Consider the following 288,358-nt stretch of genomic DNA (forward strand, 5'->3'; position numbering starts at 1 on the left):
CCACATAGTGATGCTCCTCACTGAACTGTTTTGGTTTTTTCCCAGGTTTGTGTGGGTCACTGAATTTTCAGAATGACTTCAAATTTAATTCACTTTTGTCTGTATTAACAGGGTGATGAGAAGCCTCTCCATCTGCACCACATGCCTCCTGAGTATGTTCCAGGCCATCACCATCAGTCCCAGCACCACCTGGTTGGCAAGGTTTAAAAAAAAATTTGTGTATATATATGTGTGTGTATATATATATACACACACACACACGCACACACATATATATATATATATGACATTTTACATGTTTTTGTCTTTTTATGGTTCTTTAGTTTGTCCTGCAGTAGATACCTGATCTTCAACACTGTGGCTTCTTCCAGTGTGACCCAGACCAATCTTTTGAACTGCAGTAAATACTGTTCACTTTCCCCCATGAGCTATAATACACCATCAGGATTGTGATGTTCATACTGACAACATCCAGGGATACCTTCCTTGTAGGAGTTACGCTACTCTCGAGTGCATACATGGTGATTCTTTTGTCTAGGCATCAGAGGTATCCCCAGCACCTTCACAGCACCATCCTCTTCCTGAGAGTTTCCCCAGAGTAAAGGGCCCCCACCCATGCCATCTGCTGCTGGTGATTTTCTTTGTAGTCATGTACTAGGTAAATTCAATCATCACATAATCCTGCACTCTGCTATGCATGTACAACCCAGTCATGCTGCGTGTCCACAGTCTTACTGTCAACATCTATGCCACTGTCAGTCCTTTGGTGCTAATCAGTTCTAATAAAAGAATAAGCAATATTCTGCAAAATGCTCACTAGAAATGCCATAAATTTTTAATAACTTAGTTATGAAAACTTTTTTCTGAAAAAAAGATTATTCTTCCATCAGTTAAATTATTCAAGTATCAGAGGATGTGCTATTTCATTCAATAAAAATATACAAAATTTTACTTTTAATACTTTCGTACCTCTCTCAATCTTTCTTTCTGTGCTCTGGCTTCTAAAGATTTGGAGATTTTGCTTTCAACTTTGTGGCTTATCCATCTCACTGCTTTTAATTTTCTCACTTCTCTTGGTGGTATGCAATTTTACTGTAATTTCTGTTAAGCAGTTTATTAAATCTCTTTTGACACAAATTCTCAATTCATGGATTTATTTATGATTATTTTTAGAAATTTATATAAATTAGCATTTTTTGGTTACCGTCTTTCATCCTTTTTATATATTCTAGTGTAAAACTTAGAGTGTTTTGTTCTTCATTCTATTTTGATATCTAGTCCTCTCATCAGCTCAGTCTAATTAAATGTTTAGCTTATACTTTGTATATTAAGTTTACTTCTTATATTTTAATTGTTTACTCTTTGGTTTATTTCTAAATATTGCTGTTTAAACTTAAGAGTTTCTTGTTTTTCTGACATTATTTTGATTTTTTATTTTCCCTGCTGTATTTATGTAATATTTACAACATAATTCCAATATCTGAATTTTATATGACATCTGTTTCCTCTTACGTTTCATCCTGGTAGCTTATTTTTTTTGTGATTCAAAATTTACAATTTACTTCTCACATTTGGGAGATAACATATTTGGGAGGTATTTTGGTCAGTTGATTTCTGTTTCTTCCAGTTGCCCTCCTGGAAGCTGGATAGAACCCACATGAATTTGTCATCATTGCGATTTGTTAGTAAGTGAAGGGAGTACTTGATTTTTAGTTTGATTACTCCTCTGGATTGTTTCCTTTATTTAATTTTGCTCCTGAGGAGTATTCATATTTTTCTTTCGACTTTATTTAGAATTGTGAGCTTCTTGTTACTTTTAGTTGTCTGTTATTAAAAGTTTTTGCTATATATGATTATTTATTTATTTATTTTTTTTTTTTTTGAGACAGAGTCTCGCTTTGTTGCCCGGGCTAGAGTGAGTGCCGTGACGTCAGCCTAGCTCACAGCAACCTCAAACTCCTGGGCTTAAATGATCCTACTGCCTCAGCCTCCTGAGTAGCTGGGACTACAGGCACGCACCACCATGCCTGGCTAATTTTTTCTATATATATTTTTTAGTTGGCCAGATAATTTCTTTCCATTTTTAGTAGAGACAGGGTCTCGCTCTTGCTCAGGCTGGTTTCGAACTCCTGAGCTCAAACAATCCGCCCGCCTCGCTCTCCCAGAGTGCTAGGATTACAGGCGTGAGCCACTGCGCCCGGCCTATATATAATTTTTTTATATAACCACAAATATCCATAGTGTACACATGAGAGTAGAATATTTCATATAGACATTTTCTGGCAGACAACAGCACCTCATGAAACACGGCAATTTTTTTCATTTGGAACACTTCTCTTCAGATATACCATATAGTAAAAATAATTTGTAATGGGTGATTAATTTTTAACATGCAAAGTTCTAATTTATATTGTATGCAAATTTTGAAAAGATATACTCCATTTCAGTGGACAGTACCTGCATATGGCCAGAATTAATGTGTTTATGTCATCATGAGATAATAGTGTACAATCATTTACCTGAACTCAGGTCTCTTGGCTCCAATCCCCATGTCTCTTCTTTAGCATGTACCTGACTCTGAAAATAATCTCAGGTAGGATTTCCATTTAATCAAGAAGTTAATTAAAAGAGAAAAATGAAATTCATATTTGGAAAGCTATACTAGATGATTACATTAATTTATATAGTCATTTCACAATACCTAAAAAAAGTGACTTGTTCAATATTGCTTTAATAAAGTTAATGCCATTTTAGGCTTAAAACATTACTGTTTTAAATAATTTTCTATTCTGCTGAAAAATAATATGTATTTCATGTTTTCTGGTGAATAGTGTCCATTTGTCACTATGATTAATAAGTCAAACTTTCTAATAAAATTATTTAATATTTTATGTTCAGTTATGTATTATAGACCAAAACATATTTTATTTCTCTGATGGCTTTAGTGTTAACTAGTATTATAAATGTGTTAATTTATCATTGTCTACAAACCATTGTATTATGCATTTTAAACTCTCTGTAAATCTATACGTGTAAATGACTTAGAATAGTAACTAACACAGTATATGGACAAAATAATTATTTATCACTCTGATCCATCAAATTTCCATTTTTAATACCATTCATTATTTTGTATTTATTTAGCATTTGCTCTTATTAAAATTTGTTTTATTGTCCTATCTAAATATTGATGAAAAAGATGAGGGAGGCTCAGTATGCTGTCTTAATAAAAGCTAAAGTCAAATGGCATGCTTCACTAGTTTTCTTTAGCTTAAATAACACATTTTGCTTTTATAATGAATTATATATTAGGTATAGCAATTACAGTCATTTCATCCTATAATGGAGATAATTTTATATCAATCATTGATTACACTAAAGTCTCATTATCCTACATTGTACTCCCTGAATTTTCAGTGTCAACTATTTAGAAAAATCTACAAACATAGAATATTACAAATTTGAAATGAATACTTTGGTAGGCACAAATTATCAAAGTAAATTCAAAAAGAAGTAGACTATATATTAATAAATTGACATATATGTAAAATTATTAAATTAATTTAAAATCTTTCCACAAAGAGAAGCCTAGAGCCACATTCCATGACTGGTAAATTCTACTAAATATTTAATGAAGAATTAATGCCAACTCGTCACAAACGCCTCCAAAAAACAAATGAACATTATTGGATATACTTTCCAACTCATTCTATGAGGGCTGTATTAACCTGATACTAAAGCCAGAGAAAAGCTTTCAAGTAAAGACAACTACGGAATAATATCCCTGATGAATATGCACAGAGAAGCCACAAAAATAACCTAGCAAGCAAATTTAATCTAGCCACACAAATGACTGTACATCATTACCAAACTGAATTAACTCACAAATGCAATGTTGACTTAACATCCAAAAATCAATCAGTGAAATACATAAACAGAATAAAGAAAAGACACTTTTAATAGACACAGAAGAATATTTGTCAAATCCAACACCTATTTATGATTAAAATCCTAGCAAACTAGTAATACGAGGAAACTTTTCTAGACCTGCTAAATGGAAACTATGAAAAACCTACAGCTAATATCATAAGTATAAAAGACTTCCAAGTTTTGGAACAAGAATGTTCACTCTACCACCCTATTCATGTTAGGACTAAAAATATTTTCCACAGAAATTACATAAGAAAAACAAATAAAATTCTCCATAGAAGAAAAGAAGAGGTAGAATTGGGTTTTTATTGCACATAACATAAACTTGCATATATAAGTTTGTAAGAAATTCACTACAACTCACCAGAATAAATGAGTTCAGCAGTCACAAGGTTCAAGATCAACACAAAAAATTCAACTTTATTTTTACACAGTAGCAATGAGCAATATGAAGATGAAATTAAGAAAACAATTCCACTCATTATGGCATAAGGAAAAGGAAAGATAAACACTTAGAAAAAACTTAGCAAAAGAAGTGTCAGGCTTTTACACTGATTTTTTAAAAAACTTTTTGACAAAAGAAATCAAAGAACTGAATAAATAGAAAGACATCTAATGTTCAAGGATAACAATATGTAATATAGTGAAGATGTCAATACTTCACAAATTGATCTAATGTCCTTCTATGGAGTATTAAAAAAACAAAATAAAGAGGCAATCAGACTGAACGGACTCTAGTGCCCTGGGTTCCTACCTAATAATACCAATATCTAACTCAAATACATTTTTTGTACATTATTAACTTAGAAACAAAATTTAAGCTTAACCAACCATAAGTCATCCATTAACTTCTGATTATATAACCAGAAAATAGCCACTTGGACAGTCCAAAGAAGGCAAATACGTAACAGTAACCGGTCAATTACTGATTTTGGTTTGCTTCCTCATGTACCTTATAAAAGCCTTTCCTGTATGCCCCTCTGGGGACCCCGAATTAACAAAGCACGGTTGGATGCTCCCCAATTTACAAATTGCTGTTTGCTCAAATAAACTCTTTAATGTTTTAATGGTGCCTGAATTTAACTTTTAACAGGAGAAAAGAATTAGGTAGACAGCGAGGGATTCCGGCTCTAGCAAGGACAAAGGTGGGCACCTTCCGAGAGCCCAAATCTACAGCCTACCTAACACAGGGACTACAGACCCTGGGGCCACAGCTCCTCCCATGCACGAACTCGCACACCAAGTCGGGGTCCGCCCCTGGTGGCCCTCCCGCCGTTATCTCACAATCTGGGGGAGACACCGGGATGCGGGCGCAGAGCTGCACAGAGAGGGCTCCGGGCTGCGGCCACACGCACCCTGCAGGGACGGGACAGGACGCCGGGGTCCCAACTGCCAGCCCAGCTACCCCTGCGGGTAGAAGCCACTGAGGGACGGGCATCGCCTGCGGCCCACTAACCGCACAGCTGACCGCGGGGAGGCCCGGGGCTTCCAACCAGCCCCTCTCCCACCTCCGGACACGCGGCCTCCAAACTCACCATTTCCTGATTTCCAGGGTGCCCCGGCGTCCTCCCTAGGAAACTCCCAGTACCTGCCGGTCACAGGGTGACAGAGGCTGCGACAGAGCCACGTGGAACTCCCTGCGAGAAGGAGGAGCCGCGGAAACGGACCTCAGCAGCGAACACTCTAGCAAAGAAGACAAACGCCCAGCCAGAACCCGGAAGCCGCCCCCTCCTTTCCGGCTTCGCGCCAAATTAGACAAGCCCCACCCCACGGCCTTGATTGGCTAGGGCTCCGAGCCCCGCCCCCTTGTGCCCAGAGTGACGGTAGATGCGATCCCAGGCGTGGCTGAAGGAGGCCAGAATAACAGGGTCTTAGTTTTCAAGCTCTATTTTCCATCCAGTCCCTTTTTAGTCAGGACTTTCTCCCTGCGCTGGAACCTGGAGCCACCTGAGCGACATTCCCATTTAACCTTCATATAAAGTTATATTAATTCATGAATAATATATACAATATTTAAAATTGGAAACAATATAATGACAATTATTTTAAATTTATGATTACATAACCTTCGTGGCGACTCTGGTCTTTTGTGGAGGCAGCCTGATTTTTGAAAAGTGAGGCCAACCACTTAGGCAGCAATGGCCAGTGGAAATAAAATGGGAGCCACATGTCATTTTAAGTTTTCTAGTAACCACATAAAAGAAAACAAAATAGGCCAGGCGCGGTGGCTCACGCCTGTAATCCTAGCACTCTGGGAGGCCGAGGTGGGTGGATCGCTCGAGGTCAGGAGTTCAAGACCAGCCTGAGCAGGAGCAAGACCCCGTCTCTACTAAAAATAGAAAGAAATTATCTGGCCAACTAAAAATATATATAGAAAAAATTAGCTGGGCATGGTGGCGCATGCCTGTAGTCCCAGCTACTCGGGAGGCTGAGGCAGGAGGATTGCTAAAGCCCAGGAGTTTGAGGTTGCTGTGAGCTAGATGATGCCACAGCACTCACTCTATCCCAGGCAACAAAGCGAGACTCTGTCTCAAAAAATAAATAAATAAATAAAAAAGAAAACAAAACAGATAAAATTAATTGGTATATATTATTTAATCTAATACATTCAAAATATTATCATTTAAATATGTGATCAATGTAATATTATTAATAAACTTTTTTGTGGTAATAAATCTTTCAAAGTCACTCTCTATTTTAAGCTTCCAGCTTATCCCAATTCAGACCAACCACATTCCAAGTGCTCAGCAGCCAGTGGCTGCCACATTGAAGTGCAGCTCTCAGGTCTCTGACTCCTCTGACCTCAGAGAAATGAAGGCTCTTACCCTCTTCTTCCAGATGTGAGGGGACACCCATTTCCTGCCAACATCTCTCCTCAGGCCCAAGTGTGGGAGAGGCAGTGCCCAGAAAAGGAGCAGTGCCTGCAAGCAGGTATTTGTCCACAGGTAGACCACTGCTGCTCACCTGCTGCTTGCCAGGGGCAAAGGCCACTTCCAAAGATCACAGAGTGAACAAAGTGTATGAGGGGCCAGGAGGAGGGAATCCATGTCTTCAGGTATGTTTACATCCTTGACCTGCAGGGTACAGATGTAGAGAGAATAGATTAAAGGCAAACTTCTTATTTTACACTTTGGCCTTGGCCCTAATGATCAGGCTGTGGCTGTCTGTTTCCTCCTATGGTGTGGGGCACTGTGTGAGTTTAAGTGCCAATCACATGGACACACGTCTACATGCATTTCTGTATAACTCAACACCATATAACAAGAGATCCAACTTTAAATGAGGAGGGAAAAAATCAAAACCTATAGAGTGCCTTCTGTTTCTCAGGTAACTAGTAAGCAACCTGTCATTTAATTCTAGCATTCTATCTGCACTGGGTATATGTGTCAGTTAGCTAGTGCTACATAACAAACCACTCCAAAACTTAGTTTATTATTGAACTGTAAGCCATGTAGGCTGGGCACAGCGAGGCCATTCTTCAGGTCTCAGTTGGGCTCCTTCAACCATGTGTGGTCGATGACTGGTTGACTGCATAGCTCTGCTTCTTGGGGTAAGCTGGCTGTCGACTGAGGCACTTTAGTTCTTTTCCCTATGGTATCTCATGATCCATCAGGCTAACATGGGCTTGTTCTCATGGAGATGACAGTGTAAGAACATTTGTCGCTAGGCCAAAAACAGGCACACTGTCATATTCACAGCTTATCTGGCCTGAGCAAATAAGCTCAACCAGATGAAAGGTTCCAGGAACATCCTGTGATGAGAGCAGCTGTAAAGAGGGCATTGCAAAGGGAATGAATACAAAGAGGGATGAATAATTACTGCTATTTTTGGCAATGGACATTATTATGCATTTTCTTGCAGAAAATATAAGCAGGATTCCTGGGAGATTCTCATCCATCTAATATTCTTTACCATTGGGAATAACCCCCTGTAGAGAACGCTTCTGAAGCATCTTGGAAGGTCATGGAATAATTTGAGAAAATGGCTGAGGGCTGAGTTTAGGAAATCCCAGCCTAATGTTACATTTTTCATTTCTCATCGTAGAAGAAATTTGAAAGCATCTATAATGTACTCCACATGTCTGCAAATTCTTTTCATCTCTTTTAGGTATTTGTAGGCTATTTATGATTTTCAACACAGACGAATCAAACTGCCGTGCCTGAACCACCTCTTCTTCTGAAAGCAAGTAGCATAAAGATAAATCTGCTGAAAAGACATTTTCTTCTGCTGCAATTTAGCCAAGCAGCTGAGCATGTCTTGAAGGCATCCTTATATTTTACCAGGGCAGAGCTATTTTACAAGACCCCAATAGATCATTTGACTTTTAAGGTCATGCTGTCATCTCAAAACATTGACCAAAGAGATTGTAGGTCTGGGGATGAGATGGTGAGGGGACCTGCACCAGTAAGTGAGTGGCAATAGGACCATAGGTGATATCCATTCATCGGGTGGGGTGTTTTAGGTTCTGATCTTTATAACAAAAGTAACATGTATATTACTAAAATAAATTCTATAATATAACAATAAAAATAATGCAATTATATATAAAGTAAGCATGTCAATAATTACAATCACTATTTTTGCTATAATTATTATTATTGCCACTATTAGAAGTAGTAGTTGTTGTTGCTGCTGCTATTGTTTTAGAAATGGTGATAAAAAACATCCCATAAAGCCTCCTCCTCCTTCCACGCTGGTGCTGCTGACTTGCTAGTTTGGTGCAGACTCCAGACCTCTTTTGTGAAGATGCAGCTGAAGAGACTTCAGGCTCTGCTGTGGACAAAGCAGACCCTGAGTCAAGACTGAGACCTATGATCCTATGAATTTGAAGGTGCAGGGTAGGATGGTTCTGGGTGCAGTTGAAGGGAAGGGACACACACCACTTAGTGAGTCAGGGGAAGCCTGTGGTGAATCACAGGGTTTGTTCATGGGGCAGATCAGATTCCAGCCAATCAGTGAAACAGACTCACCTGCACATCTGGAAAGTAGGACAGACATACAGTTGCTGTGTTCCAGCAGCAAAGTGCCTACTAAGAATGAACCTGCCACTTTGCCCCAGATCTCTGTTTCCACAGACCGAGCAGACAGTCTCATGAGGAAAGCCACAACATGGTTCCACCACATCCTGATGGTACAGTACCATTTTCTCTATTCCTTTACTTTCTCCTTCTCCATTCCTCTATTGTACATAAAGTATCTGGTGTAAGTGCACAAACGTGTTACTGCTTTTGTTTGTACTAAATGATCAATAGTAAGTGTTGATGGACAGACAATGGAGATGGGGTGGGGGATATACTGATTCTGTGAAAAGAATCCCTTTCTCCAGTGGCTGCTCAATCATCTCTTATCTCTATATTCCAGACTTTATTTTAACAAAAAACAACAAAACACAATAATCTTTGCATTTATTGTTTAATTGGAGAACTTTAATGTTTTTATATATCATTATAAAGCCAAGAACAATTTCATAATTTTTTCCTATGTAGCTGTTATACGCAGAGCAAGTCTGTCTTTACATAGGGCTAAATGATACATAACAGGATTAATCTCATATATGTGCCCTTTGAAACTGAGTATCTGGTTGTTTAAATACACACCCTGTTTAAAAGGAAAAAATTAAAAAGTGTATAAATATAAGAATAAAAACATGGAGCAAAGTTTCTCTGCCACCAAGTGTGTCAGTTGGACTGAAAATGAGGACAGAGGGGTTTCTATCTACAGGAAGTTCTATCTACCTAGGAGCCGAGAAACCATCAGCGCTTTGTGAGTTCTTTTTCCCTCCTCCAACTTCTGCCCCAGCAGTGTGCCCTAGTAAGATTTCCAAGTCTTTGCCCAGGAGGCACATGGAGGGGAAGATGTTGTCTTTCTCATACGCAGGCCAACAACCCTGGCTCAAGATCCTCTGGAAGAATATCTCCCAGGTCCCCATCAACTTCCAGAGTCAAGTTCTTCCAGAAAAATTATAGGCATAAATTGTTCTTGGGGCTCAACCAATGGCTGATACTAAATGACTTTGCATCCTGGACAGAGGGTGACACATCGAATGCAACTGCAAAGTACAGTGAAGCTCTATCAGCAGACAAAACCCAACAGACAGAGACTGGAACATCCTCCTTTTTGCTCTGAAGGAAAGAACAGACTAGAAGTGGAGAGGGCCACCTGCTCTTGACTGCTGTTGTCAGGGTCAGCTGAGAAGTGCAGGAGCTCAGAAAAGGACAGTGTTGCATAACAAGCTGGGTGGGGGGGTTGACAGGGGAGACTAAAGATGGAGCCTGTGAAGTTAGATGGAAGTTCCACTTCATGGACACATAGAACTTTTCTTCCTCAACAGTGAAGAAAAAAGAAAGAAGAAATAAAAAAGGAAACCTGCAGGCCCCCTATTTATATTTAAAAAGCATAAAGAAACTTCTATAACAAAGTCCTCTTCAGGGTGTGGATGTCACATCTGTGCTTTCAAGCAATGATTGGCTGAAAACTGCTACCAGGAAATTATTCCAGTTGAGTACAGGGTTCCAGAAAATTAAGAAAAAAATAATATGGTGTATACTCTTGTCACAGACATGTGAGAAACTCAATTTCGATGTCTGACAAAAGAGGAAAACAAATACTCCCCAGATTGAACTGGGGATGGGACTTATCACCCCTGGAGCAAAGCACACCCAAATAGATTAAAGTGTAATTCATGGTGTGTGTGTGTGTGTGTGTGTGTGTGTGTATAGTGTGTAGCGTTTGCCATTGAATATCAAAAAGCTGCCTTCTTGAACTAAAGGAAATTCTATGATTCTAAATAAAAGTAATGTCCTACACAGCCCCAGAATACTCCACAGCTGGTAGTTTCTTCTCCACCTTCAGTTGTGAGCCTCAGCTCCTTTGAGCATGGCCAGCAGAGCCAGTGCAGTGGGTGGGGGGCTCCAAGGAGGATTCAAGGTCCTTGTTGGGGCCAGACAATAACCAGGGAGAATTCTGTGAAAGAACACATCCCCTTCCACAATCCGGGCCTCACAGCTGGGTGTCAGCAGGTGATGGCCAAAGGTTGAAGATCAGTATCACTGGAACTGGAACCAGCTGCAGGTCATGTGAATTTTTTTTGGACAAATAATAATTTTGTATGTTTATGGGGTACAATGGGGTATCATCCCCAGTTCAATCTGGGTAGTATTTTTTTTCCTCTTTTGTAATATATGGAAATTGATTTTCTCACATGTCTGTGACAAGAGTACACACCATATTATTTTTTTCTTAATTTTCTGGAATGGGGTACAATGTGATGTTTTGATATATGTATAAATTATGAAAAATTTCAATCAAGCTAATTAACATATCCATCACCTCACCAATTTATCATTTTTTTGTGATGAGAACAATAAACTTCCACTTTTGCAATTTTGAAAGATGAAATACATTATTATTAACTGTGATCACCATGTAGTGCAATAGATCACTTTTTCCTCCAGTCTAATTGAAACTTTGTATTCCTGCATAAACACTTCTCTTTCTCCATCCTTCCCTTCCCCCTGCCCCAGCCTCTGGTAACCACCTTGCTTGAGTGTAGTCTCTGTTTCTGTGAGATTGGCTTTTTGATTTCACCTATAAGTGATGAAACCATCGTACTGAAAAGCAAACATTAATATCTAAAGAAAATACAGACTTTCAGTAGAAACACAGCTAAGCACAAGCAGCTGCCCCTTTAGCCCATTTCCTTGTAGTTACTTACAGCTTGCCCATTAGCTCTCCTATAGTTGCTTTTTGTCTTAAGGTCAAGTAGATCCTGTCACAATGTGCTAACTTCCCTTAATTTTTTCTATAACATCTTGAATGTTAAAAAATCTAAAGATTTCCATTTGAAATGCTTTTTAGATCCTAGGTTCCTGTGGGTCTGCTGATACCAGCCACTCTGAGGAACTGATTCAGTTTTCACATCCTAATGATTTCACCTCCTGTGCCCCAATCAGTGGCCTCAGCCCCTTAGCCTCTTAACCACCAAAATGACCTATAAAACACAAGTCCAAGACCCCTTGAAGAGGCAGATTTGAGGTTCCCTCCCACCTCATTTGGTGTCCATCCAATTATTAAACTCTTTCTCTGCAACAACTGCTGTTTTAGTGCATGGGTTTGTTACCGCACAAAGCGCAAGAAGCTGTTGGGCCTGTAACAGTGAGGTCACACTTTGTCTTTCTGTGACTGGCTTATTTAACTTAGATAATAGATTCCAGTTCCATCCATATTGTCACAAGTGACAGAATTTCCTTCATTTTTAAGTCATAGTAGTATTCGCTCATGCAGATGAATCACATTTTCTGTATCCGTTTACCTGTTGGTGGACACTTAGGTCACTTCCGTATCTTGACCATTGTGAGTAATGCTGAAATGAACTTGGGAGAGCAGATATCTCTTCAACGTAATGATTTACATTCCTTTGGATATTTACCCCATGGTGGAATTGTTATCAGAAGATACTTTTACTTTTTAGGTTTTTAAAGAACCTCCCCACAATTTCCAGAATGATTGTACCACTTTAGATTCCCACCAACAGTGAACAGATGTTCCCTTTTGTCCACATTCTTGCCAACACTTGTTATCATTGGTCTTTTGGATAAGAGACAGTCTAAGAGGGCTGAGGTGACATCACTGACACTGCTGTCTTCTTATTTCAATTAAATGGTCAGGATGTTGCATTTAAAGCCTGTATATGGCCTCAAATTCTCAAGTTAAAACCATTTCTCATTGCATTAGCAACATTTCAAACTATTTATCAGAACCAACAGGGCCTGGTATGAGATGACACGGCGTGGGAAGAGCAGTGAGCAAGCTGTAGCCACAACACTGCAGGGAAGGAGAAGGGCTGTGATGCAGGTGCAGCAGGTGCTGAAACTGAAGAGACAGAGAGGGACTGGAGAGGACTAGGAAATGAAGCAAGCAGAATTTCTCTTCCTAAGTTCATTGAGAATCAGTTGTGCAGCCTGGGAACAGGTGACCTCTCTCCTCATGTAGAAGCAATGCCACTTATTCATCTGGATCTTTCAGTCTCATACCTGGAGATACAATCTCACTCCAATAAGACCATTTATTAGCCTTACCCTCAACTTCCAAGAAGAGGGAGAGGCTGAAAATTAAGCTGATCACCCACAGCCAATGAATTAATCAGCCATGACCACCTAATGAAACTTCAATAAATTTCCAAAAGGACTGGATTTCTAGAGGTTCTGGATAGGTGAATACATGGAGGTTTCTGGGCAGTGGGGTGCCCACATTAAGAGCACACATTTTGGTGCTGTGTGTGTGTGTGTGTTGTTTTATATTATCTAGTCCAAGGCCATTGTTTTTGTCAATATCTTTCTGGCCAATTGTAACATTCTTTAAAATATTTGACAAACTTGAGTTTGATTTGAAATCTTTCTCTTTTTTCTGTAGGACTTTACTGCTATGAATTGCCATCTCAGCACCATTTTTGCTGCATTCTAATTTTTTATGATGAATCTTTACTTTCATTTATCTCCAAATATTTTATAATTTTCTTTTTGATTTCTTCTTTGACACATTGGTTACTTAGGATTTTATGTTTAATATTTACACATTTTTAATTCATTAAATTTCTAGTTGTCATTAATTTTCAATTTTCTTTTATTGTTGTCAGAGAATCTTCTTTGCATTTGTAAAATTCTTTTAATTTTGATGTTGTTTTATTGGGCCTAGAATATAGTCTGTCCTGGGAAATGTTCCATGTGCACTTATGAAGAATATATATTCTGCTTTTTTGGGGTGGAGCACACTACACAGGTCTGTTAGGTCTAGTTAGTATGCAGATTAGTTCAAGTCTTCTATTGCCTTATTGATCTTCCGTGTTTTTTTTTTCTATCCATTATTGAAAGTGCAATATTTATGTCTGTAACTCTTATTGTTGGATGATTTATTTTTCCCTTTAGTTTCCTCATTTTTTGGCTCATATATTCTTTGCTCTTTTGTTAGGTAAATTTATGTTTATAATTGTCATATATGAATATATCATATATAGCATGTATGATTTTCTGATAAGTTTCAAAACATTTTATTTAGATCCAGCTGCACCAAGAGTAAAAAGTAAATTTAGATCTATCACCTCACAGGCCCTCCCCTGACAAATCACACTAATTAAGTACCATGGAATTCAATTAAAATGTTATAATTTGCTTTCATATAAAATTTATCCTTGGCTTTAACTGCATATTTATTTTTTTGATGCAAAAACATAAAAACAAATACAACACAGTACTTCAATGCTGTAACATTACGCAAATGACTTCATCTAAACTTCTTACACATCTGTGGAGATTTTCCTGATATAAAAACTGATTCAGGTTCATGTTACTGATTTTCTCTTGTACTGAAAGCTGCAGAAATACAGCTTCAAATACAAATACACTTTTAAGTCCTCAAAATAAAAAAAAATCTATTAACTGCCACTGCTCTGACTTTGCCCACATTCTTGGCTGTTATTCTCTGTGCAGTGTTGGTAGATCAGGCAGGCAGTATGTCATCTGTACAAAATAACTCCAGCCAAGCTAAGGCTTCAGAAACAATATCTTACATAGCAATGATGTATTTTGTCAAAATATATCATCATTTTCTGCCAGAATATCTGTTTAAACAGCCCAATTAGCTAAGTGACCCTGTGAAAGATATGTTCCCAAAAAGGCCATTTCCTAAGCTCACAGATACAGATAATAAAAGTTAATAACAGTAGAGAAAATACATTCCTTTGTTATTTCTTTTCTATCGTAAACAGCTTTAGTAAAATAACTTTAGAAAATTACAATTTCATTTAAAAGAACTGTTTGAAAAGAGTTTGATAAAGAATATCAAGGCACAATTGCTATTATTTTGAATATAATATCCAATTATTTTCTGCAAATTACATTCCACTACTGTCAGACAACTTACTGAAAAGTCAATTGTCATGGTTCCTTAACATTTTGCCTGACATATATCTTTTCCACTTTTGCAGTAAGATCTGTAAAGGTGAGGGGGAAACTAAAGGGCTTGTTTTTGTACTGATGAAAGGCCTATTTTATCAAAATTTAGTTTTCAAAGGGTGTTTTAGCTAATTCTCCAGGCTGTTAGGGTTCAATGATGACCACATTGTTTCTTTCCAGAGTAAAGAAAGGCATTTAGAAATAACAAAAATTCTATGACATAAATTTTTCAAACATATCTTCAATTTAAAGAGTTCTATTATTTAAGAATTCTAAAGCTTAGTACATCACCACTGCACCAGAATTTCTTTAAACATTTCAATGAGTATAGGGCATTTTTACCAGTGTTTTAAAAAAAATTTTACTGAAAGTAAAGTTTAACAAAATAACCGAATTACAAACTATAACGAGAGGACAAATACTTAGCCAGAGATACAAGTTCCTCCGGAAAAAGAATATTTGCCTCTCACTGAAGTTTTTCTGCAGGTTATCTTAACGGTTTCGGATAGAATTTAAAATTTGCCTTACAAATAGAAACAAACAAAAGGACTAGTTAACCCAACAAAAACTAATAAAAATATGCTCAAATTTACTGACAGAATAATGTTTATATCATACAATAATTAGACTCTACCGGTTCTAAGTAAAGTAAATAAGGAAAAAATGTAATTTTAAAGCCAGTCTCTACTCTGGGGCAATAAAAAGCCGCTTGTGACAAATCATTCCCCACAGAGTGCACACACCCCTGCCCCAGCCACGCGGCCGGCAGTGCGTGTCCCCGAGCCGCAGCGAGCTGGAGCTGCTGTTCCGGGAGCCGCTGGGCGTGGCCTTCGGCCCGGGGTCCCGCTCCCCGCACCGGCGGGTCCCCAGGCGCAGGGACGGCGCGGGCGGGGCAGGCGCGGGACAGCGGGCCCGGAACACCCCGGTGGGCTCAGATCCCGAGCGCTCCCCGCCGGCTTCCCGTTCGGCAGAGTTTGCGGCGGCTGCTGCCCGGGAGGCTCCGCACCAGCCGGGGACGGACGGGGCGCGGAGGGGCGGCCTGGGCGGCGCGGGCGGCGCGGCTGGAGGTCGGAGGAGTCGGGGAGCGGGAGCCCGGCCACCGCCGCTTCCGCCCTGCGGCCCCCGCAGCCCGGGTGCCGAGCTGCCGCCGCCTCCCGCTGACCCCGGGGCCCGCCCTGCTCCGCGGGTGCCCGAGCCGGCGAGGGGCAGCCTGCCCGCCACCGCCTGAGGACGCCGTGGCCCTCACGGGCGCCCGGGCCTGCGGCCTCGCTCTGCCTGGCCGTGATCGTCCTGGCGACACCGCCTGGGAGTCCAGGGTCGCGGAGCAGCGCGTCCTGCGGAGAGCGGCAGACGAGGAAGGGCCCCGTGGAGACGGGGTCTCGCTCTTGCTCAGGCTGGTCGTCAACTCCTGAGCTCCAGCGATCCTCCCGCCTCAGCCTCCCACAAAGACTTTCATTATCTCTCATTAATACTTCATGAAAATCTTGTTTAAAAGAGAAAACCAAATTTTGCCATTGTATTATTGTGTTATTAATGTTAATTTTAATAAAATCTTTTAAATAGATCTAGCCAGTCTCAATCAGCTCTGATTACACAAGATGAGATTTCTATCAACTTTTTTTATTTTTTTTTTTTTATTTCAGCTCATCATGGGGGTACATCAGTTTAGGTCATATACATTGTCCATGTCCTGCCCATCCCCCCCGAGTCAGAGTCCCAAGCGCCTCGGTTCTCATTCTCCAGACACTGCGCCTGGCACTCATCATGTAGTCATACCTCCATCCCCTCCCCCCCCACCTCCCCGGGTCTGCACCTTCAAGCATGACCATTCCCCAGAGGGTGTGCAACGCACTCGTCATGTAGGCATACACCCATCCCCTCCCCCCACCCCCCATCCCAGTCTGATATCCAATTGGTATCCTTCCCCGATGTACATTTAGGTGATGATCGGGGAAACCAGTTTTCTGGTGAGTACATGTGATGCTTCTATCAACTTTTTTTAAACTTTTAGTCTTTTCTAGTCTCTTTTGCCTCCATTTTTCCATTTTCATTCAGTTTATCTCATTTTCCCTTTTATCGTTTAATTTTAATACATTTAAATAACCTCTAAACTAGGCAAAAATTACTTTTTAAAAAAGAAAACACATCCTTGTGTCTCTTTTTTTATAACATTTTTTTGCCAAAAGCACATCTTATTTTGTTTATCTTGTTATCTCTAACTTTATTACCATATGCAAGTCAGAATTTTAACTTTTAGTAATCTTAATTCATAGTGAAGACCTAAGAAATAAGCAATATTTTTGAGACCGTGTCTCACTCTGTTCCTTGGACTAGAGTACAGTGGTGTCATCACTCTTCTCTGCGACCTCAAACTCCTCGGCTCAAGTTATCCTCCTGCCTCAGCCTCACAAAGTACTAGATTACAGGTGCAAGCCACTGCTCCTGGTTGAAATAGGCAATTTTAACTGTTAGTCCCATACTAATTCTTTATGAGTACATCTCTTAAATTTTTTAAAAACATAAGCTTTCTGATGTTTCTGCCTATTGATGGAGTACAGTCCCTTCTAGAGGACAGTTAGACCAAATTCCTACAAGAATACCCTCACAGGGTGGCAATCAGTAGTTCCAGCCCTGTCTTTCAGTGTTCCTTGCATCTTCAGACCTGAAACTGATTCAGAGAGCATGTGGCTGACACCCACGCAGATGGCTGAATACACACCATAGAGCCGAGAACCTCCGCACCTGCTGCACATTCTTGCTCAAATGCCAGAGAATGCGCAGCAGGTTGCTGCTTCCCCACTTCCTTAGGTCTCCAAATCTGCAGCTTCAAATTCTGAATCCAAGGTCTGGACTTCTACAGGATACACCAGATAAGGCTGCATGGGGAATCTCTCCTCCAGTTTCCCTTCCCACCACAGTAAAACCCAAGAGTACAGAGCAAGTGCAATTTCTCATTGAACATACATACAAGACCTGGCCTCCAGCTGGGATTCAAACGACAGGGCCAGACTTCAGACTGAGGATGTAGAGACCAATGTGGACTTTGTAAAACAGAGTCCTCTCCAGGTGAAGCCCCTGGAATTTTCCATATTTTCTCCAGGGACCTGCATTAGCTCTGTAAGTGCATAATCTGTAAGTGAAAACAATAATCAGCACAAAATCCAATGTTTCCAGGGACGAGAGACCCTTCCTTGAGTCAACATAGGAATGGAGAAGATTAAAACTGAAAAGTCAGGAACACAAAATATTCAGAGCCATGATCACATCTCCTCCTGCCTGTACACTGTGTTGCCGGAGTAGGGTATTCTTTCTCTTACCCCAGAGCTAGGTGATCCGGAACCGGTGATATTACATCTATATTCAGGGTAAACTGAACCACCAGGCCAGGTTTATTCTCTATGCAGACTGCACAGAGTCAGCCTGAGTCTCTCCTGTCTGGATCACCATGGGGACATCAGGCCATGCTCGCTGGGTACCCTCTCAACAGTACCTAGGAGTCTTTGAGACCTTGGGGTTGTCCCGTGCAGACTGGGGTCAGGCTGACAACAGGGTCTAATCCTCCTTCCATGTAAGAGGGAGAAGAATGTATCATCTATTTGTTGTTCCTCCTCTCATAGAAGGAATTTGCTTGGTTGGTGCCCAGATGGGTGTTGTGAGCAGGGTGTTGTGAGGATTAACACAGGCAATGTGAGGTTCCCAGCACAGCGCACTGTAACATACTTGTGTGCACATAGAACATCATCAGTAAACATCCCATTAATGCATGTGTACATGCTGTTTTCTAAATGCAGACTTCCTCAGATATAGTTGCTTTCTCGAGCCTCTGTAAGCTTCAAAGAACCAGCAGAGATGTTGTTTCAGAGTGATGATTGGTGGTCTTCACCTGGCCCAGCAGTATTTATGTTGTGACAGAAGTGTTGGGTGTAAGAGACTCTGTGCTGTGCCTGGTGTCTCTAGCTGAGTGTTGCTGATTAAAGGTCAGGGGAGCAGCATCAGCACTCACAGGGGACTTGTTATTGAAGCCAACCCCCCACGGACCACTCCCACACCTGCAGAGTCACATTTCTTAGAGTGGGTCCTGGAATACCACATGATGTATATGCAGATTGAAGGTTGAGAGGCAATGTTCAGCTAAGTGGCTCTCAGCCTCGCTCCCAATTAGGACAATACACTGGTTTGAAACACCATCACCTGTGCCCTTTCCACAGATTCTGTCCATCGGTCTGTGTGGGAACATCAGTGTGGTTTTAATTAAATGCCCCATTTGATTCTAAGGTGAGGCCAGGGTGGTGGATGTGGGCTCCCAGATCTGTTTATGAGAATTGAATTCAGCCTTTTTCTCCAAAGGGCAGCCACAGGGTCTGCTCTGCTTGGGTTTGGTGGCGGTGAGTCAGTGTGGCCCGTATCGCCATTGCTGCAGCAGAAATTGCTGATGTCTGAGGCAGAGGAGGGCACCTGAGGGCAGGAAAGGAGAAACTCACATTTTGATCATTTTCATCTTTGTGTGGGAGCTCAATGTTCCTGAATCTCTATTGTGACAAAGGACAGGTGTCACCATTTCTGTACTTCAAGATCCTTCTGCCTGTATGTATGGTGGTAGCAGGTGAAGGGGTTGTGCTGATATCTTTAAAGGCATATTCTCAAGATGCAGCTATGATTTGTCGAGGTAATCTCATCTGAAAAGGAATCCTAGAGGAGGAGGAGAAGGAAGAAATGGCTGGTTTTCAGGCAAGTCTCTCCCAGGTCCTAGGCTAAGTCTACTTTTACTCCTACAGTGTCATGTATTTAGGACTTTCAAACCATTGCTCCTCTACTTCTGGTGTTTCTGTCTAACACCATTGTCTTAGCTACCTTTTTTCCCCCTTTCTTCATATGATGTTCAACAGGCTTTTAAAAATCCTTCTGCCTGGTACATCAGAGCCTTCTCTTCATTCTCTCCATCCAGGCTTTTTACATACCGTAAACAGTTCTCACCATGAATTTATGACCTGCAATATTGAAAAGGTTTCCTTTTTGACAGATTGCCATGGGAAGGTGTAGATATTCAAGATTCCTCTTGGGCATGGGGTTGGATCCTCATATATCAGTGAAGAAGAGGATTATGTACTGTTGAGCTTCCATCTGTATGCTCCATCATCTCTGTGCAAAAGAGGATTACAAAATGGACATTCAAAGAGGATGTCATTAATTGCCCAAGATACAAAGTTCTAAAAAAGAGGTTAGTTAGAAGAGATGTGCTCTCTAGGGTGCTAAAGAAAGACTATTTAAAATACTATTATAAATTATGGATCATGGGAAATATATGTGCTTTGAACTTTGCATAAAACTGATATTTTCTCATGATTAGATTCAGATTGTGATTTACTTTGTTATTTGGTCAATAAATCACAGCAGTAGTGTGGTGTCCTATGTGTATCAGCACCTCATACCAGTTTGTTCTCTTACAGTTGATATTAATTTCATTCACTTGGTTAAGGTGCTCTCTGACAGATTCCTCCACCATAAATGTAATTATTTGTTTTTTGTCATTAATGAATTCTCAGGGAGTTTTACTGACCGATGTACATAAATTATTATGTTTAATCTAGAAGTCCTCCTTAGTTTCTCTTCTCTTAGCTTGCTTTGGAAAATGAATGCTCTCCTCTTTGTTTACTGGTCAGATGAACTAGGATATAACTCAGTCTCTACCACTTACTGTATGTTTGACAAAATATTCTTCGTGGGCCAGGGGAGTTGGCATTACTGGCAAGTTTGTTAGAAATGCAAAACATCAGGCCCCATTCCAGACCTACTGAATCAGAATCTGCATTTTAATAAGATCTCCAATTCACTATAGTACACGGTAAAATTTTGGAAGTACCTTCTAACTCATAATGACTTTTCCATATAAGAAACATGTACAACTTATCAAATATGATACATATATACCACTCAAAAATTCACGTTTGTGTTACCCTTAATTTTATATTTTATTATCCTGAAAAGTATAGTATCCACACTTGTTTTGTGAACATTTTTGCCATCCTCTGTCCGCAGAGATAGAAAATAGATTAATGAATATTACTATGTTAATTATTGGGTAACTGACTCTTTTAAGACAGAGCCAGTTCTTTCATTTTCTCTTTTTCTTTTTCCTTGGCTGTGCAGAAGCTTTTTAATTTAATCAAGTCCCATTTATTTATTTTTGTTGTTGCTGTGATCACCATTGGGCTCTTCTTCATAAATTCTTTGTCTGGGCTGATATTTAACAGAGTTTTTCTAATATTTTCTTCTAGAATTCTTATAGTTTTATGTCTTAGATTTAAGTCTATTATCTATCTTGAATTAAATTTTTTGAGTGGTGAGAGGCAAGGATCCTGTTCCAATCTTCTACATATAGCTTTCCAATTTTCCCAGTACCATTTATTGAACAGGGATTCTTTTCCCCAGTGTACAATATTGTCTGCTTTGTCAAAGATCAGAGGGCAATATATGGATCATTTTATGTCTGGAATCTCTGTTCTTTTCCATTGGTCCATGTCTCTATTTTTGTTCCAGTAGCATACTCTTTTAGTTACTATAGTCTTGTAGGATAGCTTGAAGTCTGGTAAAGTAATGCCTTCAGTTTTGTTCTTTTCATTTAAGGTTGCTTTGGCTATTCAGGCACTTTTTCCAAACAAAGCATAGAATTATTTTTTCTAGATCTGTGAAAAATAACATTGGTATTTTGATGGGGATTGCACTGAATCTGTAAATCACTTTGGGTAGTATGGACATTTTAACAATGTTGATTCTACCAATCCACGACCATGATATATTTTTCGGTTTGTTTACATCATCTGCAATTTCCTTCTTCAGTGATTCATAGTTATTTTTGTAGAGATCTTTCACCTCCTTGGTTAAATATATTCCTAGATATTTTATATTCTTTGTAGCTATTGTAAAAGGTATTGACTCTTTGATTTGATTCTCAGCTAAACTGATTTTGATGTATAAGAATGGTACTGATTTGTATACATTGATTTTGTAACCTCATACTTTGCTGAATTTATTTACCAATTCCAGGAGTGTCTTGGTGTAGTCTTTTGAGTTTTCTAGATATAAGATCGTATCATTAGCAAACAGTGATAGTTTAACCTCCTCTTTTACCATTTGGATACCTTTTATTTCCTTCTTGTGCTGATTGCTCTGGATAGGATTTCCAGCACTATGTTGACTAACAGTGGTGACAGTGGACATTGTTGTCTTTTTCCAGTTTTAAGTGGTAAAGATTTCAACTTTTCCCCATTCAATATGATGTTGGTTGTGGGTTTCTCATGTGTGGCTTTTATTATTTTGTGATATGTTCCATCTATGCCTATTTTGTTAAGAGTTTTTATTATAAAAGGAGCTGAATTCTGTCAAATGCTTCCTCTGCATCTATTAAGATGATCATATTATCTTTGTTTTTGCTTCTGTTTATGTGATGAATCACATTTACTGATTTACATATGTTGAACCATGCTTGCATTCCTGGGATGAAGTCTACTTGGTCGTGGTAGATTATTTTTTTGCTGTGCTTCTGAATTTGGTTTGCTAGAATTTTATTGAGGATTTTTGCATTCATATTCATAAGGGATATTTTTCTGTAGTTTTCTATTTTTGTTTGTCCTTTCCTGGTTTGGTATTAAGGTGATATTGGCTTTGTAGAATGAGTTGGATAGGATTCCTTCCTTCTTGATGTTAGAAAATAATTTCTGCAGTATAAGAACCAGTTCTTCTTTGTAGGTCTGATAAACTTTGGCTGCAAATCCATCTGGTCTGGCATTTTTTTGTTGTTGTAAGATTTTTTATTGCTGTTTCAATTTTATTTCTTGTTATTGGTCTGTTCAGGAGTTCTATTTCTTCCTGATTGTGCCTTGAGAGTTTGTGTGTTTTCAGGAATTTGTCCATTTTCTCAACTTTTTCTAGTTTATGTGCATAGAGAGTTTTATAGTATCCATAGATAATATTTTGTATTTCTGTGGTATCTGTTTTCATATCTTCTTTTTCATTTCTGTTTGAGCCTATGTGAGTCTTTTTCTATTTCTGGTTACTCTAGCAAGAGGTCTATCAATTTTGTTTATCTTTTCAAACAAGAAACTTTTTATCTTAACTGATTTTCTGTATCTTTTTTTTTTTTATTTCATTTAATTCTGCTTGGACCTTAGTTATCTCTTTTCTTTTGCTTGGTTTCAGTTTACTCTTCATTTTTTACTTTTTTGAGATGATTCATTAGATTGTTCATTTGTGATTTTTCTGTCTTTTTGACGTAGTCATTTAAGGCTATGAATTTTCCCCTTGGGTCTTCTTTTGCTGAATCCCATAGATTTTGATAACTTGTGTTCCCTTTGCCATTTAGTTCCAGAAATATTTTGATTTCTATAATAATTTCCTCCTTGACCCAATAATTGTTCAGAAGTACGTTGCTTAATTTCCATGACTGTATAGAATTGAGTATTTCTTTTGTAGTTGATTTCTAGTATTATTTCATTGTGTTCTGAGAAGATGCATGACATAATTTCTACATTTTTTTTAATTTTTTGAGACATGTTTTGTGCCCTAAGATGTGATCAATCTTACAGAATGTTCCATGTGCTGATGAGAAGAATGCATATTCAGTAGTTTTGGGTAGAATGTTCTGTAAATATCTGTTAGGCCCATTTGCTCTAGAGTCCCATTGAAGACCAGTGTTTATTTCTTTATTTTCTGCTTTAAGGATCTGTCCAGTTATATCAGTGGGGTGTTGAAGTCCCCAGTAATTATGATGCTGTTCTTTTATCTTTTTGTTTAGATCTAGTAGGGTTTGCTTTATGAATGTGGGTGTACCTGAGTTAGGTGCATAAATATAGGATTGTTATGTGTTCTTATTGAATTGTTCCCTTTACCATTGTATAATGACCATCTTTGTTTTTCCTTACTATTGTTGATTTGAAGTTTGTTTTATCTGATGAGAATGGCTACACCTGTTTCCTTTTGATTTCCATTTGTATGGAATATTTTTTTCCATCCATTAATTTTGAGTAAAGAGTAGAAGATGAGTGAGTGAGAATGAGTTTTTGTGGGTTACATGTGTTTTCTGGAGACAGGAGATACTTGGCTTATGTGTGTGTGTGTGTGTGTGTGTGTGTGTGTGTGTGTGTGTGTTTATTTACATCTATTCAACCAACTTATTTTTCTTGAGTGGGGGATTCAAGCTGTTCGTGTTCATGGAATGAATTGATAAGTAACATGCCTTTCTGTTCATCTTGTTGGGTAGAACTTTATTGATTTGTTTTACCTCCTGAGCCATTATTTTATATGGGTTCTGAGCTTTAGCTTTTGGGTGATTTTACTCTGGTGGGTGACTATTGTGCTGATCCATGTTTAATGGAGATCTGAGTACTTCTTGCAGGGCAAGTCTGGTGCTGACAAATTCTCTCAGTGTTTGGTTGTCTGAAAAAGTCTTTATTTCTCCCTCATATATGAAACTTAGTTTTGTAGGATGTAAAATTCTAGGCTGGCCATTATTCTCTTTAAGAAAACTGAGTTTGGGGTCCTAGTTCCTGCTGGCTTTTAAGGTTTCAGGTGAGAAATCTGCAGTCAGCCTGATGGGTTTTCCTTTGTAAGTTAACTGATGTTTTGCCTTACAGCTCACAGGAGTTCCTCCTTCATGTTAACTATGGCCAGTCCAATGACTACTTGTCATGGTGACTGCCTGTTTGCAATGAATTATGCAGCTGTTTGTTGAGCTCCTTGTACCTGAATATCTAAATTTTTAGCAAGACCAGGGAAGTTTTTCTCAATTATTTTATCAAATTGGTTCACCAACCCATGTGTCTTTTCCTCTTTACCCTTAGGGATGCTTATGATTATTTTATTTGTCCTCTTACATAATCCCATATTTCTTGCAGGCTTTGTTTGTCCCTCTTATGTCTCTGTTCTTTATCTTTGGCTGATTTAATATGAAGGTGTTGTCTTCAAGCTCTGAGATTCTTTCTTCTGCCTGGCCTCATGTATTCTTAAAACTTTACTCTGTGTTTTTTATTTACTTGAATGAATTTTTCATTTCCAGAAGTTCTATTTGATTTTTAAAAAATAATTTGACTTCTTTAGTGAATCGTTCATTCATTTCCTGAATTGTTTTTGTGGTTTCCTTGCGTTGGCTTTTCATTTTCTCTTATACTTTGTTGTACTTTTTTATAATCTATGTTTCAAATTTTTTATCTGTCATTTCAGTATTTTCATTTTGGTTGGCATCCATTGATAAAGAACTGTTATTTTCTTTGGGGGGAGACATTTTGCTCTGATTTTTTATATTTCCAGGGCTCTTTCACTGATTCCTTCTCCTGTGGCTGCTTGATCGAGTCCTGGAGATACAAGGCCTGTCTTGCAGGCCTGTCCCTGGGTTCCCAAAGATCAATTCCTTACTGTGCTTTGGAAAATAGTGCTGATCCTGAATTCCCTATGGGGTGTTCAAGCAGGTTTGATGACCCTCTTGGGTTACCTCTGTCCTGCTGTCATTGCCTCTTCCCAACAGTGTGAATTGTATTGGTTCCCCTAGTTTAATCTCCGAGCTGGTGGGTGATACTTGTGAGTATGAATCAGCCATGTTCTGTTTGCTTGAGTTGGAAGATGTTATGAGTTGTAGAGCTGTTCTCTCTTTTATTGTTTGATGTTTGTGTAAAAGATCCAGCTGCCAAGAATTTTTTTTGTGCCTGTGGTAGGCTCTGGTCCCCCAGGTGGAATACATGAGTGCCCCAAGCTTTAGGAGAGACCCTGTAGCTCTCAGGTGGTTGCTTGATCTCCATCACCACTGAGGTTGGGGGAGGAGCAAAGCAGTTCATGACTAGGTTGTAGGTCCCTGAAAGTCTTTGTAAAACCTCTTTGAGGCTCACAAGTTGCTTCTCCAGCCACTAGGGGGGAGCCACTGATAGGAGGGTCACAATGCACTCTCCAATCCAGGAGGGCTATTCATGAATGAGAGGCCTAAATGCTTGATTGCTAAGGCCCCAGGCTGGGATCTATCTGCTCTCATCCAGTAGTGCAGTTTTTCTGCAGGAAGGGGTCAGCACTCTCCCAAATTACTTCTCGTTGGACCCCCACAGCACACTCCCATTAGTTCATTCCATGTAGAATCCTTCACCACCCAAGTCTAGATCTCAAATCTCCCCCTGGTTTGTATGCTTGACCCACTAGCATGCGTCTTTGTAAAACACCAGTGGTCAGGGGGTTCCTTGATTTTGCACCCCTGCTCTCAATAAGACCTTAAAGGAACAGGTGTAGGCCCCCCTCTCTGTGGAGACCTCAGCCTGGGGTGCATGCCTGTTGGTGAGAAGGAGCCATTTGCAAACTTCTTGGCTCAAACTTCTCTCGCAGGTGTAATGGGTGGGTGAGGGGCCAAAGCTTCTGGTCAGCCCAAAGCAAACTGCTTTCTGGGTTGCAGTGGCTAGCAGAGGTGCAGGGCAGGAAGCATCTGGAAGAAGGAAAGCCGGCACTCTGGCCTCTCATCGCACTCTCTCAAGGGAGCCCCACATGAACTGCCTAAACTCAAGAGACATGCTAATTCACCCCACTATTACTTATTTCCCACCATGCTTGGGCTCATGGAGAGTGGAAAAGCCTTCAATAAACTTAGCAGCCCACTGGTCACCAAAGGCACACAGGAGGGAGAGGGAAATCTCCCCTTACCTTCTCACTGGGCTCCAAGCCTCTCTGGGTTTGATCCTCACCGGTATCTTCTCCTCTTTATCTTCTTCCTTCTAAGCTTGGCAATTTATCTCTATGGGGTCCCCAGCCACCTATGTCTTCTTTTTTTTGTTTGTTTTTTACAAAAACTAGCATCTTTATTTGAGGAAACAATAATCAGGATGTGATGCCCCTGATTTCATACCTTGGGTATACACATATATGTTCTGGCATTGCAAATAATTATCATATTGTCATAACCAAAACTCTGAATGGTAAGGTCAGAAAATACAATTTGTGTTACACTTTCATTGCCTATATAATTTTAGTTAACCACATTATTGCCATTAATTTCCTCATAAACCCTCATTTCTCAGAACCATTTCAGTGAACCAGCATATCCACAGGATGAAATGTAACCCACCCCACATGGTGGAATATTATAACCATCTAACCATATCTTTTTCAAGCACTTTTAATGTTATATTCTGTGCTAGTTTCTTTGTATATATTTGTATACAATCTTTATAGTGATTGTATATAATGTGCACCATTATCCTAAGTTTAATAATGAAAATTTTGTCCTTACAGATTTTTTTCCTTTTTTTTAAAATTTCACCATACTAACGGGGTACAAATATTTAGGTTACATATATTGCCTTTGCCCCACTGAGTCAGAGCTTCAAGCTTGTCCATCCCTCAGATGGTGTGATCGTGCCCATTAGGTGTGTATATACCCATCCCCTCCATCCTGGTTGACACTCTACTATCTGGTTGACACCCAATGAACATTACTTCTATATGTGCACTTAAGTGTTGATCAGTTAATACCAATTTGATGGTAAGTACATGTGGTGGTTTTTTCATTCTTCTGATACTTCACTTAGTAGAATGGGCTCCAGCTCTCTCCAGGAAAATACAAGTGTTAGATCATCATTGTTTTTTGTGACTAAATAGAACTCCATGTTATACATATATAATATTTTATTAATACACTCATGTATTCATGGGCATTTGGGTTGTTTCCACATCTTTGCAATTGTGAATTGAGCTGCTATAAATATTCGAGTGCAGATGTCTTTTTTATGGAATGTCTTTTTTTCATTTGGATAGATGCCCAGTAATGGGATTGCTGGATCAAATGGTAATTCTACCTGTAGCTCAACAAAATATCCCCATATTACTTTCCACAGGGATTGTACTAGTTCCACCAGCAGTGTATGAGTATTCTATCTCTCTGCATCCATGCCAACATTTATTGTTTTGTGACTTTTTGATAAAGGACATTCTTAGTGAATATAAGTGATATCTCACTGTGGTTTTCATGTGCATTTCCCTGATGATTAGAGATGTTGAGCTACTTTTTATATGTTTGTTGGCCATTAGTTTATCTTCTTTTGAAAAGTTTCTTTCATTTTCTTTGCCCACTTTTTTTGTGTATGTGTATGTTGCCTCAAATAGAAGTTTTTATTTTAATTTTATTATTTTTCTTTTTCATTTCAGCATATTATGGGAGTATAAATGTTTAGGTTATGTATATTTCCCTTCAGAGTTTCAAGAGTGTCCATCCCCCCGACGGTGTGCACCACACTCATTATGTGTGTATATGCCCATCCTCTCCTCCCCCCTCCCATTTTCCCGACATCCAATGAATGTTAATATATGTGCACTTAACTGTTGATCAGTTAAAACAAATTTGATGATGAGTACATGTGGCGCTTATTTTTCCTTTCTTGAGATAATTCACTTAGTAGAATGGGTTCCAGCTCTATCTAAGATAATACAAGAGGTCCTAGATCACCATTCTTTTGGGGCTACAGAGAACACTATGGTATACATATACCACATTTTATTGATCCACTCATGTACTGATGCACACTTTGGTTGTTTCCACATCTGTGCAATTGTGAATTGTGCTGCTATAAACATTTGAGTGCAGATGTCTTTTTTATAGAATGTCTTTTGTTCTTTTGGGTAGATGCCTAGTAATGGGATTGCTGGATCAAATGGTAGTTCCATTTCTCACTCTCTGAAGTATCTCCATATTGCTTTCCACAGAAATTTTACTAGTTTGCAGTCCCATCAGCAGTGTATGAGCATTCCTAACTCTCCATATCCATGCCAACATTTATTGTTTTGGGACTTTTTATAAAGGCCATACTCACTGGAGATAAGTGATACCTCATTTTGGTTTTGATTTGCATTTCTCTGATGATTAGAGATGTTGAGAATTTTTTCATGTTTGTTAGTCATTAGTCTATCTTCTTTTGAAAAGTTTCTGTTCATATCATTTGCCCACTTTTTAATGGGGTTGTTTGATTTTTTTCTTGCTGATTTTCCTGAGTTCTGTATAGATTCTAGTTATCAGTCCTTTATTGGATGTGTAACATGCGAATATTTTCTACCATTCTGTAGGTTGTCTGTTTGCTCTTGTGATAGTTTTCTTGGCTGTGCAGAAGCTTTTTAATTTGATCAGGTCCCATTTAATTATTTTTATTGTTGCCGTTATTGCCTTTGGGGTCTTTGTCACAAATTCTTTGCCTAGGCCATTTTCCAACATTTTCTTCTAGAATTCTTATAGTTTCATGTCCTAGGTTTAAGTCTGTTATCCACCAAGAGTTAATTTTTGTGAGAGGTGAAAGATGTGGACCCTGTTTCAGTCTTCTACATGTAGCTATCCAGTTTTCCCAGCACCATTTATTGAATAAGAATTCTTTTCTCCAGTGTATGTTTTTGTCTCCTTTTCAAAGATGAGATGGCTATATGACTATGGCTTTATATCTGAGACCTCAGTTCTGTTCCATTGGTCTATGTCTCTGTTCTTTTTCCAGTACCATGCTGTTTTAGTTACTGCAGCCTTTTAGTGTAGCTTGAAGTCTGGTCAATTGATGCCTCTCAATTTGTTCTTTTTGCTTAAGACTGCTTTTGTTATACAGGGTCTTCTCTGGTTTCATAGGGAGCATAGAATTATTTTTTCTCAATTTGAAAAAAATGATGTTATTTTAATAGGAATTGCATTGACTCCATAGATTACTTTGGGTAGTATAGACATTTTAACAATGTTGATTTTGCCATCCCATCAGCATGGTGTGGTTTTCCACTTGTCTATGTCCTGTGCAATTTCCTTCCTCAGTGTTTTGTAGGTCTCCCTGTAGAGGTCTTTTACCTGGTTAGTTAAATATATTCCTCAGTATTTTATTTTCTTTTTTGCTATTCTGAAGGGTATTGAGTCTTTAATTTGGTTCTCAGTTTGACTGTTGTTGGCATATAGGAATGCTACTGAGACTTTGCTGACTTTGTTTATCAATTCCAGTAGTTTCATGGCAGAATCTTTGGGATTTTCTAGATATAAGATCATATCATCAGCAAAGAGTGATAATTTGACCCCTTCTGTCCCCATTTGGAGGCCCTTGATTTCCTTCTCTTGTCTGATTGCTCTGGCTAGAACTTCCAGCACTAAGTTGAATAGAAGCAGTGACAGAGGGCAACCTTATCTGGTTCCAGTTGTAAGCGGGAATGCTTTCAATTTTTTCCAATTCAGTGTGATGTTGTGTGTTGGTTTGCCATATATGAGTTTTATCATTTTAAGGTAAATCTTAACAGGTCTGGAGATAAGAAAAACAGCACAGTAAGCAGCATCATGATATGGACAAGGGCCAGGTGACAGGTAATCATGTTGATGGGCTTAGGCCTGACATCCAGAAGGAGTGTGGAAATTTGAAAGCAAAGGAAAAAAATGTTTGCTGAGATTCCAAAGCCAAATGGGAAAAGAAAGGCATTTTTAATAATAACATAAGTGGAAAGTGATGTCCTTAATGGCATAGATAAAAACTATTTTGTATATCTGGAAAAAAATGTATACATTACATTATTAGTGTTCTTCTGGGGGGAGTAAAAATACTAGCCGTCATCATTATTTTAAATTCTTCCAATTATTCTTGGTTAACCCTATCTCATATAATTTTTAAAATAACATTTCAGTATTATTTTCTGTACCAAATAACTCACATATATAAATCCACAATATATTGAAATTATGTCTGAATAGAGTGCTTATAATCTATACTGTTATTTTACATGAGCCACCCTCCTTAGAGAGCATTTCATTATTGTTCAAGATTTCCTGATTTAATAATTAGCATCCAAAAAATCCAATGGAGTTTTTAAAAAGCTGAACTGAGAGAAATTTTATGAAAGGGAAAAAAAACTCCAAAACAAACAATTGGGGAAAAATAAATTAAATCTTTTTTATAATATATCATTTTGACACTTTCTATTCTTCATCTCTTTTGTATTTGTGGATCCTTGTGATTAAACTGTACACTCCTATAATACAGAATAATTTCCCTATGTTAAATCAGCCAGTTAGCATACTTGATTCCATATTCTTTTTGTCATGAATCCTAATGTATCCCTAGGATCTGAAAATGAGAATGTGGATATCTTTGGATGCATTACTCTGCCTAACACAACTTCTATTAAATCTGTCACTTCAAAATAATCCTGGATCCCTTTCACTTTTGTTTCCATCCCAGATATCTCTCATATAAACTGCCTTCAATTGAGAAGGGAATTGCTAAGGTCCATGACTCAGTTACTAAGGTGATAAACACTATATTTATCCACTTTATGACATCCATGAGGTTGCACCAATCTTATCACATACAAATTATTTTTTAAGACTTCATTTCATTCAGGAATAACTTCTAATGCTCTGAAAAATACTTAAGTACTCAATAGTAAGGAAATTTCCCAAGTTTTAACCACAATATCCCAATATCAAAATGTCATGTAAAATTTTACTAATTTTGCAGTTATTAATATTTTCTAATGTTATTTGCCCTGTATGCTGGTATAATAATTTTATGATATTACTTTAATTTGGTAATCAGCTGTACAACATAGACAAAATGGAAAATGCACACATTTATTGATTTTTTTCTGACATGAATGTTCAATTTTATATCAAAGGTAAATTTTAACTGTATGACTTATAAATGTAAATATGTAAAGCAATGCAGAAACAATGGCAGTTAATATTCTTGACATATAGTCAGAAATTCATAGCTGAGATAAAACATTTCTCTAAAACTATTTGATATGTATATATTTCTGAGGGAGACATTGTATAGCTAGTTAAATGATTGCTACTCTTAATACAAATGCTTATTTTAGTAAAGGTTTCCATTTATATTACCTTTGGAACCAAACAACTGATACCTGCTACCAACATTCATATCAACCCTCAGTCATTTAGATCTGATGTCCCACTGACTCAGGAGAAACACCAGAATATTACTGATTTAAAGGCTTAATGACGGATATTATTTAAATAGTTCAAATCGAGAGAGATTAAGGGACAAATCTGTGGTGAAAGATGTGTTATCTGTATTCCATCTGCTTGGCAACAAAAGGTCTTTCAGAGTGTGGTGATAGTGGTGGTTTTAAATTTAAAAATGATAGATAAATTTCACCTAACTACTTTTCCTTCATAGAGCAATGAAGGGAGTAATCTAGAGCTCTCTAACTGAAACTAAAAGAAAATATTATAATTTTAGAGCTGTTGTAGGCAAATATTAGGTTATACTGCTAGTGTGATGAAAAAATATACAGGTGACACATGAGAAAAAAATAAGGGACACAGATAACGAGACCAACAGATACAGGGAGCAGACACAGTCCATCCTACTTTTATGGTAGGATGTCAAAAGTTACTGCCTTATAGAGAAATAAATCACAATTAGACTGAAAAAGTCTATTTTAAGTTCAAGTAAAGCCTAATGTGAACTCTTCTTTGTAACTCTTCTTTGTGTACAAAGAAGAGCTTAATATCAACTCTTCTTTGTAAATATACACTTTCATACATTATATGATTCTATCATCACCTTGTTAATGACATTATGAGAAAGGTTTACAATACACACACACAAATCAATGTTTCTAGATTCTCCAATAAATGATTCATTTGTGCCTTAACCTCAGTACATAATAGATATTTTGCTAAATTTTAAATTTAAAATTAAAACTAAGTCCTCTTTTGCTGTTCTTGAAGAATATTATTGTATTTAAAAGAGGGACTATCAGATAAAAATCACCATTGAAGACAAAATTATTCTTAGTGATCAGAATTTTTAGAGTCAGATGTAACAATTTTAGAAGAGACCTTAAAAAATAAAACAAATTGGCAAATAATTAGATAGTTGCTAGTGATAAGATTACAAGTGAGTGGTGCCTTGTCTTTAAATTTTTGTCCTAAATGTTGTTACTATTTTTACAATTTAAATAAAAGCCCTAGAAAGGCACCCCCCCAAAAGGCTTAATGTTCTCCAAATTTTAAGGATCACAGTTTGATACTAGTAAAATAATATTTGAGGATTGACTACTAATATATGCATAATTATTTGTTAACTATACTCCTGAATCATTTTATTAACTTAATGCAGATAGTATAAACCATAACCTGGAGACATGAAGTTCCAAAATGGTGACGTGGAAACAAGCTATCTTCACTCCCTTTCAACAGAAAACCAAAATATACAGTGCTGAGATTATTACCAACAATATCTCAGAACACAAACATGAAGACAAAACTGTTCCAGCACCACAGAGAAGTGAAAAAAAAATTAAGCAGATTTTAAGAGAATTAGACTTCCACATTTTGGATGCCTTTACTCTTATTCTCTTTGGCACCAAGCATGTGAAAATTTTTTCCCCAACTCAGTTTCTACACTGAAAAAAGTGAGAGTGAGGTGAACATAAAGCTTCCCCACCATCGTGAGTTTTGTGTCAGGAGATCTGTCACTGTCTTACCCCACAGGAAGAATTTTGAGTGTCTGAAGGGACAAATATCCCTGAAGACAGGTAGAGACAAAGGGGGAAGGTAGAACTACCATTCTTTGCCATGGAAACTGTTCTGTAACTTGGCCAAAGTAGATGTAAAACCAAAGGGGCCTTTCATCATCATCACACTGTAGGAAATACACTCCAAAGTTCCCCTTGGCATGAACTTCTAACTAGTCTTTCCACACTGCTGGGATTTTCTATGTAGGATCTCCCTCATTTAGGAAGAAAAGTGTACTGATTGTTTACTAGAGCTAAGGCAAGCCTGGGCTTAAGGCACCACCTAAATCCAAAAAGTAGGCAGAAATCTAGTAATAAAGAACCTCTAAAAATATATATTCAATAAAAAAATAAAACAAGCCAGATAGAGAAGACTGGAACAAATAATGAATCCTTCAATACAAAGATATAGATGTACATCCACAAGAAACAAAAACAAAAAGGTAATCATAATCTCCTCAATGGGACAAAGCAAGAAACCAGTGACTGACCCTAATGAGACAGTGATATGTGAGCTCTCTGACCAAAAATTTAAAATAGCAGTTTCAAGGAAACTCAGCAATCTCCAAGATAACACAGAAAAGTAATTCAGAAATTTATAATAGATATTTAACAAAGAGATGGAAAAAAAATTTTAAATCAAACAGAAATCTTGGAATTGAAAAATACATTTGCTAAACTAAAAAATTCATTAGAGTCTCTCAACAGCAGACTGGAACTAGCAGAGAAAAGAGTCAGAGAGCTCAAAAACAGGTCATTTGAAAATATACAGTCAGAGGAGAAAAAGAAAAATATAATTTGAAGGAATAAAGATTAAATTTAAAAGTTATTGTTGTTCAAGAGGTAGTTGAGAAAGAGCAAAGATTAGATGCTTATTCATAGACATAGTAACAGAAAACTTTTCAAAACTTGAGAAAGATATAAATATATAGGTACAGGAAGTTCAAAGTACATGAGATTGAACCCAAATAAGACTATCCCAAGGTATATAATCATCAAACTCTCAAAGGTCAAGTACAAAGAATGGATTTTAAAAAGAGCAAGATAAGAAAAGCAAATAACATATAAAGGAACTCCAATTTGTCTGACAACAAACTCATCAGAAACCATGCGGGTTAGAAGAAAGTCTTAGACAAACAAAAGCTGAGAGAATTCACCACCACGGGACCTGCCTTACAAAAAAAAAAAAAAAATTCTGGAGGTATTCAATCTGAAAGAAGAAAAGTACATAATGTGCAAAAAATGAAAAAATGAAGGTATAAAACCCATAGGTAAAATTAAGTATATGGACAAGCCCAGAATACTCTAATACTATAATTGTGGTGTACAATCTACTCATAACTCTAGTACAAATTCAAAACAAAGAGAACTATAAAAAAATAGCTACGTTGGTTGGCAAAAAAAAATAAATAATAAAAATAATAGCTACAGAATCTTGTTAAGAGGTAAGTGATATAAAAATATGTAAATTGAGGCAAGTAAAATTTAAAAAATGTGGGAGGGGGATAAAGTTAAAGTGAACATTTTTTTTCTTTTCTTGTGATTTTGGATAAGTTGTTATCCCTTTAGAGTAACTTGTTATATCTATAAGATGTTTTTTGGAAGCCTCATGGTCACCACAACACTCAATTTTATGAGATTCACTAAAAATAAAAAAATCAATAAATTAAAACTTACTACAAAAGATAATTACTTAACTATAAAAGAAGACTATAAAAACAAGGAAGTAAACAGAGGAGTAACAAAACAACGAGAAAACAAGCAACAAAATGGCAATAGGAAGCCTTTACTTAATCAATAACAACATTGAATGTAAATGGACTTAATTCTCCAATTAAAAGGCATAGAGTGGCTGAATGGATAAAGAAACAAGACCTAACTACATGCAGCTTACAAGAAGCCCACTCCATCTATAAAGACAAACATATTAAAAGTGAAGAGATGGAAAAAGATATTCCATGCAACTGGAAGCCAAAATAAGAGCAGTTATATTAGATAAAGTTAAAGTTATGTTAGATAAATAAACTCCAAATCAAAGAATGTAAACAGAGAGAAATAAGGTCACTATATGTTAATAAAATGGTCAATTCAGCAAGAGAATAGGACAATTATAAATATCTATTACCCAACATAGATATACAGAAGCCCTAAGCATATAAAGTGAACACTAATAGATCTAAAGGGAGAGATGAATGCAATGCAAGAATAGTATTGGAAATTTTAACACTCCTCTCTTAATAACCAACAAATCATTCACATAGAAAATCAACAAAGAAACATTGGAGTTGAACTATACTCTAGATCTAATAGGCCTAACTGACATTAACAGAACATTTCATCCAACTGCTGCAGAATACACATTCTTTTTTTATTAGCGCATAAACCATTCTCCAGAGCAGACCATATCTTATGCAACAAAACAAGTGTGAACAAATTAAAAAAAGTAGAAATCATAGAAATTATCTTTCCAGACCACACTAGAAATCAATAACAAGAAGAACCTCAGAAATTTCACAAACACATGGAAATTATACAACATGCTCTCAAATAACCAATGGGTCAATGAATAAATTAAGAAGAAAACAAAAATTTTTTTCCTGAAGCAAATGAAAATGGAAATACAACATACCAAAATCTGAGGAATACAGCAGAAGCAGTACTTAGAAGGAAGTTTATAGCAAGAAATTCCTACATCAGAAAATTAAAAAGACTTCAAATAAACAACCTAATAATCCACTTCAAGGAACAAACCAAACCCAAAATTAGTAAAAGCAAGAACAAACCAAACCCAAAATTAGTAGAAGGAAAGCTATAATAAAGTTCAGAGCAGAAATAAATAAAACTGAGACAAAAATACAGAAGATAAACAAAATGAAGTTATTTTTAAAAGATAAACAAAATTGACAAACTTTAGCTGAAACAAGAAAAAGAACAACCTAAATAAATTCAGAAATATGAAAGAAGACATAACAACTGAAACCACAAAAATAAAAGAATAATTAGAGACTATGATGAGCAAATATATGCCAACAAATTGGAAAATCTAAAAGAAATGGATAATTCTTGTACACATAAATCCTGCCAATACTGAGCCAAGAAAAAATAGAAAATCTCAATAAACCAATAATCAGTAAGAAGATAGAATCCATACTACAAAGTATCACATCCAAAAAAATGTCCAAGACTTGACAGCTTCACAGCTGAATACTACAAAATATTTAAAGAACTAAAACAATTTATGCTCAAATGCTTCAAAAATTGAGGAGGATGGAATACTTCCAAACTCATTCTATGAGCCTAGTATTACTGTGACACTAAAGCAAGACACACACATCCCCCACAATAGGCCAATATCACTGATGAACATAAACACAAAAAATTGTCCACAAAATATTAGGAAACCAGAGTTAGCAACACATTAAAAATATCATTCACCATCTTTAAGTGGGATTCATCTCAGGGATATAAAAATGGTTTGGCATACACAATTTAATAAACATGATACATCACATTAACAGAAAGAACCAAGAAAAATATATATAATTACTTTAATAGATGCAAAACATGGATAAAATTCAATATCTTTTATAATAAAAACCCTCATCAAACTAGGTTTAAAAGTAACATACCTCAAATTAATAAAGGCCATATATGACAAACCATGGTAACATTGTCCTAAGTGGGGAAAAATTGAAGGCCTTTCCTCCAAGATCTGAAACAAGAGAAGGGTATTCAAGTTTACCAATTTTATTCAACACAAGTCTGGAAGTTCTGGTGAACAATAAGTCAAGATAAACAAAGAAAGGGCATCCAAACTGGAAGGGAAGAAGTCAAATTACACTTGTTCTCAGATTACATAATTTTGTAGTTTAAAAAACCTAAAAGCACCACCACAAAATGATAACTGATAAACAAATCCAGTAAAGTTCCAGAATACAAAATCAACATACAATAATTAGTAGCACTTATGTTTGCCAAAAGGAAACAATCTGAAAAAGAATTCAGGAAGTAATTGCAATTATAATAATTATAAAAATGTAAAATACCTAAGAGAGGAGATAAGATGGCTGACCAGAGACATCAGCTGCCAAATCATCTTAGAAATAAGGAGAAGTTTTAGATGAAAAAGAAAACAAACAAACAGACATAAATCAAGTGAAATTCCAAGGGGTCATTGTCAGAACCTACCAGACATCCCACAGGAAGAGGTTGTGGAGCAGAACAAAAAGGAGCAAGATATTAGCAGAGATCAACTCCTAGAGGCTTGGAGTCCAGTGAAAGGGATAGGTGGAGTGGTTTTTTTTCTCCCTCCCTCACATCTCCAGCAGTCAGCAGGCTCCTGAGCTGCTGGAGAACACTTCTACCCTCATATGCCCCAAAACTGCTGTGGCCAGTGAACTTAAAGCTTCTTGAGGACATAGCACCAGGCTGCCATCCCCTCTGAGACACTTCTCATCACCACAGACCTGAGCCAAGATGGAAGGAGTCATATTGCTTCTCCACCCATCATATACCCTTGTTCTCCCCAGAGGGCTTCAGCCCCTCAGTTTTCATCTCACTCAACCCCATATAAGCATTTCCCAACTCTGGCCAAACTGTGGGAGCCACAGGAGACTGGTGGGTCCCAGGGGATCTGTGTGACCCCGGAGCCTGGATATTCCAGGCAGGCTGCCTTCCACAGAGAGGGACAAGATGACCAGAGTACTAGCTTTCCTCCACTGAGAATCTTTCCCTCCCCCACCCAGAGCTGCCAAAAGAGATGAACGAGCTGGGGCTCTCAGGAGCAGCTGCTTCCCCTATGTTGGTACATCCACCACATAGAGGCTTCCAGAGAGTGAGGCTCAAACCTTCCCCCTTAAATGCCTGGAGTGAACTAATGGATGCTCAGAAAGTAAGCTCCCTGCTCACTGGTTCTCCTGGGTGCTGCTTGCTCCATCAGAGCAGGGCACACCCCCAAAGCAGAGGGACATCAAACCTACTTGAGCACCACATAGGAAACTTGGGACCAGCATGCTTCTCCCTGGAACAGTCAGGGATTGATCTCTGGGGACCCAGGGACAGGCTCCATGCCAGATTCTGTACCCCCAGGACTCAATCAGGTTGCTCAGGGCTATGAAGAAGAGATTTGTGAACTAATAGTGGGAGGCAAGGGAGACTGAATGGGCAGAACCAAAAAGAGATTGCAGCATGGGTCCCAGCTGCAGCACATTTGTGGAGCACCCCTTCCCCACAGGAAGGCCATGCTCTCAGCCCAGGGTGGGATCCTGGACAAGGAAGTTCCCTGGCCCACAGCACCACCATGGGGGAGCTTAGCTAGTTTGAGTGCCTGCCTATTGGCAGATGCTGGAGGGTGACCACAAGTCAGGGGAGCAGGGAGAAGAGGGAAACCCAGTGCTGAGAGCTGGATTGTGAATCCTAGATGGCGTCTACCCCATAAGCAGACTTTCTGGCTCAGTGGGGCACTTTAGCACCTCCCTGGCAGCTTTCCACAGAAGCCTGGAGGTGAACCTTTGACTCCTGCTGAAACAGCTACCTTATCAGCTTTTGTGGGGCCTAAGGCCAGGCTCACACAACCCAGCCATACCCAGCCTCACTCCCCTACCTGCATCTGCTGTAGTGGAGAATAAAGACTCACCTGGAAGTTCCAGGGCCCCACCAACCACCTGAGGCATTCCAGTGCTTTTCCTGAGGAGCTACAGCTGGTCACAGATTTCCAAAAACAACATTGCAGTTTGTTCCTTCTGGCAAGTGCCATCTACTGAGAGGGAGGTCAATTTGCACAGCTCTTTACAGCATTTACTGACTCTATCATACAGGGTGTGTTTGATTCTTACCCACAAGCCAATCTACTGTCTCAGCGATTAAACTGGGCATGCCAGTACAACTCACACTGTTAAGAAGACCACAGGGCTAAAGAAAGAGAAAGGATTTCAAATAACTCCATCCTCCCTTATCAATGAGACACAGGGAATCTGTCCACAAACAGAGCTGCTCACCACTGCTATAGCCTACAAACAACTAGCAAATGGGAAAACTACCACACAAAGGATATCCATAACCAAGGCATTCATCCAGAACCTAGACTACCTTAAATGCCTCCATCAAAAACAGAAAGGTCACAAATTAACAACCTAATAATGGATCTTGAAGAACTAGGAAAAAAAAAAAGAGCAAACCAAACCCAAAGCCAGTAGAAGAAAAGAAGTAACTAAGGTCAGAGAAGAGATAAAAGAAATGCAAAACAAACAAAAAAAAAATTCAAAGGATCAATGAAACAAAAAGTTGGTTCTTTGGAAAGATAAACAAAATTGACAGACCTCTTGCTGTATTAATCAGGAATAGAAGAGAAAAGAGCCAAATAAACTCAATCAGAAATGAAAAAGGAGATATTTAAACTGATACCACAGAAATAAAAAATATTATCTGTGTATACTATGAAAATCTCTATGCACCTAAACTCAAAAACCTAGAGGAAATGGACAAATTCTTGGAAGCACAAAACCTCCCAAGACCAAATCAGGAATAAATAAAACTCCTGTACAGACCAATAATTAACAGCAAGATTGAAGCAGTAATAAAAACTAATCCAACAACAAAAAGCCCCAGAATAGATGGACTCATAGCTGAATTTTACTAGACCTACAAAGAAGAGCTGGTACCCATACTACACAAATTATTCTATAACATCAAGATGGAGGCAGTCCTTCTGAACTCATTCTATGATGCCAGTATCACCTTGATATCAAAGCCAGGAAAGTACACAACAAAAAACCCCAAACTACAGACCAACATCTCTTATGAATAAAGATGTAAATTCCTCAGTAAAATACTAGCAAACTGAATTCAACTGTGTATCCAAAAAAAAAAAAAAAAATCCAGTCAGACCAAGTGAGATTCATCCAAGGCATGCAAGGATGACTCAACATACATAAGTCAATAAATCTGATTCACCACATAAATAGAAGCAAAAACAAAGACCATATAATCATCTCAACAGATGTAGAAAAAGTATTTGACAAAATTCAGCACCCTTTTATGATAAAAACCCGCAATACACCATTCAAAGTAGGAGCATATCTCAAAATTATAAAAGCCATACAAGACAAACCCACAGCCAACATCATACTGAATGAGGAGAAATTAAAAGAATTCCCACTAAGAACAGGAACAAGACAAGGGTACCCACGGTCAATACTTTTTTTCAACATAGTCCTGGAAGTCCTGGAAAGAGCAATTAGGAAAAAGAAAGAAAAACAGTGTGCCCATATCAGGAAATTGGAGTTCAAGATATTACTTTTTGCTGGTGATATGATCTTGTGTTTAGAACCACAAAGACTCCACCAAGAGACTCCTGGAATTGGTAAATAAATTCAGCAAAGTGTCGGGTTACAAAATCAATGTACACAAGTAAGTAGCATTTTTATACACCAAAAACAGTCAAGCTGAGAATCAAATCAAAGACTCAATAATGTTCACAATAGCTACAAGAAGAATAAAATACCTAGGAATATATTTAACCAAGGAGATGAAATATCTCTACAAAGAGAATTATGAATCACTGAGATAGGTAAATGCAGATGATGAAACAAATTTAAAAACATATTATGCACATGGATTGGCAGAATCAACATTGTTAAAATGTCCATACTACACAAAGTGATTACAGATTCAATGCAATCCCCATCAATAAAAATTTCATTTTTCACAGATCTACAAAAAATAGTTCTGTGCTTTTTTTGGAACCAGAAAAGAGCCTAAATATTCAAATAAACCTGCAAAAGGAACAAATCTGGATGCACCAGTTTACCAGACTTCAAGTTATACTACAAAGCTATAGTAACCAAAACAGCATGGTACTGCCACAAAAATAGAGACATTGACCAATGGAGCAGAACAGAGAAGACAGATATAAAACCATCCACATACAGCCAACTGATCTTTGAAAAATGAGACAAAAATATACACTGGGGAAAAGAATCTCTGTTCAATAAGTGGTGCTGGGGAAAATTGGATAGCCACATGCAGAAGAATGAAACAAGATGTATGTCTCTCACCACTTACAAAAATTAATTCAAGATGGATAAATGACTTAAATATAAGGCATGAAACAATAAGAATTCTAGAAGAATATTTATAAAAAACTCTTCTAGATATTGTCCTAGGCAGAGAATTTATGAAAAAGAACCTAATGGCAATCACAGCAACAATAAAAATAAATAAATGGGACTTGATTGAATTAAAAGTCTTCTGCACAGGAAAGGAAATAATCAAAAGAGAAAATAGATTACCTAGCAAATGGTAGAAGATGTTTACAAGCTATACAGATGATAAAGTAATCTACAAAGAACTCAAGCAAATCAGCAAGAAAAAAAAAAAAACAAACAACCTCATTAAAAAGTGGGTAAAAGACATGAACAGAAGCTTTTCAAAAGAACATAGACAAATGGCCCAAAAACATATGAAAAAATGCTCAACATCACTAATCATCAGGGAAATACAAAGTAAAACCATAATGAGAAGGTACCTTATCCCAGTTAGAATGGCTTTTATTAAAAGTCCAAAAACAGTAGATGCTGGTGTGGATGTAGAGAGAAAGGGATGCTTATACACTGTTGGTGGGACAGCAAATTAGTACAACTTCTATGGAAAACAGTACAGAGATTTCTCAAAGAACTAAAAGTAGACCTACCATTCAATTCAGCAATCTCACTACTGGGTATTTGCCCAAAAGAAAAGAAATAATTTTATCAAAAACACACCTGAACTTGAATGTTTATTGCAACACAATTCACAATGGCAAGGTGTGGAATCGACCCAAGTGACCATCAATTCATGAATGAATTAACAAAATGTGGTATTTGTATATCATGGAATACTACTCAGACATAAAAAGTGATGAATTAATTCCTTTTGCCACAATTTAGATGTATCTTGGGACCATTATCCTAAGTGAAGTACCTAAAGAATAAAAAAAAAAAATCCCACAGGTACTCTCTATTAAATTGGAACTAACCAATAAGCACACATCTCCACAGAGGGAAGCTAAGCTCAGTGGAAATCAAGCAGGGGGGAGACGGAAGAGGGAGGGGCAAAAATCTACCTAATGGTACTATGAGCACTATATGGGTGATGGGCACACTTATAGCCAGGACTCAAGTGTTACAAAAGTGATCCATGTAAGCAAAAACATTCGTACCCCTGTAATAGTTTGAATTTTAGAAGACAAGACAAATAGTAAAATGCCTAAGAATCAATTTAACCGAAGAAATAAAATATCTATACAAAACAGTAAAATACTGATGAAACAAATTAAAAGAAGACACAAAACAATAGAGACATATTCTGTGGTCATGAATTGGAAGAATTAATATTGTTAAAATGGCAACACTACACAAGGGAATTTACAGATTCAATGCCAATGGTATTCTTCACAGAAATAGAAAAAAATGACATTATTCACAGAAATGGAAAAAAATCTAAAAATTTATGGAACCACAAAAGACCCTAAATAGCCAAAGCAATCTTGAGCAAAAATAACAAAGCTGAAGGCCTCACACTAGCTGACTTCAAATTATACCACAAAGCTATAGTAGTCGAATCTGCATGGTACTGGCATACAAATAAACAGAATAGACTAATAGAATAGAGTAGAGAACACAAATATAAATTCAGACATTTATGGCCAACTCTTCTTCAACGAAAGTGCCAGGAACATACAATAGAGAAAGAAGAGCCTATTCAAAAAATGATGATGGGGATATCGGATAACTTTATGCAGAAAAATGAAACTAGATCTCTATCTCTCTCCATACACAAAAATCAAGTCAAAATGGACTAAAGACTTAAATGTAAGACCTGGAAATATAAAACTACTAGAAGAAAACGTTGGGGAAAGGCTCCAGGACATTGGTTTGGCCAAAGATTTCTTGTGTAAGACCTCAAAAGCACAGGCAACCAAAGCAAAAATAGACAAATGGGATAAGATCTAGCTAAAAAGCCTCTGCATAACAAAGAAAACAATCAACAAAGTGAAGAGTCAACCCCAGAATGAGAGAAAATATTTGCCAATTACTTATCTGAAAAGAGACTAATAACCAGAATACATAAGTACCTCAAACCAATAGCAAACATAAATAATAAACAAATAAATCCTATTTTAAAATGGGCAAAAGATCTCAATAGAAATTTATTAATGGAATATGTAGAAATGGCCAACAGGTATATAAAATATGCTCAACATTACTAACCAGAGAAATGCAAGTCAAAACTACAGTAAGATATCATATCACTCCTGTTAAAATCCTTTTATGAAAAACACAGGAAATAATAGATTTTGTAAAGGATATTGAGAAAGTAGAATCCTTGCACACTGTTCTTGGGAATGTAAATTAATACAGTCACTGTTGAGAAGAATATGGAGGTTCCTCAAAAACTAAAAACAGAACTACCATGTGATCCAGCAATTCCACTACTGGGTAGTGGAAAAGAAAGGAAATCAATACATTGAAAAGATATCTGCATTTGTATATTTATTGCAGCACTATTCACAATAGCCAAAATATGAAATCAACCTAAGTGCCCATCAATGGAGGAATGGATTTAAAAATGTGGTATATATACACAATGGAATATTATTCAGCCATAAAAAGAATGAAATCATGTCATATGTTAAGTGATATAAGCCAAGATCAGAAAGATCAATATACATTCTCACTCATATATGTGAGTTTCTAAAAAAGTAGATCTCATGAAGATTGAGAGTAGATTAGTGGTTACCACAAACTGCAAAGGGTAGAGGGGAGGAGAGACGAAGAGAAGTTAATTAATGGGTACAAATATTTGGTTTGATTGAAGAAATAAGACCTAGTATTTTTATTTATTTTGTTTTTTTTTAAGGTCTAGTTTTAGATAGATTAGCAGAATAACTATAGTTTACAATATTCTATTGTACATTTGAAATTATCTAGAAGACAATAATTTAAATGTTTCTAACATAAAGAAAAGACAAATATTTAAGGTGGGGGAGATCTCAAGAACACTGATTTGATCTTTACAAATTATATGAATGTATTAAATTATCACATATACCTGAATTTATGTATGTCAATTATGCATTAATAAAAATTAATTTTATTTATTTATTTATTTATTTATTTATTTATTTTATTTCAGCTCATCATGGGGGTACATAAATTTAGGTCATATACATTGTCCACGTCCCGCCCATCCCCCGGGGTCAGAGTCCCAAGCGCATCCGTTCTCATTCTCCAGACAGTGTGCCTGGCACTCATCATGTAGTCATACCTCCATCCCCTCCCCCCCCACCTCCCTGAGTCAGCACCTTCAAGGATGACCATTCCCCAGATGGTGCACAACGCACTCATCATGTAGGCATACACCCATCCCCTCCCCCCACCCCATCCCAGTCTGATATCCAATTGGTATCCTTCCCCGATGTACATTTAGGTGATGATCAGGGAAACCAGTTTTCTGGTGAGTACATGTGATGCTTGTTTTTCCATTCTTTGGATACTTCACTTAGTATAATGGGTTCCAGCTCTCTCCAGGAGAACCAAAGAGATGTCGTATCATCGTTGTTCCTTATAGGTGAGTAGTACTCCATGGTATACATATACCACAGTTTACTAATCCATTCGTGGATTGATGGGCACTTGGGTTGTTTCCACATCTTTGCGATTCTGAATTGTGCTGCTATAAACATTCGGGTACAGGTGTCTTTGTTAAAGAATGACTTTTGTTCTTCTGGGTATATGCCCAATAATGGGATTGCTGGATCAAATGGTAGGTCTACTTGAATCTGTTTAAGGTATCTCCATATTGCTTTCCATAGGGGTTGCACTAGTTTGCATTCCCACCAGCAGTGTATGAGTGTTCCTGTCTCTCCGCATCCACGCCAGCTTGTGTTGTTTTGGGATTTTTTGATAAAGGCCATTCTCACCGGAGTTCAGTGGTATCTCATTGTGGTTTTGATTTGCATTTCCCTGATGATTAGGGATGTTGAGCATTTTTTGATACATTTTTTGGCCATTCTTATGTCTTCTTTTGAAAAATTTCTATTCATGTCCTTTGCCCATTTTTTGATAGGACTGTTTGATTTTTTCTTGCTGATTTTCCTGAGTTCTAAATAGATTCTTGTTATCAGTCTTTTATCTGATGTGTAGTATGCGAAATTTTTTTCCCATTCTGTAGGCTGTCTGTTTATTTTCATGACTGTTTCTTTGGCTGTGCAGAAGCTTTTTAATTTAATCAGGTCCCAGTCATTTATTTTTGTTGTTTCTGTGATTGCCTTAGGGGTTTTCTTCATAAATTCTTTGCCTAGACCAATGTCTGTAAGAGTCTTTCCTACCTTTTCTTCTAGAATTCTAATCGTTTCCCATTTCAGGTTTAAATCTGTTATCCACCATGATTTGATTTTTGTGAGAGGTGAAATCTGTGGGTCCTGTTTCAGTCTTCTACATGTGGCTATCCAGTTTTCCCAGCACCATTTATTGAATAGGGACTCTTGTGCCCACAGTATGTTTTTGTCTATTTTGTCAAAGATTAGATGGCTATATGAGGATGGTTTTATATTTGGGTTTTCTGTTCTGTTCCACTGGTCTGTGTCCCTGCCCTTGTGCCAATACCAAGCAGTTTTAAGCACCACAGCTTTGTAGTATAGTTTGAAGTCTGGCAAATCAATACCTCCCATTTTGTTTTTATTGCTTAAGATTGCTTTTGCTATACGGGGTCTTCTCTGATTCCATACAAAGTGTATAATTATTTTTTCTAAATCTGTGAAAAATGATGTTGGTAATTTAATAGGAATTGCATTGAATCTATAGATTACTTTGGGTAGTATAGACATTTTAACAATGTTAATTCTTCCAATCCATGAGCATGGTATGGATTTCCACTTATTTACGTGTTCTGCAATTTCCTTCCTTAGCGTTTCATAGTTCTCTTTATAGAGGTGCTTTACCTCTTTAGTTAAATATATTCCTAGATATTTTATTTTCTTTGTTGCTATTTTGAAAGGTATTGAGTCCTTAATTTGGTTCTCTGATTGAATGGTATTGGCATATATGAATGCCTCTGATTTGTGTGTATTGACTTTGTAACCTGAGACATTACTGAATTCGTTAATTAATTCCAGGAGTCTCTTGGTTGAGTCCTTGGGGTTTTCCAGATACAACATCATGTCATCAGCGAAGAGTGAGAGTTTGATCTCTTCTGTCCCTATTTGGAAACCTTTGATTCTGCTCTCTTGTCTGATAGCTCTCGCAAGGATTTCCAATACTATGTTGAAAAGTAATGGGGACAGTGGGCAGCCTTGTCTGGTTCCAGTTCTGAAGTGGGAATGCTTTCAATTTTTCCCCATTCAGTATGATGTTGGCTGTGGGTTTGTCATATATGGCTTGTATTATTTTTAGGTAGGTCCCATTTATGCCTATGTTGCTAAGTGTTTTTATCATAAAAGGGTGTTGAATTTTGTCAAATGCTTTTTCTGCATCTATTGAGAGGATCATATGGTCTTTATTTTTGCTTCTATTTACGTGGTTAATTACATTTATAGATTTTCGTATCTTGAACCACCCCTTCATCTCTGGGATTTAGCCTACTTGGTCATGACGAATTATTTTTTTAATCAGCACTTGGATACGATTTGCTAGGATTTTATTGCGAATTTTTGCATCTACGTTCATGAGAGAAATTGGTCTGTAGTTTTCTTTTTTTGTTGCATCCTTTCCTGGTTTTGGTATCAATGTTATATTGGCTTGGTAGAATGTGTTGGGGAGAATTCCATCCTTCTCAATATTGAAGAATAGTTTATGTAGGATGGGCACCAGTTCATCTTTGTATGTATGGTAAAATTCAGGTGTGAACCCATCTGGACCAGGGGTTTTTGTATTGTAAAGATTTTTTATTGCTGTTTCAATTTCAGTTCTTGATATTGGTCTATTCAGGAATTCTATTTCTTCCTGATTGAGCTTGGGAAGGCTGTGTGTTTCTAAAAATTTGTCCATTTCCTCCTCATTTTCCAATTTGTGTGCATAAAGATTTTTGTAATATTCATAGATAATGTCATGTATCTCTGTGGCTTCGGTTGTGATTTCTCCTTTCATGTTCCTGATGGAAGTTATTAAAGATTTTTCTTTTCTGCTCTTCGTTAGTCTAGCCAGTGGTGTGTCTATTTTATTTATCTTTTCAAAGAACCAACTTTTTCTTTTATTAATTTCCCTTATAGTGTTTTTGTTGTCTTTTTCATTTAATTCTGATTTGATCTTAATACTTTCTCGCCTTCTGCTGGGTTTGGGGTCAGTCTGTTCTTCTTTCTCCAGCTCTTTGAGTCTATACATTAAGTTGTCTATTTGTAAGTTGTCTGTCTTTTTGAAATAGGCATTTATGGAAATGAATTTCCCTCTCAGGACTGCTTTAGCTGCATCCCATAGATTTTGATAACTTGTGTCACCTTTGTCATTTAATTGAAAGAATGTTTTGATTTCTGACTTAATTTCTTCCTTTACAAAATTGTTATAAAGGAGAAGGTTGTTTAGCTTCCATGACTTTGAGTAGGAATGAGAGTTCCTGTTAGGGTTCATTATTATTTTTATTCCATTGTGATCTGAGAAGATGCAGGGTATGATTTCTATTTTTTTAATTTTTTAAGACTTGCTTTATGACCTAGGATATGGTCAATCTTAGAGAATGTCCCGTGAGCTGATGAGAAGAATGTATATTCAGTGGATTTCGGGTAGAATGTCCTGTAGATGTCAGTCAGGCCCATTTGTTCTAGCATTCTGTTTAAGTCTGCTATGTCTTTGCTTATTTTCTGCTTGAAGGATCTGTCCTGTGCTGTCAGTGGGGTGTTAAAGTCTCCAACTATTAAAGTGTTGTTGTCTATGATTTGGTTTAGATCGAGTAGGATTTGCTTTATGAATCTGCATGCGCCTAGATTGGGTGCATATATATTAAGTAGGGTTATGTCTTCTTGTTGAATTGTGCCTTTCACCAGCATGTAGTAACTGTCTTTGTCTTTTATTACTTTTGTTGGTTTAAAGACTAAGTTATTGGAAATTAAAACTGCCACACCAGCTTTCTTTTGGCTACCATTTGCTTGAAATATCAGGTTCCATCCTTTTATTTTCAGTCTAAATGCATCTTTGCCAGTTAAGTGAGTTTCCTGAAAGCAGCAGATACTTGGTTTGTGTCTTTTTATCCATTGGCCCAGTCTATGTCTCTTGAGTGGGGAATTCACGCCATTGACATTTAGTGAAAGAACTGATAATTGGGATAGATTTCTGTTTATCTTATTGGGTAGAACTTCATTGCTATGTTTTCTCTCTTGAGCCATTGTGGTGGCTAGAATTTGATATTTAGCTCTTGGGTGGTTTTACGTTCATGGGTCTTTGTTGTGATGATACATGTGTAACTCTCTTTTGAGTACTTCTTGGAGGGGTGGTCTTGTCTTCGTGAATTCCCTTAGTCCTTGTTTATCTGAGAATGTCTTAATTTCTCCTTCATATAGAAAGCTTAGCTTAGCTGGGTACAAGGTTCTAGGCTGGGCATTATTCTGTTTCAGAAGAGTGAGAATGGGGCCCCAAGTTCTTCTTGCTTGTAAAGTTTCAGTTGAGAAATCTGGCGTAATTCTAATGGGTCTCCCTTTGTATGTTACTTGTTTCTTTCTCCTTACAGCTTGAAGAAGGTTCTCTTTAGTGGATATTTTGGTCAGTCTGACGACTACGTGGCGTGGTGTTTTCCTATTTGCTATGAATCTACCAGGGGTTCTTTGAACTTCTTGAACCTGTATATCTAAAGTTTTAGCAGGGCCTGGGAAATTTTCTTCTGTTATGTCTTCAAATAGTTTATCCAGCCCTTGCTTATTATCTTCTTCACCTTCAGGGATGCCTATAACTCTCACGTTAGGTTTCTTCACATAATCCCACATTTCTTGAAGACTCTGATTTTTTTTCTTATTTCTTTGCTCTATCTCTGTGACTGTCTTATTTAATTGGAAAGAGTTATCTTCGATCTCTGAGATTCTGTCTTCTATTTGATCTACCCTGTTCTTGAGACTTTCCACTGTGTTTTGTAGCTCCCTGAATAAATCCCTCATTTCTAGGAGTTCAGTTTGGTTTTTCTTCAATATGTCTATTTCTTTAGTGAATTTTTCTTCCAAATCCTGGAATTTTTTTGCGGTTTCTTTGCATTGGATGTCAATTTTTTCTTGTATATCATTCAGCTTATTTATAACCCAAGACTGAAATTCTTCTGGTAACATGTTGGTGTTCTGAAACTGGCTTGTGCCAATTGGAGGAGAGTTGGTATTTCTCTTTGGGGGTGAGGATTCCGTTTGGTTTTTTGTGCTCCCCATATTTTTCCACTGAGCCCTTCCCATCTGGCTCTATCGTTAGATCTTTTCTCACAGCTTTAGTCTAGTTAACAGCATGTCTTGTACTCTGTTCTTAGGCTGTGAAACAGTCTAGGTATGTTGCTTCCTTTATCTAGAGGGGGAGACTGTTGTGTGTTGTTTAGAGTTTTTTTTCTATCTCAGTTGGGGGACTGCTTCTGATGGGTCCACCCCCAGAGGGTTGGCTTGTCCACCCCCAGTTTGGCAAGTTAAATCACTGTGTTGTGGACTTTCAGTTAGTAGGCAGGATTCACACTATTTGCAAGCAGAAAGCCTCTTCTCCCTCTCTTTTTCTTTTTTTTTTTCCCCCCTGGCTTTTGGTTCTTCCTCTGGATGTGTGGTTTCTGTCTCTTTCTGCAGGAAAGACACTGGCTAGGCAGAGGAGGCAGTGCTCTCACTCACTCAGTGCCCCAGCTGCTGCAGCTCCCATGGGCAAAGGTCTACTCTGTCCCAGTGTTTCCAAGGTCCGGGCTCCACACTCTTGCGTCTGGGGAAGCACTCAGTGTTCACACCTGGGAAGGGGACCTGGAGAGGGTCTATGGATCAGGGGATGGAGCCTCCTGCGGAGCCGTCTGGCACCCTATGGCTCTGCAGCAGTTAGACCTTGGCCCAGACAATTGCTGCTGCCCACCTGCAGATCACTGGCACTGGGGGGCAATTTTCAGGGTCTGATAGGAATCAGAGCTGGGGGTCTGAAGCACTCAGGAGTATACAGTAGCTCCTGGGCTGGAGGGCCACCAGAAATTAGAAAAGAAAAAGAAAGGAAAAAAGAAAAAATAAGAGAGAGAAACAATATGAATAACAAGAAGAAGAAAGAGAAAACAAGAAAGAAAAGAGAAAGAAAGAAAGAAAGAAAGAAAGAAAGAAAGAAAGAAAGAAAGAAAGAAAGAAAGAAAGAAAGAAAGAAAGAGAGAGATAAAAAAAAAAAATCCCGCTTTAATATTTCACGCTCGCATCCCCTCGCCTCAGTGCAGGTCCGCGTCTGTCCCTTTAAGAGATAGGGCACCGGAGACCCACCAGAGTCCAAGGTCCTTTCCGCTTAGCTGTGGGAACCCAGATGGCGATGGCGCGTCCGCCGGTCGGAGGCGCCGGGGGAGAGCGTTCAGAGCTTGGCAGGCACCAGGGCCCACAGCGGCTCCCCGGCCGGAAAGCCGCCGTAGGGAAAGAAAAGAGCAAAAAAGTCCCGCTTTAATATTTCACGCTCGCGGCCCCTCGCCTCGGTGCAGGTCTGCGTATGTCCCTTTAAGAGATAGGGCACCAAGGAGACCCGCCCGAGTCCAAGAATAAAAATTAATTTTAAAGAAATAATAAACAACTATCCTTGGAAGTCTGACTCCACCATTAAAAATATTTGGCACTGGGGTGTAAAGGTGAATTATAACACAAATTAACCAAATAAATGCCTCAGCATACAGTTACAGAAGTAGTACTGTAAACATGCAGGTTACAAAAAGCAGAATTCTGAGCCATAAAATAAAGAAGTGAAACACAGATAATATTTCAGCCATGTAAGGATATAGCAAGAAGGTCTATTTTCAAACAAGGAAGGGGACCTACACTAGAAACTCAACTGTTTTGCACCTTGATCTCAGACTTGCCATCATTTAAATTTCTATTGTCAAAAAAAAGAGAGAAAAGAAAAAAATATTATTTAAAACAAAACAGATAATTTTAATAATTTCTACTCTCACCCCAAGAGCTCTCCAGCTCACAACCCTCCTGAGTCATGCCCGTCATTCCATAAATGACATGACATACTAAAAGAGAGTATTGTACCTGTTGGTTCATCAAATGGTGTCTTAAGTCTTTGAGGGCATTCGTGCTGAGACTGAACAGGAAAGGACCATGGTTATGGTTGACAGCTAAAGTATAATTACTTTAAATCTTTTTGAAATATCCCTAAATTACCATAAGCAAACAACTGATAGTTGTCAACAACATATAACTGAACCCCAAAAAATAATTTGGCATTTACTTCAATTTTAAATTTATGTGTGTGTTTTGTATTTTTACTTAATGAAGCTAGAAAACTGACCATGGAAAAATAATGAGATTTGCAATAATAAGGTGCTGAAATGGGAGAAATGGAATAGAATTAAAATTTACAGATGTCACTTAGAGATTGGTCAGAGTGTGAGTAATCATGTTCTATCTGATACTTTAAAAACTTAAGCATCTGATGCTCATCTCAGCATTCACTATGAGAAGTGACAACAAGGTCTGTTAGGGCTGAGGGTGAAGCCCCTAAATACTCTCAAGAGACAGATAATGTGAGTTAAGTTGTCCTCAATTCTGTGAGACCTAAAGTACATACCTAATTATCAACAATGGTGGGGAAAATAATGGCACTGTATAAACTAGGAACAAAGACTGACCATAAAGTCTGGGCTTAGACTGGATGTCTGAATTAAAAGCAAGAAATTTAATGAAATGAAGGTGGCCTTTACAGGTACTCAAATTCTACTTTTCATAAGATGAATATGTTTTTTCAAAGAAAGTGGTTTGGTAAATATGTTTTCTTATGTTTAAAATAATATATGAATATTATCTTTAACTTTAAAATAATATGTAAATGTGAAGATGTTGTTATTTTATGAATAATATTTGTATAAATATTTTTGCATGTTTTGTATATTTATTTAAGAATGCAATCTATAAGATTAAGTAGCATTCTATGCTTTGTTTTACAATTATACTAATGAAAAGTATCATCAATTTACCATGTTCCATGAATAACATAAGTACTATGACTATACATTGACAGCATAAAGTGATAATGACAATTTCAGGTGATTATGAAAACTGCAGAGAAGGGTGATAATAGGTTCAGTGTCGATAGCTGGCAACCTAAGAAATATAGCTGGCAATTTCAGAAAGAAAAACATCTTTCTTGCAAATATAATTTCATAAAACCTTAAGAAATATACACTGCTGAAAATATATAATAATGATCAAATATCTTTAAATAACTGAAATGCATCTTTTTGGCAATTAAACTGAGTAAAGGTGCAGCTGGAAACACAGGGCTAGCTGACAAGAATATGTATGATTTCAAGACATGTAATTCTAAGCTCTCTTTGGGAAATTCATAGGCAGAGTAGGAATCAGAAAAAAACTGGAGGATTCTCGTCTCAAACCCTGTCCTGTAAATTTAGGTAAACCCTACAGATCCTTTCTGCCAGTATAATTTTCTGACCATAACAACCAAAAAGATATCATCAAATTATAATTTTTTTTCTAAAAGATAAAAATGTCTTTTTACCATTGTGTTCCTTTGCATCACAGTGATGATAAGAAGAAAGCCATATCAACTATGTTAAATATTAATTTGTTGGAATATTTCCAATTAAGAAACTTAAATTTAGAGGAATTTTTTCTCAGTTCTTTATGAATGCTGACCAGGAAAGAAGTCTCTCCTCACTGATATTATTCTCCCATAATATATAAAATTCAAACTTTTAACATCAATATATTTTAAAACAAACAGATTTTTTTTAATGTTCAGAGCTATAGAGATTTTCTGCTTCTTAAGTTTGTTGGGCTTTTGATGCCCTCAATGACTACAACTTAGACAAATACTATCATCATAATTTTCCTTTATTGTTTTACTCTATCATGATTCCATTCTCTTGGTTTTTTATTTTAATAAAGATAAACACTGGAAAACACTATCTCAACTGAATTCAGATGTTAAATTCTGAATTTTAACAATAAAATTTACCTTCAGTCTTCACATTTGTGAATATGTTGTTTGAAACTGAGACTTCAGTAAGCATACAAAGTTTAGAGGTAATTTTTAACAATAAGGCAATGTTCTGTCTTTCAAATTTGGCAAATTATTATTTTCCCATTACTAAGCAATCTCACAAAAACTACTACACAAAAAAATTTGTAAGGTTTAGTTTATTTAGACAACATATAGTAGTTTTTGAGACAGGGTCTTGGTCTGTGTGTCACCCAGGCTAGAGTCCAGTGGCATTATCATAGCTCATCAAAGCCTCAAACTCCTCAGCTGGGTTCAAGCAATCCTCCTGCCCCAGCCCCCCCAAGCAGCTACAGGCATCCACCACAATGCCTGGCTGATTTTTCTTTTCTTGTAGGGATGTGGTCTTGCTATGTTTCTCAGTCTGGTCTTGAACTCCTAGCCTCAAGTGATCCTCCCACCTTGGCCTCTGAAAGCACTGGGCTTATAGCATGAGCCACTGTGCCTGGGAAACATATAATATTAAAATTGAATTTATTTCACTATTTAAAAGCAGACTACATACTGCAATTCCCATTTATGTAAGTTAGTCATTAACTCTACACAAAGCTGATGAATGGGGAAGATGATATTTTCACAAACTTTTGTGATAACAAAAAAAATGCTCTACTAGCAATTACTGTAACAGAATGAAACAGAATATGCTTTATGGTCATCTGCCAAAATCTAATATGAAATGTTGAAAACATCTCAAATTTTGTGAGATTATAATTTTAAACAGCCATAAACATTATGAATATAGTAAAGTATCTCTAAACTTAAAAGAAAAAGAAATATCAATAAATAATTCAATTCAAATACACCATTAAAAAGTGTAAATTTTAAATATCTGTAAATTTACTGCCTGCTAAGATTTATCCTTTCATCTGGAAACTATTACACTTAATTTTGATTCATAGAGATACAATTAAAATTATGAGAAAAGAGTTCTTTTAACACCACATTGAGAAAATTCTGCCTCCTTCCACCATACAAGTCTTTAATTCTCACTGTTTAATAAAGCTGAGATATAGACACTCACCTAGCTAGGTCCTGGTGTTATTCTGTGTATGTGAATTGTGGTTCCAAAGACATGGTTATAAGGTAAGAATGCTGTATGTTTATCTCCCTCCAGGCCCATAATTGTCATGTCACCTGTAGAAGCAGGAGAACCTAACCTTGGGAATGGTAAACTTGTGAGCCACCAAAGGGAAAACTTAATTTACCTAATGCCTGGAAAACAATGAAGTAGAAACAGCTGAGTTCCAAAATTTTCCACAAATGAGTTTGTTTTTCTTCTTAACCTTACCCTGGAGGGTTGTATGTTTTCAGTCTTTGTCAGTAAAAAGTCAAATACAGGCATACCTCATTTTATTGCACTTCACTTTATTGTGCTTTGAAGATATTGAATATTTATAAATTGAAGGTCTGTGGCAACCTTGCATCTAGCAAATCCTTCAGGACTATTTTTCTAACAACACGTGTTCACTTCAAATTTTGATAGCTGGAAAGGAGTTACATATGAGAAGGGTGACATTCACTTAGAGAAAGCAGCTAGACATTGCATTGTCTACAGGTTTGCTTAACTCTGAGAACTGAAGCAATGTGTAGAGTTTCCTGTCAAAAAAATCTAAGAAAGAAGAATTCATTTGTTAGGAAGAACATAATTGTTAGCCTGTGTGATGTGTTTCTCTTAATTGTTTCTCTGGGCTTTCTCTTACAATTCTCTGCTGTACACTAACATACAATACAAAAATGATGAAAATAAAACTGTTGCCCTCCTATCAAATGATAACAACACTCATTTTCTTCTTTCTCTAATTATAGAAAAATTTTTACATAATGTAAAAAAAAGAAGCCAAATCATACAGATTGTAGTAAAGTGAGAGAATTCATTTTCTTCCAAACTCACTGTTTATATAAAATGAACTCTTAACAGGTTGGTGTTTCTTTCTGTGGATTTTTAAAAATGAATTTATAAATATATATATATATATTTTTCAAAACATTTTTTTAAATTTCAGCATATTTCGAGGGTACAAAAATTTAGGTTACATACATTGCCCATGCCCATCCACCCGCCCGAGTGAGAGCTTCAAGCATGTCCATCCCCTAGACAGTGTGCACGACATTCATTATGTATGTATACACCCATCCCCTCCCCCCCGACATCTGCCCAACAACTGATTAATGTTATTCTGAAATGTGCTCTTAGGTGATGATCAGTGAAACCAATTTGATGGTGAGTACATGTGGTGCTTATTTTTCCATTCTTGGGACACGTCACTTAGTAGAATGGGTTCCAACTCTTTCCAGGAAAATACAAGAGGTGCTATATCACCATTGTTTCTTATAGTTGATTAGTACTCCATGGTATATATATACCACATTTTATTAATCCACTCATGTATTGATGGACACTTGGGTTGTTTCCACATCTTTGCAATTGTGAATTGTACTGCTATAAACATTCAGGAGCAGATGTCTTTTTTATAGAATGTCTTTTGTTCTTTTGGGTAGATGCTCAATAATGGGATTGCTGGATCAAATGGTAGGTCCACTTTTATCTCTTTAAGATATCTCCATATTGCTTTGCACAAAGGTTGCACTAGTTGCAGTCCCACCAGTAGTGTATGAGTGTCCCTGTCTCTCCGCTTCCATGCCAACATTTATTGTTTTTGGACTTTTTGATAAAGCCCATTCTCACTGGAGTTAAGTGATATCTCATTGTGGTTTTGATTTGCATTTCCCTGATGATTAGAGATGTTGAGGATTTTTTCATGTTTGTTGGCCATTCTTCTATCTTCCTTTGAAAAATTTCTGTTCACGTCCTTTGCCCACATTTTGATAGGATTGTTAGATTTTTTCTTGCTGATTTTCCTGAGTTCTAAATAGATTTTAGTTATCAGTCCTTGATCGGATGTGTAGCATGTGAAAATTTTCTCCCATTCTGTAGGCTGTCTGTTTACTCTCATGACAGTTTCTTTGGCTGTGCAGAAGTGTTTTAATTTAATCAGGTCCCATTTATTTATTTTTGTTGTTTCTGTGATTGCCTTTGGGGACTTGTTCATAAATTCTTTGCCTATCTGAATGTCTATAAGAGTCTTTCCCACATTTTCTTCTAGAATTCTCATAGTTTCACACCTTAGGTTTAAGTCTGTTATCCACTGTGATTTGATATTTGTGAGAGGTGAAAGGTGTGGGCCCTGTTTCAGTCTTCTACATGTGGCTATCCAATTTTCCCAGCACCATTTATTGAATAAGGATTCTTTTCCCCAGAGTATGTTTTTTTCTGCTTTGTCACTATTAGATGGTTATATGAGGATGGTTTTATATCTGGATTCTCAATTCTGTTCCACTGGTCTGTGTTCCTATAATTGTGCCAATACCAAGCTGTTTTAATAACCACAGCCTTGTAGTATAGTTTGAAGTCTGCTAAATTAACACCTCCCATTTTGTTCTTATTGCCTAAAATTGATCTACTAAACGGATCTTCTCTGGTTCCATACAAAGCATAAAATTAATTTCTATATCTGTGAAAAATGATGTTCGTAATTTAATAGGGATTACATTGAATGTGTAGAACACTTTTGGTAGTATAGACATTTTAACAATGTTGATTCTTCCGATCCACAAGGATGGTATGGTTTTCCAGATGTTTACTTCCTCTGTCATTTCCTTCATCAGTGTTTCATAGCTCTCTCTGTAGAGATCTTTTACCTCCTTTGTTAAATATATTCCTAGGTATTTTATTTTCTTTGTTGCTATTGTGAAGGCTATTGAGTCCCTAATTTGGTTCTCTGTTTCACTGTTATTGGCATATATGAAAGCCTTTGAATTGTGTGTATTGATTTTGTATCCTGAGGCTTTACCAAATTCTTCTGTCAATTCCAGGTGTCTCTTGGTTGAATCCTTGGGGTTTTCTAGATATAACATCATATTATCAGAAAAGAGTGAGAGTTTGATCTCTTTTGTCCCTATTTCGACACCGTTGATTCTGCTCTCCTGCCTGATTGCTCTTGCAACGACTTCCAATGCTATGTTGAAAAGTAATGGGGACAGTAGGCAACCTTGTCTGGTTCCAGTTCTAAGTGGGAATGCTTTCAATTTTTCCCCATTAAGTATGATGTTGGTTGTGGGTTTCTCATATATGGCTTGCATCATTTTTAGATAGGCCCCATCTATGCCTATATTTTTAAGCATTCTTATAATAAAACAGTGTTGAATTTTGTCAAATGCTTTTTCTGTTTCTATTGAGGGGATCATATGGTCTTTGTTTTTGCTTCTAATTATGTGGTGAATTACATTTATAGGTTTGCGTATGTTGAACAATCCTTGCATCTCTGGGATGAAGCCCACTTGGTCGTGATGGATTATTTTCCTCATAAGCACCTGGATCAGATTTGATAGGATTTTATTGAGAATTTTTGCATCTATATTTATAAGGGATACTGGTCTGTAGGTTTTCTTTGTTGTTGCATTCTTTCCTGGTTTTGATATCAGAGTTATGTTGGCTTAATAAAATGTGTTGAGAAGAATTCCTTTCTTCTCGATGTTGTAGAATAAATAACTTTTGTAGGATAAGCACTAGTTCTTCTTTGTAGGTGTGGAAAAATTCGGGTGTGAAACCATCTGATCTGGGGCTTTTCTTTTTGCGAAGAATTTTTATTGGTGTTTCGATTTCAGTTCTTGATATTGGTCTGTTCAGGAATTCTATTTCTTCCTGGTTGAGCCTAGGGAGGCTGTGTGTTTCTAAAAATTTGTCCATTTCCTCCACATTTTCCAGTTTGTGTGCATAAAGGTTTTTGTAGAATTCATAGATGATATCTTTTATCTCTGTGGCATCAGTTGTGATTTCTCCTTTCATGTTCCTGATGGAGGTTATTAGAGATTTTTCTTTTCTGATCTTGGTTAGTCTAGCCAAAGGTGTGTCAATTTTGTTTATCTTTTCAAAGAACCAACTTTTTGTTTTATTAATCTCCTGCATGGTTTTCTGTTGTCCATTTAATTTAGTTCTGATTTGACCTTATTAATTTCTCTCCTTCTGCTGGGTTTGGGGTCAGTCTGTTCTTCTTTCTCCAGCTATTTGAGTCTATTCATTAGGTTGTCTATTTGCAAGTTTTCTGTCTTTTTGACATAGGCATTTATGGAAATGAATTTTCCCCTTGGACTGCTTTAGCTGTGTCCCGTAGATTTTCATAACTTGTGTCTCCTTTGTCATTTAGTTCAAAGAATCTTTTGATTTCCGTCTTGATTTCCTCATTTATGAAATGATCATTCAAGAGAAGGTTGTTTAGCTTCCACAACTTTGAGTAGAAATGAGGATTTCTGTTAGGGTTGATTTCTACTTTTATTCTGCTGTGATCTGAGAAGATGCGTGGTATAATTTCTATTTTTTTTTAAATTTTTAAGACATGCTTTGTGTTCTAGGATATGGTCAATCTTAAACAATGTCCCATGAGCTGATGATATGTATGTATATTCAGTGCATTCTAGGTAGAATGTCCTATAATTGTCAGTCAGGCCCATTTGTTCTAGGATTCTGTTTAAGTCCATTATTTCTTTGTTTATTTTCTGTTTGGAGGATCTGTCCTGTGCTGTCAGCAGGGTGTTGAAGTCTCCAGATATTATGGTATTGTTGTTTATCATTTGGTTTAGATCAAGTAGGGTTTGCTTTATGAAACTGGGTGCACCTAAGTTGGGTGCATACATATTAAGAGTAGTTTTGTCTTCTTGTTGAACTGTACGCTTCACCAGTATATAGTGACCATCTTTGTCTTTCATTACTTTTGTGGATTTAAAAACTAAGTTATCTGAGATTAAACCCCCCACACCAGCCTTCTTTTTACTCCTGTTTGTTTGAAATATCGATTTCCACCCTTTTATTTTCAGTCTAAATCCATCTTTGCAGGTTAGATGAGTTTCCTGGAGACAGCAGATACTCAGCTTCTATTTTTTTATCCATTAGGCCAGCCTATGTCTCTTGAGTGGGGAATTCAAGCCATTCACATTTATTGAGAGAATTGATAAGTGGGGCAGATATCTGTTCATGCTGCTGGGTAGAACTTCATTGCTATATTTTCTTTCTTGAGCCGTTGTGGTATCTGGCCTTAGACCTTTAGCTCTTGAGTAGTTTTACATTCATGGGTCTTTCTTGTTCTGGTCCATGTGCAACTCTGTTTTGAGTACTTCTTGGAGGGCTGGTCTTGACTTGGTGAATTCCCTCAGTCTTTGCTTATCTGAGAATGTGTTAATTTCTCCTTCATATACAAAACTTAGCTTTGCTGGGTACAAGAATCTAGGCTGGGCATTATTCTGTTTCAGAAGAGTGAGAATGGGGCCCCAGTTTCTTCTTGCTTGTAAGGCTTCAGTTAAGAAATCTGACGCTATTTGGATGGGCTTTCCTGTGTATGTTACTTGTTTCTTTCTCCTTACAGTGCGAAGAAGGGCCTCTTTAGTGGATATTTTGGTCAGTCTGATGACTGTGTGATGTGGTGTCTTCCTATTCTCAATGAATATAAATACATATTTTTAACATAGATTACATAATATTACATTTTTTTCAATTTTCTATTTCCCAAGCTATATATCATTAACATATTTTCATATCCGTGCACAAAATCTTAACTTACTTTTTTAGTGTCTTAAAGGTATTCCAGAGAATGGACAAACTATGATTTGTTTAACTATCCCTTCTTTGATAGAAATTTAGATTATTTCTAGTTTCACTATTATAAATAATACTGTAGTAGGGTCATTGTACAAAATTGACTACAGCAATATCTATTTACCTGCTCAATTTACTTTTCTTTCTTTTAATCAGAGAATATATCATGTTTTTAACATTTATTTTATGGGAATTATTTGATTTGTAGGAAAATTAATTTTATCATTGTATAAAAAACACATAAAGAAACTGGACTTCAAGGTCATCCATTTAGTAAATATATGTTTACTCGATTAATTTCTACTGTGTCAGTATTCCCATAGCAACTTAAATCTAAATATTTGAATTGCTTCTAATGTTTTTGTTCAGAAAATGTTTGACTTTTTTTCTGTCTTTAAAACTTATGACTGTAGGGGATATCAGAATATTGCTCTTGTATTATTTATCTTGAGCTGTAGGCTGCATATGATAAAGATGACAGAATTAGATATGGTCCAATTTTTTGTAGAGGACAAAAATTCAAAATAATAAACACAAGAGTCTTCAACTTTGATTTTTTAAAAAATAATTTCCTTTTATTTCCCCAAATATTTATCATTCCTAATAGAAATTTACCTGTGGGTGACGATATGTGGTTCTGCTGACAGACTCTGGCTTGGATATCAACAGATAAGCCTGCTACATTCATGGGGAGATTAGAGTTGACCTTCCAAGAACCTTTGCTCTTAGTTTTTGACCTAGAAAAAATATAAATTTAAAATGTCTTCTCAATAAAAGAAAATTTTTTTTATTTCAGCATATTATGGGGGTACAAAAGTTTAGGTTATGTATATTCCCCTTGCCCCTGCCCCCAAATCAGAGCTTCAAGCTTGTCCATCCACTAGATGGTGCACATCGCACTCATTATGTATGTATACACTGATCCCCTCCCCGCCCCACATCTGCCAGAAACCTGATTAATGTTATTCCGAAATGTTCTCTTAGGTGATGATCAGTGAAACCAATTTGATGGTGAGTACATGTGGTGCTTATTTTTCCATTCTTGGGATACTTAGCTTAATAGAATGGGTTCCAGCTCTATCCAGGAAAATACAAGAGGTGCTATATCACCATTGTTTCTTATAGCTGAGTAGTACTCCATGGTATACATATGCCACATTTTATTAATCCACTCATGTATTGATGGGCACTTGGGTTGTTTCCACATCTTTGCAATTGTGAATTGTGCTGCTATAAACATTTGAGTGCAGATGTCTTTTTTATAGAATGTCTTTTGTTCCTTTGGGCAAATGTCCAGTAATGGGATTGCTGGATCAAATGGTAGGTCCACTTGTATCTGTTTAAGGTATCTCCATATTGCTTTCCAGAGGGGTTGCACTAGTTTGCAGTCCCACCAGTAGTGTATGGGTTTTCTTGTCTCTCCGCATCCACACCAACATTTATTGTTTTTGGACTTTTTGATAAAGGCCATTCTCACCAGAGTTAAGTGATATCCCATTGTGGTTTTGATTTGCATTTCCCTGATGATTGGAGATGCTGAGCATTTTTTTCATATGTTTGTTGGCCATACTTCTGTCTTCTTTTGAAAAGTTTCTATTCATGTCCTTTGCCCACTTTTTGATAGGATTGTTAGATTTTTTTCTTGCTGATTTTCCTGAGTTCTAAATAGATTCTAGTTATCAGTCCTTGTTCAGATGTGTAGCATGTGAAAATTTTTTCCCATTCTGTAGGTTGTCTGTTTGCTTTCGTGACAGTTTCTAGAAAAAATGTGATTCAGTAACCCAAAGGGAGTGTAACCAGAATGAAAGAATTTCTAGGAGAGAAAATAAATGGCAAAGTGGAGGTAACCTCCTGGATTCCTGCTCCCAGATAGGGAGGCATAGATCTCTGTCTGCTACACGTGGGTGAATCACTCCCCAGCAAGAACAGCATTATGAATTGATGGAGAATCAGTGTGGGACACAAAAAGCAGGAAAAAGTAAAGGTGAACAGGAGATAAGGTCACATAATCTGGAGAGTGCGAGTCAAACAATAGAGATTAGAGCATGGGACGGCTGCTCCCACGTGGCCAGCAAGTGAGGTGGGATCAGTCCCACAGGAGAATTTCTTGCTTCCTCACTGACCTCTGCCCCCACTCAGAGAGAGATCTGCCTGAAGGTGCAAAATCGTGGCGGGAGACAGGGGGATCTGTGGAGAGGAGACAGTAGCAGGAAGCATCTTGAACTCCCTGAGCTCTGTGCCCGGACTGCACTGGGCGGGCGAGGGATTGGTCTGGGCTACCACTGGAGGTAGTTAGGAGACAGGCAAATTGCCTCTACCACTCAGTGGGTCCAGATCAATGAAGGTGAACACTAAATAAGGTACTCTAACCTGGAAACTGCCGTGGGCTAATAGACCTGCACAGAGTGGATCAGAAAGAGTGAGAGCTCCTGCTGGGCAGGCATGAGATTGTGGGACGGTGATATAAAAGAGACAAGGGAGCATCCTGATGACTCAGCCCCCCAACATGGCACCTGCCATCCTTTGAATAGTCGCCCTCAGCGCTCACGCTCTGCGGGAAGGCGGTCTCCATTTTCAGGGTCCATAACCAAGCTGATAGGGTGTGATACGGTGTCAGGCAGTTCCCTTCTCCCAGCCTGGAAACTCTCATGACAAGCTCTGCCCTTACATGACCTATGATTAACTAGCCCGGCCTGTTTTGATGTGTGAAGTCTGAGTGCTTCTTCAGTCGTGAAAGACTAGCACTCCCCAGGACTTACAGGTGCTAGGGCAGGGGACGCTATTGCCTGCAGGACTTATAGGCACTGGGGTGAGGGAGACTAACGCTACTGGGACTTACAGACTCTAGGGTGCTGGGTGGACTGTGGCAACACGCCCTCCCCCTTGCCAGCATCTTTTGTGCAGAAAGTGGTAGGCACCACTTCTGGAGGTAGGGAGAGAAAAGAAAAGCCATTCTTTCTCTGCAATTAGCATGAATCCACTGGGCCTTGGCACACATCAAAAGTTGACAGCTCAGTGACTTTACTCGTCCGACTGGTTTTGGTCATCTGGTCGGATCAAAACCCTGGGGCTGGACTCCTGCTTCTGGTTGCCTGCCAACAGTGTGATCTGCAGCCAAGAAACAAAAACCCTGGCAAGAGTCCAAAACAGGCTCCCCAAGTAACCCCTCCTACCAGGAGCAGCCTCCCAACAGTAGTAGAATCCTGACCAACACATTAGTGGCTACCCCTAGTGACAGATAAAGCAAACACAGAAGTGCACACATCCAGGCTGTTAGGCAGCAGCTGCAAACTGCCTTGCTCCTACAGCATCTAATGGAACAGAGCCTGCACACGACATGTTACATTCCAAACAAAAACTGAAAGGTGGGAAGCAATGACTTATCCAGATGGGACAGACTCAGAAAAAGGACTCTGGAAGTATGTAGAATCAAATGGAACACACATACCCAAGGAAGCACACCAGCCCTCTAACAATGGACATTAACCAAATTCAGAATACTAAAATAACAGAAGAAGAATTTCAAACATGAATTGTAAGAAAACTCGATGATATGCAAGAAAAAATGGATAACCAACACAAAGAAACCACAAAAAATACAGGATTTGGAAGAAAAATTCACTAAAGATATCGAAATCTTAAAGAAAAATCAAACCAAACTCCTGGAAATGAAGAATTTATTAAGGGAACTACAAAACACAGTGGAAAGCCTCAAGAGCAGGGTAGATAAAACAGAAGAAAGAATCTTGGAGATTGAAGGTAACATCTTCCAATTAAATAAGTCAGTCACAGAGATAGAGCAGACAAATAAGAGAAAAGAGCAAAGCCTGAAAGAAATGTGGGATTATGTGAAGAAGTCTAACATAAGAGTTATGGGCATTCCTGAGGGTGAAAAAGATAATACACAAGGGTTGGATAAGCTATTTGAAGATGTAATAGAGGAAAATTTCCCAGGGGTTGGTAAAAATCTAGATATCCAGGTACAAGAAGCCCAAAGGCTTGTAATCTATGTTAAAAATATGTATTTATATTCATTGAAAATAGGAAGACACCACATCACGCAGTCATCAGACTGACCAAAATATCCACTAAAGAGGCCTTTCTTTGAGCTCTAAGGTGAAAGAAACAAGTAACATACAAAGGAAAGCCTATCCAAATAATGCCAGATTTCTCAACTGAAACCTTACAAGCAAGAAGAGACTGGAGCCGCATTCTCACTCTTCTGAAACAGAATAATGCCCAGCCTAAAATCTTGTACCCAGAAAAGCTAAGTTTTGTATATGAAGGAGAAATTAACACATTCTCAGATAAGCAAAGACTGAGGGAATTCACCAAGTCAAGACCAGCCCTCCAAGAAGTACTCAAAACAGAGCTGCACACGGATCAGCACAATAAACACTCACGAATGTAAAACCACTCAAAAGCTAAAGATCAAAGGCCAGATACCACAATGGCTCAAGAGAGAAAATATAGCAATGAAGTTTTACCCAGTAGCATGAACAGAAGTGTGTCCCACCTATCAGTTCTCTCAATAAATGTGAATGGCTCGAACTCTTCACTCAAGAGACATACGCTGGCTCAATGGATAAAAAAATATAAGCCAAGTATCTGCTGTCTCCCGGAAACACATAGAACCTGCAAGGATGGATTTAAACTGAAAATAGTGGGGTGGAAATTGATATTTCAAGCAAATGGAAGCCAAAAGAAGGTTGGCATGGAGGTTTTGATTTCAGATAACTTAGTTTTTAAATCAACAAAAGTAAGGCCGGGCATGGTGGCACCCTGGGAGGCCAAGGTGGGAGGATCGCTCAAGGTCAGGAGTTTGAGACCAGCCTGAGCAAGAGTGAGACCCTGTCTCTACTAGGAAATAGAAAGAAATTATCTGCACAACTAAAAATATACATATAAAAATTAGCCAAGCATGGTGGTGCATGCTTGTAGTCCCAGGTACTCAGGAGGCTGAGGCAGAAGGATTGCTTAAGCCCAGGAGTTTCAGGTTGCTGTGAGCTAGGCTGACACCATGGCACTCTAGCCAGGGCAAAAAGAGAGAGACTCTATTTCCAAAAAAATAAATAAATAAACAAAAGTAATGAAAGACAAAGATGATCACTATATAATGGTGAGGGTGACAGTTTAACACGAAGACATAACTTTACTAAGTATGTATTCACCCAACTTAGGTGCACCCAGTTCCATAAAGCAAATCCTACTTGATCTAAACCAAATGATAAACAGCAACACCATAATAGCTGGAGACTTCAACACCACACTGACAGCACTGAACAGATCCTCCAAAGAGAAAATAAACAAAGAAATAATGGACTTAAAGAGAATACTAGAACAAATGGTCCTGACTGACAATTATAGGACATTCTACCTAGAATGCACTGAATATACATACATATCATCAGCTCATGGGACATTGTTTAAGATTGACCATATCCTAGAACACAAAGCATGTCTTAAAAATTTAAAAAAAAATAGAAATTATACCATGCATCTTCTCAGATCACAGCAGAATAAAAGTAGAAATCAACCCTAACAGAAATCCTCATTTCTACTCAAAGTTGTGGAAGCTAAACAACCTTCTCTTGAATGATCATTTCATAAATGAGGAAGTCAAGACGGAAATCAAAAGATTCTTTGAACTAAATGACAAAGGAGACACAAGTTATGAAAATCTACGGGACACAGCTAAAGCAGTCCAAGGGGAAAATTCATTTCCATAAATGCCTATGTCAAAAAGACAGAAAACTTGCAAATAGACAACCTAATGAATAGACTCAAATAGCTGGAGAAAGAAGAACAGACTGACCCCAAACCCAGCAGAAGGAGAGAAATTAATAAGGTCAAATCAGAACTAAATTAAATGGACAACAGAAAACCATGCAGGAGATTAATAAAACAAAAAGTTGGTTCTTTGAAAAGATAAACAAAATTGACACACCTTTGGCTAGACTAACCAAGATCAGAAAAGAAAAATCTCTAATAACCTCCATCAGGAACATGAAAGGAGAAATCACAACTGATGCCACAGAGATAAAAGATATCATCTATGAATTCTACAAAAACCTTTATGCACACAAACTGGAAAATGTGGAGGAAATGGACAAATTTTTAGAAACACACAGCCTCCCTAGGCTCAACCAGGAAGAAATAGAATTCCTGAACAGACCAATATCAAGAACTGAAATCGAAACACCAATAAAAATTCTTCGCAAAAAGAAAAGCCCCAGATCAGATGGTTTCACACCCGAATTTTTCCACACCTACAAAGAAGAACTAGTGCTTATCCTACAAAAGTTATTTATTCTACAACATCGAGAAGAAAGGAATTCTTCTCAACACATTTTATTAAGCCAACATAACTCTGATATCAATAGCAGGAAAGGCAGAAAAAGATGGTGGAGTGGTGGTGACCTCCTGGATTCGTGCTTCTGGAGAGAAAGGCATGGATCTCGGCCTGCCACAATGCTAGAGGATCACTCCCTCACAAGAACAGTGGTGTGAATCCACAGAGAAGCAGTGTGGGACACAGAGAGCAAGAAAAGCCTGAGGTGAACAGGAAATAAGATCCTGAAAATCTGGAGAGTGTGGGACGGACAATAGAGAGGGGAGCATGGGATGGCTCTACCTGCCTCACCAGTGAGTGAAGTGGGTTCAGCCCCACAGGAAAGCGGCCTGTTTCCCCACTGACCTCCACACCCATTCAATTAGGGATCTGCCTGAAGCCGGTGCACAATCACCGTGGGACACGTGGAGCTCTGTGGAGAGGAGACAATAGCGGGAGGCATTTTGGACCCCGGAGCTCTGTGGGCAGACTGCAACTAGCCGGAGACAGTTTGCGCTAGGCTGCAGTGAAAGGAACCTATTGGAGAGGCCAAACTGTCTCCTTTACTCAGGGGGCTGAGTTCGCTCAATCCCCGGCTCCTCCAGCCCGAGCCAGACCCAAAATTTTTTTCCCATTCTGTAGGTTGTCTGTTTATTTTCGTGACTGTTTCTTTGGCTGTGCAGAGGCTTTTTAATTTAATCAGGTCCCATTCGTTTATTTTTGTTGTTGCTGTGATTGCCTTAGGGGTCTTCTTCATAAATTCTTTGCTTAGACCAATGTCTGTAAGAGTCTTTCCTACATTTTGTTCTAGAATTGTAATTGTTTCCCATTTAAGGTTTAAATCTGTTATCCACCGTGATTTGATTTTTGTGAGAGGTGAAATCTGTGGGTCCTGTTTCAGTCTTCTACATGTGGCTATCCAGTTTTCCCAGCACCATTTACTGAATAGGGATTTTTTTTCCCCAGAGTATGTTTTTGTCTGTTTTGTCAAAGATTAGTTGGCTATATGAGGATGGTTTTATATTTGGGTTTTGTGTTCTGTTCCAGTGGTCTGTGTCCCTGCACTTGTGCCAATACCAGGCAGTTTTAAGAACTTATGAGAGCTATCAGCAAGAGAGCAGAATCAAGGGAGTCTAAATAGGGAAAGAAGAGGTCAAACTCTCACTCTTTGCTGATGATATTATATCTAGAAAACCCCAAGGATTCAGCCAAGAGAGTCTTGGAATTGATAAATGAATTCAGTAAAGTCTCAGGATACAAAATCAATACACACAAATCAGAGGCATTCATATATGCCAATAACAGTCAAACTGAGAACCAAATCAAAGACTCAATAGCCTTCACAATAGCAACAAAGAAAATAAAATACCTAGGAATTTATTTAACTAAGGAGGTGATAGATCACTGAGGAAGGAAATTGTAGATGATGTAAACAAATGGAAAAATATATCATGGTCATGGATTGGTAGAATTAACATTGTTAAAATGTCTAGCTACCCAAAGTGATCTGTAGATTCAATGCAATCCCTATTAAATTACCAACATCATTTTTCACAGATATAGAAAAAATAACTTTATGCTTTGTATGCATTCAGGGAGGACCTGTTTAGCAAAAGCAATGTTAGGCAATAAGAACAAAATGGGAGGTATTAATTTACCAGACTTCAAACTATATTATAAGGCTGTGGTTATTAAATTAGCTTGGTACTGGCACAAGAACATGAACACAGACCACTGGAACAGAACTGAGGATCCAGATATAAAACCATCCTCATATAGCCATCTAACCTTTGACAAAGCAGACAAAAATATACACTGGGGAAAAGAATCTTTATTCAATAAATGGTGCTGGTAAAACTGGATAGCCACATGTTGAAGACTGAAACCAGACCCACACCTTTCGCCTCTCACAAAAATCAAATCACAGTGGATAACAGACTTAAACCTTAGGTGTGAAACTATTAGAATTCTAGAAGAAAATGTTGGAAAAACTCTTATAGACATTGGGCTAGGCAAAGAATTTATGAAGAAGACCCCAAAGGCAATCACAGCAACAACAAAAACAATTAAATGGGACCTTATCAAATTAAAAAGTTTCTGCACAGCCAAGAAACTGTCATGAGAGAAAACAGACAACCTACAGATTGGGAGAATTTTTTTGCATGCTACACATCCAATAAAGGGCTGATAACTAGAATCTATTTAGAATTCAGGAAAATCAGCAAGAAAAAAATCAAACAACCCTATCAAAAAGTGAGCAAAGGACATGAACAGAAAATTTTCAAAAGAAGACAGAAGAATGGCCAACAAACATATGAAAAAATGCTCAACATCTCCAATCATCAGGGAAATGCAATTCAAAACTACAATGAGATACCACTTATTTCCAGTGAGAATGGTCTTTACCAAAAAGTCCCAAAACAATATATGTTGGTGTGGGTGTGGAGAGATAGGAACACTCATACACTGCTCATGGGACTGCAAACTGGTGCAACCTCTGTGGAAAGCAATACGGAGGTACCTTACACAGATACAAGTAGACCTAACATTTGATCCAGCAATCCCATTATTGGGCATCTACCCAAAATAATAAAAGACATTCTATAAGAAAGACATCTGGGCCGGGCGTGGTAGCTCACGCCTGTAATCCTAGCACTCTGGGAGGCCAAGGCAGGTGGATCTTTTGAGGTCAGGAGTTCAAGACCAGCTTGAGCAAGAGTGAGACCCCATCTCTACTAAAAATAGAAAGAAATTATATGGACAACTAAAAATATATATAGAAAAAATTAGCCGGGCATGGTGGCACATGCTTGTAGTCCCAGCTACTTGGGAGTCTGAGGCAGGGGATCGCTTGAGCCCAGGAGCCCGAGGTTGCTGTGAGCCATGCTGATGCCACGGCACTCTAGCCCGGGCAACAGAGTGAGACTCTGTCTCAAAAAAAAAAAAAAGAAAAGAAAAAGAAAAAAGACATCTGCGCTCAAATGTTTATACCAGCACAATTCACAATTGCAAAGATGTGGAAACAACCCAAATGCCCATCAATACATGAGTGGATTAATAAAATTGGCATCTGTATAGCATGGAGTACTGCTCCGTTATATGAAAAAATGGTGATATAGCACCTCTTGTGTTTTCCTGGATAGAGCTGGAACCCATTGTACTAAGTGAAGTATCCCAAGAATGGAAAAATAAGCATCATATGTACTCACCATCAAATTGGTTTCACTGATCAACCCCTAAAAGCACGTTTAGGAACAGCATTAATTTGGGTATCGGACAGATGTGAGGGGGGGAGGGTATGGGTGTATACATACATAATGAGTGTGATGAGCACTGTCTAGGGGATGGACACACTTGAATCTGTGACTCTGGGTGGGAGGGGGGGTAAAGTCAGTATACGTAACCTAAACTTTTGTACCCCCATAATATGATTAAATAAAAAAAATTCTACTGTCAATTAAGTTTTAAGAAAAAATAGATTATTTTTAATAGAAAATCTTTCACAATATAAAGTGTATATATAAACAGAATATTTATTTCTCTTTCCCTTTTTAAAATTATTGCCATTGGTTTCATATGATTATCCTTTGACCTACATTCTAAGAAGTAGAAAAAACATCTTTGTTCTTCAAGAAAAAGAGCCATTGAAATATGATTTATTTTTGGCTTGGCATCATACAAGTGTGAGAAAAAATTACGTAATGATATACTAAGTTGTATCTAATTGTTAATTAAAAGGCAGTAATGGGAAATTAATTTCCCATTTTGTTTGGATTCAGTTTGTTTATACATAAATATATAACTACAGGGATAGTATATACACAGATGTATCAACATTAGTAAGGAAGCTGCTTTAGTTCCCTCTGACATAACAGCAAATGATTGATCAGGATAATCTAGAGCTGCAATCCATCTGCCACAATCTCCTTGTGTTATATGTAGATGCAGAGATCTTGACATTGGCTTCAGATGGCTCACTTTTTTACCTCCTTCTTTCTACAGTTTACCTCAGTCTCAACTACATTTTAAAATAAGAATTATAGTTATTTATATGAACTGCATTAATTATTGTAGCATAATAATCAGACATGCCATTAAATGTTGCATTGAAATTGTTGTACTTCATTTAAATTTAGTTCAGAGTCTGATCTTCACCAATCATGTTAATCTGCTTACATGTGCCTCACTTCTTGTAAAAGTGTATCTTTGGTGCATTACAGTATTATAGTGAATCAGATCATCACAAATTATGATGGTGTAGCATTTTCCTTTGCAGAACAGTAAAGCATATAGGTCCTCTCTAGGAATATGCTCATCTGTCTTCTCTGCAAGAAATTTTCTGGTCGCTGGGTACTCCAGGTTGCTTCCTTAAGACTTAGATCTGTAATATTTCATACCTCTCCCTCTATGTATGAAAAGAGGGCAGAGAGGTTTACTGAAGTTTCAGTCTCAACGAAGGCTTCTATAGGACCTTCCACATATTGGATCCTAGATAGATCTCTATACCTAATACTCCTAATTATTTTAAGGGCCTGTCAGGAACTATGGAAGGTCTGAGCTTTTCCCCTACTTGCAGTCTAACAAGGTATTCTGGCACAGTCTCATGCATGCTTGTGGATGACACAAGATTATGAGGTGACAGACAAAAAATTTAATTCCTCACAGCAATAGAAGTAGTGCATGGATCAGCATTTCCATCATCTTACCAAGTACCAGTTCCCGAAGGGTAACACAAAGTGGGCAAGGTGTCACAGCACATACAGTGAGTTTCATTACAGGAAAGGGTCCTGTAGCTTAAGGAACTCATATCTTTTATAATGGGCAGTAAGCTTACTGACCTCTGTCCAGAAAAAGCAGGGAGAGATACTTCTATTATGCTAGGCGGTAAGCAGGCCTGCCTTTTGGCCCAGAGGGAGTCACTATTTCTATCATTCAAGGCTGTTGGCTACACAAACATCCCTATAAAGACATATTAGGTTTTACTGGTTTTTCAAAAACAAGCTTGAGTGAGACTCTACCAGCATTCAGTTTGGATGGTTTAACTACAGCCGCCACAGAGTGCCGACCTGCCAGGCCAACACCAAGTCTCCAATAAGCTACCTTTCACTTGGGTAATCAGCCAGCCACTGGGTAGGAGATTGATTACGTTGATATCCTTTTATCAAGAAATGTGGCAATATTCTGTTTTTACAAGAATAGTAATTTACTCTGGATACAAATTTGCCTAACTTGGATGTAATTCTTCTGCCAAAAGTGAACCCAGCAACTTAGATAGTATCTTATCCATGAGCATAGTATTCCACAAATATTATTTATGGTCAAGGATCTCAATTCACAGCAAATCAAGTGTCAAAATGGACCCATGATCACGGAATTCACTAGTGTTAGTATATTCGCTATCATCCTGAACAAAATGGTTTGGAAGAATGATATAGAAACCTTTTGAAAATTCAGTTACAGCCCTAGCTATGTGGCCAAACATTGCAAGGCTATGGCAAGGCCTTCCAGAAAGATTTTATTCTCTGAATCAGAAGTCAATATATGGTGCTGTTTCTCACATAGCCAGGATTCATTTATGTGTCCATAAATTAAGGTGTGTAAATAGGGGTGGCACCGCTCACTGTTACTCCTCATGAACCATTAGCAACATTTTTGCTTCCTGGCCCCACAACTTTATAACTCTGCTGACATACAGGTCTTAGTGCCAAAGTTAGGAATGTTTCCATCAGGAGACACAGCAATGACTCAGTTGAACTGGAAGTTGACTGCCACCCAGGCATTTTGGGCTCCCCCTGCCTCTTAAACAACAGGCAAGTAAGAGAGTTACTGTGCTGGCTGGGGTGATGAATCCTTACAACCATGAAGAAATTGTGCGTTGCGCACCATCTGGGGAATGGTCACGCTTGAATGTTCTGACTCGGAGGGATGGGGGGTGGGTGGAGGGGATGAGGGGTATAACTACATGATGAGTGCGATGCACACTGTCTGGGGAATGGACACACTTGAAGTTATGACTCGGTGGGATGGGTGGGACATGGGCAATATATATAACCTGAACTTTTGTACCCCCATAATAAGCTGAAATTAAAAAAAAAAAAGAAATTGGACTGCTTTTGCACAATGGAAGTAGGGAAGAGTATGTCTGAAATACAGAAGATTCTCTAGAGCAACTACTAGCATCACCATCACATTTTATTAAATTTAATCAAATACAACAACAACACAACCCAGGCAGGACTACGAATGACCCAGATCTGTCAAAAATGAAGATTTTTGTCATCCTACCAGGTAAAGACTAGTGACCAGCTGAGGTGGTTTCTGAAGGCAAAGACAATGTGAAGTAGACAATGGACAAAGTTTGTTATAAAAACCAGCTACAAAGTTGTGACCAGTTACAGAAACAAGGACTAAAATTATCATGATTATTTCTTCCTCATTTTTTTATTAACTTATTACACATATGTATAGAATACAACTATAATGCATACATCTGAAAATGCAGTAACCCTTTTCCCAGAAGAGGATGCAAAGTTTAGTTTTAACTCCCTGATATCCCATAACTTATATACCATAATGTAAAGTTAATAATACTTAAATAGTATAATTAAAAATATATCTTATGTTACAAGATTTTTCCCTTTTTACTTTTTGAGCTATTCTGAGTAGAATTGTTTCATTTCATGTTGAGATTGTTTATTGATAATGTATAGAAAGTTCTACTGATTTAAAAAATATTGACCTAGAATCGTGCCACCTTGCTGAACTCACTTATGAGACCTAGTGGCTTTTTTGTAAATTCCTTAGACATTTTTATATACTGGATAATATCATCTGTATAAGTTTCCAATCTCCACCTGGGGGCCATTAGTTTCTTTTCATTGCACAATATCCCTGCTAAAACCTCCAGTATATGTTGAGTAGAAGTGGCTAAAAAAAGATTCTTTTCTTGTTTCCAAACTAAGTTTCCCAAACTCAGGTTTTCAGCATCACATATGATTTTAGATGTAGGTTTTAATAGATGCCCTTTAGGGGTATAGAAAGTGCCCCTGTATTTCTAGTTTGCTTCACGTTTTATCATAAATTCATGTTGGATTTGTCAAATGTACCTTTGTGACTATAAAAACGATGTTTTTTGTATTTTATTGTATTATTTCAATTGTTTTTAAATTTCAAAATGTCAAGGGAGTACAAATGTTTTTGGTACATGGACCACTTTTCCAATGCTTGAGTCAGGGCTATACATGTACCCGTCACCCAAATAGTGTTCATTGTGTGTGTTAGGTAGGTTTTTGCTCCTCTCCTCTTCCCCTTTCTCCCCTGCTTCATTTCCATTGAGTGTTACTTTCCTCTGCGCACATGTGTGCTCATCGGTTAGTTCCAATTTATGAGAGTACATGTGGTGTTCGTTTTGCCATTCTTGAGATACTTTCTTAGGATAATGGTATCCAAATTCCTTTCAAATTGCTGCAAAAGGCATCAATTCATCCTTTTTTATGGCTGAGTCGTACTCCATGGTATGCATATACCACATTTTGTTGATCCACTCATGAATTTATGGTATTTTATTGTATTTTATAATCAGTAGGCTTACTGCCAACTATAAAATGTTTGAGTTCATATATTACATTGACTGATTTTGGGATGTTAAACCAAATTTACATTTATGAGATACCTCCTCTTGGTGATAGTGTCTAATAATTTTTATATGTTGTTACATTCACTTTGCTATTAATAGTATTTTGATGATTTATATTCTATATTTATAATGGATAATGGTTCATAGTTTTATTTTCTTATGATAATTTTGCCTGGATTTGTTTTCTAGGAAATACTGGCCTCATAGAATAAATTGGTAAGTTTTATTTATTTTCTTTCTTTTCTAGAAGTGCACTTGAGGAACTGATATAAATTTTTTATTAAATGTCAGATAGAATTCACCAATGAAGCTCTACATTCCTGGGTTTTTCTTTATGGAAATATTTTAAATTAACTTGATCTCTTTAATTCTTATAGGTCTATTCATATATTATAATTCTTCTCGAGTTTACTGAAATAATGTGTGCAGATTGTGTAGGAATTTATTTCTAAGTTGGAGTATTCTATGTTTCTAGATTTTTATGGCAGTTGAGATAGAAGAAAATGAAAGAATAATATGGCAAAATGAGGGATTGGAAATCCACGATGTCCCAATGTCTCTGAGTCCTCTTGTAGAAGGGAGCAGATTATTACTATACCTGTTGTGCTTACTACTTGTATTTATTACATGAGATAAATAAGGTGCATAGTCTAAGACAAATTAGGAAGCTGTTCCAATTATGACCAAAAAGACAGACTGAAGCCACCTCACTTTTTATCAATATTTAGTCTAGACAGAAATAGAAATTTGAATAACAACAAATACAAAATGACACAGTAAATAAAGAATGGTATGAAGAGATGAAAAACATGATAAATCAGAGTGGTTAACACAAGATATATGATGTGTTAGGCACAATTTCAAGCCATTTATGTGTATAGATTTAATAAAAAGAAGTTTAATGTATAACTGAAAATTTCATGGAAATGAGACAGTGACACCTTTACAATCATATTAGATGACATGAAAATCATCAGAGAAGTCATCTATTCTGGCATAAAACAAATAAAGAAACACAAAGATTGTTAAATAACTTTATTGAAAAGTTTCATTAATCAGGTAAACAAGTAAATAACATTTTTGAACACTAAACAGAGGATGAAAATAGTTTCAAAACACTGGAGAAAATTCTTGAAAATTCCAAAGTTTTAGTTTTAAAACTATTATTAACTCCATGAAAGAAGAAATCCTACAGGCAATATTGATATTTTTTAAGTTCTATAAAATGACAATAGAATTCATCAATTACAGTGGAACTAATAAGTAATATCAAATGACATGCAAATTTATTTTAAGGTAATTTTAATAACTGCTAGTGTAAACAGAAAATCCAAGCTGAAATTACATTTACAACATCAGAGAATTGCTGAGGAGAAAGCATAGTGGCTGGTGCCAAAGGACCTAAATTTATGTGATTAATTTTACCAATAGTATCTTAATACTATAGAAAAACAGTAATTCTGACCATATATGGGTATTATTCATTAACATGCAGGATTATCAGCCAAGCAAATTGTGCAAAACATACACCTACTTTCTAGTATTAAAAACAAAGTTGTACTCTACAAATTATGTTACCATATGATATATATTGGTGGTTGTGTTCTAAATGAAGAAAATTTGAAAATTTTTTGGTATTAATAGTTTATTTTAATTAATTTTCTATTTTTATTTTTAAAAATAAATATTTGCTGTACATATTTATGGGGCACATGTGATATTTTGATATAAGCATATAAACCATACTGATCAAATCAGTGTAATGGGAATATCCATCACCTAAAACATCATTTCTTTGTGTTGGAGATATTCTAAAATCCACTCCTCCTAGTTACATTGAAATATACAATAAGTTATTAACTATAGTCACAATATGGTGCTATGAGACACTGTTCTGCCAGAAAATATTTTTATGAAATACTTTACTCATGTATGGTTATATATATTTGATGTTTTATAAAATATATATATATAATCCCAAAGTTTTTTAATGCAGAAAACTAAAAATTTTCAAAAATTATAACAATCCTGATAATAGCCACAAGAGCTGATAGGAAAATATGGGACCTTCCTAGGACCGGAAGTAAAACAAATAAAGGATCCTTGGAGTCATCAAACTGAGAATGCAGATCAACCTTCAAGTCCTGGTTGATCACGAGGAACTCAAACTTGTGTGTAATTGTCCAATTTGCTCCCTTAAAATAAAGAAAAGTTCTGACTGAATTTACCCCAAATGTAAGATTTCCAGATGGGAGAAGCAATTATAAATTATGAAGCACACAAGAATAAAGGAGAAATTAGACATCATGTAAACCAGCTATGATAAATATGATTAAAATGAAAATACAATGCATAAAATAGAAAATAAAAAGGATTTGGAAAGAGCAGGAAATTACAAACTCAACAAACATATTTGAAAAAGCTAAATAGAAATCAAACAATTGAAAAATAAGTACATTTAATGTAGAATGTTGGGGTTGGACATTAAATTAGGCTGAATAAGGAGAGAATTTGTGAGATGGAATATTGAGCAGAATGAATACCACTAAATAAAATAAAGAGAAACAAAGTAATAAAAATATAATTATGGATATATGAAGAATACAATCAAAAGAAAACATAAATTAAAATACTCACTAGAATATATAAAATGATAAATAATAATACTTAAAAAATGATTTACAAATTTCCAAAATGAAAAATGGGACACGTATCCCCTACATGCAGAAGTGCAGTGTCAAAAAGGTGAAGAAAATGCTCAGCAGGAGGAATAGTCCAACTGCATGACACCAACAAGATAGGAAATTCTTAAAAAGAGAAAGGACGATAACCTCTAAAGGTGACAGCAATGTTAATGAGTGCAAAAACATAGTTATATACAGTGAACAAGATCTAATATTTGATAGCACAGCAGAGTGACTGTAGTTAACAATAAGTTACTGCATACTTTAAAATAACCAAAAGAGTAGAATTGGAATGATACCAAAATGCTTCAGGTGACTGATACCCTAATTATTCTGATTTGACTATTACGCACTGTATGCCTAAATCAGAATATCTCATGTACCCTATAAATATATACAACTATTATGTATCAAATAATTAACAAGAAAGAAGAAAGAAAATCTATATAGCATGTGTAGAGCCATAAAATGGAGAAAGAAACAAATAATACTGAACAAAATTATTGTGAAAACCATAATTGGATAGTTAGCTAAAATATCTTCAATGAATGAGTAAATTACCTTCAAAAGTACAAAAAAATGAGAGATTTTATTGCCAATAGCAGTTTCTGCAGTGTACACCCCAAGACAATAAAAAATGTTCCTTTATATGAAGTGTAGGGAATCAAAATTAAAGATAAGAAAACTGTAGACATACAAGATTAAAACTGAACTAAATAAACTATTAAGTCTTTTGTTGTATCAGTTTCAATAGTATTTAAATATAATAAAAAATATAATACACAATTTAATTAAATCTAATATTAAATTGCATGCTATTTTAACAACTTAAAGCAGAACATATTTTTGAGAAGATTATTTTAATTATTGTCTTGTTAAAAATCTATGCCACTTCTGTTGCATATTTTGCAGTATGTTGATTATCATTTTATTAGAAGTGAGGAGCACCAAAGGACTGACAGAGGCATAGACATTGCACACAAGCCTCTGCACACCCAGGACAACTGGGTCATATGCCCTTAAAAGGCTTGAAGAGGATGAGATGCTCAAGTCCACCCAGTACATGACCACAAAGAAACTCACCAGCAGTAGGATGGTCTGGGTAGCCCTTTTCTCTGGGGAGTCTTTTGAGGAGAGGCTGGCTGTACGAAGGTACTGGGAGTGCTTTTGATGCCTGAACAAGAGCATTACCATGTATGTACTTGAGAGCAGCATAATTCCCACAAAGGAGACGTCTGTAATTATCGGCAGCATGACAGAGAGGCTCCAGACAATGTAGCTTATGGAGGAAAGTGAGCAGTACTTACTAACGGTTAGCACATTTGTCTGGGTCACATTGGAAGAAGCCACAGTGGAGAAGACCAGGTAACTACTCAAAGACAAACTGAGGAACCACTGGGAAAAAAAAAACCATGCAAAATAAGATTTGTGGATTTCTTTTTAAACCTCACTAACCATGAGGTGCTGGGGCAGATGGTGATGGACTGGAGCATGCTCAGGAGGCAGGTGGTGCAGATGGAGAGGCCCCTCATCACCCTGTTCAGGTAGAAGAATGCCTTACACTTGAAGTCACTCCCAAAATTTAGTGACTCAAAGAGGTCTGGAGATGCCAAGAACACTGCGATGAGAAGTAAAATAATGTGAATAAGAGCCAAGAGACAGGTGATGAGGTTGCTGAACTTTAGTCTGTGATCCAGAATGAGCGTGAAGATATGGAAGAAAAGTAGAGAGGTGTTGCCTATTAGTCCAATTCCAGCTTGGAAATAAAAGGCATCTTTTAATGATAACATGATCATCTTGATGGGAAAGAGGAAACATAGTTTTATATTTCTGAAAAAAAGCAATAAATCTCATCATCAATATTATTTATTGAATAGTCAAAATTATAAAAAGCATCATCATTGTAATTTTACCTATGCATCATGATTAAATCTAAGTCATATAATCTCTTAAAAGTATACCTGAACATGTATAGTGTTATATATATAAAACCACTAAAACATCAACAATAATTAATACACCTCGGTAGGGTTCACATTGTCTACACTCCTATTGTACCTGGGACTTGCTTTCTAGAAAGCATTTCCTTATTCTCTGCATTCCTTCACTTAATTTTCACCACCCAGAATAGTGATGTGCATATTAAAATAAATCATGGGTATTTGCACAACTGAACTGAAGTAAATTTTATGCTAATAGGGAAAGAATCACCAAAAAGTTTTGGAAAAACTAATGTTTTGATGATTTGATCTGATAGCATATCACTCTGACACTTTTTCTCCTCCCTCCACTTTCCTCAGTTAAGTACTCATGTAAGTGCATGGGGCCTACCTTGATGATGCTGGATAATCTATCATAAAATCAGTAGCATATTAACCTAGATGCCATCTGCTAACCTTACCTAATATATTTCCAGGGCCTGGAGATTAAGCTGTGGACATTGTTATACTAACTGTATCTTCTCCAAGTGGTCCTCGCTCTCTCCCAGCTGAGTTTTTATACCAGTGAAACTTGTAACTGTCTGTATTTCAGAAGGAACTTAATAGTTTTGCTGTCAATGTGCAAGGAGAAAATTTCTTGACTTTATGACATCCATGAGGTTGTAGCACAATGTTCACAAGATAATTCTTTTCCCTCCCATGCCTTTCAAAATACATAGTTGTCCAATAGTAAATACAGTTCTCCTCATGTCTTAATCACAAGATCTTTATATCAGAATCTTTTGTAAAATTTCACTGAATGATTAAGAAATCATGTTTTCATATTATTAATATTTGCTTGGAGATGCAGGATTATTTTATAAAACCAATACCATACTGGGGTTAGAATAATTGAGATGTACAATGCTGAAAAACATCCCTCACAGTCATTCTATTCCTCTTATGAGATGGAGGTAGGTTTAATATTTCTCAAGATCCCTTAAAACTGCACTGGCCCATAAGTACAAATATGTAAAGCAACACAGTCAGCGTGACAGTGTTCTTGGCTTATACTCAAAAAATCATGGCTCAGGTAGAACATTGCTCTAATACCTCCTGATACATGTGAGTCTATAAAGAAGAAATTATAGTTAATTGAGTAGCTTGTTTTGCTCTTTCTCAAGTAAAGGGACATATTTATCCCAACTGCCAGAACCAAGCCACCCATACCTCCAACCACACAAATCTGCACCACAGCTGAGTTGGAATCTGTTGTCATGTTGCACTCGGGAAAATACCAGGAGAATATTAATTTAAAGGCTCAGTGGTCTCCACATGTTCAGGCTCACCACCCAGTACTAGTTAAATAATATTTTGGCATAACCACTAATACGTATGGGATTATTTCATATCTATATATCTAAATAATTTTGTTATTATTTTACATATATTATAGGCCACAGATTAAAAAGATATAATAAAAATATTAGAAAAAGTAACATAGATGAGAATTTTAGTAATTTCCTCTCTCACCCCAAAGGATATCCAGCTCACTGCCTCTGCTTCATGGCCCTACTCTGTAAATGACTGTCACATACTGAAAAAGAGTAGTGTCTACAAGATCATCATGTGGCGTCCTTCTCTACCGGGAGTTCGGAAGGCATTGGTGCTGGGCCTGGACTGGGGAGCACTGTGGTTTCCATGAATCGGGATTAAAAGATACAGTGCAATACCATCAGTTAAATATGAATTATAAATAAGTAAAGAAATATATCTATAGGTACATATATAAATCTACATATATATTTGAGATAAGTATTATGTATTAACATTGTATGCAAATACCCAACATAGGTATACTAATAAATTATTTATTGTCTTTCTAAATTTTATTTATTTTATTTTATTTTATTTTATTTTTTTTTTGAGACAGAGTCTCACTTTGTTACCCGGGCTAGAGTGAGTGCCGTGGCATCAGCCTAGCTCACAGCAACCTCAAACTCCTGGGCTTAAGCGATCCTACTGCCTCAGCCTCCCGAGTAGCTGGGACTACAGGCATGAGCCACCATGCCCGGCTAATTTTTTTGTATATATATTTTTAGTTGGCCAGATAATTTCTTTCTATTTTTAGTAGAGACGGGGTCTCACTCTTGCTCAGGCTGGTCTCGAACTCCTGACCTCGAGCGATCCACCCGCCTCGGCCTCCCAGAGCTAGGATTACAGGCGTGAGCCACCGCGCCCGGCCTGTCTTTCTAAATTTTAAACTTAACTGTGTCTTGTATTTTTATTGGGTAAATCTGGAGACCTCAACATAAAATAGTCATGAGATCTGAAAACATGATTCAGGCCTGGGTTAATTAGAATTGAAGGAAAATCTATACATATCATATAGTTTAGTCTGAGTATAAAGTAGAATTGAGTCCTATCTGATACCAAAAAATTTATAAATCTTTATGCTCATCTCAGCACACACTCTGAGATGTGGCAACTAGGTTGTCCTTGGGCTAAGGGTTAAGCCCCTGTGCACTCTTTGACAGATAATGAGGATTAAGTCTATCTGCATTTTTCTCAATTTCATGTTAATCTATTCTAATGTTTTAAGCCCCAAAGTTTATACACAATTATGGATAGGTTAGAACAAACACAGCCATTAAGTGGACCAGGAACCAAAGACTGACCATGAAGTCTGAGGGGTTAAATTAGATGTCCAAAAAAGAGAAGGACTGTAATGAAAGAAAGAAGCCATTTACAAATTCAGTTCTACTTTGCATTAGAGAATATGTTATTTTGGAGAAAATAAAGTGTGATAAAGTCTATATCTTCATCTTTAAAATAACAACTAATACTTAGAGTATTTATATTATTTTATACTTAATAGCATTTTAATATAGTTTTTTGCATTCTGTCTAACACATCTTTAAGTATAACCCTGTATCAAATAGCACCCTGTGTTTGTTTTCTTATCATAATAATCAAAAGTGTAATATTCTTTATCAATTTCACCATAGACTATGAATAGCATTGTAACGAGATGGCTGGTCTTTGACAGCATAAAGGGATTATGAGAATTGCAGATGGCCTGGCTGATGGGACAAGGGCTTGTTCATTTGGTGGCAATAGTTGGCAACCTGAGAAACACAGATGGCAATGGTACATAAAGGAGTTACCTTCCCTAGCCAGAAGAGCTCCACGAAAATCCTTTGTAAATGCACAAATGGCAAAAGAATAATCACCAGTTCCAGACACCACAGAAAAATTGAAATGTATCTGCTATTCTTTGGCAATTTAACTTAGAGAAGGGCACAGCTGGAAGCTCACTGACCATAATCTCAAGACATTTTATTTTCAGCTCATCTGAGGGAAAACATGGGCCAGGGAAGTGTCACTGCAGAGGTAGGAGACCAAAAAAGTCACTGGAGAGCCTGGTTTAGAAACCTTAAAATACTATCTGGCAGTGTGTTACTGTGGCCACCAGAGCCAAAAAGAAAACAACATGACGCAACAGTTTTTTCCTAACAGTTTTCAAAGTGTTTTGCCATTACCTCCCTATGCATCACTGTAGCAAGAACGTGCTCAGATAAACTGCATCAAATACTGTATCAGGAAGGAAACTGAAGGCATGTCCTCTGTGCTCAGGAACCCTGATCAGGGTCAGTGAAGACCCTTCCTCTCAGACACTCTCCCTCCTCTCCATGAAATGCAGGGGCTCTTAACAAGAAATATTTTAAGATAAATTTAAAATTCTCTAATGTTCAGGAACACAGTAGTTTTATACTGATCAAGTTTCTTGAGATTTTGTTGTTTTCATAGGCCACAAATTAGACAATTTCTCTCTCATCAGCATTTTGTTCCTTTCTGTTATAAACAGTATCCTCGTTCTAGCCTCTCTGTCTTCCATTTTAATTGCATGTAGATCCTAGAAGATGCTATTCTTTTCTGAATTTAGAAAATCTTACCTTGTGAATTTCAACAACTTAGATGAAATTTACTTGTGAGTATTGTGACTATGTTTTATGTAAGTCTTACATTTTGGAACTTTCAGAGTAAACAGCAGGAATACTAAATTTAACATTTTTTATATAGTAAGGAGATGCTGTCTTTCAAGTTTGCAAATTATTATTTTCTCATGAATAAATGATCTCCCAAGCTTATATACAAAACATTTTTGGTTTTAGTCCATTTAGAAAAGAAGAAAATAAATTTATTTTAAGAAAATATTTTATATCATGCTGAATACTGCCAGTCACCACTATATTAGTTATCATTAATCCTACAGTGATTTAATACATAGCAGAAGGTGATGATTTCAGATAGTTTCATAATGTCATGGAAAGAAAATAGAAGTAATATCAATTATCTTATTAGCAATTACCATAATAGAATAAATCACAATATTCTCTCTGGTCATCTTCTAAAATCAGATTAGTGCAAAATGTTAAATCTTATGTTTTATGACATCATTACTTTTAAACAGTCCTATGTACCAGAAATGTAATAACTGTTCCTGATCTTTAAATAGAAGTGTGGTTAAATCATTTTGAACTGCCTCAAACGCATTATCTCATTAAATATAAAACTTTTTATAAAAGGATAAAAATAATTTTTTAAATAATTTATTGAAATAAATATTGCAATAAAATATAAATTCAAATATAATATCACAAAATTATAAATTCCCTTCTAAAACTCTACACACTTGCTCAGAGAATTAATGAAATTTCTATTCTACCTGGAAACATCTAATAATTAGTTATTCAATGAGATACAACAACAAAATTATGAGAAAGAAGTACATACATCATGGAGAAAATCCTGCCTCATCCCAACACCTATCTGAACCTGGAGCTCTGACTGTTCACAAAGCTGAGAAATAAACATTCACCCAGCTGAGGCTTTGGAGTAAGTACATGTATGTGAGATAGGGCCCCCAAGACAGGGGTATTAGGAAGACATGCTATTGGCTCATGTCCCTCCAGGCCCACAATTATCATATCACCTGTACAACTAGGACATTCCTGGCCTTGGGATCATTGGAAAGGAGAGTCACCAAAGGGAAAACTGAACTTTTTTAATGCCTAGAAAACAATAGGGTAGTAACAGATGGGTTCCAAGCTTTTCCACATGTACACATATTTTCCAATGTCACCTCTTAGCCCACGTGGTTTGTATACTTTCAGTCCTCGTCAACAAAACAGATGTTTCCCAATAACACAAACTTCCAAACAAATAAAATACCATGTCAGACTTCCCAATGTGTCTCTTCTGGTTCAAGTGATTTTTGGTGGCCTCCACAGGGGTTTCCCACTTGTACCTGGTTTTCAGGGTCACAAGTACAATATGCAGAACCTTTGGGGGAATTAGGAAACATCCCTCTTCTATATTTAGCTAGGTAGAAGGGTCTTTCTTATTCTTTCTCTCTGACTGTAGGTTTGTACCTATTAACCAACCTCTCTTTATCACCCCTCCCACAGACAAGCCTTTCTCAGCCTCTAGTAACCATCATTCTACTCTCTACTTCTATAGAAACAACTATTTTATCCCCCACATAGAAGTGAGGACATGCGATATTTGTCATTCTGTGCCTGGCTTATTTCACTTAACATAATGTCCTCCAGTTCCATCCACATTGTTGAAAATGGAAGAATTTTACCTTTTATGGCTGAATAATATTCCATTGTGGGTAAATATATATATGTGTCACTTTTTTTTATTCATTTATTGCTGGACACAGGTTCATTCCATCTTGGGTGAGTAGCGCTGCAATACACATGGGAGTTTTTAAGTTGGCAGATAAAACTGCATGTGTTTGCCATGTACAATATGATGTTTGAAAGTATATATAAATAGTAGTATGGTAAAATCTACATAATTAAAATATGCATTACCTTACACAGTTCATTTTCATGGTGAGAAGACTTAGCATCCAGTCTCAGCATTTTTGGAGAGTGTACTATACTAACTATAGTAACTATGGTGTATAGTATATCCCTTGAACTTACTCTTCCTATTTAACTTAACTTTTATATCCTTTGTATGGTATTCTTTTTAAGCCAGTACCATCTGATTTTAAGATATTACATTTATTCCTCCAAACCTAAGTACCTTAGCATAGGGCACTGGCTTTCAGACATTTTGGGTCCAGCCTGGTGAATTGCTTATGTGTCACTCCTGACTTTCTGGTAAACAGTCTCCATTTGGTCTGAGTCAGAACCAGGTGCCCCTGGATGGGCCTGAATCACAGAGTATGTATTTCTCTATCAAATAGGGAAGTCGGGCCGGGCGCGGTGGCTCACGCCTGTAATCCTAGCACTCTGGGAGGCCGAGGCGGGTGGATCGCTCGAGGTCAGGAGTTCGAGACCAGCCTGAGCGAGACCCCGTCTCTACTAAAAACTAGAAATAAATTATCTGGACAACTAAAAGTATATATAGAAAAAAATTAGCCGGGCATGGTGGCACATGCCTGTAGTCCCAGTTACTCGGGAGGCTGAGGCAGTAGGATCGCTTAAGCCCAGGAGTTTGAGGTTGCTGTGAGCTAGGCTGATGCCACGGCACTCACTCTAGCCCGGGCAACAAAGTGAGACCCTGTCTCAAAAAAAAAAAAAAGAGGGAAGTCATCCCTGAACCAGACCAGCTGGGCTGTGCAGAGAACCTCTCTCCAGTGGTGGTGCTGCTTCTCACCTCCCCACACCTGCTGATGCCTGCTCCCCAGGAGGGAGAATCAGGCAGCTTCTCTCAGTTAGCACTGAAATGTGTGTGGAGAAAAGACAGAGCATGTAAAGGAAGTTTCATTAATAGGACGTGAAACCTACTTACTGTTTTTAGGCCAACAATTGACATTATATATACATATGCATGCATCCATGTGATATTGTGGTTTTGATTTGCATTTCTCTAATAAAGAACAATGCTAATCATCTAATCTTTTGCTTATTGGCTATAACTTTAATGGGGGTATGCTCATCTTGGTTGCATAATTTCCTTTTGTACAGTTTGAGTCAAAGCTGCAAGTGTGCCCTTCACTCAGTTAGTGTGCATTGTACCCATTAGGTGTAAATTTACTTATCCCCATCTCCCCCTCCCACCTACTTGATTTCCCTTGTGTTTTACTTCCATATGTCACATAAGTGTGGATTGATTTGGTCTAGGTTAGTACTGAGTACATGTGGTATTCGTTTTTCCATTCCTGTGAGACTTTACTCAGAAGAATGGTCTGCAGCACCATCCAGTTTGTTACAAAAGATACAAAATCACCATTTTTTATGGCTGAGTAGTGTTCCATGGTACACATATACCACATTTTATTAATCCACTCATGTATTGATGGGCATTTGGGTTGTTTCCAACCCAAATTGTGATTTGTGCTGCAATAATCATGCAAGTACAGATGCCTTTTTTATAAAATGTCCTTTGGGAAAATTCCTAGTAGTGGGATTGATGGATCAAATAGTATGTAGATTTTTAGTTCTTTGAGGTATCTCCATACTACTTTCTATAGAAGTTGTATTGGTTTGCAATCCCAGCAACAGTGTAGCACCGTTCCTTTCTCTCCACATCCTCACCAGCATCTGTTGTTTGGGACTTTTGATAAAAGCCATTCTCACTGGATTTAGGTGATCTCACCTTATGGTTTTGATGTGCATTCCCTGATTATGAGAGTATTGAGCATTATTTTATGTGTTAGTTGTCCCTTAGTCTATCTTCTTTTGAAAAGTTTCTGTTCATCTCTTTTGCCCAATTTTAATGGGCTTGCTTGATTTTTTCTTGCTGATTTGCTTGACTTCCTTGTAAATTCAGGTTTTTAGTTCTTCATTGGGTGTATACCATGCAAATATTTTCTCCCATTCTGTGAGCTGTCTATTTGCTATCACTGTGTCCTTGGCTGTACAAATGCTTTTTAATTTGATGAGGTCCCATTTACTTATTTTTGTTGTTGCTGTGGTTGCTTTTGGGGTCATCCTCATAAATTCTTTGAATAGATCAATGTCTATAAGAGGTCTTCTCAACATTATCTTCTAGAATTGTCATAGTTTCATGCTTAGGTTTAATTCTGTTATCCATCATGAATTACACATGATCTTTGGATGATTTTACATTGGTGGGTGTCTATTGTGCTGATCAATGTACAATGCAATTCTAAGTATTTCCTGCAGGCAGGTCTCATCTTTGTAGATTCCCTCAGCGAATCCTTCTCTGGGAAAGTCTCTCTTTCTCCCTCATATAAGAAACTTAGTTTTGCAGGAGATAAATTTTCAGGCTGGCCATTACTCTGTTTTAGAAGACAGAGGTTGGGTCCCCAGTCCCTTCTGGCTTGTAAGGTTTCAGTCGAAAAGTCTGCAGTTAGTCTGATAGATTTTCCATTGTACATTATCTGTTGTTTTCACTGTACTGATTGTAGGAGTGTCTCTTTCATGTTTACTTTGGCCAGCTTATTGAGTATCTGTCATGGAGATTGCCTCTTCATGGTGCATCTCCCAGGAGTCCTATGTGTTTCTTGTACCTAGATATTTAGGTTTCTAGCTAAGCCAGGGAAATTTTCCTCAATGATTTCCTCAAATAACTTACACAACTCTTGTGTAATTTCTGCTTCACCCTCAGGGATGTGTATGATTCCTATGTTTGGCCTTTTTACCTAATCCCACATTTCTTGTAGGGTTTGTTCACTCCTTTTATGTCTCTGTTCTTTCTCTTTTACTGATTTGGTTAGCTCATAGGTGTTTTATTCAAGCTCTGAGATTCTTTCTTCTGCCTGATCTAGACTATACTTTAAGCTTTTCTCTATGTTTTGTAATTCCTTGAATGAATTTTTCATTTCCAGAATTTATGTTTGGTTTTTCTTTCATTCTTTGATTTCTTAGAGATTTTTTCACTCATTTCCTGCATTGCTTTTGTGGCTTCTTTGTGTTGAGTTTCTATTTTCTCTTGTATTTAATTGAATTTTCTTACAATCCATATTTGAAATTCTTCACCTGTCATTAGAACCACTGTTTTTAGGTTGGTATCTATTGGTGGGGAGTCATTGATTTCTTTAAGGGATGTCCTTTAGCTCTGTTTTATGTTCTTGATTCCTTCTCATCTGACCTCTTAATTGACAGCTCAGGTGATAGGGCTGGCTTATGGCCCTGTCTCCAAGTTCTCAAAGATTGATCCCTGACCATGCCTGAGAGAGGAATTCTGGTCCTGAGTTGCCTTTGGGGTGTTTTAGCAGGTTTAAGGAACATCTTGTGTTGTCTTTGACCTGTTGTATTCACCTCTTCCCAAGAGTGCAGTGACTTTTGTCTTCCAGCTTAATCTCTGAGCTGGTGGATTGTATTTGTGGATACAAATCTGCAATTCCCTAATTGCTTGAGTTGGAAGGCACTCTGCTTATCTATGGGGCTGCTCCCACTGTCATTGATTGTAGTTTGCATGGAGGAGTCAGCTGCCAAGGCAATCTTTGTGCCTGTGGTAGGCTGTGGTCCCCCAGGTGGAGTACACAAGTATCCCAAGCTTTAGGAGGGGCCCTGTAGCTCCCATCGGGTTGCTTGGTTCTTACTCCCTCTGAGATGGGGTGGGAGCAAGATAGGTCATGACTGGAATGCAAGAGCCTGGGTCATGGGCTTTTCTGAGTCTCAGCAGGGCTCAGATGCTGCTTGTCTAGCCACTAGGGTCAGCCACTGATTTGGAATTCAGGGCTATCTTTCCAAGTCTGAAGAGCTGCTCCTGATTTGAGGGGACTAATCATGTGGTTGCTATGGCCTGAGCTAGGTTTTTTCCACCCTTGTCTGCTAGCCCAGTTTCTGTGGGGTGGGGTATGTCCCTCCCTATTTTCTCCCTGGAACTCAATAGTTCTAAGTGGAAATCTTTTTAGTTTTTCCCTATTCAGTATGATGTTGGCTGTCGGTTTGTTGTATATGACTTTCATCCTTTTGAGGTATGTCCCATCAATGCCTATTTTATTAAGCATTCTTATCATAAAAGGGTGCTGAACTTCGTCAAATGCTTTTTCTGTGTCTATTGAGAAGATTATATGTCTTTGTTTCTACCTCTGTTTTTGTGGTGAATTACATTCATAGATATCTGTATGTTGAACCATCCCAGCATCTCTGGGATAAATCACACTTGCTTGTGATGGATTATTGTTTGATGTAGAGCTGAATTCGATTTGCTAGGATTTTATTGAGAATTTTTGTGTTTATATTTATAAGGAATATTGGCCTGTACTTTTCTGTTTTTGTTGAGTTTTTTTCCTGGTTTGGTAATCAGGGTGATGTTGGCTTCGTAAAACATGTTGGAGAGGATTCCTTGGTTCTTGATGTTGTGAAATAATTTCTGTTTGATGGGTACCAGTTCTTCTTTGTAGGTCTGGTAGAATTTGTGTGTTGAACCATCTGGTCTGGGACTTTCTTTTAAGGAAGGATTTTTTTTTTTTTTCCTTGAGACAGAGTCTCCCTTTGTCGCCCAGGCTAGAATGAGTGCCGTGGTGTCAGCCTCGCTCACAGCAACCTCAGACTCCTCGGCTTAAGCAATCCTACTGCCTCAGCCTCCCAAGTAGCTCGGACTACAGGCATGTGCCACCATGCCCGCCTAAGTTTTTCTATATAGATTTTTAGTTGGCCAGATAATTTCTTTCTATTATTAGTAGAGACGGGGTCTCGCTCTTGCTGAGGCTGGTCTCAAACTCCTGACCTCGAGTAATCCACCCGCCTCGGCCTCCCAGAGTGCTGGGATTACAGGCGTGAGCCACTGCGCCCGGCCTAAGGAAGGATTTTTATTGCTCCTTCAATTTTGGTACTTGATATTGGTCTCTTCAGGAGTTCTATTACTTCCTGATTGAGCCTAGGGAAGCTGTGTGGTTGTAGGAATTTGTCTGTTTTCTCCACATTTTCAACCATATGTGCATAGAGATTTTTATAGCATTCAGAGATGGTATTTTGTATTTCTGTGTTATCAGTTGTAATTGCTCCTTTTTCATTTCTGACTGAGCTTAGTAGAGTCCTTTCTTTTCTGCTTCTTGTTAGTCCATAAAAGGTTTGTCTATTTTGTTTATTTTTTCAAAGATACAGCCTTTTGTTTTATTAATCTTTCATATAGTTCTTTTATTATTGATTTCATTTAGTTCTGCTCTTATCTTGGTGATTTTTTTCTTGCTGCCGTGTTTGGGATTGTTTTTCTCTTCTTTTTCCCAGTTCTTTGAGTTGATTGATTAGACCATTGATTTGTGATCTTTCTATCTTTTTGATGAAGGCATTTAAGGCTATGAATTTTCCTGTTTTGGACTGCTTTAGCTGTGTCCCACAGATTTTGATAATTTGTGCCCATTTGTCATGTAGTTCAAACAATCTTTTGATTTCCACCTTAATTTCCTCCTTGACCCAGTAATCATTCAGCAGTAGGTTGTTTATTTTCATGACTTTGTGTAGAGATGAGCATTTCTGTTGGAGTTGATTTCTAATTTTATTCCACTGTGGTCTGAGAAGATGCATGATATGATTTCTATTTTTTTTTTAATTTGTTGAGACATGTTTTGTGGCTTAGGATGTGATAAATCTTAGAGAATGTCCTGGGAGCTGCTGAGAAGAACGTATATTCAGTGGTTTTTGGGTTGAAAGTTCTGTAAATGTCTGTTAGGCCCATTTGTTCTAGAGTTCTATTTAAATCCATTGTTTCTTTGTTTATTTTCTGTTTGGAAGATCTGTACAGTTCTGTCAGTGTGGTGTTGAAGTCCCCAGCTATTACAATGTCATTGTTTTATCATTTTGTTTTAATCAAATAAGATTTGCTTTATGAATCTGGGTGTACCAGTGTTTAGTAGAATTATTATCTCTTCTTTTTGAATTTTTGCCTTTATCTTTATTTAATGACCATGTTTGACTTTCATTACTTTTGTTGATTTGAAGACTAAGTTAACTGATATGAGAACTGCTACTCCAGCTTTCTCTTTGTTTCCATTTGTGTGGAATTTTTTTTTTTATTCCTTCACCTTGAGTCTGAATGGCTCTTTGTGGGTTCCATGTGTTTCCTGAAAACAGCAGATATTTGATTTGTGTATATATTTATCCATTCAGCCACCCATGTCTCTTCAGTGGGCAGGTCAAGCTAGTCACATTTATTGAAAAAATTGATAAGTAGGGTGCTTTTTGTTCATCCTATTGAGTAGATCTTTTTTACTTTGTTTTATGTCTTGAGCCATTGTGGTATGTGGTCTTTGACCTTTAGCTTTTGGATGATTTTACACTGGTAAGTGTCTATTTGCTGATTCCTGTTCAACACAGTTCTGAGTACTTCTTGCAGGGCAGGGTTCAATAATCTATTTGAGGGAATAATTGAGGAAGGTTTCCCTGGCCTTGCTAGGAATCTAGATATTCAGGCACAAGAAGCTCAACGGACTCGGAGGATATTCATCACAAAATGGAAAACACCACAGCACACAGTTATCAGACTGGCCAAAATAAACATGAAAGAGGTCCTCTTACCTCCTGTAAGATGTAAGCAACAGGTAACCTACACTGGAAAACCCATCAGACTAACTACATATTTCTCAACTGAGACCTTACAAGCTAGAAGGGACTGGGGCCCCATTCTCAGTCTTGTCAAACAGAATAATGCCCAGCCTAGAATTTAGTACCCTGCAAAATCCCTTCATATATGAAGGGAAAATAAAGTATTTATCAGACAAGCAAACACTAAGGGAACTTGTAAAGACTCATATATTTAAAAATTGTGTACTAGAAACTACAAATAATACTTACAGAGACTCTGGATCTTGTCTCATTCCTTTTAAGAGTATTGTTATTTTTTGGAGAGGAAGTTAATTTGGCTAGATTGAATGTCCAATACTTATCTCTCTTATGGTGAGAATAGCTGAAATACTTATTCAGTTCTTATACACATATATGTGAAATGCACATATATCTGTGTGTGTTTCTATATGTTAATAGTGATATGTAATATTTTATCCAGGATTTATAATTTTTCTCTGAGTGTGTTAGTTCAAAAGCTATCTACCATTACTAAAATGCAGACCCTCAGGGTTTGTTTTGATTTATTTTGTTTCTGGATTTTTATATAACTGAAGTTATATACTATGTACATTTTAACATCTACTTTCTTTTACGCAACATTATATTTATGATATTCATCCATGCTTTTGAAGACAATTGCAGTTTGTTCATTTAAAAAAGTACTTTATGCATTGTGGTAAAATATACATGACATTGACCATTTTGACCATTTTAACCGTTTTTAAGTGTGCCATTCAGAGGAATTCAGAACACTCACATTGTTTTGTAACTGTCATATATATCCATGGAGAAGATTTTAAATCTTGCAACATTGAAACTCTGTACCCATTAATGAATAGCTTCTAATTACCTATTCTAAGAACTGATGTTCTACTATATTTTTATGTCTAATATATGTTTCTATGAATTTAACTATTCTAAGTCCTCATCTGAGTGGAATCATACAGTATTTGACCTTTTGTGACTGGCTTATTTCACTTAGCACACTTAAGATTCCTCTATATTGTAGCATATGGCAGAACTATTTTACTTTTGATTAATTAAAAAGATTCCACTGTATGTATAAGTCATATTTTGTTTATTTATTTATTCACTGATGTTGCCAATACAAACAACACTTGGGTTGCTTTCCCTTTTTAGCTATTGTGAATAATGCTGCTATATGGCAGGTGTACTTACATCTCTTGATGTCTCTGCTTTTATGTCTTTTGCTTATATATCCAGAAGTTAAATTACTATATCATATAGTAATCCTATGTATAATTTTTGAGGAATCACCATACTGTTTTCTATAGCAGTTGTAGCATTATACATTTCCACTGACAGTGTACAAGTGTTCTAATTAATCTACATCCTTGCCAACAGTTGTTATTTTGTGTGTGTGTGTTTAATAGTAACGATTCTAATGTATGTGAAGTAATAACTCACTGTAGTTTTGATTTGCATTTCACGAATGAGTAGTTATGTTGAACATATTTTTAAGTGGTTATTGGACATTTTGTATGTTCTTTAGAGAAATGTCTGTTCAAGTCCTTTGCCAATTTTTGAATGAGGTAGTTTTTGTTCTTGTTCTTGTTGCTGTTATTGAATTGTAAGAGCTCTTTATATAGTCAGGATATTAATTCATTACCAGATATGGGATTTGCAAACATTTTCTCCCACTGCAAAACTTTCTTTATTTTCATAAAGTTCAATTGTCTATTTTTTCTTTTGTTGCATGTTCTTTGGGTGTCCTAGCAGGAAATCATTGTCAAATGCACTGTCATGTCACTTTTCCCTATATTTTAGTCTAGGAATTTTGTAATTTTAGCACTTAAACCTAGATTTTTGGATTCATTTAGAGTTAGTTTTTGTTTATGGTATAATATAAGGGTCCATCTTCATTCTTTTGCATTTAGATATCCAATTTCTCAGCGCCTATTGTTCTAAGGACTGTCCTATCCCCATTGAATGGTCTTTCCATCCCATCAGAAATTATTTGACCATAAATATGAGGATTTAATTATGAGCTCTCCATTCTATTCCATTAGTCTGAATGTGTGTCTTCATGCCAGCACCACACTATTTTTGGAAACTTTTACTAAGTTTTGAAATCAGTGGGTGTAAGTTAAGTAAGTTTGGTCTTCATTTTTAAGATTAGTTTCACTGGAGATTCCATATAAACTTTAAGATGGCTTTCATTTATTTCTGCAAAAACAATCTTTGAGAATTTTGCCTTCTTGGTTATTCCACAGCTCACTGTACTTCACACCTCTGGACTCAAGCAATCCTCCCACCTCAGCTACCCAGTATATGGCACTACAGGCATGAGCCACCACACCGGGCTACTTTTTAAATTTTTTGTAGAGATGGAGTCTGCTATGTATTCCAAGCTGGGTTGGAACTCCTGCACTCAACCAATCTTTCCACCTTAGCCTGTCAAAATGCTGGGATTACAGGCATGAGCCACCATGCCCAAACCCCTTCATTTTGTTAACATGCAATGATCAATGTTCATGAGTTAAAACATCCTTGCCCCTCAAGAATAAATCTCATTTGTTCATGCTGTAAAATCCTTTTATTTTGCTGCTGAATTTGGTTTGCTAGAATTTTGCTCAGGAGTTTTACATCAGTGTTCATAAGAAATATTCGTCTACAATTTTCTGTAGTGTCTTTTTCTGTCTTTGGTAATGCTGGCATCATGGAATGAGTTTGGAACTGAGCTCTCTTCAATTTTTGTAAGAGTGTGAAAAGAATTCCTGCTCTTCTTTAAATATTTGAGAGAATTCATACGTGCAGCTCTCTGGTAAAGGGCTTTTCTTTTTTGGGAGGTTTTCAGCTACTGCATCAATATCCTTACTCTTTATGGATCTATTCAGATTTTCTTTGTGGTCAAGTCTCGGTAAATTTTCTATACCTAGGTATTTGTTCATTTTGTCTAGGTTGTCCTATCTGTTATACAGTTATTCATAGCACGCTTTTTAAAACATCTTACTTCTGTAGAATCAGCAGTAATGTCACATTTTCATTTCTCATTATAGTGTTTTGAGTATTCTGGCATTTTTTTCTTACTGTAACTAAAGGTTTGTCAATTTTGTTAACCTTTTTGCAGAACTCAGAACCAACTTTTGGTCTAGTTGGTTTTCTCTTGTTTTTCAAATCTCTATTTTATTTATCTCTTCTTTAACTTTTATTATTTTATTCTTTCTGCTTGCTTTGCATCTAGTTTATTCTTCTTATCTAATTCATTAGTTTGTAAAGTTAGGTTATTGATGTGATATCTTTCATTTTTAATGTATTTATAGCTATTAATTTTTCATCTTAGTATTGCTTTTGCTACATCCCATAACTTTTTGTATGATTTTTTCATTTTCCTTTTTCTCTAAGTATTTTCTTATCTTCCTCATGATTTCTTCTTTTACTTATTGGTTGTTTAAGAGTGTGTTGTTTATTTTTTACAAGTTTGTGAACTTTCTAGTTTTCCTTCTGTTATTTATTTACTTTTTGACTTAACATATAGTGTATCCAGGAAAATATCCCAGGTACACTTAAGACTAGTGCATATTCTCTTCTTGTTGGGTATAGTAACCTGTATATATCTCTTAGATCTAATTAGTTTAATGATTTATTCAAGTCCTCTACTTCCTAAATTATCTCTGTCTGAATACACTATTTATTACTGAGAGTGGTGTATCAATATTTTCAAATATTATTTTAGAACTGTCTATTTCTCTCTTCAATTCTGTCAATTTGTTCTTCATATATTTTAACGGTCTGTTATTAGGTATATAAATGTTTATAATATTTAAATCTTGCTAAATGAAACTTTCATGAATATATAATGCCATTCTTTTCTCTTGTAACATTTTTAAATTTAAAGTCTATCTTCTTTGATATTAGTATAGCCACCCCAGCTCTCTTTTTTGCTTACTGTTTGCATGACATAGCTGTTTTCCTCTTTTTACTTCCAATCTATTTATGGCTTTGTAAAAATATGATAGCTGGATCATGTTTTTTAATCTATTCTACTAACCTCTGTGTTTTGATTGGTTAGTGTAGTGCATTTACTTTTAGAAGTGTCTCAGGTGATTCCAAGGTGAGGCCAAGGTCAAGCTTGAGTACTCCCAGAACCATTTATGAGAGTTTGGGTTCGCCCTTAAAGGGTGGTCATAGGGCTTGCTCTGCTTCGGTTTGGTATGGGCAGGTCAATGTGGCCCATATTCTCATTGCCATAGCGGAAATTGCTGGCATCAATACCAAGGGATGGCACCTAAGGGCAGGAAAGGAGAAACTCACACTTTGGTGTCAGTGAAGGAGCTCATTATTCATGAATAATCTCTTGTGACATAGGACAGGGGAGTGTAGGCCTTTTGTGCACTTCAAGGTTCTTCAGCCTATGGGTATGTGGTAGCAGATGAAGGGGTTGTGCTGAGGCCCTAGGGGTATATTCTCAAAGTGGAGACGCTATTTGTGGAGGTGATCTTCCCTTAAAAAAAAAACAGAGGAGGGGGAGGAAGAGGAAGAAATGCTAGTTTTCACATAAGTGTGTCCCAGGTCAGGGGCTGTTTCTACTTTTCCTCCTGGAATGTCATGTAATGGGCAGTAAACTTACTGACCTCTGCCCAGAGAGATGCAGAGAGATATTATTTCCATTATGCTGAGCAGTAAGCAAGACTGCCTTTTGCCCCAGAGGAAGACACTATTTCTATCATCGAGGCCATTGGCTACACAAACATCCCTATAAAATTATACTAGGTTTTACAGGTTTTCAAAAACAAGCTTGAGTAAGACTCCATCAGCATGAATCCATGTCAAATATTATGAGATAGTAACTGCAGAAATATTCAGTGAAACTTTACAAAATATTATGGTATTGAAGATATTCTGAAAAAATACTTTGGGATAATTATCTTTATTATTGAAGACCTAAGTATTTTTCAAGGCCTGGGCATGTATCCTTGTAGTAAGCAAAGTCTCAAGAAAATGATCAATGTGATTATTTTATGCAACCTCATAACTAAAATGATTAATAACAGTGCTTCTCCTCTTGATAATCAAGAGGTGGGCATTAGCAATTCTGTCTTGAGATGTACAGAGTTCATATAAGGGATTTCTAGAGTGGAAACTAAACTGAGAAAGAGCCAGGACAATTTTCAAGTGACACAGTTAATAGGGTTAGGGGGCAGAATATGGCCCACCAAAGGTGTCCATGTTCTAATTCCCAGATAATAAGAATATATTAGATTTCATGATAAAGAAATACAAGGTTGCAGAGGCCCTTTCTGGAGAGCAGCCGGGGTTGAGCTGCCACACGCTGGGGCTCGGGCCTTGGTGGCTAGTAGTTCCCCTGCACTGCAGTTCACAGCAAATCTGAATGTTTTAATTAAAGCATGGACAACAGAAAACAACACAAAACTTCAGCTAGTGCTTTAATTTCATCTGAAACTATACAGAAGTGTGTCTTATAAGCAGTATATGGAAGAATTTTAAGCCAATCTGGGAGTCTCTGTTTTTTAGTTGGCATTATTTTTGACAGTTACATACTGATGAATGTTCAATAGGGAAATTGAAGGTTTTTTATTCAGAAGAAACAAATCAAGGAGACCCTGACGCTCATGTGCTTCTGAGCTGTCATGGATGGCCCTGGCTCTCTTGCCTGTCCTTCCAAGTAGGATGTCCCTGAAACCCCTCAAATGGAGTCTCCAGCTGCTGTCACTCCTGAGTTTCCTTGTGATGTGGTACCTCAGCCTTCCCCACTACAATGTGACAGAACACATAAACTGTATGTACTTCTATGAATATGAGCCCATTTACAGACAAAACTTCTGTTTCTCACTTTGAGAGCATTCAAACTGCTCTCATCGGAACCTATTTCTGGTCATCCTGGTGGCCTCCCACCCCTCAGATGTGAAAGGCATACAGGCCATTAGAGTTATGCAGGGTGAAGAAAGGTCTTGGTGGGGCTAGGAGGTTTTCACATTTTTCTCACTGGGCCAGCAGGCTTGAAAGGGAAGGCAAAATGTTAGCATTGTCTTTAGAGGAAGAACATCTTCTTCACAGTGTGACATTATCTGACAAGATTTTTTAGACATATAAAATAACCTGACCTTGAAAACCATTATGGCATTCAGGTGGGTAACTTTGTTTTGCCCCAATACCAAGTATATCATGAAGACAGACACCGATGTTTTCGTCAATACTGGCAATTTAGTGAAGTTATCTTTTAAACCTAAAATACTCAGAGAAGTTTTTCACAAGTTATCCTCTAATCCATAATTATTCCTATAGAGGATTTTACAAAAAAAAAAAAAAAAACAAGCCCATATTTGATACCAGGAGTTTCCTTTCAAGGTGTTCCCTCCCTATTGCAGTGGCTTGGGTTACATAATGTCCAGAGATCTGGTGCCAAGGATCTATGAAATGATGGGTCACGTAAAACCCATCACGTTTGAAGATGTCTATGTCATGATCTGTTTGAATCTATTGAAAGTGAACATTCATGTTACAGAAGACACGAACCTTTTCTTCTTATATAGAACCCATTTGGATGTCTGTCAACTCAGATGTGTGATTGCAGCCCATGGCTTTTCTTCCAAGGAGACCTTCACTTTTTGGCAGGTTATGCTAAGGAACACCACATGCCATTATTAACATCACAAGCTACCAAAAAGGAGAGGATACTTTGTGGGAAGTGTTAAAGTTGTTACTATGGAAAATTCACGGGAAGGTAGCCTTACTGGCATATGCTGAGCTGAAACTCATGAAGAACCTTGGAGACTGGAGACTGGAGGGGTAAGCTTTACTTGTGCTCTTTTTTGACAAAACTCAAGTCAGGCCCTTTAAAGATGATATTTAGAAGAATTAAATATCTCATAAAGAAATTGGAGGTTTTTGCTAATGAAATTAGTAGAACCAAACAATTTGAACATGTTAGCCTATAGGCTAGAATTTCTTAAAAGGATTTCTCTGAATTATAAGCTTATTAGTTCATAACAGTAAAGCAATGTGGAGTTTTATTTATTGAACAATCTAGTCACTTAAAGGTTTAGAATATATCTTATATGGATTACCAATTTAAAAACATAGTTCTATGTAAAAAACTTCACTGAAGTTATACTGAACAAAATTTCATCTGTTTTTGGTCATTCAGAAGGTATTTCAAGATGTTGCAATATTTCAGAGTTATCGATTATTACTTAATATTACTTTGAACTTTCTGGTGTTTAAATGTTTTGATGGTTTCAATACTGTGTAAATAGAATAGTGAATCACTCTTTACATTGAAACATTTTTCCAATTACTTCACTGATCAGTTTGTTATTAATAGCCCTATTCATGTAAAGGCATAGGTTGTTATTGCATTACCAGTAATCTCTTGGACTTTGTTAAATATTTTACAGTGGCAATACAGAGAATTAAAGCAAGAAAATCTGAATTATTGGGCCCCCTCTAAACATCCAACTCCTCTCACGTTCCTTTTGGGATTACAGCAGCCTCCGGGCGACCAGACCCGAGACCTCAGAGGATTCCCGGAGAAAGGTGGAGCCAGTTTGGACTTCGGGAGGGCGCGCGCATTAGTGTAGTTCCCGAGGGTTTGGCGGTCTCCACGGTTACCTGGGTCGCGCGTGACGTCACAGTGGAAGGCTGAGAGGGCGTGGCTGGGGGGGACTTACTCACCTGGAATCCGGGGTGACTGGTAAGAGGAGTGGACACACGTAGCCGGGTGGAAGGGGAAAGACCGCGGAAGTCTAGGAGCTGCTGCTGTCTGCCAAAAGAAACGGCCGCAGGAGCCACCCCCAATCGCCTGCGTACTGCGAGGAGTAACCGCCCTTTTGCAGGAAAAGTGGGGACAACCCTGGCCTCTTGAAATTTAGTCACACGGTAGTATTTCCTGTTTGCCTGGGATGCAGGGAAGCCAACACTAACCCCCTGCCCTCCTTCTAGAATGAGAGAAAAACAGCAAAGTAGGCAGTTATAAGACTGTGGAACGTGCCTCAATGTGAGAAACACAAGGTACTGTGGGAGTCTTCAACATGGGCTCTGAAGCCCCTGCTCTGCTCTGTGGTCTCTACTGGATTTCCTCTGACTCCCTTTCCTCCACCAACAAAATTCTTGCTCCCATCTTCCCCTCCCGCAACGTGCACACCAAGGACCTACTCATCCATCAGGAGCCCTGTTCCTCTACCTTTCTCATTATGAGTAATTACTCCTTCCTCTCTGTTCTCATGGGGTTTGTTTATACATCCGCTTAGCCATTTTTGTAACTCTCTCCCAACACAATAATTGTAAAGTACTAGATACTCAAATATTTATTGAAGTTAGTAAGGCTCCAGGAGAAAAAAAAATCTGAATTATTGTCTTATTTTTAAAAATATAGTCCCCAGTGTCTTTAGATGTCACTTCATCTGTCTCATTTTTCCACCTGGAAATTACGAAACAAAAAAGAAAAGTCATGATTTTAACATGAGAGAGTATATGATTAAGAGAATCACAAATGTGCAGTGACCATTATGACTAAGTTAATGATAGGTTTAGTTAGAGGTGTGTTTAAGGGGTATCACAAGAGAAAACAAATGACCACTGCTAAGGAATGGGTACTCTACTGCTGAGAGTGAGAAATCAAAGACTCCGGTGAGTAGAAGCAGCAGAGGAGAGTAAGGGATGGGGTGGTAGAACACGTCAGCAGAATAGCTCATACTTCACATCAAAGTAAGATCTTTTGGAGAGAACAAGTCATATCCAAACACTCTTCTGCTTGAAATGGAGATGTCCTTTTGTCCTTGACAAATGCACCTGGACAAACTGGAGGAAGGGGGAAGGTGTAAAGCAGTCTGCATTTCTCCATATTTGGTTCCTTGGTTTATAGATATGTCCTCTGGAAGACAGAGAATTTTGCCTATGTAAGTCTGATAGATATGGTACTCTTAAAATTTCCACAAAGGTGATTTTGGTCTAGTTCTGACCCTGGAAACAAGAAACCACTGGGAAATATACATGAAAGACATTATGATTCACTTGAACCAGCAAAAATACATTGGGAATTCTGACATTGTGTTCTCCTCATGTTGAAGTTTGGGTTATTGAGAGATAACTGTTTTGTTGGCAAAGACTGAGACAATACAATCTATGAGGACAAAGTTACCTAGAAAAATGAACTAACCCATGGAAAAGTTTGGAACCAAGCTGTTTCTACTGTGTTTTCCAGGAATTAGGTGAGTTCAGTTTTTCCTTTGTTGGTTCCCTTTCCCAAAATCACAAAGCCAAGCCTTGTCCTACTTCTACAGTTGACATGAAAATTACGACCCTAGAGTGAGCAGAGCTCTTGGTATTGCCTTCTTGTAAGCCAATTTTGGGTCCTGATCTCTCATACATGGACTTACTCTAAGACTCATCTGGGTGAGTGTATATTTGTTAGTGTTATTAACAATAAGAGCTTGAGACTCAGGGAAGTGGTGGGATGAGGGAGGATTTTCACAATAAAGTGCTAAAATAATTTTTTTTATAATTTCAGTATTGTATATTAGTGAATAATAACTAAATTCAGTATATGTTTCCAAGTGAAAAGATCAATTTCATAAATCTTATAAGGCTATAAATTTATAAATTCTAAAAAAATTTTGTAATGGTATAATAATCTATTTGAATATAAATTGCACTTTACTTTTTCTTACCTTTCTCAGTTTAATTTACTGTATATACTTAAGTAAAATTTTTTATTTTATAGTACAAGAAACCTAAACTAATTCAGAAGGATTTAATCATTTTTCTTTCTTCAAGTTTGGAACACTTTAGTATATTTACAATGTTAACCATTTAAAATTAAGATGTCATAAAACATGAGATTATTTTTCAACATTTGACATTAATTAGGTTTTGTTAAATGACCATAAAAATCATTTGTTTCATTCTGTTACAGTAATTGCTAATACAGGACATTTTTCTAATTATAATAAAACTGTCTGGAAATATCTCCTTTTGTCATTTATCAAAGTTTTGTAGAGTTAGTTACTACATGAGGGATATGCAAGCTTGTTAATACTAAGCATAATGATACTCAACATAAATTCAGTTTAGTAGTTTATGTTTTATTAATAAACTAAAACATAAAAGCTTCTGTGTATTAGTATAGTTAATATTTTTTAGTAGTAAGAATAATTATTTGCAAATTTGAAGGACATAGCATTTTCCTGTTATATTAAAAACTCTAAATTTTGTATTTAGTCTTATTTTAATATTTGCTTATTAAAACATCTATTTATGAATGTGACAGGATTATTTAAATTCTATTAGTAAAATTTACAAGTTAACATCTGATTTCAGTAGGGGTAGTGTCCTCCTATTGTCTATTTTTCTTAAAATGGAAACCAGAGATAATGAAGTAGGGGTAACACAAAACAGAAGGAAAAAAAATAGTGATGATTGTCCATTTGTAAATAATGAGGACAATAAATTCTCAAGAAAATTTAGTCACACAGAATCATTATGTCTCTGAACATTAGCTAAAGAAATGAAAAGCAATTCTATATGCTTTAAATGTCTACATTTAATGCATTTAGAGATGATAATGTCAGAAAGTATCTCATCTGCTTTTACTCAGTGTACATGGAGAGAAAAATATGCATCCCTTCAAATTTAATTTCTAACTTGGAATTCTCCCTCCAAATTTAATATTTGACACAGGCAGAATGACTCTTATTGTCTCTTTACTGAGATGCACAGGGACATGATGGTATAAGACCTTGTAAGTCTTTAGAAAAAAAATGTTACACTCACTAGTATCTTCTTGGTTGGGATGATTAGAAAACAAACAAAATGGAAACCAAAACACTTTCAACAGCAGTTTTGGGATTTTCCAAAATTAGCAACACAGTATTTGTGACCAAGTCCCTCTAGTGTTTTTTAGTCTCCTACTTTTTCAGTGATACTTTCTGTGCCTATGCTTTCCCCCAAGGCAGCTGAGAATTAAATATCTTGAAATTATCAATATGCTTGTCAGAAGAATTGTGCTTCTACTTGTACCCTACACTAAGTTCAATGTCTAAGGAATTTTTGATGTATTGCAGTCATTCAGTGACATCTGATGCTTATCATATTTATTTTTCTGGTATGTGTATGTTTCATAAAGATAGTTTTATAAAACTATTTTGGTGGGAAACAAATTTTCCTTTCATGAATTTGCCAGCTGATTTTCTTTTTTGTTTGTTTGTTTGTCCTCAGCAGCAGGATGCCAGCTGATTTTCTGAGGTTGTCATATATTGCCAGTTATCAACCAAGTCCCTCAACTTGGCAGCTGAAATTCTCATAATCACATTATGCTGTCAAAGCCCAGTTATAGGTTTTACAAGGCTAATCAATGAATATGGGAAAATTTATGAGGAAAAGAACATTTTTAATTAATATAATAACGAAGCAAAATACATAATTTTATCACATAGATTATATTCTTAAATTTATACAAGAGTACAAATATCACTATTAAATGACATCATTCACAAAATAATGTTACTCAAAAGGCTAAATATTGTGATAAAGATGAGGAAATAGATTTTACTGACCTAGTTGTTCTTTAAAGGAATGCATTCATTCTATGAAAAATAGCTCTTGGGTTTCTGTAAATGGGGTTAATCAGAAGTCAACACAGTAGATTAGCATCCAAGATGGCATTACATTAGCCTCCATACTTTACCCCTCTAATCTGGCTCCTATAATTTCACCACACCCACCTTTACCACAATGGTCCCTGAGCCTCTGTAAGCAGAGATTGCCACAACAATACTGACAATAGCAGGTGATGATACTTATGCCAAGTATAAAACACAGAATTAATAATACTTTTTGCCACCATGTTCCCCAGGATCCAAACCAAGAGGAGAGTCACTGGGAGAAAGAAAGGACAGAGTCAGATATTGTAGTTATTTGTTGATGCATGTTTCGTGGCCCTAGAGTTTATATTGCCAGAATTATCAGGAATATATACACAACATTAAGTCTTAACAATGGCACAAGTCTAATGCCATAGAATTCTGTAGAACAGCCCTCCACATAAGAGTCATTTCAGAGTTCATTAAAAAACAACAACAACAACAAAACCTTGGAGGCTTTCATTGAGAGCCCATTAGCAAGGGCCTCTATATGCCAGATCACACCCTCAATGCCTAGAGATGGCACAAATATTGCAGCTAAATGGTCATACCAGTAACATACATCCATTGTCCACCCAGTAACTGTATGTGGTAAATTAGCAGGTTGATCAATTGACTTTACCCATCAACCGTGGAGCCAATGGAAAACTTTAAGTGCAGCATCCTAGCCATCTTGGTGGTAACCAAGGCCAGAGGTTAAATCCACCTAAACATTCAGTACCATTTAGAAGTAGCTGATTTATGCCAGGTTGTTGAGACCAGTGTGTAGTTAAAAAAGCCTGTGGTTTACCATGTTATATTAGCATTGTTCCTGAGGAATATAGCCCATCCTCTGAGTATGGTTGGGCCATGAGTCATGGTGTGGTTCTGCTGCTTCCAGCATAGAGGTGCTAATTGGCTTAAATACCCTGCAGTTAGTGTCAGCCAAATGAAAGTTTCCCACAGTTGAAGGAAACCTTCATGTAGCATCACTTTTGAGGTCTGAAAATAGGGCCCATTACCATTGCCTTAGAGTCTTTTAGTTGTGGGATAGCTATGGTTATTACATGTTCTTTTGTAGCATTTATTGAAAAGGGCTTTCCATGTTCAGAAGTGTTGTGCCTTGTTAATAGGCCATCTAATTACATTGTCACTTGTCACATCTTCGAAAGCTACACTCCACTGTTGAAGAGCCTTGATGAATGTTGGTAAGTTCTGCCAGTCATTTTCCTGCATAGGTCATACCCACCAAGGCAGAGCAGAGGTGCTGGGAAAGGGTAACAAGCTGAAATCCCAGCAGGCATCTTTTTGTAAGCTTCAGCATAATGCTGCAATCACTGTAGGAAGAGGTTCATTTCTCCTCCATAAGGGAGAGCAGCAATAGGAACAGAAGACTATTAGTGGAAATACAAGTGTGTAGTAGGTACTTGGTGGGGCAGTTCTTCCCCATTAAGCAGCATGACTGTGGTGGCCTCATCTCAGTTAGAATATAGGCAGTCCAAGGAACATGGGCTGGGGGTACACACCAAACGTTTTGCTCAAGAGGCAAAGGTGCTGGTGTTATTTGTAAGGTTACAGGGACAACAAAGACCACATCAAATGGCCCACCAGAATGCCCTTTAAAGAGGTATGCAGACTGTTTTGGCCCAGACTCTAACAGAATCAATGGAGACCACTTTAGTTGTCTGGGGAATTCCTCCCTCTCTGTCAAGAAATACCCTATCCAACCTGGGGTAATTTGCCAATTCAACCCACATTCAAGTGTCCTCTCCCTGGCTTGAGGTCTTGGGACACCCTAAATAACATTTGTCATTTGACCTTTATCAGCTCCAGTATAAATGTGTCTGGTCAGACTTTCTTTACAACTATGGTCAAGGAACCCTTTTCTTGGTGGTCCCAAGTTGTTGGTATGGTGCCATCCCTGTATGTGTTACAACCAAAATAAGGTTTCTAATGGCCTGAGGCAGGATCTTCACCCACCCATGCAAGGTATTGGGTTGTAAGAGTGCCTGCTGTCGTGCCTTTAAAATGCCATTTTTATTTCTATAAACCCTGCTGCTTGAGGATTATATAGTAAATGAAATCTCCAGTCTATTTCTTTTTCATGTCTCCAGTCTTGGACATCATTTCCAGTGAAATGCGTGCCTTGGTCACTGCCAATGCATTGAGGGAATCCACACATGACACTGAGTTGTTCAACTCCTTAATGGTGGCTGATTAGTTTGCCCTTTTGCAAGGGAAGGTCTGCAACAATCCTGAGGCAGTATTTACACATATTGGTACATATTTTTGTACCAAGATTACTGGCAGGGGTCTGATGTAGTCTATGTGCCAGTCTCTCACAGGGGCAGCTGTCTTATGCAAGTGTTCCAGGGTATGTGGGATACAGCAGGGGCACAGCCAGAAGCATGCTGAGTAGTTTGTTACTGCTGCCACTAAATCTGCATAGTGGAGGGGCAATCATACAGTCTTTGCTATATTCCAGCCCACCCATGCACTGTGATCCCACTGTGTTTACATAGCAAATCAGCTAGCTCTGATGACTGCAGGGAGTAAGAGTTCTAATTTTTGCTAGGGTATCCACTTCCATGTTACTGACAAGTGAATCTGACCAGTGTGCTGAAACTACACAGTCAGTGTCACAGTGGGATCTTGTAGCCTCTCCCAAGAGTTTTTCTACATGGCAGCTCCTCATAAGGGGTCTTAAAGCACATACTAATCCTCTGGGACCCATCAGGCAAGCCAAGTTGAAAGACCCTTATATATTGCCCAATTGTCTGTATAGAGAACTACAGGCCACAGCTCATGGGTACAAACCAACCATGCAGCCTGGAGTTCTACCCACTCACTGCTTTGTTGCATTTCCATCTCAAACCACAGTGTCTGTGTGTGGTTGTACAGCTACTGCCATCCATACACAATGGTGGCTCAACCCATGAGTGAAAAATGTTTTCAGGAATGGGGGCTGTGTCTTTTGTGTGCCATTGGAGACTCCGCAATAGGGTAGCACTGATCTAACACTGCCTCTAACACAGCACACAGTTCATTCCTTAAAGGACTCATGGAGAGGGCACCATGTTGTTGCAGGTATGGATGCCACTTTGGTAAAGTGAAAGCTTGAACAACAGCTGATGCAAGCCTGGCAACAACCATTCTATCCAGCCTTTAATAGTGAGAACTGTGCTCACTGTTACCAGCAAAGCGGCAGTTACGGGTTCAACTCTTTGAAAGAAAGTCCTTGTATACCCGCAGGGCCTGTTGTTCAATTGAGGAATAGTGGACTTCAACACCCTTCCATAGTTGTGACCAAAATCCTAGGGGAACTGCTTTTCCATGCTGGACTTGCCAGAGGCCCCAGTGGTCACCTCTGGGCTTATGGCCACATCCAAAGACTTTGGTATCCTTGGAAAGGGGGAACCTAAGGCTTGTGCTTGACCCACTAGGATTCTAGGCTTTGGAGATGTGTCCTTTTGTTCTTTATCCAAGCACCAATTAGATCCTTTTTTTACTAGTTGGTATAGGATGCAAACATTGAATTAAATGTGAGATAAAAGCCCATCAATATTCCAAAAGGCCCAGAGAACTTTGTAACTGTTTAGTCTTAGGTGTGGAAAGTTGATAAATTTTGTCAATGACTGTGCCTGGGATAAGGGTGTCTTACTTAACCAAGTACCCCCTGGAACCTTATACCCAGTCATGGGCCTTGTATCTTTTGCAGGTTGATGGCCCATCCACTGGATTGGAGAATGGTCCATCATGTGTCAAGGTGTTGCTGTAGCAATGACAAGTCCTCAGAGGCTAGCATGATACCATCAGAATAATGAACCTGTTTAACAGTGAGTGGTGGTAGACATAAGTTAAATCTCTAGTAATCACTCCATGACAAATAGTGTGACTATGTAGCTAACCCCGGGGCAACAGTTGTAATGTTAACATTGTTGGCTATTCCAAGTAAAAGTAAATTGATCCTGTCAGTTAGGGTTAAAAGGATACTGAAGAAGGAATTGGCTAAATCTAACACAGCAGGGTAAGTGCCTGTACTTTACATTAGTTGTTCTATCACTTGAGCTATATTGGACACAGCAGTGTGTACCTCAGGAACTACCTTATTCAAGTCCTGTTATTCTACTGTCACGTGCCATCAGGCTTTCTTTCTGGCCATACAGCACCGTTGAAGGGACTCTATACTGGCTGAACAATATTAACTTTGGCCAGCTCCTATATGGTAATTTCTTCTATTCTACCAGGAAGACTGTTTCACATTAATAACATACTGAGGGGCAGGGAGGTATACAGGTTTCCATTTTGCTTCCCCTCTTAACATAGCTGTTACCACCTGAATCCGTAGCTGAAAATCTCTCATAGATATTTGTAAAGTGCATCCTAAGAGGATGTTCATACCCAAGATGTTTCCTGGAGTGAGATAAAGACAGTATGGCCAGTGGGGGAACTTCATTCTATACCTAGGAGAAGAGTTTGTTTCTCTTGATTGTTTGTCCTCTGTAACCATCTATAGCCACCCACTTACCAGGGTGCCTTTCTGGATTTCCATGAGTTAAGGTGCATTTGGCACCTGTGTTCACTAAAGCTAAGGTCCTCTGCTTGATTTTTTGGACTCCAGTAAATTATGAGGCATCAGGTCACTCCCTATTGTTCATCCATGGAGGCAACCCTGGCTCCCCGCCTGGTCTGTAGGCTGGGGAGGAGCCACCCCTGGAACACAGAGACTGTAGTTCTTTGATGCAGAGTTTCCTCTCCTCCTTCCTCTTCTTCTGGCAGAGTGCTGGGAAGGGGCCTAAACTGCTGAGCTGGAGTTAAGACCTTCCAAAGGCCCACCAATACAGCATTAGATTGATTTTTCTTTTCTTTGTCTACCCCAGCTGAAGTCAGCTCATAGTACATTTGTTTTCTGGTAACCCTAACTGGGCCTTTTAGACCTCCATTTTTCAGTCTAACAGACTGGCATCTCCTTTTTTTCTTGGTAACAAATTGGATCTTATCTCTTCCCTTTTCAGTTTTTCTAAGATCAGCCATAGCTTTCCCTACTTCATACACATTTTATCCCACAAGGGGGCTCAGGGACATAAGAGGACCACGCCATTCCCAGGGGACACATTGTAACAACTCATTTTCATGCCGCAGTAAACACAGCCTTAGCTCATCTTTTGAATTGCTGGACACAGATGGCCTGTCACATGCCCAACTCCTTTAAATTGCTCTGCTTCCTCCAGAGATCGCCACACTGGGGTCTGACCTGGGAAGTCCCCTCCATTTGCGCAGGTCTCTCTCAGGGCCAGGATAATCCAGTCCCTAAGACTATGATTGCCCTGGTCAGTTCTAGCATTGTGAAAACACTGTCTCGAAGCAGGATGAGTGGTTATATTGTTCACTTTTTCAACCTCACTCTCAGCATCTCCACCACTGTCCCATAGTCACACCATCCATGTGGCTAAGATTTCTGTAAGCAGCTTTTAAAAAGTTTTTTTTGCTATGTCCAATAATTCTGCCAAGCTGTACTCTCAGATAGTTAGAGTGTCCTGAGAAGGCTGTCCATTATTGCCTGGCTGCATCTACTGGCCTTTTGCTTTCCACTACATGAGTGGTCTTGCTCTAAAACAGGGAGGATATTCATCCTTCTCCTCTTAGATAACTACTATGTCTTCATCGGACTCACTCATTGGTTCCTAAGGGTTCCAGGTCTTAGCAGTCCCAGCCTGGTTTAAAAAGCTCACACTTTTGGCTGATGCAGTTTCTGCCCTCCAAGCTGCACAAAACAGAAGGCTAGAGTTTCCAACTGTGCCTCCTGAGTTTTGACCTTACCCACCATGCTGGCTGCTAACACAGATGTGATGGTTCTCATATAATTTTCTAAACTGTAATTCTTCTAGCTTTCATATCCTCACCTCCACTTCTAACTGTGCTTCCATGGCCACTTGCAAAGCCCACAATAGTGGCCAATCCACTGTTGTCACCACACAACAACCTTCCTTACCCCAATGTGTAATGCATTTTTTTCTAATCACCAGTGCTCTAGGCCTTCTAGCATTTTGGGGGCATCCCCATACTCACATGGCAGTCCACAGGCATCTAGGAAATGGACACCACCACTCCACCTAAATGAGGGGAACACCCTGGGATTTCCCCCACCGATACTTCCTTCCCCTGGCCCTGGACTCATCCTGGTTCCTGGACTCATCCTGACTAGCTTGCCAATGGTTTCATAAAGGGCTGTATACACAAAGTGATACTCAAATACAAAATAAGCCAGGAAAACAATGAATGAGGCAGACAAATTCAGTCCGTCAGTAAAGGGCGATTTATTAGGGAACTTACAAACAGAAGCATGGTGTAGGTGGCTGTAACACAGGAAGGTCTCCATGCTGTTACCCTTCACGCCTATGGCTTATATACTATAGAAAAAGGGTATACATACTAATGCGTAGGACAATTAAAGTTGATCTTCTAGGGAAAGATGAAAATGCTAATACTATGTAGATCACAGCCTATAATTTGTCTGATAACATCAAGGTTATTTTGACCTAAGGAAAGGATTTACACTAAGTATGTGCTCTTACACAGGGAACAGTTGATAAAGTGAAAATCTGAGAGGCCTTTCCAGAACAGGGAGTAATTAGAAGTTAACATGGTGGATTAGCATCCAAGATGGAGTTATTTTATCCTTCACGGAGCTCCTTCCCCAGTTCCATAAGCCTTACAGCTCAAAGGAATGCGATGGAAACTCAAATCCTGGCAGTTTAGTATTTTTTTAAGTTCTCAAATACGAGGAATTTGAATATATACACCTCCTCATTATTCCCAAATTTATCCTTCCTTCTTTTTCCTCTCCCCAGAAAAAGTTCCAAAAAAATTTAATTGACTTTTTAAAAAGGATAATGCACTGAGCAGGGATCTGGTCATCAAGGTAAAATGGGGGTAATTGTTTGGGGGGTTAGAGAAAGAGGTGAGGTTGGAAGGGGTACTGGGCCAGGGGTGTGTGTGTGTGTGTGTGTGTGTGTGTGTGTGTGTGTGTTAATTTACTCATTGAAAGTTTACTTGAAAAATAGCAGTCACCAGTCATGTCTAGTCTGGATTAACAAAAGAGCGATGTGTCTGTGCATGAGCAGGTGACAGTGGGAGCACGAGGCCCTGGTCAGGTGGTGTGGTGGTGGCAGCTGGCTGTTCAGCAGGAAGATGAGCTGCAGAATTCGCAGGACTCTGGCTCCCACACTGGTCCATCCTGCTGATGGAGCTTCCTCCAGGCCATTGGGTGGATGTGGCAGGTGGGGCTTCCTTCCTTTCCCAAACTAGCCCAGCCATTCCTCAGGAACCAGGCCCCTGCTGCTGCTGTCTGCACCGCGCCTCCATGGGGAAGGGCTCCCTGTCCATACCAGGGATGGGTATGATAGAGGAATTCCATGGGCCAGGAGGGCAGACGGGCTGCCCAGTTTTGAATCCCAATGGGCATACTTAAAACAGGCATTTGTTTGCTGTGACTCCCTACTCTGCCCTTTGCAGACACTGCTTGTTAATCTCAGCCTGGTACCCAGTTAGCAATGACATGTGCTGCAGATGGCTTATGAGAAGGATCTGGAGGACTGATGCATTCCTAATGGATCCTTCCTGACCAGATCTTAGAATATTCCATGTAAATGAGAATGTAAACTGTCATGACCCTGGGAAGACTCTGCTTTATCAGTCAGAGATGGCACCTTAGGAGACCATTTCCTGAATAGAAGAGGCAGTTCTGTGTGAACTCCCTTCCTTAAGATCCTGAAGCCTTTGGCATGGCCTCAAACGTAGCCTGTGGGGCAGAGGTTCCACTGGGGCTGGGGCAGGCAACAGCTGCTCAATCAGGCCTCCTGAGACACTCTGTCCCTCTCCCACCATGGCTGGAACTGGGTGTGGACCCTGGTCAGTGGTGGTGCTGGGTGTGGGGTGCAGGTATCTGGGACAGGACCTCCAAGTAGCGGGAGGAGCTGGCCTCTCCTGGGGGGACCTGGGCAAGTTACTGCCCTTTTTGGGCCTCTGTTTCCTCATCTGGAAAAATATAGGGGTGGTGAGCCTGTTGTGCAGACCTTACAGGGTCATGATGAGGTTCAAGGGAGAAAAGGAATCTGAAGGTGCTTGTGCCTGGCCCTTCCTCAGAGGGATGATGGCAAGAACAATGATGACAGCTGTATGGCACTAAGTCCTTAGGAGACCCTGTGAGGTAGGCATGGTTCCCGTGGCACCTTCCAGATGAGGAACAGTCTCAGGGAGGCCGGGCTGCATGCCCAAGATGACACAGTGAGTGACTGTTGGAACTGAGAGTGGATCTAGAATCAGAGCTCTCTGGAGGTGGTTTTAGCATCATATCATCTGTCTCAGGCCAATTATCTGGGTCCAATGTTGGGGGAACTGGGATGTAACTAGGGGAGGGGAGAATAGTTTCACTGACCTTGTCCCTGACCCTGGCAGCTGAGGACCTCCAAGTTAGCCACCCTGGGGAGGAACCCCCAGAGAGCCCAGATGAGGCAGAAGCAGGTGAGTGTGCCTATGGCAGGGAGGGGATCCACGGAGTCAGAGGACAGGGTCCTCCCTCCAAGCCAGAGGCCTCCACAGCAAGAAAAAATGGTGCACAATAGGAGCCCTCACTTTGGGGGGGGTGTAAGGATGTGGAAGTCAGAGACGCCCTGGGCAGGACATGCCCTAGTCCATCCTTGGCATCTTAGATTTCTTGGGTTTCACACACAGAGGAAGAGGAGACACATCTCAATGGAGGGTGCAGGTAGAGACTGGAATCAAAGACCAATTCCTGGGGAAAGGTGTGTTTATATCCACTCTGAACACAAATTTGGCCTGCATAGGATTGGAGGGGAGGAGAGGGCCCCTTAAGAGAAAAGCCCCAGAACTCAGCCCCTGCTCCCTCTCCTCCTCCCCCTTCATCATCTTTCACCAAGGCCCTGTCAGCATCCTGTCCTTCCCTCTGGCTCCAGGAGATCAAAGTCCTCCAGGAGTCTCCAGCTGCAGACAGTTCCTACCTTCAGCCTGAGGAGGAATTTGGGGTCTGTTTCTACTCCACGGAGCAGCTCACAGTGAAAGGTGAGGACCTATCACATTGGCAGAGGGGAGGAGGAGATCCTCTTTCGTGGCCAGCTGTAGAGAGCCTGTGGCCATGGCTCCCTGATCAGCATCAGGCCCTTTTGCATGGTGGCTGCTGTGGCACCAGGACTCCAGCTGCCGGGCAGGCACTGGGAGGAGCACCTGAGGTGTGGCTCCTGGTAGCCTCACAGCTTCCTCTCTGTCCTACAGCTACTACCTGCCCTGAAAGCTGAAGCCCCTATTTCAGTAGGTCAGGAATAGCCTCAAGGCCCATAAGAACAGGCCATGAGAAACCTCAGGGGTGACTCAGTGCCTTGGTGGCAGAGGCAGAGTGCATCAGGGCTCAGTGAAGTTTGGGTCAAGTGTGGGCTCTGGGAGTCAGATGGGTCTGTTGGCTCCGGTTGCACCACTCACCAGCCCTGTGACTGGGTTGAAGGGCCTCACTGCTCTGGTGTTTGTGGCACCATTGTCAGAAATTGAATGTGCTCTTCCAATCTCTTTTTCTATCTATATTTATCTATAATCACTATGCACTACTAGTCTCTGTTAGTATTTTTATTCAATTTAATGAACATATGTCATACATTATGTATCATTCTTCTTCATGATTTCTTTGCTACATTGTATGATTCCACTTAGGTGAGTTACTTAAAGTAAATTCACAGAAACACAAAGTAGAAGCAGGGTTTCCAGAAGTTGGAGGGGTGAAAACAAGGAGCTGTTGTTTACTGGGTACCAGAGTTTCAGCTCTGCAAGATTAAAACAGTTCCCTATGTATGGGGATGTTGGTTGCAAAACAATGTGAATGTACTTAATTCCTCTGAACTGCAACTTAAAAGGGTTAAAATGGTTAATTTTATGTATATTTTACCACAATGTAAAAAATGGTTTTTAAAAATGATATCTACCCTATAGCTATCTTCAACTACATGGATGAATATCACAAATATAATGTATAAAAGAAAGTAAATGTAAAAGTATACATACTATATAATTTCATTTAGATAAAATACAAAAAGTAAAACTGAGGTTCTGGCTTTCAGTAATGGTGGGGTGGCTTGTTAAACTACCACTCTCACAGATAAGAATGATAAAACATTGATATTAGACATCATTATGTAGAAACACACTTCTATCTATAATACGTGCGTATGTATGTGAAAGAGCTTAATGAGGATTTCAGCTGTGATTACTGGAGGGGAAACAGGTATTAGAATTTGAATCTAGCCAAATTAACTATCTCTTCAAAAAATAACAATACTCTTCACAGGAATACAACAGAACAGAGTCTCTATAACTATCATATATAGTTTCTAGTACACCATTTAAAAATTTATGAGACATGTGAAGAAACATGAAAATGTAATCCACACAAAAGATAAAAGGCAGGAAGTAGATGCCCAACATGTTGTAATCAGCAGACAAGGATTTGAAAGTAGCTATTATAAATATGTTCATGAAAGTAAAAGAAAATATTTTCATCATGAGTGAACGGATGTGGAACCTCAGTAGAGAAATGAGATTATAAAAAAGAATCGAATAGAATGATAAACAAATAAAAAAAAACTTTTGAGCTTATCCACAGATCAGAAACAGAAAACAATACAATCTAAATTATCTAATCTGAAGAAAAGAGTGAAAAAAGTTTGAAAAAATTAAAAGAGCCTTAGAGACCTGTGGAATGATTTAGTTCAAAAAAGAGAGGGTAATGACAGAAAAATTAAATGGAGTTCAAAAGTAAACCAATTACTTGCTGAAAATTTCCAAAAATTGGTTAAAAACCTAAATTTTTATATCCAAAGATCAACAACCTCTCAAAAAAAAAAAAAAAAAAACAAAACCCATATCAAGGCCATATTGTGATTTAGGAAACCGTCAAGGCACGGTTTTCTACTGACCTGCTACAATTTCTAATTTTTACTATTTATAATAATGGAAAATAGGTGGAAAATCCTTAGAGTGTTTTTCTTGGACAAAGTCTGACAAGTCAGGCACAGAATACTGACTGTTATTTAAGGCAGATGCCTTTCCATCCTTCTTTCCAAATTTTAATTTCTTACCTTGGAAATCACTTTGTTTCTCCCAAACCTTGCAGTAAAACTGATGCTCCAGAAAGATGTGCCATGGATATTCTGCTCTTGTGCATCCTCCCTGCACAGAACTGAGGCTGTAGCTTCTTCAGTTTTGGAAATGTGGAGTAGTGTAATGCTGAAAAACTAAGTGGAAAAATAACAGAATTATCACTGTTAAGTTCCAACAGCAAATTAGTAAAAGTGGTTCTAAAGGCATATTTAAAAAGGGATATAAAAAGTTTCCAAGGGACCCTTATTCAGGGCAGAAATCCATACATTGTATATTACCTCAGTACACAAACTTTCCTTATGTTTTAGGAAGGACAAAGGGGCAGTTTGGGTCCTGTTCGCCTGTGTTAATTATGACGGAGAGGTCCAGAGTAGGACAGCTAAGTCCTGAGAACCAGCGGTCACAGAAGTGGTAGATGTGGGCCTCCAAAGCAGCTTGGGGGTGAGGGGGGTGAGAGGCCTTCCCTAAGGGGCTGTTTCCTGACTGTATGAAGCAGGGGTCAGGCCTTTCCCTTGTGATGTTTTCTCCTCTTTGTAACAGCGGCAGGATGTCCCGCTGAGAGGCTTGACCCAGGTGTGGGCCATGCAGCTAACCCAGAAGTCCAAAGAATGTTCCTGGTGTGTACAGGTGGGTCTGTGGCCGCCCAGAGGGATACAGAAAAAGGTGGCTTTGAATAGGCAAGTGCCACGTTACCACGGACCAGGTATTTTCATTTTAAGCAGTCAACTGATGGTTCGAGACACCCACCAGCGAGCCTCCTGCCTGAGAACTGACTTGCCCACCGCCGTTCGACCCAAACCAACGGAAGGTCATGGAAGAGAGGGAGGAGTGGGACTAGGTGAGATGGAGGATAAATGGCAAAGAGCAGGAAAGGCAGGCTAAACACGGCAACCGCAAGCAGGCTGTGAGAGGACCCTAGCCTCTTGCTGGTCTGTGAAGAATCAAACTTCAGGCAAGACAAGTCACAAGTTGGCATCTCCTGGAGATACGGTGTCACAATTACAGAGTGACACCAGTCACCCTGACCACGCTCGCTCCCGGCGGCCAGGAGGGTTCCGGAAACAGCCAGTGCCCCCTGAAAAATTAAAACCGCTCTGCACGTGTAGTTTGGGGCAAGCGGAAGGCGGGCCCTGCGCGAGGCGTGCTGGGAGTCGTAGTCTCTTACCGCTCTCCGCCCTTCGGTTGCAGGGCTGCACAACATACTCCCAGCACGCCCTGGGCTCGGGGACGGTGCGCAGGTCTAGAGCGAGTGGTCGGGGGGTGCGCGCCTCACCGGGCGTGCGGGAACGTGTGTCCTCTTGACCGCTCCCAGTTAGTCTGTCTCAGGCTGCAGGACGACAATCTCAGCACGCACCAGGCAGTGCGCCACCATGGGGAACGGGGCCGGGCGAAGCGCTTCTCGTCATGCCTGCTGGGAGTTGTAGTCTCTTAACCTCTCCCAGCCTTTTGCTTGCCGGGCTGCAGGACTATAATCCCAGTATGCATCGTGCTCAGGGGCGGTGCGCAGCCTCGGCGAGAGGGACAGGGAATGTGTGCGCCTCGCTTGGCATGCTGGGAGTTGTAGTGTCTTAACAACTGCCAGCCTGCTGGTTGTAGGACTGCAGAAATACAATCCCAGCATGCACCGGGCTCCGAGGCAATGCGCAGCCATGGAGGGAGGGGGCCGGTGGTGAGCGCCTCGCCATTCCAGAAATCTGCCGCTGGCCCTTTGCCGCCAGCTCTGGACGCAAGTGAGTCCGAAGAGGGACCTGAGGGGCAGGGTGTTTCTAGAGCATCCGCCTCCTCCAGCCCATGGAGCCGCCTGCTTTTCCTAAATTGCTGTGGGAACTGGCCTGATGCTTGAGACACTGTAAATTGTGCTTTTGCTCCCCAGTTTCTCCGCCCGGAGCACCAGCTGGAATGCTTGTAAAAGAAATCCTCCACCTCGACGGCGTATAAACAACTTCAGAGCTCTGCTGGGGTGACGTGGGCTATGCCTTTGTGGAAATGTCAGCCTCACTGGTGCCTTGTACGTAATTCACTACACTGAAACTGCCTGCCAAATTTGCCTTGCTTTCTTTTAGTCAGAGAATATAATTCATGTTTTAAACATTTATTTATGGGGGTTATTTGATTTATGGAGGAATTAATTTTATCACTGGTAAAGACACTTATGAAGAAGCTGGACTCCAAGACATCCATTTAATAAATATTACGCTTGCTCCATTAGTGTCTAGCAAGTCAGTGTGGCCATAACAATTTAAATTTAAATGTTTGTATTACTTCTACCCTCTCTGTTCAGAAAAAGTATGACTTTTTTGTGTTTTTGAAACTTCTGACTGGAAGGGTTTTTAGTTGGGCTTTAGAGATGATAAGACATTGCTGTTGTGTCTGTTTGTCTTCAGCTATTAGTTGTATCTGATAAAGATCATGGAACTGGACATGGTCCATTTGAGGTACTGTATATAATATACAGTATATTTTTTATATCTATCTATCTATCTCATAGGGCCAACAATTCAAAGTTATGAATTCAAGATAGGGGTCTAAAATTTTGATTCTTAAAAAAGAAATTTCTTTCTTTTTTTTTTTTTTTTTTGAGATAGAGTCTCACTTTCTTGCCCAGGCTAGAGTGAGTGCCGTGGCGTCAGCCTAGCTCACAGCAACCTCAAACTCCTGGGCTTAAGCGATCCCACTGCCTCAGCCTCCCGAGTAGCTGGGACTACAGGCATGCGCCACCATGCCCAGCTAATTTTTTTCTATATATATTTTTAGTTGGCCAGATAATTTCTTTCTATTTTTAGTAGAGACAGGGTCTCGCTCAGGCTGGTCTCGAACTCCTGACCTGGAGCGGTCCACCCGCCTCGGCCTCCCAGAGTGCTAGGATTACAGGCGTGAGCCACCGCGCTCGGCCAAGAGGTTTCTTTAATAGCCTTAATTCTTTATAATTTCTATACAAATCTACCCATGGGTGAAGAGATGTGATTCTGCTAAAAGCGTCTGGTTTGGACATCAACAGTGAAGGCTGCCACATCCATAGGTAGATTATAGTTGACCTCCTGAGGACCTCTGCCCTTGTCTTTGACCTAGAAAAAATATGAATTTAAAACATTTGGTGGTATTATATCTCAATGCTAGAAATACCCATTAAAAGGAGAGTTTGATTCGGTGAACCAAAGGGAGTGTAAACAGAGTAAAATATTTTTTACCATCTGTCAGATTTCAAAAAATTCATATTCTTTTTAATGCAACACTTTTTCACAGTGCAATCTGTGTGTATATGAATAAAACATTTATTCCTCGTTCCATTTTTAAGTTGTTTCCAATGATTTGATGAGATTGTCCTTTAACCTGGATGCTAAGAAGTGTGAAAGAACATTTTGGTTCATCAAAGAAAAGAACTTTCTTTAAAATACTTTAACACGCTGAAATGAAAAGCACTGAGGTGTGTTTGAATGGAAGTCTGTGACCTACAGCCGGAACTCTGATCTTCAGCATTCACCTTCATGTATCTTTAGTGTCTCATTGTCCTTCCCTCCTTCTGGGCAGGGGATTGTCTGTTCCTGGAATCATAGGATATAACTGAATTGTACATGGTAAAGGAAATTTGGTGTATTTTTTGATTTTCAAGGGAAAAGCCAGCAATATCTCCAGATGTTGACAAGCTTGTAGGACTTACAGAGGACTGCTCACAAGGCCAACCAGGGGCCCAAGGACCAACCCTGTCCAAGTCCTTAGGAGAGACTCTGCAGTAGACCCTGGGCCAGAACTGGGAGGAACATGTTTCTTCAGGTATGTCACTTCTATATTTCCCTTCATTGTCCTTAAGTGACTATATCAGCTATTCCAGCCCATCACACTGTGTCTTGAGCAAAGTAGATTTGTGGATGGGCCTGTGCCCATGATTCCTTCTTCACAAGAGTAAAAATGACTTCACACTCTGAGTGTGACCCTGCCTTGCTCTCCTATTTGCTCCTTTACAATTCATGCACAGAGTAGTAGTACTGAGGAACTCTGCTGCTGGCCTTGTCCAGAATGGGCATGGTCCCTGAGGAGAGGGCAAGTCAAGAGCCAGAGGTCCAGGGAGAGGATCTGGGTGGCCTAACCCAGCCCTAACAGTGTCTGTTCTCCTGAGCTCTTCCCTGTGCACCAGGCAATCTCCCACTCCCAGGACCATCTCAGCCTGGCCCTTCCACCTGGCTCTAGGTTCTGCTCTGGGATCCCCTACAAGTGAAATCTATTGAGGATGCCCAAGACCTGGGATGAGTTCTAGAAATCTTGTATCTTCCGTGGTCATCCCCACCCATGTCTTCTGTCTTTCTCCTGACAGACCTCTACTCCCCAGCAGCAGAGATTGACCTTTGAACTTTGATCCATATTGCACATTTCCATATACTCATGACGCCTTCCCTTCCCCAAACCCACTGTCATGAAGATAAAATGTGAGATTGAATGAGATGACCCTCATCTCTTTCATCCTGGTGGCAGCAGCTTGGGTGGGAGCCAGAATTATAGAAAAAGAACGAGGGGCTGTGTGGGGCTCAGCTTCCTGGGTGGCTGGAGTTCTGCCCTCCTTCTCTCCCTTCTCTCACATTTATTCTTAGTGTGCCAAGACTCCTGGATCATCATGGGGCATTTGCAGATTCAGAGATGACAGGCTTTGAATCCTACCTTCAGTACTTTCTAGTTGGGGGACCATCATCCTTTAATTTCATGTTGCCTCATCCCTCCTATTAAATATGAACTGAAGTTACTTTATTCAATAGCCAGTTTGAGGAGAATATCTTGTGTATGTGTACATAGCATGGTCCTTCTGTCCCTTAGATCTGCTTCACATTTCTTGGGAGAAGTTTATCAATATGAATTTATTTCTCTTCTTTGTAGATCCCAACTTACTCTCGTCTTTCTCTTGAAAAAAATTTGTTAGTACACACATGCATGACCATATTTGTAAATAACTTAACAGTTACTAATAAGTTGAAATAATTAGGATTGCAGAGCTCTGACAAATGTGACTTTCCCTTGGAGAATCTGAGCTTTGTGAGAACTGAATTAGTTTTCTGGTCACTAGAGGGCACCCTTGAACCTGATCTAAAATAAACATTGGCCAAGATGAGGCCCATCTGTCTTGAGTGTAAACTCTCAGGGAGGGGGATGGCTAGGACCCACTGGGATTAGTAATCCACCCACAGGATAGAGACAGGTGTGGGCACAGGCATATCTGCAAAGACTTGAGTGTTGTCACCTTGGCTCAGAGGCCCTTCCCCTCTGGTCATTCCCAGTGCAGGGTGGAGGCATTGGTGCCCTGAGGGCCACTTAACCTGGGCTCCAGGTTCCAGCCCCTGCCAGGTCTTTCAGAAGCCTCCTTCTGGGCCATCCACAGCCTGGGTCCCCCTCTCTTAACTGGGAAGTGAGTCTTGTCCTGTGGCTAGAGGCTGGACACCGTCCCCCTTACCACCCCCAATCCAGCCACCAGGATCCAGGACAACTCTCTGCTCTCGGATTGTATGAAGCATCTGAGGACTCAGAACTGAATGTGATTCTGCTCTGCTACAGGCTCAGACCTTCATGATTCACAAAAAATGGCCACCTCTTCCCAGAGACCTGGGAGGTGACCCAGGTCTATTGAGTGGGGGAGGGGGGATCTTGATAGAATGATTGAACAGGGTTCTTTGCTAAACCTGGATTTTACAAAAAAGTGCACAGATGGGCCTAGTAGAAGATTCAGGAGCCTGAGGCAAGTTTGGTCAAGCAGTGGATCTTTGTCACGCCTTAACCATTTCTAAGTGTGTGCAGCTCAGCTCTGTGGAGTCTCTTCATATTGCTGTGAAATCAGCCTCTGGCAGCCACCATTCTACTTTCCATTTCTAAATGGATATGATTCCTCGTAGAAGTGAAATCATACAATATTTGTCCTTTTGTGACTGGCTTATATTATTCATACTGTCCTCAAGGTTCATCCGTGCTGTCGCATACGTCAGAATTTCTTCGCTCTTTAAGCTTTACATTTTACCACAATTTCAAGTTCATAAAAAGGAACTTGGTAGCATGGGAAAGTCAATTGATCAGTCATTCTGTTTTAAAAGCTTACAGTGGAAACTTACAAAGCCATACAAAGAAATGGAGCATTGATACATGCAAAAACATGAGGGAGCCTGGAAAACATTCTACTAAGTGAGAGAAGACAGACACAAAAAGCCACCTACTATAGATTGTATTTCTATGAAATATCTAGATAGGTAGATCCTAGAGAAAGAAAGCTGATTGGTGGTTGCCAGAGGATGAGGGAAGGCCCAATGTGTATTGACTGTAATATTTAATGGGTTGGGACATCTCTTTCCCAGGTGATGGAAATGTTCTGAATTAGAAAATGGTGATGAACACAAAACTTCATTAATAGAGTGAAAAAAACTGTGAATTGACACTGCTAAAAGGGGGAATTTTTATGTTATGTGTATCATGTGTCAAAAATATATGGGGGAGAGAGAGAGACATAGATACAGAGTATTAACATGAGGGCGCAGGTATTATTCACTCACCTCTGTGGGTATAAATCACAGTCACCCAGATGAGAATGCTACATATTGCAAGGCAGTCGCCTCCGTCAGCACCACCAGCACAGCCCCCGTTGCTTGCCCCTGGCAGAGGCCAGGGTGGAGGAGAGGGTGAGCTGTGTGTGGGAGGAAAGGGAAGGGAGGTCCTGATCGGAGGGTGTTGGCTGCTTGTGGAAGCTAAAGGTGGGCCGCCCAGAGAGGGGCGTCCTAGTGGGTGAGGAGGGGGCATATTTGGCTCTCCTCCCCTCTATTGTTCCTAAGTTGGAAGGGTGGATAAAAATGAGGACTGCGTCGGTGCAGTCCTGACCATTTGGGGCCTATGGCTGTAGAGGTGTCAGGGGGTCAGGCTCTCTGAGCTGGCTGCTGCAGAGGTGTTGGGTCAGGACCTCACCAGGCCTGGGGAAGATTCAGAACATTCCGTGGCCAGGAAGCTCTCCTTAGTCATCTTCACCCTTTTGTAGAGAGAGGAACTTTATTCAATGTCTTTGTAGCAACAATAACAACAAGAGCAACAGCTACTGTTGCTGCCACTTATATAATCTTTAGATTCATATTAATAGTTTTAAAAATTTTATTTATTTAGTTTTGAGACAGGGTCTCACTTTGTTGCCTGTGCTAGAGTGCAGTGGTGTCATCATAGATCACAGCAACCTCAAATTCCTGGCCTCAAGTGATCCTCCTGCCTCAGCTTCCAAAAGTGCTAGCATTATAGGTGTGAGCCACAGTGCCTGACCATATTAATATATGTATGTATATAATTATGATATTTACATTTATAAATAAATGTACTAAAACTGTAATAATTATTCCTATATTTCTAATAATATAAAAATAATTATCACTACTAATACCACTAGTATAAACCTCAGGACTTCTTCCCACACCCAATAACCCATGCCAGACACAGCGCCCGTCACCTGGCACGGAGGATCCACCTCAGTTGTCAGTTTCCAGCTTCTGGTCCTCCCTTCCCCAACCCCCACTGCCACCATCTGCTCCTGTCACCCCACCCCACCATGGGGGGCGTCTGGTCCACTCAGGCCATCAGGTGGACCTTGCTGGAGCACACAAAAGCAGCCTGGAAATGCTCTTCATGAAGGCCAGACCAGGGACATCTGCCAGGGCATGGGACAGATGGACGGACACACGCACACGCGCACCAATGCACACCCTCCGTGAGCCTCCTGCCAGACTCCAAAATCTCCCTGCTGGGCCCTGGGGAGGCTCGAGGAGGATTTAGAACTTTCCCTAGAAAGAAACCCTCTTTCCTGTCTTCAGTCAAATGGACACACGTGGCAGCTAAAGAAACTTCACTCCATGCTTTTATTTTTATATTTGTATATTTTATGTTTTTCATTTTAAACAAAAAGTTTATATAAACAACCAGACAGGAGACAGTGTGGACAAGTTGCAACCAGCAGGCAAGAGACTGGGGAGACACTGGGCAGCCCTGGAAGCCTCCCATCAGCCTCCAGCATATGCCACGGGGCAGATGGGGACATGGGACACACTGGCAGTCTGTGGTTCCCTCCACCCCTAGACGTTGATGCAGCCTAGGCAGAGAGAAGAGGACTAAAGAAGAGACTGGCACAGGAGAGACTGTGATAGGGAGGGGAGAGGAAAACTCCCCAAAGGACAAGGGAGGGGTGGGGCGGAGCGGGGCCAGCTGCTTCCGACATGCTTTTCTGGAGCCGGGGCTTGGGGAGAGGAGGCAGCTCAGCCCGGCGGCCGGCTGGCTGCTGGGGCTGCTGGGACCCTGAGGAGGAAGGCGCGCCCACTGCAGGCAGGGTCTCCCTAAAGCAGGTCAAGGGTTGGGCAGGGGCATCTATGTGCCATCCTCCCTAGGGTGTGTGCAGGGTATGGTGACTCATGCAAGGGCAGGTCAGTTTTTACAGGCTGGAGGAACTGTTCTATCACCTCTTCAGCTCTGGGGAGAGAAGTACCTTTTAGAAGATTTGCCCCACAGTTTGTAGGGACCTCAGTGACAGGGTATAAATGCACTTTTGGTTCAGGCCTCTGGTGGCTCACACCTGTTTCTATGGCCATCTCTCTTGAGAATGGCACCAAAACTTCCTTTCCAAATCCTTTCCATCCTGCAGAAGGGCAAATATTGTCATTTGTGTGCAGGGGAAGTGGCCTCAGAACTAGGACACAAAGGTGTCCTATTTCTTGCTTTGTCCCTGGATGATCCTTCCATCCCTCAAGGGAAGATGTGGAGTGGACAGTCCTTTTCTGTTGCCTCTCTCAGGCTTCCCATTTGCAGAGAGGCGGAGAGTGGCCAGGAGCAGGTGTCCTTGGAGCTCCCAGCCCTGCTGACCTCTCCAGCTGAGCATCCACTCTCTGTGCCCACCTTGCAGTTCTGTGGGCTGGTGGGGAGGGGGCAAGACCAGAGGCCCTCCTGGGTGGGCACCTGATCTCCAGGTAATGCCCAGACATGGGACTCATCCACTAGAGGGGCCCACAGGCATCTGCTCCTCTTCTCCCCAGCTCTCTCCAGTTAAGATACTGATCACACTTGAAAAAAATCAAGACAAGCTGGTCCTTCAGGTAGCTTCCAGGGAGCTCTGACTTTCTTGTGGGGGCTCAGAATCAAGGCCTGTGAGACTCCTCCTCATGGATGGAGTGGCCCCGGACTCTCACCCAGTCACTGGGGGCCAGGGAGCCGGACCCCCAATCAGTGCACCCGTTCCCCTCCAGTGGAAAGTGCAGAGAGCCCTTGGCTGAGCTCTGTCTGCACCAGAGTCCTTAAGAGCCCCCTCATCCTCCCTCTTGCTCCCCTACCCTTTGGGAGACCCCGTCTAGATCATGCCCTGCACTACTCGCTACAGTTCTCCTTGGCCAAGACCTTGCATTCCCAGAAGAGGATGCTCCGCTTCTCCCTGGCCACCTGCCCTTCTGGCAGTCACAGGGGTTTGGGGGTTTGGGGTGGGAGCAGACGCAAAGTCCGCCTCAAATCCTTGGGGAAGGAGAGGCTGATCGGGCGGCTTTTCCCGCCGGCTGCACCCTGGAGGTGCTGCCACTGGAATTCCTGCCAACTCTGGACCTGGCCAAGGAACCAGCAGTAACCGCAGCGCCCTTTCTTTGCCCTCCCAGAGCCTGCCCTTTTGCAGCTGCTGGCACCCCTGAAGCAACATGACACTCTCTGTCGCGGACAGAGGCTAGGCCCAGCACCAGGTGGCCCCAGAGAGGACCATGCAGCAGTCACACTCACTCAGAAGATGAAGTTAAATCCGAAAAGAAGGGATTTGGTGCACTTGGTGCCTCCTTTGACTTGCATGGTGCAGCTAGACCGTCCTGGGCCAGACTAGTGTGGGATGGGGTTGCGCAGCGGGGACAGCGGGTACCGGCGCTGGACAGAGGTGCTGGCAGCTGAGGGCTGGCTGCTGGCCGCACTTTTAAAAAGTGTCACTCCTCATGGCCCTCAAAACGTAGTGGTGCTCACATGCTCTGAAAAGCGGACCCACACCTCTCGCCCAATCCAGTTTCCAGCCCTGTGTCCCAACCCTCCCTCCCATGAAGCCTGCCCTTTCCCCTTTTCCTAGAAGCTTTGCCTTCATAGATCTCAAAGACAACTTCAAGGCATATTCTACTGTTTGGCTAAATTGCAGAAGGAGTAAATGTCTTCTCAGTAAATCTATCTTTATGTCACTTGCTTTCAGAGTAAGAAGTTGTTTCAGCCACAGTAGCTCAATTTAATCTCTGCTGAAAATCATATATAGCCTACAAATACCAAAAATGGATAAAAATAATTTGCTGACTAGTAGAGTATGTCATATACATTTTCAAATTTTTCCTATGATGAGAAATAAAAAATGTTAATATAATGCTGAGGCTTGCTTTCCTAAATTCTTATGTATTTATTTTTTTGAGACAGAGTCTCACTCTGTTGCACAGTTTAGAGTGCAGTGGCATCAGCCTAGCTCACAGCAACCTCGAACTCCTGGGCTCAAGCAATCCTCCTGCTTCAGCCTCCCGAGTAGCTGGGACTACAGGCCCATGACGCCTGGCTAATTTTTTCTATTTTTAGTAGAGGCGGGGTCTTACTCTTGCTCAGGCTGGTCTGGAACTCCTGAGCTCAAGTGATCCTCCCACCTCGGCCTCCCAGAGTGCTGGGATTACAGGCGTGAGCCACCAAGCCCGGCCGCTTTCCTAAATTCAAGCCCTCAGCCATTTCTCCAAATTATTCCAAGTCCTTCCAAGATGCATTAGAATAATCTCCTGAAGGAGATTTTTCCCAAAGGAGAAGAGTGCTAGATAGATAAGAATCTCAAAGGAATCCTGCTTCTATTACAGAAGAATCACCCTCCAAAACCTCAAAGGCCTAGGGAAGCTGCATGTGTACTGTTGACTATGGAGCTGCATTGGCTTTGGAGTGAGGCAAAGTTGATCCTGAGTCCCAGCCCAGCTGCTTAGTAGCTGTGTGTCTTTGGACAAGTTCCTTGACTTAGATCAGTTTATGTAAACCTTATTTGCAAAAAAAGGCATAATGATGCTAATTTTAAAATGGCTGCAGTTTTTCATCCCTTCTTCTATTCATGCCTTTTGCAATGTGCTTTTGCACATTGAGAGACAGAACCTGTTTCCCAGACCTGGATCTGGCTAGCCTAAGTAACTCTGACTAATAGAAAGTTGTGAATGCGAGTCTATTAGTTTGGGGCCTAGGCTCAAAAGACTTTTAATGCTTCTGCTTTTTCTTTCAGCACCCTGCCATCTCCATGAGAACAAGCCCGTGTTAGCCTGCTGGAGGATGAGATAGCACAGGGAGGAGAACCAAGTTGCCTCAGTGGGCACCCAGCCCACCCCCAGAAGCAGAGCAACCTAGTCAACCAATAGCTGACACATGCCTGAAGCACCCCAGCTGAGACCAGAAGAATGGCCCAGCTAAGCCCAGCCTTAATGGCTCACCAGCTCAATTATGAGCTAAATTTTGGGGTGGTTTGTTATGCAGCAATAGCTAGCCAACACCCAGTGCAGATAGGATACTGGGATTCAATGGCAGGTTGACTGTTGGTTACCTGGCAAACTGTTGGGACCCTTGTAGATACTGAATTTTCTTCCTTGTATTTAATGTTGGATCTCTTGTTAGATGATGTTGAGTAATAAAGAAATGCATGTGGACATAGATGCATGTAATTGGTGCTTAAACTTACACAGCCCCCCATACCACAGGAAGAAATGGACAAACACTGCCTGACCATTAGAGCCAGGGCCAAACTGCAGGATAAGGTTACCTATAATCTATTCCCTCCACATTGAAACTGTGGAGGTCAAGGCTCTGGACAGATTTGAAGACATGGAGTGTCCTCCTCCTGGGGCCTGAGGACAGATGTTGATAGGAAAAGGTGTTCCCTCTCCTCTGGCAGAAAAGTGCAGGTTCAGGCTCTTCACCTCCCTGAGGTCAGGGGAATCAGAGCCCTCAGAGCTGCACTTCATTATGACAGATCCTGGCTACGTGGGGTTGTATGTTTACATGTCTTCAGCTTTAGATGATACTGCCAAAGAGTTTTCCAAACTGTTTGTACCAATTTTCACACCCACCTGTAGTGTATGGGTTTCCTGGTGTACCCACATCCTTGACAATGCTTGGTATTTTCTGTTATTTTCACTTCAGTCTACTGATTTCTGTATGATTATATAAGAAATTCTTTACATTTCTCTAATTACTACAAAAGTTGAAGGATCATTTCTTTCACAATTTTTTTTTTTTTAGTCATTGAAAAACCTTTTTCTGAAGACACTTGTTTTATTTTGTTCATCTTCCCATTGTTTTAGATACTTTTTCTTATTGATTTGTAATAGTTCTTTATGTATTCTTCATAGGAGTCTTTTCTTAGTTTAACTCTTTGTTTTACTCTGTTGCTGTCTCTGTCTCTTACTCTGTCTTTCTCTGACATTTGATGAGAAGTTCTTAATTTTAATATAATTTCATTTGTTATTTTCCCTGGTATATTAAGTATCTTTTGTTGTATTTAAGGAGTCTTTTCCTATTTTAAGACCACAGAGATGTTCTTTGTTTTCTGTTAAAGACATCATTACTTAGATTTAAAATTTGTTGTTTTGCCTCCCATTCAAAATTGTTTGTTATCTGGGTAGTGATTTAAGTTTTTTTTAAAGTAAGCTTAAAAAATCGATTTATTCTGAAAATCTTGTTTTATGATTCTTTTTATTTGTTGTCACCTGTTATTGCCTCATTCAAGTTAACATCATCTCACTCTTGGAGCTTATTTCCTGTGAAGACTGTGTAATTTTCTATTTTTTTTTTTCTGCATCTTTCAGTTCATAGCAACTCCACAGCACCAAACAGCTAAGGTTAGTTTTTGTGTCAGAAATCTTCAATGAACCTTTTTGCTCAGTGGATAAATAATTTCTATATTTTACTTTTTGTTTTCTTTAATTTTTTTTTTTTTTTTTTTTTTGAGACAGAGTCTCACTTTGTTACCCGGGCTAGAGTGAGTGCCGTGGTGTCAGCCTAGCTCACAGCAACCTCAAACTCCTGGGCTTAAGTGATCCTCCTGCCTCAGCCTCCCGAGTTGCTGGGACTACAGGCATGCGCCACCATGCCCGGCTTGTTTTCTTTAATTTTAAAACAGTAATTGACCAATAAAGATGGAATATATTCTGGGTATACAGGATGATGATTTGATAGATGTTTATATTGTATAGTGATCACAATTTAATTAACACATCTGCCATGGTTTTGATGTTTGTGTTTCTCCTGAATTCATGTCAAAACTTAATTCCCAATGCAATAGTATTAAAATTGGGACCTTTAGAAGGTGATAATGTCACAAGGACTCTGCCCTCATCAATGGGATTAGAAACTTTAGAAAAGGCCTTGAGGGAGTGAGTTCTGCCCTTTTTGACCTTCTGCATGTGATGACATAGCATTCAAGGTGTTATCCTGGAAAGGCCCTCAACAGGTACCTAAATCACTACTGACTTGATTTTGTACTTCCCACCCACCATAACTGTGGGCAATACATTTATGCTATTTATAAATAATCTAGTCTAAGGTGTTTTGTTACAGCAGCAGGAACCAATTAAGACCACATCCATCACCACCATGCTATACATTAGATAGCCAGAACTTGTTTATCTTATAACTGAAATTCTGTACATTTTGACCAACATCTCCCCATTTTTCCTACCCACCAGCCCCTGGAAACCACTATCTGCTCTCTATTCCTAACAGTTCAATATTTTTAAGCTCCACATATAAGTGAGATCAAACAGTCTTTCTGTGTCTGACTTATTTCACTTAGCATAATATCCTCCATATTGTCAAAAATGGCAAGAAGTCCATGGCAAAGGGCCTGTTTTGGGAAGGGACTGGCCACAATCCAGCTGTGTATTGAGCCTGAATCTGCATCTAGTGCACAGGCCTTCACTGTCTCCCAGAACTGTGATTCCTGGTGAAAGTTGATCTGTTTGTCTTATGGTTGGAAAAACCCCTGACAATTCCTGGCCAAATGACTACATTGAACTTTTGACAGTTCTCAAGATATTGGTCATGTCTCACCACTGTTGACACCTTCAGAGTAACAGCTGACTCCAGCTACATTGTATGTGCCTTAAAATTAATTCATGTCACCTTTTATGCTGTTGATACCACTTCCACTCTGGCCATGTTATGACTTTTATCACTAAATCTAAAATGAGACAACTGTTTCATTTTATCTTCTTTTCTTCCTCTAGGTCCACACATGCTGGCTGGTAAGTTGTTGATTAAATGTGGCTGTCCCCAAAAAGGAATTATCTCTTCTTGACTGCCTCCAAGGTATGTATAAAATTGTTGGGGACTATAGGGATTTATTTCCCCAATTTGAGATTCCACACTGACAATTCTCTGACAAGATGTGTCTTTCTTTTCCTTAACTGCAGCCCCAGGCCAGCATGGTTTGTGCACCCTCTGAGTGGCAGCTCAGCCCAAAGAAGGTTATGGGACTCAACTCAGTTCTGGTTAAGTTTTATATAGGGACAACATCCTTGTCCCTTTTTCACATGGCTTTTCTAGACAAAACATCCAGGAAAAAGTAGGAGGTGACCAGAATAAAGGTGAAATTATAGGTATTAGAAGAGGACAAACTGATTCTGTGGATGTAGGACAATAACCCAAAACCCAGGGAATAAAAAACTTAGACCCCAGGAGCCATAAAAATGGAGGGGCATTAATAACCTTTTGTCTTTCTGAATAACCTCTGGTGAGGCCCAGATAAGAGTCTAGGAATTATGTTGGGCTAGAATGGGGGAAGTATTAGACCAGATGGCAGAGGCTGTGAGTTCATTTTCTCCTTTTAAATCACTCACATCACCCTTAAGAATCCTCTGGGATTGTTCCATCTCTCTGTGATGTAGGAATGGAATTCTAGTTAGGAGTGTGCACTCTCAGTGCCCAGCTGTCTGAGGCCACAGTTACTTCAGATGATGGGGAAGTATTGCTTTTTCCTGAGGAGACTTAGTACCCCATGGCTGAGCTTAAGCTGGATCCACTTTCTCCTTCCTTTGTGAGCTGGGGCTCCTTCTTCTGTTTTTCTGCTACCTAGAGATGAATCTGTATTTGTCAGTATTTGAGTAAATCAGACATAAATCAGGTAAGGGGATCCTAGACCAAGCCCCAAGCAAAGGCTGGCTCTTGCCTCTTTCTTTTCCCACTTTACTAAACCAATTATGTTGTCACAGAGAAATACCATGATATGGGGTCTCTCTGGAAGGTGAAAACATTGTACATCTAGAGAAGCTGGCAGTACAGAGCAAAGGTACCACTGGGAATCTGTCCACATTTTCCAGTTTATCTGTATGTGGTAAATGAATCCAGGAAACATCCCAGAGCCTTGGAAGGGATTATTAAGAGAGGGCAGGGTCACTGTAGATCAAAGCACTGCGACACATGCTCATCAGTCACCTTCTGAGGTCAAATGCTCAGGTTAAGCCCGTGTGGTAGGGGTGCAGAGCAGTGCGTGCCTGTGAAAGCCTCTGATCATGAGTGAAAGGTCTGGCTCAGGGACAAGTCGATCTGACAGAACATCATGCTTTTGTGGGTGTGAAAGTCTGCGCTGTTCCACAGCAGAGCACCACTGATTGAATAATTACTTGAGGATCATGCATGAATAGGCCTTTTTTTAAAATTTCTAAAGCAATAAAACAAAATATTTTTATCCACTGTCAAATTGAGTATGAATGTGAGTAACTTCAGTGAAAATGTCATATGAGAGAACTCTGGGGCCCTGTCCACCACAGAAACCTGAAGAATCCTGGTATAGTCAGAATTAACCTCATTAAAAAATGATTTTTTTTGCCATATAGATTTATCTTTCATTGGACCTTTATTTTGTTTTAGGTTCTGAAGAATAAATCAATTTTCCCCTTTGTGATAGTAACATCAAATTCCCACACCCCAAGTATTAATGATGGTGTCCCCACTGTAGTTTCATTAATTACAAACTTTCTGTTATGGGCTGAATATTTTACCCCTCCTCCTATAAATTCATATGAGGACACTTAATTCTCAGTGTAATCATATTAGGTGTGGGGCTTTTCAGTAAGTGATTAAGTCAGGAGAGCTCTGTCCTCATGTAATTAATTCCCTTGTAAAGGAGATTGAAGGGAGTACCCTTGGCCCTTCTGCCATGTGAGGACACAGCAAGAAGGTGCCATCTATGAGGAATAGGGCCCTCTCCAGACACCAAATTGGCTGATGCCTTGATCTCGGACTTCCCAGACTCCTGAACTGTGATGTATAAATTACTGTTGTTTAAACATTATCCAGTTTAAAGTGTTTTTTTTTTCTTTTTTAATACTAGCCTGAATAGACTAATAGATTTTCATTCTTTTTTTCTTTAAAGTTCAGAATATTACAAGGGCACACATCTTTTGGTTACATGGATTGCCTTTGTACACCTTGAGTCACAGCTATAAGTGTGCTCATCATGCAGATAGCATACATTGTACCTGTTGTGTATGATTATACCCATCCCTTCCTCCCCACTCCCACTTGCTTGATTTCCATTGATTTTTACTTCCATCAGTGCACATGAGTGCTGATTGGTTAGTTCCAATGTAATAGTGAGTGCATGTGGTGTTTGTTTTTTTATTCTTGTGATACTTCACTTGGGACGATGGTTTACAGTTCATTCCAGTTTGTTGCAAAAGGTATTAATTTATTTTTTTATGACTCAGTAGAATTCCATCATATACAAATACAGCATTTTATTAATCCACTCATGTACTGATGGACACTTGGATTGTTGCCACATCTTTGCAATTGTGAATTGTGCTGCTATGTAAACATTCTAGTGCAGATGTCTATTATAGAATGTCTTTTTTTCCTTTGGGTAAATGTCCAGTAGTAGTGGGATTGATGGATCCAGTGGTAGTTCTACATTTAGTTCTTTGAGATATCTCCACATTAATTTCCATAGAGGTTGTACTAGTTTGCAGTCCCACCAGCAGTGTATGAGTGTTCCTCTCGTTCGGCATCCACGCCAACATTTCTTGTTTTAGGACATATTGATAAACGCCAATGTCACTGGAGTTAAGTGATACCTCATTGTGGTTTTGATTTGCATTTCCCTGATGATTTGAGATATTGAGCAATTTTTCATATTTCTTAGCCATTAGTCTGTCTTCTTTTGACAAGTTTCTGTTCATGGCTTTTGGCCACTTTTTAATGGGGTTGTTTGATTTTTTCTTGCTGATTTTTCTGTGTTCTATATAGAGTCTAGTTATCAGGCCTTTATTGGATGTGTAGTATGTGAATATTTTCTCCCATTCTGTAGGTTGACTATTCACTCTAATAATAGTTTCCTTGGCTGTGCAGAAGTTTTTAATTTGATCAGGTCCCATTTATTTATTTTTGTTGCTGCTGTGATTGCTTTTGAGGTCTTCTGCATAAATTCTTTGCCTAGGCTGATTTCTATAAGAGCTTTTCCAACATTTTCTTCTAGAATTCTTATAATTTCATGCCTTAACTTTAAGTCTGTTATCCATCATGAGTTAATTTTTTTGAGTGGTGAGAGGGACAGCTCCTCTTTCAGTCCTCTACATGTGACTATTCAATTTTCCCAGCACCCACCATTTAATGAGTAGGAATTCTTTTCCCCAGTGTATGTTTTTATCTGCTTTGTCAAAGATCAGATGACAATATGAGAATGGCTTTATATCTAGGTTCTTTGTTCTGATCCATTGGTCTATGTCTGTGTTCTTGGGCCAGTATCATGCTGTTTTGGTTATTACAGCTTTGTAGAATTACTTGAAGTCTGATAAATTGTTGCCTCCCAATTTGTTCTTTTTGCTTAAGGTTGCTTTGGATATATGGGGTCTTCTCTGGTTTCATATGAAACATAGAATTATTTTTTCTAGATCTGCAAAAAGTGATGTTGGCATTTTATGAGTGATTACACTGAATCTGTAGATCACTTTGGGTAGTATAGACATTTCAACAATGTTGATTCTGCCGATCAGTGAACATGATGTGTTTTTCTGTTTACCTCCTCTGCAATTTTCTTCCTCAGTGTTTCATGGTTCTCCCTGTAGAGGTCTTTCACCTCCTTAGTTAAATATATTCCTAGGTATTTTATTTTCTTTGTTGCTATAGTGAAGGGTCTTGTCTTTGATTTTGTTCTCAGCTTGACTGTTGGTGGCATATATGAATGCTACTGATTTATGTACGTTGATTTTGTAACCTGAAAGTTTGATGAATTTGTTTATCAATTCCAGGAGTCTCTTGGCAGAATCTTTGGGGTTTTCTGGAAATAACATCATCATCAGCAAAGAGCAATCGTTTGACCACTTCTGGCCCCCATTTGGATATGCTTGATTTCCTTCTCTTGTCTGATAGGGCTTTTAGCACTATTCTGAATAGAAGTGACAATAGTGAGCAGTCAACCTTGTCTGGCTCCAGTTCTAAGGAGGAATGTTTTCAATTTTTCCCCATTCACTATGACGTTGGCTGTGGGCTTGTCCTACCTATATGGCTTGTATAATTTTGAGGTACGTCCCACCTATGCCTACTTTGTTAAGCATTCTTATCATAAAAGGGTGCTGAATTTTGTCAAATGGTTTTTCTGCAGCTATTGAGATGATTATATGGTCTTTGTTTTTACTTTTATTTATGCGGTGAATTACATTTATAGATTTGTGTATGTTGAACCATCCTTGCATCTCTGGGATGAAGCCCACTTGGTCCTGATGGATTATTTTTTTTTATGTGCACTGAATTTAATTTACTAGAATTTTATTGAGAATTTTTACATCTATATTCATAAGGGATATTGGTCTGTAGTTTTCTTTCTTTCTTTTCTTCCTTTCTTTCCTTTCTTTCTTCCCTTTTACTTTTTTTGTTGAGTCCTTTCCTGGCTTTGTTCTAGGTGACACAGGCTTCATAAAACATGTTGAGGAGGATTCCTTCCTTCTTAATGTTATGGAATGATTTCTGCAGGATACGTACCAGTTCTTCTTTGTAGGTCTGTCAAAATTTGGGTATGAAACCATCTGGTCTGAGACTTTTTTTTTTTGTTGGAATAGTTTTTATTGCTGCTTCAATTGTGGTACTTCATATTAGTATGTTCTGGAAATCTACTTCTTCCTGATTGAGTCTAGGGAAGCTGTGTGTTTCTAATAGTTTGTCCATTTCCTCCACATTTTCAAGTTTATGTGCATAGAGATTTTTATAGTACTGAGAGATGATGTTTTGTATTTCCATTGTATCAGTTGTAATTTCTCCTTTTTCATTCCTGATTAAGCTTATTTGATTCCTTTCTTTTCTGCTTCTGGTAAATCTAGGAAGAGGCCTGTCAATTTTGTTTATCTTTTCAGAGAACTTTTTGTTTCATTAATCTTCTATATAGTTCTTTTATTATCGATTTCATTTAGTTCTGCTCTGATCTTGGTTATTTCTTTCTTCTACTGGTTTTGGGATTGGTTTGTACTTTTCTAATTCCTTGACATGATTCATTAGATTGTTTGTTTGTGATCTTTTTGCTTTTTTGATGTAGGCATTTATGGCTATGAATTTTTTTCTCAGGACTCCTGTAGTTTTATCCCACAGATTTTGATAACTTGTGTCCCCTTTATCATTTAGTTCAAAGATTTCTATCTTAATTTCTTCTTTGACCCAACTATCATTCAGTATTAGGTTGTTTGGTTTCCATGACTATGTGTAGTGATCAGTGTTTCTGTTGGAGTTGATTTCTAATTTTATTCTACTGTGGTCTGACAAGATGCATGGTATAATTTCTATTTTTTAAAATTTGTTGAGGCATGTTTTGTGGCCTAGGATGTGATCAATCTTAGAGAATGTTCCATGAGCTGATGAGAAGCATGTATATTCAGTAGTTTTTTCAGTAGGTTTTGGTTCTATAAATGTCTATTAGGACCATTTATTATAGAATTCTGTTTAAGTCCATTGTTTCTTTGTTTATTTCTGTCCTGTTCTGTCAGAGGGGTGTTGAAGTCTCCAGCTATTATGGTGTTGCTGTTTATCATTTTGTTTAGATCAAGTAGGATATGCTTTATGAGTCTGGCGCACTTGTGATAGGTGCATTAATATTTAAAGTTGTTATATCTTTTTGTTGAATTTTTCCCTTTACCATTATATAATGATCATCTTTGTCTTTCTTTACTTTTGCTGATTTGAAGTCTGTGTTATCTGATATGAGAACTGCTATACTAGCTTTCTTTTGGCTTCCATTTATATGGAATATTATTTTCCATCCCTTCACCTTGAGTCTGAATGAGTCCTTTTGGGTTAGATGTGTTTCCTGGAAACAGCAGATATTTGGCTTGTATTTTTTATCTGTTCAGGCAGCCTATGTCTCTTTAGTGGGCAGTTCAAGCCATTCACATTTATGGAAAGAATTGATAATTGGAGGTGGATTTCTGTTCTTCCTGTTGAGTAGAACTTTCTTGCTGTTTTGCTTTTTGAGCCATTGTGGTGACTGGGCTCTGACCTTTTGCTCTTGGAGTTTTTTACACTGGTGGGGGTCTATCATGCTGATCCATTTATGGTGCAGATCTGGGTACTTCTGGGCAGGTCTGGACTTGGCAAATTCCCTTAGCATTTGCTTGTCTGGAAAAGAGTTAATTTCTCCATCAAGTGTGACACTTAGTTTGCAGACTACAAAATTCTAGGCTACCACTTCTTTTGTTTAAGAGATTGAAGATGGAGGCCTCCTCCCTTTTGGCCTGTAAGGTTCCTGCTGAGAAGTATGCTGTTATTATGGTGGGTTTTCCCTTGTAAATCAGTTGTTGCTTATGTCTAGCTGCTTGTAGAATTATCTCTTTCACTTTGCTTTGGTCAGGTTGAATACTATGTGTCTTGGAGATGTTCTATTTGCTATGAATCTTCCCAGAGTTCCATGACTATCTTGTGTCTGGATGTTTGGATCTCTGGTGATACTGGGAAAGTTTTCCACAATAATTCCCCCAAATTGATTTTCCATGCTTTTAGTACTTTCTTCTTCTCCCTCAAGGATACCTATAATTTCTATGTTTGTTCACTTCACATAGTCCCATATCTCTCTAAATGATTGCTCTGCCCGTTCTCTTTTCTGCCTTTTTAAGTGATTGGTTTAGCTCAAGAGCCTTGTCTTCAAGCTCTGAGATTTTTTCTTCACCTTAGTTTAATCTGTTGCTGAAACTTTCTGTTGCATCTTGAAAATCCTTGAAAGAGTCATTTCTTTCAGTTCTATTATATGCTTAATAATTTTGTCAAGCTCTTTAGTGACTTTTTTAAACTGATTTTGTGAAATTTTTTTTTTTGGCTTCTTTTTGTTGGTTTTCAACTTTCTCTTCAATTCCATTCGTCATATTTGCCATCCATATTCTGAATTCCATTTCTGTCATTTCAGCAATTTTCTTGTGTTGGCATTCACTGTAGAGCACAAAAGTCATCCTCATATCATTGGCGTTCCAGGACAGGAGAAGAATAGGGATAAGAAATACTCAAGGAAACAATGGATAAATAAAGCTTTATAAAATTATCAAAACACATAGTCCTACAGATTTAAAAACTTATGCAAATCCCAAATAGTATAAACCCAATGAAATCTATACCAAGACACATCATAGTCAAACTTTTGAAAACTAAAGACCAGGAAAAAAGTCTTGAGAGATAGAGAGAGATGAGAGAGAGAGAGAGAGAGAGAGAGAGAGAGAGAGAGAGAGAGAGAGAGAGAGAGAGAAACATACTTTACTTACAGGAGAAAAATAATTTGAGTGATTGATTTCTCACTGCAAAATATGAAGGCCAGAAGGAAGTGGCAAAATATTTTTTGAAGTGCTAAAAGAGAAGACAGCCTAATTCAGATTAATTCAACCACCTAGATAATTGTCCAGAGGTTGCTAGGGCTTTAGGATAAGGGTGGGTGGGTGAATGGCTATAAAGGAGCGACATGAGGAATCCTTAGGGTGGCAAAAGTGTTCTGTGTCTTGACTGTATCAATCAATGTTAATGTCCCAATTGTTATATTATACTATAGTTTTGCAATATATTACCATGAAGACAAAGGGTCCATGGGATATCTCTGTACTATTCTTAAAATTGCATATGTATCTAACATTATCTTAAATTAAAAGGTTTGATTAAAAATAAAACATATTAGAGCTTTGCTTGTATCTATTCTATTGTGGGTTATTCTCAACCCTGGATACAGATTAGAAGCCTTGAGTAAGTATAAAAACACTATATCTGGATTCCATCCCAGACCAATTAAATCATGATCTCTGAAGCTGAGTCTTGAATAATGTTTTTTCTTGGTTTATTGTTTGTTTGTTTGGTGTTTTCACTTTATATCATGAATAATTTAAAATACAACAGTATAGGCCGGGCACAGTGACTCACACCTGTAATCGTAGCACTCTGGGAGGCCGAGATGGGTGGATCATTTCAGCTCAGGAGTTCGAGACCAGCTTGAGCAAGAGCAAGACCCCGTCTCTACTGAAAAACTAGAAAGAAATTAGCTGGACAACTAAAAATATATAGAAAAAATTAGCCGGGCATGGTGGTGCATGCCTGTAGTCCCAGCTACTCGGGAGGCTGAGGCAGAAGGATTGCTTGTGCCCAGGAGTTTGAGGTTGCTGTGAGCTAGGCTGATGCCACGGGACTGTAGTCGAGGCAACAAAGTGAGACTGTCTCAAAAAAATAAAAATAAAAAAATAAAATACAACAGTATAACAAAACTAACTACCCATATGCACATCACCTAGTTTCAACAGCAATTGATATTTTGCCTGTTTTCTTTTATTTATATCATCTACAATGTCTTTTTTTCTATATTAGTTTATATTCATTTCTTTTGTTCTTTTTATGGGATTACTTTAAATTTTCCTTGCTTTCTGTTTTATTGGATTATTTTAAATTAAATAGTAGATATTTTTCCATTTCACTCATAAATACTTCAGTATCCATTTCTGATAAAGGCATTCTGTGTTTTTCATATAACCCTAATGCTGTTAAGACACTTAATAAACTTACCAATAGTTCTGTAATATCATAAAACTCCCATCATTAAACACCCAGCTTATGCCCTAATGTTTCTATCAAAGACATCTCTTTTTTAAGTCATTGATTTAATCTAATGAGGATTCAATAAAATCCACATATTTTATTTTTTGAAAATCACTTTAATTCTCAGGTTAATATCATGATGGAAATTTTTTAACACTTTTAAATTGTTTGAATCAGGAAACAAATTAAGTTTATACCCTGTAATGGATTAATATGGCTTTTTAAAGACTCTTTGGGTTCTTCCTCAAACTCTTTGTTCTTCTTCTGTTTGTTTCTAATAAATCCTTTTGCATATTTTGTAATGTTTCCAAGTCTAAATTTTCCTTATTGTATTCCTGTATTGTCATTTAACATGTCTCTGTCTCATAGTTTCTATAAATTGGTTAGACAAGCTTGATCCCAGTAATAGTTAGCTTTTTTTTGCCAGAATTCTTCAGTAGTGCTATTGTACCTTTCTATAAGGAGTCACAAAATGTATAGTTATCTCTCTTTGTGTGATGTTAGCAAAAGAAATAAAAAAGAAAAAATTGATCCTTGCCTGTTACTAGTATTTTAAAAAGCCTTCAAAAATGATAATATTTTATCATTCCTTCTTCATTTATTAGATGGTAAATGTCTATATATAAAAATCATTTTTATTACTAATTGGTTACTCTATGAGAATAGTAACTTTAGTTTTTGTCTGCTGTTTTCCAGAATAATGGGAATTGGTTTCTTGAAATTGTGTAATGAGATTTTCTTGTTTATTTGATTGATTGTTTTTGAGTACCAGTATGACCTCATGAGTATATAATTTTTATGTGTTTGAATCTATTACTTTTTATCCAAATGTTTAATGTTTAAATGTTCCCAACTTTGATCCATGATAACCTATTTAGTTTGGCTCCTGAATCCTTTTAACATGATCTTTGTAAACTTCCATATTTCTTACTTTAGATATGAGAGAATATTTCCAGATTATTTTGTACACTTCCTGCCCATACCTGAAATCCAAAGATTCTTGGTTTCTTTAATGAGAAATAATATTTAGAGACCACAATATGGACTACTAGTAGTAATTATTCCTGTTGGGTTGGTCAGTGTTTCTAGGCTTCTTCAATGAATAGAGCTAGAAATATGTATTAAGTTTTAAAATACATGATGAGTTTAAAATTTAAATTTAAATTCAGAATTGTATGTGTAATCAGTATCTTTTTCTTCTCAAACAAAATAGACACCAACATAATTATTATTTGCTATCTCAGAAAAATAATTCCATAATACTACTAACAATGTGATACTGAAATTTGTTTTAGATATCCCCTCCTACCTTTTTAGGGTAATATCACCATGGATCCAAGTCAAATTACTCTATATTAAAGCCACTTGAAATATTTTCTTTCTTTGGGGTTGTTCTATCAACGTAATATAATAGTTTAACTTTTCTTTTATAAAGGTTACTTTTATAAAATTTAATTTTTTTATTTTTAATTTTACGTATTTATTTTTGAGACAGAGTCTCACTGTGTTGCCTCGACTACAGTCCCGGGGCATCAGCCTAGCTCATAGCAACCTCAAACTCCTAGGCTCAAGCAATCCTCCTGCCTCAGCCTCCCAATTAGCTAGGACTACAGGCGCATGCCACCACGACCAGCAAATTTTTCTATTTTTAGTAGTCTCACTCTTGCTCAGGCTGGTCTCAAACTCCTGACCTCAAAGTGATCCCCCTGCCTCAGCCTCCCAGACTGCTAGGATTACAGGCATGAGCCATTGCACCCAGCCTAAAATTTAATTTTTTTTTAATTCTTGGAAAAATAGTTATGTGGTTTTAAAAACTAATTTATAAAATATAGCACATTCAAAAACTCTTAAGTTATTCTAAAGGTTTTGTTTATGCACACTACAGTTTTCAAAATAAATTTTTACTCAGATGCCTGTGTGGATAATAAATATTGGGTAAAGAGCTACAACAAACTACTATAATCTCCCTGATGACCTTTTTAAAGAATATATAATGCTTTTCAATGGATCTTACCAAATGTGTGAAGGAGAAATTGTCACAATCCTTTCAAATCTACAAAAACCCATTGAGGCAACTTATGCTTTACCAGGAAATTTCATTATTAGCTGCTGGCTGATATGTTCCTTTTCTTTGATTGTATTAGGATTTATATGCCTATTTCAATGGCAACAGAGGTTTTCGTTGATATATTAGAATTTTGGGCTTGCTATTTCACCCTTATGAATACCAGGTTATTTTAAGCCAAATATACTCCTGTCTTCAATGAAAAAAAAATTCTCCCATTTTAAAGTAGGATTTTTGGGGGGGAATCTCTTCAGAATATGTATTCTGGAAAAATAATACTAATTTTACCTGATATCTGTAGTATTATTTTTAGTATGAAGAGTAGTTAGAGTTAGAATTAATTATCTCTAGATTACAATTTTTTTACAAATTTTGTAACAAGGATCAACATTTTCAAGTTTGTAGTGGTTTCAATTTTTTTTTAAATTAAAAACAAGATGGAGCTAGTTTTCTCTGGGATTTAAAATAAAAATGAATGTGCAGCAGTGACAGAGTTCTGCAAAACAGTTTGAATTAAACCTTGTTCGTGCTCTTTACACACCACCCATAAGCACTCTCCCAACGGACGCTGCAGTCCTTGCAGCGATAATCGCCGTATTTCCGTTCTAAGAACTGGAATAGCAAGCGCTCCTCGCCAGCTCCGGACTCTGCAGCAACCACCTGTGTCCCGCGGCCGAGCGTCCTCTCGGCACCCTCCGTCGCCGAGGTCTCGGGCTCTCCCGCGAGCGGAGGTTGTTCCGGGATCCTTGGCGCGGGCCGCGGAGGCGCCTCACCTGCCCGGTCCCCCGCGCCGCCGCCCGGGCACGTCAGCTGCTGCTCCCAGCTCCCGCGCTGCGGCCAGGACCGCGTCGTCCTCCCCCGACCGCGGACAGGAGGACGCCGTCGTGGCGATGCCGCTCCCTCCTCCCGGCCTGGCAGCCTCGCACTCCCGCAGTCGCCGCACACCTCTGCTCGCCGGGCGCGGCCTCGGCGCCCTCCAGGAAGTGGGTGAGTGGCCGGAGGCCACCGGCCACCACAAGGGGACAGCGCGCAGGAAGCGCCAGGGGCGCCGCTCGGGGCCTGCCCTGCTCGGGGCCCGGACGGCCGGCTGCCGGGACGCTGAGCCGCCCCCGGCCGGCCCCTGAGCGCCGGGGCCAGTCGGGAATAGGGAAGGGCCGGGGTCGCCAGACCCGGGCTGCAGCGTGCGCCGCGCCAGCGAGCTCTGCACCGGGGCGTCGCTGCGCGGTGTCGCCCGCACCGCCACGTCGCGGCTGCTGAGCTTGCGGGTGGCTGTGAAACAACCGGTGGGGCACTCAGCCGCCAGAAGCCGGGGGAGGACGATGCAGTCGCCGGCCGAGTAGCCCGAGGAGGCGGAAGGGGAGCCCCCGCCTCGCCCTGGCCCCTGGGGGCCGCGGCAAGGGGGAGCGCGCCGGGCACGGGTAATAGCCTGGCGCCTCGATCCCCGGGGAAGCCGGGGGGCAGCCCGAGGCGTCCCACCCGCCGCGCCTCCTAGTTTCTAAGGGAAACAATCGCAAAACTGTTGATACGGGCAACTGTTTCTTATTCAGCCCCACTTTTAAGACCCTAGCTCTTAAACTTCATGAGACATAAGAATGACCTAGAGAACCTGTTAACAGATCAGATTACTAAACTACATTCCAAAATTGTGATTCAGTGAATCTAGGGGAACAATGTGAGGATTAAATGTAAACAAATACAAAAACAAACGCTATCTAGAGAGAGGCTCCTGTTAACAAAAACTACATTTTCTGTATAAGTGTGCTTAGTGCTGGAGTAATTTAAATTTGAAGTTATTGTGCCACCTTTTGTGCTTCCGAAGTATACAGAATGCATAGGATTTATGCAAGGAAAGATAGGCCCTGGCGTGCAATATATATGACCATTAATCAATATTACACCAACAAAATTAGAGAAGAAAATGAAACGACTAAACCTTACCATATATACTTATATTTCCAAAGAAAAATTAAAGAGTAATTTTAAGACTTGGTATTCAGTTTCTTTTCTTTTATTTTTTATTCTGATTTGTAATGTCCATGCAAGTACAAATCAATTTTTGACCTTCTGTACAAAAAATATCTAAAAACTCTTTGGGCTTGTCGGGAGAGTTATAGTACTGAGCAATTTTAATATATCTGATTGTGTTAAATCTCTGAATAGCCATATGTTTACTCATTACAAAATATTTTGTGAGAAAACAAAATGACTTGTAAGACAACTTTATGAATCTAAAGTTATATTATTCAGTGTTACTATATTTTATGGAATATATGTGAAATGTCCAATTTAGAGAATTGCATTATTTACAGATAGAGGATTTTAGATCAAAAGAATTTGGTCTAATTTGAATTATCAAGACACATAAATTCGTATCTACATAGAAATGACTTGAACTTTTTCTTAGGCATTTTAATATTATAGCAAATGTTCAAACTCTATAATTAGTCTGTATTATATGGCTTATTTCCTTTTGGTTTAAGTTGAAAGAAAATTAATCAACATATTATGAGCAAACTATTTAGCTGAAGTCTGCCATGCTTGTATCTAGGTTTCTGGAATTTTCATATCAGGTGCATAGCTATAATCTTCCTCCTATGTACCCAGGTGCACTTACCAAATACCGACAGCATAGAAAAATGCAGAGGTAGAATACAATACTACCATCAAGAAACTGGTAATCTCATGTGCTATAAGGGACTACAAATGCAATATAATGAGCCTGGTAAAGTATACCCAGAACATTCACTAACCTGCTTCCAGGCTTCTGAAAGTTTGGTAACAACAGAAATAACACTAAGCCACTCTTCACTGCCATTTCTGGTTCAGGCAAATTTTGTTGTGTTATATAACTTCATATAGCAATCATTGCTGCTCTGTGCATGGGCTTAGATTGTAGGAACTCGTTTGAAACCCTGTGTTACAACTTAATATAAAATATGGCCAGTATAAATGAACTGTTTTAATCATCAAGACACATTACTCAATAACAGTTTAGTATTTAAAATCAGATGAAATAAAGATCTGTATTTATTGCTATATTTGTTCATGTACTAGTGAACAGTGCATTGTGAGCCTTAGATACACTACAGCATTGTCCATGGTATTTGTTTTTCATCATAGCATAAAGAATATTCCCTAGAATTTTATAATAGTTTTGAGTGTTTTAAATTTATGGAAAACAACCACAGTGTAGGAGACAGAGAAAATGAAAAAAATTCTGAAATATTTTGTGAAAATGAAAGTATTAAAAAACACAAAATGTAATTGTGTACTCAAGGATAAGTGAAAAGAAATACATGATTTTTAAGGAATCCTAAGGAGTATACTTGAAGTACAATTATATCCTGTGCTCAGTATGAGGTTTAAGCCACAGAGCACTTACTAGAAGTGATGAGGCCTGGTCTTTTAAAGCTGCGGTCTCCAACCCCCAGGCCACAGATCTGTACTGGTCTGTAGCCTGTTAGAAACTGGGCACATAGTAGGAGGTGAGGGGTGGGCAAGGAAGTGAAGCCTCATCTGTGTTTACATCTGCTCCACATCACTCCCGTCACTGCATGAGCTCTGCCTCCTGTCATATCAGCTGTGGAACTAGATTCTCATAGGAGCACGAACCCTACTGTGTAGACCGTGCATGCAAGGGATCTAGTTTGTGAGCTCCTAATGAGAATCTAACACCTGATGATCTGAGGTGGAGCTGAGGCAGTGATGCTAGTGCTGGGGAGTGGCTGCAACAGATTATCATTAGCAGAGAGGTTTGATTCTGCAAAAAATGTAATGTACGTGAATCATCCTGAAACCATCCTCCCTATCCGGCCTCCAGCCATGGAAAAATTCTTTTTCATGAAACCAGTCCCTGGTACCAAAAAGGCTGAGGACTGCTGTTTTAAAGCATTCAACATCAGAATAAGAACATTGCTGTTAGCTTTCTAAAAGAGGATAAAATTGTAGAATTAAGTTGTTGAAAGTCCATTTCTCCTTAAAAAATATAGAACAAAACATTTACTCAGAATGCATATAAAACTAACACCTATGTCTTCTGATTACTTTTTTTGCCTCTTGTATTTTTAACTTTTGTTTTTGTGCTTTTAAATCAGGTGATTTATCTACTTAATTCTTGACAATATATGAATTGACAAGATGTCCAATGTCTGAAAAAAAGAGATTTCCTTAGTGTTATTGCTTTTTCCAGTTAAATACAAAGGATGATATAAAATCCTTCAGCTCCAGTGACTAACAGGTTCATTAAGGTATTTGTTTCAGTGTGTGGAAGAGGGATTATCATTTATTTCTACAAAAGTAACTGTGTCATTTAACTAGGTCAGTAAACAGGCATCTTTGATATGAATTACCCAAATCATCCAACTTTAGTAGGTGAAAAAATTCAAGCTTGGGAATGACAGAGCTTGTGGATCCATCATGAAGACAACCGAAAAGAATGAATTGACCATGTCATAGTTCAGTTTGGCAGCTGCATGGAGGAATACATGTAGTTACATTTCTTTCAGAGAGAAAAATGTTCGTTTAATTCTTGTAGAGAATGACAATATTTTGTTGTATTTTTTCACTTCTCAATTTTAAGTCCTTCAGATACAAAAATGAAAGAACCCTGAATCAAAGAAATTAATGAGCATGAACAATTAAATCTATCAGTGAGATGTTATGAACTGCTTTATATAGGAATAAAGGGAGTTATATACGCTTTCAAATTCCTTTATAGTCAAAAATTTCTACACAGGTCTCAATTCTGAGTTATTGGGGCAATAATGCTTTTTTTTTTTTTACTTAATGAATGTAGGGCTGAATATTATTATGTGGAACTGATTACATACTGAGAGAATTACATAGCAGAGGATACTTTGTTCCTTTTTTTATTAACATGGAAAACAGCCAAAACATTTCTTTTTATTTTTTATCTTCTGCAAATATTTGTGATGGACAAATTATCAAAAAAGTATGAAATTCATTTTAAATGCCATTATAGTCTTTATATGAGATATATAATTAGCCAGAGACACTGTAAAACAGCAATATTTGTTCTTAACATTTTTATATAAATACAATATGTTGAAAACTTAAATATATACATATTTCATGAAAACATTGTCTCTCTGCATTTCATATATATAAATTCATGAGCTAAAGGAAAATCAAGTTTCTTTTGTATTAATGACTTTTCTTTTTGACACCATTATATTCTGGTCAGCTTTAAGTACATTATTCTTTGGAAAGATTAATTTCATATCTCTGGGTCAATAGAAAGCTTTCTGGTTCAAATGTTTGTTTCACAGCTACTTTATTCAAGACAGGCAATGCATTCTGTTATGCTCATAGCAGTGGAAATTGGAGAGTGTATTTGACAAAAAAATTGTGAAGGTGAGAATGGCTTGTCTCTAATAATTATATAACTAATAATATTAAGGCATTGCCACTGTTCTAGGGATTAATAGCACTGTATTAACTTGGAAGAGAGTTTTGTATAACACTTTATCATTATTGGCATTAAAATCAGTGATGACTAGTGAGAAGTAATAATTTATGCTAAAAAAATTCTTAAATTTGAGTTCCTTATAATGTACATATTAAGACACAAAGTACTAGACTTGTGAGTCTCTGAAGGAATTATCTTATTCACCAGTTTCCTCATTATCTAAGATAGTAGAAAGCATATAACATATGCTTAATATCTATTTAATTGTTTAATTGAGATATTTGATAATAGAATATCAAACTCATAAATTTCATAGGTATGCTATTTTAAAAATGATTTATACTATACAACATCAATGTTTGATAAGAAAGCAATATATAATGAAAGGTGAAAGAAAAATTGCATTTACAATGGTGCTTTTAAAAAATTAGTTACTAGAGGACAACATGGGAACATTAAAATAAATAAAATATGAAAAATAATTACTGATTGCACATTGGATCATGTACTAATTGGGTACGGTTTCTTCTCATCATTTATAACTTCACTTTCACATAAATACAGACTTATTTGCTGCCTCTTTATTTGTCCAAAATTTTGTAGTTACAGTTTTGTTTGCCAAGCTAATTCATGAGTTTTCCTTTTATCATTCTCCAAGATTTACTTAGGAAAACTGCAGTAGATATTGTGTTAAATAGTATGCCAAATCTTACTAAAGATATCAGTTTGAATTGATTGTATATAATAAATGTTAAAGTGTAGATAGATTTTGTATACTTTAAATATAGTAAATAACATTGGATACTTTGTACATAAGGAAAAAAAATTTTTCTTATATGTAACATGAGAAGTTGAAATTTCAGTGGTTTCGACATGCAGAATACTTTGAGACAGTTTTAAAAATATAATTCCTGGATTATGCATCTGATACACTAAAGCAAATCAGGGATTCTACAAGTTTTAATGATATGATTCCCAACCAGCTTTGCTAATCATTGTACTATTTATTTTCATAATTTCCTTCAAATTAAAAGACTACATGACTGTAAAATATCATATTGTTAATTTCTTCAAATTTGTTTTTGTGTATATTTTTTGTTGTTATTATTGTTAGTTTTATTTTGACCAAAGAGAAGCATGTGAGTGCAATAGATTTTATTAAAAATTAACACTAATGTGATAAAATATTCCTACAAAGTGTGAAATCTGTGTTCTAATGTAGGTGGGGAATAATGCCCCTCTCTTGGAATAATATAGACTGAATGACTCATATGGGATTCTGCTTAACACCTGTGAAGATATTTCAGTGCCAGTATTTACTTTGTTAATTAAATTTAAAAAATCCTTCTTCATACACACACCTGGGCCAAGTTGGGATCTCCTCAAAACCATTTTCTATGTGAAAAAAAATTGAGCTGTTAAGGAGCGGGATGTCTGCTTGATTCAGTTTGAATAGGCTAATATATTGTCTGATATCATTATCTTTGATGGCTTTTTGAGAAAATTAATTTGTAGATGTTATTGATTAATGAAACAATTTGAGCTAATCATAGCTATAATAATTGGAGAGAATCAGAGTCACTCTTATAGTTATTTTGGCTGCACAGTGTAATTGGGAAACTTCTTGAAATCAATGATGTGGTTTAAAATGAAGCAATCTGGATTTGTGAACTTGGGAGAGCAATTTAATCTTTTGTAGCCTAGGTTGTTTTCAACTGTATAATGTGAATATTAATAATTTTCTTAAAAAAAATAAGTGAGGCTTACATGAGAACACATACAAAAATGATTCAGAATGGGACCTGACATTTCATTGCCACTACCACCATCATCATCATCGCATTAGATATAGGCAAGCACTTGTGTCATCTCTGTCTAAGACAAAAACCTGAAAACCTAACCCAAGATAAGCAAAATTTTATAGCTCAGTATAAACGTTTCCTATATTATGTGTTTGTTTGCTGCACATCAATAATGTCAATCTTTTGGTTAGAGTGTGCTTTAATATTTTGTGACTATTGTTATGTAATCAATAGGAAGTGTTTAGAATTATATCTTCATATCTTTATAAAATATTACCAAACATTAAATTTGCTTGATGAAGATTTTAATCATCTAATACTGGTGGAAATAATGTGGCACCTTATTTCATCATTTACAAAGATGACTTTGGGTAAAATATCTTGAATTATAATGTATTCAAAAATATATAGACTTTATGATTTTTTCTTTATAAAATAACTAGTTTTGCTGTATATTTTGACATTTTTGGTTGCTACCTATTTATGTTAGATTACAATTAATGTGATTCAAGTATTGGTTAAGGTAATCTAGTTGTAATAAAATGTTTCATGTTATTTCCAGTAAACAATTAATACTTTTAAAAACTCATAATTAGTATCAGAATTGATTTGATCACAATATTCTAGAATTAGAAATAGACTTTTATATTGAATTATACTTCAGCTTTGAATAATATATGAAATTTGACTCTATATCCTACAAACAAGTATTTCCCCTTTTCTGTATCTAAAAGGGTAAAAGTGAGGTATTCAATGATAAATGTTTTCAGGAAAACTCTAAATCAATTCTTTAGGTCACTGCCATTGAGAAAATATTAAAATGTGAAATAAAGGTTATTACTGTGACAAAGAGGAACACTGAATATTGATAGCTATTTGGGTTTAATGTTGTTATTGAGGCTACATTACTGCTGTGATAGTTGGCTGTCTAATAAGCCAGAATATTTTATCAGGAACATTATAGCAAGATGTGCTTTGAAGAGTCTGTTGGAAAACATCTCATTTAAGGTTCAGTATGATCATTCTCATTTGCCTCTTCTATATTATCTATTTCTTCAAAGGTAGAAATAAAGACTGAGCATCATGCTGTTATCAGTCTCTGACACCCTGACTTAGGGTTTGGATTAGTTCCCAAAGAAAGTATGTTTTACTGGTAGATACCAGGATTATCAACAAAATGAAGCAGGATGGCAAATGAAATGGGGAAAATTGTTCAACTATAGAATTGAAATATAAAATGTATTAATTGAATGACATTTTGGAGTCTGTTATGTAGCACTAGCTAACTGACACATACACCCAGTGCAGATAGGATGCTAGGATTAAATGACAGGGTGATTACTAGTTACCTGAGAAACAGAAGGTGCCCTATAGATTTGATTTCCTTTTCTCCTTACTTAAAGTTGGATTTCTTGTTATATGGTGTTGAGTTGTACAGAAATGCACGTAGACATGAGTGCATGGGTTTGGTGCTTACACTCACACAGTGCCCCACGTCATAGGAGGAAACTGACAGCCACACCCTGACCATTAGGGCCAAGGCCAAATTGTAAAATAAGTTTGCTTTCAATCTATTCCCTCCACATTCAAGCCCTGGAGGTAAAGGATGTGGACCTGTCTAAAGACATGGGCTCCCTCCTCCTGGCCCCTCACATCCTTTGTTCACTCTGTGATCTTTGGAAGCGGCCTTTGCCCCTGGCAAGCAGCAGGTGGGCAGCAGTGGTCTACCTGTGGACAAATACCTGCTTGCAGGCACTGCTCCTTTTCTGGGCACTGCCTCTCCCACACTTGGGCCTGAGGAGAGATGTTGGCAGGAAATGGGTGTCCCCTCACATCTGGAAGAAGAGGGTAAGAGCCTTCATTTCTCTGAGGTCGGAGGAGTCAGAGACCTCAGAGCTGCACTTCAATGTGGCAGCCACTGGGTGCTGAGCACCTGGAATGTGGTTGGTCTGAATTGGGATGTGCTGGAAGCTAAAATACAGAGTGACTTTGAAAGATTTAGTACCACAAAAAGAAAAAAACTTTATTAATAATATATTGATCACATGTTTAAATGGTAATATTTTGAATATATTGGGTTAAAGTACAGTTTTAAATATTATATATATTATTCATGAATAGATATAACCTTATAGACAAGATTAAATGGGAATGTCCGTCAGGCGGCGCCAGATTCCAGCGCGGGGCGGAATTCCTGCCTAAAAAGGGACTCAATAGGGAATAGAGCTTGAAAGCTAAGAACTTGTCATTCTGGCCTTATTCAGCTCTGCCAGGGAACGCATCTTCCGTCACTCAGGGCATGAGGGGCGGGGCCTGGAGCCCTAGCCAATCAGGGCCGCCGGGGCGGGGCCTGTGTAATCTGGCGCGCTGCCGGAAAGGAGGGGGCGGCTTCCGGGATCTGGCTGGGCCTTTGTCCCTCGGCCTCGCGTGTCTACTGCTGAGGTCCGTTTTCTCCGCTCCTTCTCTTTTTCATTGGGAGGTCCAGGCTCTACCGCAGCCTCTGTCACTGTGTGACCAGCAAGTACTGGGAGTTTCGTAGGGAGGACGCTGGGACACCCCGGACATCAGGAAATGGTGCGTTTGCGGGCGGCGTGTCCGGAGATGGGGAGAGGGGCTGGTTGGAAACCAGCAGTACCGGCTGTGGCGGGACCTGGGCCTCTCCGGGGTCAGCTCTGGGGTTGGTGGACCTCACCCTCCGCTGGCTAATGGTGCAGCAAGGTCCTCAGTCCCCTCTACCCGCAGAGTGTGGCAGGGACCCCGGGCGTCCAGTCCTGTTCCTGCACGGTGCCTTTGGCCGCAGCCCTCAGCCCTGTCTGTGCAGCCCTGCGTCCGCAGCCCTGCATCTCCCCTAGATCGTGCAGTGATGACGGGAGGGTCACCAGGGGGTATCCCGACTTGGTATGCGAGTTTGTTAGTAATTTACAAAAAAATGCATTTGAGTTAGATATTGTTTATTATTAGGTAAGAACCTGGGGCACTAGAGTCAGTTCAGTCTGATTGCCCTACTGTGTTATTTTAACATTGTGCAGAAGGACTTTAGATCAGTTTGTGGAGTATTGACATCTTAACTGTATTACATATTGCTATCCTTGAACATTAGATGTGTTTATATTTATTCAGCTCTTTGATTTCTTTCATCAAAAATTAAAAAAAATTTCAGTGTTAAAGCCTGGTCCTTCTTTTGTTACGTTTGTTTTTAAATGTTTCTTTTTTTTATGCCATAATGAGTGGAATTGTTTTCTTAATTTCATTTTCATATTACTCATTGCTAGTATGTAGAAGTACAATTGAATTTTTTGTGTTCTTGAATCGTGTGACTGCTGAACTCATTTGTTCTGGTGAGTTGTAATGAATTTCTTACAAACGTACGTATGCAAGTTTATGTTATCTGCAATAAAAAAAAATTCTACCTCTTCTTTTCTCCTATGGAGAATTTTATTTATTTTTCTTATTTAATTTCTGTGGAGAATATTTTCAGTTCTGTGATGAATAGGGTGGTAAAGTGAACATTCTTTTCTTCCAAAACTTCAAAGTAAAGTCTTTTATAATTATGATGTTAGCTGTAGGTTTTTCATAATTTCCCTTTAGCAAGTGCAGAAAGGTTTCTTTGTATTACTAGGTTGCTGGGAGTTTGGTCATAAATAGATATTAGATTTGACAATTACTCTTCTATGCCTGTTAAAAGTGTCTTTTTTCCCCATTATTCTGTTTGTAAATTGCATTGATTGATATTTGGATGTTAAGTCAACATTGCATTTGTGAATTAATCCAATTTGGTAATGATGTACAATCACTGTTATGTGTTGCTAGATTAAATTTGCTGGGTTTTTGTGTGTGTGTGTGTGTGTGTGTGTGTGTGTGTGTGTGTGTGTGTGGCTTCTGTGTGCACATTCATCAGGGACATTATTCCATAGTTGTCTTTACTTGAATGCTTTTGTCTGATTTTGGTATCAGGATAATACAGTCCTCATCGAATGAACTGGAAAGTATTCTCAATAATGTTATTTTATGTTTTGGAGGAGTTTGGGAAGAGTTGGCATTAATTCTTCACTAAATGTTTAGTAGAATTTACCAGTCATAGAATGTGGCTCTATGCTTCTCTTTGTGGAAAGATCTTAAGTTATTTGAATCATTTTACATATTATATGTCTATTTATATATTCTATTTATTTTTGAATTTACTTTGATAATTTGTGCCTATCAAAGTATTCGTTTCAAATTTGTAGTATTCTATGTTTCTGGATTTTTCTAAGCAGTTAATACTGAAAACTCAGGCAGTATGATGTAGGAGAATGAGGCTTTGGCATAATCAGTGAATGATCCAAAATTACCTCTGATGGAGGATGAAACATATGACTGTGATTGCTGTATATTTATGGTATATGTAAAATGTGTTATTTAATCTAAAACTAGTAAAGCATGCCATTTGACTTTAGACTTTATAAAAATAGCATACTGAGCCTCCCTCATAGTTTTCATCAATATTTAGATAGGACAATAAAATAAATTTTATTAAGAACAAATGCTAAATAAATAGTAAATGATGAATGGTATGAATAAGTGGAAATTTGACAAATCAGAGTGGTAAATAATCATTATGTCCATATGTTTTGTTAGTTACTATTCTAAGTCATTTACACATATAGACTTAATTACTAAGAGTTTAAAATGTATAATACAATGATTTATACACAATGATACATTGACACATTTATAATGATATTAGGTGACACTAAAACCATAGAAATAAAATGTTTTGGTATGCAATGCATAAATAAACATAAAATATTAAATAATTTTATTAGAAAGTTTGATTTATTAAACATAGTGACAATGGACCTCATTATTCACTAGAAAACATGAGATACATATTATTTTTTGATAAGATGGAAAATTATTTAAAATGGTAATGTTTTAGGCCTAAAATGTCATTAACTTTTTTAAAGCAGATAACAAAAAAGTCATATTTTTTAGAAGTTGTGGAATGACTATATAAATTATGAGTTAATGTAATTATCCAGTAATATCTTTCCACATACAAATTACATTTAAGTCTCTTTGAACTTCTTGATTAAATGGAAACTCTTACCTGAGATTATTTTAAAGAGTCACGTATATGCTAAAGAGGCGGCGTGGGGATTGGAGCCAAGAGACCTGAGTTTAGGTAAATGATTGTACCCTCTTAGCTTATGGTTGTAGAAACACAGTAATTCTGGCCATATATAGGCACTGTTCACTAACATGGAGTATATCTTTTCAAAATTTGCATACAGTATAAATTAGAATTTTACATGTTAAAATATAATCACTCTCTACAAATTATTATTACTATATAGTGTATCTGAAGGATAGAAATGTTCAAAATGAAAAAAGAATTGCAGTGTTTCATGAGGTACTGTTGTCTGCCAGAAAATATCTATATGAAATATTCTATTCATGTGTACACTGTGGATATTTGTGCTTATAGAACATATTATATGTAGTGCAAAAACTTTTAGTACAGACACTACAAATTATAAGAATCTCTAAATTCTAAATAAAAAGAAAAATATGAATACTTCTCAGGAGCAAAATTAAATAAACATCAGAGGAGTAATCATACTAAAAATCAAATACTCTTTTCACTTATTGACAAATCACAATGATGTCAAATTCACATGGGTTCTATCCAACTTCCAGCATGGCAGTTGGAAGAAACAGAAAGAAATAAACTGACTGAAGACATCCCAAATGTATTATCTCCCAAATGTGAGAAGTAAATTATAAATTATTAAGCACAAAAGGAAATCAGCTACCAAGATGAAAGGTCAGAAGAAATTAGATGTCATATAAAATTAAGACACTGAAATTATGTTGTAAATATTTAAATAAATACAACAGGGAAAATAAAAAATCAAAATAATGTCAGAAAAACAAGAAATTCTAAGATTAAAGAGCCATATTTAGAAATAAACCAAAGAATAAACAATTAAAATATAAGAAGTGAACTTAAAATACAAAGTGTAAGCTAAACATTGAATTAAACCGAGTTGATGAGAGGACTAGATATGAAAATAGAATGAAGGACAAAACACTTTTAACTTTTACATTAGAATACATATTATAAAAAGAATGAAAGATAACCAAAAAATGATAATTTATAATTTGCTAAAAATAATAATGAATAAGTCTATGAATTCAGAATTCATGTCAAAAGAGATGGAAAAAACTACTTAATAGAAATAATAGTAAAATTGTGTAACACCAAGAGAAGTGAAAAAATTAAAAGCAGTGAGATAGACAGCGTATAAAGGTGAGAGCAAAATCTTCAAATTTTTAATGGAAGCCAGAACTTAAAGATTAACACAGGTACAATAGTATTTGACTCTTAAAAGTAAAATTTTATATATTTTTATTGAATCAGCAAATTCTGTGATACTTGAATAATTTAACTGATGACAGAATAATCTTATTTTTTTCAGAAGTTTTCATAACTAAGTTATTAAAAATTGATGGCACTTCCATTGCATATTCTACAGAATATTAGTTATTTTATTAGCACTGATTAGCACCAAAGAACTGATGGTGGCATAGACATTGACAGTAAGACTCTGGACACTCAGGATGACTGGGTTGTACATGCATAGCACGGTGCCGGAGAATGTGATGATTGAATTTACCTAGTACATGACTACAAAGAAATTCATTAGCAGCAGGATAGTCTAGGTGGCCCTTTACTCTGGGGAAACTCTTGGGGAGAGGCTGGTGCTGTGAAAGTGCTGGGGACACCTTTGATACCTGGACAAAAGAATCACCATGTATGCACTTGAGAGCAGCATAACTCCTACAAGGAAGACATTCCTGGATATTGTCAGTGTGAACATCACAACTCTGATGATGTAGCTCATGGGGGAAAGTGAACAATATTTATTGAGAATCAAGAGATCAGTTTGGGTTACACTGGAAGAAGCCACAGTGTTGAATATCACGTAACTACTGCAGGACAAACTGAGAAACCATAAAAAGGCAAAAACATGTAAAATGTAATTTTGTATATATATTTTTAAACCTTGGCAAGCAGGTGGTGCTGTGGCTTATGGTGAAGGCTCAGAAGGGAGGTGGTGCAGATGGAGAGGCCCCTCATCACCCTGTTTATATAGAAAAATGATTTAAATTTGAAATCATTCTGAAAATTCAGTGACCCACACAGACCTGGGAAAAAACCAAAACAGTTCAGTGAGGAGCATCACTATGTGGATGAGGGCCAAGTGACAGGTGATCAGGTCAGTGGGCTTCTCCCTACAATCCACGAGTGTGAAAATATGAACTAAAAGAAGGAAGGTGCTGGTTGAGAGTCCAATATCAGCTTGGAAAAGAAAGGTAGTTTTCAGTGGTTACATAAGTGGTAAGTGTGTTCAACTAATAGCAGGAAGGAAACATATTTCATATATCTGGAGGAAAAACCAATAGACTTCACATCATCAACATTCTGTTTTTCAATAGTCAAAATTGTCACCCACTGCCATCATTTTTACTTCACCCAATTATTTTTAATAACTCTGACTAGCTCATATAAATTATTAAAAATACAGCCTACATACTGTTTTCTACCTAATATGATACACACACACACACACACACACACACATACACACACCAACAAATCCATACTTGCCTGTACACAGTGCTCACTACACTCCTATTTGGCCAATGCCTTTCTCTCTTAAGAAAAAATTTCTGTTCTACATTCCTTCATTTAATATTTACTACTGAAAAGACTGATAGGCTTATGAAATTACTCCATTGTATTTGTAAATCTGAAATGAACAAAATTTTATCTAAAAATGACTCAAGAAAATAAATACCTAGAATAAAGTCACTTGAGTCTTACATATCAATTCAGTTTTACACTTTCTATTTTTCATCTCTCTTCCATGTTTATAGAAATCTGTAATTATCCCCTTACCCCTGCTAATCTGGATAATCTTCCTATTGTTATATTAGCAGATTAGCAAACTTGATTCCATCTGCACCCTTATTTTCCCTTTGCCATGAAACAACCTATTCCTAAAATCTGGAGATGAAGGGATTAGGAATTAGATATATTTGGGGAACATGATTGCACTTACCACAAGTCTTATGAGTGTTTTCTCAAATGATCTGTCCCTCTTCCAGTTTAGTTTCCAATCCAGAAATCCTACATGTAAACTCTCTTTTCCTTATGAGGGAATTGCTAAAGTCCAGCTCTCAATTACCAGGAAACCAAAAACTGTTATTGATACTACATAATATTCATGAGTTTGCATCAAAATGATCACGATTGTTCTTTTATTGAGGCTTCACTTAGTGTAGAATTAGCCTACCATGCCTTGAAAAATACTTAGGTTTTCAACAGTAGATGCTTCCCCTGAAGTTTTAATGATGATATTTCCAATATAATAATGCTTCATAAAATTTCACTACATAATTTTGCAGTTACTGTCTGATGTTATGTTGCCTGGACACAAGTATTGTTATTATAAAATTAATTTAATTTAAGGCTTAGAAGAATTCAACTATGTGAGAGAAAAATAATGGAAAACCATTATAATTTCTCACATTTCTCTGAGATGGAAGAGTGTTCCATTATGTTTTTAAGGATACATAATGGTACTAGACCATAAATCCAAATATGTATGCTAAAGAAAAAATGTTGACAGTTTGTATTCCTGTCTCATACTCAGAAATTTATGGCTGAGGTAAAATATTGATCAAAAACTTCTGATATGTATGAATTTATAGAGAGAAATCCTTTACTTGACTTAATAGTTGCTACCTTTTTTCCAAAAGCTTATTCTCTCTGCCTTCCATGTTAAAGATACATAGACCCTAGAATAAACCATGCCTACTGAACTCAGAAAACTTGCTTGTGAATTTTAACAACAAAATTTAAATATGTTAATATAATTTTTAATAAGCAAATTATAATTTCAAACTTCTAGAGGGAATAGTAGACATACAAAATTTAAAGGATGTCTTAATAAGAAGATGCTGTGTCTTTCAAATTTGGAAATTATATTATTCTCTCATCACTAAATGACCTCCTCCAAATGCATATACAGTAAATGCTATAAGTTTAATTTATTTTGAATACAGAAAACACTAAAAGCTTATTTTTATGGAAGATTTGAAAGCATGCTTAATTTTATCAGCACCCATCATGTAAGGTATTCAGTAACTCTAAGAAGATTTGATGAATAGCAAAAAGTGATATTTCTAGATAGTCTTATGGAATCAAAAAGAAGACAATTCTTTATTAGTAATTGTTATAGCAGTAAAAAAAATAAAACAATATAGTAATCTGATAAAATATTTGATTAATATAAAATGTTGAAAACATCTCATGATATAATTTTAAACAGCTATGGAATATTGTAAATATTCTACAGCATCTTTATACTTAAAAGAAAGGAGTATGACTAAGTCATTTTGAATTTATTTAGAATTCCTGGATTTTAAAAAGTAAACGTCACCTAAGTCCCTACATTATGCTAAATTAATAAACAAGAAAGTAAAATACAATTTCAGTTGAAATACAACATTACAAATTATAAACATCCTTTTAAAAATATCTATAAATTTATGGCCTCATAAGACCCATAAAATTGGTCTTTTCATCTGGAAAAATCTGTATTTAGTTACAGTTCATTAAAATATGACTAAAATTAAAAGAAGAGAATTCCAGTACTTCATTGAGACAGTCCTACCTCATCTCACACCCACCTGAGTCTTGAGCTTTCACTGTTAATGAAGTGGAGAAGTAGACACCCACCTAGCTGAGCCTGTGGAGTGAGTCAGCGTGTGTGAGGTGAGGTTCCTGAGACATGGTTATAAGGAAAAGATTCCATCAGCCCATCTTCTGACAGGCCCGTAATCATCTGTAGAAGCAGGACAATCCCTTGGCCTTGGGATTGTTGTAAAGGGAACAGTTATGAAAGTGGGAAACCAAAGTTACCTAATTACTAGAAAATAGCAGGTAAGGAACACCTGGGTTGCAAACTTTTCCATGTGTGATCTCATTTTCCAGGTCATCTTGTCTTGGTGGGTTGGATTGTATCAGTCCTTGTTAACAAAATAGAAGCCTCTAACTAACCCTAACTTTAAAAATGAGTAGAATGCCATATCATATTTCTCAGTGTATTCTGACTGGTGCAAGTGATTCCTGGTAATTTGCATACATGTTCCCCAGTAATCCCTGGTTTAGGGGTCACAGCTAGATTACAAATACCTTCGAGGGAATTAGTACAGTGCTCCCTCTGCCAGATCTCCTTAGGCAAGGGGCTCTGTCCTCCAGAGGAGAAAGCTCTGAGCCAGGGAACCTGTAATGGGGAGCAAAATGCAAAGAAGTTTTAGCCCAGGAATATTTTGCAGATGAATTTGTAGTGGGCGTAAAGGACAGCTCCATTCCAAGCAGCACTGACCTTCTTCTATATCTTAGTTTGTTGTGAAGTACCAGGCTTCAGTGGGGATGTGCTCTTCACCCCATCTTCCAGTCTTCTCTACTATTTCTACTCACATGCTGTTTTACTTTATGCACTAACCGTTAGAGCACCCACTCCTTGGCAACTATCGAACTTTTTCCATCCACCCAACCACACCTTTGTTAATAATTAACTCTAACCTTTGCCCTGATTATTATGGCCACATTTCGGATCCTCTTTATTAATTAAACACTACTCAATGTTAAAATGGTGGTTTTTCTTCCTGTAAAACTATGGATTATAGTCAGGGCACAAGCTCATCCTGTTTAGATTTGGCATGGTGTACTCTTATATTAGTTTGTTTACTGTTGCTTATAACAGAATACCTGAAATGAGTAATTTATAAGAAAAGAAATTTATTACAGTTATGGAGGCTGAAAAGTCCAACATCAAGGGGCTTTATCTGGTGAGGGCCTTGTTGCTGGTGGGGACTCTGAAAAGTCCTGAAGCAGCCTGGGACATCACTTGGTGAAGTAGATAAGCGTGTCAGTGTTCTCAGGTCTCTCTTCCTCTTCTTATAAAGCTACCAGTCCCACTTCCATCATAACCCAATAATCCATGAATCCATAAAGCCATGAATCGATTAACCCATTCATGAGGGGTGGGGCCCTTGTTACCCAATCACCTCTTAAAGGCCCTACCTTTCAATACAGCCACCATGGGGATTAAATTTCAACATGAGTTTTGGAGGGGACACATATTGAAACTATAGCCGCTCTCATGTGTCATCTTTGATCCTCTAACAAAAAAGTTCCCTGGCCCAGGCCACCCTCATCCCCAGACTTTTGCTCTCTGAAAATACAATTTTTCCAGCTCTCTCCAATCCAGTCCAATTGCTCACCAGCTTCCATCTCTACAAACTGATTGCTCAGTTCACTTGATTACTTAGGTCTTCATTTTATTGCCATCTTGGAAGTTTTTCTATTCCTTCTTTTTAAACTTTTGTGTTTTGTGCTCAAAAAAAAAAAAAAATGTAGGCCAGGCGTGGTGGCTCACGCCTGTAATCCTAGCACTCTGGGAGCCCGAGGCGTGTGGATCGCTTGAGGTCAGGAGTTCGAGACCAGCCTGAGCAAGAGCAAGATCCCGTCTCTACTAAAAATAGAAAGAAATTATATGGACAGCTAAAAAAATATATATAGAAAAATTGGCTGGGCATAGTGGCGCATGCCTGTAGTCCCAGCTACTCGGGAGGCTGAGGCAGGAGGATCGCTTGAGCCCAGGAGTTTGAGGTTGCTGTGAGCTAGGCTGACACCATGGCACTCTAGCCCGGGCAAAAGAGCGAGACTTTGAAAAAGAAATATATATCAGTGAAGAAATCTGTACCAAGAAAAGCTATCTTACAAAACTAGAGGGAAAATAAAGATATTCCAGATGTTTTCTTCTTTAAAAAAAAAAAAAACAGAAAATTTGCTGCTAGTACATTAACTTGATAAGAATGTTAAAGTAAAATTAAAATGGGGACCAGGCCTGAAAAATTTCTAAGCAAACAAAAGTAACTATTTTCTCAGTTAGCCAGAATCACTGCCTGTTACTTGTGGCCTCATTAAAGAAGCAGGAAGTTTTGCTGAGCTTCACCCTATGAATATTCTCAGGAAAGGGAATCAGGATCAGCCCAACATGGGCTTCCTGGGGAGAGACACTGCAGGCAGATCTGCAGCCTGGCAGGGGTAGCCATGACCACTGTCAGGGAGGGGGCTCACTGAGGCCAGGTTCCTTGACAACTGTGGGGAGTAGGGTACAGAGGCTCAGAGACCATAAATGGCCCAAAGTTGCCTGCCTGGTCGGCTGGGTGGACCCTATGCTGGCCCTCTGCTCAGAACACACTGCTTGCCTTGTACTGATGTAGAATTTTCTGGTGCCCCAAGGCCAGAGGACAGTAGAAACCAGGCACCCTGAAACACAAACCAACCCTGTAGGCAAAGCTTGTGTGCCCACACATGATGATCAGTTCTTTTCCTTTCTTGTGTTATTTTGAAAAGCAATTATATAAAGTATGTATATAATTGAACAACTGGGTCTGTGTTTATGGAAATACAATATATTTTCCAGTAGCTACACATGGTGGTTGGGGTAACAACCTGTATTGGGCTCAGTTAATGGCTCTGGACAATAACTACAGGAACATATAATAGGAATATGATGTGAGAAATAAAAAGATAATTATCACAAAAATGTAAATATATAATTGGTCTACTTTCTTTTCTCAGTTTCTTTAATTAAATTATGTAAAGAGATAACTAGAACAGTGTATTTTTAAATTTATAACATGTAAATTAAATAACTATAAAATTAATATCAAAGAAAGGGAGGGGGGAAATTGAGCTATATAAAGAATTTCTATATCTCATTGGAATTATGTTAATATAAATTTGAAACAGAATCTGATTACTTAAATATAAATGATAAGCACTAGAGCAACCAATAAGGAAATAAAAAAAATAGAGAAAAAATTATTAAATAAATTAAAATGTTAATGGGAAAAATGTACTTAGTGCAGAAGAAGGCAGTAAAGAAAAAAATTAAATAACCCAAAGGATATGGGTGCAATCTATAGAAAAGAAAAGGCAAACTGGTAGATGCAAATCTAACTATACCAATAATAACATTTAATATGAAAAGATTGCATAACCAATTATAACTCAAATTTTCAAGCTGTATTTAAAAAAAATGACACCAAGATCCAAATATATGCTTCCTGCAAGACAATCACTATAGATGCAGAGACACCAATAGGATGAAAGCATAAGGGTTTAAACATGCAAACCCAATAATGTAAAAGCTGAAGTGGCTATATTAAAATCAGAAAAAAATACATAATGACAAAAATTGTTACTAGAGATAAAGAGGGATATTTTATGATGATTGAAGTGTCAATTCATCAGGGACATGTACAATTAGAAAATATTTGCAGTTACCAGTACCTACAAAAATACATGAAGCAAAAGATTTCAGAAACGAACAGATACTTCAACAATAATATTTAGAAAATTCAGTATTCATTTTTAGTAATAGAGCAACTAGAGAGAGCATCAACAAGAAATAAAAGATTTGAAGAACCCTAAAATCCAACTACATCTAAGGGACATATAGAGACCTCTATCTAACAGCAGTGGAAAATACATTTTTCTAAATGGGTTATAGCATATTCTCCAGGCTCAACCGTATAGTAGAGAAAAACTCATTAAAAGGAAAAGGAGAAAAATAATATAAGTATGTTCTCTGTTTGCAATGAAAGAAAATTAGATATAAGAGAGAGAACAAGAAATTAGATACTCAAATATGTGAAAATTAAACAACATGATCTAAAATAACCAATGGATCAAAAAGTGGAAATTAAAATTGGAAAATATTTTGAGATGAATGAACCTAAAAATGTAACATACCAAAAATTATGGGGTTCTGTGAAATAGTGCTCAGAGGGAAATTTATAGCAGTAAATACCTTCATTTAAAAAAAGAGGAAATACAATAAACAGCCTACCATATGTTGAAAACATTTAAAGACAAACTACCTGTGCAATGTGGATCAAAGGCTATCAGTTGAGGCAAAAAGACATATATGCTGAAAAGCCTAAGTGGAAGACTACTACAAAATGGGATACTTTGATGATTAGAGGTTTTGAAAGCATCTACCAATTCTTGAGACTCTTGAGTGTTATGTGAATACTCAAGGTGGGGTAAATTCTCAGGAAAGACCTGAAAGGCCATAGACTCTCACCTCCATTTGACTATCAAGCTCTGTACAAGCAGAGGTAATTAATGATAAATAAAGTCAGAAAGGTGTTTCCCTAATCTGCTAGGATCAGTATCCATATAAGAATAGGCAAATACCCTGGAGATTACTTCTTTGCATGTGCACAGAAGAAAAGTTATGTGAGGACACAGTGAGAAGGTTGTCATTTGAAGGCCAGGAAGAGAACACTCTCCAGTAACTAACCACGTTGGCACACTGACCTTGGATCTTGAGCCTCTAGAACCGTGGCAAAATAAGTTTTTATTATTTTAGCTACTGGATTTGTATATTTTTATTATTGTAGCCCAAGCAAACAAATTCAGTATGTGAATATTTCTTACAGGTGTCTCTGCAAATTGAAAAAAAACATAAAATTTGCTCAATTTTCTGAGAACAGTAGAAATTACATGAAAAGAAAAATGAATTAATAGTGTAAACTAACATATATTCTACTTAGGAACAGAATTAAGATAGGAGGATGATATACCATTTGGGGTAAGTTAAGTGAAATTACAGACTTCAGAAATTTTTACAAACTATGTCAAGGTAGTAAAAATTACCTCAAAAATGCTTAACAGTGTAAGTATTTCTATGGGCCAAATCCAAATAATGATGTCATCAAAATAATTAATGATAATAACAATTATAAATTAATGAATAACATATAGAGCCCTGAGTCCAAAATAATGTTTATAAATACGCAAATAAATAACTGAAGAAGAATGGAAAGCTCATCTTTGCAGTAGAATACCTACAGAAGGAATAATGGAAATATTATTTGGCATTCACCATTTTGATGTGAACAGATTATATATAACCTCAAAGAAAATCCAAATAGAAAAAATAACTTCTAGCAGAAGAATGTGGAAGACAACATCATAACTTTGTTAACATCAGTAGTAGTGTCTTGAATAGATATAATATTATCCCAGTAGGATACTCTGAGAAGGACACGACACTCTACTGTGATATTATTGGCAAAAATAAAAATGATCTGAATCTAATCATGAGAAACCTGAAAAACTCAAATGGTGGGATTTCTAAGAAAAATTGCCTTTGATTTTTGCAAGCAAAAAGCTATCAAAAATTATGGGGAGATGTAGGAACTGTTTCAGGCTGAAAGACCCTAGAGAAATGACAGCACATTATTTTGAGACAGATCTTTTTCTATGAAGGACATTATTGGAAATGGTCCAAAATTGAAAGGGGTCCGAGAAGGAGATAGTAGCAAACTGCAGTGTTAAATTACACATTTTCATTTGGGCAATGTGATCAGAAGAGAATGTCCTGCTGTTTAAAAATTCACACTGAAGTATTTAAGAATTTTGTGGCATTATATCTTTAACTTATTCTCGAAGGGTTCTGACAAAGTTAAAAAGTGTTTACGTACATGTATAGAAACAGAGCAGAAGAGAATGCTTAACATCAGCGACATGTTTAAAAGGTATATGGGGATTCTTTGTATTGTTGCAAATGTTTCTGTATTAGGTTGATGCAAAAGTAACTGTGGTTTCAGACTCTGAATTTGAAATCATTTTAACTAGGCTCAAACACATCTTTATTAATCAAAATGGAAACCATTACAATCAACACATTTTTGCCAATAAGAAATGTTTTTTTATTCTTGTAGTGTAAAAATCCGTGCTTTGGGATTTGACAAACTCTTGGAAAGCATTTTCTGCATCCTGCTGGTTGTGGAAGCATTTTCCCTGCAAAAAGTTGTGGAGATTCTTGAAGAAATGGTAGTTGGTGAGAAGTCAGGTGAATATGGTGGATGAGGCAAAACTTCGTACCCCAATTCATTCAACTTTTGAAGCATTGGTTGTGTGACATGTGGTCGGCTGTTGTGGAGAAGAATTGGGGCCCTTTCTGTTTGTTGACCAGTGCCGGCTGTAGGCATTGCAGTTTTTGGTGCATCTCATCCATTTGCTGACCATACGTGTTAGATGTAATGGTTTTGCTCGGTTTCAGAAAGCTATAGTGGATCAAAACAGCAGCAGACCACCGAACAGTGATCATGACCTTTTTTTTTGGTTTAAGTTTGACTTTGAGAAGTGCTTTGGAGCTTCTGCTCAGTCCAGCCACTGAGCTGGTCATCTCTGGTTGTCATATAAAATCCACTTTTTCTTGCATGTCACAATCTGATCGAGAAATGGTTTCTTGTTGTGTATGATAAGAGAAGATGACATTTCAAGAGACGATTTTTTTTATTTTCGGTCAGCTCATGAGGCAACCACTTATCGAGCTTATTCACCTTTCCAATTTGCTTAAAATGCCAAACGACAGTAGAATGGTTCATGTTGATTTTCTCAGCAACTTCTGTAGTTGTAAGAGGATCAGCTTCGATGATTGCTCTCAATTGGTCATTGTCAACTTCTGATGGCTGACCACTGCGCTCCTCATCTTTAAGGCTGTCGTCTCCTTTGCAAAACTTCTTGAACCACCACTACACTGTATGTTTGTCTGTTAGCAGTTCCTGGACCAAATGCATTATTGATGTTGTGAGTTGTCTCCCCTGCTTTATGACCTGTTTTAAACTTGAATAAGAAGATCTCTTGAATTTGCTTTTCTCTAACATCATTTCCATAGTCTAAAATAAATATAAACAGCAAGTAATAAGTCATTAGCAAAAAAACACAAAGCGAGAAATGTGCATTAAAATGATGTGTAACATAACCACATTTAAGAATGTATTCCAATATCAAATGGCAAATTTCAACAATGCTAAAACTGCAATTACTTTTGTGCCAACCTTAATAATTTTTTTGATTTCAAAATAAAAAAATTAAAATGTACACTTTAGAAAAAAATTAGAAATTAAACAATTAGAAAGAAAAAATGTAGAAAATAAAATTTATAAATTATTATAAGTAATAACACATTATGTTAACATATAAGAGCATAACTAGACTTTAAAAATATAGACAGATTTCCTGAGGGAATATGAAAAATAATTTTCAGTGCAATGAAGAAATAAGAAATAGAGAAATACTGGAAATTCATAATTGTCTACATTGAAAAAATATTAAATCAGAAAGAAAGAATGGTTAAATGTGTTACTATGGGATATTTATCTAAAATGAATTACTTATTTGGTAAAAAATATTTCCAATATTAACTGTATAAGAAAGAGAAAATCTAATTATTCAATTTAGCTGTTCAGGTTATGAGTTTGTTAAATATTTCTTCCAAATTGCATAAAATCTGATTTATTTGAAGGACAAGTTCTATGAACATTTAAAATAACACATTACTTCTGTGTTTTGTAATCTTGAGAAACATACTCTAAAGAATACACTTTTTTCATTTTGTCAGACTAATATAACACTGATCTTAAAAAATACAAGGAAGAATGAAAAATAGAATAATTAAACTTCAAGTTTCATCAAGCACACATAGCCAATGATGCAAAGAAAATGTTAGCAATTTTAATTTACTGGTAGGAAAATATACAAACTTTCTAAATAGAATTTACTCCAGTAATATTCGGTGTTATACGATGTACTAAAATGACATATTAACATTTTAAGAAAATAATGTGATCACAGATATGTTTATGACCACAAAACCGTGTCTAATAGGGAAAGATGCTTTTAAGTAAGAAAATTCCAGCAAATGTCATGTAATGAAATAAACATTTGCCACAGGAGATATTCAGGGAAAATAAGTTCCTACATAAAAACAAAATGTGAATTTCTCTTCCTCTGTCTTCAGGTGCCTTCCCAGAGATGCCCCCAAATTCTCCTATAGCCACAGAGGTATTGTTTGGACTGACTCACTCCTGAAAAGCCCACACAAAGCAGGTCCCTTTTAATCTCTTCACACTGCTGCTTCCTGGTGAAATCCAAGAATTTCCTGAAAAATTACATTCTTTGCTGGTCTTTTGCCAAAAAGGCCTAGCAAAAGCAGTACTGTTTCATCTAGCCTGTACTGGGGAAACAACACGGATACATTTGTTAAGGCAGTGTTTATTGAGCATCCACTGTGTGCTCACACATATGTTAGGGTGAACTGTTTGCAGGACACTATGCTAGAAATCACAGACTTTATATGAATTAATCCTCCTAATATGCTGGTAATTGGGTATAATATATCCCATCTGTCCCAGGAAGATTTTGATGCTGGACCTTGCCTTCCAAGAGAAATAAACTCTGCTGTTTTTTTTTTTTAATTAAAAAATTTAAAAAAATCTTGTATGTGATAGTAGCTAAATATAGGCGGAAGAGAGGGAGGCAGAAAGGAGTGGTGGAATAGTGGTTCTGAGAGATTTTTCACAGTTTGTTGGTTTGTTTATATTTGTTTGTCTTTACATGAGGAACTACCTATAGACGAGGAAGATGGGGAGCTGTAAGGTCCTCTGAAAGCACAGACTTCAATCAGGAGAGAAATTCATTTGCCAGATTTAAGTCCTTTGCTCTCCTTTACCTGTGTCTAGGCACAAGTAAATTTTGAGCATGAGCCCTGGACAGGCAAAAGACACCCTAAACTCTGTTCTGTGAATTGTTCTGAGAAGGGACAGACCATGGTGAAATGTTTATCCAGGGCTGAACAGGTTCTTAATCTAAGAGATTATTTTAGAAACCTGGAGTGACAGTGCTCTGTTTGTGCCTGTTAAGTACTGACAAAAAGATTTGGAATACTGTTCTGCTGTTCATCCTAACAAAATCAGAGAGCCACACCATGCAGCATTATCATTCCGTGGTATTTTATGTTTGGGGACCATGCCCTGGGCCAGTGGCTCCATGGTTTTCATTCTGTACAGGCAAAAGCAGCAGGTCAAATACATGCATTTGACTAATGTCTCCCCTAGATCCTTCCCTGCTGGTATATAAATTCTGGAAAATCTTTTGTTAATGCATGAACAAATTTCTGCTGGGAACATATATAGTACTGTAGTTGTTGTGTTTTATGTTTATATTTCTTCAGTTTCAGGTGATACTATCAAACAGTTTTCCAAAATGTTTTTACCAAATTTCACACCCACCAACAGTGTATTAGTTTTCTGGTGTCCCAACATCCATGCCAACATTTAGTATTTTCTGTCATTTTCATTTTAGTCTGCTGATGGCTGCGTGATTACATCAGGCTTTATTTATATTTCTCTGATTACTAAGAAAGTGGAATATTTATCACAGTTTTTCATTCATTGAATAACCTCTGTTTTAAAAATTATTTTATTTTGTCCATCACCTCATTCTTAGCACTTTCTCTCTTTTTCTCTCTCTCACTCTTGCTCTTTCTCTGTCTCTATATTCCTATCATTTGATGAGAAATTCTTAATTTTAATATAATCTTATTTATTGTTTCTTCCAATGTATTAAATGTCTTTTGCTTAATCAATGTTTTCCTATTTTAAGACCACAGAAATATTTTGTTTTGTTTTGTTTTTAATCAGGACTTATACTTAAAATCTGATTTTACAGTCCATTCAGCATTAACTTGTTGTGTGGCTAGTGATTTAATTATTTTTTCCAGTAAGCCAAAAAAATTCAGTTTATTCTAAAAATGTTGTCTCAGAGTTCTTTTTATTTACTGTCACCTATCATTGCTTCACCCAAGTTAACATCACCTCATTCTGAGAGCTGATGTTTCTGTGAAGACTGTAATTATTTTTATTTTTATTTTCATCTTTCTGTTTATAGAAGCCCACAGCACAAAATAGCCAATGTTAGTTTTAGTCAAAAATCTTCAGTGGACATTTTTGCTCAGCAGATAAATTATTTTCATATTTTATTTTATTTTATTTTTTTGTTTTTCATTTCAAAATGTGAATTGATGAATAAAGATTGAATATATTTAAAATATACAGTGTGATGGTTTGATATATATATATATTCTTATATATATACACACACACATTGTGTAGTGATTACAACAATCAATTTAATGAACATACTTGCTATGATTGAATGTTTGTGTCCTTCCTAAATTCATGTTGAAACTTAATCTCCAGCAATAGTATTAAAACATGGGGCCTATAGGAGGTGGTGAAGTCATGAGGGCTCTGCCCTCATCAGTGGGATTAGTGAGTTCATAAAAGAGCTTGAGGGAGTGAGTTCTGCCCTTTTTGCCCTTCTGCCACATGAGAACACAACATTCAGTGTGCCATCTTGGTAGCAGAAACTGGGCTCTGACTAGACACCTAACCTGCCAGTGTCTTGATCTTAGATGTTGCAGACTCCATAACTATGAGAAGTAAGTTTATGGTGTTTATAAATTACCTAGTCTAAGGTATTTTGTTATAGCAGTAGGAATGGACTAAGACAACATCCATCATGCTGCACATTAAATTGCCAAAACTTGTTGATCTTATAACTGAATGTTAGTACCTTTTGATCAATATCTTCCCATTTCCCTTACCCACAAGCCTTTGGAAACCACTGTGTACTTTCTGTTTCTATGAATTCAAAATTCTAAGGCTCCACAAATATGAACAAACAGTATTTGTCTTCCTGTGTCTGGTTTATTTCACTTAGCATATTGTCCTTCAGGTTTATCCATGTTGTCACAAATGGCAAGACTTCCTTTTTTTTTTTTTTTTGGCTGAATAATATTTCATTGTATTTATGTAACACAATTTTATTATCCGTTCATCTATTGATGGACATTTAGGTTGTTTCCATGTCTTGGCTATTGTGTATAATGCTGCAGTAAGCATGGTAGTGCAGATGTCTCACTGAGATACTGACTCATTTTTTTTGCATGTGTACCCAGAAGTGGAATTCCTGGATATGTGATATTTTTATTTTATTTTATTATTTTTGAGGAGCCACCACATCATTTTTTATAATGGCTGTATCAGTATTCTCATTTTTTAAGAGAATGTTGTGCCCTATTTTGAGAGAATTCTTTATGGATTTCTCAGTTTATTTTTTCACACCTTGTATATGCTTCTGTTTTAAACTCTCTTTTCAAGTACTTTTTAAAATAATAAACAGCATTGGGAGATGCCAGCAGTATCTCTGTCCAGGGCCAAGGGCAAACAAATACCTGAAAAATTTAATGAAGAATATGTGTCTGTATGAGGCAATGGATGAAACATACATGAAAGCGCTGGGGCTTCTTAACCTTAAGGTTCCTCAGCTGTGATGCAAGTCTATTGTGCATAAAATACCCAGTTGTGTCTATTTGCATCAATATCGTTATGTTTATAAGGAATAAATACAAATGTGAAACTTTTTTCCATTTGTGTGAATAATAATAAATTATTTTTTATCAGATCCAGAGATCTCATGCTGCCTTCTAGCATACACGACAGTGACAGTCTAAATTGTTGGCTTGCAAAAAGGATAGAAATCTAAGACCTTTCACATTTTTGATAGTTTTGGTGATGAGGATTGGATTCTTAGAGAGATACCACTTTGTGTATGGGGAAAGTAGAAAGATTCTTCACTGGCATGGTTAGGGGATATGAGAAGGCTCCTTAGAGCAAGTAGAAAATTCTCTCACCAAGTGGGAATGAAGAGCGAGTAAGATCCTGCCATTCTCTGAGCCATTAATGAGGCTGTGTGTGAGAGGGGGAATTGAAATGAGCTGTCTCAATGTGCTCCATTTGTTGTTTATTCTCCCCCTGTTAGGAAGAAGAAAGCACAAGGAGTCCCCAAAGCTGATATAGTACTTTGTATAAACCCAAAATATTTAAGTTCTTGTGGTGGTTCTGCGAGCAGTCAACAGGCTGCTAGAAACTAAAAGGAAATGTAGCTTTTGTGTTGCTGCCTACTAGCAGGGAGTCATTCCCTGTACCCACTGAGCCCTCCATGCACATATACACCACTTTGGCAACATTATAAAAAAGGCTGAATCTATCTGAAAATTTCAGGGATAAGAAAACTCAAACTTGTATAATTCTGTTGGATACAAATGTCCAAGTTACCATCCTATATGGTCCTATGGGCAGGGGCAGTAGGTGCAGAGATGGGTGAAAATGCCAAGGACAGTGGGGTGAACCATGGCTGAAAAGATGCAGAACGATAAAAGTTCCTGACCCTGAATGCTCTCCAAATGCTGAAAGGTAAAAGGAAAGAGGGCAGCACAGCCTTTAGGGTGAAAAGCTCAAGGAGAATAACACCTTCCCATTGCCCTGGCCGTACCCACTGCACACACTCATGCTATCCTCCTGGTCCCTTGCATTCTCCTGCCCTGGGGATAGTGTAAACTCTTTAGACCATGTTTATATAGAGGAGAAAATAAACAAAGTGAAAAAAACAAACACCAAAACTAAACTGAGGTTTTGGGCGGGGTTCACAGTGAGAGTAGGAAGATCACATAACAGTGGTGGGGGCCCTTTGGGCTAATTCGAAGTCCTGTGCTGTTTCTACATCAGAATTTATAGTAGAAATTGTTAAATATTTTTGTGCTTCTCTATCCCATAAGTGTCAGAGTGGATTATTCCAATCTGGGTGAGGGACAGGTGGAGAAGTATAAGACAAACTTGTCTGCCATTTGCCACAGTGGGCAGATCAGGCTCTATCATGAGTGACTCTATGCTATGACATCCAATATTTTCACTCTGTGGATGATGTTCTATTGGCTGCCAAACCATAAGCATCTGTCTCAGTGCTTCTGTCTAGGATAGTATCTCTCTGCTAGCAGGGGTAGCTGATAAGACTAAAAAAAAAAATCCAGTGTCCTGCTTTCCAGTTAAGGCTTAGTGGAACTATGTAGGCAGGTTGGCATTGCTCAGTTCTTCCAGTGGTCAAGTGAAACTTAATGATGTTGCCATTTGGAGGCTCTGGCAAAGGAATTCAGCCACCACCTGGAGAGATCTCTTGGAGTTTTAGAATCATAGCCACCCTAACACTATTAGTTACACTGATTTGAAAGCCAGCTGTGAGCTTGCTACAGAGCTCCTGGCAAACTGAATCCTAACCCATCAAGGGCTGGGGTCTCCTCGGCTTTATATTCCAGTTTTGAGGTGAGCCAGTTTGAACTCTGTCAAAGACTTCAAGAAAGCACCTGTTAAATAGAAATAATATATTCTGGAAGGAAATTGGACTGACAGATATCTCAGCTCTAAAGGAAAAATTAGAATTTATCTTTGGTGGATATTTTACGTCCCCCTCTACTGGCTAAATCAAAGCTGCTGGCTCTGTGGGGATGCCAATTCACCGAGTATTCCCTCAATGCATGGCTCTGGTTCATGGATGCGTCAGGGAAGCTACCACCTCATGGTGTCCACTGGGCTGCTGTGGCTGTTTAACTTCAATGCCAGTCATGCAGAACCTGCAACAGAGCTGGTCACTCCACTCAGTAGTCAGGACTCAGGGTTTTAGGTCATTGCCCACATTCTAGCTGTTGGTCTTCCACATTGAAAACTATAGACTATTTTTGGGCACACTTTTCTGGGGGCTGCAAAGTGGAAATAACATTTAGCTGCTGATCTAATTGCCTGGATCACTCAATTAGAAGCCTATGGTAAGAAGCTGTTCTTTTAAGAGACTGACCACAATCAAGCTATGGATTGAGTCTGAATCCACGTCTAATGCAGGGGCTGTCAGCACAGCCAGACTTATGGATCTTGCTAAATTTATCTATTTGTCTCATGGTTGTGGAGGCCCCAGACCATTCCAAGCAGAATGACTGATGTTTGGCCCACTTCTTGACATAATAATGGTCATGCCTCACCACACTTGATACTTTTAGCATAACAGTCAGCTGACTTCTGCCACACCATGTGTCCCTTTAATCTGTTACCTTTTTGAATTTCAAGACGACGTGCACTCTATGTTATGTCTTTTTCAAAAAAATGTACTGAAAATGGGGTGACTGTACCATTGTTTTCTCATTTTGATCCACACATGTTCATTAGGTAATTTGTGGATTGAGTGTGGTTGTCCCTAATAGGGATTATCTCTTCTTCGGTGCCTCTAAGGTGAGTACAAAATTGTTGGGGACTATAGGAATCTATTTCCCCAAATTGTTGGGGACTATAGGGATCTATTTCCCCAATTTGAGATTCCGCACTGACCATTCCCTGACAAGATATGTCTTTCTTTCCCCTGACTGCAGCCCCAGGCCAGCCTGGTATGTGCACCCTCTTGAGTGGCAGCCTAGCCTAAAGGGGGTTATGGGAGTCAACTCAGTTCTGATTAAGTTTTACATAGGGACAACACCCTTGTCCCTGTTTCACCTGGCTCTTCTAGATAAAATGTCTAGGAGAAAGTAGGGAGTGACCAGAGTAAAGGTATGATTATACATATTGGGATGGGACAAACTGAATCTCTGAATGCAGGAATACCATAACCCAAAACCTGGGCAGGGAACAAGTTAGACCCCAGGAGCTATGGGGAATGGAAGGGCATTAGTAACATTTGTCTTTCTGATTCACCCCTAGTGAGTTCCAGAAAACAGTGAAAGAATCATGTTGGTCCTGCACAGGGGTAATATTTGTTAGGCCAGATGGTAGGGCAGGGGATGTAGGTTCATCTTCTCCTTTTGGTTCCCTACATCAGCCTTTTTTTTTTTTTTATTTTATTTCAGCTCATCATGGGGGTACATAAGTTCAGGTCATATACATTGTCCACGTCCCGCCCATCCCCCCGAGTCAGAGTCCCAAGCGCGTCCGTTCTCATTCTCCAGACAGTGCGCCTGGCACTCACCATGTAGTCATACCTCCATCCCCTCCCCCCCCCACCTCCCCGGGTCTGCACCTTCAAGCATGACCATTCCCCAGAGGGTGTGCAACGCACTCATCATGTAGGCGTACACCCATCCCCTCCCCCCACCCCCCATCCCAGTCTGATATCCAATTGGTATCCTTCCCCGATGTACATTTAGGTGATGATCAGGGAAACCAGTTTTCTGGTGAGTACATGTGATGCTTGTTTTTCCATTCTTTGGATACCTCACTTAATATAATGGGTTCCAGCTCTCTCCAGGAGAACCAAAGAGATGTCGTATCATCGTTGTTCCTTATAGCTGAGTAGTACTCCATGGTATACATATACCACAGTTTACTAATCCATTCGTGGATTGATGGGCACTTGGGTTGTTTCCACATCTTTGCAATTGTGAATTGTGCTGCTATAAACATTCAGGTACAGGTGTCTTTGTTAAAGAATGACTTTTGTTCTTCTGGGTATATGCCCAATAATGGGATTGCTGGATCAAATGGTAGGTCTACTTGAATCTGTTTAAGGTATCTCCATATTGCTTTCCATAGAGGTTGCACTAGTTTGCATTCCCACCAGCAGTGTACGAGTGTTCCTGTCTCTCCGCATCCACGCGAACATGTGTTGTTTTGGGATTTTTTGATAAAGGCCATTCTCACCAGAGTTAAGTGGTATCTCATTGTGGTTTTGATTTGCATTTCTAGGGATGTTACATCAACCTTTAGAATCCTTTTAGACTGTTCCATTTCTCTGTGATATAGCCATGGAATTCTAGTGAGGAACACACACTTCCAGTGTCCAGCTGTCTGAGGCCGCAGTTGTTTCAAATGATGGAGAACTATTGTTTTTTCCCAAGGACACTTAGTGTACCCCATTGCAGAGCTTAAGCTGGATCCATGCAGCACTGCTTCCACTTTCTCCTTCCTCTGTAGCTGGGCTCCTCCTCTGTTTTTCTGCCACCAAGAGGTGAATCTATATTTGTCAGTATTTGGTGAAATCAGAGACATATATCAGGTAAGGGGACCCTAGACCGAGCCCCCCACATAGACTGACGTTTGCGTATTTCTCTTCCCACTTTACTAAATCCATTATGTTGGCACAGAGAAATACACTGAGATGGGTCTTTTAGGGGAGATTAAAATGTTGTACTTCCAGAGAAGCTGGTGGTGCAGGGCAGAGGACCCACTGGGAATCAAAGCTTCTTACTACGTTTTCCAGTTTATCTGTATCTGTTAGATGGATCCAGGAAACATCCCAGAGCCCTGAAGGGATTATTAAAATAGGGCAGGATGCCTGTCAATCTGAGTGCTAGGACACACGCCAATCAGTCCGTCATTTTCTGAGGTCAGATTCTCAGAGTTCAGCCTGTGTGGTGGGGCCACAGAGCAGTACACGCCTGTGAAACCTCTGATCATGAGTGAAAGATGAAGGTCTGGCTCAGGGTGAAGTCTCCTTTCTGAGAGAACATTATGCTTCTGTGGGTTTGAGATTCTGTGCCCTTCCTCAGCAGAACAGCACTGACTAAATAATTTTTTGAGGGTCATTAATCAGTCAGCCTTCTTCATTTTCAGTTTCTTAAGTAATGAAACACAAGACATTTTATCCACTTCCAAATTGAATATGAGCATGAGTAACTTCAGTGAAAATGTCATAGGAGGGAACTCTGGGACCCTGCACCCCAGAAACCTCAAAATTCTGGTACAACCTGTTATAATTGACCTTATCAAAATGGTTTTTTCCCATATAGATTCATCTTTCATTGGGCCTTTATTTTGTTGCAGGTTGTGAAGAACGAATAATTTTTTTGGCTTTGGAATAAGAAAATTAAATTCCCACACCCAAAGTATTAATGATACCATCTTTACTGTAATTTTTATTGCTTATGAACTTTCTGCTGTGGGCTGAATATTTGTGTCCCTCCACCTCTCAATCATATGGGGAAACTTAATCCCCAGTGTGATAGTATTAAGTGTGGGGCCTTTGAGGAAATGATTAAGTCAGGGAGACTCTGTCCTCATAAAGAGAATTAGTGCCTTTGTGAAGGAGGTTGAAGGGAACATCCTTGTCCCTTCTCCAGGTGAGGATACAGCAAGAGCAACAGGGCCCTCACCAGACACCAAATTTGCTGGTGTCTTGATCTTGGACTTTCCAGACTCCTGAACTCTGAGCAACAAATTTCTGTTGTTTATACAATTCCCAGTCTAAGGCTTTTTTGTTTGTTTGTTTGTTTGTTTTTGGTCGCAGCCTGAATGAACTAATGAACTAAAACACTTTCTTAGGCACTTTGGTCTGTTTTTGAATTTTTAGCTCCACAGGTCTATCAGTCTTTTAATGAGTTAGGGTTTCTAAGTGGGCTGGCCAATCTATTTTTCTTTTTGACTTTTTCAGAGATTTCTTGGCAATTCTTGTGTCTTCGTCTATAAGATTTTTTGTGATAACATGCCTACCTCCAATACCTACTGGTATGTGTATTTGGAACAAATTAAATATAGAAGTTACCTTAAGAACAATTGATGTTGATACTTTGAGTTTTTCAACTTAACAACATGATGTTATTTTCCACTTGTTTATGTCTACATTCACGTATTTTAGGAACTTTCTATGGTTTATCTCATATGCTATACACATTTTGGTAGATTCATTCTTATGTATTTTATTTGATTGTATTTTATCCTATTAAAAAGTAAACAAGCAAAATAAAATTTTTATTTTAGTAAGAAGAAATTCTGCCAGCAGTCAGGGCAGGCTTCTTCTTAAACGTGCTCTTATGGGCCCGAGTGGCCAGGCCCGCCCTGGCGGCGTGTCGCACACGGCCTCGCTTGCCCCTTGTGCGCCCGGCCCGGTGCCCGCCCCGCCGCTGACAGGCTGTAGCCGTCCCTGGTGCGTAGGCGGCGGCCACTTCACGCTGCCCGCGCTCCGTGGCCGCCGCTCCACACGGTGCTGGCACTTGTGGGCACCAGGTCTGCTGACTGCGCAGCGTCCAGGCGGGGGCCGCGGCTCTGGACACGGCGGCTAGGGACGGTGGCCAGCGTGGCTGTGGTTTTGGGCTCTGGTTGTTCGGCTGGGGCTGCTTCTCCAGCTCGGAGCAGCCATGGGACACCTGGCGGCCGGTCACGGAGCCAGGCCTGCGGCCCGTTGGCTGCCACTCAGTAGGAGCCCAGGCTTGGGGGCCGGGGCTGGAGCTACGCGCGGGTTGCCTCGGGCTCGCCAGGGCCTGGGTGCTGCTGCTGCCGCCGCCTGGTAGGATGTCCGGGGTGGGGAGCTGTGATGGCGGGGCCTGCTGGAGCGGCCTCGCCTTGGCGGTGCCCTTGAGGTTGACGCGGCCATGGGCCCCAGGAGGCCCAGATCACTGCCCAAGGCATGCGGCGCCGCTGACACAGGGAGCATGACAGCCGCCACAGCCCCTGCTATGTTTTATTTTATTCTCGTAGGTACCATGTGATCCACAAATCTGTAATTTTTTAGAAATGAAGATTCTCAGACAAAACCTATCATAATGTGGATTTTTAATGTTTCCAGATGATTCCTATGCACTTTAATGATTAAAGGTAAGTGGGGTATATTGGTTCTCAGGTTCACTACAAGCAGGAATAACCTTAAATACTGACATTTGTATCCCTGACTCAGACATAGTAAGTGACTGAGTCTTTGTCTGAAGCCTGGGTATAGAGATCGTTAAACACTTTCTGGTAAATTCTAATATGCTTAAGTATCATGGGAGGGCAAGTACAGAGTTAACGCTGCAGTTAGCTGCTGCTTCCCTTCTCTAACTTGGGAGGAAACAGACCTAGAAGAAGAAAACATGGAGAGATCTCCCCAGGCAGGGACTGTGAGAAGGAGCAGTGAGCAGCCCCTTCTTGTTGAGCTTTTGTTTTTATAGAGCTTCTCCATCTCTCCAGAGTTTTTCCCTAAAGGATGTTGTTAATTAGCTGGATTTCATCATTTCATAATGTATATGTATATAAAACTATCCTATTGTACCCCATAAATACATACAATGATTACTTGTCAATTTAAAATAAAAATTATAAAACAATAGTGAAATGGGAATTCTTAAGCTGTTTCTGATTGAATTCTCATGAGCCATAAAATATTATGGGATAAGTAAAGACAAATAAGTATACTCAACGGGAAATACCCAAAACTTCTTAAATAAAATTGAGTTGTTTTAAATCATTATTGCCCTTGACAGTACAGCATAAAAGGCTTTCCTTAAAACCCAGTTAACAGCCCAAGGATCCCTACCAAGAAGCTTTGGATAACAGCAGGGCACAACCCTTAAACTGCAAGGTCTAGGTGAATCCTCCCAGCTCTCTGGTCCTCAGACTTGCTCAACAAGCTGTTTGCAGAATGAAATTTTCTCTACCTTTCCTTAGGCGTCCAGCTGGATCATCATAACACAACTGGAAAAAAATCATTCCAAGGTGATATTCTTACTCATCTTCTATATTTAAAAAAATTATTTTATGTGAGAATAAATATTATAACCACATATGCATTGGGTGTTTTTCACAGTATGACCAAGTATGGTATTTATGTAAGTACATTAGTGTGTTTATTTACAACATGATGACAATAACAGTCATGCTGGGAGCACTTGGTACATGCTTAGTGCTAAAATAAGTGGATTTTTAAAAATATTTTATCTCATTCCATCCTCCTAACAGCCTCATCATCCCAGTGTAGACGTAAGAATGCTGAGGGTTAGTAAAGGAAAGTCCTCAAGTAATGGCCATCCCTGAACTTTGGTGTCCCAGGGCCTCTCATAAAACCACCCTCTGCTCCCCATACTCTTGTGTTTTTAAGGCTAGGAGAGCTTGGCTTCCACTGAACCCGAATATGAACAACTCCTGAGTGGTGCTCTGGGGTTCAGATACAGGTTAAAAGTAAACATCACAGCTCTGACTATATAGTAGTCAAGAGTCACTTACGTGATTCCGTCCCCTTTTCAAGGCTATTCTGATGTTCCTTCTATGGGCATTTGGGTGACATGACCCTCTGACCAGTGTGTCTTTCTCTGAGGCAGTCCTGCATAGATGTATTTAACACTTTTTAGAATTTGGGTCTATTTTTCCCAAAATATGCTTGATTTTGATGCTCAATCAAAAATAATAATATCCTGCCATCCCCTTAGGCCCAGCTCTTGTGACTTCTCCTGATTCTTCCATCTTCCTTGAGCCCTGATAATGAAGTTTTCAGTGCTTGCCAGGTATATCCTAAGTAAGAGAGAGTGAGGCATATTGGTCAGCAGCCTCCCATAATGTGGAAGGGACCCTAATACCATAACCAAGCCGTGTGAAGGTGATGGGTTTTATTCTAGCTGAATTGGATATTGGTAGGATCAAGGGGTCCAGGAGGGGGAAATATTCAATACTCAAGATGGCTCAAGTGAGATGATGGCTAACACCCACCTACTAACATCTGTAGTGCCCTCCTAACTAAAGTGATTTTATTTAGTTCTGAGGTCTGCCCTGATGACCAGTCAAGAACGTCAATTTGCCATTCTCTCCTCATTGCATCCAGTGACAGAGACCCTGGAGAGATTTACCTCTCAAACGTTGAGAGGAGATGGAACTGAGAGAGGTGAGCCTATGACTCTTCAGTAACCTCTTTATGACAGAATGACAGGATGTTGTATGAATAGGTGATACAACATCTGCCAGAAGTTCTGGGTGAATCAGAGCTGATGGAAGTGGTATCTGTTCTTCCTTTACTGGAAGATGTGGGAGAGGCTACTTGTGTTTCCTAGAAGCACTGGGAGCAATGTGAGTCTGTTTCCTGGGCAGGAAGAGAGGCTAGGGTGTGACCTGGTTGTGCAGAGTGACCATTAGCCTGGAAATCCTGCCTCATCCACCCCTGTTATCTCCTCTTGACTTTTCATGTTTCCATCCTTCTCTAGCCCATAAGCTTTGACACTAGGTGGAATCTGAACTCAGGTTAATAGTGTCAAATACTATTTCCCCCTACATCTCTGTGGATATTTTCTCCCAGATCAATTCCCAAGTCTTTCAAATATTTTATACTTTTCATACTATTGTAATTGAGATTTTGTGTTTTTTTTTTTTGAGACAGAGTCTCACTTTGTTGCCCAGGCTAGAGTGAGTGCCGTGGTGTCAGCCTAGCTCACAGAAACCTCAAACTCCTGGGCTTAAGCGATCCTACTGCCTCAGCCTCCCGAGTAGCTGGGACTACAGGCATGCGCCGCCATGCCCGGCTAATTTTTTGCTATATATATTTTTAGTTGACCAGACAATTTCTTTCTATTTTTAGTAGAGACGGGGTCTCACTCAGGCTAGTCTCGAACTCCTGACCTCGAGCGATCCACCCGCCTTGGCCTCCCAGAGGGCTAGGAATACAGGCGTGAGCCACCGCGCCCGGCCTGTAATTGAGATTTTTTAAAAATAATTTTCATTATTTATAACTTGTGAATAGAAAGATAATTGATTTTTATATATTGATCTTGCATTCTATAAGCTTAATAAACCCGTTAGTTTTAGAGTTTTTGTAGATTCTATCAGTTTTATGTTTATTTATCATATATATATTTAAATTTAAAAGTAAAAATTTTGTATATTTATTATGTACAACATGATGTTTTAAAATACGTGTACATTATGAAATGGCTGAATTGAGCTAATTAACAAATTGATTACCTCACTTATTATTTTTCTTGTTATGAGAGCACATAAAATCTCTCTGATTTTCAAGAATACAATAGTTATTAACTATAGTTCCCATGTTGTACCATAGATCTCTTGAATGTATTCCTATCAAACTAAAATTTTGTAGCATTTGACCCATATTCCCCTAACCCCTCTTTCTGATTCCCAGGTAACCACCATTCTACTCTGATTCTGTGAGTTTAACTTTTTTTTAGATTTTAAATATGAGTGAGATCATGTGGTGGTTTTTGTGTGTGTGTGTGTGTGTGTGTGTGTGTGTGTGTGTGTGTGTGCTTGGCTTATTTCACTTAACATAATGTCCTTTCCACCCATCCATGTTGTAACAAAGGCCAGAATTTCCTTCCCTTTCATGGGTGAAAAATATTCCCTTCTGTGTCACATTTTCTTTATTCATCAATCAAGTGGAGCATTTGTACTCAAAACTTCCAAATGCTGTATAAAATAGACTATTACAGAAAAATCTCATCTATATCTACACATAGAAATATGTAAAATAAAATACTAGTAAAAAAATCCCAATTGATTATTAAAAACAACACATAATAACAAAATGCAGTTTATATCTGAAATTGTAGAGGAATTCAATATTAGGAAATCTGCCGATAATGTTTAGTTTCGTAAATATAAATAGAATAGTCACTGAACCATATTCATACATACAAAAATGTCTTTTGAGCAGAATGTAATGTATAATACTATTTATTTGAAACCATCAAAATTAGGAATTTCAAACTTGACAAAATGGTCTTCATATTCATGGAGAACATGAGGGAGGTTCCTACTATTTTCAGAAATAATACTAAAAAGCACAATATTGTCTATAGTATTCATTAAATTTGCAGTGACTTTTATCCAAAGTTATTGATGGTGGAAGAAGATATGGAAACAAATATGTTGAGACTGAATTTGCAGATGAAATGATTATATGTCTGGAAACACAAAGGAATTGGTAGAAGAAAACCTAATCCAAAAAATACCTTGGTAAACTAATACAATATAACATTGATTTACAAAACTGTAGCCCTTGTAAGTATAATTCATAATCATTTTTTAATACAGTGTGAGAACACCACAATGAAAGAGTATATACATTTTAAAAAGTAAAGCAAAATTACTTGAGAACACATATAATTGAAAATGTACAGAGCTATGTGAGCTAAATAATAAAGAGTTCCTGAAATGTATGAATGAAGACTTAAACAAATGGAAAGTCATATCTTATTCTTGGATAGAAACACTCAATAACATAGAGAAGTCATTTATCCTGAAGATAACTTCAACATTGTATTTGTTCTCATAATAGATTCTTTACTGATATGGGAACAGATTTTTTTTTTTTTTAGCTAGCAATAATTTTGCAAAGTAGACATGGAGGAACAATCATACAAGAATAGCCAAAATCCCTGGAAAAGAAACACATGAGAGTATTTGGTCTTATAATAAATTAAAACACATTAAAATATTCTATAACTAAAGCAGTGTGGTGTTGATGCAAAAACAGGCTAACAGACCAGGACAGTAGAAAATTCAGAAATCTAACAAGGGGCATAAGAGAAGTTATGCAACAGAAACTACAGAGGGGGAATAATATTTGGTGTTTGGAAACTGGATATTCCTTAAAAAAGAAAAAGATGAAAATGGATTTATTCTTCACTCATTATAGTAAGATAAATAACAAAGGAGAAATGTAAATGGCAAAAAATTGAAAACATACAAATGGTAGAAGAAAACATTGGTAAATATTTCTATAAGCTGTGAGAAGAAGTCTGACCTGTGACTCAGACCAAGAAATGTTAAGAACAAGAACAAAAAAAAAAAATGATAAAGTACGCAGTATGAAACCAGAATATTGTGCATGGTAGGAAGCACCATAAGTCAAGTAAAAAAGGAAAATGCCAAATGGGATATAAGATGGGACAATTTGAACTCAAAAACAGATATAGACTATAGTGTATAGTATCAAAAATCAAAAAAATGTACTATCCAAAATACAAAAAATAATATTAGGAAAAATATCATTTATATGTTTTCTTTATTTGCTAGATTGCATCATCATTATTATGATAATGGGTAAAAGAAAGAATTAAGCTTTTATTCTTTCTTTCCTGGTAGGTTAGTTTTGAATGTAATGAAGAGCTCATGAGAAAATTACAATATTTAATAGAAGAATGAGAAATACTGCATGCAGAGGATATAATAGAATTAGTAAACTGCTATTTTGCGACCCTCAGTGAAATTAGAAAAATACTATTAATAACAGTAAATGATAAATAATTATATGAAAGAAACAGGCAGACATTCCCTGGAGCCGTTGATCAACCTTAATATAAATAAATGTGGGAAAATCAGACATGTGCATCCAAATGCACTGTTTTGGGATGTTCTGGAAGCTTAAAATACAGACTGGCTTTGAAAGATTTTAGTATACCCACCCCCCAAAAAAACCTTCATTAATATGATATTGATCACATATTGCAACAATATTTTGTATATAATGAATTAAATAAACTATGATTTCACATTTCTTTTATGTTGTTGCTACTAGTAAAATTAAAATGACACATGTGGTTCCTACTTTATTTCTAGAAGGCATTGCAGCCTGAGAGGATTGTCTCCATTTTCAAAACTCAGGCTGCCTCCTCAAAATCCTAGAGGCCGTGAAGTTTGTAAAAATCTGATTTTTTTTTTTTTTTTTTTTTTTTGAGACAGGGTCTCACTCTGTCACCTGGACCATAGTGCAGTGGTCCGATCATAGATCACCGCAGCCTCCAACTCCTGGGCTCAAGTGATCCTCCTTCCTCAGCCTCCGAAGTAGCTGGGACTATAGGTGCACACCACCAGGCCTGACTAATTTTTTCAAAACATTTTTTATAGGGATGGTTTTGTTCGGGTTCATCTCAAACTCCTGGCCTCAAGTGATTCTCCTGCCTTGGCCTCCCAAAATGCTCACAGGTGTCAGCAGCCGTGTCTGGCCCAAAATCCGAAATTTTAAAATATTTGTCATTATAGTTTCCAGTTTTGAATATCATGTATGTTATTAATATATTACTCATAATGGATATAACCTTATATACAAGGTTAGATGCAAATGTCCTCCAAGCGGTGCCAGGTCCATCTAGGGAGAGGAAGTCTTGATTGCAGCTATGGATATGTGGGATCCCATCACCTGTCACTCAGGAGTTTAAGGGGCAGGGCCTGAGGCCCTATCCAATCAGGAGTGCCGGGCTGGAACTGTCCAATCAGCCTCACAGTGGTAGAAGAAGGGGCGGCTTCTACTATCTGGCGGGGCCTTTGTCTTTTGTGCCAAGCCACCAAACTTGGTCCGTGTTCACTGCTCCTCTGCTTTGGAAGGTCCCTGTGTCACTGCCGCTGCTTCTGTCACTCTGTGACCTGAAGTTATTGAAAGCTCTGTAAGGATGTCAGGACAACACAGAGACTGGGAAATGGTGTGCGGGCCTGGGTGACAAGTCCCCGCTGGGCCAGCTCAGCCCTCAGTTCTCTCTGGCCACAGGGTTGGGACTGGAAACATAGCCAGGACTCCTGGGGCCCTGTCATATTCTCACATGTGACTTTGGCCCTGACCAAAGCCCTCTCTGCGTAGTTCTGTGCCTGAAGGACTACGTGTTCCCCAGATTGTGTGCTGCTGATGGGATGATCTTCAGGCAAGAATCCCGATTGGGTGTGCAGGATTCATGCATGAAAGGAGCTGGGATCCGTGGGGTCCCCAGTCTGGCCTTTATCCTGTTAAAAATTAAACTAAAGCATAGTTAGAACATTAAAGAGTTTAGAGCAAACAGCAATTTATGAATCGGGGAGCAGCCAGCCATGATTTGTTTTGGGAGGTCCACCAGAAGGACTTGGAGGAAAGGCTTTTATAAGGTGTATGACGAAGCAAGCCCAATTCAGTAATTGCTTGGGTACCATTATGTAGTCGCCCTATTTGAACTATCTAGGTAGCTATCTTATGGTTACATACTCAGAAGTTAATTGGTGGTTTGTGATTGGTTAAGCCTAAATTTTATTTCTAAGTTAGTAATTTATTAAAAAATGCATTTGAATTAGATGTTGGTATTATTAGGTAGGAACCCAGGACACTAGAGTCAGTTCAGTCGAATTGGCTCCTATTTAGTTATTTAACACTCCGCAGAGGGACTTGTTTTCCCTTGCATTTCCTGAAGGTATGCCAAGCCTAACGCTTCTAGGGCTTGCAGTAAAATAATAAATTTCCAGTTCCTTTTTCACATTTCCAAATGCCAACTTCCTCTTTGTAATTCACATCATCCACTATTTTTCCTTTATTGTATTTTTCAAAGAGACAGAGTATCTTAATTGTTAATCTTTTTTTTACAGAGTAGTGAGTGGCTCTTTTAAAAATATATATATATTTTTTCTGTTTCTGAACAGTTCACGTGAGACAAATTCAGAGAATATTCACGGGTGGGAGATGTCCCAAGTGATAGGGTGGCCTGACTTGGCACTTGAATCAGACATGTCTGTTTTCTCTTTTTTATTTATTTTATTTTTTTTATTCTTATTTCAGCATATTGTAGGGGTACAAAAGTTTAGGTTTTCTTGTCGTCACTGCCCTACCCTGAGCTTGTCACCTTGAAAAAATATGTTCACTTATTTCAAATGAGTTTTTCATCAACTTGAAAATGAATTTTATTCGAAGCTGGAAGCATTCTAAACAAAAAAGATAGAAAAGAAAAAAAATAAAATGAATTTTAGCAGTAAAGCTTGAAAGATATGAAAGTATTTTCAAACTGGCAAGAAAAATGTAGATTTCAGGAAAAAATCTAGTCATTCCATTTGTTAAAAATTCTTACCTTTCCCCCCTCCCCCAGCCCTCCACCCCCAGACTGAGTATAGTAAGTTTATCAGTTCTGTTCTTTATTTAGACGTGATTTTAAATGGAATTCCAGGGCTTAGCTTTGGGAACTACTTGGGAACAGAAATAGGAAAAATCCTTCTTACATTTTGGTTGAATGAATACATTTACACAAGAAAGTGTGGTAGAAAAATTGATGAATGACAGAGATTCACCAGAACATCTATGCCTCTATTTTTTGCAGGGAGGAGAATTTGTGACAGTGGGTAAGTCTGTTTTGTATCCTATTATCTAGATGTTGGAGTTTAATGCTAAATCCTATGAAATGGGATTTGGCAATATGGGATTTGGCAATGTCAGGTTTGGGGACCAGATGGCAGGTCCGTGTTCTTGGTTCCCAGTACCAAAGAATGGTTACTGGTACCCAGTTGGCAGAGCAAAGGAGTGGACCAAACAGATGCAAGCAAGCAAAGTGCCAAAGTTTATTAAAGCATAGGACAGTCCAGAGATGGAATGGGTCAACCCCCACGAGTAGAGGAGACCCTGTGTCTAACAAGATTTTCCTTTTTATACTGATTCCCTAATTTTATGTTAAGGTGAGGGGGGGGGTGGAATATTCATGGTTCTTCTGGGCAAAAGGTGGAGAATTCCCAGAATGGTGAATCCTTTCCCCTTTTCTATCCTTGTAAGGCAATTTCCTGGGGTTGCCATGGTATTTGTAAACTGTCATCGTGCTGGTGGGTGTGATTTTTACTATGTTAATAAGGGTAGGTCACTAGAGGGTACTGTTACCACACGTGTATGCTTGCTCCAGAGACCCACATTTGTGGCTTTGATCATATCTCCACTTTGTGGCCTTTCAACCTCTTTCTGATTGTTCAGTCCTTGGAAGCCGCTTTGACACATCATCTCCTCCTTCTTGGAAGCCCCTCTTCTGGTCAATTTGTTCCTCCTAGTAGATAAAGCATCTCCTAATGTCATTTATTTCTCAATGGAACCATCCCCCCAGGAAAAAGCATCCGTGTTCCTTCCTCCTTGTCCCAACCTAACAGCAACTCCTACATGCATTTACTAAATTATGTGTTATAGAATTAATAATTAAATTACCTGTTTATTGCCTAAAAAGGATAGATACTTTTGCTTTTCCTGTTCCTGTAAGACATTTAAGTGCCTTACAATTTCTGTGATATTATGATACATATATTTTGTTTTCTCCCATGATTCTTGGCCTTCAGCTCCTGTAAGCTTTACTATTTCCTAAGTGACTAGAGCAATAAGAAGAATTGTGTTAGATTATTTGGTCTTGTGTCCTTGGTTTTTGAAGTATTAGGTTATTAAGTATGAAATGTTCAATTTCCATAAGTTCTAAGTTTGGCAGTTGATATCTCTGACATTTCACTTTCACACATCTTGTTTTATTTTTATTGTGAAGGTACATCCTCATTCTTTCAAGCAAATGGATTGGCTTGTGATTATCTTTCAAATTTTTTTAGAACAATTTTTGTGAAACCGTGGTTAAGTTAAAACTTCATATTATTTTCGAGTGTGAGTTCTGTAGTAGAAAGAATGCAGCACAGACAGCTTTAAATAATCACCGAAGTATTTGGGAAGGATGTAGCTAATGAACGCAGAGTACATCAATGGTTTGAGAAGTTCCATTCTGGTGATTTTAATCTTGAAAATAAGCCACGTAGACAACCTGAGACCAAGGTAGTTAATGATGAGCTGAAAGCTGAACTGGAAGGGAATCCATCTCAACCTACATGTGAATTAGCAGCAAGGTTTGACTTTACTATTCCAACAATACTGGACCATTTGAAACAAATCAGCAAGGTGAAGAAGCTGCACAGATGGGTACCACATGAATTAAACAAGCATCAGAAGAGAAATTGTCTCAAAGATTGCTTTTTCTTTGCTGTCATGACATAAACGCAAACCATTTCTACATTGTATTGTTACATGTGCTGAAAAGATGGATTCTTTTTGACAATCGCAAGCATTTGGCACAGTGGTTGGATAAAGATGAAGTGCTAAAACAGTCCAAAACCAGATATTCATCAAAAAAAGCTTATGGTGTCTGTTTGGTGGTCCAGCGCTGGTATTATCCATTACAGCTTCATGAAACCTGGTCAGTTAGTTACATCGGATGTGTACTGCAACTAGTTGGATGAAATGATGAGGATACTGGTGATTAAGCAGCTGAGATTGGTCAATAGAGACAGGGCAATCCTCTTGAAAGACAATGCTTGAAAGACATGTCACACAAACAACACCGCTCAAACTACAGAGGCTGGCCTTGGAAACTCTCTGTCATCCACCATACTCACTTCTCAACAAGCTGTGGAAAATGCCTTTTGCAATTTCTTCACCACTTGCTCTCCAGGCTTTGTCGCTGCTGGCATAAACAAGCTACCATTAAGATGGCAAAACTGTGTCAATAGTTTAGGTGCATATTTTGATTAACTGTACTGCCTCTTGTTTGAGATCATTCAAAATTGGATAATTTATATTTAATGACCTAATAGCTCCTGACTAGTAAAGGTGAAAGATTGTCTTTTGTTATTTACAACAAGCCCTTTCAAACACTTGAGCTTATGGGGTTTTTAGTTTGTTTTATTTCTTTTGTTTATGCAACCCTCAAGTAGAACCACAATGAGCTTATGTTAATAAGGGGATTTGTGGAAAGTCCCTAGAAACCACTGGATGGGAGGTTGGTTGCCAGGGGAACCAGCCACATGCTCAGAGGAATGGAGTTTTCAGTCCCACCCCCAACCTCTGGGGAGAAAAGAGGGGCTTAAGGTTAAGTTGATTACGAGTCACCTATGGTTTACTTAATTATACCTATGAAATGAAGCTTCTATAAAAACCCGAAAGGGTGGGGTTTGGGAAGCTTCCAGATAGCTGAACACATGGAGTTTCCTGGAAGGTGATGATTCTGGCAAGAGCATGAACGTGTACTCCATCCCCCATCTTCAGGTAGGTAGTGTTGGATTTGAACCGACTTTGAGAACAACCAGCTGGTGTCTCCTGCAAAACTGATTGCTTGCATGTTGATAGGGTGAAGTCCTCACACCTTTGATCGCAGAACTGTTCTGTGTTGATTGTTGTGGTATGAGAGGAGAGGAAAAACACTTATGGTTTGAGGTTTTTTACTCCTCAGAATTTCCTTTCATCTTATAAACATAAACACTGAGGTTGAGTGATTATGCTGGCTTATTTAAAACCTGCATATTTTCTCATTTAAAATTATATAAACAACCCTGATTAAAAAGCAGATGCCTGAACCTGATGACTCCAAACAAAGGCCAATCTTGAACCTGCCAAAGGAGATCACTGAAGGCCCAGTTAGTTCTTCCTGGGGAGCCTCCGCTGCAGGTTTCCCAGCCTGCTCACAACAACCATGGAAGGAGCACTTGATAAAATATTTCTGCCATGTAATTGCTATTTGCCTAAGTATTTAAAAATTTTACTCCATGATTTCAGTTTAAGGTTTTTATTTTCTTGGTTAAAAATATAAGTCGATTGAGTTGTATGGTCTGAAGAAGAGGGGATGATTTTTGAAATATGTTGTTTGTTTTATGCTGAGTTTAAAAAGTAATATAATTCACCATGGACTTACCATCCAGGTGAATAAATAAGCAGTTGGGCTTTGGGCAATTCTGGTGTGTCTCCCTGGAGGTGACCCAACTTCTGATTCTTTTCATTGTTCTTTGTAGCTTAACCATCTGTTTATCATGAAGCAGAGTTTTCCTCAGTTTTGCCCCTTTTGAGTTTTCATTAACTTAATGTTACCATTACTATATCATTAAAATTATGCTGAAAAAGTTTTTTTGATGGTTTCTGGCCTCATTCTGTTGCACACATGCTGCTGTCTTGAGTCTGTGTCACCTAATTTACTCACCCATTCTAATGCTTTTGAAACTTGAGTTGATTCAAGTTTATTTTATGATATTGTTGACAGTGTGATTCTTGATTTGTTCTCAAATGTTATCTCTTTTTAAATTTGTCAACCTAAAGAAATAAACTAAGACACAAAATATAATTTTAAAGAATTTACTTGAGCTAAGTTGGGGACAGCTGACCGGAAGGCTTGGACCCAAGAAACCTTGGATATAAGCTCCATTTTTTTTTTTTTTTTTTTTTTTTTACAAGCATGTTCTTAAAGGCAAAAAGCAGAGAAGGATTGGGCCAATAAAAAGTTATTTGTCAGGAGTTCTCATTGGTTTACCAAACATTAATTAGTGATTGGCTATACATTGTTGAACTATATGGTATAAATTATGGTGTCCAGGATGTGAAATTATAAATTTATAGCAAGTTGTGGTGTCAGTAAGTCTAGAGTCCACAGAGCAAGCAGCTTCAAGAGATGATAACTTAGCTCAAGGGTCAAGGAGTAGAGTAGGATATGAATGCTGACTCATCTCTGTGACTCTCTGGGCCTAATAATTTAGAGGAGGCTTGTATTCCTTAAATGACAAAGTTCATTTTTTTTTCTAATTTTCCCCTTTTGATCAAATTTCTTTTTGAAAGGACTCATGATCAATGTCTAAGTTTCAAGCTGTTTCTCACCACTGAGAGGGCTTATTCCCAGATAGTCCTGTCTCATGTTGGGTGAGAGGGAAAGGGGAGATGTCTCAGTAAGGAATTGTATAAGTGCCCCTAAACCAAATTGGAATGGCGTTACAAAGTGACAAAAATGAGACTTTAGTCAAGTCATTGGTTTACCTAGTTGCCGTCACTTATTTTATTATTTCTAGTCTTCAGGATACCATGATTTTAATTTCTTGGAAGAAGTAAAATAATGAGAGATACATAGCATTAATAATTTTAATAGTAGAAATATAATGCACATAAGGATTATGAAAAGAGAATCTGTATTCCAGAACAACAAGAACAACAACACGTATTCCATTAGAGAACCAACTAAAAACATCATGAAGAAAATTAAATCCAGGTTCTTTTTTAGAGACTTGTTGTAACCAAGTGGCTTCTTTTCAAATTCTTCCTAGATTAGTTTCAACATCATCGGAAGTATTTGTGTATGTACGACAAGAGGTATTCCCACCACACATACACTTCCTTGCTCAGCTAATACATAATCTAAAGCAATGTGACTGCCTAGTACAACCTCAGCCAGTGCATCAGTTGCTTTTTGTTGAGCTGTGATAGAGGGAGCAATTTCATTAGCAGCTTTTCCTAAGGTTGATTTCTAATGATGGGTTTATGTGAAGTGTTACCCACAAAGGCAAAAGCATGCTCCCAGTGAAATTCATGGAGCTATATTTTTTCCATGGCCAGGCAGATAATTAGCATTTTTCCCCAAATAGAATACCCACCTAAAATAGATTGGTGATCTTGCCTAGAGAAAAGTTTGAGGAAGCTAGTCCAGTGTTGGCTTTCTTCAAGTTACCTATAGATAGAGGGGTGGCCAAATATCCTAAGAAACATTGTCCTTCAATTTAGCAGCACAGGGATTGGCCAATAATACCTGATATGATTTCTTCCAATGTGGTTGGAGGGACTGTTTTATTTAATGTCATTTCCAATAAAATTTCTAGGTTGGCAGTCATGACCGTTGACATCTGCATCTCCTGGGAGCTGACTGTTAAAAATCCTTAATTAATTTATATATTTTTTAATGAGACACTTTCTAAGGCCTTTGCAATAATGTAGAATATTGTTTTAAAAAGAGCTGGTTTGTAGGCTACTTCATGCAGGTCCATGGGCCTTCCTGTTACTATTTTAAAGGGAGAAAGCTGTTTTCCAAATGTGGTAGAAGGTAAGGCCACAGTCTTCCTGCACTGGGCTTGTGTCCCGGGGGCATGGGTCCTGCCTGCCTGCCCAAGCTGCCTGTGGGCAATCTGGGCAAAGCACAGCTGCGGATCCACTCTGAGGCCGGTCAGCTGGGAATGGCCGAGTTTCCCAGAGACTGTCTTCCAGCACAGAGCACTTTTGCGGTTGCTATAGCAGGGAAGGGGCTATCCTTACAAGCCAGCTTGAGCCAAAATTAATTTCTGGGATGCCAGGAATGGAGGAGGTGCAGAAGAGAGAAGGTCCAGGTGCAAGAATGCGTCCTCTCTTGTCCCTCGTGGCACCCCCCTGCAAACTGAGAGCCCTGTGTTCTGCTGCCGGCCTGGAGGGGAGCCCCTTTACCCTCTAACTGGGCTCCAGGCCTCGCTGGATTTGGTCTGTGCCACGGATCTCTTTTCTCTCTCAGCTTCACAGCTCCCTCTGTGGAGTCCCTGGACTTCTCTGCTGTCTCTCCCCGTGATCCACATCTGAGCCTGATTGTTCTCCACCCTCCTCAGTCCAGCCCTCTACTCTTCAGCCACAAGTGTCTGACAAGCTGTTTCTCTAGTTGGTCATCTTGGCAGTCGTACTGCTCACAAGTTTTTAAAACAGAAAAGCAGATAAAAGGAATATACATTTGGGGGCTGTATTTTTTTTTCTCATTAAAGCTTCTAGATGCTAGAGGCATCCCACCTAGCAACCTGTTTTTCATTCCTGCAGATCCAGTAGTTGCTCCACAAGTTAAAAAAAGGTGATTTTCTATATGTTTTTAGTTGTCCAGATAATCTTTCTATTTTTTAATAGAGACATGGTCTCGCTCTTGCTCAGGCTGGTCTCGAACTACTGACCTCAAGCGATCCTCCCGCCTTGGCCTCCCAGAGTGCTAGGATTACAGGCGTGAGCCACTGTGCCCGGCCCTGTATATTTTCTTCTTAAAATGACTGATAGGGAAAAAGAAGAGAAATAGAAAGACTGGGACTTTCATTAGAATCCTGCTTGGAATTTGGAGACACTTAGTACCTGACTCCCAGGGTATTACTATGAAGATTAATTCTTATAAATGTGATATTCCCAGTACAGAGCTCTGTAACATACTTGTGAGCACATGGTACCTGCTCAGTAAACACTGCATTAACACATGTGTACATTTTGTTTTACAAATGTAGGCTTACTCAGACATTGCTGCCTTCTCCAGCCTTCTGTAACTTTAAATGGCCGGCAAAGAATGTGATCTTTCATGACAAAATTTGTGTTGTGATAAGAGTGTTGGGTGTAACGGATTCTGTGTGCTCTGCCTGCTGTCTCCAGCTGAGTGCTACTGATAATGGGTCTAAGGAAAACATCATCTGCATTTACAGGGGACTTGTTATAGAAGCCAATTTGTAGACCTTTTGCAAACCTGCAGAACCACATTACTTACAGTGGGGCATGGAATACCAAAGGATTCATATGCACATAGAAGCTTGAGAGGCAAGAATTAGCTAAGTGGTTCTCACCCCAGGCTTCCAGTTAACATCACATGGCCAATTTGAAGACATGCCATCACTTGTGCTGTCCCTCACAGGTTCTGTTTTCTGTGATTAGATTCAGGTTATGATTTAATTTTCCCACTGGTATCACAGTGGTGATTATGTCCATCTGTGCTCATTGACACCTGATACCAATTTGTCCCATTACAGTAGATGGTAACTTCATTCACTTGGTTAAGGGGCTCTTTGCCAGATTCCTTCCCTATAAAGTTAATTTTTTTTCTCTTTGTTATTAATGCTATCTTGGGTGACTTTACTGAGTGATGTGTATAAACCATCATATTTAATGCAAAAATCTCCTTTATATTTTCCATTTACTTGTAGCTTGCTTGGGGGTTAAAGGCTATCATAGTTGTTGACTAGAGATACTGCTTTTGAAATTGGTACATTTAAAACAGCCCTTCAGTAGGTTTCCATTTTATTCTACCCTCATGTCACAAACATATGCTTCTTTATTACTTGTCTGTATTTTCAGAGAAAGGGAACAAGAATTAACATATAAATAATTATTTAAGCATCTTAAAACTCTAAAATACAACAGGGCCCATGCAATCAATGAAACAAAAACACTGAAAAATAATACAGGGCTCTGAAATAATAGCTCTTATTTTTGCTTATTTCATTGTGTGTGGTCTGCATAGTATGTTTAAAAATCATCAACAGATTTATAAATTTTTTACAATTAAATATATTTATTTACACAGAAGTGTTCTACTCTCACTTTTAATATGTGTATACTTACCATTTCTATATATTTGTCTACAGATAATGTAAGTGTTATTTGACCAATTTTGTGTTGCTGCCTTCTTAAATTGTTTTATTACTGTTCTCAGTTATGAAAGCTCCTCTGAACATTGTTTTGGGGTTGTCTGTATACCTGTATATTGGCCTGTATATCCCTTTGAAATAAATTCTAAGTTATATAAACTGGGTTAAAACCCAAGCTGTATTGTTTACTGGATAGGTGACAAAATGTTCTTATAAAAGAGGAAGAATGCTATTATTTTTCTCATAAATTATTTTTGTGCTTTTTAGCATTAATATATGAAAAATTCTAGAATGATATCTAGTATGTAGTAAATGTTCAATGGATTGCTGCTATTCTTGCTATTATGTTATAACCTGAGAGTTCATAAAACTCTCAATTCCACATCATCCATGAATTATTCCCTCAGTGTTCTCCCTCTGCTGTTCACAAGTGTGGCTTTTAGACCTGAGGCATTGGCATCTCTGGTGAGCTTGTTAGAAATGCTGAATCTCAGGCCTCACCCAGATCTCCTGAATCCAAACCTGCATTATAACAAGATCTCCAATTTATTGCTGTACACAATAAAATTTGAGAAATATGCGTCTAACTCCCCATGACTTTTCCATCTGAGGAATATACACAACTGATTCTGTATGATGTAAATATAGCACTCACAAATGTTATTTGTGTTGATGCTTTAGTTTTATATTTTATATTCTATATAAGCGTAGTATCTATATTAATTTTGTGGATCATACATCATTCCCTTTCCACAGAGAATATCTTAAGGAATATTGGTGTGTTAAAATGTATCTTCTTGTGTAATTCAGGTCACTCATATATGTCAGAGCCAGTATTTTTAAATCTCTCATTTTAAGAACTCTGCTCATGGCCACATGGTCAATACTTACTTATCATTATTATTATTATTTATTTATTTTACTTTTTCAGGGACTGTTGACATTTAGGAATGTGGCCATATACTTCTCTCTGGTGGAGTGAGAATACCTGAACCCTAAGAATTCTGTCCAAAGCCACATGGTCAATGTGTTTTTTTTTTTTTTTATTTTTATTTCAGGGACTGTTGACATTCAGGGATGTGGCCATAGAATTCTCTCCAGAGGAGTGGGAATACCTGGACCCTGCTCAACAGAATTTGTATAGGGATGTGATGTTAGAGAACTACAGGAACCTGGTCTCTTTGGGTGAGAATCACTTGCTTCCAGAATATTTAATATATCCAAAGTGTTTTATTTCTTTCCTTTATAGACCATTTCTTGGGAGCTTGTGCTTTGAATGAATGAGTTTCAGATTCCTGCTTTCAAACAAAGAATTGATGTACAAAAAAACCTTTATGTTTGACCTTGATTTTTACCCTATTGGGGGTGATTTGCAAATTTCACTACAGTTTAGTGGTGATTCTAGAAATTCAATGACATAAAATATTTTCTATACCTTAAAATCTAATTCTATTTTTTAATTTTTGATTCAGTCATACTTAAAATTGAAGCACAGGATCCACAAATTTAAAATGCTTCCTAAATATTCTGCAGGGGCTGTGAGGAAATAGTATTTTGGAAAATAATTTTCTAGAATCTTTTATAATATTCTCTCTTCTCTACTGAGTTCAATACTAAGTTGGAAATTGAAGAACCCCAAACAATCTTCATGTGTCTTTTTCTAATAAAGTAGAGCTTGCCATCTCTAAGCTGGACCTGGTCACCTTTTTGAAACAAACGGAAGAACCCTGGAATGTGAAAAGAGAGGAGACAGTAGCCAAACACCCAGGTAGGTGGGAGTGAATGCAGTAGATAACACAGGTGAGAGGGCCAAAGGTCAAGCAGAAAACCAGACCTTAAAATTTTTTTTTAATGTTAATTTTTTTCTTTTTTTTTTATTATTATTTCAGCATATTGTGGGGGTACAAAAGTTTAGGTTATGTGTATTACCCTTGCCCCCCCCACCCCCAGTCAGAGCTTCAAACGTGCTTAAAATGTTAAGAAGCTCTGGTGAAATGAAACTAATCTTTGAGAAGCCTAGGTTTATTTCTCTTGCAATCTTAGAAGTACGTCTTATTTCTCATGCTCTTAAATTATCTGAGGATTGATTCTCCTTAAGATTGTGAAAAAAATTATCTGAGAATTCCATTTGTGCTTTAGTGATCTTCCATCAAATTCACAGTAAGAGCCAAAGTCCTCCCCTTGGCCTGTTGAGGGGAAGATCTGACTGCTCTTCCATACCTTTGGAGATCGTGGGAAAGTGTTTGTATATTTCTCACTACCTCTATGTTCAACCATTTCTAAAGTTCTGTTTTTGCCGCATGTCAGAAGTGTGTGAACGTAGTGAGGGAAATAGTGGTATTTGGTTCAGAAATTTCAGGAGTTCTATAGAAAGATGTCAAATATTTTATGTTTTATTAATTTTCTATCTTATGGAGGTTTTAAAGACAATTCTACAGAAATGGAGACTCTAATTTCATCAGAGTACAAATCCTCTCCCTTTAATTAAATATAAAATGTTAAATTTTTAATTAGATATTTAATTTTAAAATATTTATTGAAAAAATCTAATTATATATTTTACAGCAACAGTTTGTTTTTCCTAGCCTGAACTAAGGTTAGAAATTTAAATTGTTTATGCACAATTTCCACATGTGGAAAATAGTTTGTGTTCTATTTTCCACATAGATTCTGAACTAAGAACAAAGTCTGTGAGGAGCTTAGTGTATAGTGAACTTTTGACTATTACCTTATATCTTAATAATTATCATTTTATAATTTTGTTTGGTAAGTATGCAGCTTACTGAGAATGTGTCCTTTATGTAGATTTGTTCATTCATTTGTTCTTTCTTTCTTCCTGATATGTGAATATTTTTACAAATATAAATTTTACGTTTTTGAGGCATATATCTTGATGATTTGATATACGTGTACATTGTGTAACGATTATTAACACAATGAACTTAACATATCCATCATCTCACATAGCTGCTGAATTTTTTTGGGGGGTGGGAACACTTAAAGTCTACTCTCAATCTACTTAAGAGAGTATTAATTAATCTCAAGTATACAATATGCTACTGTTCACTATATTTGCAATCCTGTACATAAGATCACCCGAATTTATTCATCTTGTAAATGGAATTTTGTAGTCTTTGGGAAATATCTCCTCGTTTTTATCACCTCCCCCCCACCACCATTGGCACCCAACATTCTACTCTCTACTTCTGTGATCTCTACTTTTTTAAGATTCCACAAATAACTCATATTATACAGTAATTGTATTTCTCTATTTTATTTCAGTTACCATAATTTCCACCTGGTTCATCCATCCATTTTGTCACAAATGTTAGCATTGATTTTTTTTTTCCTTACGGTTGAAAAATACTATATATTGTGAATAATCTGCTATTAATATAAGAGAGCAAATGTCTCTTTGTATTACTGATTTCATTTCCTTTGGATATATACACAGAAGTGAGATTGAAAGATTGTATAATACTGTTCTTTTTAATATTCAAGGCGCCTCCATACTGCTTGCCATAATGGCTTCATCAGTTTGCATTCCCTCTGACCTTGTACAAGAGTTTCCTTTTCTCCTTACTTTTGCTGACATTTATTATCTCTTGATTTTTGATAACAGAAATTATAATAGGTATTAGATGATATCTCATTGTGATTTGACTTGCATTTGCCTGATGAATAATGATGTTGAACATTTTTTCATAAACGTATTTGCCACTTTTATGTCTTCTTTGGAGAAATATTTACTCATGTCCTTTGCACATTTTAAAGTCAGATTTACTTTTTGTTTTTTTGCTATGAGTTAAGATCCTTATATATGTTAGATATTATATTCATCAGATGTATATTTTATTTCTTGGGTTGTTCTTTTATGTTGCTCTTTGTTTGCTTTGCGGTGGAGAACCTTTTTAGTTTGTTGTAGTCTCACTTGTTTTTGTTTTTTGCTTTTATTGCTTGTACTTTTTTGGTGTGATATAAAAAATCAGTGCCAAGGCTAATGTCGAAGAGGTTGTTCCCTATGCTTTCTTCTAGAAGTTATGTAGTTTCTGATATTACATTTAATGTTAATCCATTTTGAGTTAATTTTTGTATTGGCTTTGAATGTCCAGTTTCATTCTTGTGCATGGGGATAGCCACTTGTTATTATCATTTATTGAAGAAACTATACTTTCTCCTTTGTGTCTTATATCTTGGCGCCCTTGTCAAAAACTAGTTGACTGTATACTTATGGGTTCTTTCTGCTTTCTCAATTCTTTTCCGTTGGTCCATGTGTCTTTTTAGGCCAGTATGATAACTCTTGATTAGTATAGCTTTGTAATAGTCTGAAATCAAGAAGTGTGAAGACTCTAGCATTGTTTTCTCTCAGGATTGTGTTGGCGATGTGGGGTCATTTGTGGTTTCATATAAATTTTCAAAATTTTTACTATTTCTGCAAAAAATGTTATTGGAATTTTCATAGGGATTTAATAGGAATTGTAGATGGCTTTGTACAGTATGGAAATTTTATATTAATTATTCCAATCCATAAACAAGGATATCTTTTCATTTATTTTCATCTTCCATTATATTAATTAAGGTCAGATCTTATAAATAGATTGTTTACTTCCTTTTTAAAATTTAGTCTTAAGAGTTTTATAGTATTTAATTCTATTATAAGTGGGATTGTTTTCTTCACTTTTTTCTCAGTTTATTTATTTTTGTTCTTGTTGTTTTGTTCTGTTTTGTTTTTTTTTTTTTTTTTTTTTTTTGAGACAGAGTCTTGCTCTGTTGCCTGGGCTGGAGTACCATGGCATCAGCCTACCTGGCAGCAACCTCAAACTCCTGGGCTCAAGCAATCCTCCTGCCTCAGCCTCCCAAGTAAGTTGGGACTACAGGCACTCCACCACCACACCAGGCTATTTTTTTTTTCTATTTTTAGTAGAGATAGGGGTCTCACTCTTGCTCAGGCTGGTCTTGAACTCCTGACCTCAAGTGATCCTCACACCTTGGCCTCCCAGAGTGCTAGGATTACAAGTGTGAGCCACCATGCCCAGCCAGTTTATTGTTAGTGTATAGAAATGTTACTGAGTTTTGAATGTTGATTTGGTGACCTGCAACTTTAGTGAATGGATTTATTAGGTCTAAATTTTTTTCATATAGTCTTTATGGTTTTCTATATATTGGATCACTTCATCTGGAAGCAGAGAGAATTTTACTTCTTTATTTATGATTTGAATGTCCTTTATTTTTCTTAATTGCTCTGGCTTGATCTTATAGTATTATGTTTAATAAAAGTAGTGAGATTGGGTATCTTTGTCTTCCTTTTGATACTAAAGAAAAACCTTTTGGCGTATCACTATATTGAGTATAATGATATCTGAGGGCTTGTTATATCTGATCTTTATTGTGTTGATATACATATCTTTGTATGTATATTGTTTCAAGTTTTTATTATTACAGTGTATTGAATTTTGTCAAATGCTCTAATCTTTTAAGATGACCCTATGATTGATATCTTTTATTGTTATTGTAGTTTATCATTTTTATTAATTTGGACATGTTGAAACATTCTTGCATCCCGAGTATAAATCCTACCTCTTCATCGTGTATGATCTTTTTTCTTTTCCACCCCTCTATGTTCTTTTTAATGTGTTGATGAACTTGGTTTCTAGTATTCTGTTGAGAATCTCTGCTTGTATCTTCATCAAAGATAATGGTTTGTGGTTTTCTTTCTTGTATTGGCCTTATCTGGCTTTAGTATGAGGGTAATGATGGCCTCATAAGGTGAGTTTGGAAGTGTCTCCCCCTTTCCGTTTTTTGAAGTTCAGGAAGGATTGAAATTCTTCTCTTGTTATATTTTCCTTTTTTAATCTACTGAAAAGTTTTTCAATTCTATTTTCTTTTAAAAACTCAACTTTTAATTATTTTTGGTCTGTTCTATTATCTTTCTAGCCTTTATTTAAATTTGTTGATCTAATCTATATTATTTCCTTCGTTATGCAAACATTAGGATTATTTTGTTCTTTCTCTTTAAGTTCCTTGGAGATTAAAGTTAGGTTGTTTATTTAAGATCTTTCTTTTTCTCTAAATGTCAAAACTATCATTATAAACTTGTCTTAGCACTGCTTTTGTTGCATCCCAGAAGTTTTCATTTGTCATGTTTCCAATTTCATTCTTCTCCAAATACTTCTTGATTTCCCTTTCGATTTCTTCATTGATTATTCAGGGACAAGATTTTTACTCTCTAGATATCTGTCAGTTTGCGATTTTCCTTCTGCTATTGATTTTTACTTTTATATCATTGTGATCAGAAAAAAAACTTGATATACTTTTAATCTTAAATTTGATAAGACTTTTTGGCCCAACCTATTCTCTATCTTGGAGAATATTCCATGTGTTCATGAGAAGAATATGTAGTCTCATAATGTTGAATGGAATGTTGTATGTATGTCTGTTAGATCCATTTGGTCTATACTGTTTTACAAGTGCGCTCTTTTCTTATTAGTGTTCTGTCTGAATGATCTACGTATTGTTTTAAGTAGGGTGAAATCCTCTTTTATTATTGTATTTTTATCTATTTCTCCCTATAGTTCTGTTAATGTTCACTTTGTATATTTAGGAGCTCCAGTGTTGTATGTACATGTATGTTTAATTGTATGTCCTCTTGACAAATTAACCTCTTTGTTATTATATAGTGAATGTTTTTGACTTGTGGCAGATTTTGTGACAGATTTTGCCTGGAAGCCTATTTTGTCAAATATAAGTATAACCACACCTGAACTTACATATATGTATATAATTTGCATGGAATATCTTTTTTCATTCTTTCACTTTTAGCCTGTTTGTCCTTAAATCAAAAGTGAGTCTCCTGTACGGCAGCATATTATTTGCTTTTTTTTTTTTTTTTAAGTATTCAGCCAATGTGTTTTATTCCATTTTCTGCTTCTATAACAGAATACTACAGACTGGGTACTTTATGAAGAATAAAAGTTTATTTGGCTTGTGATTCTTGAGGCTGGGCAGGCCAGCAGCATCACAGTGACTTCTGGTGAAGGCCTTTTTACTGCAACATAACATGAAGGAAAACCAAAGAACTGAGGGAGACGGGGTATGCACCCACACAGAGCTTTTTTTTTTTTTTTTTTTTTTTTTCTCGTAATAACAGATCTATGGTAATAACTAACACACTCCTATAATTAGAAAAAAGAAACAATCTGTTTATTTTGCCTTCTGGGCCTAATCCCTTCTTAAAGGTCCCACCTCTTAATTCCGTCATAATGGTAATTAAATTTGAACATACATTTTAGAGCTAATAATCAGTCTATAACAGTCTCTTTTTATTGGATAATTTAGTCTCTTTCTACATAATTATGGCTAGGAAAGGACTTTCTATTGTAATTTTGGTTTTTTTCTATCCATTTTATAGTTCATTTATTTATGCTGTCTTCTCTTTTTCTGACTTTTTATTTGTTTTGTTGGTATATGCTTTGATTACCTTCTTTCTTTTGTGTATGTACTACAGTAATTTTTCTGGTGGTTATCATATGACTTATGTACAACATTTTGTACTTATAACAGTCTAGCTTAAGATGGTAACAATTTAACTTCCATGCATAGAAAAAACTCAACAAATTTTCTCCCTCCACACATTTTGTACTGTTTATTTTCCACTTTACAACTTTTTGTATTGTGTGTCCATTAAACTATTTTAGCTATCTTTATTTTTAATGGTTTTGTTTTGTAGCTTTCATACTATAGTGAAGAGTGATTTATGTACTACCATTACAATGTTAGAGGATTCTCAATTTCACTTTGTATTTAGTGTTTCCAGTGAGAAACTTTTATGTTTTCATATTGTTAGCATTCCTTCATTTCGTGTTGAAGAATTACTTTCAGCATTTCTTATAAGACAGGTGTAGTAGTCATGAATTCCTTCAACTTTTTTTTTTTTTTTTGGCTTGGTAATGTCTTATCTCTTCTTTATTTCTAAAGGACAGCTTCGTCAGACACAGTCTTTTTATTTGTGAGAGGTTTTTCTTTTTTCCTTTCTCTAGCACTTTGAATATATGGTCTCACTTCCATCTTGCCTGCCAGTTTTCTGCTGAAAAATCTGCTGATAATCTTATAAAAAGTCCCTTGTATGTGAAGAATGTGTAATCTCTTGCTGCTTTCAAGATGCTCACTTTGTCTTTGCATTTTTCCAATTACAATGTGTCCTGGGACAATCTTCATTGAGTTCTCCTTGCTTTAGGTATTTTGAGATTCAGTGAAACTGGATGTCTACAGACTTTTCTAGATTTAGAGGGTTTTAAGACATTATGTTCTTAAATAACTTTTTTCTCTTTCTCCATCCTCTGAAATTCAAAAATGCACATATTTGTTCACTTAATGATATACTATCAGACCCATATACTTTCTTCACTCTTTTATTTTCTTTGTAATTGGCTACTTTCAAATTATCTAATATTTGAGTTTGCTGAATGTTTATTCTGAATAATTGAGTCTCATCTAAAAGCTTTTTATCTTTTTTATTTCTCTATTAAAATTCTCATGTTGTATATGCATTGTTTTATGATTTTTTTTTAGAGTTTTCTATCTGATTTCTTTTGTTTTTCACTGAGATGAATCCTTTGTTAGCCAATTCTTAGATTTTTATTTCTTGGGAGATGATTACTGATGCTTTATTAGTTACTTTTATTTGTGAACATATTTGCATGACTCTTTATTATCTGGATAGCCTTGTGTTTGTGTCTCTGAATCTGAAGGACCAAACACCTCTTCCAGTACTTATAAACAAATTTTGGGAGGTAATCACCTTCTTCTAGTGGGTCTCTGGGCTGATGAGATTTTTTTCTGAGATTACAGTTGAGTGAGTTTGGAGCCAAGTCATATGACTGTTACTGGGTCTGCAGTGGGTTCCATGGTTGACAGACTTGTTATCAAAGGATCAAACAGTTGTGGATCCTGGCTATTCCCTGGAAAGGCTGAACTTTTTCAGGATTTTGATCAGTAGAATTGGTGATGGGACAAGAAACTGCAGTTGTTTCTGCAAATGAAGCATAATGGATGTGGACAGGTGTGGCTTCTCTTGGGTCTCTGGGAGTGCTCTCAGTCATTGAACAGGTCCTTGGATGGGCAGGACTGACCCTTGATGATGGTTGAGAGGAGCTGGAACATATGTATAGGGCTGCTGCAGAATACACAGTGAGGAAAAAGTCTTCAGGTCTGTCTCTGGGTCCATAACATGTTTCCCATGAGCTTTTTGGGTCAGCAGGATTCTTCAGGGACTAAAGCTGGGTAACAAGGCGATTTTAAGATTCACAGTGAGACTAATGTTAGCAGGCCTGGCTCCATGGGCACAGATGTGTGTGCTTCCAGACGTCCCACATCAAGCAAAATTGGTCCTGGACTGTGACCAAGGCCAGATTACCTTGCCCCTTCAAGATCAACTTTCAGATCAATATTGGAGCTTGTACATTCAGGAGTACAGATGGGGGTTTCTCTCTCAGGGTCCCTGTGTGGGCAGAATTTTTCCTATACCATGGCTAAGAGGTAAAGAAGGTGGGTTTTAGGCTGCTTCAGTGGCCAGTGATAGGACTAAGGTCTACAGGCCTGTCATTAGAGACAGAGGTGGATATGAATCCTCCTGTGTGTCTTGGCAGATAGTGCTAGTGACAGGACCAAGGTCAAATGGGCTATAACTAAGCCTACAGTGGAATGTGGTCATTTTTTGTTCTGTTGCCAGAACTATTATTGGCAAGTCTGCTGCTTGTTCATGGACCTGCCTTCTCAAAATGGTCCTCCTGGATCTTGGGCTCCTCCAGGTTGTCACAGACTCTGACCTGAATTCCAACACTCTCATAAAGGCTGCTTTGTTTGGGCACGGCTGTCACAGTCTGCAGTGTGGGATATGAGTGGGAGACCTCCTATTCTGTCATCTTGCTTATATTACTCTCCTGTATGTTTCACTTTCTGAAATGTTGTGTGTCAAATGTGTCTGTGGTTTTTAGATTCAAAAGTTCAAAAATAAAATTCTAAATTTACATGTTATGTAAGAAGTAAATTAAATTACTAGTGGGCACCACATATTTATTAAAATATTTGGTTGTAGGTTCAAGTTTATTGCAGGCAACAAGGTATCATTAAAATTTATATCCATTTTTCCCGGCCTATATTTAAATGATGCTATAATTTAATCCCAAATGTTTACTATTAATTTCAGTAATTCACACCATATTTTACAACATTTATGTCATTTCTTCATTTGAAAATATCAAGCATTTTTTAGCTTCCAAAGGCTGCATTCTTTCTGGTATCATTTGGGTAAAAATAGCAACAGTCTCCATGGGTACACACAATTAAAAAGTTAGATATTGAAAATTTTTTTTTTGAGACAGGATCTCACTGTGGTGCTAAAAATTATTTTTTAATAGTATATCTATGTTGTCCTCAGTATTTTATGCATCAAAATTTCTCTTATTTTTTTTCAGGTTTATATTACTGTGTTTCTTTCTTGGGTATATGTTTCCTCAGATGAGTTAATTATATTTTTTATTTTTAACCTTAATATTATGAATTGGTTGATAATGTTCAACTCTGTACACTTTAAGTTGATATGGTATATATTTTATGTATGCATTTGGCAAATATCTGTTGTCAGTAAAAATATCTGTATATTTCGCCTTTATAAATTTTGCCCATACTTGTTCAGCACTAATCTTGTGTGTGAATGTATGTGTGTGTGTGTGTGTGTGTGTGTGTGTATGTGTGTGTTGTCAATGATTTTTTTATCCTGCCTAGGTGAGTAGTGAAGGAAATAGCCGTAAATTTACAATGTATTTATTGTTTGAATCTATATTATGTGAGAGAAACATTTTTGTTATTTAAAGGCGATTTTTGAAAAGCTTTGTAATTGTCTTTTTTAGGTAGTCAAATTTATAATTGTGGTGAAAAACACAATTGTGATGAAATTGTCATCTCAAACATTTTTAAGCACTACTGTACAGTTGAGTAGTGTTAAGTATATTCACGTAGTTTTTCAACAGATTTCTAGATCATTTTTACCTTACAAAAGTAAGAGTGAATACCCATTAAACAATAAGTTTTCTTTTCTATCTCCCTCTAACTCCTGAAGAATATCATTCTACTTTCTGTTTCTATGAGTTTGACTACTTTAGATATTTCATATAATTATAATGATAATTATCTCTTTCTTTGTTATGGTCATATTTTACTTATCTTTATATCTTCAGGGTTTGTCCTTAGTATAGTATGTGGCAAGATGACCTTTTTTAAGGGTAAATAATATTCCATGCTATGTGTGTACCACATTTTCTTTATCTACTTATCCATAAAGGGACATTTGGGTTGCCTCCAAGTAGTCGTTTGAGAATAATGCTGCAATGTCCATAAATGTGCAAAAGTCTATTCCATGTTCTGTGTTCTACTGTGAACATGTTTGAGATATTTTGGATACACTGATTTAGTACCATCTGTATATTCTTGCTTTTGTTGCCTAATCCTTTGAAGTTATATCCAAGAAATCATTGTAAGGAACTGTCATGAAGCTTCCTCTTTGTATATTCTTCTAGGAGTTTAATAGTTATAGGTCTTACATTTAAGTTTTAGTCTATATTTTTAATTGACACATGGTAATTGTGCATATTTAGTGGGTAGGATTTGATGTTTCACATATGTATTGAATAATGATGAAATAATATTTAATGTATCCATTACCTCATGCATTTATTAACATCCACAAGCCACTCTTTTAGCTATTTTGTAATATACAATAACTTACTATTAACCACTAGCTATTTTGTAATATACAATAACTTACTATTAACCACTGCTACCTCACTATGCAATAGAAAACCAAAACATGTTCCTAATTGTAATTTTGTACCTGTTAACCAACCTCACCTTATCCTCCCCTTCCCTCAGTCTCTGATAACTATTGTTCTACTCTCTGCTTCTATGATATCAACTTTTTTTTTTATTTTTAGATTCCATGTATGAGTACAATCATACAGTATTTGTCTTTTTGTATCTGGCTTATTTCATGTAACATGGTGTCCTTAAGATCCATCCATGTTTCTATGTCAGTACCATGCTGTTTTGGTTGCTGTAGCTTTCTAGTAAATTTGTAAAGTCAGGTACTGTGATGCCTCCAGTTTTTTTTTTTTTTCTTTTTGCTCAGAATTCTTTGTCTATTTGGGGTCTTTTCTAGTTTCATATAAATTTTTAGCATTTTTTTTTTAAGTTTCTGTGAAGAATGTAATTTTTATTTTGGTAGAAATTGCAACAAATCTGTACATCACTTTGGATAGTATGGACATTTAAAGATTATTTTTCCATTCCTTAAACACAAGATAACTTTCCATTTATTCACATGTATTTCAATTTCTTCATCCATGTCTTATAGTTTTCAGTGTAGATGTCTCTCACCATTTCAATTAAGTTTATTGCTGGGTATCTTAATTTTTTATCACTAGTACAGTTGCAGAAAAAGCATTTGACAATATTCCTTTATGATTAAAACACTCAACAAAATAGGTATGAAAGGTATGTATATCAACACAATAAAGGCCATATATGACAAAGCAATGTTAACATTATAGTGAACAGGGAAATACTGAAAGCTTTTTCTTTGAGTTTTGGAACAAGACAAGAATACCTGTTGTCACCACTTCTATTCAACATAGTACTGTCAGTCATCATGAGAGCAGTGAGAGAGAGAAAGAATTAAAGTCATTCAAATTGGAAAGTAGCTTGTCAAATTGTCCTTGTTTGTAGACAAAGTGATCTTATATAAAAAACCCCTAAAGACTACACCACACATACACACACACAAACACACACATATGCACACACACAAACGTACACACACATACAAAAAGTATTGGAAGTATTTAAAAAATTAGTAGAGTTACAGAATACAAAGTCACTATAAAAATTAGCAGCATTTCTGTACCAACTGTGTACTGAAAAAGAAATTTTAAAATTCCATTTAGAATAGCTATTAAAAAAATGTCAGTCCATTGTGAGTTCATGTTTGTATACAGTGCCAAGTAAAGTCCAATTTCAAATGGCACCATTGGATTTCCAATATTCCCAACTTTATTTTTTGAAGAGACTGTATTTTTCTCATTGTGATGTTTTAGAACCCATGTTGCAGATAAGTTGACTATATACATGAGGGTTTATTTCTGGGCTTTCTAATCTGTTCCATCATTTATTTTTCTGCCTTTATGCCAGTACAGTACTGTTTTGAATATTATAGCTCTGTAATATATTTTGAAATCGGAAAATATGATTGCTCTAACATTGTTTGTCTATGCCAATATTTGTTTTGTTTTGTTTTATGGTTTGAGATTCTGTAGGAATTCTAGAACATTTTAACACTTACGGAAAAACTTACATTTGTATTTTGATTGCGATTTCATCAAATCTCTATCACTTTGGGTATTATTGATATATTAACAATATTAAGTGTCTTAACTCTTGAACAAGAGTATTTTCAGTAGTTTTTTTTTATTTTTACATCATTGTAGACATGTCACATTTCTTTTGATTTTTACATCTAATTTTATTCTATTGTAGTCACAAATAATACTTTGTGTGATTTTTATTTGCTTAAATTTGTTGAGATTCATTTTGTGTCTTAATAGGTAGTCCATCTGGCATAATGTGCTATGTGTACTTCAAAATAGTGTGTATTCTGCTCTTCTTGAGTGGAGAGTTCAGTATATGACTTTTAGGGGTATACATGATCTATAGTGTTGTTCAGGTGTTCTGTTTCCTTTTTTTCTTCTGTCTGATTTTTTTCTTTTCAATATTGAATGTGGGGTATCAAATTCTCCTACTATTATTGTGCTGCTGTCTGCTTCATACCTCAGTTCTGTAAAAGGTTGTTTTATATACTTGGGTCTATGGTGGTAAGTACATATGTATTAATACTTGTGATAGTTTACTGATTAATAGACTTTTATTAATATATAATGCCATTCATTGTCCTTTGTGGCAATTTTTGATGTAACATGTATTTTGTCAGTGTGAGATTATTTGACATTGAATTCAATACTTTTTTTTTCTATTTTACTTTTAGCCCATGTGTGTCCTTACATCTAAAGTGTGTCTTTTGTATAAAGCACAGAGTTAGATCTTGTTTCTTGAGTTCATTCAGACAAAATGTTTTTGGATTGATTTAATTTATTTCCATAGAAAATAATTACTGAAAGGGAATGACTTGTTACATTTTATTTATATGTATAGCTCTTATAGCTACTTTGTTCTTGTTTTCTTTTACTATTTTCCTTTGTATTTGGTTGGTTTTTGTAGTTACGTGTTTTGATTTTTTTCTCATTTCCTTTTGTGTATCTAGTATTTTTTTTTAATTTTTTTTTTCTTTTAAACCCCAGGAGCATTGGGATGTATGTCTACTATAGATATTTTCTTTGTGGTCACCATAGATATTGCATAAAACGTGAAAATTATAACAAACTATTTTAATCTGAAAACTTTAATTTCATACAAAGCCCCTACCTTTTTACATTCCCAGTTGCATTCTATTGATGTCACAAATTACATATTTTGCTATTGTGTATTCATTAACACAAATTTATGGTTAATTTAAGGGTTTGCTTTTTCAAATCTCTAGCAAAATTGAACATATTTTATGCATCATCATTATGATAACACAATACTAAATGTATGGATATAATTACTTCACCATAGAACTTTACATATTCACATAACTGTGTGGCTCATATTTTACTTTTCAACATGAAGAACTGACTCTATTTAGCATTTCATTCAAGGTATGTCTTTTGGATATGAATTTATTAAGCTCTTTGTTTGATCTTGGAAATTTTTTATTTTTAACTAATCTTTAAAGACAGTTTTGCCAGAAATAGTGTTCTTGGTTGGTAATTGTCATTTTCTGAGTATTTAAAATATATTGTCCTACACTTTCCTGGCCTGCAAAGTTTTTTGCTAAAAAGAATCTGTTGATCATCCTGTAGGAATGCCCTTGTACATGACAATGTAACGTTTTTCTTGCTGATTTCAAGATTCTCTTGGTTTATGACTTTTAAATTTTTCATTATATGATGTGTCTTGTTTTGTGTATGTTTGTGTTGTTCCTAGAGTAGGTTAATTTTATGCCATTTTCTCCCTGAAATTTAGAAAATTCTCAGGTGTTGATTCTTCATTTAAGCTCCCTGCCCATTTTTCTTTCTTTTCTCATTATAGAAATCCTATTATGACTATTTTGGCGTGCTTGATGGTAATGAAAATTCCCTTAAGCTCTCTTCACTTTTGTTTCTTTGTTTTGCTCTCTTGACTAAAATTTCAAATGACCTGTTATCAAGGTTGCTGATTGTTTCTTCTACTAAATTAAATCTGCTATCAACCCTATCTAGTGAATCTTTAAATTCAGTTATTTTATTTTTCAGGTCCATACTTTATATTTGTGGGGTTTTTTTTTTAGTTTTAATCTCTTTAAATCTCTTTTTCTTTATGCATTTTTTCCTCCCTTTATTTAGTTGTTTGTGTTCATTTACCTGATAAAGCATCTTTAAAGTAGATATTTTTAATCCTTTTAAAATTACTTTATAGATTTTCACTTCTTTAGGGTCACTTGAATATTTATTTTTATACTTTCATTGGACTATGTTACTTGGTTTCTTTGATGTCTTGTGATTTTTGTTGAGGTGTTTGCCGTTTAAAAAACAGCTACCTATTCCATCCTTTAGGGAATGGCTTTATACAAGGAAAATTTGGCACTGTACAGCCATACTAGACATTCTGGGCACTTATCCAAACTGTTGGCAGGATGTCTCTTCTCTGGAGTCTGCATATATTTTCCAATTAAAAAGGTTTTCCTAATTCTTCTTAAGAGCCCTTAATATTTACCTTCTATGGTAAATTCCATATGTGCTGCATTCTCTCTATTGCTGTAATAGTTACTCATGTTTGTTCTCAGTGGACTCAACATGTCATTTAAACTAAATCTCCATTTCTTTTCAGCACTGCATATTAAAGGAAGCAATGAACAGTCTTTGGAAAGCCCCAGAGAAACCCAGGATGTTGGATACAGAATTGGATTAAGTGCTCAGCCAAATATTTCTGAAGACCAGAGATTTAAAATTGAAGAGGATATTTCTAAATGTGATCAGTTTGATGGGTCCTTTGTTAAAAGTTTAGTATTCTTCCATCAACAGATAATACCATTTTGTGCCAGAATCTACAAATGTGATCCATATTGTAAGGATTCTACCCCATCATCATTGCTTAATCAATATCAGGGAATAGATATTTGGGAAAAACATTACATATCCAATAAAACTTTGATGTCCTTTATCCAGGACTCTTCTCTAAATAATTACCAAGATATTTATATTAATGAGAGAAATTGTCAATGCAATGAACTTGAAAAAACCTTGAACCAAGACTCTTGCTTAAGAAAATATCAGAAATCTCAACATCCGGATATCCAGAACAAATATAAAAAATGTGAGAAAGTCTTTAATCAAGCTTTAAAGCTTATTAGCAATGAGAATATCCACATTCAAGAGTATTCTCACAAATGTAATGAATGTGTAGAAGCTTTTACCCAGTCAGGGAAACATTCTGAAAATCAGGAAGTGAATATTAGAGAAAACTCATACAGATGTAATAAACATGGGAAAGTTTTTAGTCAGTCATCCAATCTAAGAAAACATAACATAATCCATACTGAAGAAAACCTTTGCAAATGTAAAGAATGTGGCAAAACCTTTGACCAGAGTTCACAGTTTCAACAATATCAGAAAATTTATACTGGAGAAAAACCTTACAAATGTAAAGGAAGTAGTAAAGTCTTTCCTTGTTCCTCAAATCTTACTGTGCATCAAAAAATTCATAGTGGAGATAAACGCTATAAATGTAAAGAGTGTGGCAAAGCCTTTAACCATAATTCAAGCCTTACTCAACATCAGAGAATTCATTCTGGAGAAAAGCCCTACAAATGTAACAAATGTGGCAAAGCCTTTAATCAGCTGGGAAGCCTTAGACAACATCACCAAATTCATACTGGAATAAAACCCTACAAATGTGAAGAATGTGGCATATCTTTTACTCAGTTGGGAAACCTTAGACAACATCAGCGAATTCATACTGGGGTAAAACCCTACCAATGTGAAGAATGTGGCATATCCTTTACTCAGCTGGGAAGCCTTAGACAACATCAGCAAATTCATACTGGAGTGAAACCGTACAAGTGTGAAGAATGTGGCATATCTTTTACTCAGTTGGGAAGCCTTAGACAACATCAGCGAATTCATACTGGAGTGAAACCCTACAAGTGTGAAGAATGTGGCATATCCTTTACTAAGTTTTCAATACTTAGACAACATCAGAGAATTCATACTGGAGAAAAACCTTACAAATGTGAACAGTGTGGAAAAGCCTTTAACTGTAGTTCAAACCTTACTCAACATCAGAGAATTCATACTGGATTGAAACCCCACAGATGTGAAGAATGTGGCATATCCTTTACTCAGCTGGGAAGCCTTAGACTACATCAGCAAATTCATACTGGAGTGAAACCCTACCAATGTGAAGAATGTGGCATGTCTTTTACTCAATTGGGAAGCCTTAGACAACATCAGCGGATTCATACTGGAGTGAAACCCTACAAATGTGAAGAATGTGGCATATCCTTTACTAGGTTTTCAATACTTAGACAACATCAGAGAATTCATACTGGAGAAAAACCTTACAAATGTGAAGAATGTGGCAAAGCCTTTAACTGTAGTTCCAGCCTTACTCAACATCAGAGAATTCATACTGGATTGAAACCCTACAAATGTAAAGAATGTGGCAAAGCCTTTAACCGTAGTTCACACCTTACTCAACATCAGAGAATTCATAATGGAGTGAAACCATACAAATGTAATGAATGTGGCAAAGCCTTTAACTGTAGTTCACATCTTACTCGACATCAGATAGTTCATACTGGAGAAAAACCTTATAAATGTAAAGAATGTGGTAAATCCTTTACCCAGTCTTCAGGCCTTAAACTACATCAGCGAATTCATACTGGAGTGAAACCCTACAAATGTGAAGAATGTGGCATATCCTTTACGAGGTTTTCAATACTTTCTCAACATCAGAGGATTCATACTGGATTGAAACCCTACAAATGTAAAGAATGTGACAAGATCTTTTCCTGTAGTTCACAGCTTACTCAACATCAGAAAATTCATACGACAGAAACCCTATAGATATAAGACTTGTCAAAAGAGTTTTACCTAAAATATACAACTTAGAAATCGCCATAGAGTTCATAGGAAAAGAAACTTTACATGTGTAATAAGTGCAGGGAAGTATATAATCAAAACTTTAAGTCTGTGTGTATCAGGGCATTCACAAAAGTAAATACTAATGCACACTTTCAGATTTTACACTAAGAGTATTTATTGTAGAGAACAATGCAAAGTCAAAACAATTAGGTAATTTATTTGATTATATTTTTCAAAAGGGCAAGAACATTGATGTTTGGGTAAATATAATTATATTCAGTGGCTACTTTGTGTTGAAAGTACCTGAAATTTTCAGAAGCAAATATTACTGATGTAATTCTATTCTCAAATTACTTAATGCTTTACTTTAATCCCTATTGTTTATGGGAAAATATGAGTTCTCTTGTTTCTCCATAAGCGCTATGAGAGGCCATTCAATGTTAGGTGAATATTGTTTATATCAATTTTCCCTTGAAAGTTTAATGGCAAATGTAAAATACATTAAGAAAATCTAAAGAAAGATGATTTTTGTGCTTGAATCATAAAACAAGGATGCATGCAAGCTTACAGTATGTATCCAGGACATTTTTCTTCTGTATTAAAGTAAGACACACATTCTGAATTTTCAACATAAATCAACATAAATCATTTTACCAATTGCTCCTTATGCTCTTTTTAGTAGAATGAAGTAGAAGTCTTGACTATTATTTGATGTTAGGAGACAGAAATCTTGAATGTTATTTGATATGATAGAAATAAAAACATGTTCACAGATATCAGGAAAGTAAAGATAATTCCTGTTTGAAAGGTTCTATATGTATTCAAATAAATGTGCACTAAATAATTAGCCTCAGTCTTTAAAATTAAAGCACAAGTCTAAAATTTCTATATTAGACAAAAGGTAGTGCTTTTTGACTGCTTGTGACCAAGAACATACAATGAGTTTTAAAATGCTTTATTTGGGGTATGGGTTGATTAATTTGTTTTGAGTAATAAAACTAAATGGGTTTTAATGTTTTGACATTAAGGTACAATGAAAGAAATGTTACCCTGCCACCAATGTTAAACTATCTTATCTTGTCCAAGATTATAGTTAACCGATGAAAATAATGTATTATTGAGTAGCACAGTAGAATGCCTTTTCTAGTAATTTCTTCCTGAGGACCTAAAGTTCCAATAATTTGGAGAATATTATTCTCATGTTTACTATTTTGTATGTTTTTCTCTTTTTTGTAACTATGGAAATATTGTGATGCCTATAATAAAGATTATATGGGAGTATATTTTAAATCCATACCTTTAAATCCTAAATCACTATTCATAAAATTTTTACCCAAAATTTTCCTTTGCACATGGCTCTTTTCTCGGTTGATTGAACACAGAGATTGTTTTGATTTACACTGGATATAATATGCAATATATCAAGCTAAAATTAAACTTTGTGTAAGAAAACTATAGAAGAAAAATGCATGTGTGTATTTGTACCTATCAGAAGGAAATGGAAATAGTGGATCAAAACAAATAATTTCAGAATACAGGATAATTGATGATTTAAAAGCAAGCTAGACCTTACAAATTCTCAAAGCAAAGTTAGTTTCTCTACTGTTCATTAAATTTATTTCTCACAAATCTCATTTCTCCAGGGTGCCACATCTCCCCATAAAAACCCTGTCCTTTTACCCTGCTGCCTGTTCAGTTAATTTTATGATTTTATTGTCCTTCAAATTGTTGAACACAGATGGACTGTCACATGCTCACACTTTAGGCTGGGGCAGCTTTCACCCTTCAAGCTGGACAAAACAACAGGATAGATGTTTCTACTGCATCTCCTCACTTTCAAACTTATCCACAAAGCTAACTACTAACATAGATGTGGAGGTTTTCATATCTTCTTCTAATGGTAATTCTTGATCTAACTTTCATATCCTCACCTCGTCTGGTAACTGCTTCTTTGGCCACTTACAGATCTCCTAGAAATGGCCAATCAACTGTTAACACCACATGGTGACCTTGCTTACCCTAGGGGACAATGCAGTTTTCTACTGACAAGTTTTCTAGACTCTCAGGCATTTTAAGGGCATCCTTGTACTCAGTAGTCCACAGGCATCTAACAAATGGGCAACATCTCCCCAGATAGATGATGACGCATGCCCCAGATTTTCTACTCCAATACTTTCTTTTCTTTGCCCATGCTTTAGCACTGGGCTTGTGCTGGGTGACTCTCCAATTGTTTTGTAAAATGTCCATACATGCAAAGTGATGCTCAAATACCAAGAATCCAAAGAAAAGAGGCAGACAAATCCACTTTGTCAGTAGAGGGTAATTAATTGGGTATTTTATGGACAGGTGCATGGTCATGGGTGGCAGCAAGAGAGGTGGATCCCCATGCTGTTACACCCTAGATACAGGACTTACATACCATAGGAAAAGTGTGTACAAATTAATTTACAGGACAATTCCAGTAGACTTTCCAGGAGAAGACAAAAATTCCAGTGCTGTGTACATCATAGGCTGTAATTTGTGTGACAACATCAGGGTTGTTTTGACCTAAGGACAGGGTTGATGTTAATATATGCTGTTACATAAGGAACAGTTGATAAAGTAAATACTTGAGAGGCATTCACAGAGCAGGGGTTAATGAGAAGTCAACATGGCATATTAACATCCAAGAAGGAGTTACTTTAGCTTCCACAGAGCTCCCTCTCTAATTCCATGGAGCCCTTAGGGTTCAAAGGACCCAGTAGGAATTCTCACCCAGGCAGTTTGGATCCATTTGGTTCTCAAAAGGGAATTGAACTTGCATACCTCCCCATTATTCCTATATCTATTCTTCCTTCTTTTTCCTCTCCACAGAAAAAGTTAACGGAAAATTTATAAAATCTTCACAGCAGAAAACACACTACACAGGGTCTACTCATCAAAGAAAAGTGAAGGCCAGGACATGAGGAGCAAGCATTTCAGGGGTGGGGGGCAGAGGAGAGGGCAAGGTTGGAAGAGGTACTGCGTCAGGGGGTGTGTCTGTGTGTGTGTGTGTGTGTTTTACTATGTCACTGAAAGTATCATGTCTAATCCAGGTTAACAAGAAGAGAGATGTGTTTGTCCATGGACAGTTAGGAAGTGTGGAGACAGGAGGCCCTAGAAATGGGATACAGTGACGACAGCTGGACTGTTGAGAAGGGGTGATGAACTGGCAGAGTTAATGTCTCTGGCTCTAATGGAGGTTCAAACTCTTGGCAACTAGCTTTCTCCAGGCTGTTGGGTAGATGTGGTATGGAGTCTTACTTCCTACCCTAAATTAGCCCAACAATACCTCAGGAAGCAAAATCCCTTCTGCTGCTTCTATCTGCACTGCATGGGAAGGGGCTTGCCACATACACTAGGGTTGGGGATGGCAGAGGAATCCCATGGGCCAGGTGGGCAGATGGGCTGCCCATCTTTGGGTTCCAATGTGCCTGCTTGGAACTGACGTGTTTGCTGTGATTGCCCATGCTGCCCCTTTGCAGACACTGCTAATCACAGGATTATTAGCCCAGTGCCCAGTTAGCAGAGGCAGGTGATCCAGATGGCTTATGAGATGGGCCTAGGGGGCTTATGGAAAGGGTCTGGGAAACTCATTCCTAGTGGATCCCTTCTGAATCTTCCATGTAAATGAGTAAGGAAAGTGTTACCACCAATTACCCTGAGAAAACCATCTTATTAGTCAGAGATGGCACCTTGGATGACCACTTCCTGATGAGGAAGAGCCAGTTCTGTGCAAATTCATTAGAATTGTGAAGCCTTTAGAATGGCCTCAAACTTAGCTTGTGTGTGGAGATACCAGTGGGGCTGGGGCAGGCAGGTGCTGCTCAACAAGGCCTCCCAATATACCCTGTCTCTTCCCAACATGGCTGGGCTTCACTGGGGAACTTGAGAAGCATCAAGACCCCAGAAGTTTGGACCCTGTTGAGTACTGGTGCTGGGTTGTGGGGTGGAGAAAGCTGGCACAGGGCTGCCGTGTGGGGGAAGGAGCCATCCTCTCTTGGGGGTCCTGGGCAAGTCACTTTCCTCCATGTGCCTCTGTTTCCTCCTTTGGAATATTTAGGGATGATGAGTCTGTTGTGCAGGCTTCACAGGGTGGCAGTAAGGCTCAAGGAAAAAAAGGAATGTGAGGATGCTTGTGCTTGGCTCTTTTCCTCAGAAGGATGATGGTGAGAATAATGACAGTAGCTATACAAAACTGAGTCCTCAGGAGCCCCTGTAATGTTGATGTAGTTCCCATCACACTTTCTAGATGAGGAAAAGCCTCCGGGAGGCCTGGCTGCCTGCCCTAGGTGACACAAGTGAGTGTTGGAGCTGGGAGTCAGTCTAGGCTCACGGTTGACTGGAGGTGACTGTACCATTTCACCAGGCCACTTAGGCCAATTATCTAGGGTCTAATGGCAGTGGGGGTGGGGTGTACTTCAGTGAGTGGAAAACAGTCTCATGGATCTTGTCCCTGACCTGTTCAGTTGTGGAACTCCCAAGTTGGCCACCCTGGAGAACCCCAGAGGGCCCAGGTGAGGCAGCAGAGGCAGAAGAATGTTGAGTGTCTTTGTGGCAGGGAGAGTCTTCAGGGAGTCAGAAGACAGGGGCATCTTCCTTTCAGCTGGACGTCTCCATATCAAGAGATTAGGGGCTTTTCTCTCCATCCTTCATTTCCATTGTGACAGTGCCTGCAATGCCTCCATCAGAGAGAAGAGCAAGGGCCTGGAAGAGATGTGCTAAGAGTGGATTTGGCGAATGGTGGAGCCAGGAACCAGAAGACATTGTGACTTGTTAAAATCCCACCACAGAGGTAACTAGAGGGTGCTTGCTGGCTTTGGAGGCCAGCTGAGGAGAAAACATGGAGATAATTGGTGGAAGCAGCTGAAGGTCTTTCCAACAAGTGGGAGACCTGAGAAGTGGAATCCAGCACACAGGGATTGATGAGATTTCAGGGACAGGCCTTGGGTAGGCACTGGAGGATGGGTGCTGAAAACTGTTACCACCTCAATGGCACAGGGTATCATCCTCTTCCTGGGCATATTTCTCAATGATCTGGTGATGCTGGACACAACCATGAAAGATTATGTGAATATGAGTGACCCTGGTGTAGGCAGGACAGGAACCAGGATCCTGAGGCTTGGGAGGATAGAGCTCTAGACTGAGCACTTAGATCTCAGCACTCAGCAAACCTCCTTTAATGAGAGCCTCACAGCTGCCCCTGTGAGCTGGGGCATCAGGCCATCTGACCCATGAGTGATGGAAGCTGCACATCAGCTGCCTGTCCCTGCCTCCCCACCAAAGCAAAACAGCTGCCTGAGACTCTGGCTGAGCTGGACTCAGCCTCTTCCTCAGGTGGTGCCCATGGGAGGAGAGTGAAATTGGGCCCTTCCACAATCAGGCAGCTCCCAAGTGGCTCAGCTCGTTCTTTCTATCCAAGGCTCAGTTTCCCTTTCTGACAACAATGGTAGTTGGGGCAGAAGGTCCCTGATGCTCAGCTGCCATGTTCCCCTCCTCTACAGCCAGTGCCTGATGTGGGTCCAAATGCTGTTTTGTGCACATGTCCTTCCCCTGGTGGCCCTTGTGGTAGTGCAGAATGGGAGGGGCTGGAGTCACGATCTAAAAGGCCTTTCTGATGGATGATGGCTGTGTTCCTTTGAGGTAAATGTGGTCAGCACCTAGAAAAACAGGAATCTGAGAAGGTAGGGTTCTCACTTTGGGGAAGCATGAGGAGGTGGAAATCAAAGTCTCCTGGGTCAGGACACTCTTTGGCTCCATCCTCTGCATCTTAGATTTCCTTGGGGGGTTTAACAGACAAAGAGGGAGGACACCCATCCCAGCAGGGGGTGCAGGTAGGAACTGGAACCAAGGGCATATTCCTGGAGGAAGGGCTCTTTATATAAAATTCTGAGAACAAGTTGGGCTGCATGAGATTGGAGGGGAGGAGGGACCCTTAAGAGAAAAGCCTCAGAGACCAGCCCCTTCTCCCTCCCTTTCCCACAGGCCCCATTCATCATCTTCAATCCAAGCCCTGTCAGCATCCTGTCCTCCCTTCTGTCTCCATGATATCAGTCAACCAGGAGATTCAGCTGCTCCAGGGGGCTGCAGACAATTATCATCTTCAGCCTGAGGAGTGATTTAGGGTCTGGTTCCCATCCATGGAGTAGCTCTGTCAGAATGAGAGGTGACAGCTTAGAGGACTGGCACACAGCACAGAGGAGACTCTCTTTTGGTCAGCTGCAAAGAGTCTGTGGCCATGGCTCCCTAGTCAGCATCGGTTCCTGTTGAATAGTGACTGCTGAGGCCCCAGGAAGGACTTCAGCAGCACTGGAAAGGGGGACGTGAGGTGTGGCTCCTGGTAGCCTCACAGCTGCCTCTCTGTCGTACAGCTGCCACATATGGTGCAAGCTGGAGCCCCTCTTTCAGTAGGCCAGAAACACCCTCAAAGCCCAGGAGAACAGGATAAGAGAAAACTCAGGGGTGATTCAGTGCCTGGGTGGCACAGACAGAATGCATCAGGGCTCAGTGAAGGTGGGCAAGTGTGGGCTCTGGGAGTCAGACGTCTTCCCTGGATTCCCAGCTCCATCCCTCACCAACCCTGTGACTGGGGTGAGGGCCTCACAGCTCTGGAAATTGAGTTACCATTATCGTAAGTTTAATGAACTCTTCCATTCTTTTTTTCTCCTTTATCTTTATTTATCTATAATATAATCATTATGTACTACTGGTCTCTGTTAGTGATTTTATTCAATTTAATAGACATGTTGTATACTATGTATCATTCTTCTTCATGATTTCTTTGCTCTACTGTATGATTTCATTGATATGAGTTACTTACAGTAGTTAAATTCTTAGAAATACAAAGTGGAAGAGGGGTTCCCAGGGGCTAGAGAGGCAGAAATAAGGAGTTGTTACTTAAGGGGTACAGAGTTTCAGTTTTGCAAGATGAAAAAAGTTCCCTATGTATGGGAATGATGGTTGCAAACAATGTGAATGTACCTAATTCCTCTGAACTGCACACTCAAAATGGTTAAAATGGCCAATTTTATGTATATTTTACCACAAAGTAAATAAATAAATGAACCAATTATAGATACCTGCAATATCATGGGTGAATATCACAAATATAATGTTGAATGAAAGAGAGTAGATGTAAAAGTATATATAGGATGTAATTTAGTTTATATGAAATATAAAAAGCAAAACTGAGGTTGTGACTTTCAGTAATGATGGATTAGCTTGTTGAACTACCACTCTCATAGACAAGAATGATAAAATTTCAGTAAAACATTATATATCATTATATACATATACACATCTAAATATATTATATGTATATATGATATATGCATGCATAAGGACTAAATAAGGATTTCATCTGTGCTCACGGTAGGGGATATAGGTATTAGAATTTGAATCCAGACAAATTAGCTCTCTCTTGAAAAAATAAAATACTCTTCAAAGGATTAAACACAACCCAGAGTCTCTGTAACTATCATTTATATATTCTAGTGCACAATTTTAAATTTCATAAGACATGTGAAGAAACATGAAAATATAATCCATACACAAGATAAAAAGTAGGCAGTAGAAGCTATTCTCAACATGCCCAAGATGTTGCAACCAAGAGACAAGGATTTGAGAGCAGCTATTATAAATATGTTTATGGGAGTAAAAGAAAATATTCTCATAAAGAGTGAACAGATGTGGAACCTCAGTAGAGAAGTGAAGACTATAAAAAAGAACCAAACTGAAAGATAATGAAATGAAAAAAGTATTTTTGAGTTTATCCACAGATTAGAAACAGAAGACAAAGCAATAGAAATTATCCAGTTATCTGAATAGAAGAGTGAAAAAAATTAAAGAATCAATAAGACCTTGAGATTTGTTGAATGATTAGGTCTGAGAAAGAATGGAGAGAGAGAAAATTTAAATCAGGTAGAAAAGTAAATCAACAACTAATAGCTGAGAACTTCTAAAAATTGATTAAAAACCTATGTTGTTATATCCAAAATGTCAACAACCCCCAAAAATGTACAAATAAAACCATACCATGGTCATGTTGTGATTTAGCAAACTGGCAAGGCTGAGTTTTCTTTTCTTTCTTTTGAGATAGGGTCTTGCTCTGTCATTCATGCTGGATTGCAGTGTTGTAATCGTAGGTCACTGCAGACTCCAACCTTGGCATGCAATCCTCCTCCTGTGTCAGCCTCCCAAGTTAGCTGGCAGTATACATGCATACAGGGCAGAGTTTTTGATTGACTGGCTATGATATCTATTTTTTATTATTTATAATAATGGAAAGTATTTTCCCTTAGAGTTTTTTTCTTGGAGAAAGTCTGACATATTAGGCACAGATTACTGACATGTTTTTAAGGAATATGACTTTCCAGCCTAGTTTCAATGTTTTAATTTCTTACCTTGGAAATCACTTAAATGTGTTTCTTTCAAATCTTGCAGTAAAACTGATGCTCCAAAAGGATGTACAATGGATATTGTGGTCTTGTACATCCCTGCACAGAATTGAGGCTGTGCCTACTACAGTTTCAGAACCATGTATTATTGTAATACTTAATTTGAGAAGCTAAATGGAAAAATGAATTAAGAGAATTATTACTGTTAAGTTCCAACAGCAAATTATTAAAAGTGGTTCCAAAAGGATACTGAAAAAGGGATATCAAGAAAACTTCCAAGGCAGCCTGATTTAGGGTAGACATGCAGACATCATGTATTACCTCAGCACACTGACTTTTCAAATGTTTTGGGAAGGACCAAGGGGCACATTGGGTCCTGTTGGCCTATGTCAATTATGGCTCGGAGGTCCAGAGTACAACACCTAAGTCCTGTGAACCAGCCTGGGTGGTGGTCAAAAAAGTGCTGGATGTGGCCCAAAAGGACCTTAGGTAGTCCCTTCCCTGAGTGGTTGAGTTTCCTGACTGTATGAAGCCAGGGGGTCAGGTCTTTCCTCTGTTATGTTTTCTCCTCTTCATAACAGTGGCACAGACATCCGTCTGAGAGGTCTGACCCAGGTGTGGGCCATACAGGCAACCTGGGGTCCAAAGGGTGCTCCTTGAGTGCAGAGGGTCATCAGTGACAGCCCAGAGAGATAGAGGGAAAGGTGGCTTTGAAAAAGCAAGGGTCAAGGGACTGGGTATTTACATTTTAGGCAATGAACTGACATTATCAGGCACTCACCAGGGAACTTCCTGCCTGGGTTCCCAAGAAGCCTGATTATTGCCAGTCCTATGGGCCTTTAGGTTCATTCCTATGGAGGTGTAGTATTGCCCATGTCTGAAGGGTCATGGCGGAAGGGGAGGCGCTGCAAAGGGCAGGGCTGATGAAAGGGAATGTGAGGAAGAGTGGAGGGAAAGAGGACAATGAGGACCGATGGAAGGGGTGTGGAAAGGAACCATAACCATGAACAAACTTAGAGAGCCCCCGGTTTCCTTGCTGGTCTATGAAGAATCAAATTTCATGCAAGACAAGTCAGAAACTGGCATCTCTGGGAAGTGCGGTGCCACAATTACAGATGAGACCTGCCGCCCTGACCATGCTCACTTCCCACAGGCAGGAGGGGTTTCAGAATAGCCTGGTTGCGGAAAGGCTGGCGGAACTACTCCGGACTTTCAGGAAGGGATGGGCGGAAGAGAGGGCCTTCGTGGATCATGCTGGGTGTCGTAGTTCTTTAATAGACCCAGCCATTTACTTGCACGGCGGCAAGACGACAATCCCAACATGCATCGGACTTGGGGGGCGGTGCGAAGACCTGGAGGAAGGGATAGGGAGTTGTGAGCCCCGCTCTGTTTTCTGGGAGCTGTAGTTTTCTCACCATTGCCAGCTCTTTAGTTATAGGGTTGCAGGACTACAATCCCAGCAAGCCCCGGGCTCAGGGCAGGGCGCAGCTCCGGAGGCGGGGACGGTGTGGTGCACGCCCCGCCCGTTCCAAAGTGCTAGTGGCTACTGGCTCTTGCCGCCCCGTCGCGACTCAGTCTGGGGAAGAACTTGGAGGGTAGGTCCAGGCCCGGCAGTGAGAAGGGTGTGAGGCTACAAAGTACGCCCCGTATTTGGCTGAATCTGGCAGGTCTCGCTCCACCGCCTGCTGTGCAACTCAGGGAGGGGGCGGGTCTTTCTAGAGCATCGACTGCCTCCAGCCGAGGAAGCCCCCTGCCTTCCTAAACTGCTATGGGAACTGCCTGCTGCCTTCAACACTGTCCGTTGTACCTCTGACCCCTGCTTTCTTCAGCCAGAGCACCAGTTCAGCCACTTTTAGGAGAAATCCCCCACCCGGCTTACCTATGAACACCTTCAGAGCTTTGCAGGGGGTGACATGGGCTGTGCCTTTGTGAAAGTTTCTCCCTCACTAATGCCACCTTTGTGGATGTGGAAGGTGAGACATGAGGGAGGGTAATTATTGGGTTACTCAGGATCTGCTAAGAGCAGAAGGGAAAACCCTAATGTGGTGGACCACTTTCACCAACCCATTTAACTGGACAGACCCCTGAAAATCAACCTGGAAGTGAAAGTGATCATCCTCATCTAAACTCAGGCCTGATTAGCTAGTGTCTCAGAGACACAGATGATGACCTGATGCCTCAGAACAGATGGTGTTCCAGCTTTCGGGGAGTGACTTTCACGGTATGAAGCATTTGAGAGATATTTGAAACCTGTGATGTTTTATATCTTTGCTTTGGATGTCAAACTTATCACCCACAGCAATAAGGGGTGTACCTTAACTTCTGGGACTCTTCTGTTGAATTTTTCTGTCTAGACAGAGAAAGCATCCAATTACTTATACCCTCAGGGAGAGTTTGTTTTTTATTTCTTTATTTTTTTATTTTTTATTGTTTTTTTATTTCAGCTTATTATGGGGGTACAAAAGTTCAGGTTATATAAATTGCCCATATCCCGCCCATCCCCCTGAGTCAGAACTTCAAGTGTCCATTCCCCAGACAGTGCTCATTGCACTCGTCATGTAGTAATACCCCCATCCCCTTCCCCCACCCCCCATCCACCCGAGTCAGAACATTCAAGGGTGACCATTCCCTAGACGGTGTGCAACGCACTCATCATGTAGGTATACACCCATCCCCTCTCCCCATCTCCCACCTCAGTCCGATACCCAATTAGTGTTATTCCCAAATGTGCACTTAGGTGATGATCAGGGAAAACAATTTGCTGGTGACTACATGTGGTGCTTGTTTTTCCATTCTTGGGATACTTAATAGAATGGGTTCCAACTCTCTCCAGGAGAACAAAAGGGATTCTATATCACCGTTATTTCTTATAGCTGAGTAATACTCCATGGTATACGTATTCCACAATTTACTAATCCACTCATGAATTGATGGGCATTTGGGTTGTTTCCACATCTTTGCAATTGTGAATTGTGCTGCTATAAACATTCGGGTACAGGTGTCTTTTTTATAGAGTGACTTTTGTTCCTTCGGGTAGATGACCAATAATGGGATTGCTGGATTGAATGGTAGGTCTGTTTAAGGTATCTGTTTAAGGTATCTCCATAATGCTTTCCACAGGGGTTGCACTAGTTTGCAGTCCCACCAGCAGTGTATCAGTGTTCCTGTCTCTCTGCATCCACGCCAACATATGTTGTTTTGGGACTTTTTGATAGGCAATTTGTTTTCATTCCCAGATAGAACCAGCTTTCATGTTGTTATATCTAATCTGTAAAAACCTGGATGTCAATCTAGATAAAAATAAGACCTTGTTCATAATACATGTTCCAGTAACTTTCATTTGTGATTTTTGAATGTGGGATACTGCCAGAAAAACTGAAAACCTGAAAAACCTAATCATGAAAATTGGTCCCTATTACTTTGTAAAGAATTTGCCTCTTTAGAAATAATTATGCATAAGTTCATCAGCACTTTTGTAATGAATGGGAAAAAAATTAGTGTGTCGTCTATAGGCCTGGCAAGATGAGAAGGAGACCACAGCACAATACTAGGGCTCCTCTCTTGTTTTAAATAAGGCCTGTGGGGAAAGTCTGTGTGATCAAGAGGCATCCCTCTCCATGCCTTACTATTCTCATCCTACTCCTTCCTGTGTCCTCTTTTCGTGGGCATTTCCAACATCTCACAAGTGTTTGATGGAGATATGGTAACATGGGTATCCATCATATTAAAAAGAGGATTAATGGAGAGGAGAGTTTTTTGATGCGTGTTCAGATGCACTGATGTTGGATGTGTGGCTACAAAGAAACTGTGCTCTCAGCAGTCCCCACAATGGGTCTCTCAGAAGATTGGTCCCGATGCAACCACAGCTGCTGTTCACAGAGCTGGGTGCTCCTTATGGTTTCGTGTCTTCTGCTTAGATTTTGTGGCTCTGACCGTCCTTTGCTCATGCATTCCTGGGGGTATCTGCTGGGTTGTCTGGTGTGTTCCAGTTGTTTCCTGAGAGCCAGTTGTGTAAGTGTATGTCACAGGGCCTTTAGGGATTACACCCTCACTACTGAAGGCACTGTACACTGGCCACTACTTATGTTGTTTTAACCCCAGATTTGTCCTCTCCGGTGAAGAATTCATTACTTGTTGATCTCAGTCTGATGCTGCTGTGGCTTCTTAGGAAACTGGGCATCTTGTCTTTGGTCTTATTGTCATAATTCCTTTCATGTGTTTTGAGGTCTGACGTTACTTTGTTAATCAAAGCACTTTTAAATACCTTAGTGAATTTAACCCTCAAAATAACTTGATCAAGTAGGCATGTGATACTCATTTAACAGGTGAGAAAATGGACACTAAGAGGGGTTGAGTAACTTTCTTAACTTTGTACAAGTTCATGCTGAATTTTGCATCTTAACCTGGCACTCTGTCCATATGGTGTGTACAATTTCCTTGTATTCTATTCCGTGTCTCTCTCCCTGAATCCCCAAGGGTTACATGTTCCATTCTGAGTCCATTTTTTACTTGATAATAGGAAACTTGCACAAATAGGGGCATGGTGTAGGAGGAAAATAGCTGGATCTTGGCTTTCCCTCTCCTCTGCTTTCCCCTTGGTAGGTGTTGGGTTTATTGAGTGAGCGGGAGCAATGGTAGATCCTGACCAGTTTTCACATTGAACATTTGTTATTATGCAAAGATAATCCACTCACTTTTTGCAGGTGTGATTTATTTGTGTTGATTTGTGAAATATGGGCTTTCTTGTGCAGGTGTGTGCTGTAAACTAACATGTGCTACAAATATGGATAAAAATAAAACTATTTCCTCCTATCAAATGGTACCACATCCTTTTCTTCTCTTTCTAATTATAAAAAATTGATGCTATAAAAAAAGTTAAATCATACAGATCTTAACAAAGTGGAAGTCTTTCCTTTCCTGCAAAATCACTCCCTTCATAGAAGAAACTATCATTAATGGGTTGGTGTTTATTCTTCTGGATACTTTCTATGAATTTGTAGATGCATAATTTTTATCATATATTATATCATTCACATTTTCAAAAATTTACCCTTTTCTAAGCTATAGATCATTGACAACTTTTCATATCAGTGCACAAAATTCTAGCTTACTATATTTAATATCCTGGCCAAGAGGAAGGGTCCATTTATTTGGATAGGGAGGCTGAAGATTTTCTTTTAGTTCACACGTTGTTGCAAATTCTCTAGTTATATAAGTTTTTTGGCTACTTCTGATTGGTTGAGCTTAGGCTATTTTTTTTTTTAATGTACGAATTTAGAAGAATTTGCTCAAGTTAAATTTTGCTTATGTTTATAAATCAAGGAAGGTTGAGGTCACTAATCATTAGGCCTAATTTAGGAATACTTCAGCCCTGGCCTCCATTTTAATTTAACAATTCTTTTTTTTTTTTTAATTTTGTCCTCCTCCTTAACTGTAACTTTAAATTTTAATTTTTTTTGCACTTTTTTTTATTTCAGCTCATCATGGGGGTACAAAAGCTCAGGTTATATACATTGTCCATGTCCTGCCCATCCCCCTGAGTCAGAACCTCAAGCATGTCCATTCTCCAGACAGTGCGCCTGGCACTCACCATGTAGTCATACCTCCATCCCCTGCCCCCACCCCCCACCTACCCGAGTCAGCACCTTCAAGCATGACCATTCCCCAGATGGTGTGCAAGGCACTCATCATGTAGGCATATACCCATCCCCTCCCCCCACCCCCCGACTCAGTCTGATATCCAATTGGTATCCTTCCCCGATGTGCATTTAGGTGATGATCAGGGAAACCAATTTTCTGGTGAGTACATGTGATGCATGTTTTTCCATTCTTTGGATACTTCATTTAATATAATGGGTTCCAACTATCTCCAGGAGAACCAAAGAGATATCGTATCACCATTATTTCTTATAGTTGAGTAATACTCCAGGTATACATATACCACAGTTTACTAATCCATTCGTGGATTGACGGGCATTTGGGTTGTTTCCACATCTTTGCAATTGTGAATTGTGCTGCTATAAACATTCGAGTACAGGTGTCTTTGTTATAGAATGACTTTTGTTCCTTTGGGTAGATGCCCAATAATGGGATTCCTGGATCAAATGGTAAGTCTACTTGAATCTGTTTAAGGTATCTCCATAATGCTTTCCACAGGGGTTGCACTAGTTTTCAGTCCCACCAGCAGTGTATGAGTGTTCCTATCTCTCCGCATCCATGCCAACATGTGTTGTTTTGGGACTTTTTGATAAAGGTCATTCTCACCGGAGTTCAGTGATATCTCATTGTGGTTTTGATTTGTATTTCCCTGATGATTAGGGATATTGAGCATTTTTTCATATGTTTGTTAGCCATTCTTATATCTTCTCTTGAAAAATTTCTATTCATGTCATTTGCCCACTTTTTGATAGGGTTGTTTGATTTATTCTTGGTGATTTTCCTGAGTTCTAAATAGATTCTTGTTATCAGTCCTTTATCTGATGTGTACTATGCAAAAATTTTTTCCCATTCCGTAGGCTGTCTGTTTATTTTCGTAACTGTTTCTTTGGCTGTGCAGAAGATTTTTAATTTAATCAGGTCCCATTCCTTTATTTTTGTTGTTGCTGTGATTGCCTTAGGGGCCTTCATCATAAATTCTTTGCCTAGACCAATGTCTGTAAGAGTCATTTCTACATTTTCTTCTAGAATTCTAATCGTTTCCCATTTAAGGTTTAAATCAGTTATCCACCGTGATTTGATTTTTGTGAGAGGTGAAATCTGTGGGTCCTGTTTCAGTCTTATACATGTGGCTATCCAGTTTTCCCAGCACCATTTATTGAATAGGGATTCTTGTCCCCAGAGTATGATTTTGTCTATTTTGTCAAAGATTAGATGGCTATATGAGGATGGTTTTATATTTGGATTTTCTGTTCTGTGCCACTGGTCTGTGTCCCTGCACTTGTGCCAATACCAGGCAGTTTTAAGAACCACAGCCTTGTAGTATAGTTTGAAGTCTGGCAAATTAATACCTCCCATTTTGTTTTTATTGCTTAAAATTGCTTTTGCTATATGGGGTCTTCTCTGATTCCATACAAAGTGTATAATATTTTTTCTAAATCTGTGAAAATGATGTTGGCAATTTACTAGGGATTGAATTGAATCTGTAGATTATTTGGGTAGTATAGACATTTTAACAATGTTGATTCTTCCGATCCATGAGCATGGTATGGTTTTCCACCTATTTACAGGTTCTGCAATTTTCTTCCTCAGAGTTTCATAGTTTTCTCTATAGAGGTCCTTTACCTTTCTAGTTAAATATATTCCTAGATATTTTATTTTCTTTGTTGCTATTTTGAAGGGTATTGAGTCCTTGATTAGTTTCTCCGATTGAATGTTATTGGCATATATGAATGACTCTGATTTGTGTGTATTGGTTTTGTAACCTGAGACTTTACTGAATTCATTAATTAATTCCAGGAGTCTCTTGGTTGAGTCTTTGGGGTTTTCCAGATATAACATCATCTCATCAGCGAAGAGTGAGAGTTTGATCTCTTCTTTCCCTATTTGGACACCCTTGATTCTGCTCTCTTGCCTGATAGCTCTCACAAGGAATTCCAATACTATGTTGAAAAGTAGTGGGGACAGTGGGCAGCCTTGTCTGGTTCCAGTTCTGAGTGGGAGTGCTTTCAATTTTTCCCCATTCAGTATGATGTTGGCTGTGGGTTTGTCATATATGGCTTGTATCATTTTTAGGTAGGTCCCATTTATGCCTATTTTGTTAAGCGTCCTTATCATAAAAGGGTGTTGAATTTTGTCAAATGCTTTTTCTGCATCTTTTGAGAGGATCATATGGTCTTTATTTTTGCTTCTATTTATGTGATGAATTAGATTTACGTATGTTGAACCACCCCTGCATCTCTAGGATGAAGCCTACTTGGTCGTGATGAATTATTTTTTTAATAAGCACTTAGATACGATTTGCTAGAATTTTATTGAGAATTTTTGCATCTATGTTCATGAGAGAAATTGGTCGTTAGTTTTCTTTTTTTGTTGCATCCTTTCCTTGTTTGGGTATCAATGTTATATTGGCATGGTAAAATGTGTTGGGGAGAATTCCATTCTTCTCGATATTGGATTATAGTTTATGTAGGATGGGCAGCGGTTCATCTTTGTATGTGTGGTAAAATTCGGGTGTGAACCCATCTGGACCAGGGCTTTTCTTTTTAAGAAGGTTTTTTATTGCTGTTTCAATTTCAGTTCTTGATATTGGTCTACTCAGGAATTCTATTTCTTCCTGATTTAACTTGGGAAGGCTATGTGTTTCTAAAAAATTGTCCATTTCCTCCACATTTTCCAGTTTGTGTGCATAAAGATTTTTGTAGAATTCCTACATGATATCGTGTATCTCTGTGGCATCAGTTGTGATTTCTCCTTTCATGTTCCTGATGGAAGTTATTAGAGATTTTTCTTTTCTGCTCTTGGTTAGTCTAGCCAGTGGTGTGTCTATTTTATTTATCTTTTCAAAGAACCAACTTTTTGTTTTATTAATTTCCCTTATGGTATTTTTGTTGTCCTTTTCATTTAATTCTGATTTGATCTTAATAATTTCTCGCCTTTTGCTGGGTTGGGGTCAGTCTGTTCTTCTTTCTCCAGCTCTTTGAGTCTATTCATTAAGTTGTCTATTTGTAAGTTGTCTGTCTTTTTGAAATACGCATTTATGGAAATGAATTTTCCTCTCAGGACTGCTTTAGCTGTGTCCCATAGATTTTGATAAGTTGTGTCTCCTTTGTCATTTAATTCAAAGAAACTTTTGATTTCTGACTAGATTTCTTCCTTTATAAAGTAATCATTCAGGAGAAGGTTGTTTAGCTTCCATGACTTTGAGTAGGAATGAGAGTTTCTGTTAGGGTTCATTGTTACTTTTGTTCCACTGTGATCTGAGAAGATGCATGGTATGATTTCTATTATTTTAAATTTTTTAAGACATGGTTTATGTCCTAGGATATGGTCAATCTTAGAGAATGTCCCGTGAGCTGATGAGAAAAATGTATATTCAGTGGATTTTGGGTAGAATGTCCTGTAGATGTCAGTCAGGCCCATTTGTTCTAGCATTCCATTTAAGTCCACTATTTCTTTGCTTATTTTCTGTTTGGAGGATCTGTCCTGTACTGTCAGTGGGGTGTTAAAGTGTCCAGCTAATACAATATTGTTGTCTATCATTTGGTTCAGATCAAGTAGGGTTTGCTTTATGAATCTGAGTGCGCCTAAGTTGGGTGCATATATATTAAGTAGGGTTATGTCTTCTTGTTGAATTGTGCCTTTCACCAGTATGTAGTAACCATCTTTGTCTTTTATTAATTTTGTTGGTTTAAAAACTAAGTTATTGGAAATTAAAACTCCCACACCAGCTTTCTTTTGGCTACCGTTTGCTTGAAATATCGATTTCCATCCTTTTATTTTCAGTCTAAATGCATCTTTGCAGGTTAGGTGAGTTTCCTAAAGACAGCAGATACTTGGTTTGTGTTTTTTTATCTGTTAGGCCAGTCTGTGTCTCTTGAGTGGGGAATTCAGACCATTGACATTTATTGAGAGAACTGATAAGTGGAACAGATTTCTGTTCATCTTGTTGAGTAGAACTTCATTGCTATGTTTTGTGTCTTGAGTCATTGTGGTGGCTGGAATTTGATCTTTAGCTCTTGAGTGGTTTTACATTCGTGTGTCTCTCTTGTGCTGATCTGTGTGTAACTCTCTTTTGAGTACTTCTTGGAGAGTTGGTCTTGTCTTGATGAATTCCCTCAGTCCTTGTTTATCTGAGAATGTCTTAATTTCTCCTTCATATAGAAAACTTAGCTTAGCTGGGTACAAGATTCTAGGCTGGGCATTATTCTGTTTCAGAAGAGTGAGTATTTGGTTTCAGTTGAGAAATCTGGTATAATTCTAATGGGCTTTCCTTTGTATGTTACTTGTTTCTTTCTCCTTACAGCTCAAAGAAGGGTCTCTTTAGTGGATATTTTGGTCAGTCTGATGACTACGTGGCGCGGTGTTTTCCTATTTTCTATGAATCTCCCAGGGGTTCTTTGAGCTTCTTGAACCTGTATATCTAGAGATTTAGCAAGGCCTGGGAAATTTTCCTCTATTATGTCTTCAAATAGCTTATCCAGCCCTTCCTTATTATCTTCTTCACCCTCAGGGATGCCGATAACTCTCATGTTAGGCTTCTTCACATAATCCCACATTTCTCGTAGGCTCTGATCTTTTTTCTTATTTCTTTCATCTATCTCTGTGACTGACTTATTTAATTGGAAAGAGTTGTCTTCAATCTCTGAGATTCTTTCTTCTGTTTGATCTACCCTGCTCTTGAGACTTTCCACTGTGTTTTGTAGCTCCCTAAATAAATTCTTCATTTCTAGGAATTCAGTTTGGTTTTTCTTCAATATTTCAATTTCCTTAGTGAATTTTTCTTCCAAATCCTGTATTTTTTTTTGTGGTTTCTTTGAGTTGGTTATCCATTTTTTCTTGTACATTTTTCACCTTATTTATAATCCATAACTGAAATTCTTCCGATGACACGTTGGTATTTTGAATCTGGTTTGTGCCAGTAGGAAGAGAGCTGGTATTTCTCTTTGGGGGCGAGGTTTCTGTTTGGTTTTGTGTGCTCCCCATGTTTTTCCGCTGAACCCTTCCCATCTGGATCTATCATTAGATCTTTTCTCACAGCTTTAGTCTGGCTAACACTATGCCTTGTACTCTGTTCTTAGGCTGTGAAACAATCTAGGTATGTTGCTTCCTTTTTCCGGAGGGGGTGCCTGTTTTGTGGTGTTTAGAGGTTTTTCTATCTCATTTGGGGGGCTGCTTCAGATGGGTCCAGCCCCAGAGGATTGGCTTGACCTAAGACGGGTTTGGCAAGTTAAGTCACTGTGTTGTGGACTTTCAGTTAGCAGGCAGGATTCACACTATTTGCAAGCAGAAAGTCTCTGTCTCTCTCTCTCTCTGTCTCTCTCTCTGTCTCTCTCTCTTTTTCCTGTCTTTTGTTTCTTCCTCTAGAGGGGTGGTTTCTCTCTCTTTCCGCAGGAAAGACACTGGCTAGGGGGAGGAGGCGGTGCCCTCGCCCGCTCATTGCACCAGCTGCTGCAGCTCCCACGTGCAAAGGTCTACCCTGTCCCAATGTCCCCAAGGTCCAGGCTCCACACTCTTGCATCTGGGGAAGTCCTCAGTGGTCACACATGGTGGGGGACCAGGAGAGGGTCCATGGACCAGGGGTCGGAGCCGCCCAGGCAGCCACCTGGCTCCCTATGGCTCTGTAGCAGGTAGGCCTTGGACCCCACAATGGCGACTGCCCGCCCACAGATCACCGGCACTGGGGATGAATGTTCAGGGTCCGGCAGGCACCAGAGCTGGGGGCCTGGCGAACTCAGGAGCATACAGTACCTCCCCGGCTAGAGGGCCGCTGAAAAGGAAGAGGAAAAGAAGAAAAAAGAAAAAGAAAAAAAAAAGTCTGTAATTCTGATACCCTTCCCTGCTTTTCGCCTTAGCGCTTTTACGTCCCTTTCCCTTTGAGAGCCGCTTCCCGACGGAGATCCCCTAGAGACTAAGCTGATTCCCGTTGATGTCTCCTGTCCACAGAGTTCATACAAAGCCAGAGCTCTTGGCGTGGGTTCACAGACTAGGAGAGGGAGCTGCCCGGGGAGCTGCCCAGCACCCTATGGTTCTGCAATGGCTGGGCTGTGGACCCCAAGATGGTGACCGCGCGCCCACCGATCGCCGGCACTGGGGGAGAATGTTCGGAGTCTGGCAGGCACCAGGGCTGGGGCCCTGGTGAGCACTGGAGCCCACAGTAGTTGCCCAGCTAGAGGGCCACCAAATAGGAGAAAAGAAAAAGAAGGAAAAGAAAGAAAGAAAGAAAATAATAATAATAATAAAAAAAGGAAAAGAAAAATAATAATAAAAAGAAAAAGAAAAAGAAGGAAATAATAATAATAATAATAATAAAAGTAAAAGAAGAAAAATAAGAAAAAAAAGAAAAATAAAAAATTTAAAAAAATCTGTAATTCCATGACCCTTTGCGGCTTTTCCTCTTAGCGCAGTTCCTCCCCTTTCCCTTTAATTGCTGCATCCCTCCAGAGATCCCCTAGAGCCTTAGCTCTTTCCCGCTGATGTCTCCTATCCACAGAGTTCATACAAAGTGAGAGCTCTTGGGGTGGGTTCATGGACTAGGGGAGGGAGCTGTCCGGCACCCTATAGCTCCGCAGCAGCTAGGCTGTAGACCCCAAGATGGGGACCGTGTGCCCGCTGATCACCGGCGCTGGGGTAGAATGTCCAGAGCTCGGAAGGTGCCAGAGTTGGGGGCCCGGCAAGCACCAGAGTCCATGGCAGCTCCCCAGCTACCGGGCCGCCGAATTCCGCAATCCTTCAGGGCCCCTCGCCTTAGCACAGTTCCACCCCTTTCCCTTTAATCGCTGCATCCCCACCGGGATCCCCTAGAGTCTAAGCTCTTTCCCGCTGATGTCTCCTGTCCACAGAGTTCATACAAAGCCACAGGTCTTGGCGTGGGTTCACGGACTAGAGAAGGGAGCTTCCCGGGGACCCGTGCAGCACCCTATGGTTCCACAGTGGCTAGGCTGTGGACCCCAAGATGACGATCGCGCGCCTGCCAATCGCCGGCACTGGGGGAGAATGTCCAGAGCTTGGCAGGCACCAGAGCCAGGGGCCCAGAGAGCAGCAGAGCCCACAGCAGCTCCCTGGCTACTGGGCTTCCGAAGAAGTAAAAGGAAAAAAAAAAAACCACTATAATTCCACAATCTTTCGCAGCCCCTCGCCTTAGGTTGGTTCCGCACCTTTCCCTTTAAGTGTGGCATCACCACGGAAATCCCCCAGAGTCTAAACTCCTTCCCGCTTATGTCACCTGTCCTCAGAGCTCCACGTATCCCGTGGTGATTCTGCACCGACTTCAGTCGGATCCCTGATTGAGTGGGTGTGGAGGTCAGTGGGGAGAATAAGCTGCTTTGCTGTGGGGCTGAACCCGCCTCACACATTGGTGAGGCGGGTACCGCCGTCCCTCACTCTCCAAATTATCTCGGTCCTATTTCCCATTTGTCTCTATTTTTCTTGTTCTCTGTGTCACACGTTGATTCTCCGTGGGTTCACACCGCCGTTCTTGCGGGGGAGCGATCCTCTAGCGTTGTGGCAGGTCGAGATCCATGCCTTCCTCTCCAGGAGCATGAATCCAGGAGGTCACTTCCACTCCACCATCTTCCCTCTTCTCTAAATTTTAATTTTTTTATTCTGAAATAAAAACAATAAATTTTATTTGAACATTTAAATGCGTGACCTTTTAGCTAGGGAAGCTTTGCCAACAGCTACACAAGGAGAGCAATAACACAGAATGTTCTATTTACCTGGCCTCTGTCTTGTGTCCTTGACAATAAATAATATTCCTTTGTAGCAAGAACTGAATCTATTTTTTTATTTCAGCATATCATGGGGATACAAAAGTTTAGGTTACATATGTTGCCCTTGGCGCATCCCCCATCACAACCTCAAACGTGTCCATCCCCCAGACAGTGCATATCACACTCATTATGTGTGTATACACCCATCCCCTCCCCACCCTCCATCTGCCCAACACCCGATTAATGTTATTCCTCTATGTGCACTTAGGTGACGATCAGTGAAACCAATTTGATAGTGAGTACATGTGGTGCTTATTTTTCCATTCTTGGGATACTTCACTTGGTAGAATGGATTCCAGCTCTATCCAGGAAAATACAAGAGGTGCTATATCACCATTATTTCTTATAGCTGAGAAGTACTCCATGGTATACATATACCATATTTTATTAATCCCCTCGTGTATTGATGGGCATTTGGGTTGTTTCCACATCTCTGCAATTGTGAATTGTGCTACTATAAACATTCGAGTGAAGATGTCTTTTTTGTAGAATGTCTTTTGTTCCTTTGGGCAGATGCCCAGTAATGGGATTGCTGGATCAAATGGTAGGTCCACTTGTATCTGTTTAAGATATCTCCATATTGCTTTCCAGAGAGGTTGCACTAGTTTGCAGTCCCACCAGTAGTGTATGAGTGTTCCTATCTCTCCGCACCCATGCCAACATTTATCGTTTTGGGACTTTTTGATAAAGGCCATTCTCAGTGGAGATAAGTGATATCTCATTGTGGTTTTGATTCACATTTCCCTGATGATTATAAATGTTGAGCATTTTTCATATGTTGGTTGGCCGTTCTTCTGTCTTCTTTTGAAAAGTTTCTGTTCATGTCCTTTTCCTACTTTTTGATAGCATTGTTTGATTTTTTCTTGCTGATTTTCCTGAGTTGTAAATAGATTCTAGTCATCAGCCTTTTATCAGATGTGTAGCATGCGAAAATTTTCTCCCATTCTGTAGGTTGTCTGTTTGCTCTTGTGACAGTTTCTTTGGCTGTGCAGAAGCTTTTTAATTTAATCAGGTCCCATTCATTTATTTTTGTTGTTGCTGTGATTGCCTTTGGGGTCCTCTTCATAAATTTTTTAGCTAAGCCAATGTCTATAAGAATTTTTGCAACATTTTCTTCTAGAATTCTAATAGTTTCTCACCTTAGGTTTAAGTCTGTTACCCACCGTAAGTTGATTTTTGTGAGAGGTGAAAGGCGTGGGTCCTGTTTCAGTCTTCTACATGTGGCTATCCAATTTTCCCAGCACCATTTTTTGAATAAGGATTCTTTTACCCAGTGTATGATGTTTTTGTCTGCTTTGTCAAAGATCAGGTGGCTATATAAGGATGGTTTTACATCTGGGTTCTCAGTTCTGTTCCACTGGTCAAGTCTCTGTTCTTGTGCCAATACCAAGCTGATTTCATTACAATAGCCTTGTAGTATAGTTTGAAGTCTGGTAAATTGATACCTCACATTTTGTTCTTATTGCCTAGAATTGCTTTTGCTAAATGGGGTCTTCTCTATTTCCATACGAAGCATAAAATTATTTTTTCTATGTCTGTTAAAAATGATGTTGGTAATTTAATAGGGATTGTATTGAATCTGTAGATCACTTTGGGAAATATAGACATTTTAGCAATGTTGATTCTGCTGACCTATAATCATGGTATGGTTTTCCACGTTTACATCCTCTGCTATTTCCTTCATCAGTGTTTCATAGTTCTCCCTGTAGAGGTCTTTTACCTCCTTAGTTAAATATATTCCTAGGTATTTTATTTTCTTTGCTGATATTGTGAAGGGTACTGAGTCTTTGATTTGGTTCTCAGTTTGACTGTTATTGGCATATTGAATGCCTCTGATTTGTATGTGTTGATTTTGTATCCTGAGACTTTACTGAATTCATTTATCAATTCCAGGAGTCTCTTGGTTGAATCCTTGGGGTTTTCTAGATATAATATCATATCATCAGCAAAGAGTGAGAGTTTGATCTCTTCGGCCCCCATTTGGATGCCCTTAATTCTGCTCTCTTGCCTGATTACTCTGGTAACTTCTATTCACTATGTCGGATAGAAGTGGAGATAGTGGGCAACCTTGTCTGGTTCCAGTTCTAACTGGGAATGCTTTCAATTTTTCCCCATTCAGTATGATGTTGGCTGTGAGTTTGTCATATATGGCTTGTATCATTTTTAGGTAGGCCCGTCTACACCTATTTTGTTAAGTATTCCTATCATAAAGGGGAGTTAAATTTTCTTGAATGCTTTTTCTGCATTTTTTGAAAGGATCATATATTCTTTGTTTTTGCTTCTGTTTATGTGGTGAATTACATTTATAGATTTGCATATGTTGAACCATCCCTACATCTCTGGGATTAAGCCCATTTGGATGTGATGGATTATTTTTTTGATAAGCACCTGAATGGGGTCTGCTATGATTTTGTTGAGAATTTTTACATATATATAACAAGGGATATTGGTCTGTAGTTTTCTTCTATGGTTGTGTCCTTTCCTGATTTTGGTATCTATCAGAGTTATGTTGGCTTCATAGAATGTGTTGGGGAGGGTGCCTTCTTTCTTGATGTTGTGGAATAATTTCTGCAGAGTAGGCACCACTTCTTCTTTGTAGGTATGGTAAAATTGGGATGTGAGACCATCTGGTCCAGGACTTTTCTTTTTGTGAAGTTTTTTTTATTGCTGTTTCAGTTTCGGTACTTGATATTGGTCTGTTCAGGAGTTCTATTTCTTTTTGATTGAGCCTAATGAAGCTGTGTGTTTCTAAGAATTTGTCCATTTCCTCTATATTTTCTGGTTTATGTGCATAGAGGTTTTTATAGTATTCATAAATAATATTTTGTATTTGTGTGACATCAGTCATAATTTATCCTTCTTCATTCCTGACGGAGCTTATTAGAGTTCTTTCTTTTCTGCTTCTCGTTAATCTAGCCAGAGATGTGTCATTTTTGTTTATTTTTTCAAAGAACCACCTTTTGTTTTATTAATCTTCTGTATAGTTTTTTTATTATAAATTTCATTTAGTTCTGCTTTTATCTTTATTATGTCATTTCTCCTGCTGTGTTTGGGGTTGGTTTGCTCATCCTTTTCCAGTTCTTTGAGATGATTCATTAGATTGTTTATTTGTGATCTTTCTGTCTTTTGGATGTAGGCATTTATAGATATAAATTGTCTTCTCAGAACTGCTTTAGCTGTGTCCCACAGAGTTTGATAACTTCTGTCTCCTTTATCATTTATTTCAAAGAATCTTTTGATTCCTATCATAATTTCCTCCTTAACACAATAATTGTTCAGCAGAAGATTGATTAGCTTCCATGACTTTGTATAGAGATGAGAGTTTCTGTTGGAGTTGATTTCTAATTTTATTCCACTGTGGTCTGAGAATATTCATGGTATAATTTCTATTTTTTTTAATGTTTTGAGACATGCTTTGTCACCTAAGATATGGTCAGTTTTAGAGAATGTCCCATGAGCTGATGAGAAAAACTTATATTCAGTGGTTTTGGGGTAGAATGTTCTATAAATGTGAGTGAGGCCCATTTGTTCTAGAGTTCTGTTTAAGACCATTGTTTCTTTGTTAACTTTTTGTTTGGAGGATCTTTCCTGTTATGTCAGGGGGGTGTTGAAGTCTCTGGCCATTATGGGGTTGCTGTTTATCATTTTGTTTAGATGAAATAGTATTTGATTTATGATCTGGATGTACCTGAGTTAGGTGCATAAATATTTAGAATTATTATGTCTTCTTGTTGAATTGTACCCTTCACTGTTATATAGTGACCCTCTTTATCTTTCATTACATTTATTGATTTGAAGGCTAAGTTATCTGAAATCAGAACTGCCACTACAGCTTTCTTTTGGATTCTGTGGGCTTGAAATATTGTTTTCCATCCCTGCATCTTGAGTCTGAATGTATCCTTGTGCATTAGGTGTGTTTCCTGAAGACAGCAGATACTTGGCTTGTGTATACTTATCCATTTGGCCAGCTTATATCTCTTTATTGGGCAGTTGAAGCCATTCACATTTATTGAGAGAATTGATAGATGTGGCAGAATTCCCTTTATCCCATTCAGTTGAACTTTGTTGCTTTGTTTTCTCTCTTGAGCCATTGTGGTGTCTGACCTTTGACCTTTAGCTTTTGGATGATTTTACATTGATGAGTGTTTATTATGCTGTGTTTATTTTACATCGATGAGTGTTTATTGTGCTTGTGTAACACTGTTTTGAGTAGTTCCTGGAGGGTAGGTCTTGTCTTGATGAATTCCCCCAGTCTTTGCTTGTCTGAGAAGGTTTTTACTTCTCCTTCACATATGAAACTGAGTTTTTCAGGTTACAAGATTCTAGGCTGGGCATTATTCTGTTTGAGAAGAGTGAGAATGGGGTGGCAGTCTCTTCTTGCTTATAAGATCTCAGTTGAGAAGTCTGCCATTACTCTGATAGATTTTGCTTTGTGGTTTACCTTCTTTTTTCACCTTACATCTTGTAGGAAGGCCTCTTTGGTGGTTATTTTGGTAAGTATGATCACTGTATGTCATGGTGTCTTCCTGTTTGCTATGAATCTCCCAGCAGTCCTTTGAGCCTCTTGTACCTGGATATCTAGATTTTTAGTAAGGCCTGGGAAATTTGCCTCTATTATATCCTCAAATAGCTTCTCCAACCCTTGTGTATTTTCCTCTTCACCCTCAGGGATGCGTATGATTCTCATGTTAGGACTCTTCACATAATCCCACATTTCTTGTAGGCTTTTCTCTTTTCTCTTATTTCTCTGCTCTATCTCTGTGACTATTTAATTCAAAGCTGTTGTCTTCAGTCCCTGAGATTCTTTCTTCTGTTTGATCTACCCTGTCCTTGAGGTTTTCTACTGTGTTTTATAATTCCTTGAATAAATTCTTCTTTTCCATAAGTTCTGTTTGATTTTTCTTTAATACTTCAATTTATTTAGTGAATTTTTCTTCCACTACTAGATTTTGTGTGTGTGTGTGTGTGTGTGATTTCTTTGTGTTGGTTATCCATTTTCTCTTTCATATCGTTGAGTTTTCTTACATTCTGTGTTTGAAACTCTTCTGTCATTTTAGTGTTCTGAATTTGATTGATGTCCATTAATAGAGAGCTGATGTTCCCCTTTGGGGGTGTCTTTTCATTTGATTTTTCATACTTCCAGAGTTCTTTCAGTGATTCCTTCCCATCTGGATCAGCTGTTGCTTCTTACATTTAGATTTTTGTTTTGATAATGACATGGCCTGTTTAGTCTCTGAGCCAGTAGGTGGTGTTTATGGGTGCGATTTGACCTCACCTTATATGATGAGTCAGTAGATGCATAAAAGGGTGTGCAGAATGAAAGGTGGCTCTTGCTGGGAGGAGCAGGCTACAGTGTTGTTTTTGTGTCCTGTAACTAGCTCTTGTTCCTCTGGAGAGGCACTCTAGTGCCTCAGGTTGTGGGTGGTTCCCTGGGACTTCTAGGTGTGTCCTTATTCTCCACCTCAGTTGGGGCAGGTGGGGAAGTGAGTCTGGATGGATCCAGGTTGGGTGAGCCTGCCCTCAAGCTCTACAAATGCTGTTAATAGGGGTCAAATGTCTGTTTTCTGCTTCTGGGCAAAGCTGCCAGGGAAGGGCTGAAATGGCCCCTCTCATCCAAAAGGTCTGTGTGTGGGGGTGGGACTGTCTGAGACCTGTAGTCTGGAGCATGCCTCACTCCTTTCCACCCCCCCTATTCCATGGTTTCTCCCGGGTCTCTGGCAGAAGGCAGGACCTCAAGCCAGTGGATCTCCCCTGGCTGTGATGCAGGCCAAGGGCTTCCCTGCCTAGGATTGCAGCCTGACCTTGGCGCATGGCTCTTGTGGGAGGAGGGTTGCCCCTCAAGCATGCTGATCTGCCCCTGAAGGCACACACATCTCAGTAGGCTCATTCACAAATATCCCTTCTGCGCCCCCGAGCAATGCGATTAAGACCTGGTTGTATGGGATCTGTCCTGCAGGCCTGTCCCCTATGCCCCAGAGATCAATTCTTGACCCTGCCAGGGAGAGCAGTGCTGGTCACCCATGGGTTGCCCAAGCTGGATCGATGTCTCTCTGCCTTGGGATTTGCCATACACTCCTAGAGTCACCATGCAAGCAGCATCTGGGAGGTCTGGTGGGTAGGGAACTCACAGTCTGAGTACCCCTCAGTCTGCTATAAGGCCCTAAAAGGAAAGGCCCCGTTTTCTGCAGATGCCTCCTGATGGTGGATACATTGTCTCTCTCGACAGCTGTGGGTAGGGAAGCAGAGGCTAGGCCGATTGCTTGCTGATCAGCTAGGTTTTGTGGGCCAGGATGTGCCCCGAGGAAACTGGGAGCCTGGTGCCCTGTCCGCAAAGGGCTCACAGCTCACTGGTGGTGGCCGTCTCTGGGCGGATGTGGGCAGGTCTCTCCAACTGCTCAGGAGCCCACCAGCAGTCCGAGATGCAAGGGAGAGGAAAATTAACCACTCCACCTACCCTTGTCACTGGTCTCCAAGCCTCTCAGGGGCCTTTCTTTTTCCAGTTCTCCTCCACAACTTCTTCCCGTGGAGACTCCTATAGTTTCAGGCACCCTTCCTTCTGATGCTTATCTGATCTGTGTTTGTCTGCCTGTTTATTTTTTTTACTTTTTTCTAAAATCTGTCTTTCTTGCAGAGACACTCTGGCTGGCAGTTTTTCTCGTCTGCCATCTTGCCCCTCCAAAAGCTAAAGAATTATTTTAAAAAGGGAATGATTAATACTTATTGAGTTATTGGTATATAGTCTGATTTACTGAGAAATACATATAATATGTGCCATCAGAAACATATAAATTTGCCTAAGGGTAAAAGAGACACACATAAAAAATTAGTGAAGATGTGGAGAAATTGGAATCCTTGTGTACTGTTGGTAGAATATAAAATGATATAACTGTTATCAAAAGTGGTATGAAGTTTCCTCAAATAATTAAAAATAGAAGTGTCATTTGCCCCATTAATTCCACTTCTGGGTCTTTATTCAAAATAAATAAAATCATGATCTCAAACAGGTATTTGCACTCCCATATCCAATTTGACACTATTCACAATAGCTATGATGTAGAAAAACTGTAAATGTCCATCAACACCTGAATGGATAAATAAAATGTGGTATCACATAAAATGGAATATTATTCAGCTTTACAAAACAAAATCCTGCCACATGTGAAAACATAGATGAACCTGGAGAACATTATGCTGTGTGAAATAAGCCAGTCACAGAAGAAAAAATACTGCATGATTCCATCTATATAAGATATCTAAAAATAGTCAGAGTTACAGAAGGAGAAGCTAAATGGTGGTTGTTGCTGGGGTTTTGGGGAAATGAAGAGTTGCTGTCCACAAGCTATAAAGTCTTAGTTTTGCAAGATGAATAAGTTCAAGAGATCTGCTGTACAATATAGTGGCTATAATTAATAATACTCTATCATGCATTTAAAAATCTGTTAAGGGGGAGATCTTACATTATGTGTTCTTACCCTAATAAAAAAGAAGCTAAAATAAAAACCCAAAAGAATAATTACAGTAAATATTTATATATATATTAGAAAATATATTTTTCACATAAATAAAGTGGGGATAATGTTTTCATAAGAAAATTTCAATAAACAAATTGCCTGGTTTACAGTTCAGAGGAAAATTTCTTATTAGATGAGAAATTTTACAGATGAGTCACCCAATGAACAGGCATGATCAGTCAGGCGGGCATCTTCCTGTTCAAATGAAAACCTGGGATATACATCTTTTGGTTTCCTTTTGGGCATTTGATTACTTATTTTGTTCACATAATCCTCCCTATCCCCATTATTGCCTTTAGGATAAATGACCAAATTTAGCCCTCCTGATCTTTTTCCTGACTTTTTTCTTTTTCCTGCCTCATTTTCTGTCTCCTCTCCTGCCCTTTCCATATTGCGGCTCTACTGGACTTTGATTATTTATGTAGGCCAGACTACTTTTCAAATTACAGTTCATACACTTAAAGTTATCTCTTCATGAAATATTCTTACTACAGTCTACCAGCTTTTTCAATCCAAATCCTATGTATTTCCATAATCTGAGCTTAATAATATTTTCCCCTACAAGTATTAACACATCCTCAGCTATGGAAGACCACACTGTCTATAAAGCTATTGCATTTTTCTTGTTTATACAACACCTATAACACTCCCTAGTTATTTGTATTATACTTTACTTGAGCTAATCCAAACATTCAGGGAGAATGGGGATTGTGTTTGTGTTCCTCATCTTGTACTATATGTAAACTTATAAAATTATTTTCTGAACATGATAAAAATAAAAAGAGATTCAGTTAAAACAAACAAAAAGGGCTTGTCTTAGTCCATTTATGTTACTGTAAACAGATAACTTAGATTGGGTAATTTATACACAACAGAAATTTATTGTTCTGTTCTGGATGCTGGAAAGCCCAAAATCAATGTACCAGCAGATTAGGTACCTGGTGACAGCCTGTTCCTTGTTGATGGCACCTTCTGTGTCCTCAAATGGTGAAAGGGCAAAAGTGGCCAACAAACTTTCAGGCATCTTTTATAAGGCCACTAATCCCATTCACAAGGGCTCTGCCCTTATGACGCAGTTACCTCCAAAAGGCCCCCTCTTAATACCAACACATTGGGGATTTTATTTTAACATATGAATTTTGGAAAGGCTTAAACATTTATATAATAGTAGGACAATTCACCAATAATTTTAACAAGCCATGCTTCCTTCTCTAATTGACCCAAGACCATCAAAAGCTGAGGCTATGAGGGCACTATTCTTAATAAAATTAAGGTTTTTAGTTAAGGAGTGCAAGAATGAATATTTCATAGTCAACTAGCAGTCTCTGCTATAATCCCTTATATTTTCCAATTGAGTACTCATAAATTAGAAGTATTTGTGGCTTTTCTGTCCCTTTTACAAGATGGAATTACGAAGTCAATATGTTAATTATTATTAAAAATATGTCATATGTGTAAAACAGTATAGGCAACATAAATGTTTGGGTTAAATAAAAATTCAATATTTCACTGCAACTAAGTTGTAATCATTTGTAAGATCTATCATTATTTTATGTACCGCAAAAAAGGAAAAAATGCTGCCTATTACACTGACACAATGATTTCTTGTCACTTCATATTTTTACTTTGTACCTATTAGAATGATCCTTCAGATCTCCAAAGCAATCACAGCAGCAACAAAAATAAATAAATGGGACCTGATCAAATTAAAAAGCTTTTGCATAGCCAAGGAAACTATCATTAGAGTGAATAGACAGCCTACAGAATGGGAGAAAATATTTGCTTTCTACACATCCGATAAAGGGCTAAGAAGAAGAACCTATCTAGAACTCAAAAAAATCAACAAGAAAAAAATCAAACAATCCCATCAATAAATGGGCAAAGGATGTGAACAGAAACTTTTCAAAAGAAGACAGAATAATGGCCAGCAAATATATAAAAAAATGCTCAACATCTGTAATCATTAGGGAAATGCAAATCAAAACCACAATGAGATAACACCTAATCCCAGTGAGATTGGCCTTTATCAAAAAATCCCAAAAGCAACAAATGCTGGTGAGGATGTGGATAGATAGGAACACTCTTACACTGCTGGTGGGACTGCAAACTAGTGCAACCTCTGTGGAAAAGAATTTGGAGATACGTCAAAGAGCTACAAATAGAAATACCATTTGATCCAGCAATAACACTATTAGGCATCTACCCAAAGGAACAAAAGTCATTCTATAATAAAGACATCTGCACCCGAATGTTTATGGCAGCACAATTCACTATTGCAAGGATATGGAAACAACCCAAGTGCCTATCAATCCATGAGTGGATTAATAAAATATGGTATATGTATACAATGGAATACTACTCAATTATAAAAAAATGACGGTGACCTAGCCCCTCTTATATTTTCCTGGATAGAGCTTGAGCCCATTATCCGCAGTGTGGTATCACAAGAATGGAAGAATAGTCTCCAAATGTACTCACCATCAAATTGGCACTAACTGATCAACACTAAGGTGCTCACACAGTAGTAATATTCTTTGGAGGTTGGAGATGGGTAAACTCACAACTAATGGACACAGTGAGCATTGTAGGGGGGAAGGGCATGCCTCTAATCATGGTTTGGGTGTGACAAAGTCATAACATGTAACCAAAATGTTTGTACCCCCATAATATCCTGAGAGGAAAAAAAAGAATGATCCTTCAGACTTTGATTTTTTATATATATTACTCATGAATATATGAAAAATAAAGTTGCTAAAAAGAAATTGGTTATTTCTATGATGATAACAACTATATCATCTCAGGACCATCCTGATTTTAAAAATGCTACAATATAAAAATATTCAAAATCAAATACCTATATACCCACCACCTTATTTATGAAACAGAGCAGTTTCCAACATTATTGAATCTCTTGTGTATATTTTCCAGATGACATCTTTCCTTTATGCCCTATATTTACTTTCCTTTCTCAAGAGTAACTACAATTTGAGTATCCCTTACCTGAAATGCTTGGGACCAGAAATGTTTGGATTTAAGATTTTTTCACATTTTGGAATATTTGCTGATATTGACTGGTTAAGCATCCCTAATCCAAGAATCCAAAATTGAAAATGTTCCAATGAGTATTTTCTTTGTATCATGTTAGTGATCAAAAAGTTTAGGATATTGGGACTAGGGATCTTCAACTTGTACTAAAAATGTACTCCAATAATGTCTTGATATGTCTTAATTTTAATCTGTTCTATACTTGGAATTATTTTTTTCTTCTGTGACTTATATTTTCTTTTTAGCAGGTGAGATTCATCATACCAATGTGTATAACTGTCAGTATCGCACAGTATCCCATTGCATACATATACCTTATCAATTCTTCAGCTGATGAGCATTGAAGGCATTTTCTGTGTTTTACTCTTATAATTGGCTCCAAAATTCTCATAGGTTTCTCCTGGGACATATACATGTGTTCCCTTGGGGTATAGACCTAATATGTGGAATTGATAAGTTAATTTCTATTCTGATTACCAAGGAATGCTGCTGTGTCCTTCCTCCCCAACTCCCCTGAATATTCTAAGGATACATGACTCCTGTTCATTCTTAATCTCTGTAGTAGACATAACATTGGTGCCCATGGACCTTCATAGGGATAAAGAGAAAGAGGAGAGGAAAGTGTTTATGCTTTCCAGCCCATAGAGTGTGACTTTCAACTATAGCCTGGGGGAACTAAAGGCAGACAGTGATTAAGACAAAGTGAAACCCTCCTGTTGGCTCTAGAGCAAAGGTGTAAGCTAAGCAGGAGACTGGAGTCTCAGGTTGCAGGTTGCAATCACAGAACCTGCTGTGAGGTTACAGCTATGGTCTGGAACAGGTAAATTAAAAAAGATAAGTGTCTTTCAGGCACAGTGGCTCATGCCTTTAATACTAGCACTTTAGGAGGGCAAGGCAGGAAGATTGCTTGAGGCCAGGAGTTCAAGACCAGCCTGGGCAATATAGGGAGACCCCATCTCTTAAAAAAATGGAAAAATTATCTGGATGTGGTATGCATGCCTGTAGTCCCAGCTACTCAGAAGGCTGAGGCAGGAGGATTGCTTAAGCCCAGGATTTTGAGTTTGCATGAGATTGCAATGACTTATGACCACACCACTGCACTCTAGCTCAAGGGACAGTGCAAAACCCTCTCTCAAAAACAAAAGCCAACAAACAAAAAAGACAAGAGTGCTTCACTGTGAAAAAGAAATTTTATTTATTCAGTACAAAAGGGAAGCTATAAAGAGCTTGAAACTGCTTCCTGACACTGCCCATGTGCCTTTTGTAAAGGGCTTCCAAGGTTACTCTCTACCTGGTCACATATGTCACATCCAGTTCCTCACCACACCATGATGGCTGCATGATGGCCTCCATGATGCTCTTCTCCTCAGTCCACCATATCTAGAGCAGGCTTTACTATTTCTTTTTTTCTTTTCTTTTTAGTGAAGAGCCTATCCCACTGGGTGTTTCACTTTTAGAACCTTGACTTATGGATGGTGCTGTAGGGAGGGCTTTGAATCTTCTGAAGAGCCAGGATGATAAACAACAAAGGCACAGAGAACAAAGCACCACAGGGATAGTGAGGGAATGAAGGCATTGTTATTTGGACCTCACCTAGTGCACTGATGGATTCGGATTCAGACACCTACCAGTGATCTTACCATTCTCTGCTTAAAACCAAACAAAAAGACAAAAGCAAAAACCTAATCAAGTGCAAACTTCTAAGCATGGTGTTTGAGACCTATGGCTAATCTTGAATTAATTTACTGTCACATCTCATCTCCAACTAACACCCCATGGACACCTTATCCTTCAGAAACTTGACTAGTGACTGTCTCTTGAACATGGTGCTTCCTCTCATGCTCTGGCACATTTCCCATGAAAGCATTGCTTACATTCTGCTCATGCTGTAGTTACATTTTTAATTCATCTTATCTCCCTATGGAGAACATGCCCTCCCTAAGGGCAGGTGTCCCACTTAAGTCATTGCACTCACCTCACCCAGCCCCCTCCACAGCAGAGAGGCTGGCACATGTTGGGTGTAGCTTCAGAGTCTACTAAAAAGTACTGAATCACAAGCTCTTGTCCTATGAAATTGGAACATCTTGAAATACCAGGTAAAGATCAAGTCAAATCTGTCCAAATGGAGTTCACTGCTGTACGTGCTCATGCTCTTGTACCCTCCCACCTTTGAACAGCACTGCCATCTACCCAGACCATCAGGCAGGACAGCTGGGAGTCATTTCATGTTTTCCCCATCCCTACCCTCTCACATCTGACCAGTCTCCATGTTCTGTCAGGCCTATATCCATGACTCCGCATCCTTCAGTCCTTTTATCACCTCTGCCCACATGGACATATTGTCCTAAGCGGTTTCTGTGACTCCAGCCTTCTGTGTTCACCTGGGCAGTGATGATTCTAAACACAGCTGTGGTCTCATCACTCCCGCTCCACACACCTCTGTAGGCCCCACCCCATTACCGGCCTGAGCATATCTTTCCTGCTGCATCTCCTGCTGCTTCAAATACTTGGAGCTGCTACTTTCCTAAACACCCCCAGCTTTCTCAGGCCTTCAAGCGTCTGTCAGGCACATCTCAGAATACACTCCTCTACTCCATCTGATTTGTTTTATATAAGTCAGTTATTGACACCAAGCAAGGAATGTAGTGGAAATTTAATTTTTTTAAGAAATGAAAAAATTGACCCACTTTAGAAAAATTATATTTCCCCATTTCTGAAATGGGTGAGTGGATTGTGATGACATTTGTGATCCATTCTAGCCAATATCCTTAGGTTCCATGAATGGTTTAAGTATGTTTCTACTCAGACTAGGAAGGGCTGCACAAGATGAGAAGTGAACCCTGGATTATGGTGCCCCACACAATCTAGCTGTAGATCAGCTCCTCCTCAATTTTTGAGATAACCTGGAAAAATAAAACGAAATATAAAAAGTTTAGTCAAAACAAGTACCATGTAGAATCAAGATTTTGATATCTAAACCCAATTTTCCAACAAAAAGAATTACATCTCCTTGGAGAAGTGGTTGACTACAGGGCTTGGATTGAAAAAAATATGAGTTGAAATAGCTTATAATGCCAGAAAGTATTAAAAAAAAAATGACTCCTTGTTGAAAGAAGACAGTAGTCAAACTGAAAAAGTTTTTAATGGGTTAGTTGAAACCATGGAACCCATAATAATAATAGTGATGGATTATAATCCATATAATGAAGTAAATATTGATGAATAATAAATAATTGTATGAAAAAAATAAAAGAGAAAGAAGAATTCCTTCTAACAGTAAAATTCCAATTAATAAATACACACTGGCCCCATCTCCTGGCATCTCTGCAAAGGCTTACCACTGGGATCTTCAACCGCCAACCACCAACATGGTACATGCATTGCGTTGCTAACTGGTACAGCATGGGCACCACTGCAAGCCCCCACTGGAGGTCTCAGGAGGTACACCAGGTCTTCCCAAGAGGCACACAGATCTTCTTGTAAATCTGAAAGGGGACACAGCTGTAGGCAAAAGGTGTGGCCACTGGCAAACTTTAAATACAACTTTTTCTTCTCATTATTACAAGTGGATAACTTTATAAACTTTAAAGGAAGCAGACTATAGGGACCAATGGAGTGGGAGATTAGGTGAGAATAAAGAGGATGGAAGACGCTATGAGCTTCTTGGTCCAGGCAGGATCCATTCCCACTGTTAAAGGAGATTCCAAATTCTGTCCACTGAACGTCAACTCTCACACCCACCCCTTCTCACTAGTAGACACTGGCCTAATTCAATACACATCACTGGTCTCTTCGTCCCTCAATTTGACATCCTTATGGCTCCAGACCACCGACCAAAAGTGGACCTGCTAACCTCCCATTTAATCTGCCTTACTCAGTCCTCTCATCTTATGCCCCCAACCTCCCTTTCTGGTATTATTCCCACAGCCCTCTGCAGACTCAGTCAGTGCTGCCCTTCCCCACACAGCCTGGGTGAACCCTTATGGCTGTGCCTGATCTCTACTTTGAATCTACATCTCAGTTGCTGGTCATGCTGTGGAGGTCCTTTGAGCTTGGGGTTCTGTATCACACTGTATTATGTTTGTCACAATCTTGTCCCTATTGTACTTTGTTTACAGGGAGAGACTGAAACTCCTAGACTCACCTGGTCACCTTCAAGCTCTTTGCAAACTTGCGGCCTCTTCCCTGGGTGTTTCCATCATGTCTCTCATCCTCTGCAGAGTTCGCAGCTGGTCATGCCAGCAGCATGACATCAGGTATTGCTGATCTGGGGTTGGTGAATGTGATGCCCACAGTCACAATTTGTACACTATTTGCACATTGATCACTTCTTGTTTTCTGATGATCCGTTTTTGGAAGAAAGAGAGGGGCAGCATTCTCTTCATTATCTGTTCTTCTCTGTTCCAGTCCTAAATCAAGTGTCTAGCACAGTTCCTGGTATGCAGCAGACACTTATAGTAAATTCAAGCGCTAGACCACAGCAAGAGCTCTGACTCCCATCTCCCTCTCCAGTCTAACCTCTATAGCAACCAAATTCTACTTCCTCAACATATATGCAGTCATGTATTTCCCTATTCATATGTGCCTCCATCAAAATACCGAATGCACATACAGCCTGGGACCCAGAAATTACATCTCTGAGAATTTGTTCTCCATATACCTGCACACATACACAGAAATGATGTATGTACAAAGTTGTTTGTTACCACAGTTTCTGTAGCATGAGATTCAACATGACCCATAGGGACTGAGTACCTATCAGTAGGGATTTGGCAAAATAAACTTTAGAATTTTCAAAAAATGGACACTAAGAAACAAAAACAGCCTTTCTCCCTCAAAACTGCCATTATAAAAGATAATGAAATGAAAACAGAGAATTTCAGACTAAGAGTTAAAGAGGCATGGCAATTAAATGTGATACATGATTTCATATGGGGAAAAAAACTAAGAAAACATTATTGGGACAACTGAGAATGTTTGAGTGCATACTGTATACTTCATGATAGGCTTGTATCAATGTCTAATCTCCTTAAATCATGCTATGGCCATGTGAGCAAATGTCCATGTTTTCAAAAGACTCATGCAGAATTAGTGGTAAAGGGGCATGATACTGGCCTCAAATGGTTCAGCAAGAAAAATAATCCATGTGCTGTATCCGATACCCATGCATGTGAGTGTGCACATTTAGTGAGTCTCAATCCTGCCTACAAATTACAATAAACTGAGATATTTGAAACATCCTGCCTGCTTCTTCAACTACACCAAGATATTACACTAGAATTTCTGGAGGAGTGCCCAGGCATGAGCATTTTCTAAACTTCCCAGATAATTCCAAGGAGCAGCCAAGGTTAAGGACTGGAGATAGATGTGAAGTCTTGGAGCTCCTGGCTGATTCTGACTTGTCCCCTTCCCTCCACTCTGCTGGCTCCTTCCCTCTTGCTGGATGTGGCTGTTCACACCCACAGCCAAGTTCACATGATGGTGACATCATCCCCACCATCATCCAGAAAAAAAAATGCAGAGCAGAAACACCTTTAGCTCAAAAATCAGAAAGCCTGGGTCTTGGCCTCTTTGTGCTTTAGGAAAATCACTTCACTCTCTGGAACTCAGTTTGTTCCTGAGTAGAATGGAGATGCTATTTGTTCTGCCTTCATAAAGGGGTTGATGCAAGACTCACAGGCAATGGATACTAAAGTGCTTTGGACACTGGACACATAAGGGATATCTAGATCCACATGCACCAATGGAAAATTTTTAAAACATGCCAAGTGAGGAATGGTAAGCTTTGAAAGGCACATCAGTATAATTTCACATTTAAAGCAGACCACTTGATAAAACTGGGTGTGTAAAAAAAGAGTTAGGTTTCCTCTACTCCTGGTTGAAATCTCACCTAAGACAACTTTGCATACTCTGCACATAGTAGATCCTCAACAAATTTTTAGGGCAGGAAATGAATGGGAGGGAGCAAAGAAGAGGGGCTTGTGAGAAAGAATGAGGGGAACAGGGTGGTGGGATGGAATCATTCACCTGGAAGAAGTCACTCTTAAACATCAGTGCATGCTTGAATATACTGCACTCTCCATTGTACAACTGCCGCTGCAGTTTCCCCATAGAAGTATTGAATAAGTCCAGTGCATGGCCGCTCTGGGCCATGTAATATGATAATGTGGAGTCACACCCTCATGGCTTTTTTAAGACAGGTGAGAAGAGGAACACATTGTCACGTGCCTAGTTACCTTATTAGCTGTTTTCCTAGCAGCAGCAGCTCAGTGCCTGGCACAGTGTGTTAACTCACACATCCTGCCGCATTGAGATTCAGACAAAGAATCTTCTGAGCAAATACGGCCAGCCACCTTAGCCCACTATTTGCTAGGAGACAGTGCCCTTTCCTCCAAGAAGTTAGCCAGCACAAGGATAACAGCACAGCTTGGTGAATGGAGTGCAGGGCAGATTGTAGATCCCTACCTTCCCTGCACAGCAAGCTGCCCTTGTGCAGTGAACAACTTGCACAACCTTGTAGGGGACCACTGTTGGCCACTGTCTCAGAGACCTCAGACTTCAATGTATCCACCCTCCTCTGTCCTATGCCTACAGGAGTTCACTGCTTTCAGATATATTCAGAAAAAGTGGCTATCACCAATTCTTAACCTTGGCTGCTCCTTGGAATTACCTGGCAAAGATAAGTCTTGTCCTGTCTCAGAGCTATTCATTTGCTCTGGCCCCAGGAAAGCTTTTCCCTAAAGACCAGCTGTAGACAAAATCCAGCCCTTAACCTGTTTTTATAAATACAACTTTATTTAAAACAGACATACCCATCCTCTTACATGTAAGAGGCTACTTTAGCACTACAATGACAAAGACTGGATGGTTGTGACAGTGATCAAATGGTCCCACAAACCTTCAATATGACTCAGTCATAGACCTTTGCATGTCCACATTCTCAGTTCTCCATTATCATATTCTCAGATATTATCACAAGCAGTGATGCTGTTCTCTTATGGTCAGTGCCTCACTCTTTTCCCTGAACTACTCCTACGCATACTGTGCCTGAGTGTGAAGTTCAGCTTTGTTCATTCCTAGAGGAGTCACCTCAAGAATCTCACTTTACTCAGTGGTGGGGGGGAGAAGGCAGGGTGCTTATTCTTGAAGTTAATGCACTCAGTGCTAGAGACTGAAGCTCATATGTGGAGTAAGGAGGATAGGAGTGGGCTTCCTCATCCTCATTCAAAAAGAGGGGCTTTGTGTCCTGACAGCCTGTGAATTTACTCCCACAGCAGAATCTGGGGTCTGCACTCCCACTTACCAGTCAGGGTTCCCCTGAATCACCTTCTGCTCTTACCTCCTCCAGCCTTAAACCACGCCCTACCCCACTGCAGAGCTCAGTAAGTGTCCCCTCCATGATACGGACTGAGTTAAGGTACCCTTGACCCCATCCTGCACTCCTCTCACGTTTCCACTCTTTCCTGGTCAGAGGTCCTCTCCACCCTCCCAGTACACTCACCTCCAGGGATGCCTCCTCAGACTCCTCCACACCATCCTCCCCACACCTCACAAGGCTCCCAGCCCTCCAGCCTCCCAAACAGATTGTCAAGTGCTGTCCCCCTGGGTGCTTTTCCCTGGAGCCCCACAGAGGGCACTGAGGACTGGTTGGGGGTGCCTAGGACCAACTGTTTGGCCTTTGGGCAGGCATGATCTGGCATGGAACAAATCCATCTTCTGAGGGTGAAGATGGAGGGGCCACCACCAGCCAGCATGCACATCCCAGCAGGCCTGTGTCCTGATGCCTCACTAAGCAGACTTGCACCTGCCTGGTCCTCTCCCTAACTTCTGTCTTGGCCAGACCTGCCAGCAGGCCACCTTTAAATCTGCCCAGACCATTGTGTCCTGGTGCCATCATACAATACATTGTCCATGTCTCTATCTCCACAAAGCTGTCCTGGCAGGAAAGAACATTCTCCTCTCCTCAAAGACTGTGACACACTGAACCAAAAGGGCCACCTGGAGAACACATGGACTGAACCAGGTCATCAAGGTACACACACTGCCCTACCCAAAGAATGAACAACTTTCTGCAGTACAAGAGCATTATGCATAGATTCACCTCCAATGGAAAAAAGTGCCTCTAAGCAGGCTAGACGGATACGCATGTGCAAACACCACCTGCACTGGGAGCGACCCCCTCCACGTCCACATGTGGGCAGGTGAAGTGAGCATGCACAGACATAGACACTGCCTCCGCAAAGAATAGATGCCGGTGTTGGGGGTGACGGGGGCAGTGGGCTCATAGTACTGCTCCTACAGGGAAAGCTCAAGCCTGGAGGGGCTGTGTGGAAATGGAGTGTGGTGCATAGTCACTTAGGGTCACTTGACCACCTTGGTAAGGTTGTCTTGTCCCTCCACTGATGTCCAGGCACCTTCCCTCTGATTGCAGGGTGTCGTCTGCCCACACTGCGTGTTCTATAGGCCAGCAGCCTCACAGTGGAGTCTGACCATGAATGCTCCTTACAAATAATGATTAGAGGCAAACACGCTGACTTAATCCAAAAGGACTTGGCTTTTCCGTAGAGGTAGCTCAGTCTCAGACTGCATCTGTTGAAGAGCCAAAGTCTCTTAATCACACTTTTAGGGCACATTGGCCTGGGATACCAATCACTGAGGGTCATAGTCTACTCTTGACTCTAACTGTGACTCTAGGGCCAGGTAGCAGTCTAGACTGAGCACGGTTCAGAATGCTCCATCCTACTGCAAGTGCAGGTCATATTTATAGCCAGAAAAAGACAAAGGTCTCACAGAAACCGCCTGATTGCCTGTAATCAGCATTTGCCACATATGGCCATGTTCTGGCAGATTTTGGCCACTGGAAGGCTGGAGGTTCAGCTGCTATGATTGAATGAGACCAGGCAGCTTGTGACAAGAGGACACTTCCAGGTTAGGATACAGTCTGTCTGCACATCAAGTTGGCTTATGTTTCACTACATGTAGAGAACCATTGAGGCCAAACTGAAAATCTATATGGCTGTGGCTTTAGGCCAAACTGAATTCAATTTAACATCCCCCTTCACCCCATTAAGTCAAACTCAAAGGCTCACTTACCTCAGATTGGAGAGCAAGGCAGGGTGACATCTTTGGTACTGGGCCCTAGTGTTTGCACCTCCTTTTTGGTTTCCTTGACTTCTCTTTTGTTTTCCAGACTTTGTTATATTTATCTCACTTCTAATCTTTATTATTTTGTTACTTCTGTTAGCTTTGGATTTCTTTATTTATTTTTATCCTAATTCCTTATGGTGTAAAGGTAGCTTGCTGCCTTGATACCTTTCTTTTTTCATCTAGTATTTAACAGCCAAAAATTTCTCTCTTAGCACTGCTTCACTGGGTCCAGTAAGTTTTCGTAGCCCCAAATCTACTACCATCCTCCTGCATACACTTCTCTGGATCTTGTTTCTCTTTCTACTTTGCATAAACTAGAAGCTTTATCTTGTGCATATCAATTTGATCTTGAGATAGGGAACCAGCAGGCCCTGCTTGACGAAGAGTCATAATAGCAAATTAAGGTCTCTGGTAAAACAGGAGGCAGTGGAGAAGCTGGCCAGAACCAGCTAGAACCAATAAGGCCATGGCAAGTGTCCTCAGGTTACCCACACTGTGCATGATACCCTGCTTATAATGTGTTAGCATGCTAAAGGAAACTCCCACCAGAGACGGGACAGTTTACAAATGCCATGGCAACTCCCAGAAGATACCCTATATGGTTTAAAAAGAGGAGGAACCCTCAGTTCTGACAACCCCCCACTCCTTTCCCAGAAGTCTTATGAATAACCCTCCCTCTGATTAACATAAAATTAAATAGAAAATATAAAATAAGACCCCTGAAACTCACAAGGTGCCACTCTCTGTTGCTGAGAGATAACCACTGCTCTATGGGGAGGACACCTCTTTCTTCCTTTTCTTACTCAGTAAACTTACTTTTGCCTTACTCTGTCAGCTTGCTCTTGAATTCTTTCCTATGTGAAGCCAAGAACCCACTTGGCCTTCAGGCCAGATTCTAGTTTGGGGGTCCACTTTCCTATATTAATCTCATTTCTGATTTCCTTCTTCTCTGTTCATTTATTTTATTTGTGTTTTTAATAAAACATTTTTATCCTGGTAAGTACATTTATATTGTTGTTCAACCATTACATTACTCCATCTACAGAGCTCTTTACATCTGGCCAAACTAAAATACTATACCCGTTAGGGGATAACTACACATTCACCACACCCCAAGCCCTGGAAACCACCATTCTCCTTTCTGTCTCTAAATTTGACTACTCTAGGTACCTATAAATGGAAACATATATGATCCATATTTTTGTGACTGATCTACTACATGTAGCATAGTATCTGGGGACATCCATGTTGTAGCATATGTGAGAATTTCCCTCCTTTTTAAGGTTGAGTAATATTCCAGTGTGTGTTGCTATGGTGTAAATGTTTTTGTGTCCCCAAAACTCGTTATATAAAAATCTTAATACTCAAGGTGATTTAGGAGGTGGGTCCCTGGGAGGTGATAAGTTCATTAGGCCAAAGCCCTCATGACTGGAATTCTTACCCCTATAAAAGGGAGTTTTCTTGTCCCCACTGGTATGTGAGTACACAGCAAGCAAATGACCTTTCATCCATGAACCAGCAAGTAGATCCTCACCAGACACCAGATTTGCTGGTGCCTTGATCTTGGACTGCTCAGGCTCCAGAATTGTGAGAAGTAAATTGCTGTTATTTATAAGTCACCTCGGCTTATGTTTTATGCCATAGCAGCCCAAACAGATGAAGACGTGTGTGTATTCCACATTTTGCTTACTCATTCATCCATCCATAGACACTCGGGTTGCTTCTGTGTTTTTGCTACTGTGAATAATGGTGCTGTGAATATGGCTGCACAAATATCATCTACAGGCCATGCTCCTGATAATTATGGGTGTGCAGCTAAGAGTGGAATTGACAGATTATACAGTAATTCTACTTTTAGTTTTTTGAGGAACCCCTAGAATGTTTTCCAGCACAATTATGTCATTTTGTATTCCAACTAACAGTGCATACAGGTTCCGATTTTTCCATATCCATGCCAAAATGTATTTTTTTATTTTTTTTTTGAAGTTTTAAGCCTAAAATTTTTATTAAATTATAACAAATATACAACTGCTTATATATTGTGAACACTGTAAAATGACAACAGAAACTCTCAATTAAAGTATAACCAACCAGTAATAACAAGTCACACACAGATTTCTTTTAAGATATTTTAAACTGATTTCACCATTAAATGGAAAATACAAACTGAGGTCATTTTTACTGGGTCAGCGAAGTGCTAATTTAGGCAACATGGTGATTGGAACCAAAATATGTGAATTTAGGTAAATAATTCTACCAATATTAGCTTCACTGTGCAAAACAACAGAAATTCTGACCATGTATAAGTACTATTCTCTGTAGTCTAGTATGGTCATTTCAGGTATTTGGGCAAAACATAAAATTAAATGTCTAGTACATTTTTAAATAATCACATTTTACAACTTATATAATTGCCATATGGCATAATTGAGGGGGAGTGTTCCTGATGAAGAAACTTGGGATTTGTTATGAGATGCTGTTGATGCCACCAAAAATTTTGTGTGAAATATTTTCTTCATGTGGACACTGTTCATATTTGTGTTTTGGGGAAAACACTGTACATTCTAAACACTTTTAATGCACATGGCTAAAATCCTCAGAAAAATACAAGAATCCACAAAATGCTGAGTAGTGGCGAAAGGAAAATGTGAGAACTTCCCAGGAGTAGAAGTAAATCAAAGGTGGATTTATTGTTTTGTAGTACCAATACTAATTGGTGTGATGTGGTTTTCCTCAATTTAAGAATATTTATAAATAAATAAATAGCTTTATTGAGGTATGATTCATACATAAAGAAATGCACATATATAATGTGTACCATATGATGAGTTTGGGTATATGAAAATACCTGTGACAATATCACAACAATCAAGGTAATAGACATATCCAACACCTTCAAGAGTTTCCCCGTGTCCCTTTAGTTTGTGTGTGTGTGTGTTAAAAACATTAACGTGAAATATAGCATCTTACCAAATTTAGATTTTTTTTCTGTAATTTTAGTTAGACTGTGGGTGGGTATGTAGGTTCCTGTATGCTTAATAGCATGGATTCTGGAGGCTTATAGCATGTGTTATACATCAGATGCACAGCTTACAGCCATGTGCTTCCTCAAGGCTGGGGATTTCCTTGAACTGAGAAATCTCAGGCAACATGACTGTAGCTTTTTTTTTTTTTTTTTTGAGACAGAGTCTGACTCTGTTGCCTAGGGCTAGAGTGCCGTGGCGTCAGCCTAGCTCACAGCAACCTCAAACTCCTGGGATCCAGAGATCCTCCTGCCTCAGCCTTCCGAGTAGCTGGGACTACAGGCATGCACCACCAAGCTCGGCTAATTTTTTCTATATATATTTTTAGTTGTCCGGTTAATTTCTTTCTATTTTTTAGTAGAGACAGGGTCTCGCTCTTGCTCAGGCTGGTCTTGAACTCCTGACCTCGAGCGATCCTCCCACCTCAGCATCCCAGAGTGCTAGGATTACAGGCGTGAGCCACCGCACCCAGCCATGACTGTAGCTTTTAACCTGCTAAAGGAAACTCAGGTTATCACTTATATTCAGAATCTAAAAAAAATCTAAAAAAAATTGAACTCAGAGAATAGAACAGTGGTTACCAGGAACTAGGGGAGGGAGGATGGGGAGATATTGGTCAAAGGGCACAAACTTTAAATTATAAGATGAACACATTCTGGGGATCTAGTATGCAGCATAGGTGGTGATGTACCTTAATTAATTTGGTTGTGGTAATCAGTATACTACATGTGTGTGTATACATATTAATATATATATAAAATCATGTTCTGTATCTTGAATATATATAATCTTTATTTGTCAATTAAATATTTTTAAATTAAAATAAAATAAACAAAATAAAGAAATTGGGGAAGGGCCTATGTACAATGATAGTTGCTGTATAAAAATGACTTTGAGAGAATATGGTAGTCTGGTTGTTCGTAGGATTCAATTTTACTCAATTCAAAGCTATCCAGTGCTCATGGCAATGATTTTGGCACAGAAATGGTTATGCAAATGAGCACCGCTTGCTTTCTAGTCTTGAAGAGCCCACACATTAATGGTGAAATGGAAACACAGTATTAATCTGGTTAAGGCGTGCTGAGAAATGCTTAACAGTGATTTGTTGAGGGCTAGTGTCAAAATCTCAGCTCAAATCTAAGAAGGATAAGAGAGTTTGCATTTCTTAGACCTAAAAGGCAAAAAGGAAAATGTGTTAAGGGGAGGACGGGTTGTTGGGAAGAGCGATGGCAATGGTCCAATGGGAGGGATCATTCTTAGTTGCCCACTAGACTGGGAAGGAGACTGGGGCCTCCTTGGCAGATTCTGACACCCCCAGCCTACCAGTGTCCTGGTTGGGAAATGGCTACATGGTACTGTGGTCCATGAGGATGACTCCTGTGGAATGTATCCCAGCTGTGCCCTAAAAAGGGAGAAAATGTATTGCTAACACATTAGGGATGTTAAAGCCAGTTTCGTTTCCTGGAATCAAAGATCCAGGGCAGAAATATGGCTTCAGAGGCCCGGTGGATTTGCTTTTGAAAGTATAGAGAATAGTTAATTCTTCCACATTGTAGAGAGAAATCAACGCTTTCTCATACTCAAAAAACACCCACTGTCAAAGGGGGCTTAGGGATGTTAAGATAATAAGGGGGCATGGAAAGGGCCTTGCACACATCATTCTCCAGAGAAAGGACTCAGAAACCAGTCCTAGGAGAAGTAAACATATGACGTCCTTCCCACTTAACTGAATCCAAACACAGTCCTATTTCTCACCTAGTCTTCCATGCTGCTTGGACTTCCCAATAATGCCTACTGCCAGAGATGCTGTTCTGACCCAGCACGGCCCACAGAGTATCAAATCGTTCAGGGTGGTCAGGAACATCTCACTCATATAAAAGGGATTCCACAAGTTTCCCGTCAGCTGACACAGCAAGGTGAGGGTGAGCAGTGGCTTTATCCAGTCTTATGTCCACTGCAGAAGAAGAAAGATCAATTAATTATAGGCCTTAAGATAAGACTTTTCAACCTCTAAGAGGGGTCAAAGCAGGGATGATGAACAAAGCAGATCACATTCAAGGGTCCATTTCTTAAATACAGAGATAAAATAAACATCATCTCTATGTCATTGCCCATTACGTCATTCCACTCACAAGTCTGAAGTTCTTTTCTTGCAGGAAAACATCACATCATTTCATCTGTGAAACTGATCCACAGCACATCAGAGGTTCCAAGGGCACAGCCACTTCCTTATGAAACATCTTTAACAATGGTCCCCATCTCAAATATGTCCTCACTATTTGCACTAGGAACATCACAACCACCATGTATAGAGCGAAAAGTACAGAGGGATAGAGAAATGTCAGGCAGACAATGCCACGTGCAAAGCACGGAGTCAGGAGCACGTTCAGTATGTTCAAAGCGCAGGTAACCAGGCAGTGCAGGGGAAGGAGAGTAAGAGTGGGGAGAGGAAGGAGATACTGTTAGAAAGGCAACAAGGCAGGAGGGGTGCAGGACCGTTATGTGGATGAGATGGAGAGAAATGGGAAGGTAAAAATTAAAGAGAATGAGGATTCACAACTATCTAGTGAGGTTTCCCTGTAAAGGAAAGAGAAATAAGATAGCAGCCAGATGGAGAAATTAGATCAAGAGAGTTTGCTATTCCTTACTTTTTTTTCTTGATAGGAGAAATATCATCACATGTTTATATAGATAATAATAATCTAATAGATGTGGAAGACTTGAAATTTCAAGAGGAGAGGAAAGAGAACAGAAAACAAATTCCATATCTTATCAATCTTTTTCTGGAGAATCTTGTAGTTGTGGTATTGGTAGGATTAGAATTAGAGTAAAAACTTATTTCTGACTGATTTAAAACCTGCATTTTAGAGTAAGGTTATTGTAGTGTATCTGTTCTTTGTAAACCTTGTGCATTAAGACAGTCTTTTCTAAAACTATTTCCCCTATTTTTTGACTTGGTTCTTATTTAACATTAGGTCCATGTATCCAGAATCAAATGATTTTCTGAGTTCAAAATTGTTTTGTAGATTATTTGGGCAAAATCTTTTTCTTTCACAGTAGAATCCCAGAGAGATTAGGTGACAAGTGTAAAGTCATTCTCAACTACATACACATTATTCACTTTGCATTTACTTGCAGATCTTTAAGCTTCAATCAGATCTACAAATAGATGGAGACATTTAAGTTTAGTTCAGTCACTTGGCAGGGTAGGATCTGTTACAGGCAGTGGCATATGCCATGTCAAAGATGAGAATCTTGACTTCACTTACCCTCTACTCCTAGGAATTTTCTTCGATCTGCAACCAATCACAGGGAGTTAAGTGTTCTGAGAGGACACAGGCTGTACTTTCAATTTACCATAGAAGAGAAACACAGAACTTACCAAGTTCTTCATCGAGTTTGTCTAAAAAGAAAAAAAGAGGTGAAAAAATGTTATTTTCTGAATTTCGAAGAAATTTCATCCCAGCCTTTGAGTCTATATGATTTATAGGCTATCAGTGACCAACTTGGTCAGACTTCTGGAGTTTGAGGCTCAAAGACTGAAAGGGCTACTGGTCCTAGATGTCCCCACCACCCCCACCGCTCTTCTCAGTCTTGCTCAACTACTGGGAAGCTGTTTGCTGATCTCCCATGTCCTCTCTTGCACACACCAATGGATTCTGTAATGCAGTCTCTTTAAAACCCAAATCTTACGATCATATTGTTAAACCTCCCTGCATTCACACTCCTTCAGTTCTTTTCACCACTTAGAGGATAAATATCAAAATTCTAAATGTAGGCTGAGAGGTTCATCATGACCTGCCCTCTCTCAACCATTTTGCTCTCATTTCTTTTGCTAGTTCTTCAAGATCTTATTTGCTTAATATGTGCCGTTTGTGTTTTAATATTAGACACATGGTCATGCTTGAAGGTGCAGACCCGGGGAGGTGGGGGGGGGGGGAGGGGATGGAGGTATGACTACATGATGAGTGCCAGGTGCACTGTCTGGAGAATGAGAATGTATGCGCTTGGGACTCTGACTCGGGGGGATGGGTGGGACATGGACAATGTATATGACCTGAACTTATGTACCCCCATGATGAGCTGAAATAAAAAAAATATATATATTAGACACATGGGGAAAAGGGATATTTCCATTTTACTTACCTATGTATCATTGTTATAAAGTATTATTTCTTGTATGTGGGACACTTTTGATAAATGTAAAATGATGATGATGAAACAACTTTTCTTTGTCAGGAAATTTTTCATATGACTAACTTAAATTGTTTAAACTATAGTTAAATGATTTTTATTCTTCCAGGTAGATGTTTTTTCTAATACATCCAAGTTTTCTTTTAATCCATACAAGTATTAATTCAATGCTAAAAAATGATTGAGGAAGAATTATTGGAAGTGTAAGTAAGTTGATGTGAAGTGGTTTTCAGATTGGGATTAATTTGGTGTCAGTGCTGAATTCAATACAAATTGAACCTTATGGGGATATATTTGCTGGGCAAAAAAACCCTGAATCTGAATATGATTCAAAAGTCAGATAAAGCAGAGACAACTTTGCAAACATCACATATGTCTCTGGGCCAAGAGTCATAGAATATTGCCTGATGTCTAAGGTGAGAGGGGTTATGTATAAAACCTTTCAATGAGTTTTAGTTGATGCCATAATTGTTATTTTGTTTTAACACAATGTCTCCATGAGGCCCTGAGAGCACAGAGAAGCAGAGCTTTGGGAAAGCTGAGAGAGCGGCACAGGGGGCAGAGCAGGTTCCTCACTCCGTGGACGTAGCAGCTGCGCCAGAACCATCTCGGATGGCAGCAGCACTAGGCTGACAAGTTTTAGAGGGCTCAGGAGACCCCAGGAGTGGGTTGGGGCCACTCCCTTTGAGGAAGCATGACACACATCCCCTAGCAGGACATGCAGTCCTGGTGACAGCACTGTGCACTGGAGCAGTCCCCAGTGACATTTCAGAGGCAGTGGAGGGAGGCTTTTCTCTGTTTATTGGGAGGAGCAAGTGGCAGATGTCGTTTGGTATATGTCTATATACAGTGGGGGCTTTACTTGGAGTTATTATTATTATTATTATTTTTTTTTTTGAGACAGCCTCGCTCTGTTGCCTTGGCTAGAGTGCCCTGGCATCAACCTAGCTCACAGCAACCTTAAACTCCTGGGCTTAAGTGATCCTCCTGCCTCAGCCTCCCGAGTAGCTGGGACTACAGGCATGCGCCACCATGCCCGGCTAATTTTTTCTATATAGTTTTAGTTGTCCAGCTAATTTCTTTCTATTTTTAGTAGAGATGGGGTCTCGCTCTTGCTCAGGCTGGTCTCAAACTCCTGAGTTCAAATGATCTGCCCACTTCGGCCTCTGAGAGTGTTAGGATTCCAGGTGTGAGCCGCCATGCCTGGCCAACTTGGAGTTATGATAAGGATTTTAGAGTCCAACATAATGTTGGGCCATTGACTCTAGTGTAAGAATCATGGACCAGGTAACTATTATTTGTTACTGAACTTATGATCATCTCTGATGTTGGGGCCTGTATATCAAGGGAAATAGATACACATTCCACCCAGGTTCATAAATTTAGCCCGTAGCCATTTTGAACAAAGACCAATTATCATGTTCATGAGCTTATCTAAACATGTCTTCCTAAATGACAATGAGCCATTTAAAAATAAAATACCAGCCTAAGAATTACCCCTCTGCGTTGGGAGTTTAGATGAAACACAAACAAGCAGCACAAATTAGCAGAAAATAGTGAAAATGGAGCTGAACCTAGTGTCACAAAATCCTTTCGTTACTCTACATGGATAAGTTAATGATTTTGGGTCACATGATATTGATGACATTTAAACATATTTTGATTAGGTAGCAGCAGACACTGGCTAAGTCCATAGAACTACAGCAAATGAGAGGAGAATGTTTAATCTGATGATTTTTTATTGTCTACATGATCATTTAAATGAGTCTGCCAGGTACAAAGTACATTATTCAGGTGACAAGTATAATATATTAAAAGCCTAGGTTCTCCACTATGCAATTCAACTGTGTATCAAAAAGACACTGTACCTGCTAAATATATTTAAATAAAAAAGAAGGGAAAAATAAATGAGTGACTTTATTTTTTTCATGGAAAGAAGTGAGTCAAAACTAAGTAGAGACACTAGTTCCATTTTGGTTTCACAGGGTCCCGTACATAAAAATAAAGTCATATTCTATTTTACAGATTAAATAACTGTAAAACAGCACCAGTACTAAAGAATCCACAATCTGTCTCAAGGTTTCTAGATGTATGATCTTTGTAATGCTGAGAGTTACTCTATACCATAGATACCATTATCACGGCCATATTACCATAAAAGATATGCCCCAGGAGATTTAAAAAAATTTTTTGAGATCATTGAAGCTGCTAGGTGATAGAGGTGTCACGTAAATGGAGACAATCTGACTCCAGAGCAGATAGTCTAAGTATCTGTTATTTTTCTCCACCTTGAGACAAATTAAAGGAAATGAAAGAATAAATTAACATCAAGAGGTACTAAAGATACTACACTGGGCTTCTCTCTTTCACTGGGACTACTTCCATTAAATGGATTACACTCTGTTAGGTTTACATAATGACTAAGAATTCAATAGAATTTCTAAATTTGAAGGCAAACACTGCATAGTACATCATTAAGCATGGAGTGATTATTTAGACCTATTTATTCAGCTAAAGTATGTCCCCCAGTGTATTCCTCCTAATTTCTCCCTAAAAATTGTACCTCTAGCCTTCCTGTCTATTCCCTACCCTGAAAAAAAAAGACATTTCTGAAATAAAATCTAGTCATCATACCCATTTTTCTGCATCAACCTTCAATAATTTTTAATGTTGTTGAATCATGATCAAAATTCTTAGCACGGTGATAAGCTCCTACATTTCCTGGTGTTTCCCTACTTTATACCCTTACCTCGGTTTTCTGCGTAAAGGATGCCTCTTCTCCTAGAACCATGGGCTCATCCATCCCAGAATTTAATTTCCTGCTTTGAACGTGTTCATCCTCTCATTTAGGTAAGTACGCCCTTTGTTACCACTGAACTCTGCCCGCTGTCACCTTCCTCATCAAATCTAGGACCCCATGAAAACGCATAATCTGACTGTTATATGTTCTCATGGCAACATGTACCCACCTACTTCCATAAGACTTATTACAATATTAATTTCGCATTTAAAAGAGATTCCACACGTTTCCCATCAGCTTACACAACAAGCTAAGGGTCACCAATGGCTTTATGCAGTCTTATGTCCAATGCATGAGAAGAAAGATCAATTAAAAACCCTCTCCCTGCCGTCGCCCTACTGGCATGTCAGGTCTTAGCCAGGCACCCCTCTGGTCGCATTGGCTGTCCTTGGGACTCGCGCGGCTCCCCTACCCGGAAGAGCAGTGGGGACACAGGCAGCAGCTGCTGGCCATTGAGACGCGAGCGGCACCTGGTGGGCCCGGGTCCCATGGAGGCACGGGACACCTAAGTCGGCAAACACTTTGTTACCTGGCACCTTCCCTCGGGGCCTCAGGTCACTGCCTGTGCCCCGCAGGCCCCGTCCCCACTCACCAGACTTCACCCCGCCGCCGCGGCCCCCACCCTGTCCCCCGCGTTTCACGCCAGCTCAGATCCCAGGGGGAGGATCCGAATGTTCGCCTCTCGCCCCGAGGCCGGCTGCTCCTAGGGGTCCCGAGAACAGGACGGGGAGGCTGTGCCCCTAGGCCGTGGTCCCGGTCCCGGTCCCGGTCCGGGTCCCGCACAGCCTCCTTCGCCCTCGCGGGCACCCCAGCCAGCGCAGTCTCGCCCTTCATCCCCGCCGCCGCCGCCGCCGGGGCCTGACCCGACCTCCCGATCCCCAGATGGCGCCGCGGAACCGCCACACCCTCCGAAGGAGCAGCCTGGCAGCTTTGCCCCGAGCGCGGGCCGACCTTACAACTGCGCATGCGCCAGTCGCTGTCGCAATGACGGCGACCCTCGCCTGGCGGGGCGTCCCTCTGGCGGGAGCCCTCTGGGGCCAGGCCAGGCGCGTCCGAGTCAGGCTCCGGCCCGCCCTCTCCAGGGCGCCAGCCACGGGCTTCGTCCGCGGTTCCTCGGAGCGGAGGACGAGGGCCCGGCGGGCTGAAGGAGCCTCCGTCGCGGCGTCCAGGAAGCGGCGCTGGAGCCGTGGACAGGTCACCCCTCCCCGCCCGCTTTATGGCTCCTGGTTCTGAATCTCCCCATGTAAATCCTCTGTTTTCAAATGCCAGTTGTTTATCTAGATCAAATAAATTCTGGTTGCTGAAGTTAAGAAATATTCTTCATATGACTTAGGGATTATAGAAATAATTTTCATGAAATTTCATTATGTTATCAAAATAATTTGAAGATGTAATGCCATAGTGAGTATACTAAGTTAAATTGTATTAATTAGTAAATTTCATTTTTTTCTTTTCAAATGGCGAAATTTGTTTAAGCCAACTTCTCTTTAATTGCTGTCTTTTTCACGTTTTCTAATTGACATAATTCAGATGACAGACTATTGGGCCAATCTAGATAAACACTGAAGAGGCTTCATAAGACATCAGGTTGTTTTGACATTTATTGGAATGAAAGCAAGACAGCATTAGGTGTATAACAGATGTTACATAGTTAGCAGTGAGTATTTCTGTTGAAGTGATTTTGTGGCTCCAGGTAAGAGACTGAAAACAGCCAGTGAAGAAATGACATTGATTCTGCACGTGCAGAGAGGTCACTTGGTTAGAGGCTTCAAAATTTACTTGTCTGAATTTAGAAAGAGGAATTCTGCTTTTTTTCATTTCCTAATTGTGTCCAGTTTGTTGCTGTGTGTATGTTCACCCCCAGCTACACACGCACCTCAGTCCTTCTTCTTTGACTGTTCTATGGCTACAGCTTTCTCACTCTTCTCCCCACCCCAGGTCATTTCACACAGTACTTTATAAGTTCTTATGAGACCTTAGGATTTTTTTTCATGTGGTCAATTTTTTTTATGTGGAGAGTTTGAGACAATTCATAGGTTATAAAAGCAACATTCTGATCACTTAAGTGAGGTAAGGAGGATTCAGTGGCCATGGACAAAAGGGTTAAGTCAAGCAGTTAGCATTATTTGTCTTTGTTTGTAAAAGGAAGAAGTTATTAGATCCTAACACAAAATGTGGTAAATATAAAATTACTTGTATTAGGTAAAGCATTAATAAGAGAGAGCCATATATTGTGAATGCTATGTAAGGAAAAATAACAGAATTCCTAAATATTCTAAGAGAAAGCATATCTCAGAAATAAATTCTGAATGAAAGATAATGGTAAGTGTTGAATTTTGAAATTAATTTTTTTACAAAATAGTTTAGCAAAACTTATGTGTGTAGGGAGAATCTTTTATTTTTGAGTGTGTATGCTAAGTGTTGGACAGTAATAAAATGACCTGTATGGATTTAAAATTTGGAATAATCTTTTTTTTCAGATAGATATTGCAATTTTGAGAAATTTTTCACTGTTATATCTTCCTTTATTTTAATGGGTACGGTTCACAGTGCAGTGTTTTCGTTCTTAGTCACCCAACCATAGCCAACTATTTCATCATTCTCTCTAGAAAAATCTCAGAGATCACAGCAGGTTTTGGATTAAAACATCTTCTCAGAGATTTTGGATGCAAACTTGTTTTTCATGTTCACAGTGTGGCCAGAGACGGAACCATTAGCACCACCTGTGTCTTAGGTGTCTTCCATACCGACACTATCAGTGCAAGGGACGCCATGATCCATACGTTTAAAGTGCATTGGCCACTGCCATTTTTTGGTACTAGGTTGTGAACATACTGGTAAATATCAGAGTCCCTATACTTATGACCAAGTAATGGAATAACAAAAAGATCACAAAAACAACATTTTTTGATGGAATTTAGCTAAGCTTATGACAAAGGCACAGACACAATATTTGTAATATTGCCAGTATTCCACAATTTTTCAACATGTATTTTTAAATTGGCAGGTACTATTTATGTATTTCTTATGTAAGACATGATGTTTTCAAGTATATATTCATTATTAAATGCTTAATTCTAGCCAATTAACTAATATGGTGCTTCACATAGTTATTTTTGTGGTGAGAACACTTAACATCTAGTGTTTTAACATTTTTTAAATGTACATTATGTCTTCATTAACTATAGTCACCATGCTGTACAGTAGCTCTCTTGAACTTATTCCTCCTAACTGTAATTATGTATCTTTTGACAGTTATCTCCCCAAGCTCCCATCCTTCCTAAAAACTCCAGCCTCTGGTAATGCCATTCTACTGTCTACTCTAATGACATCAACTTGTTTAGATTACACATTTGAATGAGATCATGAGATACTTGTATTTCTGTGCCTGCCTTATTTCACTTAACATGTTCTCCAGGTTCATCCATTTGATGGAAAATGACTGGTTTTTTATGTCTAATTGATATTCCGTTAAATATGTATAAATATTACACACATACACACTTTCTTTATGCATTAATTTCATTATGGACACTTAGGTCGATTCCATATCTTGGCTATTATAAATCAGACTACAATAAATATGAGAGTACAGCTGTTCCTTCAGCATACTAATCTTATATTTTTGGATGTATACTTAATTATGCAATTGCTATATCACATGGTAGTTTAGGTTTTTTTTTTTAATTTTTGAGAATTCTCCCAATGTTTTTCCATAATGGTTGCATTGATTTACAATCACACCAACAGCTTGCAAGTGTTCCCTTTTCTCCACATCTTTACAAACATTTATTATCCCTTCTACTTTAATGATACTCATTCTAACAAGAATGGGTTGATTTGGTGGTTTAGATTTGCCTTTCCCTGATGATTACTGATGGTGAACAATTTTTCTTACATCTGTTGGCCATTTGTATGTCTTATTTTGAGTCATGTCTATTTAGGTCTATTGCCTATGTTGAAATAATTACTCAATTTTTGTTGTATAGTTGAGTTTCTCATATATTTTTGATATTAACCCCTTGTCAGGTATATAATTTACACATTTTTCCCATTTATAAGTTGTGTAATCATTCTGTTGTTTCTACCTGGTGTTGTGTAGAAATGTTTTAGTTAGTAATCCCATTTGCCTATTTTTACTTGGTACCTCGAATTTTGAAGTTAAATCCAAAAATTCATTATCTAGATCAATGTCATAAAGCTGTCATGCTAAATTTCCTTGTAGTAGTTTCAGAGCTTCAGGTCTTACATTAAAGCCCTTAATGAATTTTGAGTTAGTTTTTGTATGTGGTATGATGTGAGAGACTCATTTCATTTTTCTGTGGCTGGATATCAAGTCTTCCCAGCAAAATTTATTGAAGAGACTGTGCCTTCCCCATTGTGTTTTCTTGTCACCTTTTTCTAAAATCAGTTAAGTGTAAATGCATAAATTCATCTCTGAGTTCTCTATTCTGTTCCATTATCCTATGTGTCTGATTTTATGCCAGTACCATAGTTACTATAGGTTTGTAGTATATTTCAAAACCAAATACTGTGATGTCTCTAGCTTTTTTTTCCCCCACTCCATTGCTTATACTATTCAGGATCTTTGTAGAATCATTTACATTTTTAGAATTTTTATTTCTTTGAAGTATGTCATTGGTATTTTGATTGGGGTTGCATTGAATCTGTAGATAATTTTGTGTAATATAAACATTTTGACAATATTATTTCTGCTAATCCATGACCAGGGATATGTTTCCATTTCGTTGTGTTTTCTTCTATTTCTTAATGTTCTTTAGTTCTCAGGGTAGAGATATTTCATCTTTGTTGTGAAAATTATTTCTAAGTTATTTTTTCATAGCTATTGTAGATGGGATTGTTTCCTTGATTTCTTTTACAGATAGTTTATTTTTAGTGTATATGAGTGATAGTGAGTTTTACGTGTAGATTTTGTGTCCTGAAAATTTACTGAATTTGTTTGTTAGCTCTAACAGTTTTTTGTTGAAATCTTTAAGGTTTTCTACATATACGATTATGTGATGTGCAAATAGGGACAATTTACCTCCTTCCTTTCCAATCTGGATGGTTTTTATTTTTTATTTAATTGCTCTGTCTTGGACATCCACTAATGTGTTGACTAGAAATGGCAAGAGAGAAAATCCTTGACTTGTTCAAGCTCTTAAAGGAAAACCTTAGAACTATTGCCGTTTTGTTAGTATGTTAGCTGTGCATTTGTCATACATGGCCTTCATTGCATTCGGGTGAATTTGTTCTATTCCTAATTGTTGAGAGATAATATCATGAAGGGATGTTGAATTTAGTCAAATCCTTTTTGGCATCTATTGAAATGTCATGGTTGGTACTGGGAACTGTCATCCTTGTCAGAATCTGGGGGGATGCATCCATACCTAGAGCAGTCATTGAGGGCATCACATCTCACATTATGTTGATATGGCTCCCTTATGATGTCTACTGTGAGTGTCTTACTCCCCAAATAATATTGAGGCTAAGGGATTTTAATTTCCTTTGTTTGCTAAATTATCCCAAGGATCTAGAAAAGTGACTGTGCAAATAAAGTACTTTACAAATGCAAAAACAAAAAATATATTTGCTCTGTTTGTGCTTTTGAAAACACAGAGAAACATGGACCATTGAGACATGAGGTAGAGGGCTTCAATGATGGGGAGAAAAAATAATGTAAATGAACAACCACATCATGCCCTGAAGCCTTTCCACAGAACGAGGCACTAGGGACCTGCTTGTCATGTCTTAGTCCATTTAGTCACTACAAAATCCCTGTGAAGTTCATGTTTTGATCACCCCACTTTTGAAAGGACAAACTGAAGTTCAGAGAGGTGCAGTGATATCCTAGTGACACAGCTAGTAGGTGGCAGAGTCACCGCTGTACCTTGGAGGGGATAGATGTTCATCTGCTAAACAGCTGCTCCAGGAAATGTGGGATGGGGGCAAAGTCCCAGTGGGAGCCCCAGAAGGTGGTGAAAAAGGAGATAGTTCAACCCTGGAAGGCTAGGGAGTCCACCAGTATCTGCTTTGTGTCTCGCTGGAAATTGCACATTATGGCCACTAGGTTCAGGGAAGACTCATACTAGGGAGGAGAAGAAGATATACATGGTCAGTGACAGCACCACAAACTACCAGAGGTTTGGAGTCTGGAGCGCAAACCAGGAACACCACTTTAGGGACTTGTGCATGTTGAGAACATGGGTTATCATGGTGAAAAATGTTCTAGGCTTTCAAAGTAAAATTTCATCTGAGAGTGGAAAATAATTAACCTATTAATACTGAGACAGTATAGGGAAGGCCTTGGCCTCACTTCTGACCAAGGGAGGCAACAAGGGGCAGCATGGCCCAGCCTAATTACTTATAGAAGACAAAAAACAAACAAACAAATGAAAAGACAAATGACCTCCTGGCCACTAGAACTAAGCCCATACCCATATAAGGAGGGAGGCTGAATAATCTGTCTCTTGGGTAGTGTTTTTTTCAAGACCACTGAAACAAGATGCTGACATTAGATGAAGAACGTCTCTGCAAAGAAAGCAGATATATCCAGACCTAAGCACCTCAAGCCAAAAAGGACCCCCACACTGAACTTGCCTTGATTGTTACTCATTTTATTCCCATTTGAATGCTAAAAATCACACCCAGGGTTGGAGATTTAACATGTTAATGGGACATACAATGGAAGAAGAAGCATGTAATAGAGCTACAGAGGCACAAGAAAATCTTCACTTTTACCTCCTTATACACCATCCTTTTCCCACCTAAGCCTCTTTAAAACTCTTTCTGAACTTCCCTTGGGGACTCAGCAAGAGAACTTTTCCTCTGTGTTGCCTCACTTATGTTGAACATAAGCCCCAATAAAGCCTTGCTTGTGACTCTCTTCTAGCCTCTGGCTAATTTCTATTGCACAGTGAGCCCAAGGACCTGTACCAGTAAAATACCTTCATGGAATTTCCATGATATGCTTTCAGCTGTAGAGCAATAGCACCCACTTGTATTAATAGCCTGTATGTATGAAAAGCATTATTCCACTGAGTCCCCCAAAAATCCTTATTACAGAGATGGAAAAACAGGCTTTAAGAAGGCATCACCTCTCACATTCTGTGGACATGAACTCCTTATGGTGTCTAACGTGAGTGTCTGACTCCCCGTCTGCAGCCAGCTGCTCACCAGCACACAGATCAGAATAGAGAATCTTGTGCAGAGAGGGCTGCGTGAAATTCCTTCTATGCTACCTGAGGCTCTATCTGCTTTTGACATGGAGGGGAAGGGCCTGGGAAAGCCTCATTTTCTTCACATTTTAGGTACAATGCACAGCAAAAGACACTCTAGAAGAAACATTTTGACTTAAAACAACATAATTGCTTCCCTTTATTTTGCAGTAAAGGGAGCCTTAAGAAACAGCTACAATAATCCTAGGCTGGCAAGGGGGAAAATGGCAGGAGACTCCAGCTTGAGAAAAAGCCCATCACAGAGCCAAGGATCCGCACAGATGACTCAAGGAAGAGAAAACTCAAGTAGGTATTAAACAACTCAGAGGTGACTCACAAGTGTCATTTGGAAACCTGGAAATGAAAGGAACAATGATTTCGTTTGCCACACAGACATCAGATTAGCAAAAAATCGAAAAGATATTAACACACAAGGGTGGCTGGGTACATTATGTTGGGGGTTAAAATTTCAACATACAAGTTATAGGAGGCAGTTAGTCTATTGTAACTTCTAAGATTTTCTTATCAAAAAGTTTTCCTTTACCTCCTACTTACTCTGTGCTTTGTTCTCTTCCTCAATATCTCTCTGTCCCTTTTTCTTTCTCTATTGTATTCCTCAAACTGAAGAAAGCAAGCTCTGATGCTAGGAGCTGCCCTGTGGTAAGCCCCACATGGCAGAGAACTGAGGAAGTGACCAGGCCAGCAGACAGGGGGGAGCCCAGGATCTTTGTCTACTCTGAATCCTGCCAATACCCACATGAGTGAGCTTGGAAACTGATCCTCCCCCAATCCAGCTTTAGCTGAGACCACAGCCCAGCCTCATGGGAGACCTTGAGGCAGAGGCTCACCCCTATACTTTGCCCAGATTCTTGTCCACACGAATTATGAGATATTATAGTTGTTTAAAGTACTATGTCTTGGGGCAGTGTTGTCAGAGAGAAGCAGGTCACTCCCCTCATGTCTCCCAGGATCCTCCCTCCCTCTGCTCCTCTCTTCCCCAGGCCCCTTCCAGCCCCACTGGCCCCTTTCTAACCTCGTCTCCCAAAGTTACTCTACCTGTAAGTCTCTGTACCAGGAGTGGCTTCTCCTTGACACACTGTTCCCAGACTTGTGCAGGGCTGGCTTCCTGTTGTCATTCTGGTTACAGCATAAGTGTCACCGTAGTGAGGCATTTGGATCTCTGCATGCAGTTACTCCCCAGCCCTCCCCCCACCAACATCCTACATGATTTTCAGTACAGCACTTGCTTTTTTCTTTCACATGTACTTGCTTTAATCCAGCTGTCCTCAGACTCTGGGCTCCTGGAAGGGGATCAGGGACCACTTGGTCATTTTCAGTACTATATGGTGGGCCCACCAGTGCACCCGGTGCAGGGTGAATTCTTGAGGCAGAGTTATTGGGTGAATAAATGAGGGACTCTCAAGGCCCCTTTTCTTCTTCTGACCACCTCATAATGGAGATCACTGATAATATCAGGAGGTGCAAGTTGGCACAGGAAGCATTTATTAGCATTCTGAACAGGGATCTCTGTCAAGGAGAAATTCTCTAAGAAGACACTTATGTTATATATATTGAAAACCCTCTGCCAGCTTAGGTGACAACCACAAGCATTTTAACTCTGGCTGGGCAGAATTCTGGCTGGGCTGGTGAAAAAAGAGCCTAACTCTGAGAAAGTCAAACCTGGGCATTCCAGATATTCACGCATTTACCCAGGGAGCATTTATTATGTTAAATCATGTGCATCACACTGTGCCAAGGGCAATAGAAGTTGAATAAAATTTAGTAAGGTACACCCACCCTTTAGGAAACACATTCAAGTTAGATGCTCTGAACTCCTGTACCACGTATAGCCATTCTAGTGGGTGTTGATTATTTTATTATTGTGGTTTGATTTTCATTTCTGTAATGAATAATATGTCGAGCATATTTTACATGCAAATTTTTACATCTTAGGAAAAATGTCTATTTAAATACTTTGTCCATTTTTAATTGGTAAACTTTGTTATTAACTTGTAAGAGATTCTCTCTACTAGACCTTAAACAGATATATAATTTAAAATATTTTCTCTCAATAAGGAATTTTTCCTTTAATATTTATTATTATGTTCAAATAATATTTTTTTATACTTCTAAGTATTTATTCCAAATACATAAAATTTTATTCTAAATTTAAGGGGCTCAATAAAATACTGTTTACAATTTTTTAAAAAATAGGGAACTGGTTAGTAAATCATGACTAATTAAAATATGCCTACATGATGAGTGTGTTGCACACCGTCTGGGGAATGGTCAGGCTTGAAGGTGCTGACTCGGGGAGGCGGGGGTGGGGGGCGGAGGTGATGGAGGTATGACTACATGGTGAGTGCCAGGCGCACTGTCTGGAGAATGGACATGCCTGAGGCTCTGACTCAGGGGGATGGGCGGGACACGGACAATGTATATAACCTGAGATTTTGTACCTCCATGAAGAGCTGAAATTAAAAAAAAAAAAAAAAAAAAAGAAATGTATAGGGACACTAAAAAGTCATCCATAATTCCACTATTGGGACATCTACTATTAACATATTTGTATATATTATTTCACTGTTTTTTTTCTTGATATATATGTACCGATATATACATTTTTATCTATACCTGTATGTTATTAAATTTAAAAATCTTCCTTTGTTGATATATACATTTGATACAAAATTGGTATCAGTTAACTTGGAAATCTTTCTCATTAATATATTATTTGTATATATTTTAAATTGTCTTCTAAAATTTAATTTTTAATGATTTCATGGTGTTACATTGTTTTAATTAGTCAAATAATATTTTTAATTTGATAAGGTATAATTGATTTTTTTTTCTTTTCTTGATTGTGCTTTTGGTGTAATATCTAAAAAACTCTTTCCCAAACTCAAGATCACAGAAAGGTGCTCTAATATTTTTCCCCAAAATTTTGCAATTTCATGTCTTACATTTAGGTATATAATCCATTTTGAGTATTTCTGTATGTGTGTGATTTGGATTAGGATTCCAACTTCATTTTTTTGGATGTGGATATTTAATTTTTCCATTATCATTTGTTGAGCAGAATTTTTCCCATTACAATTATTTGGTATCTTTGACAAAATCAATTTTACCACAAATTAATGTGTTTACTAATGGACCTTCAATTCTATTCTTTTGATCTACATAAATCTATCCTTATGCTAGTACTATACATTTCACTACTGTAACGTTGTAAGAATTCATATAAGAAGTTTTTCTAAATTCTTGTGTGTATATGATTTTATTTTCATATGAATTTTAGGGGGAACTTCTCAATTTCAATTAAAGAAAAGTTATTTTGAAATTTGCATTGAATTCATAGATCAATTATTTGGGTATTTTGATGTTACTATTAAGTATTGTTACCCTTGGACATTGAATATATCTCATTACATTCAGTTCTTTGATTGATTTCTTTCAGCAGTTTTAATAATTTTTTCATATAAAATACTTGCATTTATTTTTAAAAATTTATTTCTAAATGCTTCTTTTTGATGCTATTATTAATAAAATGATTTAAGTTAATTTCCATTTGTTGATTTCTTTTACATAAAAGTACATTAAATTTTGTTTGCTAATCTTATAGCTTGTGACAATGGACTTGTTCCTTAGTTTAATGAGTTTTTTAAATTAAGTTCCTTACACATTATTATACAGTGTTATGAAATGTGTGATAAAAGTCTGTTCTTTCTTTTCTAATTAAAGAATTTTATTTATGTTTCAAGTATAATTTTCTGGCTGATACTTCCAGTACAATGTTGAAAAGAGTACTAAAAGAGGAAATTCTTGTTCCCAAGTTATGGGCAAAGCACGTAGTCTCTAATCATTAAGAATGATATTCGCTGTAGGTTTTCGTAGATGCATTTTAGCAAGTCTCAGAAATTCTCTTCTAGTAATTTGCTGGGAATTTTATCATAAATAGGTGTTGGACTTGTCAAATTTTTCCTGCCTATTTATATTATTACTTGTTTATTCAAATAATATTTTGCAATACATTGGTTGATTTTTCAAAATAATTTAACATTGCATTTGTGAAAAAATCCCACTTATTCATACTATATAATCATTATATGTTGCTGAGTTCAATTTACTGGTATTTAGGAAGATTTCTGTGTCTCTATATTTATGGAATATTGGCCCATATTGTTCTTTACTTGTGATACTTTTGTCTGGTCTTAGCATCATGGTATGCTCGCTTATCAAGGAATTGGAAACTGTTACATCTTCTACTGCTGAACGTTTTTATAAAGAATTAATATTAATTCTTCATTAAATATTGATGGATTTTACAATTTAAGCACTTTCATACTGAAATTTTCTATATGGAAATATTTGTAATTATTTTCTTTTTATTATTATATGACTGTTTATTCTATTTCATTATATATGTCTATTCATATCAATTTCTTTAGTTTACTTTCATAATTTATGGCTATCAATACATTTATTTCTATTTTGTTGTATTTCATAAAAATTAATATTTTAGGTACTTCACATGGAATTATCTGGAATCAAAATGAAGAATCAGACTTTAGCCCAACCAATAAATGTTCAAAATCCTCTCCATTGTTAGAATAATGAATATGAATATGATTTTATTACTTAAAACTCATATTTATGAGGTGGAGAATAAGAACACACCTGGAAGTTCCAGAGTCCCATCCACCACCTAGGGCATTAGAGTGCTTCTCCTCAGAAACTAGAGCTGGTTACAGTACCCAAAAACAAAACTGAAGCTTGTTCCTCCCAGCAAGGACCACCTACTGAGAGGGAGGTCAATCTGCATGCCCTTTTACTGCATTTACTGACTCATCATACAGGGTGTGGTCAATTCTTTGCCACAAGAACCACCTACTGGCTCAGATATTAAACTGGGCATGTCATTATCTATACAAAAGAAAATACAAAGGTAAGAAGGAACAGCTGCTCCAGATGAGAAGGAATCAGTAAAAGAACTCTGGAAGTATGAAGAATCAAAAGAGAACATCAGTTCTCTAGCAATGAATACCAAACCAAAATCAGAACATTGAGATGACAGATGAAGAACTTTGGACATGGATTGTAAGTAAGCTCAATGAAATGATAGATAAAGTGGGAACCCAACGCAAGGAAACCACAAAAATAAAAATACAGGAAATGAATTAAAAATTCACTAATGAATTGAAATGTTAAAAATCAAACAGAACTTCTGGAAATGAAAAACTCATTTAAGGAATTATAAAACACAGTGGAAAGCCTTAAGAATAAGTTAGATCAAACATAAGAAATAATCTCAGAGTTTGAAGACAATGTCTTTCAATTCAACAAGTCAGTCACAGAGATAGAAAAGGGAAATAAGAGAAACGAGCAAAGCCTACAAGAAATACATGATTATGTAAAGAGGTCTAACATAAGAATCATATCTATCTGTGAGGGTGAAGAAGAAAATACACATGGGTTGGATAATCTATTCGAGGGAATAATTCAAGGAAATTGCCTTGTCCTGGCCAGAAATCTAGATATCCAGGTACAAGAAACTCAAAGGACTCCAGGGAGATTCATCACAAAGAGGAAAACATCACAACATGTAGTCATCAGACTGGACAAAATAAACATGAAGGAAGCCCTCCTATGAGCCATAAGGTGAGAGCAGCAAGTGACTTACAAAGCAAACCCATCAGTGTAACTGCAGATTTCTCAACTGAGACCTTACAAGCTAGAAGGGACTGCGGCCCCATCCTCAGTCTTCTCAAACAGAATAATGCCCACCCTCAAATTTTGTTTGCTGCAAAACTAAGTTTCATATATGAGGGGGAAATAAATACTTTCTCATCCAAGCAAACAGATGAGGGAATTTGTCAAAACAGCACTAGCCCTGCAGGAACTATTCAGAACTGTGTTACACATGGATCATAACAATAGACACCAGTGTAAAATCATCTAGTAGCTAAAGGTCAAAGGTCAGACACAACAGTGCCTGAAGGCATAAAAGAAAGCAACAAAGTTCTATTCAACAGGATGAACAGAAACCCACCCCACTTATCAATTCTTTCAATAAATGTGAACAGCTTGAACTGCCCACTGAAGAGATATAGACTGGCTGAATGGATAAATATATAGAAGCCAAATATCTGCTGTCTTCAGGAAACACATCTACCCACAAGGACTCATTCAGACTCAAGGTGATGGAATGCAAAAGAATATTCCATGCAAATGGAAACCAAAAGAAAGCTGGTATAGCAGTTTCCATATCAGATAATGTAGTCTTCAAATCAACAAAAGAAATGAAAGACAAAGATGGTCATTACATAATGATAAAGGGAACAATTCAACACGAAGACATAACTGTTATAAATATTTATGTACCCAACAAAGATGTGCCCAGATTCGTAAAGCAAAACCTACTTGATCTAAATAAAATAATAGACAACAGCACTATAATATCTGGAAACTTCAATACCCCACTGATGGAGCAGGAGAGATCTTCCAAACAGAAAATAAACAAAGAAACATTGTACTTAAGCAGAACTCTAGAGCAAATGGGACTAACAAACATTTAAAAAACTTTCTACCCCAAAACCGCTGAGTATACATTCTTCTGATCACCTCATGGGACACTCTAAGACTGACCACATCCTAGGCCACAAAATATGTCTCAAAAAATTTTAAAAAATAGAAATTATACTATTCATGTTTTAAGACAACAGTGAAATAAAATTAGAAATCACCTCCAGCAGAAACACTCATCTCTACAGAACGTTATGGATACTAAACAACCTACTGCTGAATGATTATTGGGTCAAGAGGAGACTAAGATGGAAATCAAGAGTCTTTCAACTAAATGATGAGGAGGACACAAATTATCGAAATCTATGGGACACAGCTAAAGCAGTCCTGAGAGGACTATTCATAGCCTTAAATACCTACATCCAACGGATCGAAAGATCACAAACCAACAATCTAATGAATCGACTCAAAGGACTGCATAAAGAAGTGCAAACCAATCGCAAACCCAGCAGAAGAAAAGCAATAACCAAGACCAGAACAGAAAGAAATGAATTCCATAACAAAAGAACTATATGAGAGATTATTGAAACAAAAAGTTAGTTCTTTGAAAAGATAAAAAAAATTGACACACCTCTCACTAGATTAACCAGAGGCAGAAAAGAAAGGACTCTAATAAACTCAATCAGGAATAAAAAAGAAGAAATTACAACTGATATCACAGCAATACAAAATATCATTTCTGAATACTATAAAAATCTCCATACACATAAACTTGAAAATGGGAGGAAATGGACAAATTCTTAGAAACACACAACCTTCCTAGGCTCAATCAGGAAGAAATAGAATTCTTGAACACACCAATATCAAGTACTGAAATTAAAGCAGCAATAAAAAACCTTCCTAAAAAAACATGTCCTGGACCAGAAGGTTTCACAACTGAATTCTACCAGACCTACTAAGAAGAACTGGTGCCTATACTACAGAAATTATTCCAGAATATGGAGAAGGAAGGAATCTTCCCCAACACATTTCATGAAGCCAACGTTACCCTGATAGCAAAGCCATGAAAGGACTCAACAAAGGAAGAAAACTACAGGCCAATATCACTTAGGAATATAGATGCAAGAATTCTTGATAAAATCCTATCGAGCTCCTTATAAAAAAAAATACATCATGCCCCAGTGGGCTTCATTGCAGAGATGCAGGGATGGTTTAATATGTGTAAATCTATAAATGTAATTCACATATAAACAGAAGTAAAAAACACCATACGATCCTTTCAATATATACAGAAAAAGCATTTGATAAAATTCAGCACGCTTTTAAGATAAGAGCACTTAACAAAATAGGCATAGGCAGGACTTATGTCAAAATGCTAAAAGCCATATACAACAAACCCACAGCCAACATAATAAACGGGGAAAAATTGAAAGCATTTCTGCTTAGAACTGGAACCAGACAAGGTTGCCCTTTATCACCATTTCTCTTCAACATAGTGCTGGAATTCCTCACCAGAGCATTCAGACAATAGAAGAAAATCAAGGGCATCCGAACGGGGGTAGAAGAGGTCAAATTATTGCTCTTCACAGATGATGTGTGCTAATGTCTAGAAAACCCCAACGATTCTGCCAAGAGACAACTGGAATTGATAACTAAGTTCAGTAAAATCTCAGGTTGCAAAATGAACATCTGCACATCAGTAGCATTCATATACACCAACAGACAAACTGAAAACCAAATCAAAGACTTAGTACCTTTCACAATAGCAGCAAAGAAAATAAAATACCTAGGAATATATTTAACTAAGTAGGTAAAAGACCTCTACAGGAAGAACTATGAAATTCTAAGAAAGAAAATAGCAAAGGACATAAACAGGAAGAAAACCATTCCATGATCATGGGTGGACAGAATCAACATTGTTTAAATTTTAATACTACCCAAAGTAATCCACAGATTCAATGTGATCCCTAATAAAATACCAACATCATTTTTTGAAGATCTAGAAAATATAATTCTACAGTTTGTATGACCCTAGAGAAGACCCCATATAGCTGAAGCAACCTTAAGCAAAAAGAACAAATTGGGAGGCATCAATTAACCAGAAATTCAAGCTATACTACAAGGCTATAGTAATGAGAACAGCATGATACTGGCTCAAGAAGAGAGACATAGACCAATGGAACAAGACTGAGAACTCAGATATAAAACCATCCTCATATAGCCTTCTGATTTTTGACAAAGCAGAGAAAAACATACATTGGGGAAAAGAATCCTTATTCAGTAAATGGTGCTGGGAATATTGGATAGCCACATGTAGAAGACTGAGACAGGATCCACACCTCTCACTTCTCAGAAAAATCAATTCATGATGGATAACACACTGAAACCTAAGGAATTAAACCACAGGAATTCTAAAAGAAAACATTGAAAAAACTCTTACAGACATTGGTCTAGGCAAAGAATTTATGGAGAGGACCCAAAAGCAATCATAGCATCAACAAAAATAAATAAATGGGATTGATCAAATTTAAAGGCTTCTGAAAAGCCAAAGAAATTATCACTAGAGGAAATAGACAACCTACAGAATGGGAGAAAATATTTGCATGCTATACATCTAATAAAAGGCTGATAACTAGAATCTATATAGAACTCAGGAAAATCAGCAAGAAAAAAATCAAATAACCCCATAAAAATTGGGCAAAGAACATGAACAGATACTTTTAAAAAGAAGATAGACTAATGGCCAAGAACCATATGAAAAAATGCTCAACATTTCTAATCATCAAGGAAATGCAAATCAAAACCACAATGAGCTAATCACTTAACCTCAGTGAGAATGGCTTTTTCAAGTCCCAAAACGATAAATGTTGTCATGCATGCAGAGAGATAGGAACACTCATACACTTCTGGTGGGACTGCAAACTAGTACAATCTCTATGCAAAGTAATATGGAGATACCTCAGAGAACTAAAAGTAAAACTACCATTTGATCCAGCAATCCCACTACTGGGCATATACCAAAAGGAAAAAAAAGACATTCTGTAATAAAGACATCTGGACCAGAATGTTGATAACAGCACAATTCACAATTGCAAAGATGTGGAAACAATGCAAGTGCCCATCAGTACATGAGTCCATTAATAAAATATGGGATATGTATACCATGCTGTATTAGTCAGCCACAAAAAGATGGTGGTGAACTAGCACTTCTTGTATTTTCCTGGATGGAGCTGGAGCCCACTCTCCTAAGTGAAGTATCACAAGCGTGGAAAAACAAGCACCACAGGTACTCACTCACCATCAAATCAGTACTTATTGATCAAAACTTATGTGCACATAAGTAACATTCATTGGGTGTTGGGGCAGGAAGGAGGGAATGGGTATATTCATGCCTAATGGGTGAGGTGTACACTCTCTAGGGGATGGCATGCTTGTAGCTCTGGCTCAGGAAGGGCAAAGGCAATATATATAACCAAATCATTTATACCCTAGTAATATTCTGAAATAAAAATCCCACACACAAAAAAAAATTCACATTTATTAAGTGAGATATATAAAAAATTAGTGAAACTGCCATTCTACTTCCAAATCTATAAATCAGGGAAAGCAACGCTGCTTCTTATTTTTTGTTAGCAATATTTAGATGAGAAAAACTCCTTTAATAAGAAAAAATACAAAATAATACTGTATTTGAAGAATGATATGTACAAGATGATATTATTTGACAATAAGTGTGGTTAGTATTTAGGACACACAATATGTTAGGCACTATTCTAAGCCATTAAATATATATAGGTAACATACAAGAATATAAAATGAACAGCTCAAAGATTGATTGGAAGAAATCATCAACTTTGAAAAAATTTTATTTTTATTTAAAAAAATAGTGGGATATATTGGGTGCAACGGGATATTTTGGTGTATGTTTACATTGGGAAAATATTAAGCTAAATAACAAAGCCATGACTTCACATATTTGTAATTTTCTGTTGTATAAACATTTAGACATCTACTCTTTTAACCGTAACTGCAGACATCCCAAATGAAAAATCTCTCTTATATAAGAACCAAATTATTTGTGTTGCACATAAAGAAATAAATTATCAGGATGAGGGTCAGAAGAAATTCAATATCACACAACTTTCAGATGTAGGGATAAAGTTTAAATTGTGTAAGTCAATCCAATAGGAAAAAATATATAATGTGAAAAAAACAAGAAATTATAAGCTTGACAAGCCATGTTTTTAAAAGAGCCAAATAGAAAGTAAACAATTGAAAATATAATTAACTTAATATACAACATATAGAAGAAATACTAAATTATACTGAGCTAATGAGGTTAGTAAACTGGAATATTGAACACAACGTAGTCAAATACAGTAAAAAAGGAAAACATTATGGAAAATACAAATATACATATATGAAGAAAATAATAAATGCAAATGGGCCACATCTCTATGTTTATCTAGATATATAAAAAAAGCAAGGTAATAGTCAAGGCATTGGTTATGTATAAGTTTCTAAAATTGAAAACCAGACATGAATCCATGAATCCTTAAATCCACTGAGTTAAAAAAATGCAGTGTGTCAAAATGAGAATAATTTTTTAAAAAGGCTTAAAAAAAATAATAGTCAAGCTCTATAACACCAGAGAAGAGGGAAACACTTGAAATGACTAAGAGAACAAAGATAACCTTTGAAAATTAGAACAAAATTTCCATAGCTTGTGTGAAGCCGAAAATAGAAAAATAAACAATGCTCTTGGGTGGTTTTACATTCGTGGGTCTTTGTTGTGATGATCCGTGTGTAACTCTCTTTTGAGTACTTCTTGGAGGGGTGGTCTTGTCTTGGTGAATTCCCTCAGTCCTTGTTTATCTGAGAATGTCTTAATTTCTCCTTCATATAGAAAGCTTAGCTTAGCTGGGTACCAGATTCTAGGCTGGGCATTATTCTGTTTCAGAAGAGTGAGAATGGGGCCCCAACTTCTTCTTGCTTGTAAAGTTTCAGTTGAGAAATCTGGCGTAATTCTAATGGGTCTCCCTTTGTATGTTACTTGTTTCTTTCTCCTTACAGCTCAAAGAAGGGTCTCTTTAGTGGATATTTTGGTCAGTCTGACGACTACGTGGCATGGTGTTTTCCTATTTGCTATGAATCTACCAGGGGTTCTTTGAGCTTCTTGAACCTGTATATCTAAAGTTTTAGCAAGGCCTGGGAAATTTTCTTCTATTATGTCTTCAAATAGTTTATCCAGCCCTTGCTTATTATCTTCTTCACCTTCAGGGATGCCTATAACTCTCACGTTAGGTTTCTTCACATAATCCCAGACTTCTTGAAGACTCTGATCTTTTTTCTTATTTCTTTGCTCTATCTCTGTGACTGTCTTATTTAATTCGAAGTTATCTTCGATCTCTGAGATTCTGTCTTCTATTTGATCTACCCTGTTCTTGAGACTTTCCACTGTGTTTTGTAGCTCCCTGAATCAATTCTTCATTTCTAGGAGTTCAGTTTGGTTTTTCTTCAATATTTCTATTTCTTTAGTGAATTTTTCTTCCAAATCCTGGAATTTTTTTGCGGTTTCTTTGCATTGGATATCAATTTTTTCTTGTATATCATTCAGCTTATTTATAACCCAAGACTGAAATTCTTCTGGCAACATGTTGGTATTTTGAAACCGGCTTGTACCAATTGGAGGAGAGTTGGTATTTCTCTTTGGGGGCGAGGTTTCCATTTGGTTTTTTGTGCTCCCCATATTTTTCCACTGAGCCCTTCCCATCTGGCTCTATCGTTAGATCTTTTCTCACAGCTTTAGTCTAGTTAACAGCACGTCTTGTACTCTGTTCTTAGGCTGTGAAACAGACTAGGTATGTTGCTTCCTTTATCTAGAGGGGGAGACTGTTGTGTGTTGTTTAGAGTTCTTTTTTTTCTATCTCAGTTGGGGGACTGCTTCTGATGGGTCCACCCCCAGAGGGTTGGCTTGACCTAAGACCAGTTTGGCAAGTTAAATAACTGTGTTGCGGACTTTCAGTTAGTAGGCAGGATTCACACTATTTGCAAGCAGAAAGCCTCTTCTCCCTCTCTTTTTCTTCCCCCCCCCCGACTTTTGGTTCTTCCTCTGGATGTGTGGTTTCTGTCTCTTTCTGCAGGAAAGACACTGGCTAGGCAGAGGAGGCACTGCCCTCACTCCCTCAGTGCCCCAGCTGCTGCAGCTCCCACGGGCAAAGGTCTACTCTGTCCCAGTGTTCCCAAGGTCCGGGCTCCACACTCTTGCGTCTGGGGAAGCACTCAGTGTTCACACCTGGGAAGGGGACCTGGAGAGGGTCTATGGATCAGGGTATGGAGCCTCCTGGGGAGCCGCCTGGCACCCTATGGCTCTGCAGCAGTTAGACCTTGGCCCGCACAATTGCTGCTGCCCACCCACAGATCACTGGCACTGGGGGGCAATTTTCAGTGTCCGATAGGAATCAGAGCTGGGGGTCTGGAGCACTCAGGAGTATACAGTAGCTCCTGGGCTGGAGGGCCACCGGAAAGGAGAAAAGAAAAAGAAAGGAAAAAAGACAAAAAAAAAAAAAGAAAGAGAGAAACAATATGAATAACAAGGAGAAGAAAGAGAAAACAAGAAAGAAAAGAGAAAGAAAGAAAGAGAGAAATTTAAAAAAAAATCTCGCTTTAATATTTCACGCTCGCGGCCCCTCACCTCGGTGCAGGTCCGCATCTGTCCCTTTAAGAGATAGGGCAACAGAGACCCGCCAGAGTCCAAGGTCCTTTCCGCTTAGCTGTGGGAACCCAGATGGCGACTGCGCGTCCGCCGGTCGGAGGCACCAGGGGAGAGCGTTCAGAGCTCGGCAGGCGCCAGGGCCCACAGCGGCTACCCAGCCGGAAAGCTGCCATAGGGGGAGAAGATTAAATTCTAGCCACCACAATGGCTCAAGAGTGAAAACATAGCAAAGAAGTTCTACCCAATAAGATAAACAGAAATCTGTCCCAATTATCAGTTCTCTCACTAAATGTCAATGGCCTGAATTCCCCACTCAAGAGACATAGACTGGGCCAATGGATAAAAAAACACAAACCAAGTATCTGCTGCCTTCAAGAAACTCACTTAACCGGCAAAGATGCATTTAGACTGAAAATAAAAGGATGGAACTTGATATTTCCAGCAATTGGTAGCCAAAAGAAAGCTGGTGTGGCAGTTTTAATTTCCAATAACTTAGTCTTTAAACCAACAAAAGAAATAAAAGACAAAGACGGTTACTACATACTGGTGAAAGGCACAATTCAACAAGAAGACATAACCATACTTAATATATATGCACCCAATCTAGGTGCACCCAGATTCATAAAACAAATCCTACTCGATCTAAACCAAATCATAGACAACAACACTTTAATAGTTGGAGACTTTAACACCCCACTGACAGCACAGGACAGATCCTCCAAGCAGAAAATAAGCAAAGACATAGTAGACTTAAACAGAATGCTAGAATAAATGGGCCTGACTGACATCTACAGGACATTCTACCCGAAATCCACTGAATATACATTCTTCTCATCGGCTCACAGAACATTCTCTAAGATTGACCATATCCTAGGTCATAAAGTAAGTCTTAAAAAAATTAAAAAAATATAAATCATACCCTGCATCTTCTCAGATCACAATGGAATAAAAGTAATAATGAACCGTAACAGGAACTCTCATTCCTACTCAAAGTCATGGAAGCTAAACAACCTTCTTCTGAATAACAATTTTGTAAAGGAAGAAATTAAGTCAGAAATCAAAACATTCTTTCAATTAAATGACAAAGGTGACACAACTTATCAAAATCTATGGGATGCAGCTAAAGCAGTCCTGAGAGGGAAATTCATTTCCATAAATGCCTATTTCAAAAAGACAGACAAGTTACAAATAGAGAACTTAATGAATAGACTCAAAGAGCTGGAGAAAGAACAGACTGACCCCAAACCCAGCAGAAAGTGAGAAATTGTTAATATCAAATCAGAATTAAATGAAAAAGACAACAAAAATACTATAAGGGAAATTAATAAAACAAAAAGTTGGTTCTTTGAAAAGATAAATAAAATAGACACACCACTGGCTAGACTAACCAAGTGCAGAAAAGAAAAATCTTTAATAAATTCTATCAGGAACATGAAAGGAGAAATCACAACCGAAGCCACAGAGATACATGACATTATCTATGAATATTACAAAAATATTTATGCACACAAATTGGAAAATGAGGAGGAAATGGACAAATTTTTAGAAACACACAGCCTTCCCAAGCTCAATCAGGAAGAAATAGAATTCCTGAATAGACCAATATCAAGAACTGAAATTGAAACAACAATAAAAAACCTTCCCAAAAAGAAAAGCCCTGGTCCAGATGGGTTCACACCTGAATTTTACCATACATACAAAGATGAACTGGTGCCCATCCTACATAAACTATTCTTCAATATTGAGAAGGATGGAATTCTCCCTAACACATTCTACCAAGCCAATATAACATTGATACCAAAACCAGGAAACGATGCCACAAAACAAGAAAACTACAGACCAATTTCTCTCATGAACGTAGATGCAAAAATTCTCAATAAAATCATAGCAAATCGTATCCAAGTGCTGATTAAAAAAATAATTCATCATGACCAAGTAGGCTTCATACAAGAGATGCAGGGGTGGTTCAACATACGAAAATCTATAAATGTAATTAACCACATAAATAGAAGCAAAAATAAAGACCATATGATCCTCTCAATAGATGCAGAAAAAGCATTTGACAAAATTCAACACCCTTTTATGATAAAAACACTTAACAACATAGGCATAAATGGGACCTACCTAAAAATAACACAAGCCATATATGACAAACCCACAGCCAACATCATACTGAATGGGGAAAAATTGAAAGCATTCCCACTCAGACCTGGAACCAGACAAGGCTGCCCACTGTCCCCATTACTTTTCAACATAGTATTGGAAGTCCTTGAGAGAGCTATCAGACAAGAGAGCAGAATCAAAGGTGTCCAAATAGGGACAGAAGAGATCAAACTCTCACTCTTCACTGATGACATGATGTTGTATCTGGAAAACCCCAAGGACTCAACCAAGAGACTCCTGGAATTAATTAACGAAATCAGTAATGTCTCAGGTTACAAAGTCAATACACACAAATCAGAGGCATTCATATAGCCAATACCATTCAATCGGAGAACCAAATTAAGGACTCAATACTATTCAAAATAGCAACAAAGAAAATAAAGTATCTAGGAATATATTTAACAAAAGAGGTAAAGGACCTCTATAAAGAGAACTATGAACGCTAAGGAAGGAAATTGCAGAACACGTAAATAAGTGGAAATCCATACCATGCTCATGGATTGGAAGAATTAACATCGTTAAAATGTCTATACTACCCAAAGTAATCTATAGATTCCATGCAATTCCTATTAAATTACCAACATCATTTTTCACAGATTTAGAAAAAATAATTATACACTTTGTATGGAATCAGAGAAGACCCCATATAGCAAAAGCAATCTTAAGCAATAAAAACAAAATGGGAGGTATTGATTTGCCAGACTTCAAACTCTACTACAAAGCTGTGGTGCTTAAAACTGCTTGGTATTGGCACAAGGGCAGGGACACAGACCAGTGGAACAGAACAGAAAACCCAAATATAAAACCATCCTCATATAACCATCTAATCTTTGACAAAATAGACAAAAACATCCTCTAAGGACAAGAGTCCCTATTCAATAAATTGTGCTGGGAAAACTGGATAGCCACATGTAGAAGACTGAAACAGGACCCACAGATTTCACCTCTCACAAAAATCAAATCACGGTGGATAACAGATTTAAACCTTAAATGGGAAACGATTAGAATTCTAGAAGAAAATGTAGGAAAGACTCTCACAGACATTGGTCTAGGCAAAGAATTTATGAAGAAAACCCCTAAGGCAATCACAGCAACAACAAAAATAAAGGAATGGGACCTGATTAAATTAAAAAGCTTCTGCACAGCCAAAGAAACAGTCACGAAAATAAACAGACAGCCTACAGAATGGGAAAAAATTTTCACATACTACACATCAGATAAAAGACTGATAACAAGAATCTATTTAGAACTCAGGAAAATCAGCAAGAAAAAAATCAAACAATCCTATCAAAAAATCAGCAAAGGACATGAATAGAAATTTTTCAAAAGAAGACATAAGAATGGCCAAAAAACGTATCAAAAAATGCTCAACATCTCTAATCATCAGGGAAATGCAAATCAAAACCACAATGAGATACCACTTAACTCTGGTGAGAATGGCCTTTATCAAAAAATCCCCAAACAACACATGTTGGCGTGCATGCGGAGAGACAGGAACACTCATACAGTGCTGGTGGGAATGCAAACTAGTGCAACCCCTATGGAAAGCTATATGGAGATACCTTAAACAGATTCAAGTAGACCTACCATTTGATCCAGCAATCCCATTATTGGGCATATATCCAGATGAACAAAAGTCATTCTTTAACAAAGACACCTGTACCCGAATGTTTATAGCAGGACAATTCACAATCGCAAAGATGTGGAAACAACACAAGTGCCCATCAATCCACGAATGGATTAGTAAACTGTGGTATATGTATACCATGGAGTACTACTTAGCTATAAGAAATAACGATGATATGACATCTCTTTGGTTCTCCTGGAGAGAGCTGGAACCCATTATATTAAGTGAAGTATCCAAAGAATGGAAAAACAAGCATCACATGTAGTCACCAGAAAACTGGTTTCCCTGATCATCACCTAAATTTACATCAGGGAAGGATACCAATTGGATATCAGACTGGGATGGGGGGTGGGGGAGGGGATGGGTGTATGCCTACATTAGGAGTGCATTGCACAACCTCTGGGGAATGGTCATGCTTGAAGGTGTAGACCCGGGGAGGTGGGAGGGGGGAGGGGATGGAGGTATGACTACATTATGAGTGCCAGGCGCACTGTCTGGAGAATGAGAACGGACGCGCTTGGGACTCTGACTCGGGGGGATGGGCGGGACATGGTCAATGTATATGACCTGAACTTATGTACCCCCATGATGAGCTAAAATAAAAATAAATAAATAAATAAAAAGAAAAATAAACAATGCTGAAAGAAACTATCATTAAACCTAGAATTGAATGCTTAGCTAAAATAACTTTAACAAAAATGGGTAAATTAAAGTAATTTCAAAGGTAAAAACACCAAGTCATTTAGTTTCAAATAGAAGCTTCCTAAAAGTGCATTTTAAGAGAAAAGTAATGTTTTGTATGTAAAGTTAAAAGTGAAAATTTAAGGGACTGGGTATGGGAATATCAAACACAGATGAACATTGAATTAGAGAAGCCAAATAGCCTTTGGCAGCATCAAAATAAAAAATAGTTATGTGTGTGTGTGTCTGTATATGTTAGTTCTACACATTTTATTTAAATCACATAACAAATCCTATACTACTTGAATAATTGGTAGAAGAATCTACAGAAGATTTTTTCCATCACTACTTTGTTAAAAATCAATGGCACTTTGATTGTATATTTTGCAGAATATTTATTCTTCTTTAATCAGAACACATTTCTATCAAGGGAAAGACAGTGGCATAGAGACTGACCAGAAGATTCTGGACACCTGGGATGACTGTGTCATACCCACATAACACAGTTAAGGTGGATGCAATAATGACGTCCACCAGTACATGACCACAAAGAAACTCTCCAGCAGCAGGATGGTCTGGGTGGCCCTTTACTTTGCTGGGGCTCCCTGGGGGAGGCTCGTGCTGTGAAGGTGCTGGGATCACCTCTGATGCCTGGACAAGAGAATCACCATGAATGCACTAGAGAAGCATATTTCCTACAAAAAAGGAGATATCTCTTTTCAGTGCCAGCATCGAAAACAGACTCCTGTTCATATAAGTTCTGGGAGAAAGGGAGCAGTATTTAGTGAGAATCATTAGATTGGACTGGGCCCAGTTGGAAGATCTCACAGTGTGGAAGATCAAGTTATTACTGAAAGACACACAGAGAAACCCGAGGAAGAAAAAGAAATAGGAGATGTAACACTTGAATTTCTTTTTTAACCTAGCAAACCAGGAAGTGCTAGGGTAGATGGTGATTACCTGGAGCAAGCTCAGGAGGCAGGTGGTGCAGATGGAGAAATTTCTCATCACCTTGATCAGGTAGAAAAATGCCTTACATTTGAAGTCATTTTGAAAATCCAGTGAGTGAGACAGTTCTGAAAATACTGTAAAAACTTCGATAAGGAACATCGCTGTATGTAGACACAGGCCAAGTCACTGCTGGTCACATCAGTGGGCTTAGGCCTACATTCAAGATGGAGTGTGGAGATGCACAGAGAAGGAGGAAAGTGTTTGCTGAGAAGCCTTCTCAGAAAAAAAAGACATTTTCTACTGGTAACGTAAGTGGAAAGTTTTCTCATTTTAACAGCAAAAAAGAAACATACCTTGTTTCTGAAAAACACAATAAAACTGACATCATCTGTTATTTTTATAGGCAAAATTATTACCACTAGTATCATTTTTATTCAACCCAATGATCCTTGAGTCACCCTAACTAGCTCACACAAATTTTTAAATAATCAGTCTCTCTGTATTATTTTTTACGTCATGTAGTTTTTATACACCTAACACCATCTCAAGCACAACCAAGCCTGTGTAGCTGTCCATTAGCTATGCTCCTACAACACCTGGGCCTCATTACTTGGAAGCATTTATTAATATTCTACTTTCTCTGATTAAAAATTCACTCAGCATACAAAAATTACTCTATGGTGCTTGCACAAATGAACTGAATTAAATTTATGTTAAAGGAAAAAGAATCACGACGTCTAACAATTAAAAAAAATCTTATGTCCACTACATCTTTTCTGGGTTTTTAACATTCTGACTTATTGCTTAGAATTTTTTCTTTGGAGATATAATGGAGTTTTTTGACAGTTTGACGAAATTTCATTTACTCTACAGAAAGGAGAAAAGATTTTATTAAGATCAATATGATGTTTAAAAAAAGCTTCTCATGAAATGTGATGATGTTCTGAATTAGACAATTATTACAAACCTAGAGCCTTAAAACAATATATATTTATCATAATGCATTCCTCAGTGTCAAAGACCAAAATTTGTCTTAAGAGAAGGAGGAGGAGAAGGAAAAGGTCAGCAATATTGAATTCCTTTCTGGAAGCTGTAGAAGAGAATGAATTTTCTTGGGATTCTTGGTTTTGGATTTTTTCCCAAGCTTCTCGAAGTTACCTGCAATTCTTGGCTCCTGTCTGCCTGCTACCTGCAAAGCCAGCAGTGGTTTTTCTTATATTATATCCCTGTGACACTGAGTCTCTTGCCTCATGATTACACATATAAACATTCTTATAATTACATTGAGCCCATCTGGGTAACCCAGGGTAATGTCCCTATCTTAATGTCAGCTGATTAGCAATCTTAATTGCATTCTGTTATTGAACATCACAATAATTTAAACTATAATCTTTGACTTCATTTAAAAAATAATTTAGAAAACTTTGCTAATCCCTACCCTTCCAGCCCAATGCATTAGGACTACTTTGTAGTAATTTTCCATTATCCTTTCAGATGTTTTCCTACTTAGCATGTACTATAAATGCGGACTGTGTCTTAGTCCATTTTGTGCTGCTATAACAGGAAACTGGAGACTGGGCAATATATAAAGACAAGAAATTTGTTTGTCTCCTGCTTCTGGAGGGCAAGAAGTGCAAGACTGAGGGACCCCATCTGATGAGGGTATTCATGGTGCATCATCCCATGGTGGAAGGGGATGGCAAGGAGGGGAGGAAGTGGGAGACAGAAGAACTCATTCTTTTATCAGGAACCCCATCCTGTGATAACTAAACTGCTCCTCTGATGACAGTATTAATGAATTCAGGAGAGCAGAGCCCTCATGACCTGATCACCTCTTAAAGTTCCCACGTT

General features: G+C 38.4%; 4 protein-coding genes, 3 long non-coding RNA genes and 1 pseudogene across 9 annotated transcripts; 4 read left to right on the forward strand and 4 right to left on the reverse strand.

The window, feature by feature from the left end:
• Positions 1-77,715: 77,715 nt before the first annotated feature.
• On the reverse strand, positions 77,716-78,641 carry LOC123649446 (putative vomeronasal receptor-like protein 4). The gene is given in 2 exon segments (XM_045567584.1): positions 77,716-78,249; positions 78,252-78,641. Coding segments are annotated over 2 exon segments (924 nt in total).
• An 18,233-nt stretch (positions 78,642-96,874) lies between these two features.
• On the forward strand, positions 96,875-97,900 carry LOC123648961 (annotated as a pseudogene).
• Positions 97,901-99,555: 1,655 nt separating this feature from the next.
• LOC123648949 lies at positions 99,556-115,396 on the reverse strand. 2 transcript variants are annotated; one of them, XR_006738845.1, is made up of 3 exons: positions 115,199-115,396; positions 114,012-114,167; positions 99,556-99,671 (listed from the first exon to the last, which is right to left on the reverse strand). It is a non-coding gene; the product is annotated as an uncharacterized LOC123648949 (long non-coding RNA). The 2 variants fall into 2 exon arrangements; XR_006738844.1 differs by lacking the exon at positions 99,556-99,671 and adding an exon at positions 112,565-112,700.
• Positions 115,397-115,674: 278 nt separating this feature from the next.
• On the forward strand, positions 115,675-130,025 carry LOC123649240. 2 transcript variants are annotated; one of them, XR_006738937.1, is made up of 5 exons: positions 115,675-115,763; positions 115,907-116,041; positions 117,644-117,804; positions 128,262-128,343; positions 128,448-130,025. It is a non-coding gene; the product is annotated as an uncharacterized LOC123649240 (long non-coding RNA). The 2 variants fall into 2 exon arrangements; XR_006738938.1 differs by lacking the exons at positions 128,262-128,343; positions 128,448-130,025 and adding an exon at positions 125,267-125,686.
• Positions 130,026-139,561: 9,536 nt separating this feature from the next.
• LOC123649447 (zygote arrest protein 1-like) lies at positions 139,562-147,896 on the reverse strand. The gene is given in 3 exon segments (XM_045567585.1): positions 139,562-140,199; positions 140,243-140,630; positions 147,843-147,896. Coding segments are annotated over 3 exon segments (1,080 nt in total).
• A 286-nt stretch (positions 147,897-148,182) lies between these two features.
• LOC123649449 (zinc finger protein 345-like) lies at positions 148,183-210,484 on the forward strand. Its single transcript, XM_045567586.1, has 3 exons — positions 148,183-148,213; positions 148,808-148,939; positions 206,816-210,484. Exons 1-3 carry the CDS (start codon positions 148,183-148,185, stop codon positions 209,050-209,052), a joined length of 2,400 nt encoding a protein of 799 aa, XP_045423542.1. The 3' UTR covers positions 209,053-210,484.
• LOC123649000 (putative protein ZNF720) lies at positions 176,416-192,586 on the forward strand. The gene is made up of 3 exons (XM_045566955.1): positions 176,416-176,789; positions 191,863-191,989; positions 192,477-192,586. Exons 1-3 carry the CDS (start codon positions 176,775-176,777, stop codon positions 192,584-192,586), a joined length of 252 nt encoding a protein of 83 aa, XP_045422911.1. The 5' UTR covers positions 176,416-176,774.
• A 43,667-nt stretch (positions 210,485-254,151) lies between the features above and the next one.
• LOC123648846 lies at positions 254,152-261,489 on the reverse strand. Its single transcript, XR_006738801.1, has 3 exons — positions 261,224-261,489; positions 255,393-257,040; positions 254,152-255,039 (listed from the first exon to the last, which is right to left on the reverse strand). It is a non-coding gene; the product is annotated as an uncharacterized LOC123648846 (long non-coding RNA).
• Between the last annotated feature and the right edge of the window lie 26,869 nt (positions 261,490-288,358).

The sequence above is a fragment of the Lemur catta genome, chromosome 13 (assembly GCF_020740605.2).
Source record: "Lemur catta isolate mLemCat1 chromosome 13, mLemCat1.pri, whole genome shotgun sequence".
NCBI lineage: Eukaryota > Metazoa > Chordata > Mammalia > Primates > Lemuridae > Lemur > Lemur catta.

Excerpts from the sequence above, each read along its gene's own strand:
- LOC123649000 (XM_045566955.1), top strand. Across the intron at positions 191,990-192,476 it reads CAGGAACCTGGTCTCTTTGG|AGCTTGCCATCTCTAAGCTG; the intron begins GTGAGAATCACT and ends CTAATAAAGTAG.
- LOC123649449 (XM_045567586.1), top strand. The coding sequence starts at position 148,183 with ATGGGTGTCCCCTCACATCTGGAAGAAGAGG. Across the intron at positions 148,214-148,807 it reads CTCACATCTGGAAGAAGAGG|GTCCGTTTTCTCCGCTCCTT; the intron begins GTAAGAGCCTTC and ends TCTACTGCTGAG. Across the intron at positions 148,940-206,815 it reads ACCCCGGACATCAGGAAATG|CACTGCATATTAAAGGAAGC; the intron begins GTGCGTTTGCGG and ends ATTTCTTTTCAG.